General features: G+C 40.1%; 1 protein-coding gene across 1 annotated transcript; it reads right to left on the reverse strand.

Annotated features, from left to right (window-relative positions):
• Positions 1-42,413: 42,413 nt before the first annotated feature.
• Positions 42,414-185,500, reverse strand: LOC122810132 (extracellular calcium-sensing receptor-like). The gene is made up of 5 exons (XM_044081606.1): positions 185,246-185,500; positions 172,213-173,055; positions 66,295-66,522; positions 46,997-47,120; positions 42,414-43,315 (listed from the first exon to the last, which is right to left on the reverse strand). The coding sequence occupies exons 1-5, from the start codon at positions 185,498-185,500 to the stop codon at positions 42,414-42,416; spliced, it is 2,352 nt and encodes a 783-aa protein (XP_043937541.1).
• Between the last annotated feature and the right edge of the window lie 102,858 nt (positions 185,501-288,358).

The following is a 288,358-nucleotide window of genomic DNA, read 5'->3' on the forward strand; positions in this document are numbered from 1 at the left end:
CCCCTTTCTGAATCCAATTAACCCATGAAAGTGAAAGTCCTCCAAGCCACTTGCTTCCTAGTGGAGGCAAGAGTCAGTAGTTAGGGATTGGGTCAGTATCCACATCCACATTGCATCAACCTTGTGAACTCTGCTATACTGTCCTTCGAAGATGCATGCAGTCTTCTGCATATGCACAACCTAATGAAGCAGCACACCGCTTGCAGTGTGAGCATGCTAGGCTGTTCATGCTGCTGCAATACACATGCATTCTTGCAGGTGTGGCCAATGCAGTGAGCATAGCTGACTCCCCCCCCCCCCCAGGATGGTCAAGCCAGTCTGTGTCATTTTGTTCCATCTCCCCAAATCCTGTCCCTCCAGAACTTGTGCTGCTAATCAAACACAGAGTGGTTAAGATGCAGTCAGAGCTTTATCCCCCTGTGCCATCAGGCCAGGACAGGAGACCACTGATTGTTATGCTTTCACCAACAGTTGTTGATGATGATGATGATGAAGATGATAATAATAATACCTTTGTATTTATTTTCCTCCTTGGCTGCTGACTTTTAGCCTCCCCCATGATTTGTTTAGCCTATTTGTTTCCTATGGATGAGGCCCAGTTGTGGAAGAGCATCATTCAGGCCAGTGTCAGGGTTTTTCTTGTTTCACTCTTAAACCTCATTACATTTTTGTTGGCTGACATGCTCCTTGCTGTGCTGGCTGTTTGATGCACACATGCATGTATTAATTTTGGCCACAACACTAGTCTGTACATCCATTTCTTGCACAAGTTCCTCTACCCTGATGGCCATCAAGGCGGGTACCTTTTAGTGTACCGTGCTGGACATTATCATTGCCATCTCCCTAGCATGGGTGAGCAGGGACTGGGAACATCATAGCTTCAGACCTGTACACACCAGAGCTAGCTTAATGATGATGATGATGATGATGGTGACGACGATGTTAATAATATCAGCACCATTATAAATATTTGACATTGGTTGCACTTTCTAGGAGACAGTATGTACAAGGAATTTCATTGTAAATAAACTGTTTCATTACATTTTTATAAACATGACGTTGTTTTTACATGCCTGTTCACCATATGTAAGTTTCTTAAATGCTCCCAAAATATTTATGTATAGCATTCTTTGAATACTATGTACTGCGGTGGTGGTGCTGCTGTAGCATTGTCGCCTTACAGTAAGATGTTGTCCTGTTCGATTCTCAGCTAGAGTATCTTCTGTGTGGAGACATGCATGAATCGGTGTACCTTAGTTGAAGGTTGTGCATTAGGGCCGGCAACTTGGCACGTAAAAATCTACTGCCAATCATTAGCGGACCAGAGTTCCACTGTGGCGACCCCTAACCGGGAAAAGCCGAAAGACACAACAACATTGTTTGAATACTATATACTATTGTGATTTTAAAATGACAAAATATCACTTTGTATTATTGTATTTTATCTACTATCATTTTAATATATGTCAGATGCAGCAGCTGTTTAAACTCACTTATATGGCATTACCTTTTATTCTGTAGATGTCATAGAAAAAAAAAGCTGAGATGCTACAATTCTTGCTGGCCCTGCAATAACTTAAAATTTCAGACATTTCATTGGACAGGTTAGGAAATATATGTGTATTGCTGCAAGCATAAACAACAAGACAAAGTTATCTGGGGATAAAAAAACAAGCATTGGTATAAGTGCCACTTTGTAGGGTTAGGGAGGTGAGAAATACTGCTTTCGCAAGTTATTAGGAGTGTGGCAAAGCTATTCATATGTTGTCTACCTAACTAGTATCCACACTTTCATCCTTTTTAGAATGTGATCAGTCACTACTGTTAGTGCATGAAATGTTAGTCTTTGCAGCAGTACAAACAGGTTTATAAATGGATGCAGTCTAAAACACCTTTGACTTTATTAGAAAACTAACATAAATATTTGAAGTCTTGTAGAAGTAAATGTTTTTTTATTCTGTTTATGGAATTTAATCATTCTGAGTTTGTCTTTTGGGAAATTGTAATGAAGATGTTGTCGAAGGGACAAAGAGATCATCTAAATTACCTCTTCCCAGAGGTAAATACAGTACAACTAACAAATTAATGTGATTGAAGAAATACCCTGGGTAGAAATCTCACATGGGGCTGCAACAGAAACTAATGAGTGGGTTACAGTTGCCATGTGTTATGCTGTGTTATCACACAGTTTGTGCTAGTAATTTTTTTAGTTTCTGTGTGTCTGCTCATTAACTGAATTGAATATCTCATGTTAATGGCGCTGGAATGTTTCTGTTTTTAAGTAAAACTCTTCAACAAGAAATAAACAGTGATGTATCTGAAGCTGTTAGTTAATCTGTTTGCTAACGATACCTGTTAATTTACTGTATTCTTTTTTCATCATATGCACTACAATGGTTTAATTGACTTACTCTTGTCTGATTCACATCTAAAACATTACAGTGGTTTAGAATGTATTCACATCTATTCAAAGATAATTGGTTGTATGATATGAAAATGGCAGTATTAAAGAAACCAACAATATTGCCAGATTACGAAATGTACGAACTAGATAGTCCAGTATTATCCTACATCATTCTGACAAAGTTGTAGTGAATCCGCTTTGATTTAATAAAATAACATGTTAAGGAGCACATGGGACTCTATTCTGGTAAAGAAAGAGATAAATAGTCCATCATTATGACATTTCCCCTTAAAGAGGTATGGTTATGCAGCACTTTGTACTGCTACAGAGATCAGAATCATTAGCTGAGGTATTAATTCTTTGGCTGCAAATCAGCATCTGTTTTCTTTATGGATATTGTTTGGGCACAGGCAACTAAATTTAAAGGTCATGCAATGTGATATTTGAATTCAACATGTATAATTTTTTTCAAGTCATTACTAAAAATGTTATGTATCAGAAAAACTTATTATTAGTCAAATCTTGCATGAGTAACACCTAGTGAATTTTATATATCAAGGGACTTAAAACCGGTGTTACAAAATGATTTTTCAAAGTAACAATATAGTGATGAAGCTAATGATATTGTATATTGTAACATTTTTTATTGCAAAAGTGTAGATTAATGGATGAATGAATGCTGCAATTAATGGATAGTTCCTGTTGAAGTTCTATGGCCTGCAGTTATGCTAAGTTTAGGATTGCCAGACCTCAAAATCAAAATATTAAGCTTACTCTGGGGCATAGTGATCCTGAAGTGAATATAAGCAAGTCTCAAGATTCACTGCATTTCTTTGTAAATCACATTGTGTTTTCCTTAGTTAGAGGACTTCCAATTACAGGTTTCATACTTCTCATAGGAAGTCGCATTTGTTGAGAACTAATGAGCTGTGTAAAAGCAAATGTAAGCATGTTTTTAGAATTTCTTTCTCCCCCGTGTTTGCTGTCCTTCAGACTTCCTGTGACTTGACAGGCGTGTTTATTCCATTTGATTAAGAGTGGACTGTAGAAGACTATCACTCAGTTGCAAGGATTTTCTAAGTCCTCTGTTCCTCTCTGAGATGACCCTTCTGGCATGCATGCTTGTATACATGCCAGCTGCCTGTTACAGTGCCTATGGCATGCCCGTTTATTACCCTTATACTGCATTTTGTGGGTCACCCAGTCTCTGATATGTTTCATTCTTGCAGAAGGCACAGATACCTATCCTACTCTTAGGACAGACAAACCGAGTTGCTCACTCATACCCCCACCATCTTCTCCAGTTTCGAGTCACACTCTATTTAGAATATCAGGTCTCGCACTTATGAAACGGAGTCAGGTGAACTTGTATGAATACATTTTAATGATGTGAGGCTACTTAAAAAGAGGCATTCAAAGTTTGAAGAAAAAATTGGCACCATTAGATTATGTTAGGAAGCAGATAAAAAAAAGTCTACTAACCACTGTATGAAAGCAGGGTTTACTTACTGGCAGCAGTTCAGTAAGGATGGGACAAAGGGGGCAACTTCTCTGGGCGTAAACTACTGGGGGGAGTATTTGAGAGTTCCTTCTCTGTAGTATTCGGGCTGGTAATGTGGTTGTTGTACTGTAGGGGCGCTGTGGGGAATTCAGCATGTACTGTTGGTTCTGTATTCTCTGGTAACTTGTTGGTTCTGGTGGATGTATGACTTGCAGAAGTTGTGAGATGAAGCATGGGTGCGAACCTGGAGGCTCTTAATAAAGAAAGGCCTTACAACTCCATAAACCGTGTGGTCTCCTTATTTCCCAGGATATAACATATTGGCGACGAGAAGATGGGATGCCTCCGAGTCCGCTGCGAGTAAACTGGTGGGCTGCAGTTCATGTCGGATGACGAAGAGACGGGGCCTGCTGGAGTGATGTCGGGTTCCATGTTGGGGTCACTAGTTGCATACGACTGTCAGACACAGACCTGGGAGGAGTATTGTGAAGTGTTGGAACATTTTTTTGAGGCAAACCAGATAATGGAAGTGGGTCGGAAGCGAGCCATATTGCTAAGCTCGGTGGGCAGTAAGACGTACAGTCTGATGAGGAACTTATTGAGTCCTGATAAACCGGGGGACAAATCGTTCACAGAGTTGACGAGTTTACTTCAGTCACATTATAACCCGAAGCCGAGTGCAATAGTCCAGAGGTTCAAGTTAAATTCAAGGACTAGAATGGCTAATGAAACGGTAATGGAGTATGTCGCAGTGTTGAGGGAACTGGCACAACATTGTGATTATGGGGACAGACTGACCGAAATGCTACGAGATAGGCTCGTATGTGGCATTGCAGACGACCGCATACAACGCAGATTGTTAGCGGAGCCTGACTTGTCGTTTGAAAAGGCCTTGAAGTTGGCACAGGCCATAGAGACAGCGACTAAAGACATTCGTGATTTACAACAGAAAACCACGGAAGGGGTGGGAAGCAGGAGTGCGACCCCACTACCAGTGCATAAAGTGGTCATGGAGCAGAATTTACAAGGGAAGTCTGGTCAGTATGCTTGTTACAGGTGTGGAGGTGAACATCTGTCACGGAACTGTCGTTTTTTGACTGTAAAATGTCATGCTTGCGGGAAAAAGGGCCATGTTAAGAAAATGTGCCGCTCAATGCCCTCTCGGGACCAGCCGAAAAAGGGGGAGGAAAAAAGCAGTATGATGGAAAGGAAGGGAAACCGAAAAATAAAACGGCAGTATGCACACCACATGCGTGAAGTTACAGATCGACCAACCAGGGAAGCCGAAGAAGTGTTCACAATGTTTAACGTGAAAGAGGCCAGGTGGGAAAGAGTTGATCCCATTAAAACCCAGTTGGACTTAAATGGTAAAATGGTGCAGTTTGAAGTGGATACGGGGTGTAGTGTCACAGTTCTGTCAAAGGCTGAGTATGGGAAGTTATGGCCCAGAGAAGCTCGGAAGCTGCAGGACTGTTCAGTGACTTTGAAAACCTACACGGGTGAAATAGTTCCCACGTTGGGAATGGTGAAAATGAAGGTAAAATATAAAGACCAAGTCAAAGAGTTGCCAGTCATGGTGGTAGCAGGTAAGGGACCAAACCTGCTAGGCCGGGTGTGGTTAAAGGAGCTAAACATGGACTGCCTACAGCTCCATAAGGTAGAACAGCCGGGCCTGACCTTGCAAGAGGTGCTAGAGAATAATGAAGAAGTATTCAAAGAGGAACTGGGGACCTGGAGGGGTCCACCAGCAAAGATACACGTGAAAGAAAACGTAACGCCAAGATTTTACAAACCCCGTCCTGTACCATATGCGATGAAGAAGAAAGTTGAGTTTGAGTTAGAGAGACTCACTAAGCAAGGTATAATTGAACCAGTAAAGTTTGCGGAATGGGCCGCACCAATTGTTCCAGTATTAAAGCCAGATGGTGCTGTACGCATATGTGGTGACTACAAGTTAACAGTGAACCAAGTCTCGAAGCTGGAGCAGTATCCCTTGCCCAAGGTGGAGGATGTGTTTGAAAAGCTGTCGGGAGGTGAAAGGTTTAGTAAACTGGACCTCAGTCAGGCATATCAACAAGTAGTGCTGGAAGAAGGGTCAAAGGCGTATGTTACCCTGAACACACACAAAGGTTTGTTCCAAGTCAATCGTTTACCTTTTGGGGTTTCCTCGAGTCCAGCTATTTTCCAGAGAATAATGGAGGGACTAGTGGCAGGAGTTCCGAAGGTGGCTGTGTATTTAGACGATATCCTGTTGACGGGAAGGAACATTCGAGAGCATCTGGAGATGCTGAATGAGGTGCTGAGACGACTGCGAGAGGCAGGTCTACGGGTGAAGCGGAGTAAATGTGCTTTCATGGCAACGGAAGCAGAATTCCTGGGCTACAAGGTGGATGCATCAGGCCTACACCCCCTGCCAAATAAAGTGGAAGCCATTCAACAGGCACCAGCACCCACAAATGTTACAGAACTGAAAGCCTATTTAGGCTTACTCAACTACTATAACAGGTTCCTGCCAAATCTGTCAACACTGTTAGCTCCTTTACATAAGTTATTAAGGAAGGAGGCTCAGTGGTCGTGGCAAGAGGAACAGGACAGAGCGTTTGAACAGTCAAAGGAACTAATGCAATCTTCAGTGGTTTTGGTGCACTACGATAGTCACAAGGACTTAATTTTGTCATGTGATGCCTCACCCTATGGATTAGGGGCTGTGTTGGCACACCGCATGCCAGATGGACAAGAGAGACCCATTGGGTTCATGTCACGAACTTTGACACCAGCGGAGTCAAACTATTCCCAGTTAGATAAAGAGGGGTTGGCTGTCATGTTTGGAATCAAGCGATTTCACAAGTACCTCTATGGGAGGAAGTTTACTATTTGCACCGATCATAAGCCTTTGTTGTCATTATTCAACGAGATGAAAGCAGTACCGCAGATGGTTTCTCCCCGCATCCAGAGATGGGCTGTAACGTTGAGAGCTTATGAATACGAGATTGTTTATAAGCCTGGGAAACACCATAGTAATGCAGACGCACTAAGTCGTTTGCCGATGCCAGGGCATCTCCAGGAAGAGGAAGCGGAGGACCGAGTTTTGATGATGGAGGACATCACATTGGTGTCTGCCAGAGAACTGAGTGTTTGGACACACAAAGACCCGGTGCTTGCTAGAGTGTTTCAGTGGGTTCAGCAAGGCTGGCCAGTCCAACAAACGGATCCAGTTTTTCGGCCTTATGAGGTGAGGAAAACAGAGTTGAGTGTGCAAGATGGATGCGTATTGTGGGGGGCACGAGTGATAATTCCGTCCCCAGGAAGACAGGCACTTTTACAGCAGTTGCACCAAGGTCATGTGGGCATTACCCGAATGAAGGCCTTAGCCCGAAGTTATTTTTGGTGGCCAAAGTTGGACCACGAGATTGAAGTCGTTGTGAATGAGTGTAAAACATGTCAACAACATCGCAACTTGCCGGTGGCGGCGCCACTACATCCATGGGAGTGGCCGAGTAGACCTTGGCAGAGACTTCATATAGATTATGCAGGACCTTTCATGGGGGCCATGTTTTTGATAATCATGGATGCTCTTTCGAAATGGATGGATGCCTATCAAGTCAAGACACCCACTTCCCTCGTTACCATTGAATGCTTGAGGAGGAGTTTCAGTAGCCAAGGACTACCAGAGACTATTGTATCCGATAATGCTTCATGTTTCACGAGTGAAGAGTTCAAGGGTTTTCTGAGGAAAAATGGCATCGTACACATCACCTCAGCACCCTACCATGCAGCTACGAATGGTTGTGCTGAAAGGGCGGTTCAGACTTTTAAAGCCATGATGAAAAAGTCTGGAGAAGGAAGTATGGCAGCAAAAGTGTCAAGGGTGTTATTCAATTATCGTATTACACCACAATCTACCACGGGTTTGTCACCTGCCGAGATGTTGCAAGGACGGAGATTGAGATCCACGTTGGATCTAGTGTATCCAAATGTCTGAGCTAAGGTGGAGGGGACCCAGTGGAGGCAAAAAGAATGTCATGATAGACGACGGAGAGAGCGAAGTTTTCTGGAGGGAGATGCAGTGATGACGCGAAATTTCAGTTATGGACCTAAGTGGATTCCAGGGTTCATTGTCAAGAGCACAGGTCCATTATCGTACCAGGTGAGGTTGAATGGAGATTTCGTGGTAAGGAGACATGTAGACCAAATTCTGCGGAGCGAACAGAAGAAGGACGCCATGGAACTGCCGGCCTCGGAACTACCGTTAAGTTCGGAACCAGGGCTCGCAGTGGCAGGAGGATCGCAAATTGAGGGAGACCGCCAGAATGTGGAAGGAGAGGTTTCTGAGGATCCAACCGTGCCAGGGAAGGACACACCGATACCTGAAGTGGTAACTGTGACACCGGAGTCACCTAAGGTGGTACCACTGCGCCGTTCTAAGCGTGTGCTGGTTAAACCTAGTTACTTGAAGGACTATCAATGTTAACAAAAGTGCATGTATAGATTACCAGCCTAAAAATAGTAGATGGTATGGTAACCAGTTAATAACTAGCCTGTTATTTACAAGTAAGTGATTAAATGCATTGTGGAACTTGCTCCCTAGTTTTGCTTATGTAGGAAATTGTGTCTTAGCTTAAAAGGGGAGGAATGTAGTATTCGGGCTGGTAATGTGGTTGTTGTACTGTAGGGGCGCTGTGGGGAATTCAGCATGTACTGTTGGTTCTGTATTCTCTGGTAACTTGTTGGTTCTGGTGGATGTATGACTTGCAGAAGTTGTGAGATGAAGCATGGGTGCGCACCTGGAGGCTCTTAATAAAGAAAGGCCTTACAACTCCATAAACCGTGTGGTCTCCTTATTTCCCAGGATATAACATTCTCCTTCAGCATACTTTTCCTATGTACCAAAATGCCAGTACAGAAAGGTACTGTAGCACTTTTTCTTTGTCTTTTTTTTTTTTTTTTTGCTCTTCCCTCAAAGAGCTGAGGAGGGAGGGGGTGTGGATTTGACTGGAAGGAAGGTCATAGACCAATTGGCTTCTTACAGTAAGGTGACTCCCTTTTTTTGCTCTTCAGTTGAAGCACTGAGGGGGCAGTGCTTTGGGGACTGGCACCAGACACTAGATGAGAGCTTAGTGGTTTTAACTGTGACAGGAATACTTAAACAGTAAAAAAAAAAAATGTTTGTGGCTGGACATGATGCAGTTTTGAAATGGCTGAGGATGACAGCCATATTAATAATTTTAAGTCTGCTGTGGAAGAAATAATAACTTTATCCAGTGACAATTCCATATGACAAAACATTGCATTTATATTTTGCACATTTAGTGCCACAATGTACAGACACTTGCACAGATTTGTAGTGCCAACTAAATCATCTGAAAGAGTCTTTCAAAGAGACTGTAAAGACTTTGCAAAAGTGTTTGGTGATTGCAGTACTATTAGATGTATGTGTATTGAGTCCTAAAAAACAGGTGTGCATGTGATGAATGCAATGAAAATATGTGTAGGAAACTGATTCTTGAGAAAGGTTTGTCATGTGATCAAGAACTAAAACATAAACATTATGAATGAAAATAACAGAGTAGACTTAAGGCAGGCTGCAGTGGAAATAGAAATTAGAAGTATGACAGGCCACAGTGAGTGTGCTGTTAACAGAATGACTGTTAAACCTACTAAAAAGTAAGTATGCTGTCAACATGGCACAGTATCACAAGAAAATGAAGTGTTTTGGTTTATCTGGCTTAAACCAAAAGACCTCGAAATTGTAGTAAGAGTCTGTACAAGTAGAAATGGCAAAAATAAATTGAGTTTGACATGCAGAATACATGATGGCAAGCTTAAATCAAAATGTGAGTACAAAATGACAGATGCAGGAAGAAATGATGGGCAAACAAAGGGAAGTCAGGCACAGAAGATGAATATTATGACCAGAACTGGGCTTAGCAAATGCAAGGCCCAGTTTGGACCATTTTGTTGTGGTCCTCTCACTTGACTCCACCCTACCATCCTGACCTTCTCTCCATGCCGAGTTCTTGGATTTAAGGCTATTTCAGAGTACAAATTGAGAATATATGCTATTTCTGAATATTGCAAACAAAACAAAATGTTTATTTATTAGCTTATGTTTTGTCATAAGATGTTAAAACAGAAGTAAAGTATTGCACTCTTAGATTACCTTCAGATCCAGCATCTCCTGTAATGTCTCTGTCATGGTCTGTTTAACTTACTCTGGCACCTTATAAGGAGCCTGTAAGACAGGCTTCTGAGGCCCTGTGTCTACATGGTGCATCATCAGGTGGGTGCGCCCTAGATGACCAGTAAACAGGTTCCCAAATTTCTGTAGAACAATTAAGTACTATGCACACTCCAGCATCTTTGGGAGATGCTACAGACATCATCAAGCAGACCATGCTGCTAAGAAGGCTCATTTTAAAACATGAAACCTGGTGAAGTGAAATTGTTTGATTTATCACAGTCCCCAACTCTCAGCACCCATTCCAAATGTCATTGGTTGAGTCAGGGAGTCAGTGGGGCTACAGTTAATGGTTGTGGGATGACTGGCTGAGGATGAAAAGGGAATGAGCAATGTCTAATCTGCATTATACATTCTTATCTCATATTAGCCCTTTTTTCCATTGCAGGCTACCAGTCATATCCTGCACTAGATTTGAATGGTTTGATTTCCTGGGTCTATAGCATGTCATCGAAACCTCCATTCATTGAACACCTCTTTTGTTGAACGACCGTTCTGTTGAAGTTTATCCTACAATAAGTAACCAGTGGGCCAACTTAATGACCACATCAAAAACAGAAAAACAAAAAACCCACCCTGGTGGGGGGAGTGTTGTGCCCCCCACACTCCCCCAACTAAATATACCAACTCTGAGATCACACTACAGTGGGAAAAAGGGAAAATTCCCAAAGATGGCCCAATGGTTACTTACCATGGGAAAAACTTTGATGGAACGATTGTTCGACGAATTCAGCTTTCAGTAAATACGGGTTGATGAAGAGGTGTTCAATGGATGGAGGTTTCGACAATATGACATAGATCTGATTTCCTCACCCAGTTAATTCTCATATCTTGCTGCCATCAAGTTGTTACCACAAAGCCACAGAAAACTGTTTAATCTTCTCAAAATATTCAACAGTAATAATAATAATAATAATCTCAGGCCCTTCATTAGAAACATCATTGCTCATAATAGCACCTCATTAATAACTCTTTTTGAAAATGTATTTCTTTTATTTATTTACTTGTTAAACTAGATAAGAGGAATAATGCTTGGTGAACCTTTCTGGACATATCACAGGCCACAAGTACAACAGTAAAGATCACATGTAGAGTTAATTTAGAGTAAGCACTTAACATCATATTTTATCAGGTGGGAGAAAATCAGAATGCCTAAAAGAAACCTACATGAGTGCAGGGAGGATATGCAAAACCTACACAGTTTGTTCAACTTTCTGTAATACGCTGCCCCCAACTAAAACTCTTTCCTGGTCTACTCAAACCATTTTCTGAGTTTAAGTTTCTGCTTACCTTCTGTTTTGTATGTGACTAAAATTATGACCCTTTGTAGTACATTTATAAGTCAAACTGTTTGTTACTATTTTTTTCAATTTCAGACAATTTTATTTTATTTTATTTTACATTTGTTTACCGGGAAAGTCCGACTGGGCACAGGTCCATTTTCAGCGGAGGCCCGGGGAGAAAAGCTCCAAATAACAATAACAATACAGCAAAAAAGGGAGAAATTTGGGCATCATATAAGAGAACGCATGAGCATAAATATTAAGAATGCACACAAGCATATGGGTAACATATCAGAAGACATGTGAGCATACATGATAAGAGTACAAGCAATGCTACATAAGCAGAGATTATCAGTTATTCATTCTAAGTCCCTATTATGGTAAGATGGTTATTCATTCTGTTTAGAACAAAACAGTGATAGAAGAAGTTGACCAGTGCTGTAAAGGAGTTATCATTGCATGCACAGATATGCAACAGGTCTCCTTGTGGCAGTGCAGTGGTCTAGATCAACCTGGGGAGTAGCAAGAGCAGAGCCAGTTATTTAAATAGTGGGTTTTGAGGAGTTTATTAAATTGGAAAGTAGAGGTGGTAGAGGTTAAGTGGCTGGGAGTGAATTCCAGACAGACAAGTGAATCATTTTTCTATCTACCTCTGCCTCCTACTACTGAACACACACCTCATGTTTGAATTGTCTGGGACTATTTACTCCTATCTCTGAATGCAACATGTTTTTCTATGTCATACTGTTGAAATGTAACTCTGTCATAAGATTATGTGATCAGAAATGACATCACACTACAGCTGTTATTCATTTATTATATATTTACTAGTATTTGTTTTCACGTTATCTGAGACTGACTTTCCCACAGTTATTTCTTGTAACTGCATACAAGAGCAACCAGACACAAACTCGATGTCAGCAAAAGAAGTAAAAGAAAACATAGTACCTCTCCATCAATCTTCAAATTAATCCCGGCCTTATCTTCAGAGCAATAATGGGAGTGGTCCACAAAACCAGATGGTTATCTGACCAGTTTCAGGTTGAAAACCCTATTGAGCAGTCAGCAACAACAATTGACCACTATGGTAATGCAAGCCATACAAGTGGCATAAACATGCCCTGTTTGGCATGTACCGTACTAAGCACCTACAGCAATTGGAGAGACCTCAGAGATTTCTAACAAAGATCAAGGGACTCCAGCATGTGCCTTACCCAGACTGACTAAAGTCCCTGTAACTATACTCTGTATCATATAGACTTCTTAGGGGAGACTTATGCTTTGCCTACAGAGGAATCCAAGACCCAAACCTAATGAACTTGCTGCATATCTGTAAATCAAATGTGACTAGGGCTACCCATTCCCGGGACCTAAATATGTCCTGCGACTTAAATAGGACATGCTGGAGGGGCAGATTTATCTCTCAGTGACTGCCGTGTCTTTGGAACAGGCTACCAATTCATGTGAAATAGAGCACCTCTATGACACTGTTCAAGAGGAACCTGGATGAGTGGATGGGGCACCATAAATTCTTACTGGGGATAGAGCCCACAACCCTAAATGCAATCTTGGGTATTTACTAGCATTTCTATGGTATTACATTGGGATGAAATGGCTAGGCTTAAAATAACCTCTGAGTCGATAGCCTAGTAATCTCCTGTGATCCTGTGATCCTATGTATCAGCCAGTAGTGCAGTACATGATCGGAAATGTCTGTTCCACTCACAAGAGCTATAAATAGTGTAGAAGCATAACTGTCAGTAGGAAAATGCTCTGCACTGTGCTGTGGTTCAGGCAAGCCTCGGAGAATGTATAATGCATAATGACCCTGTCATAGCCTGATGTGGGGCCCCCTGAGGGAGAGAGGCCCTATTGGACCAAATAGGTCCAACTAACCTAAGGCTGGCCCTGATTATGACCTTATGTGTTCTACTTTGTGTAGCACGAGTCAAGCTTTTGGAAAAGATACATAGACCACTCCAGAAATGGCAAGAGTGATATTTAAGAGTGAATTAGATACAGGGACTTTTCATCTATGATTTTTATGGAATATTATGAGAAACTTTTCTTACATACCAGCGTATACAGCAGAGGAATCCCAAAGGCATATACAGATGAAACAGAGTCTTCAGTAAGTCGTGAAGGTAAAAACATGCAATTTAAACTTGCATGTATGAGGTAACAGCAGAGACAGTATTCCTTGATAGATAACAGATGTCACATCGAGAAGCCTAGTAAACACCATACAAAGTCAGCAGCTGTGGTGTAAACTGCATGAGGTCTATACTATAATCCAAATTATCTGGAACTTCTGTGAATCACATTACATATTTACTTATTAGTATTTAAAGGGGTATGCCACATATCTAACATTCCCCCTATTTAGAGATAAAAGATATGCATATGGGGAGCGTGCATTACTATACACTGACCACTATAAGTTAACATTAACACATGCACATCATGAGCTATTTACTTCAAAGTCAAGTTTCTACGTCTTTAAGACCCTTTTAATAATAAACTTTTCAGCCTATAGAATTTTTTTAACTCTTTATCAGCCCCTATATCTGTTGGTTTCACCCACTGTCTGTCATATTTGAAGAATTTAAAAGAACTGCTTGCACTAGAGACCCAGTCTTCCTTGTGAGCAGTTCTTGCAACATTACAGCTTCGTTTGGAGAAAACCTCATGAGTCTCTCTTTCTGTCTCTCAATGCAGCTTGAATATCACCATTTATGCAGTCTCTATTTTCTTGCAGTAATACTGGTTGCAGCACTTTTGGTTGTTTTTATTCCTGGATCTCTGACTTTGGTGTACTTATTTTGCACAGGTTACTTTTCTTTTGATGAAATGCATAGTATCTGGGACCAGTTGCTTTACTAACAACTATAAGTACAGGCTGTGGATTTTCCATGGATTTATGGTTCTTACTTTGCCTTTACCTATAAATCTAATAGTCATCTATAGGTTCTGTCACAGTAATACCTCTATCACTGTTGATTTTTTCCAACATGTATTTTACTTATGTTGATTTTCCAGCATCAGCAGTGTAATCAAGTTAGGCAATCTGCTTTTCAGTCTTCTGCCCATCAACATTTGAGTGGGTGGGACGCTGAGTTCCTGCAGTGGAGTATTCCTATATTCCAGAAGTGCCAGATTACAGTCCCTGTAGCTTTTGCTACAGCTATTTCTAAAGGTGTATTTTATTTATTTATTGCTTGTTTAATTGAAAAGACCAACTGGGTTCAAGAACCCATTTTCAGTGGAGGCCCAGGGAGAAATGCTCCACCTGTACAATGTTTCAGTAGTCCCTCGCCCTTGTCCATTTGATTGAAGATAGTGTGAACAGAATGCTTTATGTCTGAATTCACATTTTTTTGCATATCTGAATTCCTGACTTGCATACTGTGAGCTAGTTTAAACGCCTCTTTGAAATGCTGTAATCAGCTAATTGAACCTTGACTATCACATAACCTGACAAATAATTCCCTGAACAAAACTTTTTAACAAGCAACAATTTAATGACTAGCAGGACTCCTAATCAGACATATTAAGTATGCACTTTTCAAGACAGTTCATCATTACAGAAAGTTCTGTAAAAATGTACTTGTCTTTTGGCCCTGGCATTTGAACAATTGCTTTCAGTTTTTTCTGGATCAGGTTTTAGCCCCTCTGGCAATAGAATTATGATCCATGAATTTATGACTTGCCACTAAAGTTTATATTTGCTCTTATTTAGCTTGAAATTGTGCTGCCTTAACTTAAAGGCTGTATCAATCTCTTGTGTAGTTTTTATGCGTGATCCCCCACTAATAGAACATCAGTCATATTTAACATACTTGTCAGGCAATTAGTGCAAAGAACTAAAAGTCTGAATAAGCGCTTCCTGTGCCAAGGGCACAAGGTTTAAATCTTTCTACCTTCATTTGTCTGCATTGTGACCATGACTAAGTTACTGAATCAGACAGTGCTTTGAGGCAATTAGAGATGTGAATAAGGCTCCTTAATGGTCTCCTGGAAAACATGCCTAGTAATAACCTATGAACCTTGCAAACCTTCAACTGCTTTGTCCTCAGCTTGTTGAAATATCGCTGGTGTTGACAAAATACCAAAGAGAAGTCTATGGCTCCTGTTCCTTCTGTTCTTTACTGGAAAGCTCAAGCAGGCACTGCCACAACTTGATGTGAAGGAAAGGTTAGTTTGTTTTGCTTTCTTGTATTTTTATTACTTTTACACTGTTCAAGAGGAACCTGGATGAGTGGATGGGGCACCATAAATTCTTACTGGGGATAGAGCCCACAACCCTAAATGCAATCTTGGGTATTTACTAGCATTTCTATGGTATTACATTGGGATGAAATGGCTAGGCTTAAAATAACCTCTGAGTCGATAGCCTAGTAATCTCCTGTGATCCTGTGATCCTATGTATCAGCCAGTAGTGCAGTACATGATCGGAAATGTCTGTTCCACTCACAAGAGCTATAAATAGTGTAGAAGCATAACTGTCAGTAGGAAAATGCTCTGCACTGTGCTGTGGTTCAGGCAAGCCTCGGAGAATGTATAATGCATAATGACCCTGTCATAGCCTGATGTGGGGCCCCCTGAGGGAGAGAGGCCCTATTGGACCAAATAGGTCCAACTAACCTAAGGCTGGCCCTGATTATGACCTTATGTGTTCTACTTTGTGTAGCACGAGTCAAGCTTTTGGAAAAGATACATAGACCACTCCAGAAATGGCAAGAGTGATATTTAAGAGTGAATTAGATACAGGGACTTTTCATCTATGATTTTTATGGAATATTATGAGAAACTTTTCTTACATACCAGCGTATACAGCAGAGGAATCCCAAAGGCATATACAGATGAAACAGAGTCTTCAGTAAGTCGTGAAGGTAAAAACATGCAATTTAAACTTGCATGTATGAGGTAACAGCAGAGACAGTATTCCTTGATAGATAACAGATGTCACATCGAGAAGCCTAGTAAACACCATACAAAGTCAGCAGCTGTGGTGTAAACTGCATGAGGTCTATACTATAATCCAAATTATCTGGAACTTCTGTGAATCACATTACATATTTACTTATTAGTATTTAAAGGGGTATGCCACATATCTAACATTCCCCCTATTTAGAGATAAAAGATATGCATATGGGGAGCGTGCATTACTATACACTGACCACTATAAGTTAACATTAACACATGCACATCATGAGCTATTTACTTCAAAGTCAAGTTTCTACGTCTTTAAGACCCTTTTAATAATAAACTTTTCAGCCTATAGAATTTTTTTAACTCTTTATCAGCCCCTATATCTGTTGGTTTCACCCACTGTCTGTCATATTTGAAGAATTTAAAAGAACTGCTTGCACTAGAGACCCAGTCTTCCTTGTGAGCAGTTCTTGCAACATTACAGCTTCGTTTGGAGAAAACCTCATGAGTCTCTCTTTCTGTCTCTCAATGCAGCTTGAATATCACCATTTATGCAGTCTCTATTTTCTTGCAGTAATACTGGTTGCAGCACTTTTGGTTGTTTTTATTCCTGGATCTCTGACTTTGGTGTACTTATTTTGCACAGGTTACTTTTCTTTTGATGAAATGCATAGTATCTGGGACCAGTTGCTTTACTAACAACTATAAGTACAGGCTGTGGATTTTCCATGGATTTATGGTTCTTACTTTGCCTTTACCTATAAATCTAATAGTCATCTATAGGTTCTGTCACAGTAATACCTCTATCACTGTTGATTTTTTCCAACATGTATTTTACTTATGTTGATTTTCCAGCATCAGCAGTGTAATCAAGTTAGGCAATCTGCTTTTCAGTCTTCTGCCCATCAACATTTGAGTGGGTGGGACGCTGAGTTCCTGCAGTGGAGTATTCCTATATTCCAGAAGTGCCAGATTACAGTCCCTGTAGCTTTTGCTACAGCTATTTCTAAAGGTGTATTTTATTTATTTATTGCTTGTTTAATTGAAAGACCAACTGGGTTCAAGAACCCATTTTCAGTGGAGGCCCAGGGAGAAATGCTCCACCTGTACAATGTTTCAGTAGTCCCTCGCCCTTGTCCATTTGATTGAAGATAGTGTGAACAGAATGCTTTATGTCTGAATTCACATTTTTTTGCATATCTGAATTCCTGACTTGCATACTGTGAGCTAGTTTAAACGCCTCTTTGAAATGCTGTAATCAGCTAATTGAACCTTGACTATCACATAACCTGACAAATAATTCCCTGAACAAAACTTTTTAACAAGCAACAATTTAATGACTAGCAGGACTCCTAATCAGACATATTAAGTATGCACTTTTCAAGACAGTTCATCATTACAGAAAGTTCTGTAAAAATGTACTTGTCTTTTGGCCCTGGCATTTGAACAATTGCTTTCAGTTTTTTCTGGATCAGGTTTTAGCCCCTCTGGCAATAGAATTATGATCCATGAATTTATGACTTGCCACTAAAGTTTATATTTGCTCTTATTTAGCTTGAAATTGTGCTGCCTTAACTTAAAGGCTGTATCAATCTCTTGTGTAGTTTTTATGCGTGATCCCCCACTAATAGAACATCAGTCATATTTAACATACTTGTCAGGCAATTAGTGCAAAGAACTAAAAGTCTGAATAAGCGCTTCCTGTGCCAAGGGCACAAGGTTTAAATCTTTCTACCTTCATTTGTCTGCATTGTGACCATGACTAAGTTACTGAATCAGACAGTGCTTTGAGGCAATTAGAGATGTGAATAAGGCTCCTTAATGGTCTCCTGGAAAACATGCCTAGTAATAACCTATGAACCTTGCAAACCTTCAACTGCTTTGTCCTCAGCTTGTTGAAATATCGCTGGTGTTGACAAAATACCAAAGAGAAGTCTATGGCTCCTGTTCCTTCTGTTCTTTACTGGAAAGCTCAAGCAGGCACTGCCACAACTTGATGTGAAGGAAAGGTTAGTTTGTTTTTGCTTTCTTGTATTTTTTATTACTTTTATGCCTTCTTATATTTTGTATATTGTAATTTGTTTTCTTTACACTGTGTTTTATGTGTATTCTGCTTTTAATTGCAAATTTAAACTAGGGAAGAAACCACAGCCGTGTCTCTTGTGAGTCACACAGAAATTATAAAAGGCCAATTAAGGTTAACTAACTGTGAACTGAGGGTGGAATTAGGAACTAAATCTTCTATTTAAGGGGTAAAATAAAGCATTTCAAGGCTTTACTGGAAAGCTCACTCAGACTCTGCCACAATTTGCCTTGAGGAAAAAAAAGGTTAGTTTGTTTTTGCTTTCTTGTATTTTGTATTACTTTACTGCCTTCTTCTATTTTGTATATCCTGATTTGTTTTCTTTACACAGTGTTTTACTTGCATTCTGCTTTTATTTGCATATTTAAACTAGAAAAGAAACCACAGCTGTGTTTCTTGTGAGTCACACAGAAATGAATGTTTATACCATCATCCCACCTTTGCATTGTTGTCTTCATACTGAACTGGCTTTCTAAGTTGCCTGCCACTTATGTTAATTTGACCACATATCTCCTTCCCCTCACCCCTTTCATTGGCTGTTGTGAGTAAGGACAAAATTATTTTGTAAAATCACTCCCCTTCAACTGTTTAAATTTATTGGCCATCTAATTGTATTCCATAGAACCAGAATACAAATAGCCCACCCCCTTCCAATCGAGCTTACTCTTTTAAAATTAGTGGCTCTCCACTTAGTTAGCTAAAGCTTACTTAACTACCCATTCATATCTAACTTCTTAGTGAACACTGCAGCTCTTAGGATATTAACCAATTTTTCAATCTTACTTTTAAAATCTGCAGCATCTACTCCAAGACCACCAGTTATTGGAGAGCCTACATTCTGCCTTTAGTAGTTTTCTTTGGATTAGTGTTTCTCTTTTGCTCCTGTGAGAGAAGGAGCACAGAGACAGTTGGTGCAGTGGTTAATGCTATGAACTGGAGTGCCTGTGGTACAGGATTCGATTTCCTCAGCTCTCATTTGCCTACTGTGAGACCTAGAGAAAGTCAGTTAGCCACGCAGGACTTGGGGAAGTGGGAGGTTGGGCTACGTTCCTCAAGGGTCTCCTTGATTGGAAGCCTAGTAATTATCTACATATATGCAATTACCTAATATGTATGGGACTTCCAAGATGGCTGCACACTGATTAGCAGCTTATTTTGAAGTGTGGGTTGGTATAGTGGTAAAGGTGTTTACCTCACAGATTCACAGATATTTCATGTAGACTGCTGATCACCAGAAAGCCTAATAAATGCTTCATAGATGCCAGCTTAGAATTTCTACTTATAGTTTGCTCCTGGTGAGAGATGGAGCAAAGTGCATTGATTCCTGACTGTTTCTGGTTGGGCGATGAGTGTCTGAGCTTGATTTTCCTGATTGGCCTGGTTGTTATTCAAGGGATCTGCCAGGAGAAGACTACAACAAGCCTACAGACTCTTGCATCATCTGTGACAAGACTGTGGATCACCAAACAGGCTATGACATGCTTCTCATCTTGGGACTGGTGCTAATATTTTGCTTCTGGTGAGAGAAGAAGCAAAGGACCATTGTATCCCAACAAAGTGAAACTGTGGTGAGACTAGCACTAGTAGTAGCCAAGCTGTAGCCAGTCACGTGACTTCCCTCTTTCCATCATTCTTCACAAGCTAATTACTTGTTTTCAGTAAGTACTGCTTGATTTGTACATAGTTCGTCAGGGTATACTTATTAATTTTACCTCATATGTTTAGCAGTGCCCTGTATAGACACAGACACCTTGAGTGATATTTTTCCTGTAAAAGGACAATTGAAATTTCACCAATACCTAATTGCACACAAGGCAACTAGATTGCAGTGAGAAGTACTTCCCCCAGAGTTGCAAACCGAATACTTCTGCCGTTGCTTTATATTCTCACTTCAACTGTCTAATCAATAAAAAAAGGTCTGTTGTCATAAATTTAAACTTTCCCACTATCTCTGTTACCAGCTTTGTGGATATGGGCATCCTGAAGCAATGTAGAAATTGTCTCATGTTTACTGACAACCAAATATTTGTTGATTTTCCCAGTCAACAAATGTCAATAAATAAAATAAACAACAAATAAATATAGTATGTGAGAAATGTATTTCCACAATTTCACTGGAGGCAAAGCTCTCACATAAAAGCATTTCTAATGTTAATAAGATTATCAGTAGTACATGCAATACACCCATCACACACAATTCAAAGCAGACACATAGACTCACATATGCTGAGGCACTTAAATGTAACCATTCTAAACCCCAAAGACCTCCTAGATGAAATACACATAATAAATACCCTCAGCAGCCCTGAATGCAATCTTTCAAAACAACACCCACATCAACACATACAGGCACATCTCATGGAGCCTCTACTTTTACGTCAATAATGCTAGCCACCACACAATCCAACATTCCGGTAATTGGAGACTCCATCATGAGACACATTGATGGCTGTGTCACCAGGCTGAGTAAGGAGAAAGTCACAGTCAGTTGCTTATCAGGGGCTAGGATTCATCACATTGTGCACACACACACAGATTAGTGGACCACAAGTACCAGTATGACTCCATCATAGTCCGTGTGGGTGTAAATGACCTGAAACATACCTCCCTACACTATATAAAGAGAGACATCATGGAGCTCTCAGAATATGTGTCCCAGGCTGATATGAGCATAACATTGAGCAACATTTTACCCTCTCTAAGGACAATGCCAGAATATGAACAAAAGATGACTGACTTTAATAAATAGCTTAGTTTCTGGTATCATTCAAAGCTGGTGCAATAGTTATCAGCATGGAAGGAGATGGTCAACAGACCACGTTGCTTTGCTGGGGATGGTCTGCACCTCTTCCCTCTAGGTTTTCTAATATTAGCTAAAACATTGTTTTCCCCATAGTGCCTTGTTTTAGGCAAAGTCAAACTGAAAGTACTTCCAGCATAGCAAATCAAAACCAAGAAAATCTAAAGGTATTACTGATCAATGCTAGGAGTCTAAACAAAAAACTCCACTTCCTAGAAGCTCTTTTCACCCTAGAGAATGATGATGTCATGTGGTCACTCAGACATGGTTTAAGGCAGTGGAGGGCACACCAATAGTGCAAGGTTATAATGCCTTCCATACATTTATACCAGCTACTTCACAGACCAGGACTAAAGGTGGAGGTGTCTCGATTTATGTCAGAAATAAATATACCTCAAGGCTGGTCAAACAGGACAATGCACTTGAGCTTCTCCATGTCCAAATCACAATATGCAAAATCCAATACCACTCCCTTGCAAGCTATAGGTCCCCCTCTATGACCCAGGAAACCCATACCATGTATTTAAACTTACTGGAAACACTCATCATCCAACTCAATAACATATTCATGGGTGACTTTAATTACTCCACTATTAATGGGAATCATATATGAAACCAAATGTACAGGCATAGAGATTCCTGGATATTTTTGGACCAGGTTGTCAATACACCAACCACGGGTGCAACCATAGTGGATATGGTCCTCACTAATATGGGTGAGTACTGACACCACGTGTATTGTCTTCTCTAATGAAGTCTAACGACAAAATGGTCTGCTTTGAAGAACAAATAAAATCTGGAATCCCAGCCAACCCTGGAATATTCAGGAAGTACGCTAACTTCCTGCTATTAAGTGAAAACCTAGCAACATTTTGAGCCCCCATAAACCCTGAGAACACTGCTGCCTATGTAGAACTGTTCACAGAAACCCTATGCAAGCATGTTAGTAGCTGTATAGAAGCAGCAGTTCCCACCAGGAAGAAGTACAGAACTAACTCAAAAAACAAGCCACCCTGGTGGAATCACAAAATCAATAGGCTGTATAACAGAAGGAAGAAACTCATGGCAAACATTAGGAGGTATAGCACCCAGCAGGATAAAAGCACTGCCATAAAACTAAGGATACAACTCAAAGGACAAATAAACTCTGCCAAAGCCAAATTTGAGGTAAATTTGGCCTCCCAGGCCAAGGACAAACACAAGGCATTTTTAGCTATGTTCACAACCTCCACGGCAATGCTCAGTTGTGTGCAGAGCTGATTGTAAATGGAGCCACCTACACTGAGCCAGAAGATACAGCAAATGTACAGGCCAACAAATTCAACTCCAACTTTATCCCTTTCTTCCCCTCAAACTTCTCTCAGGAAATACCATCCAATACAACTCCCCCTGCTATCACTAGACAACAGGTCCTTAATGCTCTCTCTAAGGCCAAGAATACTGCATCAATGGGCCCAGACAATATCCCAGGATGCCTTCTAAATAGCATGAAGCATAACCTATCAGTCCATCTGTTATCGCTATTTTACTGTAGCCACCAAACAGGCTTTGTGCCTCATGAATGTAGAACAGCAATGGTCACCTCTCTGCACAAAAGTGGGCCATCAACAGACCCTGGAAACTACAGACCCGTACGTCTCACTTGTCTCATATGCAAAGCCATGGAAAGAATTATCATGGAAATGATCAATAATGACATAGTAAACCTCCAGACATTGGACCCAGCAGGTCATGCCTATTCAACCTGGTGGACTTCTATGAGGGCAAAATGGTTCACTCTGCCAGCCTTGACCTGGCCAAGGCATTTGACACAATATCCAACTCAGGCATTGCTGACAAACACAAGAGGTGAGGTACAATCCCTTATGTCACCCCAGTGGATAGACAACTAGCTCACAGACAGGACCCAGGAAGTTAGAATTGGGGAGACCACCTCTACAAAGAGACCAATCACAAGTGGAGTCCCTCAGGGACTGGTCCTGGGACCGCTTATTTTTGGCATTTACTTCTGTGACTTGAAGACACAGATAGACAGTAATCTAACCTTTGACCATCATGTGTCTACAGTAGTGAGGAAATAATTCTATGATGCACAACTTATAAACAAAGGTAGGACATCTAGGTGCAAGGAAGTTATTGCTCCACTATATTCAGCATTCATCAGACCTATCATTGAGTACAGTGCCCCCTTTGGTATATACCTAACCAGCATATCCAACAAGTGGAACATCCACAGGAGTTTCTCACTAAAAGAATACAGGGTGAAAGTAACATGTCATGTGCAAACACCTCAAGGCCATATCCCTGTATTCTCTCTCCTATAGGCTGTTGAGGGGAGATCTATGCCTGGCATACAAGACATTGTCAGGCCCCACTCTGATGGACCTCCTGCATATCTGCAAAACAAACAGTACCAGGATTACCCATTCTAAAACCTTAAACCTTGCCTGTGATATAAATAGGACCTGCTGGACAGACATGTATGTATCCCAGAGACTACCTCATCTTTGGAACAGATTCCTCATCCACGTTAAGCAGAGTTCCTCCCTAGCCCAATTCAAGTGTAACTTGGACAATTGGATGAGGAACTGGAAAATCATCCTGGTTCGGCACCTATGTCTCTAATGGACACAGGCAGTCTTCAAATTGTTCATTTCCCAGGTGCCTGCTTGTAAATGTTTGATCTCCCAAGCCCCTGCTTACACTTTATCAAGGGTACCAGAATTTGTGAAAGATTTGGGATGCATGGGTAGGCTTAGAAAGGCCCTTGTGATTGTTAGCCTAATAAACACCTATGAACCTATAATGGAATATAAATGGCAATATCAGTGAATGTTGGTAATTTGGCAATACTGGAAATTTGGCACATTTACACGGAGCTGTTCACTGTGCCAGTGCCTTGTACCGATGCAAACATTTATTTTCATTACTGTGAATGTTTACTGTGCTAGTTACCTTATAGCACCCAGGACCATTGCTGCTCCAAGATCACCTGATCTGGTGCTGGGCAGCATCACTGGTTGGGTTAGCTACAGATTACACCACGTAAGCGCACTTCCCTCATCCAGTTACACACACCCTCCACTCCTATCCTTTCAAGTACACATTAGGACCTACAGCCATGGATGGGCACTTTCCTGCTATCTCTGTATCCAGCTTGGTGGACATGGGCATCCTAAGGCAATGTAACTATTACCTTATGTATACTGACTACCACTTAATTCTCAAACAGACAAATATAATATGTGAGAGATGTATTTACACATTGACACTGGAGACTAGACTCTCACATACAGACAAAAAGCAGCAAACAGGTTGTCAGTGACTCACACACATCACTCATCATAACCACAAAAGTTCACACACACACACACACACACACACACACACACACACACACACACACACACACACACACACACGCACACACACATGCACACACACACATGCACACACACACGCACACACACACACACACACACACACACACACACACACACACACACACACACACACACACACACACACACACACACACACGTGCGGAGGTGCTCACATGTAACTTACCCAAACCTCAAAGGCCTCTCAGGCACAGTTGTTAGAAACTCTACATGTATACAAACAAGACAATTCTCATCACAATACATAAAGCTACGTCAGTGTGCCTCAACTACCAAACCCATAAGGAAAAATACTCCACAACCAAATAGTCTGGATATTCTGGTTATAGGAGACTCCATTGTGAGACACACTGATGCCCCTTTTACCAGGCTGGATAAGAGATAGGTTCCAGTCTGTTGCCTGTCAGAGGCCAGAATTCACCCATAAGCACTCATGTCACTTACCCCTACGTACCAGTATGACTCAATCATAGTCCATGTGGGCATGAATGACCTGAGATCTACTTCCTTGGACTATATGAACAGAAACATGATTGAGCTCTCAGAATATGTGACACAGGCAGGTAAGAGCCTAGCATTGGGCAGCATTCTACTGTCTCCAAGGATGATGCCACAATACCAGCAGAAAATTATCTACTTTAACAATTGGCTTAAAAACTGGTATCATTCCAAATGGGTCCAATATCTGTCACCCTGGGAGGACATGGTTGATAGGCCATGCAGCTTTCCCGGGGGTGATCTTCACCTGTCACCTCTTGGCTTTTGCATATTGGCCAAAACATTATCCACCCCATAGTGCCTTTTTTTGCCAAACAGATAAACCTTCCAACATAACAAAAGCTACTCACGACAAGCTACAGGTGTTACTGCTCAGTGCTAGGAGTCTCAACAAGAAACTGCACTCCATGGAAGCTCTCCTCACCCTGAAGAATACTGACATCTGTGCAGTTACAGAAATATGGTTCAAAGTCACAGAAAGCACTCCAGCAGTGCATGGCTATAATGTCTTTCATACATTCAGACCACCCACTGGACATGAAACAGTTAAAGGTGAAGGTGTATCTATTTGCATAAAGGATAGGCACAACTCAAGACTGGTCAAACAATATGACATGCTTGACCTACTCCACTAACCATGGGAAAAATCCATTACTATATTCGTGCTAGCTACAGGTCCCCCACTATGAACCAGAAAATCTATACATCATACCTGAAGTTACTAGAATCACTCACCATCCAGTCGAATACCATACTCATGGGTGATTTTAACTAGCCCTCCATTGATACACGACCACTAACAAAGACTTCTTGACTTTGTAAATTCAAATGCCCTGGAGCAGCTAGCCTGCATTCCCACTAGGGGAACAAATATCCTAGATCTGGTACTCACAAATATGGGAGAGTGCTGCACCTTCCCTAGTGTTATGCCCTCACTAGAACAATCAGATCACAAAGCAGTTTCTCTACCCAATCCCAAAAACTTTAAGAACTTCTCTAAGGTAAATTACTCCCGTTAGGGGATGCCATAGCTAGTTTTCAAGCTCCCCCAATTCCAGAAAACAATGCAGAGGCATACATAAGATCTATGTATGACTACTTAAATAACTGCATAAAAACAGCAGTACCAGACCGAAATAAATACAGATCAAACCACAAAAACAAGCCACCCTGGTGGGCCCCTAGTATCAATAGGTTATACAACTAAAGAAAATCCTGTTGAGCAGTATGAGGGAATGTGCACAATGCATAAATAAGTCTTTCACTAGTCTAAATAAGTAAATCAGGGTGCTAGTCAAGTCTCTGAAAGCAGACTGAGGTAAAAATAGCCTCCAAAGCTAAGGATAACCATAAGGCATTTTTCAGAGGTCTATATCAGGAAGTTGAATGTTGAAAAGAGCGAACACTCTTACATCGACCCCTAATAACCAAAACCACAAAATGTTGAACTGCCGGAGGTCCAATATCGGCCTACATTCCCCATCTACTTTGGCACTAAAAAGAATCTGGAGTAAAATATGGATCCTATCTGGTTTGGGGGGAACTCTTGGATGATTCTTTTTACTAGCAGCTTTTGAACCTCTATGGCTGCTTGATCCCCCTGATTGGGTGGGACATCAGGGATTTTTCTCAGTGATCTTGGGAAAAGGGTTAAAGGGATATGATAGCCTCTGGTAATGATTCTGTGGACCCAAGTATTGGAGGTTATTTGTTGCCAGGCTGTGAAATGCAGTGAGAGTCTTCCCCCAACTGCTTCCAGAGGTAAGCAATTGGTCCTCTCTTCAGGAGTGCTGGTAGGGTTGTCCAGAGAAGGAATCTTTAGAGTCCTGGTTTTGTGGGCCACCTCTGCCACAGGGTCAATGTCTTCCATTTGAGCTTCCCCATCTGCCCTGAGGGTAGCTACCACCATGTGCATCCTGGAAAGGCCCTTCGGACTTCTTGAACCACATCTTTCCACTCCTCTGATTCCTGGAGTAGGATTGCTGAGGAGTAGAAAAATGAATGCCCACAGCAGACAGGGTCTTTACATCCTTTTCACATCTGGTTAGTTTGTCCTTTACCTTGGGGCCAAATAAAGATGATTCATCAAAAGGGGCATTGATGAAGGAAGACTTGAAGGACTCAGCAAATTCACACAAGGACATCCAGGCGAGGCGCCTTACGATAATGCCTGAACCCACTGCCCTGGTCGTACCCTTAGCTGTGTGTGCAATTAGCTGCATGGACAAATTCAATATAGACCCCAGGGTAGCCAGCTGAGAGGCAACCTTATCCTGCACTTTGTCAGACACTGCTCCCATGACAGTATCTGATAGTTCCTTAATCAGATCTCTCTAGAGTCTAGTAAAATGCGCCATGAAGTTTAAAGACCTGAGTGTGAAGGTCGATGAAGCATAGACCTGCTTTCCAATTCTGTCCATTGTGCTAGACTCCCAATTAGGTGGATGGACAGTAGAACTCTCATTGGTGAGTTCCTTCTTGATGGCAGCTGCCATCACCATGGCATCTACTGCTAAACCCTTGGTGCAATATTGGTGATCTTCAGGAGGTGATAATATTTTGTCCGGTCTCTGGGGAATAGCCTCTATGGGGTCAGGGACCTTCCAAGCCCACTGTGCGATCTGCTTAATAAGATCATCAGTGGGTGGGGGTCACCCAGGAAGTAGATGGTTGAGCACTGAATGCTTGCAAGTACATGGATTCCTCTGAGATCAGGTCTTGGGGCTTCCAGTTACCTCTCTGCTTGAGGATTTCTAGGATGTCTCCAAAGTAGACATCTTCAGGGGGTGACCTGGGGAACCTTACCCTTCATCAAAATCGTGTCCTTGGTGACAGATTCTTCTGGAGTATCTAGGTTCTTCCTCTTACATGTCTTCTTATGGGGGGGTTCCTCAGTGGGGATCTCTGAGGAAGACACCAAAGAATAGAAGCCCTGTAACTTGAAGCTTTGGTGCTTGCTGTCCTGTTCTGGAAATTGATGTGAGCTCTGGGCCAGAAGATAGGGCAATGTGACACTGTGATGCAGGAGGAACCAGCTGAGAGCCTGCAGAGGCTTAAGCTCTCTCCATAACCTGGAAGGCAGGATGCCCTGAGGAAGAGAGGGAGCCCAGATCCAAGAAAGACCACCTTGAAACCAAGGTCACACCTCACCCTCATAGTCCACCCTCCAAATCAGAAGCCAGGAGAGGACCCACAACCAACAAAGCCCCGAGAGACAAGGTGGGCTCCTCATAAAAACAGGAGCTGATCCAAGACACTCAGAACCAGCAGCTGAGTCTCCGCCCCGAGAATCTATTGGTTCCATAGAGAGAACTGAAGAAGTCAGAGCAACATCTGGTACTGAGGTAGGGATGCCTAATGGCACCAGAACAGCTGGTACCAGTGGGTCAAAGTGCTGGGCTCTGAAGCTCTGTTGGAGGTCAGAGAAGGAGACAGTGTAGGAGTCCTTGGAGAAGATACCCCAACTCCAGGAGGGAGAGGAGCCTGAGAAGGAGCAGGAATACCTCTGGCTGCTAACAGCTGATCCACCAATCTCACAATGTCTACCTCAGAGAGACTCCTGGAGGATTGAATGGACAATCCTGAAGGAGGCTCAGGTCATTCCAGAAAGGGACTAGGCAACTGACCCCTGAAAGGGTCTATGGAAGGTGAATACCCCATCCTGGGAAAAAAATTCAGATCTGGTTTCAGCACCAAGAAGGTGGGCAGACCCTGCTGAGGTGCCATTGGAGAAGTCATCACTGAGCTACAAACTAAAGATGGTGGTGCTGATGCTGGTGCTGAAGGCACCATAGTAGCAGTAGTTGGTGCCGAGGATTCTATAAGTTGTAGTTTCTGTACCTTTGCTGTCAGTTCTGTGGAGATAGTTAGAACAGTAGCCTTATGTTTTTGTGCCACCAGTGCCAAGGGGGACACAGGTACCTAGTGACTCTTTTTTTTGAGTGGGTCTGATTTTGGAGGAGAATCTGACTTGGATAAAGCTTCACTAAAGGTATATTTTAACAAACCCTTCAAAATGAGCTTATTCTGATGCTCGTCCAAGGCCTGGTTACTAAAGGCCTGGCAGATATTGCAATTTTGGTCAAGATGAGCAGCTCCTAGACAATTAACACATGAAAGATCCCCATCAGAATTGGGAATCTTTCTTCCACACTCTTGGCACTGTTTAAAACCTGAAGTGCCCTTATGCTTTTCCACTTTTTTTTAAAAAGGAAATTAGTGTCTAAAGGTAACAACTAAAGGTAACAACCAAACACACCAACACACACACACACACACACACACACACACACACACACACACACACACACACACACACACACACACACACACACACACACACAGGACAGGTGGATGGTCTACCAATGATGGTAGAGGAGGAATACCAAAAAGGGTATAAGAGAAGCAAGAAGGAAGTACCAATGATGGTACATGGTACTAAGAATTACCACAAATGGTAAGAAAGGTGATTAGAGGTATGGGGTAGAGTATCCAAACACACACAGCTGACAAATTATAATAAAAAAAAAAAAAAAAAAAAATATATATATATATATATATATATATATATATATATATATATATATAAAGCAAAAATACAAGAAATTTTAAGACTTAGCTGAGAGCAAATGCTGACACATTTTGCTGACAGAGCAGCAAACAAGATCTGAGGTAATGGAGAGAGGGGCATTATGGGTAGAGTCTTAGCTTGTGAGTTTTTTTGCTGGTGCAAGCTGTATAATGGTTGAGCCAGTTCCTAGGATCAGAACCGAATCTCCTTCATCAAGAATGAGTGAAGATTAACAACATCAGATTGGATATTACACTAAGAAATCTTCCAGGAGATTGTTCACCTGTTGGGAACTCCACAAGTAGATCTGTTTATCTTCATTCATAACAAACATTTACAACAGTTCTATCTCAGGACACCTTGCAAAAAGGCCAGGAAAACAGATACCTTTTCCTTTTGTGTGGGCAGGAATGTTTCTTTATGTTTTCCCCATGCCTTTGATTACCAGAGTCTTAATAAAGACAAAGGATGACTCTCCAAAGATACTCCTGTTGACAATGTTTTTTGCCCAGACAACACTGGTTTTCCATTATCATGCACATGAACAGGGGCTATTACCAAAAAATTCCTGAAAGAGTAAACCTACTCACACAGGAAAAGGAATGTTTAATCTACCCCAACATCCTGAACTTACACCTGTATGTATGACAGATTTTTAATCCATTTAGGCACCTATTTTTAGAGGACATGCAAAAGGTGTTAAAGGGGTTTAGAAATCTTGCAACTACAAAATTGTACTTGGCCAAATGGAAAATATTTTCTAGTTGGTGCTGTAGTAGAGACCAGGTCCCAATCAGATAGAGACTTCAGTGGTTCACCAGTATCTGTGTGAATTGCTCAAATCAGGCCTGTCTCACACATACATCAAAGGATATCATTCAGCCATTTCTGCTTGCCTGCCTTTAGACCTCCTCTTTTTCTTTGTTCCAAGTCAAGCAGTTCTTTTTTTTTAAACATCTTTATTGAATTAGCACTTGTGTCACAGATAATCTTACTTTTACATAAAAGTAATCAAGCCATATTAACAAATTCACATTTACAATCATTGTACATCACATATATTGCTGTATACCATATAACCAAAGCAACATTACGTAGATTGTTCATTTCCTGCCTTCTCTTAAGCATCATTCCTCCTCCAAAACATTTTTTCTGCATGTATTGGTCCCACGATTTCCATTTTTTTCTATGTAATTTACTCCTACCCTTTTCTAAAGATCCCAATTTCGTGTTTTTTATATCTATACAATATTCCCTACTTCAAATATAGTTGGTTTAGACTTTGATTTCCATTTTCTAGTAATTGCTTTTTTGGTAGCCACCAGATTAAACTTAGTAAGGCTGTACTATGTCTAAGTAATTCAGATCCTGTATTCCAGCTAAAAAATTATTTCCTATAGTTACACTCATTTGCTTGTCCAGTATTCCTGATTGAGTACTCTGTAAGGGATTTTTAAAGTGTGCCAACTCATTACACACACAAAACATGTGCTCCCAGGTACCTCTTTCTTCTCCCTTACACCTTCATCATTTACTATCTATCTGAAAAAAAAAAATATTTGGAGTCTGCTTAGGATATAAAAGTAAGTTTACCATCACTTTCAGGCACAAATCCTAAATCTTCTAGATTTGGTTGCATAATTTGGGAGCTATACCTATATCCTCAGTTTGTTTCAATGTGAATTGCTTATCTAATATCTCTTCCCAATTTTTTCTGACCTCCTCTGATTGATTCCTATAGTTATCATGCAATATTTTATATGCTCTGCTAGTTATCCTTTTTTTAACAGCAGCTTCTGTTCTAGATTCAATTAAAAACTCTAACCAAAGTAGGTCTTTCATTTAGGATTCCCCTAACCCTTTCTATTTAGCTTTACTCTGATATCAGTCCTTGACAGGGAAGGCATTCACTAGCCTGCAATCTATACATTTTCTTGGCATCTTCCCATTCCATCATCTTTTCTCTCTCTAATTATTTTTCCCAATATCTTACTTGGTTTCTTTGCCAACTTCCTCCAGTAAAGTCCAACCCTTTTTTTCGTCTTCTTTGTAGCCTTAATTGTAGTCATCCCGATTGGGAGAATCTCCTTTCTCCATTCCCATGTTGATATAGTTCTTAGTATACTTTCTGCTGCTTCATAAATACAATATTATTATATTATAATATAATATTCACCCTTTTTCAATTTCACCAAATATTTTGGGTTTCTAATACCATGATGAGAATGGACCCCATTCCTAAGTCAAAGTATGATTAAAGTTCTTGAAATTAGTATTGTTTCAATCTTTGATGCCAGTCGTGTTCTTCGCAGCACCGCAAGGTGCTTAGTAATGACTCCTTTTGCAGTTCATATGGCGTTACTTGTACTGGTAACATATCTAAATATTATTGTAGATTATGTTTTATAAGACCCATTGCTCCCACTGCTGTTGGAATGGTCTGGGTAGCTTTCTTCTACATTTCTCTAGTTTCTGCCTGCAAATCCTGATATTTTATAACTTTGTGTTTCTCTATACACAAGATACTGTAGTCACTGGGTGTAGCGATTTCAATGATCAATGCTACTTTTGTCTTCTTTTCCTGAACCACTATATCTTGTTTTCTCACATTTGTCTTTTGAACTGTTGGTAATGGGTGATCCCATGTGATGTAAATTTCATCAATTTCTATGATGCTTTGTGGCTCATGTTTCTAGTATGTTTCATCTACTTCAGTTTTATAATGCTTGCACAATCTCCAGTGCAACAGGCTTGCCACATTATTATGCCTTTCACTATACAGTCCTGCCATTAGTATATCACTCCCAGAAACAAGGTGAACACCTGTTTCCAATTCTGTTTTACAAAACCTACATTTGTCTGTTTCTCGCACATGTTCAATGGACTTTGTAAACCCATATGTACGTAGCCCACTATCTTGGGCCACCAATATTAACCTTTCATTTTCTGATTTGAATTCACCTCTCCTTAACCATTCCTTCATTCAATGCTGATCAACATGAGATTCTTCCAGTTTTCTATATTTGCAATTATATTTATGCATTTTCCACATTTCTTGCCTTCTTATCTGATCCTTCACTTTATATTCTTTCTTTTGTTTTTTTTTGGCACATTCAGTTGCTGCCTGATTTTTATCTACTTCTGGTTTGATGTCCATTCCTGCTTGATGTTGATATGCTTCTGCTAGACTAAGAAGGGAAGTCATTTTAGGTTTATTCTCCTCATCTTTCACAATTTTCTCTATGTTTGGGTCTTGTGAGGTCAGCAGACATGTATGCAGTCCCACGATTGCAGATCTATACATGTAATCAATTTCAAGGAGGCCCATACCTTCTTCAGAACAGGGAATATATAAACTTGTTATGCAATGATTTTTATAAATCATTTGATGAGCATGAACCATGCTCCTTGTTTCCCTGTCTAATCTATCCACCACCTTTTGCAGCCAGTCAGTCACTCCAAAACTGTAAGATAGGATAGGAAGAGCAAATAGGTTTATAGTTTGAATGTTGTTCCTAGATGTCAATGCTGTTTTCAGGATTAATTTAAATCTTCTAAAATAGTTGTTACTAAGTTTTATCCACATTTGTTCATGTTTTATTGTTGATCCTTCATCAGTTCCCAAATATTTATATACTCCCTCTTGCTCAAGTTCTTTTATACCAGATTCTTGTCCCAAACTGATGTTTTCCTGGTGTTGCAGCTTTCCTGCTTTAAAGGTTGCATTTGCACATTTATGTAGACCAAATGACATTCTTATATCATCTGAAAAAGTTTTGTCTACTTGCATTTGTGTTTTCAGTTTCTCATCTTATGAGCTATACAGTTTTAAATCATAGACCAAGAGAAGATAAGTCTTTATACTTTGCTGCTTTCTGGAAGCCAAATTATAGCCATGACCTAATGGGTCTATATTAGATCACCAAACGCTTAAAAAAGCGAACGGTGATTGACTGACCCCATGTAAGCGAAAGCTTACAATTTTGAACTGTCAGAACAGAGATTTTTTTTCCTAGGGGAAAAAAAATCGCTGTTCCAAAAAAAAAAGAAAAAAAAGGGTTGGAGGGTGGCTAAATGGTTAAGATGTTTGCCTTACAAACACAAGATGCAGGGTTCGAGTCTCCCAAGGGATAACTGGCTAGGCTTAAAATGGCTCGCAAGGGCAATTAGCCTAGCACTAATCTATGAACCTATGAAAAAAAAATACTTTAAACATTACATTAAGTGGGGGGCCCCACACCCCCCTACTTAAATATACCAACTCCGAGACCACACTACAGTACCAAAAACAGCAAAGTAACGAAGCAGCCAAGCAAATTCTTTCCCAGGAAAAGAATTTGCTCAAAATCTGCTTCGATATTTTGCCATTTCAGGCTTTTGAGTTCGAACAAGACACATTCGAAAGAATGCGCCTTCCATCTTCTAATAGGGAACCGACCTAATCTGCTAAGCAGACAGCTTAATGGGTTAAGGGCAAGGCAAAAGAGCAATGGTGACAGAGAGTCACTCTGGAATATCCCCCTTTGGATTTTTATCCCTGGAATAATAGTTTGCCCTTTATCATGGCTCAACTATAAAGTGGTTTGTCACTGTTTCATGGTTGCTGTGATGTAGTTTATCAGTGTAGGGTATATCTTATACACTTTTAAGCACTCTTTTATCCATAAATGTGGGATACTGTCAAATGCTTTTTGTAGTCAATCCATGTCACACTTAGATTCTTCCCCTTTTTACAGTTCACCACTATGACTTTACTTAATGACAAAAGATCCTTTGTTCCATATGACTTTCTTTGATTGCCCTTTTGTTCTATTGCCACAATTGAGTTTTCTTCTAGATAACTATAAACTCTGTCGGCATCAGTGCCAGTGTATAGTTTATACGTCATCGGAAGGCAAGTTATTGGTTTATAATTTTTAGTGTAGCTTGCAAGTTCACATTTAAACAGGAGCATTGTTTTTCCTGTTGTTAACCAGGTTGGTGTCTGTTCGAGGTATGCATATAAATAGTTCTTACTCATGGCTAAATCTTTGTGCAAAGATGTTAATACTTTTAACCATTCTATTATAGTATTCTGTATGACTTGTGATTCTCCTTAAGGAGCTGCATCCAAAATCCCACTCTTTCTTTATTTCTTGAATTATTCTCCACTTCATCATCATCCCTTTCTACTGTGAATTGTAGCTTTCTGCTTGTGTTATATATATGAGCCTTAACTATGTAGCTCTAAAATATCCCTTCAAATCAGGTAATCCTAAACCTCCTTGCTCTATTGGGAGGATTACTTATCCCATTTGATTCTTCCCCTTCAATGGTTTATTAATTACTATCCACAACTTTTCCTGTGGTTGATAGAATATGCCTGGTCTGTGTATTAAAAAGGGACTAATAACATTTATATTGCTTGTATTTTGTTATCCATATCCATAGGAAAGAGTTTCCAGTTTCTCATTTTTATATTAGCTTGTGTTTAGTCTCTTCCCACATATCCTTATCTGTCACAACAGAATCTTTTTTAATCCGTACCCCTAAACACTTCATTTTCTCATGTTTCCACAAATGCAAGTATTGCTGAAATAATTCATGAGTGGGTACATAGTTTATAACTATAGCCTTTGTTTTATTTTTATTAATTTTATATCCTGAAAAAAACTGGAACTGTCTCAGAATGTTCCAGCGAGATATCTTTTTTGGTTCCATCAGGTACAAAATAATATCATCCTCAAAAAAGGCCAACTTTTCTTGAACACCACACCAATTATATCCTTGAATTTCTGAGTCCCTTATTTTTTTGCCAGTGGTTCTAAATATAACACAAATAACAAAGGGGGAAGAGGACCCCCATACCTGGTTCCTCTGTTCAAACACAACTTATCAGGGAGGAACCCTTCCACTTTGATTTTTGTCTCTAATCCCATATATATATATATATATATATATATATATATATATATATATATATATATCAGGAAATGCAAATTATTCTATTTGCCTGCTCATAAAAGCCCAACTTACTCTCTTGAATGGTTTCTCAGCATCAAGACCCACCAAACAACAGTGGTATTTCTTCTATTATGCATCCCTCTGGACCATTATTATTCTATTAAAGTTGTCAAATATTTGCCTCCACTCCCAAAACATATTGATTCATATCTATCAATTTTGGCATCACTGCCATTTTTTTAGCCTATAGACAAAAACACTTTACAATCATGGTTTAAAATTGAAATATGAAGCTGGATCTGATGAGCCTTAATTGTCCTTAGATATTACAGCCACCACAGTTTATTTTTTCATGGGTGCTGGCGCCTCCCCTCCTTTTAAAATGTTGTTAAACAAAGCCTTCCAGATCTTTATCACTTTTTTTCCCTCCTAGCTTCCAAACTTCCACTGGAGCACCATCTATTCTTGGATACTTTCCTACAGATTGGTTATACATCCCCATTTTTTGTTTCATCTCCTCCTATCTTAAGTTTTAATTGTTGAGCCTCATCTACCTGTAACCTTGGCATATTTACATCTTTCCTAACTATTTCTATTTGTGTTTTTTCTTGATTTCCCTACCTCTGTGCTTTATACAAATTTTCATAAAATTTTTGAACTATCTCTAATATTTCTACAGGAACTCTAGTTATTTTTCGTGTTGTGGGCTGTCTAAGTTTAGCAACAACCTTTTCTAATTTCTGATGCCTAAGTTATTGTTCAAAAGTTTTTGTGCTCTGGAGTTATTATCAAAAACAGTTGCTTAACAGCAATTGTTTTAAACTCATGCATATTATCCAGGTGCTCCCTCATTTTCTCTTTAGCACTCTAAAGTTGATCATCTTCTTGTTCTGTGAGAGACCCCTATTCTGTGATACATTAACCTTTTTAATTTCCTCTAAATAATTCTTATTACTTCATCATAACCGGATCTCTTTTATTCATTTCTACACTATTTTAAACTCCACTTTCATTTTCTCCTATTTACTAGCTCTAGCATTTGGAGTGCTTTCTATCTTCTCTAATAACTGTCAAATAATTTCCAATACCCATTTCTAAAATTTCTCTCTTTTTATCAGGTAGGTGGTGAAGCACTATTGTGTCATCTTTACTTCATTACCCTTCATTTTTCTGTTAGTGATTTTTGGCACATGATGTGAAATAGTTATTGGATGTGTGTCAATGTTCTCAGTTAAATGCACATGCTCCTGTGAAATATAACTTCTGTCTAGTTTAGCACAGTTGTGTACCTTGAAGAATAATATGCAAATTCTCTCCATGTTTCTACCACTGATTTCATGCCTTTCAATATTTTCATAAATTCCTCCAGAAATAGATTTGCTTTAGTTTTATTTTCTTTCCCTTCTAGGTCTCTCAGATACATCCTCATTATTGCAAATCAAGTTCCAGTCCACACCTATAAGTAATATTCACTACTGAAAGCTGATTATTTCTCCCAAAATGTTAAGCTCCATAATAGCAGTTTTAGGTAGACTATAAATACTTACCAGTGTAATCCTCATCCCTTGCCAGTAGCCCCTTGCTACCACAAATCTGCCATTATTATCTTTTCCTTCTTCTATCAGTAGTGGTGCTCCTGCAGCAGTTAATATAAGTCCTCCTCTTTTACTTTGTCCCTGATATTCTGCTGAATATTCATCCTGAAATCCATTTGTTATCAAATTCACATGCTCGGTTCCTCTAAAATGTGTCTCCTGTAGTATTGCTCTTTGCACTCTGCATTTTTTAATATATTACATATTATTTACTTTTTATCTATACCTGTGAAACCATTCACATTCCAAGATAAGGGAATTGTTGCCATTATGTTAAGAAGTCTTAATCTGACCTGTTATATATGACAGCTTTTTAAATGTCTATTTCTGGCTTTTGTGATACATGTACCCACTAATGTTTGGCAAGTTAATCATTTATACAGTTTTTCTTATCATCAACATTGGAACTTATGTCACATTTTGCAAAACTTTCTGTTTTAATAAAACCCCTCAAACAAAAAACAAACACACCCTGGAATAAGTCCATAACCTATTAACTTAATACAAACACGCACAACTATGGTCATCTTCAAATAATGGAGTTTAACCCTGCTAATAGGAACATTTGTCCCAAGTACACATCTGCTAACACAGGCCTTAATTAATCTGAAACAGAGGTTATCCATGTTAAGACACATGGTATTGTCTGTGCTTCTTGTTGTTGTCTTTCGGCTTTTCCCGATTAGGGGTTGCCACAGCAGAACTCCGGTCCACTAATGATTGGCAGTAGATTTTCACGAACACCGAGATGCCAGCTCGACGTTCAACCTTCAATGAAGGCACGCCCATTTACATGTCTTTCAAATGCCCACCCAACCACAGGGAGGACATGCAGACTCCACACAGAAGGCACTCCCTGCACTCCAGCCGAGAATCGAATGGGAGGACTTCTTGCTGTGAGGCAACAATGCTACCGCTGCACTACCGCGGATGTTCATATTGTCTGTGCTTATACTTATACTAATTGGTGTCTTTTCTTTTTTATCTTTATTCCCCTCCCAGATGAGAAAATAACTTGCATGCTTTCAGAAAACATTATCTTTTATCCCTATTATCAGCTTGCCTCCATGGAAACATAAGAGGAAAAATGTAGTCCTCTGCTGCAGCCTGAAAGACAAGCTGAAACATTTATTGCTAAAAGAATCCTTTTCATTATATTCAGTGTTCTCATATTTAATTGTTTCCACTTAAAATTTGTTATGAGATAAGCCGAGGGTATTAATTTAGACATTCACCTATGCAAAAGTAAGAGAAAACATAGCTACATATATATATGTATATATATATATATATATATATATATATATATATATATATATATATATATATATATATATTTAATATGATCTGTGTACTTGCGCACCCTGTTGCCCAACTCAAAACCCCAAGATTACAGCCTATTAACTTATACATGCTTTTGTCTAGCTTTTCTTCTCATTTTGTACTGTAATGCCTACATTTTTTAATTTGAAAAAAGAAGAAAGAAAATGCTATGAGACATACAATTTATATTATGAAAAGTTTCACATAACTACTATTAAGAACAGAAATTATTTTACTTACAGCTACCTTTTTCCTTCGTCTTCCCCTCCCCTCAGTGTCCTTCCAAACATTAATGACATAAAGAGAGGCACATGCTTTTCAATTCTCCAGTCAGCAAACCTCCACTCTTTCCACTTTTTCTTATGCATCCATGTTTCACAAATGTAATCGATGCTTTGCAGTCTCACATGTATTCACTAATTGATGTATTGCTGATCTTCCTGATCATCTCCATCTTCCAAATCCATATTACAGTTTAATTCCAAGGTACTCCAGATTTTTCTGGTTAACTAATGTGCTTTTTTCTGTCTCTTCCAAGCATTTTCCTTTGGAACAGTGGAAAAGGTTTCACTTATAATGTCTCGATGGCCCACCTTTTGTTGAACAAACTTTTGTATTACCTACTTAGCCTGTTTTGCATCAAAAAAAATGACTTTGAACCTCCAGGAAAAAATATTCTGAAGAAAGCTGGATACAGCAGCTTGAATCTCTTACCAGCCTCACAACGTTCCCTGATTACTGGAAAATATTTGCTTCTGTTCTGCCTTGTGTACAGTGAATGATCATTTTCCACAAGTACTGTACTGTTTCCAGCTTTTAATACTTTGCCCATTTGCTACAGTTTTGTCAGGATCAACTCTTTCTGCTGGTAGGATTCCAGCTTTACTAGTACAGGTTTGGGCTGCTTTCTTATGGGTAGATTTCATAGGTTCATAGGTTCATAGGAGATTACTAGGCTAACAGCCTAAGGTCCCTTACAAGCCAAGCCAATATAACTCAACTTTACTCAATATAAGGCCTCTAGGGCAAGTGGATGGCATGGACTTGCGACTGTGGATTGAGTATCTTCCAGATTTCCATGCATTTGCCCATCCATTGATCCAAATTCCATTTGAAGAGGGCCAGAGAAGGGCTCTGCTTAATTGTGAATAGGAAGCCTGGTTCAAAGAGGGGGCAATCACAGAGACGCATATCTGTTTCTCCAGCATGTTTTGTTTGAATTGCCGACTAAGTTTAGCTTCCTAGATTGGGTGACCCTTGTGCTGTTTATAGCATACACACAGTGTGCCCTTTCAGTTAGCAGTTACTGCTGTGGAATGCCAGTCCATTTGCCTGTTTGTGCTCTTATAAAATGAATACAATCTGTTCTTTCCAGTTTCTGTGGTAGAGCAGAAAACCTCTGATTTTCCCTATGTGCTCTGTCCTCTAATACTACCATTTTTTTAAACATCTCTTCTTGAGCAGTCTCATACTCAGCCAACCTTTTCTTCATTTTGACCTTTGATTTTTTTTTTAGTTTTATCAGCTCATCTGAATATTTGTATTTCTATACTACTTCAGTGATTTGTTTATTTTAATAAACTCTCAGCACATTTATTTTTTTCCTTTTGATTACTGAAAGCCATGTCTTGTACCAAAGCTAGAGCTTAAACTGCTTTTTTATGAACAGCTGCAGGGTTCTTCCCATTCAATGTTTTATTTTTACTTTTTCAAGTTGATTTTCTTTCAGGCTCTCATATTTTATTCTTTGCTGGCATCCAGGTAGTGTACTTACTAGCCAGTAACTGAATTTTCTAAAAGTGACGGAATTCCTGGCCTTTGTGTTTCAGTTTCTTTTTTCATACTGGGAGAACTGTAGTTAAGCTGCTGATCAGTGTGCAGCCATCTTGGAAAGTCCTGAGTAAAGCAGTTCTTGAAAAATGTTTTGCACATTAGACCACCAAGGCCGCAGGTAGCTCCAACCCAGGATCTTAATTTTGTATTAAAGAAATTAAATTAATCCCCATTTGAACCTTCAGCTAACTCTTCCCTAAATTTTCTTACTGGTCTGTTAGTTTTACTTATTACTCCAACTTTGGCTATATGAGTATCTGAGTTGCATGCCATTGTATACTCTGAGCTCCTTTTGTTTCTTTACAGAGATAAGGTGCCTGTTAGAGCTAATCCTTTCTTCATGCCTAAAGATTTTTTTAGTTTACATTGAATCAAACTGCTCATATCCCTGCATTCTTTTCTGACCTTAAGAACAATGGCGACAGAATTTTGCATGTCTGTTGACATCCACAGACAACTCACATATTACTTGGACAAGGCAAAATATTTCAGAACCTCAGACCAGCTCTTTATTTTCTTTGAAGGCAAAAGAAAAGAGCAACCAGTTTCCAAGCAAACTATATCGAGGTGACTCTTTAAGGTAATAAGGTACCAGAATAACTTCAAACAACACAGTTCAACAGGGAAAAATAGTTTTAGTTATTACAGAGAACACACGTACATGGGAGACAAGGTCATCAAAAAGCTTCATTCTTTTATATTAATTTTGACTCAAATCAACTACATTCTTACTATATTGTTACTGCTATTCTACAGCCACTAATCAATTAAAAATGAATGCGCTTGCATTACTTTTGCTAGCTAAGGATCTCATCCTGACTGTCTATCTGAACCTTTCCATATTAGGCACAAGTTCCATATTCCATAATAGAATTTTCTGTGCTTAACCATGTTGGCACTTTTCAGGTTGGCGGGAAACAAATCATCAAAAACAGACTGAAACTAACAGAAATCCATCTTGAAATGAAGCTGACTTCAAAATAAAATATTCATTAAACATTGTTCTTTCTATTACACTTCACCCTTCAATCAGGCTATCCAGTTCTCCTATTCTTACTATAGAATCACCCCCCCCCCCCCAAATACCAGGGCACACTCCACTAGAGCTGTGGCTACTTCTGGGATCTTTTAGAAAGGGGTGAACTCTAGAACTATTATTGAAGCAGCAGCTTGGATCTCCATGCACACTTTCACTAAGCACTATAAAATGTAATCCCTTTTCAGAGCCAGAACAAGATTTGCTAGATCTCTTCTTTAGTGTCTTCTGGACTCTGGTCCTGATTCTCCCACCCTTTCTGGCTAAGCTTTGACAATCATTTCATATAGCTTTGTGCTACTGCAGTAGTGATCTTATGATGAGCAGAGTTCAGTTGTGTCCACATCCCCTTCTTTCCTATTCTTTTTACTTAGCTGTTTACTGCTGGCCATGGTGGGGTCCCAGTTACCTTTGTATCCTTTTTCTGGCATGGCATAAGTGGATATTATTTGACATTTCTGGACATGAAATATCTTTTGTCTGCAACTTTTCTTTCTGTGGTAAGAAAGATCTGAAATATAGTGCCCATATACCACATTTATACTAGTATGCGCTCATGCTTAAGCAGACTTATGGTGCATGAAGAAGGTACCTGAAAACTTTTGTATACTGGTTGGATATCCAATATCCTTAGCAGGTTACATCCCATATTGCTTTATGCTGTTGCAACAGTTATCCATTTCAACATTTACTGTTATGGCTGGTTTATTTACACAACTGTACTCTTTATGTATGTGTTGCCTGAGATATTTTATGCCAAGAAGAAAATATCTAAGACAGAAATACTAGATGTAGAAGCTTCAGTTTTTACAAAGTTTATAGAATTAAAAAAATGAAAGTGCTGGAAAACAAATTTATTTCTACATAGTTTAAATGATTTGTAGATTGATTTTATTGATTTGAAAACAGAGAGTGAATATTTTGCATTTTACCATGACAATAACAAGTTAGCTTTAAAACATTTTGGACTTGTTTACATTCTTCTTCCTAATAAGTAGTCCCTAGTATTCATATGGGGCTTCGTAATGATAATATAACATTTAGGAAAAAATATACAACCAAGCAGACCAAATGTGGATGAAATTATTGCAAATATTTCTACTGCAACCATATATTTTCCTTTAGTACTAAGGTATGCAGGAACAAATGACATCCAAACGCTAATACAGACCAACATACTGAAAGTGATGAACTTAGCCTCATTGAAAGTGTCAGGCAGCTTTCTTGCCAGGAATGCAACTACAAAACTAATACTAGCTAGAAAACCCATATATCCTAGCATGCACCAAAAGGCAATATTTGAACCTTCATTGCACTGAATTACTATGTTCTCATCTTTTGATTTTAGATCTTGTTCAGGAAATGGTGGAAATGCAGTAAGCCAGACTGCGAACATAATAACTTGAATTAAGCAGCAAGAAGCTACTATTGAATTGGGTAATTTTGATCCAACCCACTTTTTTAATTTGCTGTTGGGCTTTGTAGCATTGAAGGCAATGACCACTGTGATTGTCTTAGCAAGGATGCAGGAAATACTTGTGGAAAAAATAATGCCAAATGAAGTCTGTCGTAACATGCAGTTTATCTTTGTAGGCTGACCAATAAACATTAAGCAAAACATTGTACACAACATTAGGGATACAAGGAGCAGGAAACTAAGATCGCGGTTGTTGGCTTTGACGATTGGAGTCTCACGAAACCTGAAAAAGATACAGAGTATACAGGCTGTTATGAAGGTGCAGACAAAGGCAGCTGAAGTCAGAGTAACCCCTAAAGATTCTTCATAAGTGAGGAATTCTATGGTCTTGGGAAAGCATCTTTCTCGAGTGTCACTGGACCATTGATCATCAGGGCATCTAATGCAAAATGCCATATCTGAAATAAGATTTAAACATTATTAGACTCAGGATACAGCAAATATAGATTTCATTTTCATTTGTTTCAGTCAAGGAAATGTGTGAGTTCTACTACAAGTGAAAAATAAAATGATCGTTGGTAATATATTCCATGATCAATTACACTTGAAGCACAGTATTATAAAACTAAAAGTAATTTGCACAATAGGTACAAAAAGTACTTAATCTAGCAGTGACAGCAATATTTCATGGTTTGTATTTCTTCTTGAAATCAAGTTGACTGACTATTTCTTGGCATTTTATATATCATGTTGTAAGTTTGTACTATTGATTAACTACCAAAGGTATGTAATCTCAGTTGTTTAAAGATATTTTTGCTTGAGTGGTGTATTCCATTATAGTTATTGTATGTTTGTGTGTGCTTCAGTGCAGGAATCACACTCTATTACAAAGTATGTCACTACATAGGGGGCACTGAATCACACGGGGAGCATATGAGAAAGGAGACACAGATAGTAGCAAACATGACGGTAAAAAATAACATAATATGATCTTTGCTGATTAATTAAATATACATAAACTACTGTGAAAGACAGTAGTGATTTGTATTTTCATATTGGGCTACTCAGGCAGGTACAGCCTCAGCAACAGACATGAAGTAAGCACTAAGTTCCTTGAAAAAAAATACTGATTGGAGAAACTGATATCTGTGGCCTTGTGCTGGCGCACAGTCAAATGGAAGGGGTACTCAGTAGAGATCACCGGTGATCCATTACTTAGGTAAGAGGCAATTCAAGGGCTGTTGTAAGCAATGGGAGTATTAAAGAAATAAAATATATATATTTTTAGAAAACAGGAGGAACAGGCAACCATGGTAAGCAGCTGCAATCATCTCACACACTGCACAGGAAATAGGCTTTTTAGCAGAATAAGCTAAAAAGCTTGGGAACCAATACAATGCTGAGAGGAGAGTTGCAGAGAAAATGTGGAGAAAAGGACGTATGAGGTATAACAATTATAATAGGAATACCATATTTTAACAAAGATAAAACAAAAGAAATGCCTTCTCTTATTTGCTTTATTATTATGACCATTAAAATGGTTTATTACCAGTTACAGTAAATCTAATAAAGAAACATCCAACCTCCAATACAAGTACATATTCTCAGTAAGCTGCTATATTAACTAGGTTCTTTGTTAAAAAATCTCTTCTCTCATATCTGTATCCACAGAGTAGCTGTCCCACCCTAGATTCCTCCCAACAAGGGCCTTCAACTTCCTTTCTAGAGTTGCATTATAAGCAGCATACTGGACTTGTATCATATCATAATATTTATTTATTTATTGACATTTGTTGACTGGGAAAGTCCACTGGGCCAGAAAGTCCCATTTCAGTGGACGCACTGGGAGAAAAGCTCCACAAATTACAGAACATTTTTATCAATTAGCTTGTATATTACAAAGTGTATTAGAAGTAAAAGGAAAAGATTAACCAGTAAAACTCCAAAAATAATTGTTGACATTCTGTAAATTGTGGAATAAAATTACATTTTGGAAAGAAATATTATAAATTGTGACATAGTCGAAACAATTATTGACAGTCATACAATTTTGAAAACAGACATTATTAAATTGTAACAGTGTCGCAGCTGAGAGAAGAAAACATTGCAACATAAATTTGCAATACATTCTTGTTACATGATAATCAAACATCCAAACTAAGACTTATCTTTCTTTGGTATTTTTCTGTTATATTTGTCTTGCAGAGTATTCGTTTCCCTAGTTACTTGTAATGATGATGTCCAGATGGTAAGTAGTCATCTTTCAATTCTTGAATAATAATCTTTGAGGACAGGGAAGACAAACATGTTCAGACATGCATGTAACATCCTCTTGATATCCCTAGAATAAGGTTGAGACTGATGGGAATGCATATGATAATTTGTGATGAACAAGAAAGAAACTCTGATCAACTGCCATAGGAATATTGGCTGTTGAATGGAGCCCACACTGTCAACAAGGGCCTGCATTAGTTGTTTCCATCTGATTTCATTAATATCCATTGTCAATTATCTATCCTAGAATACTTGTGGTCTGAATCCTGCAAGGATGGTTAAAGTCTTTGTCAGTCTGGACAGTATCACATTCACAGGGATCCTCCTACTTATGAAATCTAAGTAAAACAATGTTTTAGTGGAATTAGGTTTGAAAACATTGATTGGAAATAAGGGTAGAGCTTGGTTAGGCTTGTAGGGGCCCTAGGGCCATTAGCCTAGTAACTTCCTATGATTCTTTGGATGTAAAGATGTTGCTGGATGTAAGGAAGTGAACAATCAATGGTATTTTAAAAGGTGTGTGTGTGTGTGTGTGTGTGTGTGTGTGTGTGTGTGTGTGTGTGTGTGTGTGTGTGTGTGTATGTGTGTGTGTGTGTGTGTGTGTGTGTGTGTTAGAGGTATAAAACCACACAACCTCTTCCAAATAGCCCCCCACTCCAACTCCCACAAACCAGGGTACGGTACACCAACCACTCTTTATACATTTGTGCTCCTACAGTTATGGTCAGACACCCCCCCCAAAGGAATTACAGTCCTCTGTCCCCACCTTCAATAATGAACGTAAGATCTTCCTCCACACCAAATCAAACTGGACTTGCCACAAACCAGGCCGCATCACCTAAAGGCCTCTCACTCTCGAGCATCACTCTCTCTCTCAGTCTACTAACACCTCTCAACTTCACCTTCTCTACCCTCCCCTACTGTGACTCTCATTACCTCACAATATTTCCACCATGATGTAAACCTGAAATATAATCATGTAAAATGTAGAATGTTCTTGTAAGTTGTTGCATCATGCGTTAATTGCTAAATGAATATTTGTTCTATATTGTTACTTTCTTTTCTGTTTTTGATTTGTACAGCCTACTTCTTATATGTTCCATTCTTTTATTTGTGAATTACTTCACTTGGACAGTACCTGCCAGATGTCAGTTTTTATCAGTGTACAAGCCTGGAAAACAAATGTAAAATAAAAATAAAATAAAATATTGGTTTTGACTTCATAGCAGGATGAGATGGAAGTAACTCAAAATCCAGGTCATAAATTCTGTGTTTCTGACATCTGTGTTTATTTTCCTTTGCAAGGTGCAAACCTTTGAGTGGAATAGAAAATATCATGTTAGACATAGCAAACCCTATGGTCTGTGGCGGGACTGAAACATTTTGGATATTTTCTAGCATGTCCAATGTCTGCAGTCTGATCATAGCTGTAAGAGCATTTCACATTCTCCTTTTGAGTTTCTTCACCACAGCTGTTAGCAGTAATTGAGTAGCTGCTTGTGTTGGCAAAAAGGTCAGTTTACTTCTCTTGTGAATAGCTAATGAACTCAGTGACTGTCTTTATAGATAATCCTAGCTGGCTGTTATCACTGAGGTGTTAATGTGCTTGCTCAGCTGGCTGCATAAATATGTGGTGTCACTGTGAAACATTATTCAGTGCAGATGCGTGTTAAAGTGAGGTTTATCAGACTACGGCTCTGTTTTAGTACATTGGACACTCACACATAATACATTTTGCAGTCACTTTTGAATACAAACATTTTCTTCTTGATTTGCTATATCGGATAAAGCTTTTATATATAAGTCATTATTACAGGCTACAAGGTCTGGAACATGCGACATTTATGCATTTGAAATGGACCTACCACTCTGGTTGGCAATCTCCCCTTTAGAGCAAAGACTACAGTAGAAGCAGCAGTTAGGCTGTCCCTGTCGCACTACGTTTCTGTATCCAGGGGGGCAGCTTTCACTGCATACAGATCGTGGAACCTAATTATCAGAAAATAGCAGAAGTTATAGATATTATACTGTACGAAAATTAACTAAAACATATTTATTTTATTTTGCTTTATTTATGTTTTGATAACTGGGATGCCCATTTGGGTTGTGACTTGTGACCCATTTTTAGTGGAGGCCCAGGAAGAAAAATTCTAAAAACAGCTAATAATCATTCAGTTATTGTTAATTCTTCCCTAACATTGGAATCATGTAAATCCACCCAAAGTTTACCTTCTCAGATTAACGTCTGTACATATTATACTGTAATTGTAACTGTTTAAAATTGTACCTTTTCTTGAACAGTGTTGGACCTGCTTAAAATGTATATTATGTATGAGTGATATTATTACACTGTGACTACTATGTGTTATTTTTCATTAAGTTGGTAATTTCATGTATCCCATGGGCTGAGCCTAAAATGGTCCAGGAAGAACAGTGCACTACCCCAGTCAACAGATATCAATAAAATAAATTAACAAACAAATAAATAATATCATGTAAAGTTATCAAACAACACCTCTATATTATAGTATTAAAACAAACAACTTTCTTAGTACACTATAACAACATATATCACTTCTGTTGCATCATATTATTGCTAGTGTTCACGCTTAATCATTTTGTACATGCATACAATGATGAGAAAAGTTTTCTAACATGAAAACAAAGGATGACTGAAAATAATTAAAGACGTTTAATAAGAATGAAAACTGGCATCTTATATAGAAAGTAAAATGAATGTAACATTTACTGTATGGGAAGAGACGCTGTTTTAACAAGCAGAAAGAAAGGGTTACAGTTTGCCGGTACAGGTATGACAGCTCAAAGGTAAGTCAAAACTTAAAATGGAAGAGGAAAAACAGAAGCATTTACAGTTTATCCCAGTTAGTTGTTTTGGATTATGTTGGACACAGTGGGCAGGTAGTTAAAGTAGATACTGGAAGAACTATTTATAGGCCAGATGGCTTACAAATGTTTTGTTTGAGGTACATTTGCCCATAACTAATTCTTAGGCTTTTAACTGTAATAGTTTTGCCAGTTATAAGCCGCTGCTAATATAGGGATCTTGAGGTTTTAGAAAAATGGAAAATGTATACTTTGAACAAATATTTATAATCCATTTAGATAAAGTAGGAAAGAAATAATTATTATCACCTAATGTACACACACACACACACACACACACACACATATATATATATATATATATATATATATATAGAGAGAGAGAGAGAGAGAGCATAAATATAGATGTAAACAGACAGAGATATAGATATAAATAGCAAAATATGATATTGGTTTTAATGAAATTTTCACCAATGATGCAGATGAACATTAACATAATTTTCATTATTATGGATAACATTTGCAACTTAACTTGATTTTTTTAGGTATTGACCTGGTTGCTTTTTGAAGGGTTCTAACTTGTCCACTTATGTGGTTGTTGATGGCAGCTTGTCTCAGATGTGACCTACACAGATTTTGAATATGTTGTTGATGGTTATGAAGGTCGCTATTTGAATTATTTGTCAGAAGCTTAGATTTTTGCTGGAGTTATATGGCCTGACAGCTGTAATGAAGGATATTCTAGAGCTGTATTCAAGAATTCATAAGCATTGCAGAGTTGAAATCAATAAATCAATAGGCATCAAACAGTCTGGAGTTGGCTAAGGGTGTGACCAATTTTATTTTTGCAGTGTGACTATGATAGTGTCTAATCCTGTACAGACTCCTGAAAGTTTGGTGACATAGCATGCATTTATGCAGCTATGCAGTATGTTTATGAACAGCCTGACACATGAGTTGCAGATGAAGTATTCACTCTTTCGGTTTCAGAAGGTGGTTAGAATGGCATTGAGTTTATAACTGTTACGTTCATTTAATACACCACCTTTGTGGAAGAGGATAATGTGGGCTTCCTTCCAGGCAGATGGTAATTTCCCTTACTGTATACAACTGCTAAGTATTTAGGTAAGAGGTACAGTAAAAGAGTATGATGCTAGTTTAATTAATTTTGCTGGTAAATTGTTTGATTCTGCTGAACTCTGTTCACTGATTTCTTGTAGTTACTTGTTACCTGTAGAATCACTAATCTTCTTGATGTGGATCACTTTTGAGGGCTGTAGAGTGTTATCTTGCATTTATGAGGATGATATGGATGTAGTCGGTATAGTATTGTCTTGAAAGTTATTTAATAGTTTTGTGTTATCCTAATCTGTGGTGTTGGGTAGAGAAGAGGGAGCTGTGAAGTTTTTTAAGTTTAGCAATATATTATCATATGCAAACATATTTTTGGGGTGGTGGTAGGGTGTATTACTGTGTTAGAATAACTTATTTGCCATATTACTATTATTATTTGCATTTGTTCTGTAGATGTTTGTAGTTTTGAAGGTCAGGTACTGAATTCTTGGAAAATAATTTTTTTCTACAAGATTGTTTTTCCTCTCCATGCTTGCCAGCAGTCAAATCCCCTTCATACTGGTCTTGAGCCCATTCATTCTACTGCCATGTAACGATTCTCTGGCATAGAGGCTAGAGGCAGCTGAAGGAGACCATCATTCAATCAGTCACCCAAAGAGGTGCTGGCTTTAGCTGCCTGAAGCAGCTTAAGAGGCCATTATTCAGGCAGCTAGTGAAGGAGGTGTTTTGTACCCTTGCTTGCATCCAGTGATATGAGCAGTGATGGCATTTCCATTATGACCCTAAAGCCATCCCCTGTTGGTTGGTGAGGGCAGTCAAATCACCAGAATGGCCTGCTACTCCCTTCACTGCATGTGTATGTTCCTATCTACATGCTGATGATAGCTGCCATCTCTTGGTAAGCCAAGGAAGGCCTTGTCCCTGATAAATGGTTGAAACTCCATTATGTGTTGGCTTCCACTTGCATATGGCACAACAGCCAACCAGACCACCACTCTCTCTGTTAAGGTTATAAGGAGTTTATCCCTTTATGCCACCGAACAAGGCTGGCCTTGGTAAATACTGAAAACGATTTGTCTCTATCATTAAACTTTGTGTTTTGTGTGTCATTCAAAGTTTCACGTAGTTAGTTGTGCTAATGAATTTTTCTGGACCTAAGCTATCAAGGATACCTTTTACACTGGTATAAAATTAGTTTGGTGGTCACTGATAGAGTCAAATGGAGTTTCTGGCTGAGGAGATGTAGCAATCAAATGGATGATTTAGCAGTTCTTGTAGGGAAGTTGATAATTTGGGTATGTCTGTAGAGTAGTACAGGTGTGTTATGGCATGTGGTGGAATTGCAGTTAATACTAAAATACCTGCATAGATCACTTTTGAATTTGTCTTATTGAGAAACCAATTTTGTGGCTCCTTGTATATGTTTATGAGGTTATTTGGGGTTATATAGAGGACTAGAAGTTTGATTTGTTGGGTCCTAACAGAACATTTACTCTGACAAATTCCTTATTTTTATTTTAGGTGTATTCATTTTCATGTAGGGTGCAGTCTAGATGCTCTTCTGTTAAAATGACAAAAGAGACATAACTAGGGTGGGGCAAAGTAGGCCACTGCCCCAGGCATAAACTGTTCCAGGGCATGATTGGCAAGTGCTGATGGGGATGAAGTACTGAACCAGCATTCATTTATGAAGCTGCAATGATATTGGGGTTTCATAAAGTGTGCTGGTAACTGTAACAAGGTGTTAAAGTTATAGCAAGGAGCTTGCTTCAGTTACAGAACTAAGTGCAAGAAAGACCCAGCCAAGCTGGGTTTAAGCTGTTACTCAGTGAAGACTCTAGCTTGGCTTCATACCCAGTTTTACATTTTTAAATAGTGTTTTTAAGTTCCTTAAAGCTTAAGTATCTTCCAGTTTTGCTTTTTTCTCATCTTTTCCCATACTTCTAAGACAGGATCCTTTTCCTTTTGATTTGTTTTAATTTGGCATTTCTGTAGCTCCTCACGCAGTTTATGTAATACTTCCATTCTTTCCATATCTTTCTTTTACATTCTCTTTCTTTTGATAATCCAAGCATTGTTGACATTTGTTGCAGCTGTTCTTTCTTTTAATAAAGACACTTTTTTTTTGCTTGTACTTGTATCAGTTTGCTTGGAAAATTTTAAGCTTGCAGTTTTGTTTTCTGTTCCACCTTAGACAAAGAAACCATTTCTTACTTGGAAAAAACAAAGTTTCTTGGTGTGTTTTACTTTTCAGTTGTTCAAAGCCAGCTGCTAACCTTTGGTGACTTTCTTGAAAATGATACACAACTCTTTATACTGCTGTAAGATCATTGTTTGTGATAATCTATTTCATCTCCATTTTTTGAAATAATTTCCTCAAGGTTTATTTTCTGTTTTGTTCTATGTATTTAGGAGCAACACCATCCGGTTGTGGCTTTTACAATTCTCACAATATGCCTGGACAGTTCACAAAAGCTTGGGCTCCTACCTCTCATGCTATACATCTGACCTATGACTTATGTCCAAGACTGTGTACTGGTACACAAGGGATGTACAGCCATGAAGTTCCTTAGAACTTTCTTGCCTCCAGTCTGTAAACGAAGACTGTGTCTCTCACTTCAGTTTGTTAGCCATACGGCCTTTGCCAGTTTTCATTCATTGTGGACAGATAAGTATCCCTGTTGGGGACCCTTCCTATTTTACTTTATTTTTGACTGAAATTGTTCAACTTCACATCAGCCAGGGAAGGAAAATATAACTGCAATCAGCAGATTCCCTATAACAATCATCACACTAAGTATGTATTCTGTCTGAATCCTGAACATAATTTTGGTGAGTGATCTATTTTTAAATCTTTCGCCCCTAAAACAATGAAAAGTCATCTAACATCTATAAAGATCTACATTGAAAACCAGACTTAAGGGGCTATCACAAGGCAGGATGTTCTCTGACTCATCACTTCTGAACATCCCTTTGTAGGTCTGTAAGAAAATTAAGAAGACTAAACTATTGGAATTTATCTGGTCAGAGTTGGATGTCTCTGTTGAGGCACATGATAAGCTTGTAGATCGTTTGAATTCTTTCCAAGCTCTCAGTGTAGAGATCCATCCAGAGCCCCATGATATGCATCATTCAGGCATGTCCCACCTGACTGCTCAGATGTCTGACAAGGGGGTAGGCAGCTTGGTTATTTGTGAGGGACCTGATGGCATAGATAGATTATCATTCAAGAGGACATCCTGGGTACAGTTCTAGAGGTATATCAAGAGCCTGCCGCACCTCAACTTCTGCCTGCTGATACTACTAAAAAGAGAGAGCAGAAGACTAAGCATAGCTCCTCTCCTGTTACTCTTCTTCCTCTGATCCACAACAGTGGTTAGTACATCTTTTTTCAAGGGCTATTTAAAGCCCTTTTGTCTCTAAAGCCTCCATAATTCTCTAATACTCTTTATTCTACCCCATCAGAAAAGGCCTTCACCTTTGGAGCATAATAACATCAGACAGTTGGGTTTTGAACATCATTTAAAATGGGTACAAACTTTCGTGAATCCTCCCTCCATTTCCATCAGTAATTCCCTGGGTATCCTCTAACCAGCAACAGCTTTTTCTTTTGTAATAGTCCTGAAGTTATTTCATCAGAGGACCATAGAATTGGCCCATCTTCACTAAAAGAACAGGGGTTTTATTCCTGGCTTTTCCTTGTACGAAGAAAAAAGCACATGTGGAGACCCATTTTGAGCTTATTTTTCTAAATATCCCAAAATTCAAGATGTCATCTCTCCAAAGCTTACTTTCTATGATTCTTCCACACAACTATCTGATTATATTGGATCTGAAGGATGCATACCTTTCACATTCCTATTGATCCACATCACAGAAAATTCTTAAGATTTTGAGCTTTGGAATTAAATTTTTAATTCTTTGCTTTGCCCTTCAGTCTTTCTTCAAATGCTGAGTATTCCCAAAATATCTAGCCCTGGTAGTACAATTCTGCAGACGCCAAGGCATCCACATCTACCCTTATTTGCATGACTTTTTATCCAGGTCTATATTAGGAAATCTAATGTTTAAAAGAGTGAACGCTCTTACATCGACCCCTAATAACTGGAACTACAGAATGGTGAACGGCCGGAACAGTGATTTTTTTTTCCCAGGGAAAAAAAATCGCTGGGCCATTGCTGGGATTTTACCATTTCCTCCACTGTAGTGCGATCTCAGAGTTGATATATTTAAGTAGGAGGGAGTTTGGGGGCAAAGCCCCCACTTTATTTTGTTTGTGGATTTGTTTTTTTTTTTGTTTTGTTTTTTTGGAGCAGTGATTTTTTTCCCCTGGGAAAAAAATCACTGTTCCGTATGTTCAGTATTGTGTGGTTTCTGTCTTTAGGTGTCGATGTAAGAGCATTCACTCTTTTCAACATTTTACTTTCTAATATAGACTGCTTTTATCCACAGTTCATCGTTATGTGCTAGGTTAATGACCACCAGGGCCTTTATAAACCTGGCCAGGTGATCCAAACCAGTTATGTTCCTGTGTATCATGGACATTTATTAGGATGGGGCATGTTAGTTAGGAGGTTTATAGAAGTTATGTGTGGGGAGTATGTTAGATGGGAAGCTTGTTGTAGAGCATGGGGATCCTCTGAAACACATATCTGTCTCACCATCATGTCTTATTTATATCGCAAGCAAAAGCTGAATCCTTGGATCTAGTGGTTCCGATATTGTTTATTTTGCAGATGTGCAAAAGGTCCGCCAGAGTTGAATCCAAGGATACCTTGTATGCCAAGCAGAGATCACCTCTAGGAGACTGAGTATAGAGATATGGCTTTAAGGTGATCTCTACAGGACAATGTGTTTATACCCTGAATTCTCCTGGTAACTGTTGCATATGTTTGATCAGGTACATGTTGAAGGGGGCATTATACTCAATGATGGGTCTGATAAGGCTGAATAAAGTGACACTATGATTTCCTTGGACCTGGATTCCATGCTCTTACTTGTAAGTTGGATAACATAAAATGATTTACTTACTACCTCTCTACCTTGACCACATGTCCAGGCTACTTCTATTAAAAAACACAGGATATACAATTCACAATAACCTGCTTTTTGCCTACATTTTCCTCTAAACCTGAAGAAATCCAGCCTATAACCTTCTCAGAATCTAGTTTTCCTAAGATGTCATCTGGAGACTTCCTGCATGATGACTTTTCTTTGTCAAGAAAAATGAAGTTTCTAACTTCTTACTTACAATCCCACTTGATTTTGGAAATGACCACTGCAAAGGAGGTTGTGAGAGCCCTGGGGTTTATGGCATGAGCACTACTGATGACTCTATTTGCCAAAACCAACAAGGAAGATGCAGTGGTATTTCAAATAAATTTGGGCATAGTATTACCACCCTCATCAATTTGGGGATAGTATTACCATCCTCTAAACTTCCCAATTCTTCTTCTGCCATTTATGGAGAAGAGTTGCATTGATGGATCAGCAAGATTGCACTTAATCCAGAAGTATCTTTTCTGGTCCCTACTCCACATCAGAAAGTTTCCACAAATACTTTGGACTTGGCTTGGAAAGCCTTTCCAATATGCATTAATGCCTAAGGGGTATGGTTAGGGAAAAACAGGTGCAAACACATAAATATCAAAAAATGGAAATCCTTGCCCTACAGACCTGTCACCACTTCTGGAATCCAGGAACCTTAAAAGTCCTTACAGACAATACCACAAATCATATGATATATCAACAAAGTCCTACTATCTCCACAGGCTAGCCACGATGGCTTTGGATATTGCTATTCACCACAATCTTTTTTCTTCAAGGAGCTTACATGCCATCACAGATTAACTCAATAGCAGATAATCTGAGCAGATCCAAGCATAGACACCGTAAGCTGTTAAAGACGGGGGGGGGGGGGTGACAGGGGCACTTAGTGAACTAAAAAGGGTAATTTTTTATAAATATTTGCTACCACAACATAGGTTCACTTGGAGGACATTTTAAGCTTAGCCAATTCCCTTTTTGTGCTTGAATTACCATTTTCGGATTGGTCTTAGCTATGCCCATGGCTCATAATTGTATATTAGCCCTAGTGAGAACAACTGTCATCATATCATAGATAATTTGAGGGGGCCATGTAAGGGATGCAGCATTTAGGAACTGCCTCTATCCATTAGTGGTATGAGGGGAAATTCTGGAGTGCATTTTCTATTACCCATCCTTAGATCCAAGTTGCATTTGAATATGAATGGATGAGCTTTGCTTTATGTTTATGGATAGTCTGTTCCAGAACAATGGTAGCCTCTGTGATATATATCCATCTCTCCACAACATTCAGTTTAGATATCTGGACTGAGTATTTCTGATGCCATTTGACTTGCTGATGTTCAGTAGGTCCATCTGTATTATGTCGGAGGATGCTTTGTTTGCCAGACATTTCACCTCTAAGCACTCTGTAGAATACTGAGTATAGTAATAAATCTTTGAGGTGGTCCATGCAAGACATATTGTTTAGGACTTGTATCCTTTTAGTAAGGTATCTCTGAAGGTATTCCAGTTGTTGCATGGGGCTGGACAGATACATGCCAAAGTGGGCATTATACAAAATGATTGACATAATGAGAGCTTTTTAAAGGGGGATAACAACATCTCTAGATCTCGTCACAATCAATTTGTTTATAAGCTGTGCAATATAGAAAGGCTTTCTTATGACTCTGGGCACATGTTGGTCAAAAGTTAGGTCACTGTGTACACAAGTTCCCAAATGCCAAACAATTGGATCAGGTCTCAGAGGGCATTGTCATGATTTTGACACCAGTTGTTATTTGGGACAAACCTTCTTGCAAGATGGTTAAATCATTTGGGGATTCAATAACTTCTCCTAGCTTGCAGTCATCTCAAACTTAGCTGGCCAAAGCTCTTTGGTATTTCCTTTTACTTTTGAGATGTATATGCAAAACAGAAAAAGGTCTCAGCACCGAACCCTGGGGGACTGAATTTGTGACTGGTCTCTTCCCCTGTTTTGATCTCCTGCATCCTGTGAGCCAAGTTGGCAATGCAGCTGGTGATGTAAGTATTTGCTCCTACATTATTCATCTTTTGTACTATACCTGAGTAGGGATTGTGTCAAAAGGCTTGGCCAGGTCAAGGTAATGTGGTGTGAACTGTTTTACCTTCATCCATTGCTTTGGTAACAAGAGTAAAGCTTAAAATTTACTCATGATTTTGAGCCTTTCACACTTTCCTCTAGGCTGTTTTCAAACACATTTTTAGGCCCATGCATACATGTATGCATTCCTTGATTCACCTTCCTGATTGTATTAAATTATATTCCTTGTATAATACAGCACTAGTTGTTAGAATGTGGTTTAAATCTGTAGTTTTGAACAGTCTTCCAGTAAGCAATGAAACAAAATGTATGAATAATGACAAAACAAAACTACGCATTTTAAAAAATTTCAACCATAAAAGGCCACTCAAACTTCTCATAATCCACCAATATCAGTAAATATGCAAAATGTCTGCAGAAGTAAGTCTTCTAATTAATTCCACATTTAAGGGATCTCTAACTAATGAAGAGGTTGCTGCTAGGAAACAACTTTATATTTCACTGTTTCATCTAAAAATAAATTGGCTGTTGCCCTTGAAGAATAAATTACTTATGTTATATTAAAAAATGATGAGCTAATAATATTTCAACAGGGAATGGATGGCAAACTGATAACAGGTTCATAGTTACTAGGTAACCCCTCCAAAGGAAGACATTCACAAGTCTGTAGCATCGACTCCCTTTAAAATACAACATAGTACAGTATCAGTGATCTATCTGCATACTGTGGGAGTAGAACCCACAGCCTTCTGCATCAAAATTAAGATTCTACCTGATGTGCTAACAATGCAAACAGTCTTGGAATATGCAGCACTAAACTTCTCTTCCCCTGAAGCTCTCAGCTCCTTGTAAAAATTTTTATTTAACATTTTTTTACTGGGAAAATCAGACTTGGAAGAAAGCCAATTTTCAGCAGAGGGAAATGCTTTAGATGCATGTCTTTGTAACATGGGAGGAAACCAGAGTACCCCCACCCAAATATAGAAAGGGCATACAAACTCCACACACACAGGGCACCTCAGCCAAGAATCAAACCACATAACCTCTTGCTGTGAGGCAACAACACTACCACTGCACCATCCACTTGACACAATAAAAATCTCTCAATTTCACAACAGAAGAAATCCGAAAAAAGCCAAAATGTATATGGGGCAAAGGGCTAAAACCAGGGACACATTTTATATATTGCTTGTATAATCTTAGAAAGCTGTTAAAATAGTGTTTTGTGTTACTGTGTGTTTCCAAATAAAAAGATGGTAAGACTGAAGTTTAAAGGGCTTTCATTATGATTTGCCAGAAAGCCACAAATCTTAAAAGGAACAGACCAAAGGTAGGAGCCAAACTCCCTGAATCACATGTGGTGGTGGTGTGGGTAGAAAATGCAGGACCCTGTGTCTAAGGTACAGGGTCTGAGCCCAATTACACACACACACATGAAATGTCACTTTGGAGCTACACACAAGAAATATCACTTTGGAGCTACTGCATAAAATAAATGGAATCAGCACTAAACGACTATCACTTTGGAGCTATGGCCCTTTTTGATATAAATCCAATAACATTGTACCTACAAACTCTAGCACATAAATTATTCCAGACATTAAACAACTTGAATACATCCTTGGTCAAAGCATTACACTTGTAATTATTTGCAAATGACCTCTAGAAACAGTCATCAACATCTTGGAATACTATGCAATCTCAAGTGGCACCCAATATCAGAGCCCATTCTAACACCAAAATACCTGACTGTAAATGTTTTGAAACCTTGATGACAATTTGTAAATACCATTCTAAGCAATGCCTCAAATATTTCACCAACTTTCACACTGTTCTCACACCACCATGGGAACAGCCAGCAATTCCTCGTACAGTAAACTCATGTACTGCTACTTCCTATGTTTTCTATTCTGTATATTTGAAATACAGAATTAAAAATGCAATGCGTACACTAACATTACTACAATCAAATCTGTAACAATCTGTGTACCATTTTGTGACTGGTTCGATTAAGGTGTTGAGGGAAATTCCAGCCACTTTACAGAACATAGTGGGATAAAGAAAGATTTAGGCCAATGGCAAAGTGAGCTATCTAGCTACTGCATAAAATAAATGGAACTAGTACTAAATGGCCATCACTATCACTTTGGAGCTACTGCATATAATAAATGGAGTCAGAAATACCACTTCGGAGCTACTGCAGAAAATAAATGGAACTAGCACTAAACGGCCATCACTATCACTTTGGAGCTACTGCATAAAATAAACGTAGCCAGAAATATCACTTCAGAGCTACTGCATAAAATAAATGGAGCTAGCACTAAATGGCCATCACTACCAGTTCGGAGCTACTGTATAAAATAAATGGCCATCATTTACTGCATAAGAGTAACAGAATGAAATATCACTGACTTACTCCAGAACTGGAGCCTTAGAAGTAAGCAGTTATCCACGGAGCTAACACTTGGGAGCCTTATCAGGAAGAAGTGCTTTCCACGCACTTTTGTGTTTAAATTAGTGTGTGACGTGCGCATGAGTCCTCCTCCCCCTCACCCTGTGGTTCTGGTGTCTATAGCTATAGTTTACCACCTGTTTGTCTTTTCGGCTGCCGGTAGTGATTCGGGTCGGGAAATTGAAAAAAAAGACATGCTAGAATAGATTCAGCTGAATCATTCAACTGCATCTGTCTTTTGAGCTGTGGCTTTTTTTTTTTTTTTTTTAAATGAGATAATCTGCAAAAGTGGGGGGGGGGGCTCCCCCCTCACTCTATGGTTCCAGCACCATGGATCCAAGGCATGAATGGATGGTAAACAGAGATGTCTTCCTACAAATAGTTTTTCATTTGGGAACTCAGCAAATCTTTTTGTCTCCATTCTGATCAAACAACTCAGGCTATTCTGTTCCAGAGGCACATGCAAGGAAACAAGGAAAGCAGACACCTTATTAAAGGGAGAGGGAAATTAAATTCCTTTTTGCACCCTCCTTTTCCTCTCATTCCAAAGGTCCTTCTGAAGCTTGAGAAAGACAGCCCAAAGTGCTGCTTGTGATTCTAGACCCCCCATATACCAGCACTTAGTCTTGTGCATTGGTTGTTGGTCAGAAATACACTGCAAGAGAAAAGACCCCAAGCTTTTGTAAATGGACCTGGCCAGACATATGGCATCCTTCACAGGGTATTTCCTATTAGCAAACAATACTACAGCAGTGATCTACTCACATATCAGTTATGGTAAATTCTTACACAACTGAACTTTCCAGCTTTCTTAGTATTTGCTGGGGTGGATTTGCAAGTCTGAGACAAAAGCTTGATATTTTGTTGTGGAGCTGTATGGTCATGAGGCTGTCTTCCATAACTGTGCTACTTGTATGACATATGGGAGAATATATGTGTGATTGGTAGCATGGCCATCTTGCAGGCTTTCTTACCATTCTCGAACCAGGACAGGTATATGGGAGAAGAAGTCTGGCAAGAAACATCATCTTCTTTAAAGAAATTTACATGTGTAAGCCATTCCCACTGAAATATGAGAAGGACTCACACATCACACTACCAAACACGCATGTGGTCCTCAGCCTTTCCTCCTAACATCTTCCCAACAGTAGCAAACTATTCTCACCTATATGTGGCCCTTGCTACTGTAGGCAGTGTGGTCCCTTACCATAAACTGCCTGCAGTATTAAGTCCCTCATACAGGAAGAGTTGTCTGAATGGAGAGATGAAAAGTCAGCAAGCAAAGGAGAGTAGTAGTGCTGAAATTGAATTCATCCTCAAGTCTTGGTGAGTATCTACATGTGCTGGACACTGTTTTCACAAAATCTCACCAAGGCTACACTAATATATAAACTGTATTTATATAGCATATATCATGGAAAGAAGTAGGTCAAAAACTTAAAAAGATAGCTAAATGCACAAGACCCAGGATAAAAAAGTGCCCAATCCTGGTAGGCACACTGGTGCCAGGACTGGAAAAGATGATAGCATAGAATCCTCAAAATACAGAAACGTCACTACAATGGGGCCAGGCCAGGCCCAGGGGGAGGATGGCCCCACTGTTGTAGAAGGAAGTAGCAGTCCACAAATATCACAAGAACTGAGAGGCCATAGAAGAACTGTAAAGATGATAAAGTGGACTACTGAGGATAAGAAAGAAATTATGTGTTATTACTATTATGCAAAAAGTCCAGAATTTCCAGACACAAGATATATAAAACGATTAAAAGAGAAATTAGAGGAAAGAAAAATACTTCAGCAAGAAAAACTGTCAGAAGCTTTAAATGAAAATTTGTGTTCATTAATACAACAGATTTGTGAAAAACAGTATATAGATCAAAAAACCTTGATCTGTTTGGAAAAAGAAGCATCTAAGGAAGTGCGATAATATAAACAACAAAACCAAGAGATATTTGAAAAGTATAAAAAAGAAATATGGGCATGGGAAAGAAAGAGAGATTTGATATGATGCAATATTTATGCAAAGGAGAAAGCCAAATTAATCAATTTAAAGAAGGCAGCCCCAAAGTTATTCAAAGAGAAATACAGGCAAAGGCATCCAGATATGAAAAATTTCACAATAAAAAAAATAATATCACAAAGATGGAATGTACAGAAGAAGATTAGTAAAGTAGAAGTTAAAAAAATAGAAGTTCACGTTATGGAGTTCCTGCGAAGTGAAGGATTTGGTGTAGAAGGTCTATCACAGGTTACATCACAGCAGGATGGAATGAGTCCCCAAAGTAAGGAGAAACGGGAAGATCAGGAGACATCTGAAGAAGAAATATGGACATGGGAAAGAAAAAGAGATTTAATATGGTGTAATATTTATGCAAAGGAGAAAGCAAAACTAACCAATACAAAAAGAGCAGCACCAAAGATATTTGAAGATAAATATAGGCAAAGGAATCCAGACATGGAAAACTTTACAATACAAAAAATAAGAAGACTAAGAGGGAAAGTAGAAAAGAAGATTAGTAATGGAGAAGTTAAAGAAATAGAAACTGAGGTTATGGAGTACTTGCAAAGTGAAGGATTCAGTGTAGAAACTCTAATTCAGAAAGGAACACACAGTATAGAGTAATGGATATCCAAATTAAGGGGAAACTAGTGGAACAGGAAGCAATTGGTCAGGTGCCATATGAAGATAATTTACAGCCTTGCACAGGAAACCAGTATAGACGTTCATTTGAAGCTAGACAGCAAGGGAAGGACCAGGAAACTATGGAATCTCTGATGCAGTCAATGTTGAGGAGTGATAGGCCAATGCGTTCCCATATGATAGAGCAATGGATGGCACAGGATGAAATTGAAGAGAATGTGCCACAGGAAGATTCTATAGAATCTTTTATAGAATGCCCGCCGGAATTGGAAAACAAGGGATGTGCCCTCAGTTTGGAAGAAAATGAGCTAAGAGAAGAATTGCTTGATTTAATAGACATAGACAGATATATTAAGATCAATGAAAGAAATAGACTTCAGAAGGTTAATAAAACTGAAAAAGTCAGAATTCTGATAAAACAATTGAACACAATAATTAGGACTGTTCATAGACACAATGAAAAGTATAATCCAAGGCAGCGAAGAGCAGCAAGAACCAGCGATGAAGCCAAAGGTAATCTCCACAAAAAGTTTATTCAAACACACGACATAAATTTCTCCAAGTCCTTCTCTCAAACACACAACATAAATTTCTCCAAGTCCTTCTCTCAAGCGCTTTCGCTCAGTGCAATACTGAGCTTTATCAAGATAAAAATGCAGGGCAGAACAACCTTATTTGTAAGTCTCTTAATGAGATCATGTGCTTCATTAATTAAAACCAGTCAAGTTACAATTAAAATTAATTGGTGACCAATTTAAAATTAAAGAGCAAGATGTATGAAATACATAAAATCCTAAATAAAATACCTTTTGTTAAATATGTTGTAGTTGAAAAATATGTTATTTAAAAGATGTCATTTGAAAATCACAAAGCATTCGTGTATAAATAAATAAATATTGTTATATGTTAATGTCCCATGAAACCACATTTGTAGTGATTGATTCTTATAACACTCTTAATATGTGCAAAAAATATTACAATGGGGTACCACGAATAAATGATGCGAGTAATAAATAGTAATAGATAAAAATCAAATTTTAAAAATACAAGAGTTAAAAATAAAAATAATAATCAAGTATTAAGTGTTCAAACGTTGTTACATAGATTACATTCCCTATACTCAGAATAAATATAAATATAAAATACAAATAATTTGATACAAATAAGTAATGTTGATAATCTCTTACTAAATGCTGTATGCTATAACTTAGCTCTTCTTAGTTTTAAAACACTACTTAAATTTGTGTAGTCATTTAACCCTGGCCATTTAGCTGCATCCAGTCTTAGTTGCCATATAAGCTCCCTATATTCCAATTTAGTCTCCCAGTCACCCCCTCTCTTGTCGGGTGTTATCTGGTCTAACACAATGAACTTGATTTCCATATCTGGGCAGGACAAAGAGTGTTTATAAAAAGCATTGGCCTCTTTTTTCTTGGAAATATCATAGAAATGCTCATAAATTCTTCTCCTTAGAGTCCTTTCTGTTTTCCCAATATAGAAACTTTGACATTTTATACATGAGCCTAAATATACAACATATTTTGCATTGCAGTTAAAATACCCATTAGACCGGAATAGATATTTCCTAGATGGGATGTATATACTATGATCATTCAACATAGCAGTGCATTGTTTGCACATTCCACATTTATAAGTTCCTTTCTTGGATCTACTACCAGTGGTATTCGTCATTTCTTTTCTTTCAAATAACTCTTTCATGTTAGTACCCCTGCGTCTAACAAATGTGGGTTTAGTTGGAACCTTTGTTGAAAAATCATCATGCAATGTAAGAACTGTCCAATACCTTGTTATTGTTTCCTCTATTAGGTCAGAATTGCTGGAAAATGTGGGTATGTAACTAGTTTGTTCTAACTGCTGGGTGTTCTTATGCAAGTTTTCCACTTGCGGTAACATGCATCCTAAAAGTGGTGGGTATTTTTCTTCTCTACTTGCGGAAATTTCCGTGACCAAATTCTTGATTAGTTTGGCCGGGTAGCCCCTTTCACAAAATTTCTCTTCTAAAAAGCTAACCTCGTTTGAGAAGTATTCCGCAGTGCTACACATTCTAGAAGCACGGATTAGTTGCCCTTGATAATTCCTTTCTTTTGATAGAAAGGATGACTGATTGATTGGCCCCAAAACGTGCTGGATAGATTAGATAGGAAAACAAGAAGGATGCTTCACGCTCACCAAATAATTTATAAAAATCAGTGCCTACCAAGATTATATATTCCCCGTTCTGAAGGAGGGATGGGCCTCCTTGAAACTGATTATATGTATAAATCTGCAATCATGGGACTCCAAACATATCTGCTAACCTCACAAGAGCTAAACGTAGTGAAAGTTTTGAAACGTGAGGAGAATAAATCTAAGATGACTTCTCTGCTTAATCTAGCAGAAGCATATTGGCATCAAGCAGAAATGGAAATCAAACCAGAAATAGATAAAAATCAGGAAGCAACTGAATGTGCCAAAAAAAAAGAAAGAATATAAGGTGAAGGATCAGATGAGAAGACAAGAAATGTGGAAAATGCATAAATATAGTTGCAAGTATAGAAAACTTCTAGAAGAGCCTCATGTTGATTAGGAACAAATGCAGGAATAGTTAAGGAAAGGCAAATTCACACCATGAGATGAAAAGTTAATATTACTGGTCCAAGATAGTGGGCTGCGTACATGTTGGTTTACAAAGTCCATTGAACATGTGCGAGAAACAGACAAAGGTAGGTTTTGTAAAACCGAATTGGAAACAGTTGCACACCTTGTTGCTAGTTACAAGATACTAATGGTAGAATGACTGTATACTGAAGGTCATAATAATGTGGCAAGACTGTTGCAATGGGGATCGTGCAAACATTATGGTACTAAAGTGGCTGAAAAACACTGGAAACATGAGCCACAAAGCATCATAGAAAATGAAGAAGTCTACATCACATGGGGTCATCCATTACCAACAGTTCAAAAGATAGATGCTAGAAAACCAGATATAGTGGTCCAGGAAAAGAAGACAAAAGTAGCATTGATCATTGAAATCACCACACCCAGTGACTACAGTGTCCTGCGTGCAGAGAGACACAAAGTCATAAAATATCAGGATTTGCAGGCAGAAATGAGAGCAATGTGGAAGAAAGATACCCAGACAGTTCCGATAGTAATAGGAACAACCGATCTTATAAAGAAGAGTCTACAATTGTATTCAGATATGCTACCAATACATGTAACTCCGTACGAATTGCAGAAGGAGTCATTACTGGCACATTGCAGGTCCTGTGAAGAGCACTACAGGCTGACATCAAAGAGTGAAACAATACTAATTTCATGAACTTTAATCGTACTTTGCCTTAAGAATGTGGTCCATTCCCGTCATGGTATTAGAAACACAAAAGACTTGGAGAAATTAAAAAAAGAAGAGCTGTTGTTTTACTGAAGCCACCCACAGACGTCCATGGGCTACTCTGTTGCTTCAGGGTTTTACATTACTGTGGTTCTTCAATTTAAAATGACAATGAATTTTGGCATTGAACCAATACACAATTAGAGCACTAAAATGATGTTTGGAGTTTGCCATTTTTAACCCGTCTGTCCTTTAGGACGCAAGTGTAGGGCTTCACCAGTCCTCATTATCATATGCTGGCTGAAGACCACAGGACTCCTCAGTTTTGTACTTAGATGTGGAGTAACTTCTTTCTGTACTTTGCTACCCCACACTCAGTATCTTTTGCAGTCTTGGGGACAATATGCATTTACTTTAACCCAATAAAATTATAGGAGACAGTAATACAGTATTTAGAAAATGCAGGACAAATATATAAATAAAAATGGCTGAGTCTGCTGTGACATATAATAAATATCTTAAAATATCATATATTTAAGGGTTACTGAGAATATTTCATGATTCACAGCCACATTACTCATAATAAAAGTTGCTAAACCAAGAGTATGAGATAGTTCATCTATCTCCCAGTAGACTGCCCCATAAGTAACCTGGGTGAGAGACAGTTTGTTGCATAAGATGAGTTGCACCTTCCTTCAGAAGCACGTCCAATGATTTCTAAATACTCAAACAACTCAGAAATTATTAGTATTTACACTTTTTGTATCCTTTTTTGCATCCCCTGCAGCTGATCATCAACACTCCCCAGTTCCTCTCCTCATCCAGTGGTTTTGCTGGACCTGCCTTAGCCTCCCCAAGGATATATCTGACTCACGTCCAGGCCAATGAGTAGAGAAAGGACCATAGAGCAGCATCACACTGCTGCTGGAGAGTATTTTCTCCATTTTTTCTCATGTGTTGCATTCACGCAGTGCCACCAGATGGTTCGACCAGTCCAACTTCTGTAAGGGACTGATATGAGCAGGACACCCCACTCACCTTCAGGCAGCATCTCTAGGTTATTTCCCCTGTAACTATCAGGAGAAATCAAACAGCAACAGTGTGCCTCTAGCACAGACACATCTCTCCTCCCCTTCCCCAGGATGGGCAACTACATACTTCCCAAGCCAACACCTCAGACACTCATGGTGCTAATGGACCCAGTGTTTCCTGGGACATAGTCAAGGTTGTATCCCTCTATGCCATGGTGTGGGCTCATTATTCAAACTATCACTTTGTTAAGAATGTAAACAAAACTTTACTTACTAAGAGCTGAAATATTTTACAAGACCTGCTCTGAGCAAATCTGCAAATGTGGGGCAGCACAACACATGGATGTTTTCCTTACCCCGTCTAAAATCAGCTGAAATACATTAGGGCTGCAGATGAAGCTTGGTGCAAAAAGAATCAACCAAGACAATGATTATCTTGCTTTCATTTTTCTTTACCCACTATAGGGGGGGTCATTTCTAGAGCTTGTTCTGAATGTGTGGGATTCCATACTGCAACTCAAAAGTCTCAAAATTCTGTCAGTATAGATGATTACCTGGCTGTTGCAAAGTAATAAGAACAATTTTTTTCAAGAAAGAAATTCAATTATTCTTTCTGTCTGAGAGCCACATATACCGCATATGTTTACAGCAATTTAAAATAATAGTAGCATATCACCTGATTATGACTTTTACTCCACAAGATGGCTGTGTCGTTGATGATGATTTTCTTGCCACCCTTAGCAAGGTTATCAAAATATCCTACTTTAACATATCTACCACTGCCATTTGGATAAAGTTGCCAGTTCAGTATATCATAGAGTGTTGGAGGGTCCCCATTTTTATCAAAGAACACTTCTTCTCCTGCATCAGTTTTAAAATATACATTTCGTATGTAATGCAGCAGCTAATCATAGACACAAAAATGGAAAGGAAGATTTACAAAATCAGAACACATGTATCTGTTGTTCTGTTAAGTACTTAATGTATGTTCCTGGAGAAATATACCACTTTAAACCTTTGTTATTAAATATAAGTAAGAATTGCATGCAACCATTAACTTCTGCCACAACCATACCTGCTCTCTTCAAAAGAAATATTTCAGTATTTTACAGGTGTATGCAGATATATATATATATATATATATATATATATATACACACACACACACACACACACACACACACACACACACACACACATATATATATATATATATATATATATAGATGGGTCTACTATATAAGTTCAAAAATACACTTCTTCAAACTCACACAGTAGACCCTGGGTTACGTGAAAGTGCACTTAATCGAAAGTGCACTTTCGCGAAACCCGCTTCACCGAACGGGCTACGTACTGCCGTTTAGTGCAGTAGTCACGGACCTTAGGGTTAGAGCGCAGGTCATGGTAAGTGGATAGCTAGTAGGGCTATCCCCTTACCATGACTCACACCCTAACCCTAAGGTCCTTGACTACCACACCACAGTGGAGGATAGCCAGTCCTCCACTGTGGTGCGGTAGTCACGGACCTTAGGGTTAGGGCACGGGTCATGTTAAGGGGATAGCTAGTAGGGCTATCCCCTTACCATGACCCGTGCCCTTACCCTAAGCTCCGTGACTACCGCACCACAGTGGAGGACATAGCACATTTTCCTACACCATACATACACCACAACAATCACATCACAACATAAACAAACAAAAACTACACACATACCCAACTCATACATGCGTAAGCAGGGGGGCAAGCCCCCACACCCCCCTACTTATATATACTAACTCAGAGATCGCACAAACAGGAAACAAAAGCAAAGTCACACACGCACATTCTCCAGTCCCTCACACACACATCAAACATATCAGCACACTCAAACACACTCTAACACCCACTCAAATCCCTTACAAAATACTCACTTACCTGACAAAACACCTAGATCCACATACGGCACTGCGCACCATAAACACACAATCCCAGACATCACGTAGAGTAAGGCCATAACTGCGAATTCTAAATATTCTAATTCGCGATTATGAACTTTCACTGTTTTAAACATTCGGGTTTATAGTCTCGAGATACTGAAATTTGACATTTCAGTATTTTGAGATTTTATATATATATATATATATATATATATATATATACTACCCTTCAGATGATCGAAGTTTTGAAACTTCGAATTTCATATGGCCGAGACCATATGATAGAAGTTTCAAAACTTCGAACACCTGAAAGAAAAAGAAAAACAAAACAAAAACATTTTCCTGGTCATTTTTGCAGGGGGCAAGCCCCCTGCAACCCCAAAACCCCCTGCTGTTTAAATATACCAACTCCAAGATGGCACTACAGCGAGGAAAATTTCACATTCTGCACTGTATGGAGATCTCTGTTCAGAACGCTTGAAGTTCTAAAACTTCAGTCATATGGTCTCAGCCATATGAAATTCAAAGTTTTAAAACTTCAATCATCTGAACGGAAGCCATATATATACTGTATACGTATGTATGTATATATATATATATATATATATATATATATATATATATGGGTCTACTTCATATGATCTACAGTTCATATGATCGACAACATTTTCAGTAAGGCCAAATCACCTAAAGCTCAAAACACTGACAACTCATTTGGTCGAAACTCATAACATCGACACATGGCATTCAAAGCATTATACCCTTTCCCCACTGTAGTGCGACCCTAGAGTTAGAATAAATAGATAGGGGAGTGTGGGGGCACAGCCCCCCACAATGGGGGGTGTGGGAGGTGTAGCATAGTAAATTTCACAGATACATGTGGATAGTTATAACAAAGATGACAATATTTATCTAAATAATGTGGGGGGCTACGCCCTCACAGCCCCCATTGTGGGGGGCTGTGCCCCCCACACCCCCCTTTAACACCTCCCTCTCTCCTAGTCAATTATTTCTGGTAGAGTTGGACATCTGGCAAAAGAATTGATGTGATGTTATATCCCTTACCCGGTTATTCTTGCACATACTTCTGCAAACCTGGATGTATAGGAAAAAAACAACTTCCCAAACTGCCTCCAGAGAGGAATAGTTAACAATGGGCAAGGTATTAAAACTACTAAGAGCCAGCTGATGAGTGCTGAGAACCCTTATCTCTTTGTCCATGGCACAGCTGCAAATAAGATGGTGGGATCTGACTATTTCTAGTTCCCTTCATTTGCTGCAGCTGCTGCTGCTGCAGACCGTGCCACTTTTAGTGCTGGCTGCTCCGGATTTTGGCAAAGGTACAATGTGGAAGGTAGAAGTTTGCTTTCATAGCAGTGAGGGTCTTTTCCTCCTCCTTCATAGCTTTAGGTACTAAGAAATTTCAGGTCCAGATGGGAAGAGCCCCTTGAATGGTATCTCTATGAAGGCCCACTTGGTGTCCTTGGCAAAATGGATTGCACATTTAAGAGTGCAAGACTTTAGCAATGTCAGATCATGCTGTTCAGGTAGCTCCTTATGCAGCACTATAAACCAGGCAGAAGACAAGACTACCAAAATTAGAGGAGGTACTTGGAAGAGTCTGAATCTTTTCTCTCAAAGGACCTTCCAACAACTTCTTCACCACACATTGCCTTTCATCTACCAAATCTCTTTAAAAAAACACCATATGGGACAGGTAACAGCTGTACTAAAGACAATGGTAAATGCAACGTTAGACTTTCCAGACCTGTCTATCCCTCTGGTCTCCTCATTTGGGGATGGGCAGCTGGACTGTGCAGTATGGAAGCTGTTTAGAGAGCTACTGCTAAACATTAGTACCTAGTTTAGGAATCTCAGTCCTAGTTACATGCTGCCTTGGAGGGTAGAAAACACAGACTACCTTCTTGATGACAAGATATACTTTGTCTGGACCTGCCCTGCAGTTCTTGTTGGATTTTTTAAATATTTATTTATATATACTAAAGCTGTGACTACCCAGGGGACTTAGAGGTAAAATTACAGGCTTTCTGGTGTCTCCATTAAGATGCTGAAACACAAAATATTTTTGATGTTGCAATGAGTTTTGTTTGTGCAAATATTTTCAGAAGTAAAAGTTTGCAAAAATTAACTTCATTGTATAATATTTTTTGTCATAAATACTATAATTTCAATGTAAATGGATTTCTGTGTGTGTATTTTTAAAAATCTAGTATTTAATTGTATTTATTTTGTATATATTCCCATAGCTCCCCAAATTATTTTAATATAATAATTTGAAACAATCTGTAGTTACAGCAAGAACTGCAAAATGTGTTTTATAGCAAATTGTCAAAATGCTTATCTGTATCAGTATATGATCTGGGTTATGGCTGAAAAAGATCAGCTTGACCAGCCCACTTATCAAGTTATGAGAGGAAAATCAATCAATCAAGTCAATCAATCAATCAATCAATCAATCAATCAATTAGTGAATAAATACTTGGGATCAGCAGGTCAACTCACTGCTGCTGAATAATCTGCATAATATTCATCAGATTTGAGGTCATCAAGGGAGAAGGACAAACCTGACCCAATCATCTAAGTTATCTGTGGGAGGACCCAGAGGAGGACCTACAGGACATAGTTTTGGCCAGGATTTTAGGTCCTTTTCTTGGGTTATTCTGATTCAGAAGAGTCAGTGATCCTTTCTGTGGATTGGGTGATGGAGGATGCACATGGGGTTCTGGGTTCAAGGTTCAGGTAATTGTGTGTGCAGTAGAGCTTTGGGCCTGTCCTTTGGTGGTTCTGACCCAGTAAACTCAGTGATCCTCTTTGTGGATTAGAAAATGAAGGATGATCTGTATAGTTCTGGGTTTAAGCAAGTATGTGGGTTGAAGAACCTGCCAGTAGGAAGGGGGTAGGTTGCTTGGGGTGGTCACTTAGTGGCCAGAAGGCACTTTATGGAGTGAATGCATAATGGACCAGGCAAGGCCATAGAATGAAAACACTAACAGTGGACAGAAAACATCACCAGGGCAACCTGTGTTAAGGAGACTAATTAAACTGGCACCTAGACAACCTTCTTTATTGAATCAGATTTCCCTGTGATAGGGCAATGAAGACCTAGTAATCAAGGTAATAGAATATTTTGGTCATGTCCATTCTTTGGTGAAGCTACTGACCTACAATTGGAAAACACTCTGTCTGAGTTGAGGCTAAAAGGAAACTTGATATTTCTGGTGATTCAACTGCTGAAGTTGTGAATGCCAGCGGCCAAAACACTGGTATGTACTATCATAGTGTGAAGTGACACTAACATGGCTGACACCTAATAGAACAACATAAAAACACCAATGTCAGTAGAAAGGAATGGCAATAGCTATAATCATTTAACAGATACTAGAAATGCTAATGTGAATAACTGTACCAAAACAGTGGCAGCAAGGAGAAAATGGTTCCTGAAGAAGGACTGTAAAATGTACACTAGCACTTTGAATCAAAGAGAACGAGGGAGAGGGTTTTAGACCTCCAGGCCTCAAGTATACAGATTGCTTCTTCTAATTCAATGCACTCTACAATGAGTAAATTAAGGACAGTCTTAAATATCTATGTTTAAGACTTCAGGTGAAGTAGGGGAGCATGAACAGCAAGACATGTGCAAAAGTAATTGAAGGGAATTTAACAAAGCCCAATGTGGACTCATTAGCATCTTCTGTAAGAAACTTTGGGGACATTTGTAGATGCCTGTGCCTTTATCTAAAGGGCAGGAGGCAGAATTTGTTGGCATCACACATGGAAAAAGAGGTGAAACTTCAGCAATAAACTGCTTTTTGAGAAATTATGATATCCTGATCTTCTTTTGGGATGACAGAGAGAGAGAAAGAGAGAGAGAGAAGGAGGGAGAGAGGTGCCCAAGCTTAACAGAGGGAAACTGAGAACTAGAGCCTAAAGTCTAACTAGACTGACCTTCTGTCTCTACAGCAGAGAGAGCACAAAAAAAATGGAAAATTAAGAAAGCATGTAGAGCTTTTCTTCATCTTTGCCTAGTGACTTTGCTAAAATCTACTCAAGTTATGAAAGATTTATTATAAATGAGTCCCCTGGGCAATGTTGAGTGTATATATCAGTGGGCAGAACAATCAGACAACAGAGCCATTTGTGTTTGGTAAAACACAAAGTATACCGAAAAAGGAACTAGAAATTGAGAGATGCATGTTTCATTATGGGAAAGGGGACAAGGTCTACCAAAGTGGGAAATTTTTATCTGCCTATGGCGAAACAAGAAAAGAAAATGAGCAGGCAATAGAATATCGTTTTCTTTTCTTGTTTTGGTTTTGCTAGTTTGGATTTGCGTTTTTTATCTGCCTATGACATCAGTCCAAATTGCTACCAGAGATGGAATGCTATCAGATCAAATGGTCTGTTTTTCAACCAAAGACACTATAACACCGGAGATGGATTTGGCTGTGAAGTCTATCCAGAATAGGTTAGTCCATTTATTGCACCTGGGGAAAACAAAAATGCCATATTGGTCCACTAAATGAAAACACAAGGACACTGGAACACAGATGTGATATAATTAAGCAATAACTGATGAGTGGGAGTGGGTATATTGAAGATTTACCTAAGGTTGGCATGGTTTGATCATGAGGGCAAAGTCCGAGTGATTAAACAAAGCCAACTGTGGGTAAATCTTCAATATACCCAAACCCACTGATTAGTTAATGCTATTATACAATGACATTATTTAAGAAAGAAATTAATTACTTTTCTTAAATAATGTTTTTATATAATGGCGCCGTGGTGTTCCTCCGCATTGTTTCTGCATTCTTCTGTATTTGTTGATGTACTCCACATTCATATGGAGCTTACATTCCAAGCTTACACAGTGCATCAGTACTGTGGAAAACTATCAATGGAAAAAGGTTGATCTCCATTTTTTTAAAATTACAACATCTGGACAATTGAGAGGTATGATAGATACAGGGTAGAAATACAAGGAAATCAAGTAAATTTGTTTAGTTTTGCAGAGCGTACCTGATTTACCTTGTAGCTGCTCTGCTCTCTGTATGTGCCTCTCAACCTCTTAGCTCAAGCTATAAATAAAGGGGGATAAAGGCACCAAAAGGGGACAGATTGTAAATGTTCATAGGTTCATATGTTCATAGGATGATACTAGGCTACTGGCCCGGAGGCCCTTATAAGTCTAGCCAAGAATTTTGCCAATGTTCCCTCAAAGTCAGCACCTGTTTCCCTTATCCAGAACATTTGTGGGATCCCAGGGGTGCATTTTCTGTTTTCCATCCACTTGTCCAGGTTCCTCTAAAAGGGGGTTAGAGAGGTACTCTGCTTACCATGGAGAGGGAGTCTATTCCACAGATGGGAGCCTTTGGGACACAAATCTATCCCGCCAGCAAGTTTCATTAATGTCACAGACCAAGTGTGAGTGGAGTTTGACTTATGGATATACAGCAACTCCATCAATGCTGGGTCTGAGATGGCCTTGAATTTTGCTCTTATTATTCTCACAGTTTTCTAAGTTTAGAATATTTGTGTTATTATGCACTGTCTGAAAGAAAGAAAGTCTAAAACTGAAATGCATGTCGTTATTTAGTGACTTTTTTCCTCAGTGATTTGTTGAAAAAACAGAAATTTTATGAGGAACAGCTAAATAATATGAGGCAAAACTCTGAATAGTTGAGACTAATACATATGCACCATATATCAATAGAAAAATGTCTGGCCACTCAATGGTGCTTGTGACCTGACTTTTTTCTATTCATATCTGCTTGAATTACGATGGACACACTGGTTGGGCTGACCAATTAGTGTGCACTTTTTTGAATACTAATGAGCTATCATTGTATAATACCTTTTACTGGACGAACATACACGATGATGATGATAGATGATGATGATAGGAATTGCTCAAGCTGTTGGGCTAACACGATCCCTTCATCAAAGTTGTTGCTTTACTAACATTAGATACAGTGCTTAAATATCATTGTGTGCCAGGAAATTGAAGTACATCTTTTCTTTCTTATTGGTCAAAAATGACACTTGAAAAATGCCAGTGTGGAAGCCTATGTGCAGCTTGGATAGTTAGTATGAAAACTACATGTCAGAGACAGAGAGAGAGAGAGAGAGAGAGAGAGAGTGTGTGTGTGTGTGTGCGTGCGTGCGTGCGTGCATGCGTGTGTGTGTGTGTGTGTGTGTGTGTGTGTGTGTGTGTGTGTGTGTGTGTGTGCATGCAATTAGTACAAAGATGATTTTAAAATTTAAAATAAGCTATTTTCTCTTGTTCAGGATTCTACAAAGCTGATTTTAAAAAGTAAAATAACAATTTTCTCTTGTTTGAGACTTAGTGACTTACAAACCGAATAATGATTCCACAAATTCCCATTAAAATAAATGGGAATGGGGCATAGAAGTGAAAAATCATACAGCCCATGTCTTTTTGCTATGTCCTCTAAGTACTTGAAATCTGTTGCTCTTATCACCCAGTATAACTGTTTTCCTGATAATCTCTGGCCATTTGTCTAGAGACTGCAAAGAACCGCAAAGTCTATGAGCTTCAGAGATAGATTTCTCTTGTAGGCAGTCTATCTGTTTTATACTGGCAGGAAAGCAGATATATCTGTGGGCAACTGTGATATAATGTGCTGCCCACAGCACAATTCAGTGATTTTTTTTTTTTTTATTACAAGAGATCAGGGTGGGGTGGATGTCTATAGCAGTAAATGTAAATACATTATTCTGGCTATTTTCTGTTCTACTTTTGATGTTTACAGTGATAACACTATGCAGGCTATCTATTTTGTTGGGGGGGGGTGTTTATTTGGAAGTTACCATTGCCATGACTTAATTGGAAGGGCACAATCTACAGTTCATCTGAGCTGACATGTATTACTGTGACCATTTCTTCTTTCACTTTTATCACAATCTAACATTAATCTGGTACACAGATGGTGCCTGCCATTTTGAGGTAGGCAGGTCAGCTATGTGTGATGGCACAAGGCAGTTACATGAAATGACTTGCCATTGGCAGTGTTTTTCTCTATAAACAAGTTAAAATTAATTACTGATGTTACTAAGCCTTTCACAATCATTCACCAAAAGTGTGATCAGGAAATATCTATTTTGTTTTGAAGGTCAGGATGTTTGTGAAAGCAGAGGGCAGTTTTATGATCCAACTAAAACAATTATTGATATGTCTTGCATCTGGTGTGTATGCTTCTGATAGCAACAAATTAAATTATATCACTGTGGTCAGTGTTAATTTAATTTTCTTCACTGTCAACTATCAGAGGTGTACACAGAAAGTGGACATCTTCTCCAGGGTAAACTTGTGGAAACCTTATGTGTATCTTGAACGCTTAGTATGACAACTACATGTCAGAGACAGACAGAGATAGAGAGAGTGTGAGATTGTGTGTGTGTGTGTGTGTGTGTGTGTGTGTGTGAGTTTGTGTGTGTGTGTGTGTGTGTGTGTGTGTGTGTGTGTGTGTGTGTGTGTGTGTGTGTGTGTGTGTGTGTGTGTGTGTAAGTGTGAGGAGGCCATGCCATATGTGAAAGCAGTGGATAGTTGCATGATGATTGCAGAGTAAAAATTATATGACCTTTTGTGGTAGTATAACTGAAATATATTACTACGACAATTGTGCTTTTAATTTTCTCTGCAGTGATACAGTAGAAGTGTAAAGAATGTGACTCATGGGGGCTAAGCTGTGTGCACAAGCAAAGGACACTTAGAGATCACTGTTGATTAATTATTGATGTATCGTGTTGGGGGCTATGCTTTAGAGCACCATGGCCATTGCATTTATATGACATATTCAGAGTTAGTGATGGTGTACGCTCTCAAAAGGGGCACATTCCACTGGGAGGGTGTGTGCTCAAAAGGAGGTAAAGCGAGAGGTAATATTTTTAGAAACAAAGTGAAGACGCAACATGTTTTGGCTTTCAAGTCATTACCTTATAATTTCACAGCATCTCTATTGCAGATGTGTTTAGAGTAATTTGACAACAAACATGCATATTTTTACTCCTTCTCACAGGGATAACTATTTAATAAATAAAATTATAAATACATTTTGCTTTTGCAAAATAATAACGAAAACCAATATTTATTTATTCCTGAAAGTGATGCTTTCCTGCATTTGAAATGCTGTTACAGAATAAGAAAAGGAAAACGTGACCTCGTAGAATTGTGTATTGGCACTCAGAAATCCAGTGACAAATGGTGTCCTAGCACTGCACCTAAAAACACACATTACAGTTCATAACTGAATATTTAGATTTGTCATCCAAATATCGTGCTGGAAAATGTCAACAGTTTCATGTATATTAGTGGCAGACTTCACCAGCAGGCCTACATGGCCATTAGAATATGCCATATTGCCAAGATGCATTATGCTCTGTTTTCATTAGGTGTGAGTATATGACTTCTGCTCAAAGTGACAGACTAGAACTCATATCTAGAATATGTCTTCATGGCCTTTGTATCAGAAGTAAAGAAAAAAGTAATTTACATTTCCGATGTCAAATCAACATGTCAGTTACTGCCTATAAGGAGAGACCTTATACTCTGTGCACTGACAATGAAAGTGTGCTGCCATTTAAATCATAGTTGAGCTGCATAAGCTCATAGATAAGTACTAGGCTATCTGCTCTTGCAGGTTATTTTAAGCCTAGCCGATATTTTAAATAACATCACTGGGGGTAGAATGGCATTCTTGAGTGTATTGTATACCCATGTATCCTATTAGAACCCCCAGATGCTTTGTTGTGAACTGCCTTAAGGGAAGTAATATTCAACCTCTTATATACTGCTAGCATGTCCAGTGTTTCAGATGGTTGCCCCATTCTGGCATAATTCCTGGATATCTCCTGCAAAGTATTTGACTTCTCCTAACAAGATGTGGTGAAACAAATTTAAAAAAAAAATAAGTGTACAGAATCCTAATTTTACCAGAAGTAAAAAATTCTGTATATATCTTCATATTTCCCTTTTGTAACCTGTCATAGCTGTAATGTGATGCTTTTATTCAGTTAAACTGGTAGGATTAAACTCAGTATTGACATGACATGAAATTCCTGAAGGTAGAATAGAAGCCTTAGATGCAATTTAGAACACTAGCATTACAGCCTTAAAGTTTCATTATGAAATGTTAAAGGGGGGTTGAGATGTTGCCTTTCATACACATATACCTTATGCTTTGCTTCATATGACTTTTATTGTCACAGTATTGCATTTTGTATTATACCTTGATTATATTAGGAGTGTTATGCTGAACTTCTGCTCACTGTGCTGATTACAATAATGGCGTAGAGAATACTTGATGTTGAGAGGAAGCTACTAGTCATGCAGTTCAGGGGATCACGGAGGAGACTAGTTCAAGTTTTTAATTAATCAGGAGACTGCCTGGTTAAGTGACTTGCTCAGAGTCACACAGTAGGCAAATGGATGCTTAGGGATACAAATCCTGGACTACAAGAAGGAACTCATTATCAGCTATTACTCTTATTCCATTGTGATAACCAAATCATAATAGGAGACAGAGATATGTATTTTTCTTTGTAGGTATCATACCAGTTGTTTTAGCACTACTGACTGCCATAGTCTAATACTGTCTTTTATACATCTTTTCTGTTATTATGTTTGTGTCGAACTTCTATGCAGTATGCCAAGGACAGCAATGGCACTGAATACTTCTTTACTGAGCTGTCATATTAGAAATCAAATATATAAGGGAGTATGTTTTTATTTATTTGCCACATGCCTAGATAAACATGCTGAGGGGTGGAAAAACAAAAACGTTATGGTTAAGTTCAACCTAATGCTCACCTGAAATTCCTAACGGTAGAATAACAGGTTTATGTACTTTTTGTAGCTTAGTTGGTCGTGGTTACTGCCCAAATGTTCCATAGTAAAATCTCCAAATTGTTGTATTCAACTTATTCCCAGAATGCAATTTACAATCATGGTCTAGAATGCTTCTTTACTGAGTAGTTGTTTCATTAGAAGTAAAACTCATGTATATTTTTCAGGAAAAATTTGTTTGCCACGTGCTACAGCTATCCTACATAGATTAGAACCTTTGACTAAACTTCTAAATAACAACAAAATGGAGTGGTCAAATTCACTGTTGTGCTGTATTAAAATTTCTAAAAGTGGAATAATGTTCTTAAATGCATTTTATACCTGAATATACTATTGTTACTGCCTCAGAGTTTCATAAAGAAGTTTGAAGGGAAGCTTGAGATATGGCCTTTGATATACAAGTAGCATATAATTTGCATCAGAGGTTTGTGTCTGTTCACTGGTACAGTTTGATACTTTGGATTATGTTCCATTTCCATTAATGGTATTGTGATGAACTTTTTTTCAGTATGTTGGTTATCATAATAGTTTAGAACATGTCTTTAGTGAGTTGTCATTACATCAGAAGCAAAAATGTTGTTCATTTTTCCATTAGAAATATGTATGTGTGTATATTTTCCTTTTAGCCACATGGCATAAATCATCATCATCATCGTCAACCCCCCTTTTTCCCATTTTCTATAATGGGTTGGGGTGTCATGTCAACTTTTTTCATCTTTCTGCATTCAAAGTCACTATCCTACCTTCTTCAATAATCATGACTGACTATTGCAAGTCTTTTCTCTCACAGTCCATCAATCTTTTTGCTAGATGCCCTTTCTTCCTCTTATTTTCTTCCTGTCTGTCCCAAACCTTCTTCACCAGACTGTCTTCTGCTTTCCTGCATGTGTGCCCAGACCACCATAATCTGTTCTCTTTGACCTTCTCTGCAATTGGATTTAGTTGTGGTTCTTCACTAATTTCTTCATCTGTCCCACAGTTTCAGGCACTTCATCTCCATCACCTCCAGTTTCCACATTTGTTCTGCCTTTAATGCCCACATTTCTGTGCCATACATTAGCACTGGTTGCACCACTGTTTTATGCATTTTACTTATCAGCTTATTTGGCATTCTTCTGTTGCACACTACCCCTGATACTCTGTGCCAGTTCACTGCAACTCCTCCGATTCTAGTCATTCAGACTTCCTTTCTCATCAACTACCCCTCCCAGAAACTTGAAGGTGTTAACCTCTTCCTTTATTTTCCTTCTATCTCAACTTTCAGCTTCTTCTGATTTCCCTCATTTGCTGCCATTGCAGCTATTTTATCTGTACTCAGTTTCATCCTACATGCCTTCAGTTTTGCATTCTATTCCCCTATCATTTGTTGATGTTTTTTTTTTCAGTCTGCCTGTAAAGCCATATCATCTGCATACAGCATATTTGTTGATCTGTCCCCTCCAACCTGCTTGTTAATATAGTCCATCACCAGCATGATCAGCAGTGGGCTCAGAGTTGAAGCCTGATGCACACCCACTTCAACTGGGAACCTCTCTGCAAGTCTGACCACTGTTTGTACTTGTGTCATTGGGCACTTAGTCTACCCTAATTCTAACAATGTTTCTGTGACTTTGAACCATTACAGAACCACCCATATTTTTCTCAGAATCTTGTCATATGCTTTCGCCAAGTCTAAGAAGTCTAGGAATGCCCAGTTGGACTCTTTCCTCATCCCTAGCTTCTTCCTAACCATCTGTCTCACTGCAAACATCAGGTCAGTTGTGCTGCAGCCTGATCTAAATCTGAACTGCTCATCTCCCACCTTAATTTCTACTCCTGTATGCATTGCTTTGTCACTCTCTCTAGATGTATATACAGTGTGAGAGGTGTTTGATACCTATATACTGTCCAGAGTTGTGAATTCTGTCTTTGTTCTTGTACACTGGCACTAGAATGTTTATTCTCCAATCATCTGGGATAAATCCTTCTCTCAATACTGTTATGAGTACCATGACATGCAATTATGTTTTTTTTAATTAAATGGTATTTTCAGATTCAGCATAGTGCTGTACTGAAACCCTTAAAATAGGATCACGGTCATAGCTGTTTTTCCATAGCTGTAATCACTGTGGTTACTGCAGGACAGTTTTGAATGACATTTCAAAGAGGGACTGAAATATGGCCTTTTATATAAGGCTAACAAATCATTTGTTTCTGAAGTGTTCATTGCCTCTGATATTTTGCATTATATCTCTTTTCTTCTTTTTTCCAAGTTTTTTGGGTTTCTAATACCATGACAGGAATGGAACCCATTCCTAAGTAAAAGTATGACTAAAATTCATGAAATTAGTATTGTTTCAATCTTTGATGTTAGCCAGAATTGCTCTTCACAGCACCTGCAATGTGCCCAGTAATGACTCCTTCTGCAATTCATATGGAGGTACATGTATCGGTAACATATCTAAGTATGACAGTAAATTTATTTTTATAAGACCTATTGCTCCTACTACTATTGAATTTGTCTGGGTATCCTTCTTCCACATTGCCCTCATTTCTTCCTGCAAATCCTGGTATTTCATAACTTTGTGTCTCTCTGTACGTAAGACACTGTAGTCACTGGGTGTAGCAATTCCAATGATCAATGCTACTTTTGTCTTCTTTTCCTGGACTACTATATCTGGTTTTCTCACATTTATTTTTTGAACTGTTGGTAATGGGTGATTCCATGTAATATAAACTTCATCATTTTCTATAATGCTTTGTGGCTTATGTTTCCATGTTTTTCAGCTACTTCAATATTATAATGTCTGCACAATCCCCAATGCAACAGTCTTGCCACATTATTATGCCTTTCAGTATACAGTCCTTCTGCCATTAGTATATCACAACCAGCAACACGATGTGCGACTGTTTCCAATTCTGTTTTACAAAACTATATTTGTCTGTTCCTCCCACATGTTCAATGGACTTTGTAAACCAACGTGTCCGTAGTCCACTATCGTGGGCCACCAATATTAACTTTTCATTTTTTGATTTAAATTTACCTCTCCTTAACCACTCCTGCAGTCAGTCTTAATCACATGAGGTTGTTCCAAGAGTTTTCTATACTTGCAACCGTATTTATGCATTTTCCACATTTCTTGCCTTCACATCTGATCCTTACCTTTATATTCTTTATTTTGTTTTTTGGCATATTGAGTTGCTGTTGATTTTTATCTACTTTTGGTTTGATTTCCATTCCTGTTTGATGCTGATATGCTTCTACTAAACTAAGCACCGAAGTCATCTTAGACTTATTCTCCTCATGTTTCAAAACTTTCACTATGTTTGGATCTTGTGAGGTCAGCATATATGTATGCAGCCCTACGATTGCAGATCTATACATGTAATCAGTTTCGAGGAGGTCCATACCTCCTTCAGAACCAGGAATATATAGTCTTAGTATACACTGTTTTTATAAATCATTTAATGAGCATGAAGCATCCTTCTTGTTTTCCTGTCCAACCTATCCAAAACCGTTTGGGGCCAGTCAATCACTCCAAAACTGTAAGTTAGGAGAGGAAGAACAAATTGGTTTATAGCTTGCACTTTGTTACTAGATGTCACGCTGTTTTCAGTATTAATTTTAGTCTTCTAAAATATTCCTTACTAAACTTTATTTGCATTTGTTCATGTTTTATTGTTGCTCCTTCATCAATTACCAAATATCTATACACTCCTTCTTGCCCAAGTTCTTTTATATCACATTCCTATCTTAACCTAATGTTTTCTTGGTGTTGCAGCTTTCCTGCTTTAAAGGCTGATTTTGCACATTTATCAAGACCAAATGACATTCCTATATCATTTGAAAAAGTTTTGACTACTTGCAGTTGTGCTTTCAATTCCTCATCTGATGAACTATACTGTTTTAAATCATCTACAAAAAAAAGATGAGAAGTCTTTACACTTTATTGTTTTCTGGGAGCAAATTGTAGCCATGATCGATTATGGTAACCAGACAGATTAATAGATTAAGGGCAAGACAAAAGGGCAGCGGTGACAAAGAGTCACTTTGGAGTATCCACTTTGAATTTTTATCCCTGGAATAATAATGTGTCCTTTATCATGGCTTAACTGCAATGTGGTTTGCCACTGTTTCATGGTCGCTGTAATGTAATCGATCAGTGTAGGGTGTATCTTATACATTTTTAAGCACACTTTTATCCATAAATGTGGGATACGGTCAAATGCTTTTTTATAGTTTATCCATGCCACACATAGATTCTTCACTGTTTTGCAGTTTTCCATCATTATGACTTGATTTAACAACAAATGATTCTTTGTTCCATATGACTTTCTTTTGTTATCTTGTTCTATTGCCATGATTGAGTTTTCTTCTAAGTGACTATAAACTCAGTCAGCATCAGTTCCAGTGTATAGCTTATATGTCGTCAGAAGGCAAGTTATTGGTCTATAGTTTTTAGGATAGCCTGCAGGTTCGCTCTTAAGTAAGATCATTGTTTTTCCTGTTGTTAACCAGGTTGGTGTCTGTTTGTGGTTTGTGTACAAATAGTTCTTACTCATGGCCAAATCTTCATGTAAAGATGTGAATACTTTTAGTCAGAAGTTAGGCACTGTATCTGGGCCTGAGGTTTTCCATTTAGGAGCTTTTCTTAACTTTGTTTCAATCTGTCTGGCATTACTTCATCCCATTTTGTTCTTATTCTTTCTTTTACTTCGCCTTTCCATTTAGCATCTTTGTTATGTTCCACAGGATCTTCATAGATATTTCTCCAAAATATATTTATTCCTTCTTTATTGGTGTTGTTTCAGTTCCTTTTGCCTTGTTTCCCAATTCTAAGTAAAACTTTTTTGGAGTCATCAATAAATTTGCTTATTTTGTACTTTTCCTTATATTCATCTGCACATCGTCTAAGCTTTTCTGTCTGCACTGATATTTTTAGTTTATGATTTGCAATAGTGTACAACAGATCTGTTCTGATGAAGAATATTTTTGTTGACCTGTTCCCTCTTATATACACTTCTAACAGTGATACATCCTGTCTTAATTACTCTGTAGTTTTCTCTGCTCACCACTTCCATGATGGCATTTGATTTCTCCCCTTCCTTTGCCTTACTGCCCTGTGTTTTTATGGTAAGATTTTTATCTGTTACTAATTTAGCTGCACAGTAATATATCCTATTTACTTCTGTTATATCACATGAATCTCTATGAACAGTCCTAATTACTATGTTCATTTCTTTTATCAAACTTCTAACTTTTTGGGTTTTATTGACATTCTGTAGTCTATTTTTTCAATGATCTTAATATGTGTGTCCATCTCTGTTAAATCAAGCAACTCTTCTCTTAGATCATTTTCTTCTAAACTGAGGGCACATTCTTTGTTCTCCATTTCCTGTGGGCATTCTATAGAAAGTTCCAGAGTATCTTCCTGTGCCACATTCTCTTCAGTTTCGTCCCGTGTCATACATTGCTCTTTCATATGGGAACCCACTGGCCTGTCACTCCACAACATTGACTGTCAGGGTTGTCACAGTTTCCTTTTCCTTCACTTGCTGTGCAACCCCAACTGAACATTTGTACTGATTTCCTGTGGAAGGCTCCAAAGTATTGTCATATGGCAACTGATCAGATATTTCCCACTCCACTGATTTACCATTAATTTGGGGATCCACTGCTCCACCCTGCTGTGATGTTATCAATGTTAGATTTTCTGCACTAAATCCTTCAATTTGTAGGGAATCCATAACCTCAATTTCTGCTTTTTAACTTCTCCATTACTAATTGTCTTTTCTACTTTTCCTCTTTGTTTTCTAATTTTTTTGTATTGTAAAATTTTCCATATCTTGATGCCTTTGCCTGTATTTCTCTTCAAATATCTTTGGTTCTGCTATTTTTGTATTGATTAATTTTGTTTTCTCCTTTGCATAAATATTGTACCATATTAAATCTCTTTCTTATTCCCATGTCCATTTTTCTTCTTGAGATGCCTCTTGCTCCTCCTGTTTCTCCTTACTTGGGGGACTTGTTGTCCCATCATGATGTGATATAACCTGTGTTATACTTTCTATACTAAATCCTTCACTTTGCAGCTATTCTATAACTTCACCTTCTATTTTTTTTAATTTGCACTTTACTAATCTTCTGTTCTGCATTCCCTCTTTGTGATCTTATTTTTTGTATTGTGAAATTTTCCATGTCTGGATGCCTTTGCCTGTATATCTCTTTAATTATCTCAAGGGCTGCTTTTTTATTGATCAATTTGGCTTTCTCCTTTGCATAAATATTGCATCATATCAGATCTCTGTTTCTTTCCCATGCCCATATTTCTATTTTATACCTTCCAAAAACCTCTAGATTTTCTTTATTTTTTCAAACTTCCTCAGTTGCTTCTTTTTCCAAAAGTCCCAAGGTTTCTTGGTCTATATAATGTTTTTCAAAAATCTGTTGTATTAATCAACACAAATGTTTATTTGAAGCTTCTGACAGTTTTTCTTGAGCAAGTATTTTCTTTCCTTTTATTTCTCTTCTAATCTTTTTGTATATCTTGTGTCTGGAAGTTCTGGGCTTTTGCATAACAGTAACAATACATAATATCTTTCTAATCCTCAATAGTCCACTCTGTAGTCTTTACGGCTCTTGTTTAGTCTATCAATTTTTATGAATTTTGTGGACTACTACTTCCTTCTACAACAGGGGAGCCTGGTCTGGCCCCATTGCAGGAATGTTTCAGTGTCTTGAGGATTCTACACTGCAATTTTTCCATTCTGGGCATCAGTGTGCCTACCAGGATTGGACACTTTTTATCCTGGGTCTTGTGCACCAGGATATCTTTTTTATTTTTTAACCTACTTCTGTCTATGATATATGCTATATAAAATATATCTATATATCATTGTGGTCTTGGTGAGATTTTTGAAAAATAGGGTCCACCTCATGAAGGTACTCACCAAGACTTGAGGATGAATTAAATTCCAGCAATACTACTTTCCTTTGCATGCTGATTTATCATCTCTCCATTCGGACCCCCTTCTTTTCCATTATGGGTGTTGTGCTGATGTTGCTGACTTTTCACTTCATATGCTGACTACAGAAATGGCCTCAAATGATTTGTTTTTGCACATTTTCTTTACATTAGTAACAAAAATGCTGTCACCTTTACCAGAATTTCATCGTTTGACATGTGATTTATATAGAATGCCATAGATAAGTGCAACTAAAGAGTGTAGTTAAATTCAGTATAGTGTTGCACTGAAACCCATTAAGTTAGAATAAGATTATAAGTGGGGTTTCTAGCTGAATATTTTGTTATTACTGCCTGAGAGTTTCATGAATTTAAAAGGAATATTGAGGTGTGACATTTTATATATAGGCAGCATAGCCATTGTTTTAGAAGTGTTCACTGTCACAATCTGATATTTTGCTTTATACTCCATTTCCATTATGGGTGTTGTGTTGAACACTTTCTCAATTTAAAAAGTACAGTAATAGCCCAGAATAATTATTTACTGTGTTGTCATATTACAGATGTATAAATCCTGTATATTTTCACAGAATATATACATATACTATATATATGGGTCTAGGACTCTTGCACGGATGCACTTTTTACCGAATCGTGAATGGGCAGGCATACTTATGGGAAAATGCTTTTCACCGAAGCAGCATTTTCGCGTAAGTATGCCTGTTGTGCCAGTCGTACTACAGTGCAGATAAGGGAAAATTCATTTTTCCCCACTGTAGTGTGATCTCAGAAGTGAGAATATTAAAGTAGGGGTGTGTGGGGGTGCAACCCCCTCCATGGGGGGTGCAGGGTGGCTTACCCCCCTGCGTAAAAGTAGATTTAATGTTTTTTAACTCACTTTAGTGAAAGCGCTTTTTCGGTGAAAGTGCTTTCATTAAAGTGTGTTCAGTGATAGTGGATTCAGACTGTCAAACTTTCGTTCAACAGTCCTAGATCCATATATATATATATATATATATATATATATATATATATATATATATATATATATATATATATATATATATATATATATATATATATAAAGAGGTCTACTGTATAAGTTCGAAAATACACTTCTTCGAACTCACACAGTAGACCCTGGGTTACGCGAAAGTGCACTTAATCGAAAGTGCACTTTCGTGAAACCCGCTTCAGCAAATGGGCTACGTACTGCCGTTTAGGGCAGTAGTCACGGACCTTAGGGTTAGGGTGCGGGTCATGGTAAGGGGATAGCTAGTAGGGCTATCCCCTTGCCATGACCCACTTCCTAACCCTAAGGTTCGTGACTACCGCACCACAGTGGAAGATAACCTGTCCTCCACTGTGGTGCAGTAGTCACAAACCTTAGGGTTAGGGCACGGGTCATGGTAAGGGGATAACTGTGGTGTGGTAGTCATGGACCTTAGGGCTAGGGCACAGGTCATGGTAAGGGGATAGCTAGTAGGGCTATACCCTTACCATGACCCGTGCCCTAACCCAAAGGTCCGTGACTACCGCACCACAGTGCAGGACATAGCACGTTTTCTTACTGTCCTCCACTGTGGAGCGATCCGTTCATAGAAGCTGAGTTCGCAAAAGTGCACTTTCGAATAAGTGCACTTTCGCATAACTGAGAGGTCTACTGCTCTTTTTCGAATACGTGTTATTCGATGAAAAGCAGTAGACCCATATATATATATATATATATATATATATACACACACACACACACACACACACACACACACACACACACACACACACACACACACACACACACACACATATATATATATATATGTGTGTGTGTGTGTGTGTGTATATGTACACACATACTGATATATAAAATATTTTATTTGCCACATGCCATACAGGAGATAATAGATTAGGGCAATTAAATTGCTATGATCATATTTAGTATAGGCATTTGTTTAACAGCTAAATGAACATTAGTTTCTACATGAATGATTTGTAATGAAATGTCCATGAGGGTCTGAAATATAGCCTTTTTTACATAAACAGAAAATCTGTTGTTTTAGAGGTGCTCACTGCCACAGTCTGGTATTTTGCATGGGTTCCTATTACCTAATCGAATGTTTAGGTTAGCGAATACCTAAACATCGATCTGGTAATAGCAAAAGCAAAAAATCAATAACGACCAATTTAACACAGGGAAAGAATTCTCTTGGCCATTATATGGATTTTGCCCCTTTCCCCACTTTAGAGCAATCTCGGAATTGGTATATTTAGTTGGGGGTGTATGGGAGCCACAGCCTCCCACATCGGGTGGTGTGGAGGGTTGAAGCCCCCCATTTCATTTTAGTTTAAAAATTTTGTTTTTTTGCAGCGGAGGGAATTCATTCCCTACATTAAATCGGCCATTTGCTGTTTTAATTTTTCGATATTACCAGGTTGATAACCTAAATGTTCGATCAGGTAATATAGATACTTTTGCCTGATGCTCAATTTTGGTACCGGTGCTGTTCTAAGATTCTGCTGAGTATGTTGATTAGAACGGTGCCTCAGAGTACATCTTTTCTTACTTTTCATTACATTAGAAGTAAAAATCCTGCATATTTTTACCAATATTTTTTTCTTTTCCAACATGAAGTAGATAACATGCCATAAAATGGAGTAACTAAAGTGATGAGTTCATATTCTACTTAGTGCAGCTCTGAAACCTCTCAGGTTAGAACAGCAACTTAAGGTAACTTTTTATAGCTGAATGTGTTATGGTTACTGCATTAAATTTTGAAATTTGGAAGGGGAACTGAGATATTACCTTTTATATATAGGCAGCATATGCATTGTTTAAAAGATGTTCACTGTTGCAATCTGATATTTTATATTATATATGTTTCCATTATAAATGTTGTCCTGAACTTCTTCTTTGTAGTTTGAGTATAGTGTTGATCTAGATATCTAGATTACTTCATTACTGGGATGATATTTCACTGAGAATAAAATAAAAACGAATGTATTTCACAAAAAAACAAACAAACAAATATACTTCTCATTTACCAAATGCCATAGATAACATTTTGCAGAAAGGAGCAACTGCTATAGTATGGTGAAATACCTGGAGTTGAAAGTCGATGTTAGAAAAATGTGTAATAGTAATATGCATGCTTAGTGCATTCGAGTATTAAAAGGGTTAATACATGTATTCTGTTCACACTGCATGAATCTGCACAGCTATTAGAAACTTAACGAGAAGCATTTAATTTCTGCTAATGTCATGAAAATAATAAGAAGCATTTAATTTCTGCTAATGTCATGGAAATAACAAGAGACATTTCATTTCTGCTAATGTCATGAAACTTAACAAAGGGATATTCATTTCTGCTTATGCCATGAGAAAACATGCAGCTGCTAGAAGCTATTGATAAAGAAAACAATAGATGCTTGAAAGTTTAAACCGTAGTCAGCATTACTTGTACCAAAGCTAGAAATGTACCTTGAATCTAGACAAAATGTAACACATGTATTAGAACAGTACAATTGAAGAAATGAAAAGTTGAAATGGACTAAAATAAGCCCAAGGCCAGGTTGTTTTTCTCAAAATGTTTTGCAAAACAGCAGATAATTTAACTTGGTCAGCAATAAGTCTAGCAACATTTTCTGTAGAACATACAGAAAGCTGTGTCTAACTACGTCAGCAATAGAATGGTAACATTTTCTGTGTGACAGGAAGAGAACTGTATAAGAATAACAGACTAATCACCAATAATTCAGACAAACCTTGTGCCTACATGCTTTGTCTGCTTGCTGCAAGTAATAAAGGGTGCCTTGCTTGAACCTAACGTGAATTGGTCTTTGAAGTTTTTTCCTTTGACAGTCGGTCTTCTGGGAGGTGAGTGGTATGCGGTTGCCGGCTGTTTTGTCTCGGTATTATGAAAGTCGAGTAAGTAGGATTTGGTCTTGTAAAGTAGACCCATGTGTGTGTGTGTGTGTGTGTGTGTGTGTGTGTGTGTGTGTGTGTGTATATATATATATATATATATATATATATATATATATATATATATATATATATATATATATATATATATATATAACATATATTATATATATATATATATACACACACACACATATATATATATATATTTATATATAATATATATATATAAAATATATAATATATATATATATATATACACACACACATATATATATATATTTATATATATATATATATATATATATATATATATACACACACACACACACACACACACACACACACACACACACACACACACACCCACACACACATATATATATATCTATATATATCTATATAAAAATTATATTGCCACATGCCATAAATAATGTGCCTTACATTGGTGAAATTAAAGTGGTGTGGTCAAATTCAGCACAGTGCTGCAACGGAACAACCTTAACTGATTTTGTTACTGAGTATGCTGTGGTTATTGTATGAAAGCATGATAATGAATTCCAAATGATGGTCTGTGATAGGTCATTTATATATAATCAGCAACATGTCCATTGTTTTAGAGGTGTTTGCTACCACAGTATGATATTTTGCATTATACTTTGCTTCCATTATGGATGCTGTGTAGAACCTGTGCAAAATATGGTCTGTACAGTAATGGCCTAGAATACTTCTTTAGTGAGTTAGTGTTACAGCTGAAGCAAATTTCCTGCATATCTTTTCCAAAAAAATAAATGTTTGTGTACCATAGATCATAAATAACATGACATAAATTGGAACAACATGGTGCTTTAAGAAATTATTTATGTTACTGTAGTAGTACATTAGTTATAATCCTGAAACAGCATACTGTTTTTTCATTTGTATTGTTTTATGTCAAATTTCAAGCAACTGTTTTATTAGGTGGCCAAAGTATGCCAAGAAAACTTACACTAGTTAACTTGGTATAAGAAACTAAATTTGTAGAGCATTTAAAAAAAGAAGAAGAGTACAGTTGTGTAAGTAAACTTACCATACAAATAGATGTTTGAATGATCACTGCTGCAGTAGCCTTAGCTATATGGGTTATACCCTGCCAAGGATATAACAGTTTGACATCATCCAAAGCTTCAGGGTACCTTCCAAGAGCCAAGACTATCACTCAAATTGAGTGGAATGGACTAAAAGGCAAGTTTTGGCACCAAGCCCTTCAGAGCTTTCCTGCCAATAAAGACAGGGAGACTGAGCCCTAAAAGGACAATGCTAGCAAGGAAAAAAAATAAAATAATCACACCCTGGCATATACAACATACCCAAAAATATGGGGAGGGGGATGGAGGGAAGGAGCAGTTACTGCAGCAGTGATCATTTGAACACCTACTGCTATGGTAAGTTTACTTACACAACTGTACTATGTTCATCATATCGATCACTGCTGCACTAGCCTTAGCTATATGGGTGGATTACCCTAATTTACTACATTTTGGAGGTGGAAGGAGAAGAGCCCAGAAGCCCTGGAGAATGGTCCTTGCAAACCTTGATCCTAACCAAAAGAAGGAATCTTACTTATAGTTCTTTGTAAAAGTATGCACAGAAGACCAAGATTCTGCTTCTAGAATATATCTAGAATACTTCTAGAATACAACCATTTCCAAAAAGCCATAGATAAGGCTGAGGCCCTTGTTGAATGGACCTTGAAACTGCCTGGAATAGCTTTGTTGTGTTGAGTATAACAAAAAGGAATAACTTTATACAAATATTCGGAAATAGTCTGCTTTGACATAGGTTTTCCTTCTTCTTATGTTCACAAAAACAAGCAATTGATCCAAAGATCTGAAAGATTTAGCTCTTTCAAGATAGTACTTGAGTTGTCAGTGGAAATCCAAGGTATGGAGTATCCTTTCTCCCTCATTTTTGGGTTCAAAAAAGAAAATGGGGAGATGAATAGTATGGTTTAAAGTAAAACTGGATACTATTTTAGGCATAAAAGAAGGATTAGTTCTCAAAGAAACCCTGTCCCTGCGGAAAATGAGGTTGGGTTGACTTACCATAAGAGCTTGCAAGTCAGATACCCTTCTTGCACAGGTCAAAGCAATCATTAAAACTAATTTCCATTTTAAAAACCTCAAGTCAGCCATGTTAGTTGGATCAAATAGAGCACGTGTTTGCTTCATAACATAAACTTAAGATCCCAAGGAGAGGCCACCGTTTTCTAAGAAACTTTTTATACAAAACCCTTTTCAAAAAATGTTGACAGGAAACTGCATTGAAAGAAAAGGATCCATGGGCAGACATTCTGAAATGGCTGATAAATGAACCTTGACCGAGGAGTAAGAAAGGCCATAGGAATAGTAACTCACTTAAATATTGTAGAACCAGAGAACAACTAACCTTGAATGGGTGCTAGTTATACTGTTGGCACCAACTAAAAAACTGTTTTCCATTTCTTAATATATGATTTTCTAGTATAAGGTTTTCTTGCCTCCACTAGTACCTGCTGCATGACCTCAGTAAAGAGGTGTCTAAAACAAATTAGGACACTATCATCCAGGCAGTCAATTAACACTGAGTGGTGTAAGGGTGTGTCAAATACTCTTGCTCTTGTGTGATTAAATCCAGTCTGTGAGGAAGTTTGTGGTAATTGCCTGTGGCCATTTCCAAAAGAAGAGAGAACTCACCATAATGCACACTTCTCAACTGTCCAAAATGTTGCCTTATATGTTTGATCTGTTCCTCATAAAATGTGTGGTTTTCTGGCAAATCACTGAGGACTGAAAGCATTAAACAATTACAGACATTTGAGTTTCAGGTTTCATATCCTTCAGAGAATATAAGTTAACACAAAACCTTTTATTGTAGCAGCTTTCTAAGTTTGTAAGAGCAATTAGAATCTGTCCCTATTTTTCATAGGTTCATAGATTCATTGGTGTTTACTAGGCTAACAATCACAAGGGTCTTTTTAAGCCTAGCTATGCATCCCAAATCTCTAAGAAGTTCTGATACCCTTGATAAGTGTAAGCAGGGGGGCTGTGAGATGAACCATTTACAGGTTACTAAGAAAAATAGGTACTGCTATAAATCTAAAGGTTCTCTCGTTAACTCAAACTGAGCAAGCTATATTAATAACAATAGTAATAAATACGAGTAGATACCACCACAATCATCCAATAAACTAAACTGTAGAATTCTGCGACATTTATTTAAAAACCAAATCAAAAACAAGTTAAAAAGATGAGCGCTTTCGCGTACTAACAGGTACGCTTCATCAGATCTTAAAATATTTCCATTTACAACATCCTTTTATACAAAGGGTATAATTCATTAATTCCAGCAAAGTAATTAATCAATTAACCAATTACTTAATTACTTAAAGTCACAATTACCTGAGTGCATTTATTAATTACACTACACTCTAACACCAGTTAGAAGTCTACGAAGATGTTAGGCATCAACAAGTGCTCAAATATACTAACAATTCATAAACTTTTCTATTGCCTCAATAAATCTGTGAACATATTCATCTTACAAATGAAATGTAAAAATATAAATAAAAATAAAATATAAGAAACATTCTGCAAGATAGGCATTTAAGACTTAAAATATATGCCTTATAATGCATGCCTTAAAATGCATGCCCTAAAATACAGGTTACCTGTATTCATTAGAGACATCATATATAATTTTTCCACCTAATTTTAATAATCTTATTTAAGAAATCCTGGGTGTCTTGAACATAAGAAGGAATTTTTCGCACTGTAAGTACTAAGAATTCATGTAGAAAAATACCTAAATTATGGAGAAAATATTTCTGTGACAAAAGTATAGGATGTCCCTTAAGATTATATATCCCTTTGCAAACTTTGGGTAGACAATAAAAATCTGCTATCTGGCACCCTTTAGAACTATTTTTTTTCCTCCACATCCCTCTTTGAAAAATAACCTAAACGTACACCCTTATTCAATACTAAATCATATTTTTATAAGGCCTCATTATATTTCAAAATATCTACAAGAGTATTCCACTAGAAAGCCAGACACAGAATAATGATGTAAGTGAGGTCTGTAATAGCAGGTAAATGTGCACTTTTATTAGCAACATTTAGAAATACACCTGCTAAAACATGAATTGCAAAATAATGTTCATCTGGAAATCTGGTGGAAAAATACATCCATATGAAGCCATGCACATAATGATGGATGTAAAAGAAGTATGTCACAGCCTGTATGTGTGCACTTATATCTTGACAAATACACCTACTGTAACAGTAACTCAGTAGCTCAGTCTGTTAAATGCTTTGCAAACAGTAAACTTTGCCACACATGGGTGAAAATCCAGTGGTGTATATCATTTATCAATGAGAAATGATGAAATAATATATAATTATAATACAATAAAATATAAAGAATAAATGAATAATTGCTTTATTTATCAATGAATGTGTACATCATCCACTATTTATCCACCCAATGCATTTCACATGCAATATCTGCAGTTCAGTGATGGCAGTCAAAGGCCTGCAGATAGGAACACAGATGACATATCCCTATAGCAACACTATAAAGTGCATAGAGTGTCAGGTCATGCAGTAATGTGCATTCACAGAGGATTTTAACTTAAGTAATGCAAATGAGGCCCACTAATATCATAGTGCAGCACACAATAATTTCATAATGATATTAAAGATTAGTACAGCTGCACAATGAACATATACATATGGAGGTCCTGCTAGCAGCAAAGACTGGCAGCACACATGTTCCAAATGACCACCATAATGTAGCACATGGCCTGGCAGTTGCCTAAATGGTTGACATGCTGCTATAGTTACGTCCTATGTTGTGCAAGGACACAACAAACATGTTGCCTATTAGTCTATGCCCCTCCCCCCATTATTTTAGGCTTTGTCCGGATCTCCTGCACTAAGAGGTTGAGAGGGAAGCCATAATAATCTTGGGATTCCTTCTGAAGCTTCAGAATTACCATAGATATTAGTGGAAAGGGTGGAAAACCATACAGGAACATGCCTGTCCATGGAAAAGAAAATGCATATGTCTTCTAGGCCTTTTTGGATGGAGTCCTGGAGGAGAATCTTGCCAGCTGATAGTTCAGATAAGGGGCAAATAGGTCTACTTGAGCAACTCACCACAGATGGATCAAATCTTGAGACTGTCTGGATCAAATCTTGGAAGACTTCCTGATCTAGTTTCCATTTGTGAGAGTCTTCCCTTCTCCAACTTAGCTTGTCTCCCACACAATTATGCCCTAATGGAATGTAGGATGCCTATAGAGTAAGATTGTGCTGTGAAGCTATATCCCAAGCTAATGTGGCTAGTCTGTAAAGGAGGAATAACTTGGTTCCCCCCCTTTTTGTTGCTGTACCACGTGACTGGTATTGTCTGTAATAACATGAAGAGGACCTGAGGATCAAAGATGATTCAGAGAGTTGAGTGCCTTGATCAGAGCAAGCATTTCTTTTATATTTATGTGCTTGTGTCTTTCCTTGGTGTCCCACTCACCATGCACTTTTACCCCACCTGAAACTGAAACTGCTCCCCAAGCAAAGTCTGAGGTGTCTGTGGTGACTGACTGATTTAGAACATGGAGGGAAAAGGAATAGCTGTATTTACAGATAGTGTTTGTCTCCACAAAGTGATTTCTCTTCTGACAAACACTAGCACTGGGATATCAGAAGACAAAGGGTATTGTTGCTGGGACCAAAGAGACTTCAGATACCAAAATAATCTTTCTAATATGGAGTCTTGTGAGGGGGTATTCTGAGAATCATCAAAGCCATGAGACCCAAAATCCTGATGTATTCCCTCGGAGTGACTGAAGTGGAAAATCCTAAAAATAGACCAAGATATAGATCTATTTTCCCTTTGGAAACAAAGCTGTTTGAACTGTGATGTCTAGTTGACATCCTAGAAACACAATCTAGTGAGAAGTAGTCAAGAAAGACTTTTGAATGCTCTCTTGGAATCCCAACTTGTGTAAAAGATCTCTCATCCAAGAGAGAGATTCCTGATCACCTTAAAAAGACTACAAAGATAAACAAGTTGTCTAAATATGGAAACATGTGGATATCCTGTAGCCTGTAATGAGCTATAATTGGAGCTAGACACTTTGAGAATACTCTTGGTGCAGTCAATAGTCCAAAGGGTAAGGCAGAGAACTGATAATGACATCCAGACACATAAAAGCTTAAGAAATGATTGAAGTCTGGATGAATAAGGATGTGATAAGCATCTTTTAAATATAGTGTTACCAAGCAATTTCAATGAGGAAGAATAAATTGTGAAGTGACATCATTTTGAATTTGGGCACTATTGTAGACAGGTTTAGGAAAATAAGATCCAGAACTTGTCTGTAAGCATTTTCTTTTTTTATCACTAAAAACATCATTGAATAAAATTCCTTTCCCACCTGGGAAGGTGGAATTTGTTCTATCATTCCCTGGGACAGCTTATGATGAAGGACATGTGGAAATAAAAAAGGCTAGTCTAGAGAATGTGGAATTACCCTGTGGTAAGGAGGAAGTTCCTCCCACTGCCATCTGCATGCTTGATGAATGATCTTCTGAACCCATTTGTCTGAAACTATCTGCTGCCAAAGAGAAAAGTGGGGAGTCAGACTTTCTGGAAGATAAAAGAGGATGCTAGGGTGGGAGATGGGAACAAAGTCTCTTAAACAGTTATTCTGACTAATTGGGCTATTTTTGGGTTTTGGATTTTCCAGATTTCTTCTAGGAACCTCTTGCCATTTCTTCTCAAACATCTGTTTACCTGCATTTTGTTGAGACTGTTTATTTTGTTTCTTACCAAAACTGGACAAGAAGTTAGAGAATCTCTTGGGAAAATTTGGTAAAGGGGGGCTGAAAATTCTTAATAGATTCCCTGTATCGGCTTACTCCTTTCATCACACTTTTTATCACCTCTAAAGCAGAGCCCACAAACTAAATCTCTGTCCAGCGGAGATTTTAAAATCTCATTTTAACATCATCTGGGAGGTTCTGAGAAAGCAGCCATGCAAACCTCCTCAAAACAGTATCAGTGGTCATAGCCCTTGAAGAAGTATCAGGAGAGTCGTACACACTCTGTATACAATGAGTAGTGACTTGAACAATAGAATACATTAAATTATTTAAAGCAGATTTTTCATCACACAAAGAAACTGCAGACAAAACATTCCTCATATTTTCTCAGTTAGTGAAGGGTAAACCTTAATATTTGTGCCTGACAATTCAACATACTGAAAATCAAAGTTGCAGAAGCATACACTTTTTTCCCATCCTTATCAATAGTTTCCCATTCTTATCAGAAAGAGCAGGTTTGCAATTAATTAAATGCTTAGCAGCAGTATGATTACCCGAAGCTATAGATGCTGGGTCAGATTTGAGAAGAGTGTATAAAAACTTAAAATATTGAGGAACTTTATATATCATATAGTTTTAGGAGCAGCTGACTGACTGTCAGGAAAACTGTAGGCAGTAACACATGCATCCTCCAAGGCAGAACAAAATGGAGGAATGGGTGCAAATTCTGGAAATCCCTTCTGTAACAGCTCATAGTAGTTTCTGGGGGACTGAAAAACCTTAGTGTCTCCCACTTAAAACACTGGCACATTCTAGAAATAGTTTCAGAGAAAGAGAACCTCCCATAAGGAGAATCAGAAACTGAACTCTCCTCTGAGTTTGAATCAGAAATCTGAAGAGAACCCCTGTATCTGTCTTTCATTCTGTCCAGATTCAGAATCTTCAATATCTTCAGGAAAGGATTTAGTCCTCTTTCTTTCACCGCAAACTACTTTACAAGAAGGATCAATAGCTTGAATTAAATCCTGAACCAGACCAAGTAATCTACTCCTGTCTAATAAAGTTTGAGGACAGTAGTGTTATTAGTGGAAGCAGAAACTTTCCTAGGAATGGGTACAACATTCTGACCAAACAAGGACGTCTTTTCTGTTCCCTTGACCAGGACTGACAAGAATGTCACTCTCTTGCCCACTGAGGAGACCCCAGTAGCCACAGATGATGTGGCTAACACCCCCAGTCCATAGTAGCTGTAAGTGCTACACCAGAGAGATTTGCTATTAAAGATGAGTGGACTGAGGTACAACAGATGGCCACAGCGGAGTCATCCACCTGCAGTTGAGGCAAATTGCTAGCCTGCTGTGGTGGCAAAGGCTGTTTACTTGACTTTTTTTTTTGTGGCTGGAAGAATGGCCAACCATTTGACCCTCCATGGTCAACCTGAAAATAGTGTCTCTTTTTAGAGAAAACAAGCAGCAAATGTCCGTAAAAAGTCTTTAAAAAGTAAATTTCCCCAGACAAATACAGCAAAAAGCACTTTAAAACCAACTTCCCCAGAGAAAATTGCTTTCAGTTGCTTTAAACAACTTTTAAACTGACAGGAAAAAAGAGCAGTTCTATTTAAACGTGCAGTACAGTTTCATGGTAGTCTGTTAAAACACAACCCCCTAGCTTTAAAATAACTTTCCCGCAGAAGAAAGTATAAATAATAAGCAAAATTATTAAATGGAAGTGTTTTCCCCAGGGAAAATTATCTGCCTCGGAAAGGAACACAAGTTGATTGTCAAACCTCAAAGTCCTCATAGGAGTATACTCTTCTGCAGCAGTAAAGTTCTGAAGTGCTTCGCACCCAAACTTGTCTTTCAGTCCACTCAACTCAATCTCCCTGACAGTTTAGATGTGTCAAAGGTGCCTGAAGCTTTGAAAGCTGGCCAGCTGTTATAGCCTTGTCAAGATATAACCCATACAGCTAAGGTAGTGCAGCAGTGATCAATATGATTAACATAAAGTTTTTTGAAATACAATAACTCATCATACTATAAAAAGTCAGGTCAAAGTTATGAGAGGTCCTCTCTTCCCCTTTAGTTACCCCCAATACTCCCCTTTCACCTGACCAAAACCCTTCCCACCCTAACTACACAAAAACCCCTCTTGAGAGCCATCCCACTTTCTCTCTTCAGCTAGTCTGTGCAAGTCTCATAAAAAGATAACTGCTTAAACTCAAACACTGCTCCACCTCTGCTGACAATCTCCCCTCCTACATATCTAAAATTAGCAGCCGACTCTATAGCATAACCTGTCAGCATCCTGATAAATCAATCCAAATCTGAATCCAAAGTACCTAATGTCTGGACAATGTCCCACATTATCCCCATTCACAAAGGAGGTAACTTCACTGAACTTACAAACTTTTGTCCCATAGACGTACTTTCTCCTATCTCTAAAATAATGGAAAAATGTATTCATATTCAACTCTTGAAATATCTTCAGCATAACAACCTCCTTGCAAACACACAACATGGCTTCCGTCCCGGCCACAGCACAACTACCACTCTCCTAGCTTTCACCGATCATGTAAACAGAGCTAGAGATTAAGGCTGCTATGTATCTGCTCTATTCTTGACCCCTCAAAGGCATTTGATACAGTGTCACAGGTCTATATTAGAATCTTGAAGTGTGACAATATCGAATCTGATATTGTTGACACGAGATTAGCGAAAGGGCAGAACATTGAATGTTTAAATGGAAATCTTTGTAAGGGAAGATTTCCATTTACTTCAATGTAGCGAGGTCTCGCAGTTGGTGTATTTAAGTAGCGAGGATGTGGGGGTGCAGGGGGGCTTTCCCCCCTGCTTTAACCCATCAGGGTAAGTTTTTCTTGTTTAATTTATTTTTTATTTTTATTTTTGAAGTTACGGAACTTCGATCATATGGTGTTGACGATATGGTATTTGATGTTCTGTAACTTCGAGATACTAATATAGACCCCAGTGTCACACTCTTTACTCTTAAACAAGCTATCTAAACTAGGGATTATCCCACACACTCTAAATTGGTTCCACAGCTACATATATAATCAAAAACAGGCTGTAAAATGGTCAAATGTCATCTCCCTCTTTCTAACAAACCCCACCAAAGTACCTGAGGGATCCAACTTAGGACCCCTGCTTTTTAATATTTTTACTAATGACCTACACTCTGCATCCACTAGTGGAACACTCATACAATACACAGATGACTCCACAATAATCTGCACCTCTCACACTCTACCCCAGCTTCTCTCCAATACTCAACTAACTTTTCCGCTGTTGAATTTTGGCTCACTAACTGTCAGTTATTCCTCAATCCAAAAAAAAGTAAGCTATTTCTCTATCAGCCAAAGAACTGTACTGCTAATCTAAACTTCTTCAAAATTCTCTCCTCTGATAAAACCACCATTGAAATTGTCCACCACAGCAAGCTACTTGGCGTAATCATAGACGATCACCTAAAGTTTGATCTCCACATACAACATAACATCAAGAAAACCCACCAGAAATGTGGCACACTATATAGAAACAAAGGGTTCCTATCAGCATCTCGAATGTTGACAATACTGAATGCAATATTGTCGATGCGAGAATGCCGAAAGTGCAGAACATCGAACGGGTAAACAGAAATCTCTGTAAGGGGAGATTTCCATTTACTACAATGTAGTGCGGTCTCAGAGTTAGTATATTTAAATAGTGGGGGTGTGGGGGTGCAGGGGGGTGTGGAGGTGTGGGGGTGCAGGATTGCCCCTCTGCCTACACCCTTTAGTTTTTTTTTTTGTTTGTTTTTGTTTTTTTATATCGGCATTCAAAAATTTAATAGTTCGATCATTTCAGTTCGATATTTTGTGATACGAACTAGTACATTTTCAAAATGCTGATATAGACCCGAAACAAACACTACCCAACCTCTTCTTTCAAAGTCAACCTTGCCAAAACTTTCCTTCTTCCCTCCCTTCTCTATGGAGCACCAATACTCATCAATTTACAGAGCTCCTCCGATCCAAAATGGAACAGTGCTACAGAAAAGTCACCAAGTTTGCCACCAACTCATGAACTAGAACCCATTACTATCTATCACTAAAAAACTAAACTGGGTAGACTTCCCCAACTATCTACTTTATACCCAACTAATAACACTCCATAACATGGTCTATAAACCCCTAGCCTGCCAGTAACCCAAACAGATCACTTAGGTCCACAGAGAAAGAGCTCCTCACTATATCCAAACCATCTAAGTCAGCTGGACTAAACCTCTACTTCCACTATGTTGCAAAAGCATGGAATTTTATTCCACTTACTGTGAGAACTACTTCTAACCTACCTGCCTTTAAATCTGTACTGAAATAACACATGATTAATTCTTGGCTGTACCATTGCTGCAATCCAGGCTTACCTATTCTCTAGAACAAACCACTCTGAATCTATCTCTCTCTCCATCTGTACTACAGCAATCTATATTAATTACTAGTATATATTGAAATGTAATTACCAGATATCTCTTACCAATATACTTACCTCCTGGAACTATTGTAATTACTCTTGTAAATACCATGTTTCTGTATAATTTTCTGTGTTATTTGTACCAGCGTTCTTATTTCTTAAAACTCATGTAATTACCTTATTTCTGTATAAATTTTACTTGTATAAAGTCCATACATCTCGGTAACTGGAGCTTTTCTCCCTGGGCCTCCACTGAAAATGGGTTCTCTTGACCCAGTCAAACTATCCTGGTAAACAAATGTCAAATAAATAAATAATAAATAAATAATTTAATCTAAACATCTCCGTGATGATTTTCAGTCACTGTGCTTTTTTTTCTTAAAATTAAGACATAGCTGTCATGCTTTTAAATACTTGATTATATATGAATAAAATCTTGCTGAGAAATTCTCTTGCAGATTAGTCCATTAAGCTGGTATATAGCATTTTACTAAAGCAGAAGTATTAGAAACAATAATGCATTATCTTTTAAAGTTCAACCCTAACTTAAGATACACTTTTGCCAGGCAGAGCATGTGTTACAATACTGAAGTGACAGATGTTTTCATTAATGCAATGCCATAGTTTCTTCACAGGGGGAGAGTTCCAAATATATGCAGACTACTTGCATTTGAATTATTGCACACTGAGCAGGTAAGAAAGAAACCTGTATAAAAAGAAACTTTATGGTAAGAGTTGAAATAAGTATTAAAGTAAATTATAAATTATGTATAAAATAATTGCATAATAAAAGGGATATAAATTAAACATTTCCATGATTAATTACACTTTGTCATTCTCCAAGGAAGAAAGATAAGTGAAAACATAATTTTTTAATTTTTCTTCATCAGGAAAATAAGATGAGTTTGAAAGGATGGCTCATGTTCTTCAAACTGCAGTGTGTAAGTCAGTTCTGGTGGTTGTCCATGCTTGCTCTGTCTTGTTCAGTTCTTTTTACTCATGCAGTATTCCATCATTTCCTTATCATCACTTTTATATATTTTGTTTCATTTATTACTTGTTTTGTTATCTGTGGGGACTGGGAGAGTAGTGCTAAATTTTACTGTTGTATTTGGGTGGTGCAGTGAGACAGTTATCTCTGCTGCTAACTAATGCATAACCAAAATGAACTGATGCTAATTGCAGTTGTTTTGGTATTTTCCAGAACTTGATATTTGTATATTTGTATAGTTTGATTGAATTGATGGGAGAGTTAAATGCACTTAAGTGAAAGCAGAGAGAGTTGAAGGTGGAGACACTCTGTAGTTTAACTATGTTTACTAGCTTGATGGCTATTGCTCTGTCTTGTTGAATGCAGAAACCTTGCTACATTAGGAATTCAGGGCTGAGATAATATCTTGCTTCTTACAGCTGTGCTGGATGTTAAATACAGAGCCCAAGTTGCAGTCCAAAAGCTCATTTTAAGTGTCTGTTTTTTGTAATGAAGAGGCAGCTGCGCTCAATTCATGATTCAGTAACTTTTAAATTAGAGGACTACAGTTAGAGAGAGCACTGCATTGACAGATGAGGAATTTAGTGCCTATATGATGACTTAAGTCATTTGAAGAGGGCTGCCTTCTCAGTACTTTAACAGAATTCATTAAATGAGTTTCATATAATGTGCTTGATGAATTACATCATCCATAATGGATTTTATGTTCAATATACATGCTGTGAAAGCTTGGGCAGAACATTGGCTTAGTAGGTAGTGTTGTTACCTCACACCATAAGGTTCTCCACTTTGGTTCACAGCTGGGGTGCCTTCTGTGTTGAGTCTGTGTGTCCTATATGTATTTCTATTGGTGTTCTATAGGTGCTTCAGATTCCTGCACAGCTCAAAGACATGCAATAGGTGGCTTGGAGACTTTAAATTAGCTGTAGGCATGATTGCATTTGTGTGTGGTACAGAAGAATGATCACATCAGAGCTAGCGACACAGAGATCTGAACACTGGTTCTAGGTGATTTGGTCACTGTTGGTGTGACTCCCTGACTCCATCTACAAATGGGAGATAAGGGTGCTGATGCCAATGCCAAGGGATTTAAGATGAGTGAAAAATGTGATTTGCACATTCTAAGTCCAATATCATCTTGGGTGACCTGATTTTTGTCTAACTGCTCATTTGCTGACATCTGTTTAATATACCGCATTTGGTCAATACATGCAGATGCTCAACAGGTGTGTAAGACTGATAATCCCTAGGTAAGAGAATATTCCCTTTCCCTAGAGATTATGTGATCTCAGAGTTGGTATATATAATTAGCAGGGGGTGTGGGTGCAGCAGCCCTCACATGGGGATGCAGAGGGGCTTTCCCCCCTGCAAAACACAATCTTATTTTTTTGCATGCTCTGAGGTTCTTTCTCTGCATATGTGTGATGATGTGTCAGTATTCAGTTTGTCAACCTTTTGCATTTGATGTTACAGAGGTCAACGTATGGACTACTTAATCAAAGTGAGTGTATCCACCAGCTTATATGTAGAAGCAACATGTTTGGAGGGACGTAATTTATCTTTCAAAGATAAAAGCGAAGATTAAACTTTTCATTTTTAAGCATAATAAAATTTCTTTCAAAGAAAAGGAATGAATATCTTTTCACTTTTTAACTGCAAATATGGATAAACAAATATTTTAAAATTATCCAGATAATTTAAACATTAACACCATATGTTTCTGGAAGATAAAACTCAGATTTCAGATTTTAACATAAAGTTCCTCCTGACAAAGAAACTGTCGATAAAAGATATCAAAAGGGATGCCAGATGTTACTATTGTAGAACCCTGATAAAATAACAGGATTGATCACTAGCAGTTGGGAAGAAATTGAACTTCGGAACAGGTTAATTTCACAGAGCAAACACTGAAAATGTTTGGTCAACTCTACCAAACTGTTAGGCCCTTGAAATTGCTTTACTAAGTTTTAGACATGAACAGTATAACCAGATAATTGCACCATTTTACTAGTGTAGATTTTCTGCATATGTTTTACCAAGTTGGATACCATTTGTGATTAATAGTGCTAGGCTGAAGTTAGGACGAAGAGAACAGAAAAGTTTTGAGGATCTTAAATTAAAACATACCAATAGATATTTGGATGTTTCAGAATACTGCAATCTCTACAACAAGCTAATTTGCTGTAAGATATACTAAATGATGTATAGAGCCAGATGAAGTTGGAAGTTTGCTTATGTACAGAAAAAAAAAATTGGTAATAGGTGACATGAGGAGCTTATAGAAAAAACTGGGAAATTTTAATTTTAATTATAGAGTCCCTAGAAGACACAGAACATTTAAGGTCTTCTGCCTTGCTAAATCTTGTTAAATAACTGCCCAAGTATTTATCATTTTTAGTGTTATAGTTAAGATTATTTTGAGAAAATGTTATTCCTAAGTATTTCATTAGGATATATAGTTTAATCCAAACTAGATCATCTCCCTCTCTTTTCTTGCTTGCCTATACTGATTAGGCTACTCCGCCCACCTACCAACCTCTATCCATTTACACTCTATCTTTCTCCCTTCCAGCTTTTTATACACCCATTTTTACCAAGGCAACTTCCCCCAGCTTATTACACTCACCACCCTCTCCTCACACCATGGATATAAACTCTTTTACTACCCTTCCCTTCATACTACTACTACTTATTATTTCTTATCTCTTAACAAGTTATGAAACTCTAACCCTAGCAGGAGTCTTCCTCTCCAAAGGTCACACCTCCCTTCATTCCCATAACCCCTCCACACCCATCCCTCCATCTCATTACCCTGTTAACCCGATTCCTAAAAGAACTCATCCTACCCTCTGCCACCCCAAAGTTCCCACAACAAAAGACGCTCTAAAATTACTAATTAAACTCCAAAAAATATTTGACTACTTGAAAAAATCTATCACAAAAGATGGCGATATCCACCCCAACCCAGGCCCTAATTTTGACCTAGGCCCCAACACTCTGAAAGCAGCCAGAAGCCTGGTGGGCTCCCTCCTTATCTTTCACCTCAACCTAAGAAGTATCAATAATAAGGTTCACAACTTGCATGCCTTGCTTGCAACCCACTCCCCTGACATCATGTGCCTATCGGAAACATGGCTCAAACCTAGCACTAAGGATGAAGAAATCATCCCACCTGGATATAACATCCTTAGGATCGATCAAATAACCAAAAAAGGTGGGGGAATAGCTGTCATGTTCAAGAACTCCCTGAACATCACAATGAATCCACACCAACCTCCAAAAATTCCTAACCTCGAACTAATTGCCCTAAAGATTCGCCTAAACAACCAAAAAAGTATTAATCTCATAGTAACCTATCTACCACCAGGCAAAAATCTTGAAAACCTAGAACAAATCCTCAGTTGGTTTGCTACCAACTATCCCCAAGAAACCATAATACTAGGTGACGTTAATATTAACTGGTCCCTCTACTCCGAACCCCCAAATCCTCTTCCCATCAACTTACATGGCTTCTCTCAAAATATTCTATCTCCCACCAGAATTGGTAATGCTCAACAAAAGGAGAGCATCCTTGACTGGATTCTTACTAACAAGGCTCCAAATAACTATACTGCAGGGACCCTTCCCAACGACCTTAGTGACCACCTTATTACCTTTATTATAAAACACAAATGTCCGACTTCAAATCATCCACAATCCAGACTAGTTAGGAACAGTAAGAATTTTGTCCTGGACCATTTTCTTACAGACCTCAAAGCATGCAATTGGTCCATCCTAAAAACTTTACCCTTAGATGAGAGTGTGTTATATTTTAATGACACTTTCCTCAAGATACTTGACTCTCATGCTCCTAAGCGTCTTACTAGAACTAAGGTACGCATCGCACCCTGGCTAACAAAGGATACTAAAGCCAAAATTAAACTTCGAGACAAGGCCTGGCACAAATGGAGAACTTCTAAAACCCCCCTAGATCGCATCAAGTTTCTTCAGCTTCGAAACTCAACTAAAGCAGCCGTTTTGTCTGACAAAAAACAATATTACTGTCACCTCCAAGATAAACACCAGCATAATCCTAAAAAATTCTGGGCTGGTTTCAATCACCTCCTTCATCCAGGTAAATCCACCACCCCTACCCCTGAAAAACTCATTGGTAAAGATTCTAGAGAAATAGCCAACACCTTTAACTCATTTTTCACAGAGACCATCCAGTCCCTCGCCAGCCAGCTTACTACTTCTCCCTCGACTATACCCTCAACTAAAGACCCAACTCAACCCTCCTTTAACCTACAACCCACACCTACCTCCTATATTCGAACCCTCTTGAAAAAACTCAAACCAAATACCTTAGCGGCTGACTTACTTCCAGCCAATTACCTACAAATAGCATCTGATGCCATAGCCTACCCTGTTTCAATCTTGATCAACCGGTCCATTTCTGAAGCTTCTATTCCCTCAATCTGGAAAATCTCCTACATCATCCCTCTACATAAAGGTGGGTCCTCCACTGACACATCAAACTACAGACCCATAGCTATACTATCTCCTCTAGCCAAAATCATGGAACGCTGCATTCACAAGCAACTCATAACCCATCTTACTCAAAACAACCTCCTGTCTCACACCCAGCACGGCTTTCGCCCGAATCATAGCACAACTACTGCTCTCCTCTCCTTTGTTGACTCAGTTAACCACAATCGCAATAATAAATTAATATCCTCTGTGCTCTTCCTCGACCTATCCAAAGCCTTCGACATGGTCAATCACCAACAGTTGATCCACACACTGGAAACCTTTTATCTTAGCAAATCAACCATAAACTGGTTCAATGACTACCTTTCTTGTAGAAAACAGGCGGTTCAGTGGGAAAATAGTCTATCCGACCTACTCCCCACAAATATCGGTGTTCCCCAAGGATCTATTCTTGGTCCTCTTCTTTTCTCCATATTTATAAATGGTCTACACTCTATCATTCCCAAAGCCACCTGTATTCAATATGCAGACGACTCCATCCTGATCTGCTCTGACATTTCTCTCGCCAAACTCCAAGTCACAACCCAAAACTGCTTTTCCTTAGTTGAAAAATGGTTCTTGGAACTAAAACTTTTACTTAACCCGTCCAAAACCAAATTACTTCTATTTTTCCCCACTCCTATTACCCCCCAAGGAAATGAATCTCCTAACACCAACCGCCCCACCTTCCACGTGTCCTCCAATAATGGGACCATAATCGAGCCTGTCTCCCACACCAAACTACTAGGCGTGACCATAGACCACAAGCTTAAATTTGATATGCATGTCAGCCTGACCATTAAGTCGGTAAACAAGAAACTCGGGTCCATGTATAGAATTAAGAACTTCCTAACCCCGCACACTAAACTAACCATTGCCCGGACCCACCTCCTCTCCACACTCCTGTATGCCTCCCCTATATTCTCCTTCCTTAACAAAAGAGAGCTCAACAAACTATCTACAACCTATAACCACATAGCCAGATTTATAACAGGAATGCCCTATCGCACACATCATTGACACAATCTAAGGACACTAGAATGGTTAGAATTGCCCAACATTCTCAAACATAATCAACTCACTGAGGCATTTAAAACTATCAACTATCCAGACAAAACCCCTTCACTGAACAAAATACTTACCCCCTACTCCAACCTTACGTCCCTTAGGTCATCCAAAAGCCTACAAATACAGACTATTAAATCTAACAACTCGGGAGGTGAAGCACTCTATGCCAATTCTATTGGCAAATCCTGGAATGCCCTCCCAAACAACCTAAGACACATGACCTCCCTCCACCAATTCAAAAAACACCTCAAAGATCTCCTAAAGTCCCAATGGCTATGCCCTTGCTCTAATCCAGACTAATAGCAAACATCCCAGGCCTACCGAGCCTCTACCAAACCCAAACCCGTAAGGGTCCACAATATAGCCATGTTAGTCCATCTATCTAAGTCTGTTTCCCTCTTTAAATAATTTGTATAACCCTTTTGCTCATTTTATTTGACTATGAATGTAATATTAATTACTTGATCTTCTGATGTTTTTGTTAAACTACCTCTGTTCTTTGGAGCTTTTCTCCCCGGGCCTCTACTGAAAATGGACATGTATCCAGCTAGACTAGCCCGGTCAACAAATGTAAAATAAAATAAATAAAATAAAAAAATATGACAATAGTTATAAAACAGTGGAAATAGAAAGGTCATATTAATATTAAGGGAATAATAAACACTGGAATATCATTCTAGAATACTGAACATAGACATTAATATCATCATCAAAAGGCTGTAAATGGAAGATTTTTACCATTAAAAGTAGGATAATGAATAGACAAGTTAAAAAAGAATGAAGAAAGAGTTCAATATAAACAAATATTGAGAAAGAAGACAGTCAGGTCTAGTATATTTTTTTATTGGAATTGAGTGTGAAATTATATAATTTAAATACATTTCAGTAGAAAGAATACACTGAAGAATGTGCATAGAGTTGAAAAGTTATTCTGGAAAATTTAGCTTTTGTAACATAGTGAATAGCAACCAGCATCAGCATCAACCCTTTCCTTTACCATTTTGTATATGGAGTCAGGGTGTCACATCAACAGTGAACATCACCTACAGCCAATGTTTTCACTGCTGGGTTGCATCTGAAATGTGACCATACATCTTAACATCTATCACACAATACAAAAAATGTTCATGTTCCTGCTGAATATGAATCATTAAGGAAATAGAGACTAAAGAGATCATCTGAGGTTTGTATGTGACTTAAAAACAAATTGGTAAGGAGATGCTAAAGTTGGTAAAATTATTTTAATCTGTTTGCTGAAATGGAAGCAAAACTGTTAAAGTTTAGATTAATCAATAATATATGATGACAATTATTGGGATATAAGGGGATTTATATTTGGTTTATACAGAAAAGTAGTTTTAGACTGGTTGTGATATGCATTAGAAATGCCTGTCTTGTGGACAAAAATAATCTTATATCATATTTTGATATTTATATGACAAAGGTTTTATACAAATCAGAAATTAAATTATCATGTCCAGAAGCATTATGGGATTTCAGTGACCTCATACCATCTGATATCACTTGTAATCACCACAGAACATTTAGTACTGCAAAATGTTTAGCTGATACAGATAGAAGGTTTTAAAAATATAAATAGGAATTAAAGTTAGACTCCTATAAAACAGTATTGGCAGAGCTATATGTTTGAAAACAAATCCAAAACTATTTGTAAAATAGCATTATTATTATTATTATTATTATTATTATTATTATTATCATCACATATTCTATTGTTACCAGTGCTTAAAGACTGGATTTTAACAATTTGTTTATGTATCTGAATTATTGATGCCAATAATTTAGAGGACATTTGGGCGCATTTAGAAAGGTTGATTGTTAATCTGGCCTCATGCCGCAAAAAATTGAAGCCAGTTCTGTGTTTAATTGTGATTACAGTTCTTTTAGCTGTTTCTCTAAGTCAAAATGTTTCATAAGCTGATACTGAGCAACTATTATTTTATATAAAGACTAAATTTGTTTTACATTGCAGACTTTTAATCATAGCCCCTGAAAGCTGAGATGTTGATAAGAAGTAGACATTTTGCTTATCCAAGCTGTGATTCATAAAGTCTATGATGTTAGGGTTTATTAAAAATTATGGTTCAAGGTCCAGTTCTAGTATCCTCTAATTGAATGTAAAAGTTTACTGCAGACTAAGTATAGATCTGACTTAAAGTGATCTGAAAAGTACCTTGGCCAGGTATTACAATCAATTAAAATGGGACAAATAAAATACAACATTAAGAAGAAATATTTGTGAGTGCTAGAAGTGTAAACATACTATCAACTATTTTGGAGAAAGACTAAACAATGAACTTCCATTATGTCTAGAATATCTCAGGAAACAGTCTAGTTCAAGATTTTTATATCTGATTTTCTTCTTTCATCTTATTTATAATTATATTCCAGTCATCTGCTATAATAAGATAGTGATTCATCATCAGCCTATTTATTAGCAAAATGATGGGCTAAATTGGTCAGTTGGGATTAGTGCTCTACCCCCATTAACATATTCAAATAAACAAATGCATAAATAAATTCATATATATATATATATATATATATATATATATATATATATATGTATAAAGGTGGAAGGAAGAGGCAAACTGTCTTTTTCCAAATGAGAGAGTCCAAACGTTTACTTGCATTGCTGATCTCACAAATGTATTTTTTTTTTTGCTTGATATTCTGCGAAAAGTTGACCTTGTTCTACTCTTTGGACCGTGATTTATTTCAACAGGTAGTCTATACAATAATGAAACCACTTATCAAGTTTCAAACTGCCAAAATTCTTTCACTGAATATTGATGAATTGAAATTAGCATAAAAATACTACCTTCAACACACTAAGGTTAATTTTATATAGCAGCCCTGAGGTTTTACCCCAAGGAGTAAGTTGCTGTAACTGAAACTTGGCTTAAACCCAGCATAAACAACTCTAAAGTTATACCCCCTGGCTATAATATCATCTGTAATGACTGTATAAAGAGGAAAGGTGGTGGTATTGCTTTAATATTTCCCAACACCTACCACATTTCCCCTTACAGCAAACCAACACCAAAATTCAGTCAGCAGAGCTTCTTATTGCTTTCCTCAAAATAAACAATTATAAACAAATATGTATTACTGTCCTTTACATCCCTCCTGGCAATGATACAGCTATATTGGAAAATATCCTGCATTGGATAACCATAACTTTTCTACGAGAAAAAAATACTGCTAGGTGATGTCAATGTCAATTGGTTGGACATAAACTTTAACTCTCCTACATCTGGCATGAATTTATATGGTTTCACACAACTAATTAATAGCTCCACATATTAGAGCAAGACATCAAGTTCCCTATTAGACTGGATCCTAGTATTAGACCCTAGTAAATGCACCACCACAAGTACAATGTCAGATTATGTCAGTGAGCAGCTCACAATCTATATGACCAGACATCTCACACACCCAGTTAAACAATATGCAACCTTTCCAAGTTTAACCCAGAAATGTTCCTTACTACACTATCATCTGTTAATTGGTACTACCAAAAATCTTCCCCTTAGACGATGCTGTAAATGAATTCAATAAAACTTTTCTAAATATCCTAAATAGCCTTGTAAGTCCTAGAAGGAAGACACTAAAAACAAATAATGCAATTTGACTATCCAAAAAGAGTAGAATGCTAATGCAAGATAGAGAAATGGCGTGGAAAGAATGGCAGGAATATAAAACACCTCAATATCTTGAAAACTTTAGAATGCTTTGCAATCATACTAAAAAGCAAACAAATGACAAAAAAACTATACTATAATAACTTTCAGAATAATAATAAACACAACCCTAAAAAATTTGGACATCTATTAAAGAAATCTTACATCCCTGCCAACAATTCAACCCAACCCCCTCTCCTGATAACTCATTACTCAAAACTAAATTATAGTTTAACTCTTCTTTTATAGATAGTACAGCACCTCTAATGAAAGATTTCTCAATATCTAATCTCAACCCTGCTCAACAGCCACATATCACCGCATCCACTTTCACCTTCGAAACAGCACCCACATCCTGCATAAAACTGCTCCAGCTGATGACCTTCCAAGAGAGTACCTAAAATAGCAGCCAATAGCATGGCCTATCCTGTCTCAATCCTTATAAATAGGTCAGTCCAGAAATCCCATTTTCCCTGTCTCTGGAAAAAGTCACACATTTTCCCTTTGCACAAAGGAGGAAATTCAAAAGACATTAATAACTTTAGACCTATAGAAATCTTATCTCCCTTCACCAAAATACATGAAAAATGTATTCAAAAACAATTCCTCCTATCCCCTACACAACATGGCTTCCAATAGTACTAGCACTGCCCTTCTAACCTATATAGATATTGTCAATAAAGCTAGAGATAATGGCAAACTAGTGTCTTCCCTATTTCTAGACTTGTCCAAAGCCTTCAACACAGTTTTTCACAACAGACTTCTACTTCAAATATCCTCACTAGGTCTCACTCAGCCCACCCTTTTGTGGTCCAAAAGCTACCTGTCCAATAGGGATCAGTCAGTAAAATGGCACTCCATGCTCTCTCCTTACCTCCCAGTTACTATCAGTGTACCACAAGGCTTTAGCCTTGTCTTTAACATTTTTAAACACCCTTTATAAATCCACACAGTAGGCCACCCTAATACAATATGCAGATGATTCCACTCTCATTTGCACATCTGACAACACAATACAGCTCCAAAAATTTACTCTGGAAGCTTTAATAGCCACTGAAACATGGCTTTGTAATGCATACCTCATGCTCAACACCAAAAAAGACCAAACTACTGTTTTTTCCCCAAATCCCTCTCTCATGAAAAAACAAAATTTAAAGTCCTCTGTCTTGATAATATAACCATTAAACTCACTTCTCCTAGCAAATTATTAGGGGTGATAGTAGATGATAAGCTTACATTCAACCTGAATATACAAAATTGCATAAGAAAAACTCATCAAAAATTAGTGATGCTTCACAGAGCCAAAAACGTTCTCACTGATGCAGCTAAAACTACACTTGTCATTACTTATCTCCACCCCACACTTTTTATGGTGCTCCCGTCCTTACTAAACACCAGGCTTCACAAAAATTAAAACTTGAACAATGCTATAGCAAATTTGCTAAATTTGCAGCAAATACCCCTTTTATAACCCACCACTGTATAGCACTAAGAAGTCTAAATTGGTTAGAACTGCCTCATCAATGGACATATACACAGCTTCTGACCACCTGTAAAATTATCCAGCACTAAAAAGCATTCTGCACAACTATGTTGACAATTGGTCATTGCGATCCACTGACCATAAACTCTTGTTTGCCTACAAATCTATCAAAATTGCTAGGCATTGTCTGTACTTGTGCAAGATTGCTACGACCTGGAACTCCTTATCTGTAACCATCAGGTCAATACCCTCCCTTCCAGCTTTCAAAACCACTCTGAAAGAGTTTCTAACTAAAACCTAGCTCTTATTTATATCCATAAATGTGAACAAGTACCTTTTCATTCCTTATACCGCCTTACTTCCCCTTCTTCACTTACTTCTTACATCTATCAAATTCTCTTCCCTGACTTTCTCTCGAAATATACCATAGGCCTGTTTTCCCTCACTTCATAATGCAGTTTCTGTTTTTATTAGACTAGCTTACCTTTAGTTTCGCTACAAACCATCTAAACTTTCTATAAATATGAAGTGATTGTCATATAACTTGTATCAGTTCTTAACCAGTGTTTTTATATTATCTCTAATTTGTTATAATTATTTAAACTGCAGATATATTTGTTTTATTTTTGAAGATTGTAAAATTATTGTACTTGAAATGTTTTGCAATAATTTGAATCTTTTTTCCCTAGGCCTCCACTGAAAATGGGCTTTTACCCAGTTTGACTTTCCAGTAATCAAATGTCAATAAATAAACAATAAATAAATAAATATATTGCTAAAAGAGTAAAATTGGCATTAAACTACAACTGCAGTTTTGCCATTACCTAGTTGAGGCTTTTTGTATCAGTTTCCACTCTCTTCTAAACCTTTAATAGTTACATATTTGCATGACTTGCCTAACTTTTATTCCATGCTATACTCTATACTGACCAGGTGTCCAGGTGTCCATGTCTTCCCATATTCCTGGTAATACCTATTCCCATCTCTCTTTGATCTCGCCTTCTATTCTTTTTCTCTTCCTTTGTAAGTAAACACCTTCTTACACGTCAGCCATCTTGGGTACTGTACATAATATTTCTCCCTTAGATTTTATTGAATCCATATTGCATTTTGAAACATTTGTATTATATAGTATTTCCTTTTCTGTTTGCGATAATCATGCTTATTCCATTATAACGTATATGTAACTGCAGTTATACATTTCATTGTACCTCCATGCTGTGTTTTTATTTATTTATTTTTATTTATCTGTGGAGTTTTTCCTTCTGTGCATCCACTGTGGATCAACTGTATTCAGCTGGAACATTCCAGTGTTAAAATGCAAGCAAACATGTCCCCTATGATCTGAATTATGTAAACTTCAGCTTTGTTTTTTTCCAAAATGGTCCAATGTCAGTTTGGAAATTCATTCTCAACTGGGTGAACAGTTGCCCTTTTAAACTGGTATTACCACTGCTTAACAGGTGAATGAACATTAACATTGATCTGTATTGAGTAACCCTCTCCTTGTAGGATATAATATTGTTATTTTACTTTGCTTTAACATTGCTAGTGTTACCGTATGACTCGTACTGCCCATGTAATATGAGCTGGTAAGTGTTTAATTTGCTGTATAAGTAGTCATTACATGTTGCCTCTGCATGTTTGTTTGCATGCAAACTGTATACTTTCATTTGATGTTTAATCTGTTATCTGTATTTCTGCTCAGTAGAAGTGACAGTTTAATGTGTTATATAGTGTAATATTCCACTTATACTACATAAGTGTAAATTAGATATTAAGGCTTCTATTTGTACTAAAACTTGTGTAACTGTTGTGGTCAGCTCTTAGGCACCATGGTTCTATGGTCTGGATGTATTTTTTTCTGTTGCAATTTTGCATTTCCTGTGTACATCATTGGTAAGTTTGACATGTAATTGCATCAGACACATTTGAAGCACACTGTTGTGTTTATCATTGAAAGTGCAGTACTTTATGCACTTCACTTCTTTGGCTGAATGACTTTCCTGTAAGGGTTGTGTGGTACGTGTGTGTGTGTGTGTGTGTGTGTGTGTGTGTGTGTGTGTGTGTGTGTCTGTGTTTTTGTATCATGCCCATCAGCATAGACGTTACTGGAATATATTATTTTCTGGTCACCCCAAAAGAATACCACCTTTATTTTGGTATTACACTGCCATTCCTTTGCCCTCCAGCACTAAATGTGGCACAGCTATGTATTATGCCTGGACCCTTTTTGTCTGCTTGAACTGGTATTATATGTGATGTGTTGTTGTCATACGTAGCTTTGTGATTTCTGTATTTATAGGTTGTAGCAATGTGTACTGTAACAGTGACAATGTAGGTCATTCAGTAACACCATAGACATAACAACATTAAAAGACATAGTTACTGTATCCAGATGGGGTGTCCATTTAACACTCAACATTTTTATACAGGCATAAAATCACGAGGGGTGAGTAGGCAGTTTAAAAGAATGAAGTCCAGTTTGTATACAGTCTGCACAGACATGTAGCTGATCACAACATAAGCAAAGTTCAGACAATCAAAAAAAAAAAAAAAAAAACAGAATATTTCTTTTCAAACTCAGTTCTACATTCCATTACAGAATATATGAATACACGTTGGCCAATGGCTACACACTAAATAATGTGGTTCATGCATTACTCATTTTAATCTCAGTGGTTCAACCTTCTAATTTCAGCAGCTCAGCCTTTAAACAGTGTACAACAGATGCTGTTGAGTATTTGGAGAGTTTCAGTGCACAGGTATGCTAGAAATGGATGCCCAGTGAAGGAACTTGTCACCTTTCTTATAGGATCCACTTCAGGTGCTTTTCCATCAGAGCAGTGGCAGATCAACCCATATACCACAACACTACTGGCTTGCTGAATCTGGCTTTATAGCGTAAGTTAACTTACAACTTACAGTCCCCTTTCAGGAGAAAAATGTTTCCCAGTAGATACAGTGTTTCACATTTTGAAAGCAATAGTTTTCAAACACATTTTAACTACATTCAGTCTCTACATGGTGCTTTTGTAACTTATAAAAATCACACCCTTTTTGAAAGTTTTTTGAACTTCTTCAGACTAATAGCATGTATGTAATATGCTTTAGCGGTCCTTTTTAAACTTTCTCTGAACTTGAACCTACTCCTTACACAGAAATGCATTTTCCATGGTGATTTTTATAATTATTTACATTTTACAGTATTAGTGCTTTAAAACCTTTTTAAATAGCATGTTTGCAGCTGTAACCAATCATTCAAAGTCCCGTGCAATTATATATTTTTAATGCTGCAGATAATGATTAATCTCTAGCAAGAAAGAAGTTGTTACTGTTTCATGCACATGATCTTTAATGAGTTCGTTTTTTTAAAGGATCAGTGTCTTGTCAAGCAATGTATTCCATTCCTCACAGATATCACAGAGCACTTGATGTCCTGGATAGAGTAAGGCTCACTCTAGGTTAAACAATGATGCATGTTTTTTGGTCTAACACTTTTCACCAAAATAGTGTCATCTTCCTGTAGTTATGTTTTTGCCTCTCTTTAACAACTCTGAGTTTATATACTCCATGACCGTATACAAATGATGAAGATATCGACAAATCCAGGTCAAGGAGAGAAAATCTGCACCACACCACTTAAAAAGAAAATAACTTTAATAAATTAGAGTGTGATATAAGTGCTTTCATTTTACTACTCATAAAACTTCTTCAGATACACATGACCCCACATTTCCTTGGTTTAAATAATTGGCACTTCCTCTAATCTCGCATCTGTTAACTATTTAACAATTCAGATTTAAAGTCATATTCTCCCCCATCAGTTTATGTGCCCTCTTAAGTATATAAAGATACAAAAATGTGTATCTGAAAAAGTTTTACGAGTAGTAAAACAAAAGTGCTTATATCACAGTCTGTTTTATTAAAGTTATTTTCTAAGTGATGTAGTGCAGATTTTCTCTCCTTGGCCTGAATTTGTAGAAATCTCTGAGTTTACTCACTGATGATGTTTTGCTCATATTCATGCTTGAACGTCTGACTTTTTGATGTGGCAAATGCTGTAATGCCTTGAACTTTCATACCAAATTCTCATGATGCTGTTTATCTGCTATTTCCAAGGAATGCTTTTATTTTAGCAAATTCTTATGATTTTACATATGTTGGCCATAAATATCTCGGTAATATTGTAGAACACTGGACTGTATGTAAGTTGTGTTCAAGAATGAAGAAGCCAGCATTCCCTACGTCACTACCAACAGCAATATAAACAGTTGGGAAACTTTTTTAAATCCAATTAAAAAGTTAATAGTACATCATCATGCATTTTATGAACATTAAGAAATATTAAACTCTAATGTCTGACATTACAGACTGGCAGCATGCCTTTGTTATTTCCCAGAAAACCAAACAATTTCAGGTGGGGCAAGGCAAAGGCTATATTTTACTTGAGGGCCTCACCATTTAGTTTCGCACAGAAGTGGACGTGTCGCGAATTGAGTGACAACCCTGTCTGCATATGTAATTAGCCTTCAAGCAATCGCGCATGCATACATGATATGAGAATATTAACGTTTCTCCATGGAATCTTGGCTTTAGGCTCAAAAAAGCTGTCTGTTTCTACTTTTCTGCCATGTCACTCAACAGTGCAAATAATCCTTTCCTGTTAATAACCATTTTAGCAAAATATTTAGGAACTTGCACCTTAGCCAGCCATTTTCCATATCAAGTCTTACATAAATGCAGTGGTCTTTATTACCAGTCAGTCCTTTCTGCCAAAAGTACCTTCTGCTACTCTTAGACTATCCATTTAAGGTAATGTAATGTGTTATACATCACATTACATGAATAAGCTGTCAGGAGAAAACATAAGATCTGAAGTAGGCAGACTTCATTCGTCTGCAACCTGTGGGTATCGGATCCGACCTCGGATCCGAGCCGGCAGTTCAAAAGCTTAGGCTCCGAGCTCCTAGCTCCTCCCTCTTACCCATAATCCCCTGCCAAGCCCTAACTGACCTCAGATTTCGTTTGCCGCTTTTCAAGTAGCTACGGAATTCTAGAGCTCCTGGCGTTGGTCAAGATAAGATAAGATTTTTTGACAGAAAAAGTTTTAAAAATCTCTGTTTTTGTTATTAATCTTGTTAGTGTTGTGTGTGTTTAAGGCTTTCCTCTCTCTTTAGTTAAATTTTCTCGGGTTTTCATAGTTTGTTTGTGTGTGTGTGTATTTTAGGCCTTAGGTTGTGATGTCTGAAGCCCCTAAGGCTGTTTTCGAATACCGAGTGTGGCCATAAGCTGTCCCCAGCGGATGGCCACACTGCAGCGTTAAATGCTTGGGGGTTGAACACCTGTCTTCTGGTTGTTCCATTTGTGCAGGGTTCAACCCCCGGGCTTTGAGGGAGCGGAGGTCGAAGTTGGTGCTGGCGGGTCTATTACCCCCAGATACCGCTTCGGCCTCTGCCCCTTCCACTCAGCAACCTGTTGCTGTGGGCTCTCCCCCTCCGGCTGGGACTCAACCTCCCTCTAAGTTGCCGGAGGGGAAAGAGTCATCTAGGGAGAGAGAGAAGAAGGAGAGGCACAGGGAGAAGCACCACAAGCGGAGGGCCGAAACTTCCAGTTCGGCTCCTCCATCCAAGCGGGCTTCCCCTGTGCCTTCTAGTTTTCCTCCTCCTCGGCTCCACTCCCCTCGGTTCTCTCTGGGACCCGAGGAGGAGGAGGCTAGCCCTTCTAGGAGGTCTCCGAGGCGGCTCTCTAGGTCCGCTTCGGTGGCCTCCACTAGGTCAACTTTTTCCATGAGCGAAGCTGATATGGACCGGATGATGAGGAAATTCATCCAGGCCCAAATGCAAATGGGAGTGCTCCTAGCCCCCCCCCCATCCGGGAGGGGCTTGACCCTTTTTCGCCCCTTGGCTCCTTCTCCCACCCTTACCACGGGTTCGGAGCTGTCGGCGCCGTGCAGATTTGGATCCGGGGGGGGGTTGGATCCGATGGGTCGGCGCACCTCGGGTCCGTCCCATCCCTTGGGTGGTTCGGGTACCGGACCCGACCTCTCGAGCCGAGGCGAGCCTCGGATCCGAGGGAGCTGGTGTCTTCGGCTCCGCCCAGGTCGGAGCACACGGTCTCGGATCCGACGGTTGCGCTCGACTCCGATCCGTCAGGCCGGATCCGAGTGGGGGTCGGCTCTCGGGGCTTAGAGAAGCTGGCTCCCCTCGGCTTTCGGCGTAGTGGAAAGGGCACTGTCGAGACATCCGGACCCCGTCCCTGCCACGGCTCCGTCCCGCACTCCTTTGCAATTGGGCCAGGCCCTCACCAGCCGGTCCCAGGGACAGCCCGCCTCGATGTCCCAAGTGGTTCCCTTGGAACATCCATCTGCTGAAGAGTACTCCTCGGACAGCCCCCCCCGATGAAGTACCTCGGAAGCGTAAGTGCAAGAGGAGGCACATGGACTCCTGAGTCAGTCATTGAAGACACGGACTTGGATGAAGGGGAAGGTTCCCTAGGCCACCCCCTGAGGACGTCTCATTTGGAGACATCATGGAGATGTTAAGGATCAGGGGGGGGGTGGTCTGCCCCCAAGGCTTCTTCGGACGAGTCTGTGTTCTTGGAGGCATTCGAGGCGGGCCCTTCTACCTCTTGGGTGTCCCTCCTGCTGACCCCTGGTGGACCTTATTTCCATCAGGGCGTGGAAGGATCCGACACCATTGAGCCTATCCCAAACGCCCGGACCGCATTCTTTCCTCCAGCGGACCGCATCCACTGGAGTAAGGGTCCCCAGTTGATGCCATGATGATGGCTGCAGCCACGAAGAGGGAATTGGCCCAGGAGAGTCCTCCGCATCCTCCGGGCAAGGAGTCCTGCTCGATGGATCGCATTGGGAAGCGAGTTTTAGTTCAGCAACCTTCTCCTTGAGAGCTGAACTACATGGCACATGTCATTAGGAAGCAGGGGGATCTGATTAAAGAATACGCTGTATCTCCTCCGAGTCCATCTCGAGTGAGGATAAACAGGTTTACTCCACCGGATGGCCACTCTCAGATCAGTTTCAATACATCTATGCGGCTACTGTCTCATGCTACTGAGGGAGCCGCTAGAGCCAGCGGAGCAGGCCTAGTCATGAGGCGACAGGCCTGGCTCCGCCATTGTGATTTTGCAGCGCCCTTCAACGCGTCCTTCGCGAATGCCCCCTTCCTTGGTTCTCCCTTCTTTGGCAAGACTGTTCGCGTTACATTAGTCCTGAGCGAAACGGACAGGAAGACGCTGTCTGCCGTCGAGTCTGCTTCTCAGCTCCCCAGAGGTCCTTCTCTAAGAACCAAAAGGGACAGAAGAAGATGTGGTTCCGGAAGTCGAGCAGTCCCAGCCTGCTCCGGATAACCAGTCCTTCCGTGGCAGAGGTGGACGGGGAGGTCAGCTGGGTTAGAGGCAGGGGGCTCTGGCAACTTTGGGTCCAGAGAACCTTTCTCTGAGAGACCCACGCAGCAGCCCTGAAGGGTTGCCCGGCTGTCCGCTCTGGAGGCAGTCGGGGGCTGTTTTCGATGCACCTGACTTCTTGGGAGTCCATAACAACAGACAGTTGGGTGCCGAGTCATATCCAGAGGATATTCTATCCCACTATTCAAGGTTCCTAAATCTCGCAGCCTCCCAGATGTTCCACCCGACCAAGGAGGCAGCAGCTATCGAAATCGAGCAGCTGCTAGAAAAAGAGCCATCCAGCACGCCCCCAGATCAAGCCGGATTAGGTTTTACTCCAGGTTCTTTTGGTGCCAAAGAAGACGGGGACGTAAGACCAATCTTAGACCTTTCCCAGTTGAACCTGTCAGTAACCAAGCAAAAGTTCCGGATGGTCACCCTGCAATCGATTCTTCCCCTCTTGAGGGAGAACGACTGATGTGCTCCATAGACCTCAAGGATGCGTACTACCACATTTGAATGGACAGACGATCCAGGAGGTTTCTTCGCTTCCGGCTGGGAGCCAGTCATTATCAGTTCAGGGTCCTCCCCTTTGGTCTCACCTCAGCCCCCAGGGTGTTTACTTTCAAGGTGCTAGCGGTGGTAGCGGCCCACCTGAGGCTACAGGATTACAGGTCTTTCCGCACCTGGACGACTGGCTCCTGACGGCATCATCAAGGCATCTTCTGTGCTCAGCCAGGGATTACTTTCTTCAACTAGCACCAAGGCTGGGCATCACGATCAACTGGGAGAAATCTTTTCTGAACCCCACTCAAGTTTTAGATTTCATAGGAGGAAGACTAGACACCAGATCAATGCGAGCCTTCCTCACCCCAGACCGTATTGCCAGCCTGAAGTGTCATGTGACAGTGATCCTGCAACCATCTCCAACTGCAGCTTCGGTCCTGAGGGCCCTAGGTTCTATGGCGGCAGCTATTCCGCTTCTCATTCATGCACGCTACGCATGCGGGTCCTTCAATGGACCCTTCGTTCAGTGGTCCCTCTTCGCTCTTCTCTAAATGCTCCGATTGCAGTCAGCAGAGCATGCAGGGACTCCTCTTGGTGGCTTCTCTCCGGAGCCCCTGCAGGGAGACCTTTTGCGCTACATTTCCCGAGCCACAGTGACCACGGACGCTTCTTGCCTCGGGTGGGGGCATTCTCGGGAAAGATTGTCCAAGGCACGTGGAATCCCACAGAGACGCCACTGCATATAAATGTCCTGGAAATGAGGGCGGTGCTCTAGCTGCAAGCACTTCACCACGCTCTTCCTTCCGGGACTATTATGCATTTTCTGTGCACATCATTGGTAAGTTTGACATGTAATTGCATCAGACACATTTGAAGCACACTGTTGTGTTTATCATTGAAAGTGCAGTACTTTATGCACTTCACTTCTTTGGCTGAATGACTTTCCTGTAAGGGTTGTGTGGTACGTGTGTGTGTGTGTGTGTGTGTGTGTGTGTGTGTGTGTGTGTGTCTCTGTGTTTTTGTATCATGCCCATCAGCATAGACGTTACTGGAATATATTATTTTCTGGTGACCCCAAAAGAATACCACCTTTATTTTGGTATTGCACTGCCATTCCTTTGCCCTCCAGCACTAAATGTGGCACAGCTATGTATTATGCCTGGACCCTTTTTGTCTGCTTGAACTGATATTATATGTGATGTGTTGTTGTCATACGTAGCTTTGTGATTTCTGTATTTATAGGTTGTAGCAATGTGTACTGTAACAGTGACAATGTAGGTCATTCAGTAACACCATAGACATAACAACATTAAAAGACATAGTTACTGTATCCAGATGGGGTGTCCATTTAACACTCAACATTTTTATACAGGCATAAAATCACAAGGGGTGAGTAGGCAGTTTAAAAGAATGAAGTCCAGTTTGTATACAGTCTGCACAGACATGTAGCTGATCACAACATAAGCAAAGTTCAGACAATCAAAAAAAAAAAAAAACACAGAATATTTCTTTTCAAACTCAGTTCTACATTCCATTACAGAATATATGAATACACATTGGCCAATGGCTACACACTAAATAATGTAGTTCATGCATTACTCATTTTAATCTCGGTGGTTCAACCTTCTAATTTCAGCAGCTCAGCCTTTAAACAGTGTACAGCAGATGCTGTTGAGTATTTGGAGAGTTTCAGTGCACAGGTATGCTAGAAATGGATGCCCAGTGAAGGAACTTGTCACCTTTCTTATAGGATCCACTTCAGGTGCTTTTCCATCAGAGCAGTGGCAGATCATCCCATATACCACAACACTACTGGCTTGCTGAATCTGGCTTTATAGCGTAAGTTAACTTACAACTTACAGTCCCCTTTCAGGAGAAAAATGTTTCCCAGTAGATACAGTGTTTCACATTTTGAAAGCAATAGTTTTCAAACACATTTTAACTACATTCAGTCTCTACATGGTGCTTTTGTAACTTATAAAATCACACCCTTTTGAAAGTTTTTTGAACTTCTTCAGACTAATAGCATGTATGTAATATGCTTTAGCGGTCCTTTTTAAACTTTCTCTGAACTTGAACCTACTCCTTACACAGAAATGCAATTTCCATGGTGATTTTATAATTATTTACATTTTACAGTATTAGTGCTTTAAAACCTTTTTAAATAGCATGTTTGCAGCTGTAACCAATCATTCAAAGTCCCGTGCAGTTATATATTTTTAATGCTGCAGATAATGATTAATCTCTAGCAAGAAAGAAGTTGTTACTGTTTCATGCACGTGATCTTTAATGAGTTAGTTTTTTTAAAGGATCAGTGTCTTGTCAAGCAATGTATTCCATTCATCACAGATATCACAGAGCACTTGATGTCCTGGATAGAGTAAGGCTCACTCTAGGTTAAACAATGATGCATGTTTTTTGGTCCAACACTTTTCACCAAAATAGTGTCATCTTCCTGTAGTTATGTTTTTGCCTCTCTTTAACAACTCTGAGTTTATATACTCCATGACCGTATACAAATGATGAATATATCGACAAATCCAGAACAAGGAGAGAAAATCTGCACCACACCACTTAAAAAGAAAATAACTTTAATAAATTAGAGTGTGATATAACTGCTTTCATTTTACTACTCATAAAACTTCTTCAGATACACATGACGCCACATTTCCTTGGTTTAAATAATTGGCACTTCCTCTAATCTCGCATCTGTTAACTATTTAACAATTCAGATTTAAAGTCATATACTCCCCCATCAGTTTATGTGCCTCTTAAGTATATAAAGATACAAAAATGTGTATCTGAAAAAGTTTTATGAGTAGTAAAACAAAAGCGCTTATATCACAGTCTGTTTTATTAAAGTTATTTTCTAAGTGATGTAGTGCAGATTTTCTCTTCTTGGCCTGAATTTGTGGAAATCTCTGAGTTTACTCACTGATGATGTTTTGCTCATATTCATGCTTGAACGTCTGACTTTTTGATGTGGCAAATGCTGTAATGCCTTGCACTTTCATACCAAATTCTCATGATGCTGTTTATCTGCTATTTCCAAGGAATACTTTTATTTTAGCAAATTCTTATGATTTTACATATGTTGGCCATAAATATCTCGGTAATATTGTAGAACACTGGACTGTATGTAAGTTGTATTCAAGAATGAAGAAGCCAGCATTCCCTACGTTACTACCAACAGCAATATAAACAGTTGGGAAACTTTTTTAAATCCAATTAAAAAGTTAATAGTACATCATCATGCATTTTATGAACATTAAGAAATATTAAACTCTAATGTCTGACATTACAGACTGGCAGCATGCCTTTGTTATTTCCCAGAAAACCAAACATTTCAGGTGGGGCAAGGCAAAGGCTATATTTTACTTGAGGGCCTCACCATTTCGTTTCGCACAGAAGTGGGTGTGTCGCGAATTGAGTGACAACCCTGTCTGCATATGTAATTAGCCTTCAAGCAATCGCACGTGCATACATGATATGAGAATATTAACGTTTCTCCATGGAATCTTGGCTTTAGGCTCAAAAAAGCTGGCTGTTTCTACTTTTCTGCCATGTCACTCAACAGTGCAAATAATCCTTTCCTGTTAATAACCATTTTAGCAAAATATTCAGGAACTTGCACCTTAGCCAGCCATTTTCCATATCAAGTCTTACATAAATGCAGTGGTCTTTATTACCAGTCAGTCCTTTCTGCCAAAAGTACCTTCTGCTACTCTTAGACTATCCATTTAAGGTAATGTAATGTGTTATACATCACATTACATGAATAAGCTGTCAGTAGAAAACATAAGTTTCTCTAGTATGTTGGGAGTGTTACTGCTAGTTTAAGACAGCTCCTTTTCATCTTACATCCTGTCTGACAAGGAATACCAGACTGTTTAAAAAAAAAAAAACTCACCTGCCTTGGCCTGTACCTTCCATTCATATGATTGACTGAACCCACCAGCCTACTCCTTGAAAAAGTATGTTCTCGGATCTACATTAAACTGTCTACCTTTCCTTTCCATCTCCTGAACATGGCCCTTCCTTATCACACTGTTGTTACTTTTAATTGTGATTCTCTCATATTTCTTTTTAGTGCATTGTGTACCTTATAGCATATATATTCTGTTCTCTCTCCCATCTTTTCTTTGAAAAGAAATGTAACTGTTAGTCTTTCCCCATATATTATATCCTCTGACCCCTTTACTGTCCTTGTTGCATGCACTATTTCTAGCACTCTAATTGTAGTATTGGGAATTACTGATGTTGGTAATATTTTACTGTTTTATTTATTGTTATATTACATGTCGGTGAGCTTGTTTTCTTTTGTTTTGACATCCGATGGTACATTCGGAGGGAATGCATATTCATGAATGACATATCACGGGGGTGGGTTTTGGGTGGGGCTTGTTATTGCACATCTGGTGAGGCCCTCAAGTAAAATATTGCCAAGGCAAAAATAGGAGGCAAAATCACAGATGTTAAAAGTCAATGGTACAACAGGCTTTGCAATCAACTCACATTTTCTGAATTAGCAAGCTCTAATATTTGGCATTGACTAACTTTAATTTTCAGTAGTTTAGCAGAAAATCAAACATTTTTATGAGGGACAGGGCAAACTCAAGGTTTCTTTGTAGAAATGCACAGCTATAGAAATGTTTATATTAGTGTTTCAAGTAAAGAATCGCTTAGCATTGCTACTAATTTTTTTTAAACTTGCTTGTTTTTTTTTTTCTGACATGACTTTTTGTAAGATACTGTTTGTGGTAAGGATTAGCTTGTTACAACAACAGTGAGCAGCTGTCAAATTGCACTGAGTAACATTCTAAGCAATACTCAAATACACTACTGCAGTTCAGTGTTCTCCATTATCGCCAATATGTCTACCATCCATTAGCTTGTAGCCAAAGTGAAGTTATCCTTCCACTACTCAAACATTGTACTTCAGAAATCTGTCTAAATTAATAATTATTAAAAGGTAGTTGTACAGTGTTTTAACTTGCTTGACATCATATGTGTACTCGTCATCTGTACTCTAAACTACTCCTTGGTCTACTAGTACTTTGTACTCCTGGATTAGTGCTTTACCCCTGGTCAGCAAATGGTAAATAATTAATAAATAAATAAATAAGAATGTTACCTGTTCTTGTCATATCTAGTATCTCAAGTAAAGTGAAAATTCTGTGAAGAACTTGTATCACAATATGAGGTGAAGTAGATATGATTGGCTTTATAACTGGCAATCTTGATTACTCATCACTTAACAAATATGTCAAGTGTTTACTTTAGGCCACACCATGGTACTTTGCGCAGGTGTGTGTAGTGCTATCTTGACTGACATCCTAATGGAGTTGCCAATTAAGTGTTTGACCTGTTTTTTATTTCTATACTTTTTGAACATTAAAAAGTTTAAGAAAGTTGAAGTATATAAATCAAAACTCTACAAGGCATTACTGAGTTAATGTCAATGAAAGACAGCTGCATACATCCATCAAGAGGGCTGCCGTTCCTATGCACCCCCTGCTTAACACAGTTTTAACTGCCTTGCATCCCTTTTAGGGGGGTGCAGTGGCGTATCTCCCCAATGGATGTTACACTGAGTTTTTTAATCTCATCTTCTTCAGCTGACCTTATAATACCATAATACCATAACTCTTATTTTTCAAGAAATAAATGTTGCTGTAAATCATAACAGTTCTGGTATTCTAAGGTCAGCCATCACACGAGGGGTGGAGCTTGCTACTGTTCTTACTGGTGTGTCTTAGTATAAACAATCACCATAAATGCAAAAATATTTTAATATAACAAGGGCATACCATTCCTTGCTGTTATTTGTCCATGGTGCTTTAAGTAGTTCAGACATATGGGATATATGGATAAGTGCATTGTTCTTGTGCTGTTTTGTCACAACTAATGGTCTTTTAGGATCTTTTCATTTAGCTCTTCTGTACTTGAAACTACATTTTTCTTTTAACTGTTATTTTATTTTCTGCAAACCCTATGCATCCCTTCTCCTTCTGTTTGGGTATATATAGTCTTGTCTCCTTCAGCAAGTAATTTCTATGAACAGAAACTGTCCTACCTTTGGAGGTCTCATACATTTTTACCCGTTAAGCATCAGGCTCATCTTTACTCTTTTTGTACAATGCATTACTGATACAGAATTCTTTGAATTCTTTCATTTTGTGCCTTTGTCTGTTTTTCTGTTTATTTCTTTAAGGGCATGGATCTTATTACTGCATATTCAGAATCATATTAACATAGTCAAATGTCACATTCTTATCTCTTTCTGTCTGTTCTGTCAAGATGCCTGCAGAAATAGTCTGCAGTATTTTTCTCTTTTTCTGTTGCACTATAAATTGGTAGGATTGCAGTCTCAGAGAACATGCCTGTACCTTATGTGGTGATTTATAATTTGGATTGCAATTTGCTGGATATTCTTTCAATGTGTTAAGTTTTTCAAATATGTGCATATAGAAGTGTCTGTAGGCTCATATAATGTCTAGAGCTTTTTCCTCTGGCTAATTGTATTTATTTTCACATTTATTAACAATATGTTCAGCTAAGCTTTCACTTTTTGTTGTTAATCTGTATTTGAATTAGGAATACTTCTAGGCTTACTGTGCTAATATCAACTTCTGGTGCGGTTCTACTCTCAGTGTAAAAAATGACATAGCTGTCTCTGAGCTTTTACTTTTCTTGAAATATTTTATGGTTTCTTGGTACCTTTCTCATCATGCATAAGGTGTGTTCTTTTCATTAGTTCTCTAAGTGATGCAGTGATATTTATAAAGCCCTTTATAAATCTAGAACTGTGACAAGCCATACCTGGTAAGCATCTTACCCATTTTTCTATATGTAGGTATTATATTTTGTACTGATTGCACTTTCTTTTAATAAGTCAGATGACACCCCCCCACCTGACAATATGAATCCATAAATTTGAGGCATACTCTTTTTTTTTTATATTAAGACAGGACAGTTTGGCTCACTGCACTGATGGCACCTGCCATTGTGTGGGTGACCAATGGTCATGCACAGAAGGAGCCTAGCAGTGCTGTGCTGTATAAGTGGTATGCTTCTTAATTAGAAAGGCAAATGTGGTGACATAGCATGCTTTCAATGACTGACAGCAATAGAACAGCCTGTAGGTCATCTGTGGAGAAGGAATATAGGGAAGCCTTCAGAATCAGCAGACTGTCCCACTTCTTACTATCTGCTTCTCACTATCAGAGCTCAGTTGACCTGATAGGCTTACTGAATAGAGAAGGAATTGGCTAGAAGACTTTTACTGTATTTATGTTTGCCTGGTTATCACCCTGCAGGAGGAATGACTGAGTGATCCTATGGGGCTTAGGTAGTAAGGGAACCATTGGGAAAATTCCTCAGGCTATCAAATTAAAGCCATTTAGAACCTCCTCAAGATTCTAAAATCATTTCTGAAGGTATTGATGTAGAGGATGCAGCAGCTTACTCTCACCCGCATTATCCCACATTTAGGGAGGTTTTAAAATTAATGCAGGAGAGGAGGATTTGACCCTCCAGTCCCACAAAGAAGATTTCAAAAGACATTCTGGAGAGTGAAGCAGTCCTCCTTGGTGGTCCCCCAATGCTGGAAATCATTCAGGACATTGTAAGCCAAATACAGTGGCATACTGATGTTGTGGTCTCAGGATCCAAGAAGACAGACCAAATATTCTGTTCTACTAAGGAATGTTTGGTGTAGTCAGGCACTCCCAGTCCAGGCATTGCTATCTTGGCAGCGATCTTGAAAATACATCAGTATGCAGCTATCGATGCCATGGGTGTCAGAGAATGATGGGGACCTAATAAGCTAGAAAAGTGAAATGTTTGTGTCCTCCACTCAGCATCTGAGGGTTTTAAACAGCTTGACTTAAATGTTGTACTTTCATCAAGATGCTTTGAATGAAGTACAGCAGTCTTTTGAAGAAATGTCTGATAGTGATCTCAAGGAAAATTTCAGGGCTCAGGCTTTTATGGCTTCAACAGTAGATGACATGCAGGTCTTCACTAATTGCAATACAAGTGATGGGTGAGCTAGAGAGCCTAGCCTAGCCATATACCAGCACTTCTGGCCCAACCTTAACTCATTTGCAGAGCACGTCAAAACATGTTTTATGGATTAAACCTTTATATAGTCCCATTGCTTAGGCCAGAAACTGTTGAATCATTCAAATCTATGAAAGATAAAGAGCACATCCTTATGTCTTTGAGTATGAAATTTGACCCCCTCACAACACTCCAATTAGATGTAAAAGAACTAGTAGAGAATTGGTTACACAAAAAAAGTTTAGTCTACAACAGCAGGAACCTTAAAGAAGCCATCAGAGTTCCCAGCAAGGACAATAGTCAAAAGGATGAAGTCCTTGACATTTTCATGGTAGGTGTGTGCAATCCAAAGGCAGAGTGCAGCAGTCCTAAATACTAACCTTATCATTCGTGTGTGGAGATGATCAGGGGAAGATGTTATCTCCATAAACCATCTGAGTTCAAGGTTATGAGTGATGTGTGGATGAGGGAACTTCATATACCTTGGCTATCATATCCGATTCTGTTTCCCTTCTCATTGATCCACTACTTGCTTGATGTGATAATATCTCTCAAAAAAAATGTCAATGAAAGAATTTACAGATGCTTCTCTGGAAGAAAAAAAACAGGCCAAGGGACCCAACAAGATAAGCAGGAACATGGATACTCTTTCATATTCTTTTCAGTTCTGAAGATGCTGTGCCTAAGGCCAGTAATGTATTTGTGTGACATCGACAGCTTTATCTAAAAGAGTACCTTTCAATGTAATGTGCGTGTAAGGGAAATGATATAATTTTGATCTCATTTGCAAAATATCTTTCCCTTCTCCTTGTCCCACCACTGGCTTTGTTAGGTATCTCCCTGTATAAAAAGCATGGCAAAGAGGAAAGGTCCAGATACTTCTCCTGAAAAATAGATGTCCAAGGAGGTCAAACAAAATTAATGGGGATTTGGATATCATTCCAGCTTCTTTTTAGTTCTGAAAGAGATGCTGCATCTAAGGTCAGCAGTATATTTAAATGACCTCAACACCTTTATCCAAAAAACATTCACATAATAACCTTTTAGTATATTCCATCTTTGTTATCCAGAAGAGCCTAAATGAGCTGTTCAGACTTCCAAGATACTTGACTGCCCATAAAGATCAGAAAGTTGTCAAGAAGAATCTTTTATTTTAAACAGCAGTCAGTTGTTATCAGTTTAGAACTCTGCTCTCCGGCCTTAGGTCTGCCCCCACAGTGTCTACAAAGTGAGTTCTGGCAGTAACCTCCTTCCTTTGAATGAAGAGAAAAGGTTGTTTCTCTGTTTAGATGAGTGGCTGGTAATAACCTCCTGCTGGGAATGTTTTGTCCAGTCAGTGTCTTTCTTTTCAAGATGTTTCAGTTCTTAAGGATTACAGAGAAGTATGCAAACACATAGATCAGGATAACTGTGTAGGGGCCAGTATTATTGAATAAACTAACTCTTCCATCCAGTTATCAAGAGATTTTTAAAAAGTTGATGTTATGTTGTCCTTTCTCGCCGTAATTCTTTAAGGTTGGGTTCGGACCCGATCTCTGCTCTGACTCAGCTGAATACTAAAGCTCGAGAGTTTCCACTGGCTTGAGGCTAACCCCTATCCCATGATGCTCTAGACCACATCCCCAGATCTCATTTGCCGCTCAAATGATTGAGAAATGTTCCTGCTGTCTCATTGGCCAAGTATAGTTTTCTGTTGGTTTAATCTTTTTAAAACTCTTTTCTTCTACTCTTTTGTCTTTAGAGAGTTAGTTTGTCATGTTGTCTGCGTTAGGTAATGGTAGTTAGTAGATAAACCCCTTCCCAAACCCGGTGACCATTTCTGTTTAACTTAGAGGGCTCTCGCTGCCCATTTAACTTAGAGGGCCGCTTCTCCAGTGTTTCCTTGTCCTGTCTCTGTAACAGAATCTGTTTAAGTTAGAGGATTCTTATTCTTCCTTTCTTTTCTTGCTTGTTGCTGAAAAAATATATAAATAAAAATAATAAATAAAAAGATTTAGAGGTAGTTTTCCTTGGGTAGTTTTTTGCTTAGTTAGTTTAACGTTTTTTTCTATAGTGTTGGCCTTGTTTCTTCTTTTTGCATAATGTCCAAAGACAAGGATAGAGAAAGGGAACCCAAGGAGCATAAGCAGTCAGAGTTCAAAAAGTGCAATAAATGCACACAGAAGATGTCTCTCACAGATGGGCACATGAGCTGTGTTTATTGCCTCGGTGCCATCCACTTATAGGACCCCTGCACCAGATGTCATGGGTTCAGTAGCAGGGTGCTCCATGAGCGTAGAAATAAATTATTGGCAAAAGGTTTGTTGAAAGGGCCTTTTCAGGAAGCTTTAGACAGCTCTCAGAGCTCCAAATAATCCTACCCTTCTTCAACCCAGTCAAAGGTAACCAAATGACTGACTACAACAGCTCCAGTTTCGGAGCCACCTAAAAAGATAATGTTGTCAGAACCAAGGGCTCTCATTTCTGATAGACCTAAGAAATTATTTTTCAGTGCCATAAGTGTCCATGGAGCAGACAGAAGTATCGAGGTGTCGGTCTCCTTTATTGGAGCAGATATCCCCAACATTGAGATCTCCTATCCTGGAGAGAAGGAGATCCCCGTCTTTGTCCACCCATTCTTCCAGGAGTTTATCTGATGAAGATGTGGAGCAGGTGGTGAAAAGATTGGTTCGAATACCGGCCCTGGCAAAGATTTTGTCGTCTCCGGACCCAAAGAAATTGGAGACATCCCATACAAAGCATACTTCATTGATTCCTCCACCGATCACTCTGGAGTGTTTGGAGCCAGAGAGTTTGGATCTGGTAGTAGTAGAACCGTCGGCGCCGAGACCACCGTTGGAATCTTTGGTTCCACCTTCGGCTCTGATGTCCTCAGCTCCATCTGATGTTGAGGAGTCTAGGAGCTGACGCTCGCCAGTCGGGTCTGGGGAGGAGAGATGGCATAGACAGTCATCAACCCAATGCTACCCCTCAGTGCCTCAGCTGGGTTGAGCTTGGCTCCTACCTCAGTTTCGGAGCCACCTGCTCCACCTCAGAGTCAGCCTTCTGTCTCTTTGGAGCAGAGGGTCTCATTGGAGCTGAGTGGGAAGGCCTTTGAACTGACAGGGAGAGTGCTGTCTCCTCAGACAGCCCCCCTCTCAGAGCAAAATTCTTGTCCCTCCCAGGTGTCGGTGTCTGTCTCATCACCACCACCCACTCCCAAGTGCAGAGACCCAGAACATCAGGAAGCCCCTGCTGGTGGCATTGTCTCTTCCGAAACTTCTCCAGAGTACCCCTCTGAGGAAGTCCCTCAGAAGAGATTGTGCAAGAGGAAGCACATAGACTCCCCTGAGTCTGTCACTTCTGATACTGATTTGGATGAGTAGGAAGGGTCCCCACAGTCCCCCTCTGAGGATGTCTCCTTTGCGGACATCCTTGAGATCCTGAAACATAGGGATGGCTGGAAGCCCACCAACCCTTCAGGGGATGAATCGGTATACCTGGAGGCTTTTGGGTCTTGCCCTTCCACCTACTGGGTGACTCCCCCTTTTGACCAACAGTTAGGTGTCATATCTCATAAGGTCTGGACATCACCTGATACAGTGGAACCTGATCCGAGGAGGCCTAACAAATTTATCACTGCTCCTGCAGAGAAGGAATTTTTGACTAAAGGTGTCCATGTAGATGCGATGGTGGTGGCAGCGGCCACCAAGAAGGAGCTATCGGAGATCTCCTCATCTGTTCACCCTCCTAACAAAGAATCCAGGACTATGGATAGATATTTTCTTCAGTGACCTTCACCCTCCGGTCACTGAATTACCTTACCCATTTTATGAGACTTCAAAGGGATCTCCTCAAAGAACTTGGAGATACCCTTCAGAGTACTGTAGCTTCGGGGTCCATGGACAAAGTATCATCTCAGCTCTCTACCCTCAATTCCATTATAAACTCCTCCATGTGATTGATTTCATATGCAGCTGATGGAATGAGCAGAGCAGCTGCAACAGGAATTTCCCTGAGGAGACATTCCTAGATGCGCCTTTGCAATTTTGCAAACCCTTCAAGTCTTCTTTCACCAATGCCCCATTTGATGGTTCATCCCTTTTTTAGACCAAAGGTGAAAGATACTTTGACCAGGTGTGAGCAAGATGGAAAAACCTTGTCTGCTATTGGAGTCCATTTTTCTGCCCCATCTAGACCTTATTCTAAAGGTCAAAAGGGCTGAAAGATGTGGTTACGCAAGTCCCAAAAAGGTTTTTCAGATGCACATGGTGACTCTTTTCCCTCAGGGGCAGAGGGGGAAGTTATAATGGAAGATGCTGACCTCGCACCAGAGGGGGGTCTACAGAATCAGGGTGACAGAGATACATTCTCTGACAGGCCCTTCCAGCGCTCCTGAACTGAGGCCCACCTGCTCTTCTCTGGAGGCATTTGAGGGTCTATTGTCACTGTACCCAAGCACCTGGCAGGAAATTTCCCAAGACAAATGGGTACAAACAATTATATCCAGAGGCTATTACATACAATTTTCCATTCCCCAACCGGTAAACCATTCCTTACCAGATGTCCCACCCAGTCAAAAGGACTATGCAACACAAGAGATTCTCTCATTGCTAGAAAAAAGAGTCATCCAAGAGGTCCCCGCAGACCAAATTGGGTCCAGAACTTACACAATATTCTTTTTAGTACCAAAAAAGACAAGGGACTGGAGATCCATTCTAGATGTCAGCAAGCTAAACAAAGCAGTGAAGAAATCAAAGTTCCGGATGGTCACTCTGCAGTCAATATTCCAGTTTATCAGGAAAGATGATTGGATGTGCTCAATAGATCTCCAGGATGCATACTACCATATAAAGATGGACAGATGATCCAGGAGACATTTACGCTTTTGGCTGGGAGCCAGGCATTACCAATTTTGAGCCCTGCCCTTTGGTCTCACTACAGCCCCAAAGTGTTCACCAAATGCATGGCAGTGGTCATGGCTCACTGGAGACATCAGGGATTCCAGGTGTTTCCATACCTAGATGACTGGTTCCTCTCCTCCACCACAAAGCATCTACTACTACAGCCTAGAGATGAAACAATGTCACTTTGCACCAGACTAGGCATCACAGTAAATTTAAAAAAATCTGCCTTGTCACCATTTCAGCATATTACCTTCTTAGGTGCAGAACTGGATTCAAGAAATATGACTGCAAAGCTTACCCCAGACAGAATACAGTCAGTTCATCAGCAAATCAGAATTTTGATATCAAAGAATAAAGTTCAGGCCAGATATATGCTGCAAGTTCTGGGTACGATGGCAGCAGCTATTCTTCTATTTCCCCTAGCACGGTTACACATGAGGGTCCTGCAGTGGTTACTATTTGCTCAGTGGTCAATGCAAGATCTTCTTCTTTCATATCAGATTATCATCATGGAATCTTGCAAAAAGGATCTGCTTTGGTGGCTGCAGACAGACTAGTTGTATCAGGGCTGCCCTCTTGACTTTCCCCAACTGAATGCAGTACTGACCATGGACGCTTCCCAGATCGGGTGGGGGGACATTATCTGGGGATGACAGTCCAAAGCTTATGGAAAGAACATGAAGTCCACTTGCACATCAATGTTCTGGAGATGAGAGTGGTGCTTTATGCATTGAAGGCATTTCAATATATATATATGTATAGTTTAGAATCTCGAATTGCTGAAAGCTCGAAATTCATAATCTCGAGCCCAGAATCTTGAGTTTTCAGTAACTCAAAATTCTAAAGCATAGGGAAAGACATTGCAAAAATGTCTTTACAATATTTTTGCAGGGGGCTACTTAAATATACCAACTCCGAGATCGCACTACAATGGGGATGAGGGAAATCTTCCGTTCCATGCTGTATGCCGAAGTGCACAATGGAAGAGTTTCCGTTCCTCCACTATAGTGCGGTCACGGAGCTGATATATTTAAGCAGGGAGAGTGCAGGGGGACTCGACCCCCTGCAAACATGTAAGTAAACTTTTTTTTTTCATTCTCTTCCTTTCACAATTTTGAGTTACTGAAAACATGAGATTCTGGGCTCGAGCTTATGAATTTCGAGCTTTCAGTAACTGTATCTTGTGAAGGGGAACTATATATATATATATATATATATATATGCTGATTGGGTTGGTCTAAATCTCGCTTGCAAACAAGATCTGGGGATGTGGCCTAGAGCATCATGGGATAGGGGTTAGCCTTGAGCCAGTGGAAGCTCTCAAGCTTTAGTATTCGGCCGAGTCGGAGCCAAGATCAGCTCCGAACCCAACCTGCAAGAATGTAGGCGAGATGGACAACAAACATGGAACGTTTTGGTAAGTACATAGCTTCTTATTATAGACTCAGTCTGATGTATGTATAAGGTAAGCTTATTCCACAGGCAAACCACAGAGTGAGAAATTAACATAGATCTTAATACAGTCTTACACTTTTTGATTTTTAAAGCATAATTTCCTTTTCTGGCAGCAAATTTATATTGTAACAATTCAGTATCCAGCAATAATCAAATCTCTCATTATGAATCACCTTTGAAGGTAAGGCACAGTTTACCTCATAGATGCCTGTAACTAACTGAATATAGACCCATGTTTTCTAATCTCTCACTGTAAGGAAGGTGGTTGATGTTAATAATTCTTTTGCATGCTTTTGCTGAACATTTCCCAAAGTCCAAATGTCATACTTACTATAGGTACAAAATAACAAGTTGAATTTGATCACTTATCACACATATCCAATGAATAGTTTAGCCACAAAGTAGCATTAGCTGAGGTGCAGTTCATAAGAATGAAACCCGGTACCCTCATAACTTTAGATTTTGTTACCTGGGCCTCGATTTCAAATGTTTTTACTCTTTTCATCACTTACCATCATCCTGACAACCATCTCAGTGCTCCGTGTTCTTTGCTATGTCTACCAGCCAGGCAACTCTCCCCCAAACTTACAATGAATTTTCAGCTGGGGCCAGAGAGGATCCTAAAGGCATCCTGGGGGGTGGGGTCATGGTATTTATTTTTCAGACATGGCTTTTCCTATTTTAATCCTACCCCTGATTCCTATCCCCTATGTGTGCCTTGACGACCTCCGTGAGGTCATGCAATGAGCAGATGGCATCTGACCACTCCACACATCCACAAGAAGTGACATCTGCAAGCTGCTTTACCCCTCAGCTGTAGCACATCGTGACTGGTTTCCCAGTTTCTGCCAGGAAACTCCAATCACATTGCATGTTCGTGCATACCCTGTCACTCCGTCAGTCGCCCAAGCTGAGAACTGAACCCAGATTGACTGGGATGTACTCAGAGCTTTATCCCTCTATGCCACTGGAGTGGTGCTTTTGCTTTAAATGTTAAGTTATTGCATATAGTAATTCCTAAATCTTTGTAATTATCCATTACATTATGCTCTCAGTCTCCCATAGTTATATTTGATCTTACATATGGTTTAGCAAAAAAACAAAACTCCACATTTTTTTGTATTTCTATTTAACCCATCATCCTTTGATGAATATATACATTCTCAAGAGAAATGTTAAATTTATGTAAATCATCAGGAAGAGTTACAAGGGCTACAGTTTTAGTGTCATCATCATATGTTGCCTGCTAATCAGAATCAGACACTAGAAAAGCTGAAAAGACTACATTGAACAAAACATGTGCCAACCAAGATCCCTGGGAACCCCTACTCAAACTGGCTTCTAATCTAAATACATTGAACAAAACATGTGCCAACCAAGATCCCTGGGAACCCCTACTCAAACTGGCTTCTAATCTAAATACATTGAACAAAACATGTACCAACCAAGATCCCCTGGACCCCCTACAAACTGGCTTCTCATGTACCAACCAAGATCCCTGGGAACCCCTACTCAAACTGGCTTCTAATCTAAATACATTGAACAAAACATGTGCCAACCAAGATCCCTGGGAACCCCTACTCAAACTGGCTTCTAATCTAAATACATTGAACAAAACATGTACCAACCAAGATCCCTGGGAACCCCTACTCAAACTGGCTTCTAATCTAAATACATTGAACAAAACATGTGCCAACCAAGATCCCTGGGAACCCCTACTCAAACTGGCTTCTAATCTAAATACATTGAACAAAACATGTGCCAGCCGAGATCCCTGGGAACCCCTACTCAAACTGGCTTCTAATCTAAATACATTGAACAAAACATGTGCCAACCAAGATCCCTGGGAACCCCTACTCAAACTGGCTTCTAATCTAAATACATTGAACAAAACATGTGCCAACCAAGATCCCTGGGAACCCCTATTCAAACTGGCTTCTAATCTAAATACATTGAACAAAACATGTGCCAACCAAGATCCCTAGGAACCCCTACTCAAACTGGCTTCTAATCTAAATAAAAGTTGTTAGCATCAACCCTTTAATATCTATCTAATAACTAATTTTGAACCCACTTAACAATACATAATTCAGTCACAAAATTAACATACCATGTTGTTGTGTCCTAAATTTGAAAATGTAATCTGGAAATTGCCACCACTTCACTGCAGTGGTGTTGCATTATAATTCTTACTTTCTACTCTTGGGAAACTGACCTGTAAATTACCAGCCCCAGCTCACCTTTTTACTATTTATTTCTAATTAACGAGATGTAATCATCATCACTACTATTACTACTACATCTTGATCTTTTATCGGAATGACCTCCGTTGTTATTATGACTATTACACTTATTATTGTTATGAATGTTTACCTGTAATTCCAAATCTACTTGCTCTAAACTAAAACAGTCTTGTGGCTAGGCTGTTCTGACATTACCTTGGAACAGGTAAAATTCAGTGTGTATGCTTATTTCACATTTAAACAATGATAAAAAATAAAAATCAGAACAACCTTGTCCCTTTGCACTTGGCACAATCAATCAAACTCTATCCTTGAACAGAGACTGCATGTAAATTAGCTCATTATTTCCTAAAGCTGTGTCTCTGCTTTCTGTTCCATTCTCCCTTTTTATTGCCTTTATTTCATACTCTAGATCTGCCACTGAACTTCATTTGTTACACTGTGTGCAGTCTATACTGACAAAACTGATACTGGATAGACTGTATGTGCAACAACAAAAACATTGATAGACAGTTTCTTATCTAGCAAAGAGTGTAACCATGTAAGTGCTAACCTGTCCATAGTCAAACATAATGTAGAATTAAATTACTTTGGGAATAAAAATAGCTGAAGACTCCTACACTTCTCCTGTACCTCCTGTGCTTGTCCTTCACGTTGAGCTAAGAAGCTAGACCCACCTTAGCATCTTCATGCCACTTGTAAACAAATAAATTTCACAGGTACATGCTGCACAGAGTGGTGTGGTAAAGACATACCTGCAACTGACTGCAGACAGCTGTCCAGTGACAGCAACCCTTAGGGGTGACGTATGTCCCTGTGTAGGTCACATACTGCACAGTCTGCCCTACCTGTCTTACCTGTGGACTGTTTGTGGTAAGGTATGGTGGGTGCATGCCAGAGATATTGCCAGACTACAATAACAAACATATTTGTGTCCTCACATTTACAGTACAAGATGGTACCTAAAGAACATAGTTGGTGGATCCTTATAACTGGCAAGTGCAACCTGGTCATATGCAACCATGTATGTTACACAGGTAAATGCTGCTAGCACAAAATCAGGTATGCTGAAGGGTCATGGGCATTATTGGCTATGCCAACACCAAGGCAACCAACCCTGCACAGTAGTGGGTGAACATAGACTGGGGTCTGCTCACACAGTCATCTTTTACAAACATGGAAGTTTTCCATCCATCTCTGTTTCAGGTGCAAAACTGCTTCCTCATACTCCAGTAGTAGACTTGACATTCAAGCAGAACTTCATGCACCACCATGAGTGTCAGTGGGAGATGCCCCAGTTGGGTGTTTCCTAATTTATGTGTGTATATATATATATATATATATATATATATATATATATATATATATATATATATATATATATATAGATATATATATATATATATATATATATATATATATATTTATAGTATATATAGATCTACTTCAGTAGATTGAACATATTACAAGTTCGAACCACATATGGCCGAGACCATATGTTCAAACTTGTCATAGTTCGAACACTGAAGTAAAAAAAGAAAAAAAACAATAAAAAACAAAATTAAATGTCTGTAGCAGGGGGGTGCACCCCCTACACCCCCTTACTTAAATATACCAACTCCGAGATCGCACTACATAGCAGAAAAGGGAACTCTGCCCATTCAATACTCTATGGAGAGCTCCATTCAGTCTGATCGAACATTTACAAGTTCGAACATATGGTATCAACCATATGAGGTTCGAACTTGTTATATGTTCGATCTACTGAAGGGGACCCATATATATATATATATATATATATATATATATATATATATATATATATATATATACAGATAGATACACATACACACACAGACACACACACACACACACACACACACACACACACACACACACACACACATATATATATATATATATATATATATATATATATATATATATATATATATATATATACATACATATGTATATATTAATATAGTCATATCACTCCTACAGGCACTTAAGTTCTTCGGCTGATGTGTGAGTCTGCACAAGGTAAGTGGGCCTATATTTTTTGCATACTATTCTGTTCTACAGCTGTAGCATCACTAGACTCTGAGATGATACACTAGAGTGCTTTTGTCTGCTTTCACAGGCCATTTGGTGCTCGAGTTCTCCAGATATCTGAGACTGGTGATGATGGTAGCCACAGCATGGTGCTGTCTGCATTCATAGTGGCACTATCAGACACTGGTACCATGGTGGGAATATTACCCTTCCCTTCTACAGACATAGCTCTGTTGCCTCTCCAATCCACCTCTCTGTTACAGGATACTGTTATAGTACAGGAGTTGTCTGATACAGCAACCCAAGGTACATTCTCAATTCCTGCATTCCAGGCAACAGTGGGTACTAGCAACCCCTATGAGCATGGGGATGAAATAGGCAGCTGGTGTACTGGAGGGCAGCAATGCCTTAGGTACTGCCCCACACCTGAACTGAGTTTCTCAATGGCCATTACACAGTGGATGTGCAGGGTACTCCTACAGATAAAAGCTGATGCCACCATGGCCATTGTGAAACTAATCAGTGTAGTACAACACCTTTAACATTAGAAAAGTTGAATGGATATTTATTCATTGAAATAAGAAAGAGTATATGTAGACATTCAGACACTTTTGGGTAAAGTACTGTATCCTGTAGTTTAATTCCTGTTCTGACACTAGGTTGTAATAGGTCTATATTTCTTCCAGCTGAAAGCATTGTGGAAATTGTTGGTGAGGTAGCACAGTTAGATGCTCTGTGTTCTGACTAAATTTCAAGTAACAGAATGGGAGGAGAAGCAGCAGCCTGAATCACTACTAAGAATATATAGTTCTGACTCTACTTCTAGTATGAATGAGGGAAAGCATCAGCAACCTGACACACTGTTAAAAATACACGGCCCTGATAAAAAGGATAGGTGCAGTAACTTCAGAAGAAACTAAAATCTGATTTTGGCTATAATGCAGAGGAAAACTTGTGCATTACCAGGAAAACATGTTACTCTAGTGAAAGAAATCACTGCAGAGAAGAATCAGTGTGTTACTAGAAAAAATATTTGATAAGTCAGTGAATGAAGTCAGTACAGAGACTGAGACAAAATAACAATCAGTGCATGATATGGAATCCTGCCATAGAATTCTAGCCAATAAAGTAATAAAGAATACCTGGATGGCGATGGAAAGGGAAAGACACTTAATAACCCACTAACAAATAAAGCTACAACAGAGGACTTGTTAGAAATAGGCCTTTCAACAGCAGATACGTTGAGAAACAGAAGATACTAAAGTAAAATTAAGAGACTATCGTATTCAGGATCAGGAGAAAATCATTAGCATGATAGCCTTTTATAGATGAAGAAATAAGAGATGAAAAAAACCCATATCTATTTTTTTGGTGAAGCAGCTATACCCTACACTTTCCATCAGTGCACTAACAAAAATGTTCCTTACTTGGCAGATAAGCACACTGGGAGGATGGTTCATTAAACAAGATCAGAAAAAAAACCCAGCCTGAGTAGAAAAGTAGAGACAAATGAGCAGAATGTCCCCATATCATACCTGTATTTTGAGTTAATGAATGACACACTTTACAAGAAGTAAGTACTACAAATGTTGAGAATCCTTGTGATGAAATTATCATATGGTTATGTTTTCGGAGGACAGTTAAGGATGGACAAAATTACAGCAAAGGTCTTAGGTAGAGCAGTGGCTCTGTGGTGTAGAGGGAAGGAGTCCTGCTTATGATCTAGGACACTGGGGTTCAGCTAGAAACCCTGGCAATATTGGACGTAATAAGGGAGGGACAGGAATGAAAAGGTTGTGCCTGCTTGCCTCTCTCTGTGGGAAGGGATGGGGATTTCTTGCCAGGAAGCTGCTGTGATGCCAGTGGTTTTGCAGAACATAACAAAATGAACACCAGGCCAGAGGGAGCGAGTGATATGTTAGTGTCTAGGTAGACCATAACCTCACAATACCCTATTACATGATGCTTGAGGGATGTATGGAATTGAAGATGTTCACCTCACTGGCTGAATGCCGTAAGTGAACCTGAACCAGCATGAGGGAGATGGGGCAAAAAAATCCACCTTCCTGTTAATATGATGCTATCTTTCCACAGTCAACCTGATCTTCACCGTAGAGGACTGAATGGGCTAGTTATGTAACTGATGTTGGAGAGCTTTTGGTCAGTGAGACGTGTCAGAAAGGCAAGGAAAAAGGGATCTTAACTAGATTTTTTTTGGCCTGGTGTAATGGAAGACATTAAGAATTTCTGTGCAGCTTCTCCAGAATGTCAAAAGGCTGCACCACATCCTGGATTTAGAAGTCCAGTGGCTATAAGTATATCCTGGGCATTACTGACAATGCTATGAATATTCCTGAAGCAGTAGCACAGTGAAAAGCCAATGTGGTCAATATGCAAAAAACAGTGTTATTTTACTTTAAGATACGAATACTCAAATAAATACCCACAGGTTAGGGAGACCCATTTATGTTCAGGATTGTGTTCCATCTTTGCCATTGTTTTAAAGTAGAACAGTTAAGAATTTCAATATTCTACCCTCAAGCTGATGGGTTAATGGAGTGCATTAATAAAACCCTGAAGTGAAAGCTAAACAAGGTCATAAAACAAGATTGTAAGAACTGGAGTCAGTTACATCCTGACCTCCTGTTTGTTGTAGGAGCGTACCCCATGATTCAACAGAATCTGCCCCATTTGCTGTACTATACAAGTTTGCTGGACATAGCTAAGGAGACTTGGGAGGAAGGGAAAACCTAATTTATAAATGCAATAACAATAACATACTTCACAGAACTGTAAGATATTTCAAAATTATTATGACAGTAGTGAAGGCACATTTGTAGGGGACACAAAATAATACAAAGTAGGCTATATAAGGGGCCCAGAGAAGTAAATATTGTGGGAAGAAATATCCAGGGAATTGGGAATTGTTATGGCTAGGCTTGCATAGGCCCTAGGGCCGATAGCCTAGTACCAACCTATGAACCTATGAACCTATATAACAAGAATATCAGATTTATGGATTGTAACATAAGGGACAAAGGGTTAATGCTCTAACACTAGAGTGTTATGCCTGTGTTGAGAATAACTTTTAAGCAAGACTGCAAGGGCCCTTTGAGGTAACAGAGAAAATGAACACAGTGAAGTATGAAATAAGACAAACTGGAAAGAAGACCACAGTGCATGTATCACATAAATATGTTAAAAGCCCAGAAGAAAGCTGAAGCTTCTGTAGTTAGTCTGGGAACTGAAAAAAATACCAATAGTATGATTCCATGGAATAGTGTTCTGGTATTCAAGTGCACAAATCTTTGTTTAAGACCTGGAAACAAGATGTGAAAGACTTCCTACTGAGAAATAAAAAGATTTGACCAAGAGGTATTTGGGCCAAACAACATGCTTTAGGTTTATTTTTTTATCCTGATTTTAGTCAAGATTTCAGATCAATATCTTGATAAACATAATTATGAAGTTTGATGAATTTCCAAATCTCCCAGCAGTGGATTGGCATATAGACTTGATTTATCTGCCAAATGGAGAATCACTGTTTTCTCTAAGGCAGTGCAACTTGACCTTAAAAAATTAAGGGTCAGTTGTGGGAGAGAAACACGAAGATGATGAGTGGTTGTAAGTTGTTGTGAAAATGTTGAACTTGAAACATCTTCATTGTAACATTTTTGCAGATTTGCTCCCAGCAATGCTGAGTCTTTCATTTTGAAGTGATGTAGAAGTTGTTTACCAGTATGATGAAAGGGTGTTCAGGTTTTTATCAAGTTTTAGACTCTAATAAGTTTTCAAGAGTGATCCATAAGTCAAGCATGTCTGCTTTATTGTTGATACTACACACTTTATATCTTTAGTTTTTGCTCTTCTTACTAGATATTGGGGACTGTATAGTTTACTGAGTGTAGGGAAAGGAAGACCGGAACAGTGATGTATAATGCAGATCTATAATCAAGTGAATGTGTGATTCCTTTGTGTGATTTTTGAGTTAGTATTCTGTATAAGGATCCTGGATTTTAAAGAATAACACCAGACTGAAATAGTTTCATAGTGGTCAAATAGATGCGTTTTTTTAATGGAGGTGCATACCTCTCAACTACTTAATGCAAGAAATCTGGACAAAACCTAAAATAACAGGGGGCAAAGGCCCCAAAATAGGTACAGATTTTAAATACAGCTTGTATAAATTTAGAAAGATGCTACAATAACAGGATTTGTGTTATCTTGCGTTTTCCATGAGATAAGGAGTCTGAAATCCAAATATATGTCATTATTTAGTGACTTCAATCTTCAGTGATTTGCCAGAAAACCACACATTTTATGAGGAACAGACCAAAAATATGATGTAAAAAAACTGGATATTCTGTGAAAATCTGGACAGTTGAGAGGTATGTGGAGGTGGGTTTAAAAAAGCATGTAGTAGACTTCAGGAGTGCTGAGGGTACTGTAAGAGGACATACAGATGTTAGAACATTAAAATAAAATAGTGCATATTGGAGATGATGTTGGTTTGTGTTGAAGAGAGGGTTTAGGCTAAATAAATCACTATGAACAAGTGTTTTCTGCTATTTTTGTATACTGAAGAAACTGCACTTGATATAAGTTGGGATAGATTTGTTATTTTGGTGGAATTTTACACATGAAACTTAAGACTTAATGTTTGTTTACTATCATCATACTATGTGGCTACATTTTGGATTGGAATTATTAGATTAAAGAGAGAAAGAATATATGTGTTAGGCTTAATGTATTTAGTAATTATGTAGCCATTATTAAAATAGATCATTTTAACTGTCTTTACAATGTGCTAGACAATTAAAACTGCATAATTTGTTATATGTTGGGAGGATCATATTGTATTTCGCTTTTCAAAATATTTTATTTAGATTTGACATTTTAAAAAACGTAACTTGTTCCTGACAGCACAGTGAATGCATTGATAGTGCTATTTTAATTCCAACCAAAAAGGAAAGGAGTTTAAACAGCTAAAAAGCAAGTTTCTATTTCCATGCTGATTATATTTTTATGTCAAAAGGCAATACTAAATGCATGTTTCTTTTACCTGAACTACTGAATTTAGACTAATTAGAAAAAAATCAAGGTCCAATTTCTGGATGTACCAAGAACGTTGATCTGTATGTGTGTGTATTACACATACGTCACCACACAGATAACACTATTCACAAAAAAACTGTGCAATGTGGAGCAGGCTATGTAAATGAGCTGGTAGCCCCTATATCTATAAATGATGTGTAGTCCCTTAAGGGGATTTTATGTAGCCATGCTCACCTACATTTCTGGCAGTAACTTGATTCAGTTTTACAAAGTAAACGGGCAGCAATGGGAACAAGCTCTGTATGGGACTACACCAGATGTTCATGAATACTAGAAAGACAGTGACTGTAACAGTGAATATTGATATGTGATAACTATACTTACACAGAGTCAATGAATGCCTTAGTGCATTCATGGTGTATTGCTACCATGTAATTCACAAAACTTGAAAAGAAAACCACTTATCGGTGGTGAAAAATGAGTTACACTGGTGATGAATTATGGCAAAAAGGGTCAAAAATGCATAATCAGAAAAATAAGGAAGCACGAGGTACTAAAATGAAAATGGTACTTCCATATGATTGTGTGTGTGTGTGTGTGTGTGTGTGTGTGTGTGTGTATGCGCACATGCGTGCTCATATGTGTGTGTGTGTATGTGCGTGCATGCGCGCTCATATGTGTCTGTGTGTGTGTGTGTGTGTGTGTGTATGCGAGCGCATGCACGCTCATATGTGTGTGTGTCTGTGTGTGTGTATATGCGTGCATGCGTGCTCATATGTGTGTGTGTGTATGTGCACACATGCACGCTCATGTGTGTGTGTGTGTGTGTGTGTGTGTGTGTGTGTGTGTGTGTGTATGTGCACGCATGCACACTCATATGTGTGTGTGTGTATATGCACGCATGCACACTCATATGTGTGTGTTAAATAAATTGTTAATTCAGACTGTAAAAATCATTAGGCATTTCAAAATAACAGTCAGTAAGACAGCAGGCTCAAGTTCAATAACATTTCTTTACTAATGTACATTAGGAGGCAAAAAAACGTACATAACATGTATAGAGTTTTGACTCATTACATTCAGGAAATACCCTCAATTATATACCATTTGCAATCAGCTTTTGCCCACCTTACTGACGTGGTCAGTCACAGGGCATTTACATCACTATAGTCCATAATATTCTACTCATAAGTAAACGCTGATGTAATGCTTTTTAAAAGTTTCTCATGAGAATATTACAGCCTTGTAAGGCACCTGGTCAGTTACAATGTCTTCCTGTAGATTTTACTTTTTCCAAGGTTCTTGGATTAGTTCGAATACAATGATCAATTTTCTTCTTAATATGTTCCTTTGTCTCTCTAGTCAGCAGCTGTACACTATCTCTGATAGTGTTCACAAGGCCATCCTTCTCGGTGGAAGGAAGAAAGATACACATGCATACATATTCATTTCTCTCTAACCCTGCAGATAATAATGCTGAAAGACATAAGCCTGCTGAGCTGGCTACTGTCAGGGTCAGAGTTTTAATTACACTACAGCTAAGCTTCAAGCAATTTCATGCAAGATCATTTCTACTGTCATTCTAGTAAAATAGAATTAAATGCATTACATATTATACTGTTTCTAAACTTTGCACTACAAATATGTTTAAGTACATATTCTTCTAACAGTTTATATATGTCTAAGTACATATTTTTCTAGCATTCTGTATATGTTTAAGTACATATTTTTCTAACAGTTTATATATGTCTAAGTACATATTTTTCTAGCATTCTGTATATGTTTAAGTACATATTTTTCTAACATTCTCCCTCCTTTTAATGCTTTTCATTCTATTCAGAAACATAAACAATATCATTTCATTCCTTAGCCTTTTCCTTCTAAGGACTTTCAGCTAAGCAAGTCATTTGTTTTATATTTCAGACAGACTTTCACTTGGTATCAATAGATTCAATTCCATGTCCTGGTACATAGTCTCAGTTACTGATATATCAACAAAATCTCTAACCAACCTTTTCACACAGGGTATCCCGCAACAGACACATGCTCCAATTATGAGCAAAACTACACAAATAGCAATCAAAACATTCATTAGGATTGATCCCCACCCCCCAAATAGATTCTGGAAAAAGTTCGTCAGTGGGTTTGGGCCTGGTTCCGCCATGGCTGATACCTGCTGTATTACCTCTAGGTGATCATTGATCTCATGTCTGTTGTCTGGAATATACGCACAGCATTCTTCTTTGATAAGCTACCATTCACCCTCGCCGCTAGGGTGAAGTCAAGAGCCATTCGATTTTGTAGTACAACAGTTCTCATTGCATTCAGTTCATCAGTCACAAGTTCGAGAGCGGAAAAAGTCGCATTGCTCATTACTTCGAGAAGTTTTGACAATTTCCTTAGTTCCCAGATCGATTTGACTGCTCCATAGGCTGGGAATATTCCAGCCCAGGATATGACACTGTCACTCAAGTCCATATGAGTCAATTTTTCTTTATCTTTCACAGACGACTGGTCTTTCCAACTTGCTTCAATCTTACCCACTGGATTAGTAGGTTTCTCGACCGTGTTCCCAGTTTTTTGAACTACATCTCTCACATTGCGTATCTTACCCAGAGGCAATTCTGCAGTATGTCTTATGGCTGGAACCAGATAACCCAAAAAACAACTGCCGGACCAATTCTCAGGTAACCATTTATATGCTTTTTTCCCACAAACAAAATAGCAATTTTCTACTTTAGTACTGATGCGGGTTAACTCTGAATGAAACATTTTCCTGTCTATAACAGACAACTGTTTATACAATTCAGGATTTTTCTGCACATCTTTTAACGTTGTTTTCATTAAGCTCAAATACGAATCATAATTCGTGCTACAACTAGTACTCTGGTCTTTAGCTTTTATATAACATTTATAAGACACAGTTATGTTACAATTACTCCAACCAACTTGGAGTGTATCATTTTTATAAAACAAACAATTCCTCTTTGTGTAACGGGTAAATACAATGCCACTTTGTCCTGTGATCTCACAGTACCTGTGTCGAATAATAAATTCTCCCAAGTCTCATTTATCCCCAAGGGGACAGCAGACATCAAAAGTCCTCCATATGCTGTAGGTATGGCAGTACAAACCCAGCAGTTTGAAACGTTCATAGTCTCTACATATACACGTTTCATGGCTAGGTACGTGTTAAAGTTCGGATGCCAATCTATGGCCAGTTCATCACGTTTCATCAGTTTTACTTGTGTAGTTATATGCAAGAAAAACCACAACAACAAAAAAGTCACCACAAGCATGGTTAATAGGTGTATGATCAGTAGGCCAGTGAACCAATGTCTTTGGGGTTGTTTTGCATTTTTATACACTCTGCCCCTGGCCATCCTGTTTCTGTGGTATATCAGCTACAAAATGTCTGTCTAACTTAAACTCCTTGAGCGGTTTACAGTGCGTCAGATGAACCCAGGATGATCTCTCAGCAACTTTTACTGCAGTAGGCGTTGCCAACAGTACCTGGTACGGACCTTCCCACTTTGGACTTGTCCAATTTTTCCGTTTGATAACCTTCAGCCAAATCCAGGACCCCGGGGTCAGCACGGCTTCCGGTTTTGTTTCTTCTTTATCTGGAAAAGAGTTCAACTGCAAAACAGTCTTATTTGTTAACAATATTTTCATATAACTGGCTAATGAGCTATCGGCCTCCAGCTCTGCAGGCATGAGGGCTTTCCACTGTGGCACATAATATGCCCTTCCGAATACTACTTCAAAGGGGGTCAAACCCTTTACATTTGGAACTGTTCTCATGCTCAGCAGTGCTAAAGGTAGACAGCAAATCCAATTCTTCTGAGTCTCATTCATCAACTTCCCTAACTTATTTTTCAAAATCCCATTGTACCTCTCCACCAGTCCTGCTGACTGGGGGTGATAAGCACAATGGTTCTTCAAAGAAATCCCGAAGAACCTCCCAAGTTGTTGGATTGTCTGGTTGACAAAATGTGTTCCATTATCACTATAAATTCTCTCCGGTATGCCAAATCTAGGAATGATTTCCTTTACTAAGGCCTTTGCCACTGTTGCTGCATCTGGATTCCTGGTTGGAAAAGCTTCTACCCATTTTGAAAACATATCTATCATCACTAAACAGTATTTCTTTCCTTCACATTTATTCAGTTCTATAAAATCCATACAAATAGTATGGAACGGATATGGTGGTGTAGGGAAACTCCCTCGCTTCGGTTTGAATGCTCCCTGTGCATGATGTTTACTACAAATATAACATGCTGCACAAAATTTTTGTGTGTAGTTTGTGAATCCATATGTTTGGAATATTCTGTTAACTAACTGTACCATCCCCCCTGTTGAGACATGGCTCTGCCCATGGCTCAACAAAGCCGCATATCTAAATAAATTAGATGGTAATATTGGCATCTTCTCTTTGGAGATGTACAGTCCATCTTCAAGAATTGCTCCTCGTCTAACCCACTTCTGTTTTTCTGCTTTTGTAGTTAATGTCTGCATTGTTTTCAACATTTCTAGATCTAAAGTCTCAGAAGGTTGTAATTCCTCATTTGAAAACAAAGTCTCTGAGTCTGAGGCAGCTTGCTTTGCAGCTGCATCAGCCCGAGCATTACCTTTTGAAATCTTATCCTGTTGTTTAGTATGAGCTGCACATTTACAAATAGCTACTTTAGTAGGTAACTGAATGGAATCTAACAAATTCAAAATTAATTGCGCATGGTTAATCGGTTTGCCAGTGGATGTTATCATTTTCCTATTTTTTCACTGTTGCGCAAAAACATGCACTGTAGAGAAAGCATACTGACTATCAGTATATATGTTTACACATCTGTCTTTCGCTAAAGTGCAAGCACGTGTTAAAGCTATCAATTCTGCTGCTTGAGCAGACAGGTTATGCTGCAGGGGTTGGGCTTCTACAATCTCAACATCTGTTACTACTGCATAACCCACTAGATTCTTTCCTGTAGGACCCTTTCTACATGATCCGTCCACATAAAATGTCACCTCTGCATCAGCTAAAGGCACATCAGTGAGATCTTGTCTAGTTAAAGTTATTTGTTCCATTTCCTGCAGGCAACTGTGTGGTGTGCCATCCACAGGAGTCGGAAGTAACGTTGATGGATTTAATGTTGTGCATCGTTCAATTGTCATATGAGGTTGACCCAATAGTATGGTCATACAAGAAAGATGTCTAGCAGGGGATAAAAATGCTATTTTCTCTTGCAGTAAAATTATCGCAACTGCATGAGGCACTCTCAAAGTGAGAGGGTGGAACAACACCACTGAGGCCGAAGCCTGTACTGCCATAGCAGCTGCGACAACTGCCTGTACACAATGTGGCAATGACCGTGCCACCGGGTCTAACTGCGATGAATAGTAAGCTATGGGGCGTTGCTTACTTCCATGCTGTTGCGTCAACACTGACGTCATATATCCCTGCCTACAATCCACGGTCTGAAAAAATCTCTTATGGTAATTCGGAAGTCCTAAAACTAATGATGAAACTATCAATTGTTTTAGTCTGCAGAAAGCTGTTTCTGCTTCCGGTGTCCAATGTAGTATCTCTTGTGCTGCCATCGGTGTTTTAAATATTAAATCAGCCAATGGAGCTGTCTCCAAAGCATAATTTGGTATCCAACTTCGACAAAAATTAGTCGTTCCCAGAAAGGACATCATTTCCTTTTTGGTAGTTGGTTTAGGTGCTTGCAAAATTGCTGTTTTTCTATCTTCATCTAATGTTCTACCCTCCTTGGATATCACATATCCCAGGTACTTAACCTGCTTTTTCCAAAGTTGCAATTTGTGCTTGTTTACTTTATGCCCTTGTTCTGCTAAAAACTTCAACAATGCTATTGTGTCTTCCCTACATTGCTGCTGGGTAGGGGCTGCAAGCAAGATGTCATCTACATAAAGTAACACTTGACTGCCCCCTGGTGGAGTAAATCCCGCCAGGTTGCTAGCCATCTCCTGTGCGAATATTGTTGGACTTTCGCTATATCCCTGTGGTAGTCGAGTATATGTATACCTTTTACCCTGAAATGTAAACGCAAACCAATATTGACTATCAGGGTGTATAGGTATTGAAAAGAAAGCATTGCTTATATCTACCACGGTAAAATACTTCTGTTGTGGCTTCAAATCATTTAATAAAGTATGTGGGTCTGGCACCATAGGTGCCCTAGGTATTATCGCATCATTTACGGCTTGTAAATCCTGTACCATCCGCCATTCCCCGTTTGCTTTTTTAACAGGAAACAGAGGAGTATTACATGGTGAATCCAAGGATTCTACCAGTATCCCTTCCTTAAGTAATGCCATTATTATAGGTTTGATTCCCTGCTCTGCATCCTTCCTCAAAGGATATTGTCTCTTTTGTGGTCTAAATGCTGACTTTGGTGTAATAGTTACTGGACCCGCTGTCCGAATAAGCCCTACATCTGATTTCCCTGTTGACCAAAGAGTGCTTGGTATATCACCCAAGGCTTTTTCTTCTTCTTCTAACAAGAACGCCAATCAGCTGTCCTCACTCTGCTGTAAGTGTACAGCTGGGCGCGCCTGCATTAGCCAATTTAATTTCTGCTTCTGTACTCCTTGCTCCGACAGTTCTGAGTCGGTTTGTTTTTCCCATCTTGTCACTCTGTCACCCAGATCTACCCACCTAACATTTCTGCCTTTGGTTAAACTGACATGCGGTAGCTTGTTGGACTTATACAATTCCATGAATTCCTGAGGTAATGAACAACTCACCACACTATTACCCTCAGTATCCCAATACAAAGTCCGTAATACTAATCTATTTGCAGGATTTCTGAACAATTTTTGTTCATATTCCTTATCAGGCCCTGGTGTGTTACAATAGTATAGAGTACAATGTAACAAATGTTGCTGATCAAAGTCGAGGGAGGGCACCTTACTGATGGCTACGTTCATCAGTTCTTTGGTCACTGCCCCTGGACCGGTCGTAACCAGGTCCTGGCTGTACCAATAATAGGCTTCACCCTCCGATCGCACTACAAAAGCATCCATTTGTCTCTGTGCCTCCATACCCTTCATGGTGGGAACTACTGCTATGCCAAAAAGCTGCATAAGATCTCTTCCCAATAAATTCATTGGACATTTTGCAGAAAGTACTATTTTACTTCTCTGGGTCATACCCGAGACAGGGTCAGTTATTGCTATATCATGGGAAAGTGGTTCCCTGTATAGCTGTCCGTTTGCTGCTTTCACTAATATGTAGTCAGGTGATTCAGAGTGTTCCGGTAACTTTGAAGGATGTATCAAAGTTCGTGATGCTCCTGAATTACACAAAATTTACTTCTCCTCCACCAGAAGTGTAACTTCCGGTTTCGTCTGCCAAATAGAGCTCCAAGCTCAACAAGGCTAAATCTAAAACTTCACTTTCCCCAGTTTCTACATCTGTTTGTATTCCATCTATTTCTTCTATTATATTTACATTATCTCCCTGCCCATTAGTCTCTCCTGATGACTGTTGGACAGTACGACTGTCATATAGTCAATCCTCATCATTTTTATCCTTTCTTTCTGCAGGTGGTTTATTCCTGCAATCCCTTGCTAAATGTCCTCTCTTCCCGCAGTTAAAGCACTCACCTCTTTTCTTTCTATCCTCATAGGCCTCTGGGTCTCTGTCAGAGCGTTTATTGCCCTGAGTATTTCTCTTACCCTTTTTACCTGACTGTACTACAAAGACTTCTGCTCCGTCTTCAGCTGTGAAGACCTGCGTCTTCTTTTTCTTTTTGCTGTTAAATGTCTTTCAGCATGCCTAGCATACTCTAGTAAGGCTTGTAGCCTACTCGTTCGATGATCTATCATATGCTTCGTAATGAAGCTACTGATAGGGGCAATGCAACCTTTTAAAAATGCATTTTTCAATTGTTGTTCATATGAACTATCATCTTTCTGATTTTCAGGAATAATCATACCACTATGGTTATTGAAACATTCTAATAATCTACCATAGTATGCATCTACTGTTTCATTATCTTGTTGTATGCACTGGTTAATACAAGTCCAATCTGCTCTAGGTTTCCATTTTCAGTAATTCGGTCTGTAAGACCCTTCAACCTAGTATCTAGCTCTGCGTCACTATGTAGGAGTGGTCTAAGTTGCGCGTCACGAGCATTCCAGACGCCACAAACCATGTGCCAGTCCGGACCTATAATTTGTCTAATTACCTTCTCTACTTCTTCCCCATTTAAGTGGTAACTCAATCTCATACCTTGTAAATCTTGTATAAACTTTACATAATTAATTTTTGGATGGGGAATTCCCTCTGTAGCTTTCCGGATATCCTCCGGTGTCCATGGTCTATATACTAAGAGAGTTGAGTCCTGGCCTTCCTGTCCTGCCTGTGGGTTTGGTACTTCAATTAATGGACAGATTTCCTCACTCTCATCTAATGAATCTCTACTTAGTTGAACATCTCTAAGTGTTTTACGTGTTCGGGATCTAGTTTCAACAGGTTCTCTTACAAATGGTTGTTTTAATACCCCTGTTGCCTCAGGATAACGTGGGGGGGGGGGGGTCCAGCCCGCCCTCCCGCTTCATATCCTGAATAAAGTATCGGAGGAGGTGGTGGGGGAGGGGGCGTTGCTACTACTGTATTATTATCTTCCTTGTCTAAAAACAATGCTTTCGCATTTTTAATCTTCTGCTCCCTTTGGTTCACTTCCTCAATCCACCTATGTGCTTGAGGAACACCCAACTGTCGTTGTTTTTTCGTCTGACCTTCTGCGTCAGATTTTAATTGTTTCAAAAGTTTCACTAGTGATATTTTATCTAATTTACCGTCAAATTCATATTTATTGACCCATTTTGCAAAATATCTCACATTATCTGCTCTTTGCAATTGCATATACTTCGCGTCATCCGTTAGGGGCGGATCTCACGATCTCTTAGTGCACTGATTTCCCATGTCTTAAAAAGACTGTTACGTAACCCTTCTCTTGTACCACGTGGTATCTTATTTCCCCATATCCACAGTAGTGTCTAGAATGACTGTTTACTTTGCTTTGTTATTCCCTGATCTATGACTCAAGATACAATACTTCGACTCTCTCTCCCTGCTATCACAAACCTTAGCAATAGCACAGTGTAACCTGGTCCCTGATCTAAAACAAAGACAAAGAGGGATATTCTCCTTACCTGAGCCTCCCGCTTACCGCTGTTCTTCTTAGGATCCAGTTTTCCGCTTTTCGGCCACAGATCAGAAAGTGGACAGCCTCTTTACATACAACAATTCAGTCGGAGGTCTTTCTTTTCACTCGAGAAGAACCATTCTGGCAACTTCTCCTGCGCAGTTTTCAGTACCACCTATGCACTCTGACCTGCAGCTTACCAAGGGAATTCCGGCTTCAGAAGGACCAAAATGTTAAATAAATTGTTAATTCAGACTGTAAAAATCATTAGGCATTTCAAAATAACAGTCAGTAAGACAGCAGGCTCAAGTTCAATAACGTTTCTTTACTAATGTACATTAGGAGGCAAAAAACCATACATAACATGTATAGAGTTTTGACTCATTACATTCAGGAAATACCCTCAATTATATACCATTTGCAATCAGCTTTTGCCCACCTTACTGACGTGGTCAGTCACAGGGCATTTACATCACTATAGTCCATAATATTCTACTCATAAGTAAACGCTGATGTAATGCTTTTTAAAAGTTTCTCATGAGAATATTACAGCCTTGTAAGGCACCTGGTCAGTTACAATGTCTTCCTGTAGATGTTACTTTTTCCAAGGTTCTTGGATTAGTTCGAATACAATGATCAATTTTCTTCTTAATATGTTCCTTTGTCTCTCTAGTCAGCAGCTGTACACTATCTCTGATAGTGTTCACAAGGCCATCCTTCTCGGTGGAAGGAAGAAAGATACACATGCATACATATTCATTTCTCTCTAACCCTGCAGATAATAATGCTGAAAGACATAAGCCTGCTGAGCTGGCTACTGTCAGGGTCAGAGTTTTAATTACACTACAGCTAAGCTTCAAGCAATTTCATGCAAGATCATTTCTACTGTCATTCTAGTAAAATAGAATTAAATGCATTACATATTATACTGTTTCTAAACTTTGCACTACAAATATGTTTAAGTACATATTCTTCTAACAGTTTATATATGTCTAAGTACATATTTTTCTAGCATTCTGTATATGTTTAAGTACATATTTTTCTAACAGTTTATATATGTCTAAGTACATATTTTTCTAGCATTCTGTATATGTTTAAGTACATATTTTTCTAACAGTGTGTGTGTGTGTATGTGCATGCATGCACACTCATATGTGTGTGTGTGTATGTGTGCGCATGCATGCTCATATGTGTGTGTGTGTGTGTGTGTGTGTGTGTATGTGCACGCATGCACGCTCATATATGTGTGTGTGTGTGTGTGTGTATGTGCATGCATGCATGCTCATATATGTGTGTGTGTGTGTGTGTGTGTGTGTGTGTGTGTGTGTGTGTGTGTGTGTGTGTGTGCATGTGTGTATGTATGTGCTTGCATGTGCGCTCATATGTGTGTGTGTGTGTGTGTGTATGTACAGTACATGAGTGACATAGGCATAGGCATGCATGAATGCATTTTTTCATAAGTACATCTGTTTGGGTGATGAAAGGTAGGACAGGACTGTATTAGTCACTTTTCAGGGTACAAAACTATGTATCTTCCTGTGAAGATATCAGATATCTGGGCAGTGTTAAGCAATAAAATAACTGAAAAGGGTAGATGGATGAAAAAGAGATACATGATTATAACTGTAGATGTTTTCATCAGTTATAGGTGAAACTGATCACATGATTTTATATTAACCTAGATAATATAAACTATCTAAAACATTCATATGTAACTTGTGTGACAATTTGGCATAGCAAATATAAACATCTCCTTTTCTTGTACAAACAAACTGCTCTAGATCAGAAAAGTTACAACTGCAGCAATCACTGTGCATTGTGAAGAAATGAGGTAGATAATTTGTCTGGGGTAGATAATTGCCAAAGATTCCAAAGACAACCTCAAGGCATTCTATAGCTATGTCAAGAATCTAAATGGCAATGCTCAGATCTGCTCTGAGCTACAACAAAATGTCATTTAATATACTGATCACAAGGATATTGCCAATATCCTGGCAGATCAATTCAGTGCCAACTTCACCCCCCTCTCACCCCCTAAAGGGACCATCTCAATACCAAAAGATTGCCAAATTAAGGTAATAACGGCCACACAGGTAAAAACCACACTCTCCAAAGCTAGGAAGACAGCATCCATGGGACCAGATGACATCCCAGGCTGTGTACTACATAAACTACAAAATGAACTGGCACCTCACCTAAGTGTCATGTTTAAACATAGCCTCACCTCAGGCTTCATGCCACTGAGTGGCGCACAGATGCAGTTAACCCACTCCACAAGGGGGCTCCACCTTGGATCCTGGGAACTACTGCCCCATCAGTCTGATGAGCCTGATCTGCAAGGCCATGGAATGTATTATCATGGAACTTATAAACAAAAACATTGGCAACCTTCAAACACTGGACCCCACCCAGTATGAGTTCGTGAAGGGCCGATCTTGTCTATTGAACCTGATTGACTTCTTCGAATCAGTCTCCAGAGCTGTGGACGAGGGTAAGGTGGTCCACACAGCCTATCTGGACCTTGCCAAGGCCGTCAACACCATCCCCCACTCTGGAATCATAGATAAACTTACTAAGCTGGGCATTAATCCCTACATCACTCGATGGGTTGCCAACTGGCTTACTGACGGAACCCACACTGTAAAAGTAGCTGACTCTGAATTCTGCTCCAGACAAGTGATAAGTGGAGTACCTCAGGGTTCAGTCTGGGGACTGCTCTTGTTTGGCATCTGCTTCTCTGACGAACAGGCCAACACTAAGGGAATCTGGCTAACGAAGTTCACAGATGACCGCGAACTTGGAGCCATTATTGAATCCCTAAATGATGTAGATATTCTGAAAAAGGGCCTTACAGAAACATATGCTTAGTGCCAGAGCCATGGGCTCAAGCTCAATGTCAAGAAATGTATAGTTATTCCCTTTGGGAAAAAACATGTACCCGTGAATTACCACATAGGTGGCAGTACACTAAACACCGTAAGTGTGATAAGAGACTTAGGGACACAGGTGGACAGTGGTCTCACCTTCGATAACCACATCGCCACAACAGTCAGGAAATCCTTCTATGTGGCACACCTCATCACTAAGGGCTTTTCATCCAGAAAAAAGGAGGTCATTGTCTCACTGTACTCATCCCTCATTAGACCCATTATAGAATACAATGCCCTATTTGGTATGTACCTCTCAAGACATCTGCAACAACTAGAAAGGCCACAGAAATACCTCACTAAAAAAATCACAGGCCTAAAGCAGATGCCCTATGCTAACCATCTAAAAAAACTCCAGCTATACTCTGTCACATATCATCTACTCAGAGGTGATCTCTGCTTGACATACAAGGCCATGTCAAACCCAGAGCTGTTGGACATGATACACTCATAGAAATCCCAATCCCTCAGAGTCACACACTCCAGGGATCTAAACCATGTCATCAGAATGAACAAAACATTCTGGAGGGATAGGTTCCTGACCCAGAGGCTCCCCAAACTCTGGAATAGACTGCCCATACATGTTAAGCAGAGCGCCTTTTTGGCCCTCTTCAAAAGGAACCTTGATGATTGAATGGGAGATAGGAAATTCACCCTGGGGATCACGTCAGTTGCCCTGCTAGACAGGGGTGCAGGGAAGTAAATATTGTGGGAAGAAATAGCCAGGGAATTGTTATGGCTAGGCTTGTGTAGGCCCTAGGGCCGATAGCCTAGTACCAACCTGTGAACCAGCCTATGAACCTATGGTAGCAGTATTATACCATGAGAGAAACATACAGTGAGTGATGTGCTACCACTGTAACATGCAGAACTGGTATGACATAAAGGGCAGAGAATCTGTCTGGGAGCAGTTTTATGCCATGATGGGAGCATGAGGAGATCTGGTACCACTCTGATTCACAACAGTGCCAGTGCTGAGGTGCAGTGAATTGGTCTGACACCAGTGTTGTACCATGATAGCAGCGTGCAGAGATCTGGCACCACTCTGATACACAACAATGCCAGTGCTGAGGGGCAGTGAATCTGTTTGACACCGATGTTGTACCATGACAGCAACATGCGGAGATATGGCACCACTCTGATATACAACAATGCCAGTGCTGAGGGGCAGTGAATCTGTCTGACAGCACTGTTGTACCATGAAAGCAGAATGCAGACATCTGGCACCACTCTGATACACAACAGTGCCAGTGCTGAGGGGCAGTAAATCTGTCTGTCACCAGTGTTGTACCATGATGGCAGCATGCAGTGATCTGGTACCACTCTAATACACAACAGTGTCAGTGCTGGGGGTTAGGGAATCTGTCTGACAGCAGAGTGTTGTACCATGATAGCAGCATGCGGAGATCTGGCACCACTCTGGCACAAAGTGCTAGTAATGAAGGGCAGGGAATCTGTCTGACAGCAGTGTTACACCATGACAGCAGCATGTGGTTATCTAGCCTACAGCAATGCCAGAGTGAAAAGAGAGAATACAAATCAGGAAGTTGGGCGATGATACTGATTTACAGAATGTGGTGACTCTCTATAAGTACATTTTCCAAGTGCTACTTACACAAGCTGCAGGAGGTACTCCTTGTTGGTAGTTCCTTCCATGGTACAGTAAGTGATTCTTCTTCTTATTATTATTAGTGGTTGTTCCTCTCTCTTTCTATAGCACATACACTTAAAGAAACAGGCACTGTAATGCCTGAACTTTTTACAATGAAGGAGTGATGACCTGTGACTGTTTTTGTTTAAGGTAACATAAATCCTGCAACTTGCAGTCAGACATCTCTATGTGAATATTTCAATACAATTGTTTTGCAAGGGAACCTCAAGTTAGTTAATGACTCACAGCTACAAAAAACCCACAAAATCCCGCTAGTGATTGAAAATTGGCAATTTTACACACTGCTTATGAAATCTGAAGCAAAATTTTATACTAAAGTGTGATGCTCTGTAGTCATCAAGCATTATACATAGAAGAGTATATTATTCAACTGCATTTTGTTTTGCATTGCTAGTCTGAGTTGTCATCAATATTGTGCAGCCATTTATCATGCATTTAATAAAGTCTCAGATATATGGAGAGACATTGCATCTCTAAGAAAATAAGAATACGGGGCCATACTGTAAGTGGTCAGAGAAAGCAAAATAGGTATCTCACCTAGGTGAAATAAAATAAAAAACATTATTACAATGGACAGAAACCTCAAGTTCGTTTAGTACATAGCGACATTTCAGAGCAGGCTGCAGTAATATTTCTGGCTCCGTATTGGAATCTCGGCACCAGAAATGTCATATGCTGACAATCTGAAAAAAAAAGACTGAAAACACAGGAGAAGAGCAAATCACAAAAATTGCTCTCGTCCTTTAAACTTCTTTTTGGAGGGGTTCAAGCCTCCCAATCCCCTCAAACTTATATATACCAACTCTGAGATCACCATACCTTGGAGAAAAGGGAATATGCTGAGAAATGGCATGTTGGACTTTGTATATACAAGTCCGATTTTATGGCCATAAAGTTTCCATATTTCGGGAATTGCTATAGTGTGTCCTGACATTTCAAATGGTTACCAGTATGGGTCTAGTGCACAAGTGGATGCTGTCCCCCTAGGGGGAAATCTTACTTCCAGATTTCTTCTTAATTTTTGTGTGAGTGTGTGTGTGTGTGTGTGTGTGTGTGTGTGTGTGTGTGTGTGTGTGTGTGTGTGTGTGTGTGTGTGTGTGTGTGTGTGTGCGTGTGTGTGTGTGTGTGCGTGTGTGTGTGTTTGTGTGTGTGTGTTTGTGTGTGTCCATCCATCCATCCACCAGTCCATAACACCTTTTCCCGTTTTTGCACCTTTGGTTGGGGTGTCACTTCAAAAGTGACAGTAATCTAGAGCCAAGATTCACACCACCAGGTGGCTAGCCCTGTCACTGTTGCTCTTCCATACAAGACACTCATGTGGACACTTATAGCTATGGCCAATTTAGTGTGTTAAATCCACCTACTGCATGTCTTTGGAATGTGGGAAGAAACTGGAGCACCTGGAGGAAACCCATGCAAACACAGGAGGACATGTAGACTCCACATAGAAGGCACTCCAGCTGAGAATTGAATTGGAGAATCTCTCGCTGTGAAGTGAGAACACTGTTTGCTGTGAATGTCAAATTGCTGCTGGCAATATAAAATATAAATGCTCATTCTGAAACAGCTGTATGCCTCTGGATTTGAAACACAACTACTTATCTTACTAGGTAGACATGTAAAAGGGGAAGTTTATATACAACAAATGTAAAACTGCCTATATTAGTCACAGGACTACAGTGTCCACTATAAGAAACAGATTATTTGTATGTACGTTATGTTGGTTTCTATTCTTCAAACTGTTGCTTGGTGTGTTGCAGTCAGTCCTTTCCCAACCTGTTTCAGCAGATGTTCAGATAAGGATTGAGAACTCTGGTGCAGTGCACGTAAATTCATGACAATGAGTTATAAATTGGCTTACAAAGAGCTGCTGCATGCTGTATGTCATTAATGCCCCAGAGTACTCACTTACAAGGGAAAGATGTAATAGCAGTGGCACATGCAAAAAAAAAAAACAACACAGATTCTGCCTTTTAGTTACAACCACCTGCTATACTTCAATATTGTCAGCAGGTTTACTCACTATCAACAACTTGCTGAGCTCTGATACACTTCTGATGTGACACTGCCTTTCATTAAAGTGAAGATAATTTTTGGACAGCTGGTAGTGGTTGAAATTGGTCTTGTGCGGATCACCTCATTGTTGGCCAACAAACATTGAATAAATAAAATAATTAATGTGATTTCTGGCTGTAGTAGTGATTAAGAACAAATCATTTAACAACTGTGACACTCCCTGTTAGCAAAATACAACGCAGTGTCACCAATATGACCTACAGTGATAACACAGAATATGGTACTGTCTCTGTCTGTGACAGCTATGTTACTGCTCGATGATGACACGTAATACTTTTGTGCCATTCAGATTACAACACTGTCACCACTGAAAGCACAGAACATGTACTGGTGTCACAGCTTTGTAGTAAGAATAAGTTGCTTCTCCACTGACTAGTCTATAGATGACTGTCCAAGGTTGATTGATCAGCCAGTGAACTGACAAAAATGTAAACTCTTTGAGTTCAACTTTCTGAGTAGTTGGGGGACCTCTCAGCCAAGGGATATGGCAGAGATTGTCTGAAAAAAGCGCTATGGCTACCTGAGGAGGGTAGAGGATAGGTGGGAGGAGCAGCCAGAAGATGAGTCATGGTTCAGTAAGGATCATGGAGAATTAAAAAAATGTAGTTAATTTTTGAAAGCAATGTTTTCTCAGTAAGTCATAACCAAATAGCCTTTGGTGAACTGATCAGCAATAAAATGATCAATACTTCATTTTGACTTATTACACTACCACTGATGAAGAGTATTGCACCTACATGACAGATATACTAGTGCCTGATGGCTGTGTGTGTGTGTGTGTGTGTGTGTGTGTGTGTGTGTGTGTGTGTGTGTGTGTGTGTGTGTGTGTGTACTACTCTGGACACTCTCAGACTGATGGCAATGATGATGCAGGCAGACCATCTGTGTGACAGCAGTACTACTCACAGACAGTAACAGAGTACTTTGACTCTTTTTCTCATAACAGCTCTGTGAATGATCAGAGTCTGGTCACCGAATAAAAGTTTGTGTCTACAGAACCTATCATGAACCTATCATCGTGTCTGCATGACACTGAGGGCAGATGTTTACCTGTACTCCCTCCTTCAGGATTATCAGTATTACTGCTATATCATAAATTACATATATCTATGGTCATTTTGCATATTTCATACAATACTTGTATACTTTTCAAATCATGTAATGTTCTTACAGTGTAGTATCTAGTAGATGCTATATGGAACCTACAAGGTGCAGTTCATAATGCTCTGGAGAAATATATAAAGTATGAGAAATGCTGATCAGTTCAGTAAACCTGTTTTGAATGAACTGGGTTTTCAGATGAAACAGATTATCAAAAGACATAATTTAATCAAAGATTTGGCAAGCAATTTTGTATCCTGTACCTCATAAATACAATAGCTAACACTGACATTGCTGCATCTTGATGGAAAGGAGATATTTTCCAGTGACCCCAGAATTTTGCAGGAATTTAAATTGAAAAAGCAAATGACTCCGTACTCTGGGCATGCAGAGTATTTTTATTTTACACCATATGTTACTGGCACAGCCCTCATGGTTCCTGTGTTGTAATACTGAGTATAATAATAGGAGAATAGTAAATCATTCACCTTTTATTGCAACAGTAACACACAAGTCAGAACTCATATTATCATCCATAACTATTTCTGATTGGATGATGCCTAACTAAGCACTGTCATGTGATAGTTAGTTTTTGTGTGACCGCCAGACTAATATTTGTTATGAAATATATGCACCAACATTAAATCGAATAGTGTTTTATGGTAATAAACTAGCTTTATATCAGGTATCCTCTAGATACATTCTGCAATCTACAAGGTATTGTATGCTGTCAATGAATAGTATGTATGTTTTTGATTTTTCAATTTATCATGTATTTTTTAATGTACAGCCTCATTTCAGACCCATTACAACAAATGATGCAACAATCAGAAAAAGAAGTTATGTACCTACCATAACGTTCCATGTTAGTTGTCTTCATCTCGCCTTCCTTCTTGCTGTTTGGGTTCGGAGCTGATCCCCGGCTCTGACTCGGCCATCTTTTATAGCTCGAGAGCTGTTTACTGGCTTGAGGCTACCCCTTATCCCAGCATGTCCAGTGTCAGCTACCCAGATCTCGTTTGTGATAGCGCACACTAGACATAAGTAGAGTAACCAGTTACTAAAAACTGGTTGTCTAATACACCTAAACAAGGAAAGAGTTATAAATTACCTGGCATGTGAAGTAATAAAAGATGCTCAGCCAGTGAAAACAAAAGGGAACTCCTCACAATCCTTTAGGAAGGGGGAAGGAGGGAGGGACACAAGAAGGAAGGCGAGATGAAGACAACTAACATGGAAATTTATGGTAGGTACATAACTTCTTTATGCTAAGTTGTCCATCTCGCCTTCATTTTTGCTGTTTGGGACAGTGTCCCTAGCACCTAAAATCGCAGGTGGCTCATTGGAACAAACTCTTCAGAACAGTAGAACCAAAGGAAGCTCTGCTCCGGGAGACCATGTCTACATTGTAATGAGAGATAAAAATGTGGGGGTTTGCCCAAGTGGCAGCTGCACAGATTGAGTCTATGGGCAACCTAGACTGAAAAACTACAGAGGTGGCTAATGCTCTAGTGGAATGACCTTTTGGTTTAGCTGGTAGCTCTTTATTTTGTAACCGATAAATAAAGACAATAGTATCAGATAACCATCTGGATATGGTCACTTTAGAAACTGAAAGGCCTTGTTTGTTGAAAGCATAAGAAAGAAATAACTGGTCTGACTTTCTTAGTTCCTTAGTTCTGTGGAGGTAAAAACGCAATTGTCTGTGTACATCCAATTGGTGGAGCTTGTATTCTGCCTTGTTGCTGTGATTAGGAAAGAAAACTGGGAGATCTATGGATTGATTTAAATTATTCTCTGAGCAGACTTTAGGAATAAAGGATGGATTGGTCCTCAGAGAAACTCTGTCCTTGTGAAACACCAGGTGAGGAGGACGAACACATAGTGCTTGAAGTTCTGAGACATGTCTAGCTGAAGTCATAGCAACCAGAAAAAGTGTCTTCCAAGAAAGAAATTTTAAAGAACATGATGCTGCCGGTTCAAAGAGAGGCAAAATTAAGGAGGCTAAAACTAAATTGAGATCCCAAGGAAGGGGAGGATCTCTAACTGAGGGTCTAAGAAGAGATGTTCCTTTCATAAAGGCTTTGCAGAGCTTATGAGACATTATGCTAGAATTAAACATACCGATATGAAAATTAGAAATGGCAGCTAATTGTACTCTAATGGTAGTGGAAGCCGCACCAGACTGAAAAAGCTGTGCTAGAAATTCAAGAATTTCATGGACTGGGGCTGAGAAAGGATCCAAATTTCTAGATTCTGCCCAGTAAGAAACCCGTTTCCATTTACTTGCATACATTTTCCTCGTAGTAGACTTATGTGAGGAAACAATAATATCACGGTCTGCTGGGGAGATATTGGAAAGCCTGGCTAAGGTTGGAAGTGGAGTAACCGAGCTGTGAGCTGGAGACTTTGAAGGGACTGGTGCAACCCGCCTGATTGGTGAATCAGAAGATCTGGAACCGGGTCCAGAATCCACGGTTGATCCAGAAGGTGGAGGTGTAGGAACGGGAACCATATTTGTTGAGGCCAATATGGGGGCAATGAGGATCATTTTGCAACCCAACGATTTTGCTTTCTGTATGAGTCTTGGAATTAGGGGAAAAGGGGGAAAAGCATAAAGGAGTCCTTGAGGCCAATCGTGGACTAGAGCATCTCTGGGTATATGACCTGGAAGAGGAAGTAGGGAGAAGTAGCTGCTGAATTTGTTGTTGAGAGGAGTGGCAAATAGGTTGCAGCAAGGCTGTCCCCATTTGCGGAAGATAAGATCCACAACTTCCTGATTCAGAGACCACTTGTGAGGCATGAGGATAGCTCTGCTGAGCCTGTCCACTATAACGTTGGATTTCCCAGGGATGTGCGTTGCTATCAGAAAACGTTGGGAGGAAATTGCCCATTGCCACAGTCTGAGTGCTTCTCGACACAAGGGGTAAGACCTGGTCCCGCCCTGTTTGTTGATGTACCACGCCACTGACATGTTGTCCATTTGGATTGCAATCGTCCCGGAAGGAAGAGAGTCTTGAAGGGCTTGCAACGCTAGGAGAACAGCTCTCATTTCTAGGACATTGATATGCAGATGGTACTTGTGAGGTTGCCAAGTGCCTTGGACTGTCCTGTCTAGATAATGCTCCCCCACCCTATCAGGGTGGTGTCCGTGGTCACTGTGGCTACTGGAGGGGGTTGCATGAAAGGTCTGCCCTGAATTACTAGTGGGGAGACCATCCACCAAGAAGGTGCCTTTTGCATGTTTCTGTGATCAGGATAATGTCAGACATGGGTAGTTCCTGGAAAGACCACTGCATGAAAAGAAGCTACTGAAGGATTCTCATGTGGAAACTCGCTAATGGGACAAGAAGAATGGCAGTTGCCATGGAGCCTAGAGCTTGAAGGACATGTCTGACTTGAACCCTTTTGCTCTGCATTAGAATTAACACTTGTTGATGAATAGTGGAAACTCTTTCCTGTGGTAATCTTGCAAACATTTCTTTTGTGTTTAATTCTGCTGCTATGTATGTAATAGACTGACAGGGCAACAAGGCAGATTTTTCAAAATGTACTGTAATGCCCAGTTGAGTGCATGATGTGATTGTGTAATCCCGTGCCTCTAAGAGTTGACGCCTGGTGGTAGCAGTCAGGAGCCAGTCGTCTAGATAGGGAAACACCTGGAATCCTTGATGCCTCAGGTGAGCCATGACTACTGCCATATACTTGGTGAACACCCTGGGGGCTGAGGTGAGACCAAAGGGCAGAGCTCTGAACTGGTAATGACTAGCCCCTACCCGGAAGTGAAGAAATCTCCTGGAGCATCTGTCCATCTTGATATTGTAGTACACGTCCTGAAGATCTATCGAGCACATCCAATTGTCCTGACCCAGAAAAGGAAAAATGGACCGCAGTGTCACCATCCGGAACTTTTCTTTTTGTACAGATTTGTTCAATCTGCTGAGATCCAGTATTGGTCTCCAGTCCCCTGTCTTTTTTGGTACTAAAAAGAATCTTGAGTAAGTTCCGGATTCTAGTTGGTCTGCGGGGACTTCTTGAATGGCTCTTTTTTCTCGCAGTCTTGAAACTTCTGTCACTGCTTGATCCCTTAGATTGGGTGGGACATCTGGGATGGGCTTTTTTGATTCTATGGGGGATTGATGGAAGGGAATATTGTAACCTCTGGATATGATGGATAGTACCCATCTGTCTCTTGTTATATTTTGTCTGGCTTTTGGGTACAGCAAAAGTCTTCCCCCGACTGCCTCCAGAGGTGAGCAGTCGGGCAACCCTTCAGGGATGATGGAAGGGTTTGGCAGAGAAGGTTTTTCTGTCACCCTGGTTCTGCGGTTCCCCTCTGCCACAAGGGCGGCATCTGTTATTATTGTTTCCCCCTCTGCCCCTGGGGGAAAAATCACCACGTGTGTCACGCAAGGGTCCCTGAGATTTTTGGAACCACATCTTTCCGCTCTTCTGAGCCTTGGGATAAGGTCGGGAAGGAGTGGAAAAATGGACTCCCATGGCAGAGAGAGTCTTGCCTTCCTGCTCACACCTGGTCAACGTGTCTTTCACCTGAGGCCCAAAGAGAAAAGAGCCATCAAAGGGAGTACTGGTGAAGGACACTCAAAAGGGTTTCAAAAACTGACACAGCCGCATCCAAGCATGTCTCCTGAGAGCCACACCTGTCCCTGCAGCTCTGCTCGCTCCATCGGCTGCATAGGAAATCAGCTTCATGGAAGAGTTGACTATAGAATTAAGAGTCACAAGCTGAGAAGCTACTTTGGCTGGTGCTCCTTCAGCTGTAGGATCTTGAAGGGTATATCCAAGCTCTTTCAGGTGATCCCTTTGAAGATGTGTAAAATGGCATAGATAATTCAGGGACCTCATTGAAAAGGTCGCTGAAGCAAACATTCACTTTCCATATCTGTCCATCGTCCGAGACTCTTTGTTCGGAGGATGAACAGATGAAGAGGTTTCTGCTAACTCTTTCTTGGTGGCTGCTGCTACCACCATGGCATCAATGGGCACACCTTTGGAGAGGAATTGCTTGTCCTGGGGGGCTGTAATAAATTTGTTCGGTCTCCTTGGAGTAGGTTCCACAGAATCTGGAGCTGACCAAGCCTTTTGAGCCACTACAGACATGAGTGGATTGAAAGGAGGAGATACCCAGGAGGTGGAAGATCGGGAACCGAATGCATCCAGGTATACAGACTCGTCCTCAGTAGGGGCTAGGGAAGTCCAGTCCCTCCTCTGTCTAAGCATTTCAAGGATGTCCGAAAAGGAAACATCTTCATAGGAAGACCTTGGGGACCCTTCCGATTAATCCATGTCTGTATCTGAAGTGACAGGCTCAGGGGAGTGTATGTGCTTCCTCTTGCACTTCTTCTTCCAGGGAGGCTCCTCCGAGTGATCAGGGGAGGCTTCGCAAGAAGAGGGATCACCCAATGGGGTGTCCTGGGGCATAGATTCCCTACGCTTGGGGTCTGGAGGAGGAGTAGAGTTTGGAACAGACACCACAGGGGGAGGAGCTGATGGAGCTGGAAGCAGAGCTGTTTCGGGGGACAGCACACTCCGCATGACCTCAAAGACATCCCGACCTCTAGGCAGAGAAAGCTCTGGCTCCAAAGAAACAGGAGTCTTAATCCACATCGAGGGTGATGGCTCTGACGCCGATGTTGGAGCTGAGCTCACCTGCGCTGAAGATCCAAGGGGGAGAACAGGGCTGGACAAGGGTCCGATGCCACTCCCCCCCTCGGAGCTGACGAGAGAGCCTCGGCACCCAGATCCCTCGATAGGAGGTACAATCGAGGTAATTGGAGCCAACTTCAGAACCGAAGGAGAGATGATGATCGGCACTGATGGTTCTACTACCTCCAAATCCATGTTCTCCGGCTCTGAGCTAAATGTAGTCGGAGGAGGAACAGAAACCATGGCCGTTGGAGCCGATACTTGTTGAGGTGGGCTGGACAGAATTTTTGCCAGTGCCTGTGACTTAAGCAACCTACTTACTACTCTCTCCACATCATGATCTGATAATCTAGAGGATCGAGAGGAGTGGGAAGAATGATGGCTACGTTCACTCTGTAACAAAGGTGACTGAGGTGCTGAGTGGATGGACTCCAAGGACGGAGACCTCAATCTTTTATGGCTCCGAGACGGCTCCAAAATAGCAGATGGAGCCAAAAGAGGAGTTGTCTTGTCGGTGCCAGCTGGCACCGACATACTTGGCTGGTCAAGTAAAGGAGTCGGCTCCAAAGGTAGAGCCAATGGCTTGACAGACTTAGGGTATTTCGCTGGCTGAGTATAGCTTCAATAATCCCCGAAGGATTAATTTGTTTTTGCATTCCTGCAGAATCCTTGGACTAAAAGTGTGACATATAGAACAGGAGTCCTGCAGGTGAACAGCGCCCAAACAATATACACAACTAGTATGCCCATCTGTCAGAGACATTTTCTGACAGCATGAGTCACACCTTTTGAAGCCAGATACCTTGGTATCTTTAGATATTATAGTAACAACAACCACAACAACAATAATAAAAAGCTATACTACAAAAAACAAGAAACAAATAGACTTTTTTTTTTTTTTATAGTTAAGGAACAGAAGGAAAGCCTCTAATTTAAACAGCTAACCTGGGGGGTGGGGGAGAACTCTCTAATTTAAATGAGTTCAAGGGAACAGAAGGCCTGCGAGTTATGGAGCGATGGCCAACAAAGCAAAAATACACAAGAATGCAATAAGGGATAAAGGAATATTATCTAGACAAAAAATAGAAAAATACTTGACAAACTTTCAAGAATAAACAACAATATATTAATAGAAAAAAACTATACTAAGCCTGAGCCAGTAATGAAGCAACCTCGCAGCTGAAGTGGCAAACAAGATCTGGGTAGCTGATGCTGGGCATGCTGGGCTAAGGGTAGCCTTGAGCCAGTAAACAGCTCTCGAGCTATAGAAGATGGCCGAGTCGGAGCTGAGGATCGGCTCCGAACCCAAACAGCAGGAAAGAAGGTTAGATGAACAATTTAACATTACAGGTTACAGAGGATGCTACTTGGCTTAGTTTCTGGTGTTACTCCAGGGGACCAATATCTTTCAGCACAGAAGGACATGATTAACAGACCATATTGCTTTGCCAAGAACTGTTCCCCCTGGGCTTTCAAATATTAGCTAAAACTTCATCCATTCCCTTAGAGCCTTTTTTTAGGCAATGTCAAAATGACAATACTACCAACATAGAAAGAAAAAAACAAAACTGAAAGAAACCTTAAGGTGTGACTGCTCAATGCTATGAGCCTGAACAAGAAACTCTGTACCCTGCAAGCTCTCTTTATTTTAGAGACTGTAGACATCTGTGCTGTTACTGACACTTGGTTTAAAGCCACAGAAAGTACTCCAGCAGTGCAAGGCTACAGTGTCTTCCATACATTTGGGCCAATAGCGGCACAGGCAGGGGATAAGGTGAAGGTGTCTCAATCTACGTTAGCAATAAATACAACTCCAGCTTGGTTAATGGCTAAGGATGATGGCCTTGAGTTTATCTACATCCATACTGAACTTTCCACAAAGTCACTTACCATGTCTTGGCCAGATACAGGTCACACTTTATGACCCACAAAACACACAACTCTTACTTAGATCTAGTAGAGGCACTCACCATCCAAGCAAATAATAATTTATATTATTTATAATAGGGATTAATGGGAGACTTACCTCCCCCTCTATAGACTAGGAAATATATAATGCCTCTAACTCATTAGGCACAATGTTTCCTGGACTTTATCAAAATGAACACCCCAGACCAGATAGCGCTCACTTCAACCAGAAGATCAAACATACTGGACTTAGTACTCACCAACATGGGAGAGCATTGCATCCTCCACTTTGTTATGTCTTTATTGGTAATGTCAGACCACTAAGCTGTTTCCTTTGAAATAAAAATCAACCTGGAAAACCCAACTAAACCTACAATAGATAGGAACTATTTTAAAGAAAACTACCTCCTATTAAGTGATAGTTTGTCAAACTTTAGCTCCCCCAAACCCTGAGAACACAGCTACTTATGCAGAATAATTCACAAAAGCCCTGTACAAACATCTAAGTGGCTGTACTGAGGCTGCCATACCATGCAGAAGTAAGCTCAGATCTAACACACACACACACACACACACACACACACACACACACACACACACACACACACACACACACACACACACACACACACACACACACACACACACACAAAAAACACTGATAGCATCCTTACCTTAGCAGGGTATATAACAAAAGAAAAAAGGTCATTGCCAGAATCAGAAAGATTAACTCTCACAGAGACAAGAGCTCTTTGATTCAACTAAACAAGAAACTAAGAGGTCTTAGAGGTGATCTCTGCTTAACCTACAAAGCAATGTCTGACCCAGAACTGCTAGACATGTTACATTTAAAAAAACCCCAATCCTGCTATGCCACATGCTCCAGGAACCTCAGTCTTGTTATCACATTAAATAGAACATGCTGGAGGGATAGGTTCCTTACCCAGAGACTGCCCATGCTCTGGAATAGACTCCCCATCCACCTCAAGCAGAGCTTCTCTATGGCCCTTTTCAAAAGAAATCTTGCTGAGTGGATGGGAAATAGAAATTCACCCTGGGGATCACCTTAGCTGCCCTGCTGGATACAGGCAATGGGAACAAACGTCTGTTGACATGATACTAGGGATTCTTATTGGCTAGGTTTACATAGGCCCCAGGGCCATTAGCCTAGTACACACCTATGAACCTACAATAAAGTCCAACAAGGCCAACTACAGAGTCTGGATAGCCTCTCAAGCTAAGAACAATCATAAGGCCTTCTTCGGCTATGTCAGGAACCTTATAGGTAATACTCAGCAGTGTGCAGAACTAGTCATAAATGATACATCCTCCACTGACCAGGGTAACAGAGAGAATATACTGGCTAATAAATTTAGCCCTAACTTCCTCCCCCACTTCCCCTTGTGAAATCCCTTCTAGCATATTCTTCATCAACTATCCAACAGGAAGCAGGTCCTAGTTGCTCTTACTAAGGCCAGAAATACTGCTTTAATGGGCCCTAATGATATCCCTAAATATGCTCCTAAATAGCCTAAAACATGACCTAGCAGGACCACTTGAGGTACTCTTGAACTACAGCCTCAATAAAGGTTACAAGCCAGGTGAATGGGGAGCCCACAGTGGGCATCCCTTTTCATAAGTCAACTGACTCTGGGAAATGCAGACCCATCAGTCTGACAAGTCTAATATGCAAAGCCATGGAATGAATTATCATGGAAATGATCAACAAGGCCATTAGCAACCTACAGACATTGGATCCATCCAAGTTTAGCTTTGTTAAAAGAAGGTCTTGCCTACTCAACCTGGTAGACTTCTCGGAGAGGGTAAACAAGGCTATGGATGAAGGGAAAATAGTGTAAACTGCCTACCTTGACCTGGCCAAGGCATTCAATACAATACCCCACTTGGGTATTATTGACAAACTCTCAGAACAAGGCATAAGTCCCTGTATAACTCCCTGGATTGCTGGCTGGCTCACAGCTAGGACACAAGAAGTCAGGATTGATAAGACCACCTCCACCAGGAGACTAGTCACCACAGTGCCCAAGGGCTTTTTGTAGAGCCCTCTTCCGTTTGCCATGTATTTCTCAGAAACCAAAGCCAATGTCAAAGGCCTCTGGCTCACCAAATTTGCAGATGAGTGTAAATTGAGAGTTATCATAGATTCCCCAATGATACTGGCATGCCACAATATAGTCTAACACAAATAAATAGATTCATAGGTTGATAGGTTGTTAATAGGCTAACAACCACTAGGGCCCTTAAAAGCCAAGCTGCGCACTGCAAATGTGCCTCCTATACATCCTGCCAATTATATATACTAACTCTGAAATCACACAATCCCCAGGAAAGGGAATAGTCCTTACCTGTGGATTGCCTATTTCACACACCTGTTGATTATCAGTATAGTCAGCCAAATGCGGTCATTTAAACAGATGTCAACCAAATTCCCTGTCTGCCAAATGATCAGAACCTACTCTGACATACTAAGATGTCTGCAACATGTAAATGTGATTTTAAATGTAGAATATTATCAGATCTGACAACAATACACCCCAGCAATAGTTTTCACAACTTTAATGGGACATGCTCTGTACTGCTATTGTTCTCCATGACTACAGAAATTCAGTATCTTCTTCTCTTTTTCCACTTCCCGGTCATAGTTTTTCTTATATTGTTTCATTCAAGCGATCCCTCCAAAACTGAATGTATTAGTTACTACATTCTGGAGAGACCTCCTTATTCCCACATCTTTTTGTTTTGTTCAACAGGAATCTTCTTTTCATAGTCAGGTATCTTACTGACCCATATATTGCTTTTCACTTCTTTTACTGTGGTTGGTTCTACTGCCAGCAATCATGTTTCCCCTCTGATTTCAGGAAGAAAATAGACTTAGCTTGTGTTGACTGAACAGTTTTGTTTCCACTGACAATGCTTTCAAAGTACTATTATCCTTTCTCTAACAACGCAGTATGTTTATTAACATCAGAATGTTTTTCTTGGATTTCGAGAGTTTTTGCATGTACTTGCATTGTACTTTAGCACAAACTCCTTCTTCCTTTTCCACCTTTCATTTAGATCCAGAGAAGAACAGACTATACTGATAAAAGTCCTCCATCTTCTTTGTTATCACATTAGGATGCAACTGTCCACGGTCCATTTGACTGGATCATTTACAGACTTTCCAAATAATTAAAGAAATAAGTCATATGTGCTTCCTAGAGAAGTTTGCACTATCCTTGCAGAACCGGCATGGTCAATAACAACTTCTAAGGGAATACATTTGGAAAAGTAACTTTTGATTGGCAAATAGCTGACAGCTCTGTAAACATCAGCAGTTCTACAATACGTACAACATTTTATATTTCTTGAAGCACAAAGAAACAACAAAGAGTAGGCAAGTACCCCAATATACCCAACTCCATAAAAAAAAAAAAAAAAAGGATGTGGCCCATATGTGCACAAGCTAACTATATTGACCCTGAGGTTACTAGACCTCAGGTTAAGTTATATTTAATTTGAGAAGATAGTTCTTTTTTTTTTCTGTGAAAACCCACTGTTTTTTTTTTTTATTTCAAGTTTCATGTTAACCTTATTAGCAGATCTTCTTTTCAGGATTCCTTACTCAGTATCTTATTGTAAACTCAGTAGTTGCACTTGAGAAAAAACACGTCTTGAGACAGTACACACTGTTTTCAGTGCACTTTCTAACTTTAACACACTGCCCATTGCTACTACCAATTGGATGGTTTAGTGAGGTCCTCGGATCAGCCCTGCTGGAGTCAGTCACGGCCCCGGCGGTGTGCCGAGAAGATGATCAAACTTAATTATCTAGAGAAAGTAAAAGTCATAACAAGGTTTCTGTAGGTAAACCTGCAGAAGGATCATTAACATAAACGGCCCCGGGATGGCGCCATCCCCGAGGACTGCCTCTCCTCACTCTTCCATCCCAACCCTCTCTGCCTCCCTCTTACTCTCCGCCCTCCCTGGAGGAGGCTGGTGTGACCCAGCCAGTGACTCCCGGGGGGGAGAGGGGGAGTGAGAGGTGGAATGGCATCCATCCCCATTGCTTCCCGGCGGTGGGGGGGGGGTCCAGTTTGCACGGCAGGATGTGCGGGTGCTCCTCTGCTGCCCCAAGGGGACAGCCATGAAGGTGGTGCTCGGACAGTGATGTGGTCTGCAGCGCACCTCAGAGGTGACAGACTCCCCACACAGGAGAGGGACAGGGTGCAGTAGGACTCTACGCCCTCTCCCCTGGTCACATAGCACCACCCCTGGGTGTGTACACTGCTGTCCTCTCTCCTCGATGGAGGTCACGGGTACTTGAGAAGGACACTCCATTCCCGCAGTACATCCATTGAAGTATTCCAAATAAAACCTATTCAATTGAAGGTTGCTGTTTTTTTTGGCTGTTTTGGTCATGTTTGCAATCATAATGATGACAGTTTGAAAGTTTCTTTTATCAGCTGTATGAGGGGGAACAGACTGAGCTATGAATCACCTATGTACCCATTTGCTTACTACTTCTCTCTAATGAGGTATGCACCATCAATGTTTAAAATATTATACATCTTAAATTGTTAAATTATTAAGGACAAATATTGTATTAGAGATGCAAAAGAATTCTGAGTATCGACAAATGTGATGTCTAATAAACTGTACGTACCTGCCATGGCTGGATATTATCAGAATAATTTGCACATGATCTGTTGTAAAATGGTCCAGACCCAGGCTTACAAGTGAACATATCATGCAGTGCTTGAGCTGTGGCATACACTGACTTGTAAGTACTTAATGTAAATCTGAAATTGTATACATCATATATAGAGACAGCCAGGTCTTCTAATTTTTCTTCCCCTGTACAGTGTATTCCCTTCTTTTCTTCACTCAGTTTTGAAGTTTGACTTGTTTCATTATCTTGCCATTTGCAACCAAAAGCTTGCTCCCAGAACGTTTTAATGAAAATGTCATCAGGTGATAATGAAGGGTGGATGCTATAAAGGAACTGTTTAAATCCAGGAATTTCACCGCTGTGGAGAGCAAACCCAATGCTACCTTCAAATAACTGTAGAAATTCCTTCTTGGAAATGTCTGATGAAACAGACCAGGAGGTGATACTTATCCAGACCTTCCCACTGATATTATGTACAAAGACCTCTTCCATTAACGGCATCAAGTTTTCAATAGTAGTATATAAAATAATAGCATTTGCTGTTGATTTCTTGAGCATTGCAGCTATTTTTAATATACTGGGTCTGGAGTTCTGAGTTGGAATTACTTCAAGGAATTCGATACAGCTCTCTGTTTGAGTTATCTCTCTTTTTAGGTTCTGACTACCCAGCTGACCAAAGTCATTGTCTGAAGCTACAATTCCTACCCAGGTCCAGCCAAAATGTATCAGTAATTGGGCTAAAGCAGTAGATTGGAAGTTGTCATTAGGAACATTCCTTAGAAATGATGGAAACATGAGCTTATTGCTGAACAATGAAATTGATGAAGCATGACTGATCTGAAAAAATGGTAAAGACTGCAGTAATCAGAACAGACTGCACATATGTGTCATTACATTTTCATTACTGGTTCCATTTAATAAAAAATACATATTTTGCTAGCATTAATAACTCTGAAGTTGCTAGACTGCAAACATTAACAGATGACAAATCAAATACTTTGAAAAAAGAACAGTAAAGAGTTTATATATAAATCACAGAGTTAGCCATATAAAGCTGATCAAAGGTACATGCTTTTTCTTTTTTTAACATCTTTATAAACATGGCATTTTTTTAAAAATGTAACATAGGCACATACACAGTAAAAGAAAAGAAAAATAAACATAATAACATTTCCTTTATTTTTATGCAGCTTATGTATATATTTTCTTTTTAACAATTTTAATTCACTCCATTACATTAACTGCTTTATTCTTGCCTTCCCTACACTCCTTCTCCTGAATATTATTCTCCATATACTGTTCCATTTATTTCTATGTAAGCTTTTTGCACATTTTTAAATAATGTTGAGCTGTTTTACTTTGGGTAATTATTCAAGCAAGTAGGGTATATGTGCATTATTACATGCTTACAACTTTTCTCAGTGTGCTTAAATGTGTTTTTATATATCTTTTTTGTCTCCATGCCTGCCAACCATCAGGCCACTCCCTGTCAGCTCTGGGACCATTCATTCCCTTTTCTTTGCAGAATCTTTAATACGAGGAAGAGAGATGACCACAGGGTACATCATCGAGGACTTGAACTCAACAGCAGGTGTTACTGTGCATCAGTGTCCTGGAAATGAGAGTGGTTCTATTTGTGTTGGTTGTCTTTCAGGATCATATCCCCAGAATGTGACTGCAATATGCTCCTACAATGTATTACTAGTAGGGTACATCAACAAACAAGAGAAAACATGGTCTTATTCCACAGATTGGGAGGTCATGAGGCTTTGTGAATGGATGATCAACTCACACTGCTTTCTTATAGCGAAGCACATTCCCATTTGAGCCAACTTGCTAGAATACAGGCTCCCTGGGACACTCTAGTTTATGTGTGACCACCAGGACTACTGTATGCCTTTCACCCTTTCCCAAATTATGAGATGTCTAAAGGAAGCCAAATCATGCTAGGCCAAAGCCACTCTCTTAGTCCCATTTTGATGCTAACTTGTGTGGTTGCCCATTGTATGGCCTCATCTAACCTGAAAACCCTTGCTTCTGGAGCCTTATCTAGGCCTTCTCTCCTATCCATCCAATAACCCTCACCTGATCATGCAGTTTCTCAAATTAACTGAATGGTTATTGTAGTTACACTAATGGCCAGGAAACCTAGTTATCCACATAGCGTAGTACAAATGCTAACACTAGTCCAAATACCCCTACAAGAAAAATATGGAAAGGAAAGTGGATTAAATTCTCTTTGTGGGCTACTCAGCAGGGAAAATATCATTTTACAGCTTCCATTCTTTCTATGGCATAGTTCCTAGCAGTCATTTTTGACAAAGGCTATAGTTTTTGCACCTTGAGAGTACACTTAGAAGCTACTTCCTTATCAAGGTTTGAACTCTTACTGTTTGATAGCCCAGAGAGTTTGAAAAGCCTTTCTTAGAGGTACCTTCCTGCTGTCACTCATTCTTAAAGACCCTGTTTCTCTGTGTGTTCTCAACTCTGTCCTAGAAATGTTGATACATTCTCCTTCTGAACCTGCTGCCATGGCAGAAAGCAAATGTCTCTCTTCGAAAACATTGTTTTTGAGAGCAATCATTTTAGCTGTGAGGGTCTTGAAATAGCAAAGTTTTGTACGGATAATTTCTTTAGCCTTTATGCCTAAAGTAGCCTCAGAATTGAAGTTTAATCAGTCAATTAATCTATCAGTTTTCTTTTCTGAATATTCTAACAAAGGAAAATAAAAGTTGCACTGTGTAGATATTCTCAGGCAGTTAACGTTATTTGCATAAAACCAACAATTACAGTAAAGTTAATCACCTTTTCATTTCCTTTGCTTTTAACCAGTGTCATAAAATCTCTAAAATTACCTTGTCCATTTGGCTATGTGACTCTTTTTGTACTGTTACATTTCTAGTAGTAAGGGAATTCAAGGTGAAACCAGAGTATTTTCAACTAGGTCTATGGCTACATCTTTAGCATGCTTCTGGAACATATCAGTAGATGGCATTTGTGCTGTCTTGATGTAGGCGTCACTGCACAGCTTTGCAAGATACTATGAGCTGATGTGATCTTGGTGTCTAGGTCTTCCTTTTGAGTCACCATCCTCTGAAGTAGTTTGCCATGGTTTCACCCTAGATGGGCTGGATCATGTGAGACACAAAAGTTTTACCCTTACAACAGTAAATCTTTGCAATGCCTTCCTGTTCACTTCAGCATACCCCCCCCCCCACCACATCATATCCATCATCTCTATAATGGCCTAGTCGATATTGCTTGAGGCTTTTTCAAAAAGTAGTCCATATAGCTCCTTAGCTACAGATATGTATTCTGGGTCCTTAGGTCATTTATTTCAACATTACTGCTAATAAGTGAGCAAACTACAGCTGAAAAAAGTGGGATGAGGAGCATTTTTTGGAGTTATAGGAGGAGCATTAGCTTTAGGAAATCCTAAAAGACTAAATCTGTATTATCTGGAGTAACTAGTACTACCTTTCTGAAATGGATAGACATGGATTTTGAAGATATATCATTATGGTAAGTGCATAACTTTGATGTTCATCATTAAATCACCCTTGTAGTAGCAAAAGATAGAATGTGCTGATATGAGTACGACATATGGGCACCAAAATTAAGAACATTCTTGCGTTTGAAGTATTTAGTCAGTTGTCTCATCTTCTCAGCATCATCAATGTAGGTAGTCAGTAACTTACAGTGACCTTCCTTCCTTCCTTTTTTCACTGAATTGTTTATTGCAGTTATGTTTTATGTCTGCTAAAAAGGAGCAATGCATGTGTGGCAGGCAGATACCATACAAGGACTTCCACACCACCTGCATTTTCTGTCTTGGTGAAAGTTACAACATGCAGTCTTGTGACATTTGTTTGTCATTTACCCTGAAAATAATTCACAGTAGGCTTAGTAGTCCTAGACTTGTTTTAGAGAACCAACATTTGAAAAAAAGAAGTTATGTACCTACCATAACTTTCCATGTTAGTTGTGTTCATCTAGCCTTCTTTCTTGTTGGTTGAGATCGGAGCTGATCCTCGGCTCTGACTCAGCCATCTTCAATAGCTCGTGAGCTGTTTACTAGCTCGAGGCTATGCCTTATCCCATGATGCCTAGCGATAGCTACCCAGATCTTGTTTGAAATAGTTAACTCCAGACATAGCAAGAGAAAAACCAGTCCAAAACAAATAGGTTGACCATACCTGCCATATTCTCTAAGTCAGTAGAGGAAACAAACCAGAGAACACCCAGCCAGTGAAATGAGAACTCCTCTCGGTCCAATAGGACAGGGGGATGGAGGGTGGGACGCAAGAAAGAAGGCGGGATGAAGACAACTAACATGGAACGTTATGGTAGGTACATAACTTCTTTATGTTAAGTTGTCTATCTCACCTTCATTCTTGCTGGTTGGGACAGCGTCCCTAGCACCTAATATCCTAGGTGGCTCATTGTACAGACTCTTCAGAACAGTGGAACCAAAGTCAGCTCTGCTCCTGGAGACCATATCCAGCTTGTAATGAGAAATAAAGGTATGAGGATTTACCCACGTAGCAGCTGCCCAGATAGAATCCATGGGCAACCTAGACTGGATGGCTACAGAGGTGGCCAAGGCCCTAGTAGAATGACCTTTTGGTTTGATAGGTAACTATTTGTTCCTTAACTGATAAATGAAAGTAATAGTGTGAGACAACCATCTGGATAAGGTCACCTTGGAAACTGGGAGACCTTGTTTGCCTAAAGCATAGGAAAGGAATAGTTGGTCCAACTTCCTTATTTCCTTAGTTCTGTGCAGGTAAAAATGCAATTGTCTATGAACGTCCAATTGGTGTAATTTGTACTCTGCCTTGTTGGTGTGATTAGGGAAAAACACAGGAAGGTCTATAGAATGGTTTAAATTATTTTCTGAGCAGACTTTAGGAAGAAATGAAGGATTAGTCCTCAGAGCAACCCTGTCCTTATGAAAAACCAAATATGGAGGACGAACACATAGCGCCTGAAGTTTGGAGACATGTCTGGCTGAAGAAATAGCTACCATAAAGAGTGTCTTCCAAGATAAAAACTTAATGGAGCAGGACACTGCTGGTTCAAAAGGGGGCAGAATTAAGGAAGCTAGGACCAAATTAAGGTCCCAAGGAGGAGGGGGGTCTCTCACTGGAGGCCTAAGGAGAGTCGTCCCTCTCAAAAAAGCTTTACAGAGCTTATGAGACATAATGTTAGAATTTGACAACCCAACATGAAAGTTAGAAATGGCCACTAATTGAACCCTGATCATAGCAGAAGCAGACCCGGAATGAAAAAGTTGTGCTAGGAATTCCAGAATTTCGTGGACTGGGGCTGAAAAGGGATCTACGTTCCTAGCCTCTGCCCAACAAGAAAAACGTTTCCATTTACTAGCATAAGTTTTCCTGGTTGTGGACTTGTGAGAGGAGACAATAATCTCATGTAGAGCCGGGGAAATGCTGGGAAGCCTGGCTAAGGTTGGAAGTGGAGCAACCAAGCTGTGAGCTGAAGAGTTTGGAGGGATTGATGCAACCCGTCTGATTGATGAATCAGTAGATCTGGAATCGGGTCCAGAGTCCAGGGCTGATCGAGAAGGTAATGGTGCAGGAACGGGAACCATATCTGTCAAAGCCAGTAGGGGGCAATGAGGATCATTTTGCAACCCAACGATATTGCTTTCTGTATGAGTTTCAGTATCAGGGGAAACAGATTAAAGGCATAAAGAAGTCCCTGAGTCCAATCGTGGACTAGAGCATCTCTGAGTGTGTGACCCAGAAGCGGGAGAAGGGAGAAGTAGTTGCTGCATTTGCTGTTGAAGGGGCTGGCAAAAAGATCGCAGTAAGGCTGTCCCCATTTGCAGAAGATAAGATCCGTAACTTCTTGATTCAGAGACCACTCGTGAGGCATGAGGATAGCTCTGCTGAGCCTGTCCGCTATGAAGTTGGACCTCCCAGGGATGTGCGTCGCAATCAGAAAATGTTGGGAGGAAATCGCCCACTGCCACAGTCTGAGTGCTACTTTACACAGGGGGTAGGGTCTGGTTCCACTCTGCTTATTGATGTACCACACCACTGACATATTGTCTGTTTGAATTGCAATGGTCCCGGAAGGAAGAGAGTCCTGAAGGACTTGCAACGCTAGGAGCACGGCTCTCATTTCTAGGACGTTTATGTGCAGATGGTACTTGTGAGGTTGCCAAGTGCCTTGGACTGTCCTGCCCAGATAATGCCCCCCCCCACCCTATCAGGGAGGCATCTGTGATTACTGTGGCTACCAGAAGGGGCTGAGTGAAGGGTCTGCCCTGAGTCACTAGTGGGGAGACCATCCACCATGAAAGGTGCTTTTAGCATGCTTCTGTAATCAGGATTATGTGAGACATGGGCAGCTCTTGGAATGACCACTGTGTGAACAGAAGCCACTGAAGGATCCTCATATGAAAGCGGGCCAGTGGGATTAGAAGAATGGCTGCTGCCATGGAACCCAGTGTTTGAAGGACAAACCTGACTTGGATCCTTTTGCTCTGCATTAGAATCTGTACTTGCTGATGAATTGTAGATACCCTTTCTAGCGGTAGCCTTGCAAACATGTTCCTTGTGTCTATGTCTGCTCCTATGTAAGTGATAGATTGACAGGGCAACAAGGCAGATTTTTCATAGTTTATTGTAATGCCTAGCTGGGAGCAGATTGTGATTGTGTAGTCCCTGGCTTGTAAGACTTGATGCCTGGTAGTAGCAGTGAGGAGCCAGTCGTCTAGATATGGAATACACCTGGAATCCTTGATGTCTCAGGTGAGCCATGACCACTGCCATACATTTGGTGAACACCCTGGGGTCTGTGGTGAGACCAAAGGGCAGAGCACTGAACTGATAATGACTGGCTCCCAGCCGGAAGCGAAGAAATTTCCTGGAGCACCTGTCCATCTTGATATGGTAGCACGCGTCCTGAAGATCTATCGAGCACATCCAATTGTCCTGGCCCAGAAAGGGTAGAATGGACTGTAGCGTGACCATCTGAAACTTTGTTCTTTGTACAGACCTGTTTAATTTGCTGAGATCCAGAATCATTCTCCAGTCCCCTGTCTTTTTTTGGTACCAAAAAGAACCTTGAGTAAGTTCCGGATCCATGCTGGTCTGCCGGGACTTCCTGGATGACTCTTTTTTTCTAGCAGCTTTGAAACTTCTATTACTGCTTAGTCCTTTAGATTGGGTGGAACATCTGGAAGGGATTTCTTTGATGGTAAGGGGGGTTGATGGAAGGGAATTTTGTAACCTCCGGATATAATGGACCGTACCCATCTGTCTTGCGTTACATTTTGCCAGGCTTTTGGGTACAGTAAAAGTCTTCCCCCGACTGCCTCCAGAGGTGAGCAGCTGGGCAACCCTTCAGGGATGCGGAAAGGGCTTATCAGAGAAAGATTCTCTGTTGCCCTGGTTCTGCGGACCCCCTCTGCCACGAGGGCGGTGTCTGTTATTATTGTTTCCCCCACTGCCTCTGGAGGAAAAATCGCTACGTGTGTCAGGCAAGGCACTCTTCTGACCTTTGGGGTAAGGTCTAGAGGGAGTGGAAAAATGGACTCCCATGGCAGAGAGAGTCTTGCCTTCTTGCTCATATTTAGTCAAAGTGTCTTTCACCTGTGGTCCAAAAAGAAAGGAACCATCAAAGGGGGTGTTGGTAAAGGACGCTCAAAAGGGTTCTGCAAAGTTACACAGCCGCATCCATGCATGTCTCCTAAGGGCCACACCTGTACCTGTGGCTCTATTCGCACCATCGGCTGCATAAGAAATGAGCCTCATGGAGGAGTTAACTACAGAATTAAGCATCGCCAGCTGAGAAGCTACTTTAGCTTGAACTCTCTCAGCTGATGGATCTTGAAGGGTATCTCCGAACTCTTTAAGGAGATCCCTCTGAAGCCGGGTAAAATGACATAAGTAGTTCAGTGACCTCATAGAGAAGTTTGCTGAAGCAAACATTCACTTCCCATATCTGTCCATCATCCTAGACTCCTTGTTAGGAGGATGGACAGATGAAGAGGTCTCTGCTAACTCTTTTTTGGTGGCTGCTGCTACCACCATGGCATCAACAGGAACACCTTTAGTAAGGAATTGCTTATCCTGGGGTGCTGTGATGAATTTACCAGGTCTTCTTGGATTTGGTTCCACTGTATCTGGAGCTGACCAAGCCTTTCGAGCCACCACTGCCATAAGTGGATCGAAAGGCAGAGAAACCCAGGAGGTGGAAGGTCGGGAACCAAAAGCATCCAGAAATACAGACTCATCCTCGGCAGGGGCTAGGGGATTCCAGCTCCCCCTCTACTTAAGCATTTCTAGGATGTCCAAGAAGGAAACATCTTCAGAGGGGGATCTCGGGGACCCTTCTGAATCATCTAAGTCTGTATCAGAAGTGACAGACTCGGGAGAGTCAATGTGCTTACTCTTGCACTTCTTCTTACGAGGGGGCTCCTCTGAATGATCAGGGAGGCCTCATAAGAAGACGAAACACCCAATGGGGTGTCCTGGAGCATCAGTTCCCTATGCTTGGGGTCTGGAGGAGGAGCAGAGGTTGGCACAGGCACTACAGGGGACAGAGCCAGTGGGGCTGATAGTGGAGCTGACTCAGTGGCCAGCACACTCTTCATGACATCGAAGGCATCACTGCCAAAATGCAGAGAAAGCTCTGGTTCTGAGGAAATAGGAATATTTCTCCGCACTGAGGGAGATGGCTCCGAGGCCAATGTATGAGCCGAGCTCACCTGCGCTGAAGCTCCGAGAGGGAGAATGGGGTTGGACAAGGGTCTGATGCCACTCGCCCCCTCAGAGCCAACAAGGGAGCCCTGGTGCCCAGATCCCTCGATGGACAGCACCACCGAGGGGATCGGAGCCGATGTTGGAACTGAAGGAGATAGAGTTATCGGAGCCGATGGTTCCACTACTCGAACCCCAATGAACTCTGGATCTGAACTCATTAGAGTCGGAGGAGGAACATCAAGAGAAGTGGATGGAGCCGACACCTGTTGAAGAGGGCTGGACAACATTCTGGCAAGTGCCTGCGACTTTAGCAACCTACTGACCACTCTTTCCACATTGTGATCCGACAGCCTAGAGGATCGAGAGGAGTGAGAGGATCGGTGACTACGCTCACTCTGAAGTAAAGGAGACCGAGGAGCCAAATGCACTGATTTTAGTGAAAGGGACCTCAGCCTCTTGTGGCTCCGCAATGGCTCTGAAGTCTCTGATGGAGCCGACGGGGAGATTGTCTTGTCAGTGCCAGCCAGAACCAAAGTGGAAGATAAAATCTGAACTGAAGACGGCTCCAAACTTGGATCTGATGGCTTGGTGGGTTTAGGGGATTTCAAAGGCTGAGAGCTCTTGGCCGGTGAATCCTGGGGTTTTAAAAGACCCCTAAGAATAAGCTTATTCTTATGCTCCTACAGGACTCTTGGACTAAAGGCATGGCAGATAGAACAAGAGTCCTGCAGGTGCACAGCACCTGAACAATAGATGCAAGAAGTGTGCCCATCTGTCAGAGACATTTTATGACAGCATGAGTCACACTTCTTGAACCCAGAAACCTTGGATTCCTTTGACATCCTTAAAGAAGGAAAACAACAATTATAACAACAACTACCAGAAGCAATATACAGTCTACACAAAAACACACTCTACGATAAGACTATAGCTAAAGTTTTTTTTTTTTTTTTTTTTTTTTATGTAAGTAGGAAAGCCTCTAACTTAAATGGCTAGCCTATGAGAGAAAGGTAGAGGGGGAGGGGTGGGGGAGGACTCTCTAAGTTAAACGAGTTCTACAAGAAAAAGAAGGGATACTACAACTAAACACTAACTATCACAAAACAAGACTAACGTTAATAATAAAACACTAAAAGAGTTGAATTCTAGAGTAAGAAAGTTATACAAAAAACTTTATATGAGCCTGAGCCAGAAAAATGACACCTCGCAGCTGAAGCAGCAATTTAGATCTGGGTAGCTATCACTAGGCATCATGGGATAAGGGGTAGCCTCGAGCCAGTAAACAGCTCTCGAGCTATTGAAGATGGCCGAGTTGGAGCCGAGTATCGGCTCCGATCCTAACCAGCAAGAACGAAGGTGAGATAGACAACTTAACATCATTGGTTCAAGCATTCATGGATACAGATTCTTCTACACCAAACATCCCTCTTCAGTTGCAAAGAGTAGAAAAACTACTAAATTGGGTTTGGAGGGGATGCAGTTTTTCTTCCCTTTAACACAGTCTGGGACTGACATACCCACTGTGGTGGTCTCAGATCCCTTGGACATTCAGTCTATTTTTCCCAACCCCTCTAATAATGTTCCACAGGAAGCTGCTAAGGGTCAGGACTGAGTCCAGTCAGAATTGATGCCAGGCATCAACCAATAAGGGACTCAAGGTGTAGCTGGAGTACCTCAGGTTTTGGTAGGAGAAGGGGTAGCAGGCTCACTCACAGAGATTTGGATGTTGGGGTTTTCCAAGACCATCCATCTTGAGACTTCCAAGAAAAATACTCAAAAGACAAAATATCATGCCTTCAACTACATCTAATCTGAAGGGTTCAAAAAAGAAAGGTAAAATCTTTGGCCTAGGCCTCTACTGGTGGCACAGAGGGATAAATCCTTGGCTACAGCTCAGGTGACCTGAGTTCATCTTGAGTCTTGGGTACTTGATGTTGCAGACATGAAAGATGGGCATGCCCATCTGGTTCCCAACCAGCTCACACCACTGCTGTATTGACAGAACCTCAGGTAGAGAGCAGAGGCTCATCATTTGTTGGGGAGCTGGTACACGGAAGATGTAAAAGTGATCACCCAAGTTGGTGATGGCAGTCCTTGTTGACATGAGGAGGAACAAGGAGGAACAAGCACACACACACAGGACAGAGGAGCATAGCTGCATGCTTAGACAATAAATTGAGCCCAAACCACCCTCATGGGTGCTTCGACAGACCTGTTTCTGATTGAGAAAAAGCTTGATGGTTGGTAGACATTAGGGAAAAATCCTCCAAAAAAGAAAAAAAATGTTACCCAAGTTGTTAGTACCATCCTACAAAAAGAGCAGAAAAGGCCTAGCTAGTAAATTAGATATATAAAGAAGAAAAACAATGGGAGAAACTTCAGAAAAGGTCACTCATCTGCATACAAATAGCATCAGAAGGGTCTGTATTAGAACACAGAACTTTCAAAATTTCGAGTGTTCTAATATCGACCTATTTTCAGCGAATGCTGAAAATATCGAAGAAACAGAAAACCGATTTTTTTCTTAGGGAAAGAATTCAGTTGTCCGTTTCTGTTGCTTCAGTATTTTCAGCACTGTGGTGAAAAGTTACGGGTCGGGTTCAGGTAAGTGTGTAATTGTGTGGACGTGAGGGTTAGGGCGAGGTAGGTGAGTTAGGGTTAGGGCACGGGTCAGGTAAGTGTGAGATTGTGTGGACATGAGGGTTAGGGCGGAGTAGGTGAGTTAGGGTTAGGGCGTGGGTGAGGTGACTGTGCGATAGTGACGGACCTTAGGGTTAAGGTTTGGGTTAAGGTAAGTGGATAGTTAGTGGTGTATGTATAGTTTAGTGTAGGGTTAGGTGTAAGAGTTATGCAGAGTGAACTGCTCCCTGCACTCCCTTATTTACTATAATCATCTTTGTGGCCACTGTACTTCAGGAAGAGGGAATTCTTTTAAGTGTATTTTTACATTTCTTAGCTGTTTATTTACATGGCCTCGGCAAATGTTTACTTCCTGTATTTTTCACTCTAACAGTACCCTTCTATGAGATTTACATTGTGCTAGAACACACATACGTATGTAAAATATCCTTAACTCCTGATTAAAGCTTAGGTCTTTCTGACATTGCTACAGGATTTAGATTACTTGTATTGTTACTGTTTTGGGCATTTTTCTTTTTCATTTGTGATCCCCATGCAATCATCAAGCCTCCAGTCTGCTCACCCAGTTCAACTATTTGATCCCTATAAAGTAAAAGCCTGCAACCCATTTGTTCCTCATTAGGGGTGAAAGTTGAGAAAAGTCATCATCCATCTTTGAAGAGATTTTTTTTTTAAATATGGCCCTTTTCATTTTCCTGTACATATCTGCTATGTCCCAAGGGGTAATGTACACTGGATGTAGTCAAGGGGCATGTCACCCAGTTCAGTGAGAAACTTCTGCTTCATGGTCCTTCTCCTTGAAGGCAAAGCAACTATGGCAATCCCTGCTGTGCACCAGGGATCCTCAATCTTCTCTGAACAAAAGCAGGTTTCACCTCATTCTTCCTCCTTCCTGGTCAGACCCTCCAGTTCCTAAACTGCTAAATGAACCAAGGTTGGCCACATCAAAGTCAAGTCTCTCATTCTATGATGTAGAGCTGAGAGCAATGGATGCTAAATTATTACATTTAAGATCGGTGCAGCTATCTTTAACCTAAGACTTCTGGATCTGCAAAATGAACCTTTCTTGCAGGGTTGCTGATATTATTACTGTTACTATTACTTTTACAGGTTGAGAGAAATGCATCGGCTTCTGGCTTCATAGCTGTTTGAATACTCATCCTGGAGTTACAGATCACATTTCTGTGTACCTTGTCAAGTGTCTAAGTTCAAAAACATCACAGCAATAAACATAACAACTGAAAAAATATTATTATAGCTGTAGCTTACTTGTTTGGATTCCAATTATTTAAATTCTGGAGTTGTTATTGTAGAATCACTCAACTGTTGGATGCATCTGTATTGAATACTATTACAAAAATATTTTTGATTATTTTTTGCATTATGTTTCAAAACTGCTTTAGTTGCAGTTTGCTAAAATCAGGTACTTAATAAAAATGTCATATTTCATATATTGTAGCCTGCTCCTAAGTAGGTTATATTGAGGCTGCTGTTGTTATAGCACATTGTTTCTCTTTTGTTTGCTTATTCAATAGTTTATATTTTCAAATTATCTACTGAAAGATGAAACTGTAGTTTGTTCTGTTACAGTTAACATAAAAATCTATCTTACCTGCTTTTAATACTGCCAATAACTGAAAACAAAATACCTGTGGGTGATGGTAAAGCCCAAGAAGTCTAGCCACAGGAAGGGAGGATGTTGAAAGAAATGCACCAATGATTGCGGATAACCTTTCTTGAAATTTACAGTTGTAGTTTGGGACAGACTTCACTTTTCCTAACATCCATATAGTTCCCTGAAGTGCTCGAGAAGCTGAATAGCATGGGTCAAATATTTTAAATCCCAGTGTTATATTTGGAAGAATATTGGAATTTTGGTTAATCTCATCAATGGCAAAAATCATGGCTAGGACTGTGCGATAATATCTGATATGAAATCTGTAAAACAATATAACAAATTCCTTGTGATTGCTTAATGCATGACACAAAGTCTGCAGAGCCTATTTTCATTGGGTACACTATGCTGAATTTCATATAAAAGGAATTCAACAGAAATGTGACATAATTTGCATTGGCTTTGATGTTAAAATGAAGCAAGCATCCCTTGGCTATTTCATGATCAAAACCAAAAGCTGCAGGTGTTTTTTACTGAGTTAATAAAAAATGAAAGGCTCTCAGTAATTCTAATATATAGGTTCATAGGTTCATAGGTTCATACTAGACTATCTGCCCTAGGGCATTTATAAGCCTAGCCAGAGTGTGTTTGGCTTTCACCACCCATTTTAAATTAATTTTGCTATGCCTTTTTTCGAGATTAGTATACTGTGCCTCTGTCTAACGATGACACAGAAGTGATACCCGGGGTAAACCTATGATCTCCCATCCACTCATCAAGATTCCTCTTGAAGAGAGTCAATGAGGGACTCTGCCTAACCTGGACTGGGATTTTATCCCAGAGTGAAGGGAGCCTCTGGGTTATGAATCTGTCCCTCCAGCATGTCCTATTTATTTCAGTGCTGAGGTTCAAGTCTCTCGGCGTAGCTTGATGGGATTTGGATTTTCTGAGGTGCAGCATGTCCATTAATTCCGGGTTGGACATGGCTTTATACATGAGGCACAGATCGCCTCTGAGCAGGCAGTATGCCACTGAGTAGAGCTGAAGTTTCTTTAACCGGGCAGCATATGGCATCTGTTTGAGCCCTTTGATCCTCTTGGTGAGGTACTTTTGGGGTCATTCCAGTTGCTGCAGGTGTCTGGTAAGGTACATCCCAAAAAGGGCATTGTACTCAATTATGGTCCTGATGAGGGATGAGTAAAGAGGCACGATGACCTCCCCTGATCTAGATGTGAATCCCTTCATGATTAGGTGGGCTATATAAAATATTTTTCTAACCACTTTGGCCACGTGGTTGTCAAATGAGAGATTGCTATCAACTTGGGTCCCCAGGTCCCTAATGACTTCTTCTGTACTTAATGGATTACCTCCAATGTGGTAATTTGTGGGCACTTTGTTTTTGCCAAAGGGGATGACTATACACTTTTTGGCGTTTAGCTTGAGGCCATGGCTCTGGCACCAGTTGTCTGTTTCTATGAGGCCCTGGGTAGGGAATGTCTACACATATTTTCCACAATGTGTTAACAAGTTATTTTCTTATTTTACTTGATGAGATACATCAAAACAAAGTACCTATGAACCTATGACCCTATTAGGAGTTTTGTCACTGTGCTGTAACTATGTAATGTGTGAAATGAAGTTTCTGTACTTTCTCAGGTAAACTAATTTATGCAGTGCTCATCTTCAAACCTTCAAGGGCTTGTCATTTCTAGTAACTGGATGTAACATAATGTGTTGCACAGATAATACTGTCTTGCTTAATCTCATAACCAAAGATAATATTAGATGCTTGTGCTTCTGCAATAAAACTGCCCGAGTAACCTACATGCTTAAGAACAGTAGTCAAAGAAACACATTTATCACTCTATGTAAATCATACTTACTTTTTTAATAACACAGAAAACACAATTCATATATTATTTTTTGTTTCACTTGCAATACTGCCAAGTCTAACTTTGAGCAGCGGACACTGTAGATGTGTACCTGTAAATGTTTCTACCTTGTGGACATGTAGCTGCATTCATGAGGTGTTCATAGGTTCATAGGTGTGTACTAGGCTAATGGCCCTGGAGCCTTTACAAGCCTAGCCTATAGAATTACCCTGGAATCGTGCCACCCAACCTTAGTTCCCAGTGCCTCTGTCGAGTAGAGCCACTGGAGTGATCCCTGGGGTGAATTTTCTATTTCCCATCCACTCATTAAGATTTCTCTTGAAGAGGGCCAGTGAGGCACTCCACTTGACATGTTTGGGAAGTCTATTCCTTAGCATGGGCAGTCTCTGGGTTATGAACCTGTCCCTCCAGCTTGTTCTGTTGATTGTGGTAATGAGGTTGAAGTCTCTGGAGCATGTAGTGTGGAGGGATTGGGATTTCTTTAGATGTAGCATTTCTAACAGAGCTGGGTCAGACATGCTTTATAAGTCAAGCAGAGCGCACCTCTAAGTAGGCGATATGAGACAGAGAATAGTTGGAGTTTTTTTGAGTCTGTCTATATAGTTCAGCACATAATATCTCTATGCTCCATTTAATAGGTTTTCAGCACAGTCTTTGTCACTACAGAATTTGCATATTTCTAGGTCTGTGTGTGCCTATGACCATAACATAAGGCATGTTCTTCACAGAAGTATTTTGTTCTAAAACATTTTGCACCCCTGGCACCATAAATTGTTCATTATGCAGTGATAAAAAGTATTTGAAGACTGTTCCAATTTCTTGTAATGAATGATTTTTTTCACCGACTCTCATTATGGTGCAGTACACTAGTCTGATTCATTGGTATTGTTTGTACAATGGTGCATCTCTGAATACGACAAAAATCTGCTCTGACTAGCCAGTTAAATTTTCCCTGGGGTTGGTCATGGTGGCAACAGGCTAAGCAGAGGAAAACAAATTCCTTTTTCCCTAGCTATGATTTCCAGCTCATCCGAACAAATAACCAGGCATTCCTAGGCAATTTGAAAGTTATAACTGGATAAGTACTGTGGATGGTGATACAGAGTGACCAGCAAAATAGCAGCTGTATGTAGGAACTCAGCACTGTCTTTCCCACCACAGTCTGGTTTGCACAGAAAACAAATCGTCTGTCATCCCAATCTGCTTGTCAGTCTTTCACGGTTCCTTGCCAACACCTATACTGATGATCCTAAGTTACTTAACTCTTCCATTAAGAGTGGCTTTTCTCTTAGTCTGAAGAGCAAAGTCCATTCTTTTCTGGAGTGTACCATGGCCTCAAATTTGGAGGTGTTGATATTTATTCCCATCTGCTTTTCAGTAGAGAAGTACCTGAGCACATGTTGGAGGCACCAGTTAAATAAGGTCAAAAGAACAACATCATCTCTAAGCCAAAAATACTACTTCTATGGATAAAAACTGGAAAATCTCTTAGTTCAGATGCATCTTAAAAACCTGGCCATGAAAACAAGGAACAGGAGAGGTAACCGGACACACATTTGGAGCAGCCAGACACCCATCTTGAATGATTTCAGCTTAATTCAAAGAATGTTGAATATAAGCATATCTTCCCCAATGCTGATACAGAGGCTTGACAGCATGTAACAGTGGTCTCATCATGTCAAACTCCCACAAAACCTCCCACAGTATGAGCTGAGGCACAATATCTTAAACTTTCTTCACTCCCAGAAGTAAGTGTATATGTGATAACAAAACTTTCACAATAACATTCTTCAAGCTCACAGATTAGTGTAGTTTTGATAAACAAACTATCATAACCCCTCACAGCTAGACAAAGCTAAACTGCCAGTTCACTGTTTGAAGCACTGGACAAAGTCCTCATTATTCCTTGTGAATTTGATTTTTTATCATGAGCTTAAGCCTTCTCTCCAATAGTGTGGCAGAAGCTTCTCCATGGAAGTTGAGGAGTATAAATCTCTCTATAGTTGAAACACATTCTCCAGTGAAGTTTCTCATAAAATAAGACCATCATTTTTAATTTGCAATTCTCCATTTGCCAGAGTTAATCTATTCACTTTCTATACAGTATGAAAGAGGCATGTTAGCTGGTGCATTAAACACCTCCAGTTACATCTCAGCCTTACTTCTGATCTTACCATGACAGAGGCCACCGGCTATTGCAGTGATGCACCTCAGTCCTGCGGAGATTATAGGCACTACAGTCTGATTAAAAGAGGATTCCATCTGTTATAGAGATACACAGAAAGATCCTTCTGCCTTTTGGCAGTCTTCTTAGTATGGGTCAATACTTCACTTCCCTTACTTTGATGCTGAAAGGTGTGCCAGAATTTGTATAAGACTATCTGAAAGTCTTTCTGGTGGCCCTAATGGTCTTCATAAAGTACTGACATGCCCAAACTTTCACTTTTAAAGTCACTGTCACTGCAGCCTTCTAGGCCAGGCAGTACCTCTAAGCTGAATCAGGACAGCCCTCTAGAAACATTGCCTGGAAAGCCACCTTCTTCCCTCATGGCTGATGTCCTACAATGTATCCGACAGCTACCACCATGACAAGCATTAACCACTCTTCACCCACATCATGTTGCCATCACCTGAGTATAATTTAAAGTCTTGAACACGGTCCATTCAGACTCAGTATTCATGCTGTCTTTCAGAATATGAGGTCTGAGAGGTAATAGTCAGTCAGTCTTACATGGAAGCTTTCACCACACATTTTGTATAGGCCCTCACTGCAAGTTTGGCCTCCTGCATCTGTATTGCTGATGCACTGTCTTAAAATTCAAGTCTCTACCAGGTGGTGATCAATTGACAGTGCTGCCACTGTATTCTCTTAGTTGCACAGAACAACAGAGCTGATGATATGACCACAGTTGTGTATCATCAACATTGGCTTTCAGTGTATCAAGCTGGCATAAGGGTTATGGTGTTTACCTTACAGATACAAAGTGCAGTGTTTGATTTTAACATTGGGTAATTGGCTAGGCTTAAAATGGCTCCCAGCCTATGAACCTATGTTCTGTATTGTGGTTCACATCATGTATATGCTTCCAGCACTATTCACTTCTCAGTTATTTTGTAGAAGACTGGATATGTGATCTAAGAATGTAATTGATTTAATTCATGAAAATTTGCTGTTGTAGAGAACTAGGGATAATATAACGAATTAGCACAGAGAGTATGTTGAGCAAATTCATGATGCCTCATCTGTGAAATTGCATAATTCAATCAAAATTATATAAATCTCTAAAATGTTTCAACCTACAAAAACATGTAGCCCTGAACCTTGACCTTCATTAGTATTACATGATGCTGAATGTCTGTGCACCAATTCATCATGTTCTACCTTTCTAAAGGAAGAATACAGGGAACTCTGTGTATGCATTTGCCATAAACAAAATATACCCAATGTTTTTGTTGATGGTAGTATTTATTAATAACTTTCGTGTATACAGCAAAACACAAATTTCATCAAGATACAAACTACCAAGACACTCACGCTTAAATTAACAAACCATAATATGCAATTAAACAATCAATCAACGGAAATACAGCCAGTAAAATAATAATTGCAATTGTTTATTCTTAATTTTAAGAACAGAATTAATGCTGATATTTTCATTAAGCTCATGTAATGTACTGGCACTGAGTCTGATCTGCAAAACCAGGTCTCTGCATAACAATTTATTTTACCATTTACCACCCCTTTCTTGATGACTAACTTTCTCAAGAATAGAAAAAAAGCTTTAAAAACCCATACAATGGCTTGTGTATTTGTAAAGGATATTGTTGAGATCTATTTTCTTAATGCTCAGCCTGTACTTATAAATATACAAATGCAGTATTCCCTTAGTTTTACCAATATAAAATAATTCACATCCTGAGTAATATTGCAACATATGCTACCCCATAGCCAAATGATTAAAATTACCTGGGCTGGCATTCACCCTAGGATAATCATGAATAATAACACAAGGTCCTTTATATATAAACCTGCATTGCCTACATTTGCTACACTCACTATCCCACCATTTGTAATTCTGTTAGATATAGCTCCTTCCATAATGCTCTCAACATTACACACCAATTTATAAGTAAATCTGTGTCAATACTTTGCCCCAAAGCATCTCACTATTAAAGGCTACTTTCCAATTCCTACTTAATTTATGTTTATCTATCCCATTGTCCACATAGTAATGTAAAAACCATTGCAATATCATAACTGGTACTTGTGTCAACTATTTTTTTAGTTAGTGACTTAAGTAATACAAGGGCAACTCTGTCACTTCACCCATTAAATACTTCTGAAAAGATCTCATCCAAAAATTCATCAGGATAATCTCTATTACAAAAAAAGAAGTTATGTACTCACCATAACGTTCCATCTGAGTAGGTAACCTAATTTGTCAGCAACCTGTGGGTATTGGATCTGAATCGGATCCGAGCCGGCAGCTTTATTCAGCTAAGATCCGAGCTCTAAGCTCCTCACCTTTACCCATAACCCCCTGTCATCCCTCTCTGCCCTCAGATTGAGTTTGCTATAGTATCATAGAATACTACAAAACAAAGGATCAGCTAAACATCTTAACCTGATGTCATCTGGAAAAGGAAGCACAAAGATCCTAAAAGGACAAACTACAGGTTAGGGGGACGGAGGGGGGGGTTGGTTGCTGAAAAATGAAGTTACCTACTCAGATGGAACGTTATGGTGAGTACATAACTTCTTTATCTAAAGTAGTTAACTTCATTTGTTCATAAACCTGTGGGACAGAGTCCCCAGCTACCAAAAACTTGGGAGGTCCTCATGGAAGAATATTCCGGAGCATTGCAGAGCCAAAGGACGCCCTCCCTCTGGAAATTATATCCAACTTGTAATGGGTAATAAAAGTATGGGATGAAGCCCAAGTGGCTGCTGAACAAATGTCATCCAAGGACACTCTGGACCAAAAAGCAGCAGATGTAGAAATTGATCGAGTAGAATGGGCGTGAACTCCGACAGGTTCAGGTCTGCCAGAACTCTTATATGCGAGAAGTATACATTGGGAAATCCATCTGGACAATGTAGCTTTTGACACAGATTTACCCAAAAAGGGTTTAGCAAAGGATACAAGGAGTTGCTCAGATTTCCTATGTTGAGCAGTCCTGTGTAAGCAGAACCTTAATTGTCTGTGCACGTCCAAAGAATGTAATTGGTATTCACCTTTGTTATGATAATTTGGGGAAAAAAATGGTAAATTGATGGATTGACTAATGTTGGACTCAGAGGCAACTTTAGGCAAAAAGGAGGGATTGGTCCTGAGGGAAACTCTGTCTTTATGAAAGACCAGGTATGGAGGTTTGGCACAAAGGGCTTGAAGCTCCAAAACCCTTCTAGCTGAAGTGATAGCAATGAGAAAGGCCGTTTTCCAAGATAAATATTTTAGATCCACTGAAGCTGCAGGTTCAATGGGAGGGCCAGTAAGAGCCTGGAGAACAAGGGTTAAATCCCACGGAGGGACTGCATCCTTAACAGGAGGCCTTAACAAGAAAGTACCTTTTAAGAAAGTCTTGCCGATCTTAGAAGAAGCTAAAGGACCGAGATCACTTCCCACATGAAAGTGGGAAATCGCTGCTAAATGGACTTTGACCATAGAGGAGCTGGCACCTTGGTCAAATAAATATGACAAAAAATCTAATACAGCTGGTATCGGGGCTGTAATGGGATCCAGATTTCTATGTTCCGCCCAGATCGAAAAACATTTCCATTTGCTCTTATAGACCTTCCTAGTAGAAGGTTTATGAGCAGCTACTAAAATAGCCTTAACAGAAAAGGAGATGCCTGGAATCCTAGCTATTATTGAAACTGGATCAACCAAGCTGTGAGCTTGAGATTGTCCAGGTTTGGGATTGTCAACCCTAGGGGGTGAGATATCAGATCTGGAGTGGGATCCAAAATCCATGGAGGATTCACTAGATGAGACCATAGGCAAGGGAACCACGTTTGACGAGACCAGAATGGGGCTATGAGGATCACTCTGCTCCCCAACTGACGAGCTTTCTGCAAGAATTTTACCATCAGAGGAAGAGGCGGATAAGCATAAAGTAAGCATAAAGCGTAAGCATAAACCGGATGGCCAAACATGCACTAGAGTGTTTCTGGGGGATTCCCCTGGTGGGGGAAGTAGAGCGAAGTACTCGCTGCACTTTGCGTTCGTAGGTGACATGAAGAGATTGCAGCAAGGTTGACCCCACTTGAGGAAGATTTGCTTCGCTACTCTCGGGTTCAGAGACCACTTGTATGGTGAGAGGATGGTTCAACTCAGCCTGTCTGCCAAAATGTTCGACCCACCTGGTATGTGCATTGCTATGAGAAAGCAGTTGGTGGTGATCGCCCATTCCCAAACTCTCATGGCCTCTCGACAAAGCGGACAGGATCTGGTTCCCCCCTGTTTGTTGATATACCAGACTACTGACACGTTGTCTGTTTGAATTGCAATTCAGAAGAAGGGCCTGAAGTGCTTGCAATGCTAAAAGCACCGTCCTCATCTCTAGGACATTGATGTGCAACAAGGTCTCCGAGTGGGTCCACGTTCCTTGGACGGTTCCGCCCATGCAGTGCCCCCCTCACCCGAGGCGAGAAGCATCCGTGGTCACCGTGGCTTGGGGTGGGGACATTGAGAAGGGGTGCCATTCCCGGAGATCCGAGGACTGGATCCACCAGAGTAGGGATTTCCTGCAAACCTTGCTGAGGGGGATAGATGCACTTAGCAGATGTTGCAGGATGGACCATTGAACCTGCAAGGTCCATTGTAGGAACCTCATGTTTAGATGAGCTAGAGGTGACAGATTGATGGTTGCAGCCATGGAACCTAGCGCCCTCAGGACCAATTCCACTGGAGGAGCCGGGGATTGTAGGAGGGCCAAGACATGGAGTGTCAAAGTTCGATGCCTGTCCAGAGTTAGGAAGACCCTCAACAGGTTTGTGTCTAACCTGGCCTCTATGAAATCCAAGATTTGAGTTGGTTGAAGGGAGGATTTCTTGAGATTGATTGAGATTCCCAGATGAGAGGCCAAGTGAAGGAAGTAATTCCTGGCTGAACTTAGTAGATGCCTGGTGGGGGCGGTCAGGAGCCAGTCATCTAGGTATGGAAAGACCTGTATTCCCTAAAGCCTCAGGTGGGCCACTACAACTGCCATAACTTTGGTGAACACCCTTGGAGCTGTGGTGAGACCAAAGGGGAGGACCCTAAACTGATAGTGGCTGGCTCACAGCCAGAAGCAGAGAAACCTTCTGGATCGTCTGCCCATCAAAATGTGGTAGTACGCATCCTTGAGGTCTATAGAGCACATCCAGTCATTCTCCTGCAGGAGTGGGAGAACGGATTGAATGGTGACCATCCGGAACTTTTCTTTGGTAACCGACAGGTTTAGAGTGGACAGGTCAAGGATTGGTCTTAAGTCCCTCGTCTTTTTTGGCACCAGAAAGAACCTGGAGTAAAAGCCTGATCCGGCTTGATCTAGAGGGGCGGGCCGGATTGCTCTTTTTTCTAGCAGCTGCTTTATTTCTCTGGCTGCTGCCTCCCTTTGATTGGGTGGGACATCGGGGAGGCTCCGTGGTCTGAGAGGGAGATTCAGAAAGGGGATAGTGTAACCTCTGGATATTCTAAGCACCCAGAGATCCATTGTAATGGACTCCCAAACTGCTAGGTGCCTTGAGAAACGCCCCTCGACTGCCTCCAGAGTGGAGCAGTCGGGTAACCCCTCAGGGCTGCTGCGCGGACCGATCCGAAAAGGGTTCTCTCAACCCAAAATTCTTCGGTCCCCCTCTGCCTCTGGGCCGGTGTCCACCCTCTCCTCCTCTGCATCTGAAGGATGAGGGGTCCGGAGCAAAACAGGACTGTTGAGATTTCCGGAACCACATCTTCTTTTGTCCCCTTTGGTTCCTGGAGAAGGACCTCTGGGGAGCCGAGAAGCAGATCCCGATGGCAGACGTTTTCCCATCTTTCTCGCTCTGGACCAGCATGTGGCGGACGGTCTTGCCAAACAGCGAAGAGCCATCAAAAGGGGCATTTGCGAAGGATACCTTGAAGGGTTCTGCAAAGTCGCAGAGATGGAGCCAAGCATGCCATCATAAGACAATGCCCGCTCCGCTAGCTCTAGCGGCTCATTCCATAGCATGGGAAAGAAGCCGAATAGAAGTGTTTGAAATGGACTTGAGTGGCCATTCGAGCTGAGAATGTTTTCTTATCCTCGGCCAACATGGAGTCTGTGAGCGACCCGGCATATTCCTTGATGAGATCCTGCTGGAGTCATATCACATGTGCCATATAGTTCAGCGACCTTATGGAGAAGGTAGCTGAAGTGAACATCCACTTCTCTAGGTGGTCCATCATCTGAGACTCCTTGTCTTGAGGGTGGACCGAGGAAGTCTCCTGGGCTGGTTCCTTCTTGGTGGCAGCCACCACCAACATAGCATCTACCGGAGCACCCTTGCTCCAAACCGTCCTATCTGTGGGTGGGCTGAGGATTTTGTCTGGTCTCTTTGGTATGGGCTCCACAGTGTCTGATTCCTTCCATGACCTGGTAGTGATCAGATCTACCAGGGGATCGGCGGGAGGAAACACCCAAGAGGTAGATGGGCCTGCATCAAACCCCTCCAGAAACACAGACTCATCGGAGGAAGATTTTTGGGCTGACCCCCCCCTCTAATACGAAGAATTTCCATAATGTCTCCGAAGGAGACATCCTCGGGGGGGTGACTTTGGGGAACCTTCCCCTTCCTCTAAGTCTGTGTCCTCTGTCAGGGACTCGGGTGAGTCCAAGTGCCTCCTCTTGCACTTACGTTTGTGAGGAACCTCCTCGGGGGAGCTGTCCGAAGATGCATCATCAACCACATCCTGTTCCTCTTAGGGAACCATCTGGGACATAGGCGCAGGCTGTCCCTGGGGCCGGATGATGGGAGGTAGGCCCATCTGAGAGGGAGTGGAGGGTGGAACCATAGCAGGAGCCTGGGATCTCGAATCCCTCGACAAGACCCTCTCCACAACATCGAAAGCCGAAGGGGAACTGCTCTCTCTGAGACCCGTGAGCAGTCCCCTCGGATCCGAGGCGTGGACCGGAGCCGGCGCCGATGCAATTGGATCTGAAGGGCCAGTATGCTTCGACCAAGATGGAGCCAAAGACACACTGACACCTCCGGATTCAAAGCTCAGCTCACGGCTCTGAGAGCTCGGATCCGAAAAGGGACTCGACAAACTCGAGGGTGCAGTCGAAGCTGAAGTAGGGTGTACTATCGGTGCCGAGCCTCCCCCAGCTCCGATGCTACCTGGATCTGATGGCTCTGAACCCGGGAAGTGGGTCGGAGAAGGAGCGATCGGGGCAAAAAATGGGGTCGAGCTCCCCCCGGAGGGGGGAGGCAGGAGCACTCCCATCTGCAGTTGGCCTTGGAGAAACCTATGCATCATCCGGTCCATATCTGCATCGGACAAACTTCGAGTAGATCTAGACAAGGCCACCGAGGCTGGCCTGGAGTGCCACCTCAATGACCTCGAAGGCGACTGGGTTTCCTCCTCTGGCTCCGGGGAAAAACGAGGTGAATGAAGCCGGGAAGAGATGGCCCGGACATCCTAGGAGAGACTATCTGTTTAGCCGGCGGAGCTGAGGAGGAAGATTCAGCCCGCCGCTTGTGGTGTTTCTCTCTCCTTTTCTCCCTCCTAGATTCCCTCTCCTCCTGAGCCAAGGTGGGAGGGTGAGTCCCGGCCAGGGGAGCAGGGATGGAAGGCGGGATCGCCGTGGTCGTAGCCGGTGCTGCAGAGGGAGAAGAAGACGAAGCCGAGTCCGGGGCAGAAGTCCCACCAGAATCAGCTTCGACATCCTGTCCCTCAAAGCCCAGGGGTTGAAGGCTGCACAAATTGTGCAGCCTAAGGAGAGATGGTCAACCCCAAGGCAGACACACTGAGTGTGGCCATCCACTGGGGATAGCTTATGGCCACACTTGGTGCATTTGGAAAAAATTGCTTTCAGGGCCTTACAAAAGATAGGCCCAACCCGCACACACACCTTCACACACACGGGGGGAGGGGGGAAGACTAAACTAACTAAAAGATAGAAAAAAATTACTAACAAGTTTAGCAATTTAAGAGAAAATGGGAAACAACACTCACTCGTCTATCGATTAAACTAAAAACTAGGTCAAAAAGTAAATTTTGATATAAACTCACGAAGCCCTACGCTTGGAAACTCATTCTAGATGCCTAGATGCCTGAATAAGCAGCGGCAAATGAGATCTGAGGACAGAGATGGATGGCAGGGGGTTATGGGTAAGAGGGAGGAGCTTGGAGCTCGGATCTTAGCCGAATAACGCTGCCGGCTCAGATCTGATTCAGATCCGATACCCACAGGTTGATGAACAAATGAAGTTAACTACTACAGATCATATTTTTCAGTTTTTCACATTCATTGAAAAAATTCTCATCATCCAATATAATCATAAAAAAGCCACAAAACCTAACCCTTTATTTTGCCCCTCTTCTGTACCCTTGTGTGGTAACTGCCATAATATAAATGGTTGTTTGGAAAATTGGGTTTATGTAAATATTGGACCCAAATCTAGTCAGATCATTACATTTATACAATTAATTACCCAGGAAATTAATAATGTTGTCATGTAAAAAAAAAGTCAGTAATACCTTATAAATAGTCAAAAAAATTACATAACTCTTTGTTACCCCAAACCAAAGTATAAAATATCATCTAAAAATCATATTGTATTGACTTTCCAAAACAAACCTTTGTTCGCAATAACTCTACACTAAATTAGTGTATATGGGGGCTTAATTTACACATACAGTTGCTCTGTACATTTGTTTGCAAAACTGAGGTGACACCTCACCTAAGTGTCGTGTTTAATCATAGCCTCTCCTCAGGCTTCATGCCCACTGAGTGGCCCACAGCTACAGTTATCCCACTCCACAAGGGGGGGAATCCACCTGGGATCTGGGAACTACTGACCCACCAGTCTAATGAGCCTGATCTGCAAGGCCATGGAACGTATTATCATGGAACTTAAAGACATTGGCAACCTTCAAACACTGGACCCCACTCAGTTTGCATTCGTGAAGGGCCAATTTTGTCTCCTGAACCTGATTGACTTCTTTGAATCAGTCTCCAGAGCTGTGGACAAGGGTAAGGCGGTCCATACAGTCTATCTGGACCTTGTCATGGCCTTCAACACCATCCCCCATTCTGGAATCATAGATAAACTTACTAAGCTAGGCATTAATCCCTACCTCACTTGCTGGGTTGAAAATTGGCTTACTGATAGAACCCACACTGTAAAAGTAGCCGACTCCAAATCCAGCTCCAGACAAGTGACAAGTGGAGTACCTCAGAGTTCAGTCCTAGGACTGCTCTTGTTTGGCATCTACTTCTCTGAAGTACAGGCCAACACTAAGGGACTCTGGCTAACAAAGTTTGCAGATGACTGCAAACTGGGAGCCATTATTGAATCCCCAAATTATGTAGATATTCTGAAAAAGGGCCTTACAGAAACAGATGCTTGGTGCCAGAGCCATGAGCTTAAGATCAGTGCCAAAAATAAGAAGTTATGTACCTACCATAACGTTCCATGTTAGTTGTCTTCTTCTCGCCTTCTTTCTTGCTGGATGGGTTCGGAGATGATCCTCAGCTCCAACTCGGCCAATACTAAAACTCAAGAGCAAATTCCACTGACTCGAGGCTCCTCCATATCCCACAATGCTAGGCGGTAACTCCTCAGATCTCGTTTGAAAGCTAGGCCAAGCAAGAAAAAACTCCATAACATGGAGAAGGGTAACCACCTCTATAGGGCTGACTGTGAGGTGACTTAAACCTAACAGAAGAAATATTAGAGGTGGTAAAGCGTGGGAGAAAGGATTAGAAGGTCACAAAACAATCTCCTCTAGGTCTGTCCAGGCTAGGGGGAAGGAGGGGGTAAGAAAAAGGCGAGAAGACAACTAACATGGAGCGTTATGGTAGGTACATAACTTAATGTTAAGTTGTCTATCTCGCCTTCATTCTTGCTGTATGGGACCGCGTCCCTAGCACCTTGTCCTGGGTGACCTATCGGAACAGACTCTTGAGAACAGTGGAACCAAAGTTGGCATGGTCTCTGGAGGCTATGTCCAACTTGTAATGAGAAATGAAGGTATGAGGTGAAGCCCAGGTAGCTGCTGAGCAAATAGAATCAATAGGAAGCCTGTCCTGGAAGGCTATGGATGTGGCTAAGGCCCTAGTAGAGTGAGCTCTAGGCTTCGAGGGCAATTGTTGGTGTCTGATCTCATAAATAAAGGTAATCATAGAAGTAAGCCATCTAGAAAGTGACACTTTAGAGACTGGAAGGCCCATCTTGCCTTCAGCATATGAAATAAACAGTTGGTCTGTTTTTCTAAACTGTTTAGTCCTGTCTAAATAATACCTAAGTTGGCGAAGAAAGAAGGCGAGAAGAAGACAACTAACATGGAACGTTATGGTAGGTACATAACTTCTTAATGTTAAGTTGTCTATCTCGCCTTCATTCTTGCTGGATGGGACCACGTCCCTAGCACCTTATTGTGTTTTCTTCCTTTCTGTAAAAAAAACTTGAAAAAAACAAAAAAAAATATCCTTGTTTTCCATACTTTCCTAACTAGTGTTCCAGAGACCAGATTTTGCTGATCCCTGGGCTTTGTCTTGGTTCCTGTGTTTCTCCATTTTCCTTGTTTGGTCAGAGGGAAGTTTCTTTACTCACCAGTGAGAGTGGGGAGTACTGAGCTGCCTGTTTGTCCTTAGAGGAGTGGTTTAAGGCAGTAACTTGTAGTTTATTGGCCATTTTGGGTCATTTCCTGTCTTTTCCAGCCCCCTGCTATAAAGCGCTGGCAGCAGCGGTTAATCAGGTTTAAACTATTTGGGCTACCTAAAGTCCACTCTTCAAATTTTCCCTTAAAACTACCTTCCTCGAACTATACTACTGATCTAATCAGCGTATCCTATAACTAAAAAGATCATCTCTACTTGACTCCAAAGTAGACTATTCTCTATCTGTAAAGCCTAGCACTTGCTCCTACAGTACTTATCACCTTGATACAGCACTCTTGTTATAGATAGTACCCCAAAAAGGCTAACCCCATTTCGGTCACCCACATCCGAATCTCTTTTAAGTTTTTGTCTATTCCTTCTAGCATGTCGAGGGATCAGTTGCTAGTGTCCTCTCCTGCTCAGCTGGTGAACCTGGGAATATTGAGGCAATGTTACAATTGCCTCATGTACACAGACAACCCTCTCCTCCTCCCACAAAACACAAATACATGCGAGAGATGCAACTATACGGCCAAACTGGAGGCTGAGCTCTCTCATCATAGGACTGGCAAGACCAGACAGGAGGAGAAGGTAACCACACACACTATAGACCCAGCCTCACATAGTACCATCACAACCTCAACTCATACACATAAACACACAAAGACATACTCAGAGGCTCTGATCAAAAATCTACCAAAACAGCAGAGGCCACCAAAGCAGACACCCAAACAACTACCACCTCAGAACACAACACCTGCAACACATAGACCTCACAGTCAGAGTGTCAAACAGTCACAGCCCTTAAGGCCAAACACAATGCCTGACACACTAGTCATTGGTGACTCCATAGTCAGACACACTGACGTCCCGCTCACCAGCCTGAGTAAGGAGAAGGTCACATTAAGCTGCCTGTCGGGCGCTAGAATCCGCCACATAACGCAAGCACTCAGGTCTCTCAACAGCAGGTACAAGTACGACTCAGTCATTGTCCACCTGAGACTACATGAAAAGAGACATTGAGGAGCTCTCTGATTATGTAGCCCAGGCAGGTATGACCCTGACCTTGAGCAGTATCCTACCTTCACCAAGAATGATGCCACAATACAGAGATAAGATGATCAGCTTTAACAATTGGCTTAAACTCTGGTGTCATTCAAAGGGGATCCAATGTCTGTCTGCCTGGGATGACATGCTGGACAAGCCACGCTTTTACAAAGGGGCGGCTTGCACCTGTCACCCTGGGATTCGGATATTGGCAAAGGCTCTTGCCACCCCCATAGTGCCTTTTTAGGCAAGGCTCAAATTCTAAACCTACCACCCTAGAACACAATAAAGGAAGAAAACTAAGGGTAATGCTGCTCAGTGCCAGAAGTCTCAATCTCAAAATGCACGCACTCGAGGCCCTTCTCAGTATGGAGAACATCGATGTCTGTGCTGTGACAGAAACCTGGTTCAAGGCTCCTGAGAGCACCCCAGCACTATCAGGTTTTACCTCATATCATGCGTTCCGCCCCAAAATCCGGACAATGCCAAGAAAGGAGGGGTATCCATATTTATCAAGGACACCCACACCTCACGATTGGTGGCGCCGACGATGCATCGGAGACCATCCAGGTGCAATTAACCATAGGCAAGACTGCTCTGCAATTTGTAGCATGTTACAGGCCACCCAAACTTAGGAACCTCACATGGCTTTCCTGAAAACACTGGAGGGGATAAATGTATCACCGAACACCATCATACTAGGTGACTTCAATTACCCTAATATAGACTGGGAACACTACTCAAGCCCAAACACTCTAGCCCAAAAGTTCCTGGAATTCATAAACTCAAATGCCATGGAACAACTAGTCACCATCCCCACAAGAGGAGAAAACATACTTGATCTCATCATCACGAACATGGGAGCACAATGTTCAATACCGGAAGTATACCCCTCACTGGTGAGATCAGATCACAAACTAATCTCGCTGGAGGTCCTCATCCCACCCCCACCTGAAATAAAAAAGACCACAGTAAAGAACTTCTCAAAAGCCGACTTCACACTTCTAAAGACTAGTGTGGTCTCCTTTAAGGCCCCCAAGCCTGCGGTAAACATTACTCAAGCCGCTGAATCACTTACAAATGCCTTCTACCAGCACCTGCAGGACTGCATGGATCAGGCAATCCCAAGCAAAACAAAGACTCTTTGTACCAAAGGCAAGCGTCCAGTCTGGTGGACCCCAGCCATAAACAAACTCTACAACAAAAGGAGGAAGCTACTACAAGATAGAGCAAAATCCTTAAAAGGTAAGACACCTTTGATCACTATAAGTAAAAACTAAGAGCTCTCATAAAATCATCCAAAGCAAATTTTGAGAGAAAAATAGCTAAGGACTCAAAAGACAATCATAAGGCCTTCTTTAGCTATGTTAGAAACCTGGGAGGAAACTCCCAGATATGCTCAGAATTAGTTCAAAATGATGTGAAGATTACTGATCCTACAGACATTGCCAACATACTGGCTGACAGGTTCAGTGCAAACTTCTCCCTCCCCAAAAGGAGAGATATCTATACCAAACGATTGTAGCCCCCAAACATCTCTAGCCCAGGTGAGAACTGCTCTCTCCAAGGCAAAAACACAGCATCCATGGGACCTGATGGTGTCCCGGCTGTGTGCTCCACGAACTCAACGAGGAATTAAACCCGCAGTTAGGACAGCTGTTTAATCTTAGTCTCACCTCCGGATACGCCCAGGAGTGGGCACAGCAACTGTGGTCCCACTTCACAAAAGCGGTGCCTCCACCGACCCTGGAAATTACCGTCCCATTAGCTTGACAAGCCTTATCTGCAAAGCCATGGAGAGGATCATAATAGATCTCATAAATAAAGACATAGGGAATTTGCAGACTTTGGATCCAACCCAGTTTGGCTTTGTCAAAGGCAGATCATGCCTTTTAAACTTGGTTGACTTTTTCGAAACAGTCACCAAGGCCATTGATGAGGGAAAGGCAGTCCATACAGCCTACCTCGACCTGGCGAAGGCCTTCAATACAATACCCCACTCGGGTATCATTGAAAAATTCATCAGCTTAAATGTAAACCCATACATCACAAGATGGGTTGCAAACTGGCTGAGTGACAGAACCCACAGGGTCAGAGTTACTGGCGCCATGTCAGACTCAAAGCCTGTCACAAGTGGTGTCCCACAGGGCTCAGTCCTGGGCCCACTCTTGTTTGGCATCTACTTTTCCGAAGTACAAGCAAACACAGGAGGGTTATGGCTGACAAAGTTTGCAGATGACTGCAAACTGGGCGCTATAGTCGAAAACACATCTGACACAGATATTCTTCAGAAGGGTCTCACAGAAACGGATAACTGGTGCCAGAGCCATGGCCTAAAGTTAAATGCCAAGAAATGCATAGTCATACCCTTCGGGAAAAACAAGGTTACCCCTAGCTACCATATAGGTGGCAATCCACTGAGCACAGAAGAAGTTATCAGGGATCTGGGGACCCAGGTTGACAGTAGCCTTTCATTCGACACTCATATTGCTAAAGTAGTTAGGAAAACCTTCTACATTGCCCACCTTATCATGAAGGGATTCACATCTAGATCAAGGGAGGTCATAGTCTCCCTATACTCATCACTCATCAGACCAATGATTGAGTACAATGCCCCATTCGGAATGTATCTGACCCGACACTTGCAGCAGCTGGAGAGGCCACAAAAGTTCCTCACCAAAAGGATAAAGGGTCTCAAAAATCTGTCTTATGCTGCCCGACTGAAAGAACTCCAGCTCTATTCAGTCGCCTACCGCTTGCTCAGAGGTGACCTGTGCCTGACATACAAGGCCATGTCAAACCCAGATTTGATGAACATGCTTCACCTCAAAAAATCTAGATCCCTCAGAGCCACAAGGGCGGGAGACTTAAACCTCGACACGGTTATTAATAGGACGTGCTGGAGGGATAGATTCATCACCCAAAGACTCCCTATGCTGTGGAACAAAATCCCGGTATATGTGAGGCAGAGCACCTCGCTGGCCATGTTCAAGAGGAATCTTGACCAATGGATGGGAGATCGCAGATATGCCCCAGGGATTACCTCAGTGTCACTGCTCGACAGAGGCACAGCAAAATAATGGGCATAGTTTCTCCAAACTAAAGGGGTGGCGTAAGCCACAAAACTATGGGCTAGGCTTGTAAATGCCCTCGGGCAGATAGCCTAGTATGAACCTATGAACCTATGAACTATGAACATCTAAACAGTGCAATTTCTGATCTGACCTGTTTTCATAATTGGGGAAAAAAAATGGGAGATCAATAGTTTGATTCAGATTTGCTTGAGAGGACACTTTGGGCAAAAAGGATGAATTGGTACGCAAGGATACTCTGTCTTTGTGAAAAATTAGATACGGAGGACGACAGCATAGAGCATGGAGTTCCAAAACCCTTCTAGCTGAAGTGATGGCTATTAGAAAAAGCGTTTTCCAAGACAACAACTTCATAGAACATGAAGCCGCAGGTTCAAAGGGGGGTAGAATCAATGATGCTAGAACCAAGTTCAGATCCCATGGAGGAGGTGGATCCTTGATAGGGGGCTTAAGAAGAAAGACTCCTTTCAAAAAGGCTTTACAGAGTTTGTGGGACATAATAGTAGACTCTGACACTCCCACATGAAAATTAGATATAGCCGCCAATTGAACCCTGATAGTAGAAGGAGAAGAGCCTGCTTGGAAAAGCTCAGCTAGGAAATCCAGAATGGACTGAATAGGAGCAGTAAAGGGGTCTATATTCTTGGACACTGCCCATAAAGAGAAACGTTTCCATTTGCTGCTATAAATCTTCCGGGTAGAAGACTTATGAGAAGCTATCAAAATATCTCTAACTGAGTGAGATATTAAGGGGAGCCTGGCTAAGGTTGGAATTGGAGGAACCACGCTGTGAGGTTCAGAGAAGAAAGGGATTGGTGCAGTTGACCCAATTGATGGGTCAAGAGATCTAGAACTGGGTCCAGATGCCATGGTTGCACCAAAAGGTAATGGTGAAGAAAGGGGAACCAAACTTGTCGAGGCCAATAAGGGGCAATGAGGATCATTAAGGCCTTCAGAGCGATGGCTTTCCAAATCAGCTGAGGTATCAGTGGGAAGGGGGAAAGGCATACAAATGTCCCGGAGGCCAATCGTGAGCTAGAGCGTCTCTGATGGGATGACCTGGTAGGGGAAAGAGGGTGAAGAAATCGGGACACTTGCTGTTTTGGGGAGTGGCAAAAAGATCGCAGCAAGGTTGGCCCCAAGTTCGAAAAACTTCTTCCAACACTGATTTCTTCAGAGACCACTCATGAGGCATGAGGATTGCTCTGCTCAATCTGTCTGCTATCACATTGGACTTGCCGGGAATGTGCGTTGCTATCAGGAAGCACTGAGAAGAATTCGCCCATTGCCACAGTCTGAGTGCTTCTCGACATAAGGGATAAGATCTGGTCCCGCCTTGCTTGTTGATGTACCACACAACGGACATATTGTCCATCTGAATTGCTATAGTTCCCTTGGGAAGAGAGTCCTAAAGGGCTTGCAACGCTAAAAGCACTGCTCTCATCTCTAGAACATTTATGTGCAAGTGGCACTCGATCGGCTGCCACGTGCCCTGGACTGTCCTGCCCTGGTAATGCCCCCCCCCACCCGATCAGGGAGGCGTCGGTTGTCAGAGTTGCAGCCGGGGGTGGGGGAATGAAGGGTCTCCCTAGAAGAAGCTGGGGGGATGTGACCCACCAGAAAAGATGATTCCTGCATGACTGAGTTATGCTGATAGTGTGGGACATTGGCAGAAGCTGAAAAGACCACTGAAGAATCCTCATGTGAAAGCGGGCTAAGGGGAGGAGAGGAATAGTCGCCGCCATAATCCCTAGAACTTTCAACACCAGTCTGACCTTGACCTTGTTGTGTCGTAATAGAAGAGAAACCTGCTTGTGAATGTCTGCTACTCTTTGTTCCGTGAGTCTGGCTGACAGACTGACTGAGTCTAATCTTGCGCCTATAAAGGTAATAGACTGACAGGGCGACAAGACAGACTTTTCGTAATTTACAGAGATGCCTAGAGCCTGACAGGTTCATAAAGTGTAGTCTCTGGCTAAGAGAAGTAGATGCCTGGTGGTGGCAGTCAGGAGCCAGTCATCTAAGTACGGAAACACCTGGAATCCCTGGCCCCTCAAATGACCACTGCCATGCATTTGGTGAACACTCGGGGGGCTGTAGTGAGACTAAAGGGCAGGGCCCTGAACTGAAAATGACTGGTCCCTAGCCTGAAGCGGAGAAATCTCCTGGATCATCTGTCCATTTTGATGTGATAGTACGCATCCTGGAGATCTATGGAGCACATCCAGTTGTCCTGACCAAGAAAGGGCAGGATGGACTGCAGCGTGACCATCCGGAACTTCGTTTTCTTGACAAACTTGTTCAAGTTGCTGAGATCCAAAATGGGTCTCCAGTCCCCTGTCTTCTTTGGAACCAAAAAGAATTTGGAGTAGATTCCGGATCCTTGCTGGTCTGCTGGAACTGGTTGAATGGCTCTTTTTGCTAGCAGCTTTGAAATTTCTAGTGCTGCTTGCTCCCTTTGACTGGGTGGAATGTCTGGAAGGGATTTTCTGGATTGTTTTGGGATGCGAATGAATGGAATTCTGTAGCCTTTGGATATTATAGACTGTACCCACTTGTCTTGAGTAAGTGAAAGCCAGGCTTTTGGGTACAGAGATAATCTTCCCCCGACTGCCTCCGAAGGTGGACAGTTGGGCAGCCCATCAGGGGTGCTGAAAGGGTTTGTCAGAGAAGGTTTCTCGACTACCCTGATTCTGCGGGCCCCCTCTGCCTCTAGGACGGCGTCTATTATTATTGTTCCCCCCTCTGCCTCTAGAGGGGAAATGACTCTGTGCGTCCGGTAAAACTCCCTGTGGTTGTTTGTGGAACCACATCTCCCCCCCCCTTCTGACCCTTGGGGTAGGGTCTAGAAGGGGTAGACAAATGGACTCCGATGGCAGAAAGAGTCTTACCTTCTACCTCGCACCTTGTCAGAGTATCCTTCACTTGTGGACCAAAGAGAGATGATCCGTCAAAAGGGGGAGTTAGTGAAGGACACCTTGAAAGGGTCCGCAAAGCTACATAGCTGCATCCAGGCATGGCGGCGTAAGGCCACCCCTGTACCTGCGGCTCTGCTCGCTCCATCAGCCATGTACGAAATTAGGCGCATGGAGGAGTTAACTACTGAATTAAGGGTAGCCAGCTGGGAGTTCATCCTATCCTGAAAACCCACAGCTGATGGGTTCTTCAACACTTCACTCATGTCCTTGAGTAAGTCCCTCTGGAGACGAGTGAAATGACACAGGTAATTCAGCAAATGCATAGAAAAGGTCGCTGATGAAAACATCCGCTTACTGTACCTGTCCATGGTCCTAGATTCCTTATTAGGAGGATGAACAGGTACCGAAGGCTCCGCTAGTTCCTTCTTGGTGGCTGCAGCCACCACCATGGCATCCACAGAGACACCTTTGGACAAAAACTCCTTGTCTTTGGGGGCAGTGATAAATTTGGCTGGCCTCCTAGGGGTGGGTTCCACTGAGTCAGGAGCCGCCCAAGCCTTCCTCGCCACCACTTCCATGAGTGGGTCAAAGGGAGGGGACACCCACGAGGTGGAAGGTCGAGAACCAAACGCCTCAAGGTACACTGATTCATCCTCTGAAGGGTTAAGGGCTGGCCAATTCCCCCTCTGTTTCAGGATTTCTAGTATGTCTGCAAAGGAGACATCTTCAGAGGGGGAACGAGGGGAACTCTCAGAATCTTCCAAATCAGTGTCAGAGGTGACAGACTCAGGGGAGTCAATGTGCTTCCTCTTGCACTGTCTCTTCCTAGGGGGTTCTTCTGCAAGATCAGGAGAGGCCTCGGAAGAGGAGGAAATTCCCACTGGGGATACTTGAGGCACAGATTCTCTATGGTCCAAAGCAAGGGGGTGAGAAGAAATCACCGCAGGCACTGTTGAGGGAGGAGCTGATGGGGCTGACTGTGGAATAGAACCAGGTTCTAACACACTCCGCATGACCTCAAAGGCACCCCTATCAGGCAGGGCCAGAGGTCTCCGCTCTGAAGAGCCGAAAACCTCCCCTGGCACCGACAAGGATGGCTCCGAAGCCAATGTCGGAGCAAAACTAACCAGCACCGAAGCACCGAGAGGGAGAGCAGGGTCGGACAAGGGTCCGATGCCACCGGGAGCCGACGAGGAGGGTACGGCACGGGGAAGTACGGCACCGAGATCCCACCAAGGAGGAAATCGGAGCAGACGACGGAGCCGAAAGGAAAGGTATCAGTTCCAACGCTCCCACAGTCTCGGCTCTGAGCAGCACCGGCTCCGAACTCAATAGAGTCGGAGGAGGAATGTCTAATGGAACAGGGGTAGCCATCGACTGTTGAGTCGGGCTGTGCAACATCTGGGCTAGTGCCTCAGACTAGAAGTCTACTCACCACCCTCTGCAAATCATGGTCCGAAAGTCTGGAGGACCTAGAGGAGTGTGACCTATGGCTCCATTCAGACAAGAGCGGAGAGGCTGGAGCCGAATGAACGGAGCCGATAGAAGGAGACCTGGACCTCTTTCTAGGAGTCAGTTCTGACAAGAGTATCGGAACCGACTTTGACTTATCTGTCTCGGCTCCAGCCGGAGACGAGGACACAGTGTGTGTGGCAGGTCTAGAATCATCGGCTCTGGCCGGAGCCGATGTTTGAACCATATTAACGGTCTTTGAACCTCCGGAGGATAGCTCAGACACTGGAGCCGACTGCCTGGAGGACTTAGAAGGTTTCCCCAACATGGACTGTGTCGAGGGACCCTCAGGCTTCAATAAGCCTCTTAAGATTAATTTATTTTTACGTTCCTGCAGGACTCTAGGGCTGAAACCGTGACAGACAGCACAAGAGTCCTGCAGGTGCTGTCCCAGGCAATACACAAGAAGTGTGACCGTCTGTCAGAGACATCTTCTGACAGCACGAGTCACACTTCTTAAAGCCTGAGACCTTCGATTCTTTAGACATATCTAAAGATACAGAAGTAGTGTAATCACTCACCCAAACACACAGATTACACTGAAAATATAAAGTAAAATAACTAAATTTAACAAAAATTCCCTATATAAAAACACTCACTCCAACTACTAGGAGGAGGGAAGGCCTGAAGAGGCCTAGGGAGAAACTGAAAAAATTTTTTGGAAAAGAAAGGGAATTTGAAAGGAGTGCTATAATCTGATAATTAAAATACTACTAAAAAAAAAATAAAAAAGGGGTCTAAGTTTAGTAAAACTTTTATAAATTTAACTAACCTGCAGAGCCGGTTGGAAAAGCACCTCGTCAGCTAAGTGGCAAACGAGATCTGAGGAGTTACCTCCTAGCATTGTGGGATATGGGGGAGCCTCAAGCCGGTGGAATTAGCTCTCGAGCTTTAGTATTGGCCGAGTTGGAGCCGAGGATCGGCTCCGAACCCATCCAGCAAGAATGAAGGCGAGATAGACAACTTAACATTGTATAGTTATCCCCTTTGGGAAAAAACATGTACCCATGAATTTCTTAGACTAGTGAAGAAGCAAAACTGGAACACAATAAGAGCAAAGCCTCTGAATCCAAACGTGTATTTATTGCACCAAATAAGAAGTAAGCGCTTTCAGCAGAATGAAATATCCCGCCTTCATCAGACAAACAGCAAAAGGAAGTTAACAACCAATATATATAAAATTGTCATTTAAAAATGATTTTTATCAGTGGTTTTAGAATGAAGTTGGTTCTTTGGTATTTTTGCAAACAATTAATAATTTTTTCCATTTTTGAGGAATTATCAATTCTTCAGCTGGTTATACTATACAAGATTTACTTTGAGTGATGCACGTTTGTTTATTTACTTATTTCACGAAAATAATAATTCTAATATTATTTTTAACAATACCTTTACGGTTTCCAAGGTATCTAATTAGTAGCAAATGCCTTTTAACATCATTGGTTATTTTTAAATGACAATTTTATATATATTGGTTGTTAACTTCCTTTTGCTGTTTGTCTGATGAAGACGGGATATTTCATTCTTCCGAAAGCGCTTACTTCTTATTTGGTGCAATAAATACACGTTTGGATTCAGAGGCTTTGCTCTTATTGTGTTCCAGTTTCACTTCTTCACTAGTCTAAGTGGTTTGCAGTTTGAGTATGTACCCATGAATTACCAAATAAATGGCAGTACACTAAGCACCAAAAGTGTGATAAGAGACTTAGGGACATAGGTGGACAGTGGTCTCACCTTCGATAACTACATCACCACATCAGTCAGAAAATCCTTCTATGTGGCACACCTCATCACTAAGGGCTTTTCATCCAGAGAAAAGGAGGTCATTGTCCCACTGTACTCGTCCCTCATTGGACCCATTATAAAATACAATGCCCTTTTTGGTAAGTACCTCTCAAGACATCTTCAACAACTGGAAAGGCCACAGAAATGCCTCACTAAAAGAATCACAGACCTAAAGCAGATGCCCTATGCTGACCATCTAAAAAAACTCCAGCTATACTCTGTTGCATATCATCTACTCAGAGGCGATCTCTGCTTAACAAGCAAGACCATGTCAACCCCAGAACTGTTGGACATGCTACACTTAAAGAAATCCCAATCCTTCAGAGCCACATGCTCCAGGGATCTAAACCTTGACATCACACTGAACAAAACATGCTGGAGGGATAAGTTCCTGACCCAGAGACTCCCCAGACTCTGGAATAGACTGCCCATACATGTCAAGCAGAGCGCCTCTTTGGCCCTCATCAAAAGGAACCTTGACGATTGGATGGGAGATAGGAAATTCTTCCTGGGGATCACGTCAGTCGCCCTGATAGACAGGGGTGCAGGGAAGTAAATATTGTGGGAAGAAATAGCCAGGGAATTGTTATGGCTAGGCTTGTATAGGCCCTAGGGCCAATAGCCTAGTACCAACCTATGAACCTTTGAACCTATGCATATCAGGAAAGTACGAGAATAACAGAGACAGTATTATGTAAGAGGGCAAAGTGATTTACTGGCTTTCCAAGCTAGTAAACTTGGCTTGGGCAAACAGACAGAAAACAGAAGTGAAGTATCCCTCCAGAGAAAAAATAGCTGTGAAACTATTCAACACTTTGTTCTGCGACAATGTTTTGTTCAGTTTTGTTTACAAATGTAGCAGAGTGAAATATGTAACAGATTTCAAAGCTGCTTTACCTTCTGCTATTATTCTTTGCTGTCTAGAACTGTCCTTTATTAATCTCTAGCACAAGAGTCTGTAAACACTGCTTAGGAGTGCTTAACAAAATATTTTTATAGGATCATAGGGTCATAGGAGGTTACTAGGCTAATGACCCTGAGGCCCTTGCAAGCCTAACCAAGAGTTTATCCCCCAAAAAAGAAGCCTCAGTCATCACCTGTCACCACTGTTAATGAGGGACAGGTGGAACCCCTGGACAAATTTGTGGTTTCCCATCCACTTATCAAGTTTGTGCTTGAAGAGGATCAGTGAGGTACTCTTTTTGACATGTATGGGAAGTCTATTCCAGAGACGGGACAGCCTCTGGAAGACAAACCTGTCTCTCCAGCAGGTTTTGTTGATGCTGCATATTAGATTTAGGCCTTTCAAGTGGGTAATTTGTGAGGAGTTAGACTTATGACTATGGAGCATATCTAGTAGGACAGGGTCCAAAATTGCCTTGTAGATGAGACACAGATCACCTCTGAGCAATCTGTATGATACCAAGTAGAATGATAATGATTTGAACCTGTCCACATAGGGCAGGTGTTAGAGGCCATGCATTATCTTTGTGAGGTATTTCTGTGGCTTTTTCAGTTGGTGCAGGTGTTTGGAGAGATACATACCAAATGGGGTGTTATACTAAATTATTGGCCTAATGAGAGAGGAGTATAGAGAGGTAATAACCTCCTTTTTGTCTGGATGAAACCCCTTTACTTATTAGATGAACCAAGTAAAAGACTTTTCTGACAACTGCCACCATATGATGATCAAATGTGAGATTGTTGTCAACCTGAGTACCCAGATCTCTCATCACAGGTTGTGTACATAGGGGGCTGCCATTGATGTGGTAATCAGTAGGGGCCATGTTTTTGGTGAATGGTATGATAGTACATTTTTTTGCATTTAACTTAAGGCCATGACTTTGACACCAGTCATTTGCTGCTGTGAGGCCCTTTTGCAGTATGTTATCATCTGGGGAGTCAATGACAGCACCCAACTTACAGTTGTCTGCAAACTTGGTCAGCCACAGGCTTTTTGTCTTTGCCTGGACCTCTGAAAAGTAGATGTCAAACAGTAGGGGTCCCAGGACAGATCCCTGGGGAACACCACTAATAACAGGTCTGCTGTCAGAGGTGGTGGTGCCTATTTTGACCTTGTGGGTCCTATCAATGAACCAGTTGACCACTCACCTAGTGAGTTAGGGATTTACACCAAGTTGTGTTAGCTTTTCGATGATGCCCGAGTGGGGGATTATGTCAAAGGCCTTGGCCAAGTCAAGGTAAGCTGTGTACTGACTTTCTCTCATCCAGATCCTTGGTGACAGTTTCAAAGCAGTCAACCAGGTTCAACAGGTAAGATTTGCTCTTGACAAATCCAAACTGGGTGGGGTCAAATGCTTGGAGATTGCATATGTCCTTGTTTATGAGATCCATAATAATATGCTCCATGGCTATACAGATCAGACTTGTCAAGCTAATGGGACAATAGTTTCCAGGGTCAGTAGTGGCACCATCTTTGTGCAAAGGGAAGACAATGGCAGTTCTCCACTCTGATGGAATGAAGCCTGTACTTAGGCTGTGGTTGAATAAGGTCCTCAATGGCAAATCTAGTTCTTGTTGGAGGTGGTGCAGAATACAGCCTGGGATACTATCAAGTCCCATAAAAGCTGTGTTCTTTGCCTTGGATAGGGCCTTTAACACATGATATATGGAGATGTGAGGTGCGGGACAAGTACTGGGGATGTCGAATGGGCCTTTGTGGGGACAGGGGGTGAAGTTTGCACTGAATCTATCTGTTAACAGGTTGGCTAAGTCAACAGAATCAGTGTAAGTGATACCGTTAAGTACTAATTCGGAACAAACCTGGGCATTGACATGGAAGTTTCTGATGTAACTGAAGAAGGTTTTGTGGTTTCCCTTTGTTTTGGAGGCTAGATTTGATTCATAATTGGCTTTGAAGGTTTTCACTAGTGATCTAACTTGCTTGTTGAGGCTAAGGAGGGAGTTTTTCCAATTTGGAATTTGTTCCTTTTTACCCTTAGACAACAATTTGTTCCTTTTGTTGTAAAGCTTGTTGATAGAGGATGTCCACCAGACAGGTTTGCATTTCCTTGAGGAGCAGGTTTTAGTTCCACTGGGTATGGCTGAGTCCATGCAGTTGTACAGCTGCTTGTATACTGCACTGGCATACTGTTCAGCATAACTGTCTGCATCCTCTGAGGGTGGCGGTGGTGTGAAGCTACTGATACCCTCCCTTAGGAGGTTGTAGTCAGTTTTTGAGAAGTTTTTTAGCCTGGTTATGGCTGGGGGGGGGGGGGGTTGAGTTGGACTGAAACTTCAAACAAAACAGACCGATGATCTGATCTCTCTGGAGAAGAACATACTATGGGAGTAGTGCAGTGGTTACCCATGTTGGTGAGAACCAAGTCCAGAATGTTATTTCCGTTTGTGGGGAATGAGACAAGCTGGTCTAGTGCATTAGAAATGATGAAGTCTGGGAATCATTGGGTGAGCACATTAATGCAGGAATAGTTCACCCACTCAATGGTAGGGTAGTTGAAGTCACCAAGAATCAAGGTGTTAGCGGATACTTTGATCGAGTTAAGTAGATCCAAGTAAGAGAAGTGGGTGTCCTGAGTCAAGGAGGGGGGGTTTATAGCTAGCTATAACTTGGATGGGTGTCTTGCCAACTGTCAGTTGCACCTGGAGTACTTCCAGTGCGTCATGCTGGCAAACCAGTCTGGAAGTGTATCTGTCCTTAATGAAGATAGAGACTCCACCACCCTTAGTCTTCTTGACCTCATTTTAGGGTCTGAATGTGTGGAATGTGGTATAGCCTGGTAAGGCAGGGCTGTTCTCCTCAGCCCTGAACCAAATTTCCGTGACCACACAGACGTTGGCATCTTCCAGTCTGAGGACAGCCTCCAGTGAGTGCATTTTCAGGTTAAGGCTCCTAGCATTATGCAGCATGACCTTCAAATTGCTTTTTGACAGATCTTTTATGTTGGAAGGTTTGTCTTTGTGACATTGCCTAAAAAGGCACACAAGAGCCTTGGCCAGGATCCAGAATCCTATGGGTGACAGGTGGAGGCCATCTCTGGAAAAGCATCGAGGCCTGTCAACCATGTCATCCCAGGCAGACAGATACTGGATCCCCTTGGAATTTCACCAGAAACTAAGCCAATTGTTGAAGTCAATTATTTTTGTTGGTATTGTGGTATCATTCTTGGTGAAGGTAGGATGCTACTTAGGGCTAGGGTCATACCTGCCTGGGACACATACTCTGAGTGCTCAATCATGTCTCTTTTCATATAGTCCAGGGAGGTACATCTCAAGTCATTCACACCAACATGGAGAATGACAGTCATACTTGTACTTGTTGTGAAGAGACTTAAGTGCATGCATGATGTGGTGGATTCTGGCACCTGTCAAACAACTGACTGTGATCTTGCCCTTGTCGAGCCTGGTGAGGGGGACATCAGTGTGTCTTACAACTGAGTCATCAATGACTAGTATGCTTGGCTTATTGTTATGCCTTATGAGCTGTGCTGGTTTATTGTTATGCCTTATGGGCTGTGTTTGTGAGACATTGGTGTGTTGTCTGCTATGTGTGATGTGTTTGTGTTGTGCATGTGGAATGTTTGTGAGTGTGTTTTTGAGGTCTCTTCTGTTTAGGTAAGTTTTTATTGAGGACCTCTGCATAGGTGGGTGTGCGTTGTGCTTGGCTATGTGATGTGAGTGGTGTGGTGTTTGTGCTGGCAATCTCCTCTTTGACAGGAGTACTGACTATGGCATGAGAGACCATGGATTCAAGGTTACTGATGTAGAGGCATTTCTCACAAGTAAAAGAATTGGTTCCCTATTAAAAGACCGAAGACGCATTCGAAAGAATGCGTCTTGGTCGAACTCAAAAGGCGGAAACAGCAAAAGATCAAAGCGGCTTTTAAGTGAATTCTTTCCCTGGGAAAGAATTTGCTTGACCGCTTTGTTACTTTGCCATTTTTCGGCACTGTAGTGCGGTCTCGGAGTTGGTATATTTAAGTAAGGGGGTGTGGGGGGCGCAGCCCCCTCTTACTGTAATGTTTAAAGTGTTTTATTTATTTTTTTTGTTGTTGGAACAGCGATTTTTTTCCCTAGGAAAAAAAAATCGCTGTTCTGACAGTTCTAAATTGTAAGCTTTCGCATACATAGGGTTGATTAATCACCATTCGCTTTTTTAAGCGTTCGGTGACCTAATATAGACCCAAAGAATTATGTGCTAGGAGAAGAGGGCTGTCAGTGATTATAAGGCATTTGCTACACTGTCTCAGTATGCCCATGTTGACCAGGTACCTTTTTGACATCAGAAAGTTGCTTAACAAGCCAATCTTTTTTCCATTTTTGGAGTGTAATTCTGGTCAACAAATGTGTATACCTTTAATACCAAAAATCATATACAGTGATCAAATTAGCTTTGTAAATGACTGATCAAGAACTGGTCATGTGAAAGTCTTATGAAATTACTCTTTCATCTGTGTGAAATCTCATATATCATGGCTAGTTAATGTCACTGATTTTTTTGGAAAAATGGTTGACACTTTACAATGGTGTTATTTATAGAAAATGGTTATATGATATGAACTTTCTCATATGTTATGAACTTTCTCAATCTGTTAAATGCAACAACTTCTTTTATTCTGAAGACTTTTCTGCATTTTATAACAGGGTAAAATACTTTTGTGAATTTCATTTATAATTATTGTCTCCTTGCTAATATAGAAGATCCTACCCTATTGGTTGTCCATTGGATCCTTGTGTCTACATGGTGCTCCACTGGATTATTTATTTCCTGTCTTTATTTCTTACCTTATCATCCTTTTGTCACTGTTCCCTAAGTTGTCCAATACCATCTCATATGTTTTGCAGTGCCATGCTGATAAAAGTTTGTATAAATTCATTTTGGCTAGAAAAAGAAATACTATGGGCTATGGCTAGAAGTGCCTTTTGGTAGTCCCTTGGGACTACAAGTCCCTCCCTTAGTAGTTCATTCTGTGTACTGGTAACCCTTCTCCTGGTATACAAACTCCTTCTGCCTTTGGAAGCCAGAAGCCTTCTTGGCTACCTCAGTCAGGTGCATATAAACTAGGATATGAATACTCTGCCTGTATCAACTTTCTCTTTGTGGTCGTTTCCAGTTCTATTTCTAATTGAAATGTAGTAGTTTTTGACAAATATCTTTAATATTTAGGCATACTGCTACCAGCCATGTCTTTCCCTAAGGTAGCCCCCTTTCAGCAACAGTGGGGCACCTTCTGTGAGCTGTAGCTCAGTTTCCTTCCTGCTACTACCTGACTCTTTCTCCGAAGTAGTCACATGACTAACATTTGCTAGAGGTAAGGGTATTAGCTGGATCTGCTCTGCTACCTTTCTCCCTTGTTTGTTTCAAAATATGGCTATATATAACTATATGGATTCACTTCTGATACTCAAAATACTGAAATATCGAATTTCAGTATCTCAAGACCTGAAGAATGAAACTCCAAAAACACGAAAAATCAAAAAAGAAATGCAAAGCAGTGAACCTCCCACACACAAAATAACACCCGACCCACTCCCAACATCAACAGACACAATAAAAAAAACACATAACATTGTTCTACGTTTATGTAGGGAAGCTAGCCCCCCTGCACCGCCCACCCCGCTACATAAAAATACCAACTCCGAGGTCGCACTGACACAAAAACAGCAACTCACCTACCTCTACGAGCCCTACAATTCCATTACACACACACTGCACAAGCAAAACATTTACCACTGTCAACACCTATACACACACCCTTATCTACTCACCCTAAACTACTCGTACAACTTCCAAAAACACTAAAAACATACACATCCCTACCCTAAATCCTTAAAAAGTACACACTTACCTTCATCTCCGAACATAGCCGTACATTGACCGGCATCTTCAACTCCCACAAACCACTAAATTTTAAAGTGACACACCATAAAATCATAATGGGACACAACTACTGCACATTCCACAAACTCAGATTCGACAAAGTGCAGTTTCAACCAACTGCACTTTCGTTCTTCTGGTCTCGAGATACTGAAATTCAAAATTTCAGTATTTTGAGTATCAGAAGTGAATCCAACTGTATATGTATATATGTATGTAAGGTTCTGCGTCATCATATATTTTATTTGTTAAGAGATTTGATGTAATTTCATTAAACACAGCTAACTCCTTGTCTGTCTGCCTCCTTTCCCATTCCAAATGGATCTTGGCCAGTGGCATTTTAGAAGGTGCCTCCAATGCCCTCACTACAGTGACTGCCTGGGCAAGTAATGTTTCTCTGTTATCACTGCAAGCTTAGGAATAATAATTTCTGGTGATGTATTATTCTTAACAGTGGTTTCTTTACCCTCTACCAGGAATAGGCAGAAATTCTTTTCATAAATTGGAATAAATGCAATTTTAAAGCAGCTACTTCTATTAACTCCCTGACATGGCTTTAGTTCCCTACCCTTTTGTGTTGGACATTTGGCATGTTCATGCTCCATATGATGACCAGTAGTGTTCCCTCACTGACTGTGATCAATATATCTAAGACACCAACATGTACTCAGACCGCTGGTTTTTTTTCTTACACGTGAACTCTGCTGTGAAGGTTTAGACTGCTCCCATGGGTTCCCTTATACAAATGTGTGGTGCTGGCATACCTCTTAACCTCTTAGTGCAAGTAATCTGGACAAAGCCAAAAATAATGGGAGGGGGGACAATGGCTCAAAAATGGGGACATATTTTAAATACTGCTCTTATAAACTTAGAAAGTTGCTAGAATTACAGGTTTTGTGTTATCATGCCCTTTCTGAAGGATATGAAGTCTGAAACTGAAATGTATGAATTATTTATTGAATTTAGTTCCCAGTGATTTTCCAGAAAAAACACAATTTTTATGAGGAACAGACCAAAAATGTGAGTTAAAAATCTGGGCATTCTGCAAAAATCTAGACAGTTGAAAGGTATGGCTGCTGGGTATCCCTTTCTTGTGCATGTGTGCCCTTCAGACTAGAAAGATGTCACCATTTTTGCTCATTTCTTCAACAGTGTGAAACATTTGGTCTGTTAACCAGATTCTCTTGCCCTCAAAGTACAATGAGATTACTTCCTTAACATAAGGTCTTCTAACATTTCAAAAGTAATAACTTGACATCCACTCACCCATTTGGGAAAGTAAGTGCTTAGTTCTGTAATGAAATAGATTATGATATTCTTTGCCTTTCTCTATTTTTAAACATTTCTATAAATTTATGGAGTAAGTTTAAAGAATTCAAGAAAAAACATTTTCACTTTATAGTTACCAAGAGTGTCCAAATTTCAATCAGAGGAGAAGTTGTGGATAGCAATTAAAAAATAGTTGAAGGATTTTATCTGGGAAGGGAAGACAGCAAGGGTCAAGTGGGTTAAGCTGATTCTACCAATAGAACAAGGTGGACTAGGATTACCTGATTTGAGGGGGTATTTTAGAGCAACAAAGTTAAGGCTGTTATACATAGCACAGGCAGAAAACTATAATTCAAAGTGGAAAGGGATGATGCTGATGCAGGGAGGAAGTTCAATAAATAAGCAAAGATTGGGAGTTTGGATGCAGACTCTTAAGGAGAACAACCAAAATCATACAGAGTATTATATTCATAAAATCACAGGAAGTATTCTAAGAACCAAACCAGCACAAGAATGGAGAAAAGACATTTTGCTGATAGGGTTGACTGTGGTCAAGGATACAGATAATAGACAAGAGGGGGATGGAATTTACTGGAGAAAACTTGCAAAGGAACCAAGGTACTGGGAGCAAATAACTAGAAAGGGAAAGGTAATAGAATGGGAAGAAGCCAAAAATTTATTTGGACTGCAGGTTAGAGATTGCCTTCCCTATCAAGGATTGATATCAGAGTATAGGCAAAGGGAAAGAAATAGGGGACTCCTAAATGAAAGACCACCACTGGTAGTGTTTTTACTATAATCCAGAACAGAAGCTGCCATTAAAATGAATAATTAGTAAAGCATATAAAATACTGCATGATAATTATAAGAATCAATCAGAGGAGCTTAGAAAAGATTGGGAAGACAGACTGGATAAGCAATTCACAAAGAGACAATGGGGAGATATATGTATATCTCCCAAATATGCAACAAAAGTCTAGAAGATGTAGGATCTTTTCCTGGAAATGTTTACGTATTTTATAACCCCAAGTCTTACTCCAAAGAATTTTTCCTCTGGTGGATAGCAAATGTTGGAGGTGTGACAGGCAAGAAAGAGGTAGCTGGGACCATATTTTTTGGAAATGTGATGAGCTGTCAGACTTTTGGGATTCCCTGCAGACCGCTCTGTTGGAGATGCTGGGTGAGTGGGTTGGACTGACTGGGGAGATGATTTTTTTGAGTTATGCTACAGAATTGGAATTGCCTACACATAGTAAAGCCTTGCTGAGTCTAATTATGATGGCTGCCAAAAAAGCAATAACTAGACAATGGAAATCAAAGTCTAGACCAACTTTACTAGAAGAATTGAATATAGTGACAGTGATAAAACAACTGGAATTGAGATCTTTAGAAAAGGGAAGGAACAAACTACATAGAAAACAATGGGAATTGTGGAAACAGTATATGCAGAGCAGGAACAAGGTTTAAGAGGCAGGATTTGAATGAGCTATATAATGCTTTACTGACAATGACTGGAAGATTTATAAGTGAGCTATAATGTCTACAACTACCATTGTTTCAATGGTGTCTGTGATGTGAACTGTTTGCAACTAAAGTGATATTTTGTATGTTTTTCATTTATATAAATGTAAGATTGTCTTTGTCATCTGTAGAAATTTAATAAAGATGTTGGGAAAAAAAAGTGTCTGCATTTGGCATTTTAGACACAGGATGCATTGACTTACCCATTAACATAGGTTCATAGGTTCATAGGGCGATACTAGGCTATTGGCCCAGAGGCTCTTATAAGCCTAGCCAAGAATTTTGCCCATGTTCCCACAACAGAGGAGTTAAAATGTACATTAATTACCCCAATATTTCCAGTGCTGATTACACACATTAAAATTGCTGAATATAACTATCAGAGTTATACCCCTCCCTACACTGAGGAAAGAGTTTAATGCTATCAGTTATATCCCTCTCTATACTGAGGAAAGAGTTTAATGCTGACCAGGGCCCTGTTTTCATCTTAGTTATTCACATGGCTGGCCAGCATCTCAACCTCATACCAGTACTTCTTTTCTCTTTCTTCATATTCTGCCTTCTGCTCTCAGTCTCTTTCTGTCTGCTTTTTGTGTCCTTGTAGCTTGAGCTGTTCATTCTCTCATCTGATTTGAGGCATCTTGATTCCAACTCCAGATCTTTTGTTTTTTTTAGTTCAGTCTGCATTTTGATGTCATCTGGAGGTATATCAAGCTACTTTGCGGCATATTCTGCACTTATGGTCCTTATTAAGCTGTCCTTGAGTTCAATAGACTGAATCATAGTTGAACCCAAGGTGGTTGTCATCTCTTGCATCCTTGCTCATAGTGGTAGGTTGGATTCCTTTTAGTATCCATTCTTTAGTCAGCTATGACAATTTTTTTCATACTTCACAAAAATATTTTTGCTTGTTCTCTAACTTTGTCTAAAAGTAAAGTAACTGTTAACTGCCTTCCAGTTTATAGCCTGCTACAGACCACCCTCCCAAACCCAGGAACCCTACTCAGCCTTCCTGAGAACACTGGAAAATATGAAGGTCTCTCCAAACACCATTATATTGGGCGACTTCAACTACCCAAACATAGACTGGGAGCATTACTCTAGCTCCAACACCCTAGCCCAAAGGTTCCTAGAATTTATAAACTCAAATGCTATGGAACAACTTGTTACCACTCCCACAAGAGGGGAAAACATACTGGACCTGATCATCACCAACATGGGGACTCTATGCTCCAGACCAGAAGTGTATCCCTCACTGGTAAGATCAGACCATAAACTAATCTCACTGGATATTCACATCCCGACTCCACCCCCTGCCCTGACAACCAAAGTGAAAAACTTCTCTAAAGCAAATTTCACACTCCTCAAAACCGAGGTGGAATCCTTCAAAGCCCCCGAGCCTGTGGAAAATACTGCCCAGACCGCAGAATCCTTTATAAACACATTCTATGAACACCTTCAGGAATGCATGGATCATGCAATCCCAAATAAAACCAAGACCCAATCCTCCAAAGGCAGACGTCCTGTCTGGTGGACCCCAGCCATAAACAAACTATGCAATAGAAGGAGGAAGCTACTACATGATAGAGCAAAATCCCAAAAAGGGAAGGCATCTCTGATCAGTATTAGCAAAAAACTACGGGCACTCATAAAATCGTCTAAGGCCAGCTTCAAGAGAAAAATTGCACAGGACACTAAGGATAATCACAAGGCTTTCTTTAGTTATGTTAGGAACCTGTGTAGGAATTCCCAGATATGCTCAGAATTAGTCCAAAATGACAAAAAATACACCAAACCCACAGACATTGCCAACATCCTAGCTGACAGGTTCAGTGCAAACCCCCCCCCCCCCCACCAAAAGGGCAAACATTTATCCCAGCAGATTGCTGCCCCCCTGACATCTCAGATGCTCAGGTAAGAGCTGCCCTCTCCAAAGCAAAAAACACAGCATCAATGGGACCAGAAGGTGACCCGGGCTGCGTCCTACATGAACTCCAAGAAGAGCTAAACCCAAACATAAAACTACTGTTCAATTATTTTATTTTTATTTTATTTTACATTTGTTAACCGGGTGTCTGATCGATTTAAAAGGCCTTTTTTTTCAGCAGAGGGGAGGAAAAAGTCTACAACAAAAAAATTACAGACACATTTAGTTATTTAGACAATCTTAACCTTACTACAGGATATGTACCCAAAGAGTGGCGTACAGCAACAGTGGTCCCTCTCCACAAAGGTGGTGCCTCAACGGATCCTGGAAACTATCGCCCCATAGGCCTGACTAGCTTAGTCTGCAAAGCTATGGAAAGGATCATCATGGACCTCATAAATAAAGATATTGGGGACCTACAGACACTGGATCCTACCCAGTTTGGCTTTGTTAAGGGCAGATCCTGCCTCTTAAACCTGGTTGATTTCTTTGAAACAGTCACCAAGGCCATTGACGAGGGGAAGGTGGTCCACACAGCCTACCTGGACCTCACAAAAGCCTTCGATACAATACCCCACTCGGGCATTATAGATAAGCTCACCAGCTTAAATATAAACCCCTATGTCACTAGATGGGTTGCAAACTGGCTCAAGGACAGAACCCACATGGTTAGAATTGCTGGAGCCATGTCAGACTCCAAACCAGTTACAAGTGGCATCCCACAAGGCTCAGTCCTGGGACCTCACTTGATCGGTATATATTTCTTGGAGGTACAGGCCAACATGGAAGGACTGTGGCTGACTAAGTTTGCAGATGACTGCAAACTGGGCGCCATAATCGACTCTCCAGCCGACACAAGCATCCTCCAAAAGGGCCTCATAGAAACAGACAACTGGTGCCAGAGCCATGGCCTCAAGCTAAACGCCAAAAAATGTATAGTCATCCACTTTGGCAAAAACAAAGTGCCCACAAATTACCACATAGATGGTAATCCATTAAGTACAGAAGAAGTAATTAGGGACCTGGGGACCCAAGTTGATAGCAATCTCTCATTTGACAACCACGTGGCCAAAGTGGTTAGAAAAACATTTTATATAGCCCACCTAATCATGAAGGGATTCACATCTAGATCAGGGAGGTCATTGTGCCTCTTTACTCATCCCTCATCAGGCCCATAATTGAGTACAATGCCCTTTGGGATGTACCTTACCAGACACCTGCATCAACTGGAAAGACCCCAAAAGTACCTCACCAAGAGGATCATAGGGCTCAAACAGATGCCATATGCTGCCCGGTTAAAGAAACTCCAGCTCTACTCAGTGGCATACCGCCTGCTCAGAGGCGATCTGTGCCTGACGTATAAAGCCATGTCCATCCGGAATTAATGGACATGCTGCACCTCAGAAAATCCAAATCCCATCGAGCTACGAGCTCGAGAGACTTGAACCTCAGCACTGAAATAAATAGGACATGCTGGAGGGACAGATTCATAACCCAGAGGCTCCCTTCACTCTGGAATAAAATCCCAGTCCAGGTTAGGCAGAGTCCCTCATTGACTCTTTTCAAGAGGAATCTTGATGAGTGGATGGGAGATCGTAGGTTTACCCCGGGTATCACTTCTGTGTCACTGTTAGACAGAAGCACAGTATACTAACCTCGAAAAAGGCATAGCAAAATTAATTTAAAATGGGTGGCGAAAGCCAAACACACTCTGGCTAGGCTTATAAATGCCCTAGGGCAGATAGCCTAGTATGAACCTATGAACCTATGAACTGTCGTGCAAGGCATACTTCCATATATTTACCTTGTGGCTGCACAGGTGCACACAATTCCTCATTGCAAAACTGTTTTGTGTGCTATATATCCACACTGCTGTATGCCAAACTAACATGTGATAAACAGTCATATAATCATACCTGCTGCAACTAAAGTACATGTGATGGACAGGTGCTTTGGACACACAATCTGCACTTCTGCTGCCTGTTTATATATCACAGGCAGGGGTACAGGTTTTAAATATTTACCACTGATACTAAAAAACGCATATATAGAAAATATGCACTGATGCCTCATGTAATAACTAGCAACTGCAACACCCCAATGCACTTTATATATGTACAGCTACAGATCTGAATTATAACCACACACACACACACACACACACACACACACACACACACACACACACACACACACACACACACACACACGCACACACACTTTCCAGAAGGGTTACTGATATCCCTTCAGTACCGTCTCCTTCCTTGTTTTTATAGTAATGCTACCATGAGCAGCTAACATATCAAAACACAGTTATTGTTTGTCTTTAAAGTATAGCAACCATTAAATCTTTGTCTGATAGGAATAGCTTGAGCAGTAATACTTCAAAAGATAAAAACTGACACTTACAGCTCCTTTCCATGTTACATAGCATTAAGTTAATAAAAAAAATCACCAGCCAAAGCATTTAATTTTGTTTTTGTCTTTTTTTCTGGGTCATTTTCATTCTTGTCTGCTATCAAGCCATTTCCAGTTAGACTCATGCTATCCACTCCTCCATATAAGGGACTATACCCGAGTACGATATGCAGCATGTGTCATTTGAGGAAACCATTATGCAGTTGCTTGTGTCCTCACCAGCACTGTGACAACTGTGGCTATTGCTGTATAGCTCTATCCCCACTCCCGGGCAGGTAGGGGGAGGAGGAAGAGCTAACTGTATCACCCCAGGGTCCCATTATGTCTTCCTGCATGCAAAAGCACAATCAAGTACTTTCTATAACAAAGGCTACCATTAAGCAGTGGCTTGGTGAATTGAAAGCCCACCTCCTCAAGAAGCTCTTTACAGTGCTTCCTTTTTCCATGGGATTGTGGCAGTCAGTGTTCCTGCTTCTCCTCTCCCCTCCCTCCTTACTTTCTCTAGGATGGGCACACCCATCTTCTTCTACAATGCCCTTCAATTGCCCAAGATGGGTCACCAGAGTCATAGTCAGAGCTTTATCCTTTTGTGACACGATTGCTGGCCTACGGCATTTAAAACTAAGTAATAAAGCTCTTTACTTGAAATAAATCATATTAAGCATTGCACTTAGTAAAATCAAATATGCAAGCAGCTTTAAACTTGCTTAAGGAAATAGAAAATAAATGTGCTTAATCAGATAGCTGGCATAAAGAAAAATGCTAAAGGACAGTTTAATTGCACCCTTCCCTATCAGTAGCTGAAAAGGTTACTGAACTTGTACTGATCTCTGACTTGTTCAACAGGTATTTGAATAATTTCCACAGGTGAAATTAGATTCCAATTTGAGCACAAGTTTGAGAAATGCAATCCACCTTCACAGTCCTAAGTCTAAAAATGAGGCAGTGTCTCTCTCTTGGCAGTTGCTTTTTTCTTTTTTTTTTTAAGAGTTCAAGATAGTTAAAATTAAAGATCCAGTGTTGACTATTTTCGTTTGATTCAACTACATGATCCATTTCTGAAGCTCTTTGGTTCCAGAGCTCTGATTCCTTCACTACCCATAATTCCCTGATCTTCACCTCAGTACCTCAGATCACCTTTGCAGCCTGAGGTGTTCAGCTGCATCATTGAGGATTCCTGCTTCTACATTCTTTTTTGGTGTTACTATGGCAGATTTTGCCTTTTTTCTCCTCCTTCTTCTTGAACATTTTTCCTCTCCTGTTAGAAGTATTTGTAGTGTGTTAGTGCCTTTATGTAGATTAGGTATAGAGAGTGTGTTATTATTGTCAGAGTTTATTGTTGTTAGCTAAGTCAGGGTATGTTGGAATTATATAGTGTGCTGTGTTTCTTATTGTTTTTATTAATAGATATTTGTCTAGTGGAATAATCATTGTTGTACTTATAGTTTTAGTGTAGTTATAGCGTCATAGTTGTTCAACCATATTTAGTCATTTAGGAACTTTTACTGTGTCTGCATGTTTGTTTTCTGCAATACTGGCTGATGGGCAGGTTTTTTAAAAAATGTACAGAGTGTGGGCACAACTTCCCACCCCAGGAACCACACTCCTTGTGTGTTTATTGTTTGGTTGCTGCCCACATTAACACCTAGTGTCAAGCCTGCTCTTCCTTTAGCTCCTGTGCTCTACAGACTAGAATGGAGAAGTTAATTGTGAAGGGTCTCCTTCCTCCTGCTATCATTGACAATTCCTCTGCTGCCTCAATACCCACCTGTAAAGATAAGAAGGCCAAGGACAGACAGACAGAAAGTGGAGGACAAAGAGAAGGAGGTTGAGAAAGACAAGCAAAATGTGCTTCCCAGATCTGACACACTCTTCAGGTTCGGATTCCAAAGGGTCATGACATTTGGAGCCTACAGTTCCTCAGATCTGTCTCCTCCTCAGTTACAGTTCTCACCAGACCTGGTGAGTCCCAGATGACATTCACTGAGCTTTCAACAAAGAAGGTATGCTAGATCATCTTTGGTGGCATTGTTGTCCCAGTCATCAAGAAGCCTGGCAGAACAGGATGTTGACAGGATGATGAGGAATTTCTTCTGAACACAGATTCTGCTCAGGGTTCTCTCAGTACCATCTTCTGGGAAGAAACTGAGTACTGGGCCATATACCTCCTCCTCTATCTTACCTGGTCCTCCCCGCAGACTCGGTTATCTCAGATCACATATGTCTCGGAGTGCCTTTGCTGGAGCTGGCAGTACAAGTGATTTCAAGTAAGTTCTCTTCCTCTTTTGATGCTAGCATGTTTGGATATGGAAAAGTCTCTGAGCAAAAGTTTTGTCTCCCTGCCTCCAGGGGTTGGGTTTACACCAAAGCTGTCAGAGCCATCTCTTCCTCTTAGTACCTTTGCTCTCTATAGCTTAGTGCCAAGGTCAGCCTCAGGGTCAAGGCCTCTTGGCATTTGAAGCTTTTGAGCAGGTCCTGTTGATGCTGCAGGAAGAGATTATTCCATCCAGTTCAGTTCCATCGAACCCCAACTGGTATCAGCTTCTACTTCCCATCCTTCTGTCATACATGGACTATCTGTTCCACATGCTTCCCAGGTTACCTGCTACATAAGCTCCCAGTCTGATTCATAACCTTCCAACCCTTTCCCAGAACTGGTACACAGGAAACAAATGTGCAAGCGGAAGTATTTAGACTCTTCCCTAGAGTTCATGACCGAAGACACAGACTTGGATGAAGGTGAAAGCTTACCTAGATCCCTCCTGAAGACATCACCTTTGATGAAATCATTGAATTGATGAAGCAGAGAGGGGGATGTTCCACTGATATCCCTTCTCCAGATGAGTACATGTTCCGAGAAGCCATTGTTTCTGGAAGATCTTCATCCTGGGTGGTACTGCCTGTTGATCCACTCATTGACTTGATGGCTGAAGAGACATTGAAGGGCCCTGACATGGTGAAACCCATCCCTAAGCAGCCTGACAGGATTCTAGCATTGCCAGCAGGCTGGAAACACTGGAGCAAAGGTCTACTGGTGGACACGATGGTAGTAGTGGTAGCCCCGAAGAAGAAGAAACTATCTCAAGAAAGGTCTTTTGTCCATCCCCCCTAATGGAGAGTCTAGGACTATGGACCTGTTCAGGAAATGGACATATGCTTCAGACACCTTTGCCCTTAGAGTGCTGAATTATTTGGGTCTATATTGCAACATCGAATGCTTAAAACAGCGAACGATGTTACAATGACACATTTTCAGCAAAAGCTGAAAATGTCGAATCCAAAGAACAGTGATTTCTTTCCTAGGGAAAGAAATCTCTGTTCCAACCCCCGCAAAAAAAAAAAAAAAACACATTACACTCTTCCAAACACATACACACATACCCAATCTTAATTATACCCCAAAAAACAGTAAACAACTAAATACACATAATCACATAACCCAAACATACATTTAATGGAAAAAAACAGTAAACATTTTAAACCATATGCACTTACCTTAACCCGCACCCTAACCCTAAGGTCAGTAACTCTCGCACATTTAAATAAACAGCTCCAAACACATACACATTTACCTTAACCCTAATTCTACCCCCCCAAAACAAAAGTAAACAACTGAAAACATACACACATAACTCAACCATACATTTAACACAAAATATAAAACAGTAAACACTTTCATACATATACACTTACCTTAACCCGCACCCTAACCCTAAGGTCAATAACTGTTGCACAATCACGCTCGGGAGCTATACTGGACAAGGGACCACACTACACTTTAGAACACGGCAAAACAACAAAGAGGTCAAGCGACTTCTTTCCCAGGGAAAGAATTCGCTGTTTTGCCTGTTCACTCGACATGTGTCGACGAAAACGCATTTAACATAATGCGCTTTCGTTGTACTCATAGGAACCCGAATTATTTAGCCCATGTCCCCAGATTTCAGACAGACCTGAAAAAGGAGTTCTCAGAGTCTGTCTTGAGTATCTTGCCTTCAGATATTCAGAAGACAGTGGACTCCCAGCTTTCTATCGTCCAGTCTAATTCCAAAATAGCCATGCAACTGCTTTTCAATATGGCTGATGGCACAACGAGAGAAGCAGGCACTGGCATTACCATCCATTGGCAGGCCTGGATCCATCTATGCAATTCTGTGGAAATCTTTAAGATGTCTTTCATTAATGCTCACTTTGTTGGGTCCACTTATTTGGGCCTAAAGTGAAAGAAACACTGACTAGGAGTCAAGAGGATGGTAAGACTCTCTCTCTGTCTCTCTCTCTCTCTCTGCAGTGGAAATCTGCTTCTCTATTCCCCAGTGACTCTAATCTAGGAATCATTGGGCTGTAAAGAAGATGTGGTCCAGAAAGTTACAGAGATCTTATTAAGACACTCCTGGCGATAGACCTCATCATGGTAGAGCAGCAGGAAACAGTAATGGATGTTGCACTAGAGGCAGAGGCAGACTGCATAACCAGGGATTTCATGGATCCTTTACCAAGAAGCCTTTTCAGCATCCTTGAAGAGTTGTCTAAGTGCTGCACTCTGGAGGCAGTCAAGGGGTGCTTGTCTCTGCACCAACAAGCCTGGTGAAACATAAACACTGATTCTTGGATGCTAAATATATTCTCCAGATGCTTTTCCAAACCATTTTCCCTTCCTCCCATCAAGAAGAAGCAAGTTCCCAATGTTCAACCCAGTCAATGAGAGCTTACAGCTAAAGAAATTTACAAGCTGTTCTAAAAAAATAGTCATCCAACTAGTCCCTGAAGACCAGTTAAAATCCAGAGTCTATTTGTGGTTCCTTTCAGTTCCCAAGAAAACAGGGGACCTCATACCCATGCTGGATCTGAACCATTTAAATCAGTATGTCAAGTAGACAAAACTTCTGGATGGTCGCACTTCAGTCCATTTTGCATCTGCTGAGGAGGAAGATTACATGTGCTCCATAGATGTCAAGGATGCATACTATCATGTGAAATTAGAGAAGCATTTGAGAAGATCTCTCTGTTTCCATCTGGGAGTCAATCATTATCAATTCAGATCCCTTGCATTTTATCTCATCACACCCCCCAGGGTGTTTACCAAGATGAAGGCAGTGGTGGCAACTCATCTTTGTCTGCTAGGGATTCAGGTTTTCTGGTCCTTCAACAATTGGCTCCAGAATGATGCATCCAGCAACCTGTTATCACACTGTTGGGACCTTCTGCTTCAGCTGATGCAAGACCTGGGATCATGGTCAGTCTAACCAAAAGTATTCTTACACCTTCTCAACAGATAGAATTTATCAGGTGCCACCTGGACACAAGCTTGTAGATCATCTGACTTTCCAGCTCCTGAGTGTCCTCCCTGCATCTAACTGCCATTCAAGTTCTCCATCAACCCCATTCACCAACAAAACTAATTATTTTCTTATTGTGTCTAATGCCTTCCACAATCCTCATGGCTCCATTGGCCAGATTTGACATGAGAGTGCTTCAGAGGACTCTAGTAGTGCAATAGTCCTAAGTATATCATCCATGTTGTTCAAAAATTTGGCTTACTCAAATTTGCAGGCAATACATATCCTGGTGGATACCGTTTTATTTGGTGGTAGAAGAGTGTCTGCACCTTATGGACCCCCATGGTGGTAGTGATAATGAATGCTTCCCTTCTAGGATGGGGTGGCATTTCAAAGGGAAGATGGTCCCAAGCACTTGGTCACAGACAGAGGTTAATCTTCATATCAATGTTCAGGAGATGAGGGCAGTCCTCCTACCATTGCGGGCCTTTGAGGACATCCTCTGCAGGGGTGTGACATCAGTACAGATGGACAATATGTTGATGGTTTGGTACATCAACAAACAGGGAAGAACACGCTCCTATCCTTTGTGTCATGAAGCCATGAAAGGTTGTCAATGGGTGATATCGTCACAATGTTTTCTGATAGCAGTGAACATCCTTGGGTCATCCAATCTACTGGTAGACAAGTTGAGCAGATCTGTTTTGATGCCTCATGAATGGTCCCTCAATCCAGTAGTAACCACCTTGATTTTCAGTTGCTGGGGCCAACCTTGCTGTGACCTTTTCACATCCTACCTAAACAACAAGGTCAGCAGTTACTTTGTCCTGATTTCCCCACAGGGACAATCATCCAGGGACACTCTAGTCCACAGCTGATCTCCATGTCTCCTCTATGGTTTATCCCCATTGCCTTTAATAAACAAGTTCATACAGAAAGCAAGAATGTACAAGGCCAAAGTGATCCTCATTGTCCCTTTATGGCCTCGACAAACATACTTTCCCTTCCTGTGGCCTCTACTGGTACATACTCTATGGATACTATATCTTTATCCAGATCTACGAAGACACCTGGGTGGACTGCCTCCTTTGGACTAGAAAAGCATGACATTAACCTCTTTGTTCCTCCAGATGTTTCCTTAGCCAGAGCTGCCAGTCTTCTGTCTTCGGTTGTTCAGATAATATCAGCATCCCAAAAACGGACCACTACAAAAACATACCTTAGCAAATGGAAGAGAATTTTCATTTGGGCTATATACAGAGGCATTCAGAATCGCCAGTTAGCTGAAACACCTGATGTTCATAAGCATCATTTGCATATATCCCATGTTCCTCTGATACAAGAGGTTTGGGAGGTCACTCAGTAAAAGTTCTAGCTTTCCTGGAGTTTTCATTTTGTTTTTATTCCTGAAGGAAATGAATGGAAGAAAAGAATCAAGTTAGATCGGCTGAATTCAGAGTCTAGTCCTTTGGCGGCAATGATTTTATAATGTTCTCCCTTATACAAAGGGGGTTATCTGATAGCATTCATCTTTCAGAAAGGATTGTGAGTAAAAAGAAGTTATGTACCTACCATAATGTTCCATGTTAATTGTCTTCATCTCGCCTTCTTTCTTGCTGGTTGGGATCAGAGCCAATCCTCGGCTCCGACTCGGCCAGCTTCTATAGCTCAAAAGCTGTTTACTGGCTCGAGGCTACCCCTTATCCCATGATGCCTAGTGATAGCTACCCAGATCTCGTTTGAAATAGCTAACCCCAGACAAAGCCAGAGAATAAACCTGTCCAAACAAATAGGTTGAGAATACCTGTCATACTCTCTAAGTCAGTAGAGGAAACAAACCAGAGAACACTCAGCCAGTGAAACCAGAACTACTCTCAGTCCAATAGAACAGGGGGATGGAGGGTGGGATGCAAGAAAGAAGGCGAGATGAAGACAACTAACATGGAACGTTAAGGTAGGTACATAACTTCTTTATGTTAAATTGTCTATCTTGCCTTCATTCTTGCTGGTTGTGACAGTGTCCCTAGCACCTACAATCCTGGGTGGCTCATTGGAACAAACTCTTCAGAACAGTGGAACCCAAGTCACCTCTGCTCCTGCAGACCATATCTAGCTTGTAATGAGAAATAAAGGTATGAGGATTTGCCCACATAGCAGCTGCACAGATAGAGTCCATGGGCAACCTAGATTGGAAGGCTACAGAGGTGGCCGAGGCCATAGTAGAATGACCTTTTGGTTTAATAGGTAGCTCTTTGTTCCTTAATTGATAGATGAAGGTAATAGTATGAGGCAACCACCTGGATAAGGTCACCTTGGAAACTGGGAGACCTTGTTTGCCTAGAGCATAGGAAAGGAATAGTTGGTCCAACTTCCTTATTTTCTTAGTCCTATGCAGATAAAAACGCAATTGTCTATGATCATCCAATTGGTGTAATTTGTACTCTGTCTTGTTGGTGTGGTTAGGGAAAAACACAGGAAGGTCTATGGATTGGTTTAAATTATTTTCTGAGCAGACATTTGGAAGAAATGAAGGATTAGTCCTCAGAGCAACCCTGTCCTTAAGAAAAAACAAGTATGGAGGACGAACACTTAGTGCCTGAAGTTCAGAGATGCATCTGGCTGAAGTAATAGCTACCAGAAAGATTGTCTTCCAAGATAGAAACTTAATGGAGCAGGATGCTGCTGATTCAAAGTGGGGCAGAGTTAAGGAAGTTAGTACCAAATTAAGGTCCCAAGAAAGAGGGGGATCTCTCACTGGAGGCCTAAGGAGAGTAGTCCCTCTCAAAAAAGCTTTACAGAGCTTATGAGACATAATGTTTAAATTTGACAAACCAACATAAAAGTTAGAAATGGCCGCTAATTGAACCCGGATTGTAGCAGAAGTGGACCCGGAATGAAAAAGTTGTGCTAGGAACTCCAGAATTTCGTGGATTGGGTCTGAAAAGGGATCTACGTTCCTAGCCTCTGCCAAACAAGAAAAACGTTTCCATTTACCAGCATAAGTTTTTCTGGTTCTGGACTTGTGAGAGGAGACAATAATCTCATGTACAGCCGGGGAAATGCTGGGAAGCCTGGCTAAGGTTGGAAGTGGAGCAACCAAGCTGTGAGCTGGAGTTTTTGGAGGTATTGATGCAACCCACCTGACTGATGAATCAGTAGGTCTGGAATCGGATCCAGAGTCCAGGGCTGATCGAGAAGGTAATGGTGCAGGAATGGGAACCATATCTGTCGAGGCCAGTAGGGGGCAATGAGGATCATTTTGCAATCCGATGATATTGCTTTCTGTATGAGTTTTGGAATCAAGGGAAACAGAGGAAAGGCATAAAGAAGTCCCTGATGCCAATTGTGGATTAGAGTGTCTCTGGGTGAGTGACCTGGAAGCAGAAGAAGGGAGAAGTAGTTGCTGCATTTGCTGTTGAAGGAGGTGGCAAAAAGATTGCAGCAAGGCTGTCCCCATTTGCGGAAAATAAGATCCGCAACTTCCTGATTCAGAGACCACTTGTGAGGCATTAGGATAGCTCTGCTGAGCCTATCCGGAATGACATTGGACCTCCCAGGGATGTGTGTCGCAATCAGAAAACATTGGGAGGAAATCGCCCACTGCCACAGTCTGAGTTCTTCTTGACACAGGGGGTAGGACCTGGTTCCACCCTGCTTGTTGATGTACTACACTACTGACATGTTGTCTGTTTGAATTGCAATGTTCCCAGAAGGAAGAGAGTCCTGAAAGGCTTGCAATGCTAGGAGCATGGCTCTCATTTCTAGGACATTTATGTGCAGATGATACTTGTGAGGCTGCCAAGTGCCTTGGACTATCCTGCCCTGATAATGCCCCCCCACCCTATCAGGGTGGTGTCTGTGGTCACTGTGGCTACTGGAGGGGGCTGAATGAAAGGTCTACCCTGAGTCACTAGTGGGGAGAACATCCACCAGGAAAGGTGCCTTTTGCATGCTTCCGTAATCATAATCATGTGAGACATGGGCAGCTGTTGGAAAGACCACTGTGTGAACAGAAGCCACTGAAGGATCCTCATGTGAAAGCAGGCAAGTGGGATTAAAAGAATGGCTGCTGCCATGGAACCCAGAGTTTGAAGGATGAACTTGACTTGGATTATTTTGCTCTACATAAGAATTTGTACTTGCCGACGAATTGTAGACACCCTGTCTAGCAGTAGTCTTGCGAACATGTTCCTTGTGTTTAAGTCTGCTCCTATGTAGGTGATAGATTGACAGGGCAACAAGGCAGATTTTTTGAAATTTATTGTAATGCCTAGCAAGGAGCAGATTGTGATTGTGTAGTCCCAGGCCTGTAGAAGTTGATACCTGCTAGTAGCAGTGAGGAGCCAGTCGTCTAGGTATGGAAACACCTGGAATCCTTGAAGTCTCAGGTGAGCCATGACCACTGCCATACATTTGGTGAACACTCTGGGGGCTGTGGTGAGGGCAGAGCTCTGAGCTGGTAATGACTGGCTCCCAGCCGGAAGCGAAGAAATCTCCTGGAGCGCCTGTCCATCTTGATATGGTAGTATGCGTCCTGAAGATCTATTGAGCACATCCAATTGTCCTGACCCAGAAAGGGTGGAATGGAATGTAGCGTGATCATCCAAAACTTTGTTCTTTGTACAGACCTGTTTAGCCTGCTGAGATCCAGAATTGGTCTCCAGTCCCTTGTCTTTTTTGGTACCAAAAAGAATCTTGAGTAAGTTCCAGATCATTGCTGGTCTGCCAGGACTTCCTGGATGACTCTTTTTTCTAGCAGTTTTGAAACTTCTATGACTGCTTGGTCCTTCAGATTGGGTGGAACATCTGGAAGGGATTTCCTTGACTGCAAGGGGGGTTGACAGAAGGGAATTTTGTAACCTCCGGATATAATGGACCGTACCCATTTGTCTTGTGTTAAATTTTGCCAGGCTTCTGGGTACAGTGAAAGTCTTCCCCCGACTGCCTCCACAGGTGAGCAGCTGGGCAACCCTTCAGGGATGCTGAAAAGGCTTTTCAGAGAAGGATTCTCTGTTGCCCTGGTTCTGCGGACCCCCTCTGCCATGAGGGCGGCGTCTGTTGTTATTCTTTCCCCCTCTGCCCCTGAAGGAAAAATCACTATGTGTGTCAGGCAAGGCTCCTTGGGATTTTCGGAACCACATTTTTCCACTCTTCTGACCTTTGGGATATGGTCTAGAAGGAGTGGAAAACCAGACTCCCACGGCAGAGAGAGTCTTGCCTTCTTGCTCACACCTAGTCAAAGTGTCTTTCACCTGTGGTCCAAAAAGAAAGGAACCATCAAAGGGGGTGTTGGTGAATGACGCTCGAATGGGTTCCGCAAAATTGCACAGCCGCATCCATGCATGCCTCCTAAGGGCTACACCCGTACCTGCAGCTCTACTCACACCATCGGCTGCATAAGAAATGAGCCTCATGGAGGAGTTAACTATGGAATTAAGAGTCGCCAGCTGGAAGCTACTTTATCTTGAGCCCCCTCAGCTGATGGATCGTGAAGGGTATCTCCTAGCTCTTTAAGGAGATCCCTCTGAAGCCAGGTAAAATGGCATAAGTAGTTCAGTGACCTCATAGAGAAGGTCGCTGAAGCAAACATTCGCTTCCCATATCTGTCCATAGTCCTAGACCGCTTGTTAGGAGGGTGGACAGACGAAGAGGTCTCAGATAACTCTTTTTTGGTGGCTGCTGCTACCACCATGGCATCAACAGGGACACCTTTGGTAAGAAACTGCTTATCATGGGGTGCTGAGATGAACTTGCCAGGTGTCCACGGAGTTGGTTCCACTGTATCCAGAGCTGACCAAGCCTTTCGAGCCACCACTGCCAGTAGTGGATTGAAAGGTGGAGAAACCCAGGAGGTGGAAGGTCGGGAACTGAATGCATCCAGAAATACAGACTCATCCTCGGTAGGGGCTAGGGGATTCCAGTTCCCCCTCTGCTTAAGCATTTCTAGGATGTCCAAGAAGGAAAATCTTCAGAGGGGGATCTCAGGGACCCTTCCAAATCATCTAAGTCTGTATCAGAAGTGACAGTGACTTCTTCTTATGAGGGGGCTCCTCTGAATGATCAGGGGAGGCCTTGGAAGAAGAGGAAACACCCAATGGAGTGTCCTGGAGCTCCAGTTCCCTACGTTTGGGGTCTGGAGGAGGAGCAGAGGTTGGCACAGGCACTATAGGGGACGGAACCGGTGGGGCTGATAGTGGAGCTGACTCAGTGGCCAGCACACTCCTCATGACATCGAAGGTGTCCCTGCTATGATGCAGAGAAAGCTCTGGTTCTGAAGAAATTGGAATCTTTCTCCGCACTGAGGGAGATGGCTCCGAGGCCGATGTAGGAGCCGAGCTCACCTGCGCCGAAGCTCTGAGAGGGAGAATAGGGTCAGACAAGGGTCCAATGCCACTCGCCCCCTCGGAGCCAACGAGGGAGCCCCAGTGCCCTGATCCTTCGATGGATGGCACCATCAAGGGGATCGGAGCCGACGACGGAACCGAAGGAGATAGAGTTATCGGAGCCGATGGTTCCCCTACTTGAACCCCAACGAACTCCGGCTCTGAACTCAATGGAGTCGGAGGAGGAACATTGATAGAAGTGGACAGAGCCGACACCTGTTGAGGAGGGCTAGACAACATCTTGGCAAGTGCCTACGATTTCAGAAACCTACTGACCACTCTCTTCACATTGTGATCCGACAGCCTGGAGGACCGAGAGGAGTGAGATCTGTGACTGCGCTTGCTCTGAAGCAGGGATGACTGAGGAGCTGAATTAATTGATTCCAAGGAAGGGGATCTTTATCTCTTGTGGCTCTGTGACGGCTCTGAAGATTCTGATGGAGCCAACGGGGAGATAGCCTTATCGGTACCAGCCGGAACCAAAGTGGAAGGTGGAATCTGAACCAAGGATGGCTCCGAACTTGGAGCCGATGGCTTGGAAGATTTAGGGGATTTCACTAGCTGAGTCTTGGCCGGTGAATCCTGGGGCTTTAAAAGACCCCTAAGAATAAGCTTATTTGTACACTCCTGCAGAACTCTTGGGCTAAATGCATGGCAGATAGAACTAGAGTCCTGCAGGTGCATGGCACCTAAACAATAGACGCAAGAAGTGTGCCCATCTGTCAGAGACATTTTCTGACAGCATGAGTCACACTTCTTGAATCCAGAAGCTTTGGATTCTTTTGACATCCTGACAAAAGGAACACTAGAAATACAACAACAAAAACTATCTAGCAAATACATTCTAAACAAAAACACACTATACTTGCAGACTAACACTAAGGGTTTTTTTTTTTTTTTAAATAGGAAAACCTCTAACTTAAATGGCTTGCCTAAGAAAGAAAGGTAGAAGGAAAGCCTCTAACCTAAATGGCTAACCTGACAAGAAGAGGATAGGGGGGGTGGTGGAGAACTCTCTAAGTTAAACGAGTTCTACAAGGAAGGGGAGGAAAGTTACAATAAAACACTAGCTAACAGAGAAAAACAAGACTAAAAATTAACAATAAACCAGAAAAAAGGACTATTTATAATGGTAAGAAAGTTCTATAAAAAAGTTATACGAGCCTGAGCCAGAAAAATGACACCTCGAAGCTGAAGCGGCAAACGAAATCTGGGTAGCTATCGCTAGGCATCATGGGATAAGGGGTAGCCTCGAGCCAGTAAACAGCTCTTGAGCTATAGAAGATGGCCGAGTCAGAGCTGAGGATCAGCTCTGATCCCAACCAGCAAGACCGAAGGCGAGATAGACAACTTAACATCATAGGTTCTAATTTTGGATCATTAAACACATGGTACTCATTCTGCTATAAGCAATCCTAGTGTTATTAATGGTTTAGCTGTCAACAAGGAAAGAAGCTGGTTAACCAAAAAGGTGCAGTCATTGATCAAAGTGCTTTAAGTGGGATTTTATAAGGTTGCTACCAGATTTAGGACTCCTTCTGTGGACATATTTCTTAGGTTAGTGAGGGAACAAGTTATTTCACTGTCTTTGTAAAATCAATTAGAGAGTGCCTGAAAAAATAAAAGATGTTCTGAATCCTTTCCAAGCGTGTAGTAAAGCTGCAAAATCTTATAGCATAGAGAGAGAGAAATCAAGTTGCTCTCACCATGGTCATGGAAAATAAGAGTTTTCTTGGATATAGATTAAACTGAAGAGAAAAGCCAGGTTTATCAGAGATTATTTAGAAAAAAAGTTGTTTGTGGGAGGAAACAAAGATATATATGTATATATATATATATATATATATATATATATATATATAGAGAGAGAGAGAGAGAGAGACACTCCCTCGGATTCAGCAAGCCCTGCATGGTGTGCAGGAACAGTGCAGGAGCTCCTGGAGGCAATATGGCCACCGTGTGATCCAAGAATAAGCTGCAGGGATGTGCACGAGTGCTCCATCACTATTTCTGCATGGACCCAGCTCCTATATGCAAATTACCCCATTTGCAGGTGAAAACCATGCAAATGAGATGAATTTGTGATTCAGGAAGCTGTCTGGCAACCGTGCAGGACTAGTGTAGTGTGCAGAAATGTACTCGGTTAGTAACCGAGTACATTTCTGCAAACTACAAAATGGAGCCATAACAGCTCCAAATAAAGTGTGTATATTATGTGGAAACCATGCCAATGGCCAAATATATGGCCACTGGCATGGAAAACAGTTGCAAAAATAAGCAAAAAATAACTTTTTATTTTTTTAGCCGATTTCAGCTGTTTAAGAGTAGGGCAGCGGCACGCAAATGGGATCGGGCCGAAAATATAAAAAAAACCCCATTAAATAACCAAAATCACTATTATGCCATTATACTCAATGGCAGGCAGAAGACAACATGGCCAGTGTATAGTGGTTGCTAAGGGGGGAGGCTCAGTGTGGGACCTGTAACTATGCATTAGCAGGCAATCCTATGCAAATGAGGGGAATGATACTGAATCCCAGATTTCCCCTCAATACTAGTCAGCACCCAATAGTGTAAGTGCAGGAATAGCATGGTTCAAGCCTACGAGTTAGCTGACATCATAGGGGTGTGTGTGTCAGGCATACTGTAAGTGGATTAGAGCCCTGTGGCTCGGGTTTGCCCTTAGCTTAGCAGAGCTAAGCAAGGGGGTGTGTCTGAGGCTGCCTATCACTCTTTACATTGCCTAAGTGGGTGTGTGAGCTGCGCACCGGGTTTTAAATTAAAAAATTAAAAGTAAACCAGAAAATAGCAGCTCTGTGCACATTTGAGCACTGTGTTTGTGCGGCGCGCCCCTGGGCTTAAACAGGAAAGCAATGGGAAGGGAAAACAGCAGTGGGAAGGTAATCAAGGAGAACTAGCATAGCTGGCAGGTGAAATGTATCAGAATCAGCCAATTACACAGGCAGCAACCCAGCATAGAACACTACTGTAAACTATGCAAACACCTTTCCCTCTGGTGTTTCCCACATACTATACACCACCGGTATATACAAGCGGGGACATTTTAACAAACAAAAGCAACAAAATGATAGGGGCTGCAGCAGCTATCATACATCAATATGTGGAAGAGGCTGAGGGTGGTGAGAATTAGAATGCTGTCAACCAACCCACAGTGAGGAGACAGAGAAGAGTGTACAGACCCAGGGTAACCTACCAGGGGCTACATGAGCTGGAGATAGTGGAGCACTATAGGGTGGACAGGGACCTCCTACAGGAAATTGTTGAGCTGTGTCAGCCATGTCTGACACACAGAACTAACAGAGGGGAACCCATCTCAGTGGATACCAAGGCATGGGTAGGCCTAACAATACTAGCCACAGGTACCTTCCAAAGGCCAACTGAGGATATCATGGGGATCTCACAGGCATTGGCATCCAGAGTATTCCACCAGTTCATGGATGCCATGTCAACACATGCCAGTGAGCACGTATATTTCCCCAACACCCGTGAGCCATTGGCCAGCAATATGCATCTTTTCCACCAAATAGCAGAATACCCTGAGGTAGTGGGTGCTATAGACTGCACACACATACTAATCAAAGCACCACCTAGTGAGCGGGGTAGGGTCTACATCAACCACAAGGGCTTCCCCTCCATCAACTGCCAGGTTGTGTGTGACACCCAGGGCATTATAATGAATGTGTGTGCTGGCTGTCCTGACAGCTATCACAACTCCCACATCTGGCATCTGATGCAGCTGTACCAGAGATTTGCCAATGGAGACAATGCTTACAGTCATCTAGTGAGGGATGCTGGTTAAGCACTGGAGCCGTGGCTGATGAGACCCATCAGAAATGCATACACACCCGAACAAGAACTCCATAATGAGGTACACGCACAGACCAGAATTATAATAGACTGTGTGTTTGGGCTGCTCAAGTCACGGTTCCAGTGCCTGGACACATCCGGTGGAGCCTTGCAGTACTCACCAGCTACATGTACTCAAATTGTCATTGTATGTGACATGCTAGATAATATGATCCTGCAGAAACAGCTGCAGCAGGAACCGCATGGAGCAGGGCCACACAGCCCCCCACCATTGCCAAGGCATGCACAGGCACAGAGTGACTCAGAGAAGGAACAACCTGAGCCTGCCCCAGTAGGCACAAGGAGGCATGCCCAGTATGACCTGGCCTTGGCAAAGAGGCAATGCATAGCACATACACTGACATGGTGGTGACCCAAGGAATGACACCTCTCTCTGACTAGCACATGCAGTAAAAGGGATGCCAAACATAACGCTACCTGTGCTCAACCATGTATAGGGAGTGTACTATGTGCATCCGACATAGGCAGCCCTCCAGCACCATCTTCAATACTGGCAATGCCACAAGGTAAGTCACTCTTCCTACCGATTGCTGAATGGAGTAGAATGTGTTGTTACTTGTATCTATGGTATGGACGTGAGCATACAAGGGAATCGGGTGGCAGAATGGGATGGCAGCAGATAGTAGACACCTATAGTGGCATCATGAGATCTGTAACAAATACTGGTGTAACCATAGTAGCCAGTACTACACATGGTGACAAAACCCACTGCAGGAAATGTGCTGGGCCACGTGTGTCCATATGAGACACACATGCCAGTCAGGGAGGCTCAAATACACAACAACAGTCTTAGCCAGCAGGACAGGTGTAGACAAACACAAACAAAGGCTGTGCTAAGGCCTCTGAATGATGGCTATGGGTAACCCCCCCAGGCCTGCACAGACAGACTACAACAGTTCAAGCAGTGGGATGTTAGTTCTGAAGGGTAAGAAGTCAAAAACTGATATGTAGGTCAATCAAACCTAAGACCTGTAGTACACTGGTATGCCTCTAGCCAGTATGATAGGTTAGAATAGAGAATGAAATGGAGTACCTGACATACCAGTACAGTCATAGCAAATGTGTACAAGTGTCACATGTGCCCCCCCAATCTTATGTAGAAATGTAGTAACATGTATATGTAGGTATAATAACAGTGGAGCACAGATTACCTGAGCTGGCCAAGGTAGCAGGATAGATTGTAGCATGTGTGCAATATGCAGGTCTGCTTGTGTTAGGTTGGTGTGTGTTGTATATTGTGTGAGAGTGGTCAGTACGTTTGCAGGATGAAGTTTGTCCTGGAGACCATTGCCCAGTACTGCCGATGACAGGGCCAAGTCCTCACAACTGCACTGCCAAACGCAATGCTTCCCAGTATAACACATTCTAGCAGTAAGCCATTGTAAATGTTTGGAAGTAATATGTGTCACCATCTGAAAGATGGATATGGCATGACTGTCGGGCCAAATATACAAGCAGTACACAGGGGGAAGTACCCCAGACAGACAGTGTATAATATGTAACTGTCAAATGGACACATCCTTGGAATTGTACATACAGGTTTGCAGCACATTATCAGGGCTTGTAGTAGGGAATACTGATGTTGTCTGGCCAAACACTGGCAGAACACAAATGTCATAGGAATGATGTATTGAGAAACAGCTGATGTCCCTGCACAAGCCAGCATAAGTGGAATGCCCCATGCATATCTGTGAGTCAGATGCAAGTAGTGTCCATAGCACACATGCACCCAGCTCACCCAACCACCACCCACAGGTACCTCTCTGGTCTTATCCCTGCTGTTGAAATGAGTACAATATGACCCCCACCTGTGTATGGCAATAGCAAAAGAATGCAGCATGCAGAGCAGGTTTCCCATGCAGGTGTGTCCCTAGCTGTAAGCCGCACCCCTGCCAGCATCCCACTGGATCAATACTGACAGAAAGTATTGGCATGAACACCTAGCACACCTACCTTGTCACCTCTGGGGAATATACTGTATTGCAGTCTGGGACTGTAGGACTGATAGAATGCAACGGCCTGCTACAGCTGGCCTGCATCACTACCAAATGGCCTACAGTTCTCTGCCAAAGGCCTGTGTCTCACCCGTACTGCCAATGTATGTTATGTCATGGACTCCCAAATAACAACATAACACAGTCCACAGAACCCATCTGCAAGGCCATGTGGACAAACCACAGTAACATGTCCACCATGTCCTACTGCATGAACTGTGGACCAACACCAATATACTGATGTGATGAGATGATAACTATAGGGAAAGTATCAGAGAATGTTTGCATAATGTATGGAAGAGGATAGAATAATAGAGGGGTGGGGTGGGAGCATGGGCAGCATGGAGTGTGTGAAGTCCGAAACACAGTCGTGTGCACATACTATCCCTGGCTTCAAACACAAGAATGGGTGGCTACAAACCTGCTCGTAAACCATAATGTGTAGGGGTAATGTCCTGACTTATGACCCCTGCCTCTGGGTAACCTGTATGAATCTGTACAGCTGTGAGGTATCGCCACAGCAAGATAAGGCCATACTGTCACGCTGATGGATGTACAAGTATTGGATCCTCTGCCACCACTGTATCAAGGTGTTGAACCAGTTACATAGACCCAGCAACAAGTATTTGCAGCTCCCCCTCCAGATTGGCATGAGTTTGCAAGAATATGTAGGCATTTGACCACAATACTGGACACAGCTGCATTCACCCTGTGTTCCCCAGGACATCACTGCAAGCAAATATGTCTACCTGACAGTACTTGATGACATAAAACATCACAGTGTATAACAGTACACATGTCTGAATATCTCTAACACCAGGACCATGTAACACAAGCAACACAGACACAATTACCTACAGTAACCCACTATCCTTTGCCCATTTTGACCCCATATTGTCAACTGATCTACAGATATCCTTCAGAAACAGTTTGGTAGCTGTAGGTGTAGAACACAAAAATCTGCACTGGAGTACAATCTACTTGGAATGGATTCACACATTCAATATAGAAGGTCATACTGGGCATGCTCCCACACGTAGAGAAATGAAGGCAATGTCAGACAACAAAATACTGAAAGGTCATACTGGGCATGCTCACACACTTAAAGAAATGAAGCCCATGTCTGACAACAACAGTGGACCACACATATATCCAAGGACAACACACTATAATATGCCAAAAGTACACATACATAGATGTGTAGAAGAGAGTGACAGTGACAAAGAGCCTTCCATCATGAGGCCTGTTCCACCCAGCATATAGCCAAATGGCTACAGCCACATGATGTGTAAATGTCACTCACCATAGACATTTGCCTCTGGAATCCCTCAGCATTATAGACTCTGTGGTGCTATTGCTAACTGTGCAACATGACTGTACAAGGTAGTAGTCATCTAGCAGTTGTATACACATACCTGTGGAATATAAACCTGTATGTGCCTGAGTGTGGTGTGTCTGCCTCTAGATGAATAGGTTATTGCCCATGCACACATACTGCCCTCCCCATTGCCCTACTATGGCAAGCCTGCTGATGTCATTCACTTTGAAATTCACCTTTGGGGAAGGAGTAGCTCAGTAAATTCAATGGCGCATCCTATAACTGCATAATGCTATAGTGTGATAAACTAGTTAAGTAGGAGTTCTATTCCCAGAGATGGCAAGTGTGGATGTTTGTGTGTTAGTTTGTCTGTGTAGGGAGCAATACTTTTGAGGCCATTCACAGACACTATAACCTCCAGTGCCCTTCTTTGGCAAGCCTGCTGATGTCATTCATTTTGAACTACACCTGTGGGGAAGGAGTAGCCCAATAATCTCTGTGGTGTGTCGTATAATTGCATAATGCTGTAGTGTGATAAACTAGTTAGGTAGGAGTTCTAATCCCAGATGTGGCAACTGTGTGTGTGTTTGTCTAGGGATCAATGCTTTTTAGGCTAGTCACACTCACTCCAACTTCAAATGCCCTACTTTGGCATGCCTGCTGATGTCATTCACTTTGAAATACACCTTTGGGGAAAGAGTAACTCAGTAATCTCCATGGCACATCCAATAACTGTGTAATGCTGTAGTGTGATAAACTACTTAGGTAGGAGTTCTATTCCCAGACATGGCATGTATGGATGTTTGTGTGTTTGTTTGTCTGTGTAGGGAGCAATGCTTTTGAGGCCATTCACAGTCACTACAACCTCCATTGCCCTATTTGGCAAGCCTGCTGATGTAATTCATTTTGAAATACACCTTTGGGGAAGAAGTAGTCTAATAATTTCTGTGGTGCATCCTATAACAGTGTAATGCTGTAGTGTGATATACTAGTGCAGTAGGGGTTCTATTCCCAGACATGGCAAGTGTGGGTATTTGTGTGTGTCTGTTTGGCTGTGTAGGGAGCAATGCTTTTGAGGCCATTCACAGTCAATACAACCTCCATTTTCCTACTTTGGCAAGCCTGCTGATGTCATTCATTTTGAAATGCACCTTTGGGGAAGGAATAGTCCAGTAATCTCCAGGGTGTGTCCTATAACAGCATAAAGCTGTAGTGCAGTGGTTCCCAAACTTTTTCGATTCTCGGCTCCCTTGCCGAATCCAGATTTTCCCAAGGTGCCCCCCACTGTATGCATAAAGTGCATATTTCATTTATTTATTTATTTGACATTTGTTTAACGAGGCTGCCTGACTGGACTAGGAGACCTGGGGAGAAAAGCTCAAAAGTACAATAAAAAGACAATTACCAAAAAAAGTGGACATTCTGCTTAACAACATAACACTGATCTACTATGGTTGAGAGGTAAGCAAACCTAATGGAAACCTTATTAACTTTACATTTATAAGAGCAATATTTAAAATCTGTCCCTATTATTTGGCTCTGTCCAGCATACCTCTCAATTGTATAGATTTTTGCAGAATGTCCAGATTTTTGCCTCATATTTTTTGGTCTTTTTCCTCATAAAATTGTTTTCTGGTAAATCGCTGGCAGATCATTGAGGTTGAAGTCAGAAAATAATGACATACAGTTGAGTTTTATACTTCGCACCCTTCAGAAAATTCATGCTAATGCAAAACCTGCATTTCTATCAACTTTCTAAGTTTGTGACAGCAGTACTTAAATGTTCCTATTTTGTGCCTTTGTACCACCACTATTTTTGGCTTTGTCCAGATTTCTTGATCTAAGAGGGTGAGAAGTCTGTGTCCAGTGGTATGGTCTAGATTTACACAGACCATTGCTGCTGCTGCCAGGGATCACTCTCACTCTTCACTCTCTCCCCCATGACACACACACACACACACACACACACACACACACACACACACACACACACACACACACACACACACACACACACACACACACACACACACACACACAGTCTCTTATGCATTCATGCACACATTCACTCACACACATCCCTCTCATTCTTTTCCGATCTCACACACAGTCATAGTCACTCCCTCATTCATACCTGCATTCACTCACACATCATTCTTACTCTCCCAATCAGATGCACACACACAGCCACTTCCTCATTCATACCTACATTCACTCACACATCCCTCTCACTCTCCCGATCTCACACACACACACACACACACACACACACACACACACACACACACACACACACACACACACACACACACACACACACACACACACACACACACACACACACACACACACACACACACTTCTTCATTCATTCCTACATTCATTCACACATATCACTCTCACTCTCCCGATCTCAAGCACACACACAGCCACTTCTTCATTTATTCCTGCATTCACTCACACATCGCTCTCACTCTCCCAATCTCTCTCACACACACAGACTCTTTTGCTTTCATGCACACATTCACTCACACATGCAACCAGACACACACATGCTCATACAGGCATTCACTTACTGACGGCCAGGTTCCAAGTGCTCCACTGCCTGGTGGTTGGGGACCGCTGCTATACTTGATGCCAGTACTGCCAAAAAGCTACATTGTAGGTCTAGACTTAGTTCACCTCAAACTAATAAGCTTAGCTGAAAAATAAACCGTGAACTGTTCACTGTTTATTTTGCAGCTAAGCTTATTAGTTCACGGCACCCCTGTGAAGAAGACACGGCTCCCTAAGGCACTGCGGTGCACACTTTAGGAACCCCTGCAGTAGACTATCAATTGGCAGCAAAGGGTGAAATATTTTGTACTGTTTGGATTAATGGAAAACCTGTAGAGCATAAAGTAAATACTGGATCCAAGTGCAATGCTATATCAGCACAAATGTTTGGCAAAGTGAAAACTGGTGGGAAACTTCATTTTGCAAAGTGTGCAAAACTTGTTGCTTATGATGGTGAAGAGATTCAAACTGATGGTGCGGTCGTTCTCACATGTCATTCTGCTGGAACAGCTATGACTTGTAGTTTTATGTAGTCAAAAGACAAGTACAGTCATTGTTAGGCCTCAAAGACAGTTTGAGAATGGGACTGATTTCATTTAATGAGGTCCACCATATAAGCCTGAATAGCCACGATAATTTTATGCAGAATATTTTAGTGAATATGCTGATATTTTCAAACATGAGCTTGACAAACTACCAGTCACATATTCCATGAAATTAAACCATGAAGTAAGCCCAGGTGTCTAACCAGCAAGGAAGGTTCCAGTAGCAATGCAGAGCAAAGTAAAAATAGCACTAGACAAAATGGTGAATTTAGGTGTTATAACTCCAGTAAAAGAGCCAACTGAATGGGTATTCTCCATGGTTATAGCTCATAAGAAAAGCTCGGATGATATTCGAATATGTATTGATCTGAGAGAGATTTAAACAAAGCTCTTAAACTTCATCTTCCGATGTGCACAGTAGAAGAAGTAGCAGCCCTGATGCCAAATGTCACTGTTTTTTCATTTTGGCAAATTTTGCTGGACCACAAATCTTCATTGTTCACTACTTGCAGTATACCATTTGTAAGGTACAGATTTTTGAGAATGCCATTGTGGATAAATTCTGCCAGTGAAGTCTTTCAACATGAGATGGAGCAAATTTTTTCAGATTATCCATGTGCTATCATAGTAGGCGACAGTATTGTAGGGGGCGATGGTGAAGACGAACATGATTGAAACCTCAAGAAAGTTCTAGACTATGCATGTGAAGTCAATCTTAAACTGAATCCTCAGAAATGTAAATTCAAGCTGAGAGAAGTTACTTATGTGGGGCATTTGTTTAACTTTTCTGGCTTACAACCAGATCCATCTAAGCAAGCAGCAATTCTTGATATGCCAGTTCCAGACAATATTACCTCTTTTCAATGTTTTCTTGGTATGGTCAACTATTTAGGAAAGTTCATCCCAGACCTGAGTGAGCTTTCAGCATGGTTATGTGATCTGACATGCAAAAATGTAACCTGGTCCTGGTTGGAGCTACACCAAAAAGCATTTGACCTTATGAAGCAGAAAATTGCCAGTCCACCTACATTGAGATATCATGATGTTCACAAACCAGTAACTCTTTCATGTGATGCTTCAAAGTATGGTCTTGGTGCAGCATGTCTTCAAGAAGGCATATCAGTAGCCTATGCATCCAGAACTTTAACCCAAACTGAGATGCAGTATCCACAGACTGAAAAAGAGCTTTTATCTGTAGTGTTTGCATGCTCGAAGTTTAATGATTATATTTATGGCAAACCTGTTCAAATGGAGACTGAGCCCTAACATTTAGTGACAATTCTAAAAAAGCCAATACATTCAGCCCCAGCACACCTGCAATGCATGATAATAAAATTGCAGAAGTACAATTTCAATATTGTTTATACAAAAGGCAAATATTTATACCTTGCAGATGCCTTGTCAAGAGCACCCAGACAAACAATGGAACAGCATGACACCAAGAAAACAGACCTTGAAGTCATGAAAGTCAACAATTTTTCCTCATCATGTCTTGATGAACTCAGACATCACACAGCTCTAGACTTTATTCTTCAGAAGCTGAAATGTTATCAGTCAAGGATGGCCAGTGCAACAAACCAGTCTACGCTTGACATATAGAAGTATTTTTCCTTACCAAGATGAGCTCATGATGGAAGATGGAAGATGGAATCATCATGAAAGGTCCTAAAGTGATTATTCCTTCTGTGTTACAACAGGAATATATCAAGATTTTGCACCGTGGTCACCCAGCTATTGATTCAACCAAAAGAAGGTCAAGAAGCATAGTGTTTTGACCTTCTGTGTCAAAAGATATAGAGAAGGAAACCCTAGCATGTTTTATTTGTAATAACACTAAACTGCAAAAACAAAAAGAACCACTTCAGCTAAACCAGATTCCTGAACTGCCATGGCCAACAGTTGCTACTCATATTTTCAAATGGAATCTTCAACATTACTTAGTATTTGTAGACTCTTATTCGAATTGGTTTAAAATTGACCTCCTTCCTTAACTAACGTCCAGCACTGTCATTACAAAATTAAAGAGACATTTTTCTGTACATGGTAGTCCACACAAAGTTGTATCTGACAATGGTACCCAGTTTACAAGTCAGCAATTCAAAAAATTGCTGAATATTGGGACTTTTTCCATGTTACTAGTAGTCCTGAGTATCCTCAATCTAATGGATTAGCTGAGTGTGCAGTCCAAAGTGCAAAATATTTGTTAGAGAAATCTAAGAGAGACAGTACCAAGGTTTTTCTTAACCTACTCAATCTCAGGCACATTTCTCGAGATAATTTGCTTGGTTCACCTGGTCAGTGATTAATGTCTAGACAGACAAGAACAGCCTTGCCGATCAGTAAATAACTATTGATTCCAAATAACAACAGAGTGGTAAAAACGCAACTTTTGAAGAAATGTCAGTTTCAAAAGTTGTACTATGATAAATCTAGCAGATCACTTAGAAATTAAGACAAGGAGAGATCATAAGAATGCAAACATCTAAAGGATATGACTGGTGTGAATTATCAAAAGTATTTGTGAGGAACCAAGATCTTATATTGTACAATCAGAAGGAATGGATTTCAGAAGGAACCTAAGACATACTTTCAGTCTCTGAACTAGTAACATAACAGATTGCCTGTGTCAAAGACTCTATTTCTCAGAGCGACTCTACACTTGTTGGAATTTCAGAGGACAGTGTATTTTCCTCAAATAATCCAGATGTAATCCCCAAAGTTCCTATTGAGAAGAATACCCCAGACACTGTCCCTGTTGTTAAACCCTGTCAAAGCTTTTATGTGACCAGATCAGGTAGACCCAATCCAAAATACACAGCAACTTGGATTTGAATTCTGATTTGTTGTTAATATTGAAGTGATATCAAGCATATACACTGTCTTGTTCTCCTACTGCATGTCAAACAAACCAAAGAGGAAGGATATAGATCATTATGTGTATTGTTCCTAGTCAGCCACTGTAGCTAGATACCACGTGTATATAAGTTACTGAGCACATGCAAGAACAGTGCCATTTTGTACAGTCAGTCAGAGTGAATGCAGGAATGAATGGAGATGCACATGTGAGTGTGTTTGAAGTAATGAGTGAATCTGCTAGCTTAAATACATGTTCCAACTACAGTTCCTGATATGTTTATGTACAATAAATATCTTGAACCCATGCAACACTTTATCATCTCTTTTGAATGCATGAGACAAGTGACACTATGAATAATGTATTAGCTCAAATGTCACTATGTTCTCAGTTGAACAAACTCAATGAAACCATAAGATTTTGAATGTGGAATACAATAATACACTTAAAACTCTGATTTCTAGCTAACTTAATCTAAAATCTGTGCTATATTGTACTGTTAAGACATTATAGCTTCATAATATAATTCCCTATGCCATAGTAGGTTACCAAAAGTTTATTTTTTTCTCTTTCTAGATTAGTTTTGATCTTTTTTGAATGGAAAATAAGCATATGGACATACCATTTCTGTTATATAAAGCAGTATAGTTTGATACATAAGATAAACAATAAGAAAGCTATGCAGAGCATGTAAACCAAAGATGTGGTGAATGTTATATGTACATTACGATCTCTCAGAAGTGTTGCTGTTTATCATTTAATAAGAAAAACAAAATAATGCTGCATGTACTGTGATATATTCTTTTTTCCAAACACCTTTATTGAATTATCACTTGAGTACATTTCTTGAAGACTATATTTGAATGTACATATTAAGATGTTTCATAGAAGCATTACATTAATCACGATCAGGGACGTCAGGAGGCGTACGCACTGTACTGATTTCAGTACAACTTTTTTAGAAGGGGGTAGCATTTTTGAAAAAAAAGTATGTACATATTTCTTCTCCCTTTCCTTTTTAAGGAGGTGCTGGCTCTTTAAGGAGGATACCAGCCAGTCGGAAGTGAGCTCACATCATGTCCAGCTGGCTGGCTGTGAGCGGGAACCAAAGCAAGCAAATGGAGTTGGAAGGCAAGAGCAGGATTATCGGAGTTGAAAGGCAATCAAAGTAAGTGCACAGTGTATATGCAAAGGCTTTAGTGAAAGATTGCAAGTGGCTATTTGTGTGTTATTCAAGTTTATTATGTGAAAGGTGTGTGAATGATCGCTTATTCAAGTTTTGTGTGTGAACGATCGCTTATTCCAGTTTTTTGTGTGTGAACGATCAGTTATTTCAGTTTTTTGTGTGTGAACGATCGCTTATTCCAGTTTTTTGTATGTGAACGATCGCTTATTCAAGTTTTTTGTATGTGAACGATCGCTTATTCAAGGTGTGTGTGTGTGTGTGTGTGTGTGTGTGTGTGTGTGTGTGTGTGTGTATATATATATATATATATATATATATATATATATATATATATATATGTATAAAACAGATCTGTGACCCATTGCTAAGGTAAACAAGGGAATAACAACAGCATTTTTCTTTCTTACCTGCACTTGTGTAGGTTTGTAGTAAAGGCTTAAACAGCTACACTAACAGGAGTGATATTGCTATGCATTTTATATGTAAAATGCATTTATTTATACAATGAATATGCATCAAGGAATCAAGATTCTGAAAAGAATCAATAGAATACTGTCTGCAAAATGCACAGTAAATGGAACAATGGAATTAAATATAGAATAGTATTATTACAAGTTTTAAGTTGATAAAAATTATAACCTAGTCATCTGAAAAACACACATATTGGTAATCATAATGTTTGCCCTCTTAACATCTGGTAATTTCTGAAGATGATGAGTATTTGTACCTATTCAAAAATTCTGAAAAGACACCTTTGATGACAATGTTAGCATGCTTACAGAACAAGACTGCAGGGCACCTTTCTTGAGAGTACGTGTGCTGTATTACTCATCAGACTGGAGTATATAAAAGTCCCAGTCAAATTCTTGGGTTGCCAGCTAACTTTCCTTTACAATTTTAACTTTTTACTAAATGTGACATCAGATCCTGAGCCATACACATTTTTATTTATTTATTTGTATTAGTTTACTAGAGTAGAGCACTGACTTATCTGGACAACTTACAGGCTCATATTGGAAATTAATCTGTCTCCAAGGAAACGATTTTAATGTTTCCAAAGAATGATGGATAGACACAGTTCAGATATGATAGACTTATCCATCTGAAAGTAAACCCTCTGTGGCATTTTCAGAAAGATGCAAAGTGACATATCTTAAGTCAAGGTTGTAATAATTTTCCACAGGCTGCCACTGGCTGACCAAGGCCTTAGGAATGCTGAATACTTTATTAAGATTACAGTAGTCAGTTTTAACATTGTTATTGTTTTCACATAGTAAGGGTCTTACAGTGAGCAAGGCACCGCATTTGATTTGCTCCTCATTCTTAACTAAAATAATCTACATGTTATAAAAATGATGTTCATTGGTTCTTCTCTTCCTTCAGCATATCTGGTAATCTTACCTTTGTCTATGTTTTGCAAGGTTGTCTCTTGATAAAAGACTATTGGGATACAGCTCTGCCAAATGAAAATCTATTCTGAGAATGCTTTATGTTGAATTCTGATTTAAAATAGTTGACTTTCTGTTCTTGAGACTTGCAACTCCATATATAATCAGAAGAGAAGAGTTGTAGTTTCTGTAAAAGAAAGACTTCCTCCATTTATTCAGCTGGGCTGTTTTTTAAACAGTCTTCGCATGTACTGTATCTATTCCACAATAGTGAATAAGGTGAATACTCCTTAGTACAGTAATTACTGCCATATCTGTGGCCAGAGATGTGTTCTCAATGTAGGCTGTTTGAGCTGTTCAACAAAGTGGAGAGGAGGCTGTTTCCCATTGGCTCAAGCTATCTTACATTAATGAGGAAATAATTCCTGTAGATGGACTGTGATGGAAAAAGAACAGGAATGCATGTTTTAATCAATTTTATGTTTATCAAACAATACTTAGAGTGCTGTGAGATACAGATTATTAGGTCTTTTCAAGCTTACCACAAGGGCCTTTTTAAGCCTAGCCATGCATCCCAAATCTATGACAAGTTCTGATACCCTTGATAAGTGTAAGAAGGAGCTTTGGAGATGAAACATTTACAAGCAGGGATCTGGGAGATGGACCATTTACAGGTTCATGATCTCTTTTGCTGAGGGCATTACAAGTCAATAGTGCTAGTACCACTGTCAATCAGTTCACAGGAGTTCACAGGATTGTATATATTTCTTTATTTTTATACAGTTAACATTTGTGTATGTGTGTGTGTGAAAGAGAAAGAGAGTGAGTGCATGTGCATGTCTGAGTGGGCAGGGGGTTGCAGTGGGTTGCACTTTGTGTGGTAGACAGTAGCAAGCTAAAATACATTATTGTGATATATATGTGTGTGTGTGTGTATATATATATATATATATATATATATATATATATATATATATATATATAGATCTACTTTCAATTACCAAAAGCCCATATGTCAAACAGAACATTATTTTCTCAAGATGAAAATAATGATATTTTTGAGGGCAAGTAAACACTTGCCCAAAAGTACACAAAACATACTGTACTATCTGAAACCCACTTAGGTGGGGGCTACACCCCCACAAAACTATATATCTATATAGATATACATATATCTATATATGTATATATATATATATATATATATATATATATATATATATATACCAACTCTTTGATTAACTACAATGGATAAAAGGGCATAAAGGGCATATTTCTCCATGTTGGGCAAGTATTTACTTGCCCTGGGAAAAACTATGGGGTTCTGGATTTTCATTTTCATTATTTTTGTTTTGAAAATTTGAGAAAATAACAGTCAACATTATGGGCTTTATATATATATATATATATATATATATATATATATATATATATATAGATTCACTTTAGAAGCTCGAAATACTGAAATATCGAAATTCAGTATTTTGTGCCCATAAAGTAGAATCATGAAAAGAATGAAAACTCAGAAGCACAAAATTGAAAACCTCGCATACCAGAGATTTTGAATTAGTGCTTCTGGTGTTTCGCTGTGGTTATGGATTCAGGTAAGTGTTTTAAGGGTTTTAGGTAGGGGCTGTGGTGTGTGTTAGTGTATTTTGTTGCTGTGATATGTGTGTGTGAGGATAATGTAGCTTGTGTGGTGGTGTTTTGTTGTGTTTTTATATGTAGTGCGACCTCAGAGTTATAATATTTAAGTGGGCGGTTGTGGGGGTGCAGCCCCCCACATGGGGGGTGCAGGTGGGCTTGCCCCCTTCTTTTATGTAGGACAGAGCTTGTGTTTGTGTGTGGGGAGGAAGGTGTGTGTTTCTGTACAGGAGAAGCACTAATTCAAAATCTCCGGTATGCGAGATTTAGAATTTTGCACTTCTGAGTTTTCGTTCTTTTCAGGATTCTGCTTTATGGGCTCAAAATACTAGATTTCGATATTTCAGTACTTTGAGCTTCTAAAGTGAAAATGGTGTGTGTGTGTGTGTGTGTGTGTGTAAATGCCCCCCACATAATACACCTGCTGGTTATAGGTGTTCAGGCTCAAACCCTGTACCTTTGCTCCAGGGTAAGAAGAGCCTAAAGTCCCTAACCACCACCATTTCTGAACTTTGTTCAGATTTGCTTTTATAATGGTTGTGAGCTATGGTGAGAAGTGAGAACTGAAGTTGTATTTCTCCCATTATTGTTTTTGTTGTTTGTCCAGGCTGTTTGTGCTAAGGTGTGAAGTGAGAACTAAACTTGTATTCCCTCATTATTGGCTTTGTTTGTCCAGGTTGTTTGTGCTAAGAGGATGAGAGCTATCTAAATTATTACTATTAAGTTTGTCTTCCTATTTTTCAAACTGCTGATTTAGCATATTGGTATTTTGCACTGACTATAGTGCATATAGTTCTGGGTTCAAGACATGCATGGTGATAATGCAGCATTTTATTCTAGCAACTTTCCAAAATTATACAAGCAATGTTTAAAATGTGTCCCTGTTTTTTGGGCTTTTGCCCCCCCCCCCCCATAAATGTTGGCTTTTTCCAGATTTCTTGTGCTGCAAAGTTCAGAGATACAGCTGAGTGTTGACATTTTACAAGTAGCTGAGAGCTGCAGGGAAACTTAAGTTTAGTGCTGCTTATGCTTCTACTTGTACTGTTAATAGCACAACAGGTAGTATACTTGCTTTTGATGCAGAAGGCTGTGGGTTCTTCTCCCGCAGTAGTTAGATGCATTGCTGATACTGTACTGTGTTGTAAAGGGGGTGGATGCTGTAGCCTGTTTTGGCAAAGATATCTAGTAGCAACTATGAACCTGTTATCAGTTTGCCATCCATTCCCTATTGCAATATTACTAGCGTATCATTGTTTTTAATGTAACATAGGCAATTTATTCCTCAAGGGCAACAGGCACATTATTTGTAGATGAAACCATGAAATATAAAGTTGTTTGCTAGCAGCAGCCTCTTCATTAGTTACAGATTTCTCTAATGTGGAATTATGTAGATGGCTTTTACTAGTTCAGAAATTGTGCATATTTACTGATACTGGTGGACTGTAGATGTTTGAGTAGACTTTTATGATGGAAGGTGTATCAAAGAGCATGTGTATATTTCATGTGCAAGGGGCCTATGATTTGAAAACAGCCCAAAGTTAATCTTTATCTGCCACTGGCAAAATGTATTTTCTTTGAATGTGGGTTTCAATGCTGTCTCAATGAATGTGAGTTTCAAGGGCAGAGAAGTTTTAATGCTAAGTCTAATTTCATTGTGAGACTGCATTGCTTTGTTCAACAGATATTTATTGGTGTTCGTGCTGTAAAATGCAAAATAAAACTTTTCTGGCAAATCATTTAGGAATGAAGTCACTAAATGACCGACGTTGTTTCAGACGTCATAATTTTCAGAAAAATGCATGCTAAAGCAAGACCTGATATTCTATTAACTGTCTTAAGTTTATATAAGGTCAATTTTTAGTACTGTTTGTATGTTCCCCCAATATATTTGGCCTTGTCCAGATTTCCTGTATTAAGAGGTTGAGAGGTATGTGCAAATAAATCGCTTTATAGAATTAGGAATATCCATACCTCTCAACTGTCCCAGTTTTGGCTCAAAATGTTGCTCTCCCCCTAATAATCTCTCCGCAAAATAGCAATTTTGGAAGAAAACGTGGAGGGTTTACTTTTATAAATAACTGTAATGATCAGAGTTATACATTACTTTTATTTCAGAAATGTATGTAGATTCTCTAATTTTGTCAGCTGCTCAAGTTAACTGTGCTCATATTAAAATGGTGTCCCTTCTTTGACAGGTTCCCAGCTGTATTGTCTGGCAATTTTATATTTTTGCATCACATTTTTGGTCAGTTTTTCATAAAATTGCAGTTTTCTGGCAAATTAGTGGCAAGTCATTAAAGACTGAAGTTAGCAAATAATGGCAGACATTTGAGTTTCAGATTTCATACCTTTCAGAAAATTCGTACTAATGCAAGACCTACTACTATTCTATTATCTTTCTAAGTTTATAAGAGCAATATTTAAAAAAAATGTCCTTATTTTTGGGCCTTTGCCTCAGTTTTATTTATGAGTTTGTTGCTCTGGAGGTTGAGAGGTGTGTGAGTGTGTGTGTGTGTGTGTGTGTGTGTGTGTGTGTGTGTGTGTGTGTGTGTGTGTGTGTAAGGTAGGTAGGTAGCATACCTCTTAACTGTCCAAATTTTGCAGAATGTCCAGATTTTTGCCCCATATTTTTTGTCTGTTCCTCATACATTTTGTGATTTTCTAGAAAATCATTGAAGACTGAAGTATGAACTAAATAATGACAAACATTTGAGTTTCAGACTTCATGTCCTTTAGAAAAATTCATACTAGCACAAATCCTGTTATTCTAGCAACTTTCTCATACTAGCACAAATCTTGTTATTCTAGCAACTTTCTAAGTTCACAAGAACATTATTTAATTTATGTCCCTGTTTATTTTAGGCTTTGTCCATATTTCTTGCACTAAGAGGTAGGTAGGGGTGTGTGTGTGTGGGAATGAAACACTCTAGTTAGGGGTAGCCAGGTGGTTAGTAATTTACTCAATCTGAAAACCTGTACCTTAGTTACAGAAAACAAAAGCATGAATCCTCTACCCCAACTACCATGCTGTATTTTTCAAAGAACTGACTTTCAGGTTCATTTTCAATTCAAGGACCCGAATTTGAGTGAATCTATATTATATTACTGAAGAGGCATTACAGCGAATGCCTCTACATCGACACTAAAAGAGCGAACCGTGAATTACGAGAATGGCCGTAGCTTGGCTGGGGGGGGGGGGGGTAGCAGTTTGAGAGCTGTGAGTACAAATTTGAAAATCCTAGCTACACCCCTGATCATGATACAAACATATATATGACATTGGCAACCTTTTTTATTAGAAACTTGATGTTAATTTCATGAGTATATTATCATTACACAAAGTTATCATATACAAAACCAAAGAAAGAAACAAATCTTAAGTTTAAGAGGGATGACATAAGATGTGCTAGTGTATTATAGTAAACTGCTGAGCACAAATAGCAATACATTATTGTTTAAATGTTTCATTACACCTATTTATCTATTAGTATTACATTTTCACTGAAAGAAAATAGATGATTCAGGAAGGAAATTGATCTTTTTGTGAGGCACATAATAGGAATCTTTAACTGCAGTACAGCAGTTTCTCACCCTTTCAAGATGACAGTAGATGAGATTCAAGATTGCATATAGTTATTGAACAATAATAAGAAATTTTATTTATCTCTGTGTTTTAATGAACATATAAAATGACAAATATATAAGTTAAACAACAACTCTGGGACATATAATACTTCTTTTATTTTTCACCCATATATGCTGGTTTTAAAGGATACAGACTTGTGTTCACTTTGCTGTTAATGACAGTTTTGTTTAATTAAAGCAGAGGTGGTTGGGCTTTTTAGAATAGTAGATGGGTGGGTTTACTTGGATGGTTAGACTATTCAAGCAGGGAGTATTAGACTCCATGTGGGGTTTGAAAGATTTTTAAAGTAAGTGTTTAGTTACATTAAAAGTTTTTTTGTGGGTGATGCAATAACAATTATTATGTATCTAATTAAACTTTTAAGTATTAATGTCAGTATGACTATTAATAAGCAGTTCTTTAACCAATAAGAAATATTATACTGAGTCCTTATAGTTAATTTTAAGAGAGTTACATCTACACTGTTGACCTGTATGACGAATGACATTTATTAATTGTATTTCCATAAATTTTAATGGATTGAATAAACAAATGTTTGAAATTATTTAACTCTCAAGTTATTTTAGATAATGACAGACTTAGTACTAAGCATTACTCTATATTATCTAGTCCACAATATAATAAAAACAAGAGGAGTTGCTATATTATGGAAACATTCTTTGCCCATGCCTAAAATCATTGACACATATACAGATGATAAAAGTATGCTTTGTTCTGTTACCCTAGAATATAATAAGAGAATATTAACCCTTATTAACTTGTACATCAAACTAGCAGGAAATTTTAATTGTATATTATCACCAAAGGATACTAATACAACAGATACATGGAAAATTCACTAAACTATTTCACCTTAGGGACATACATGATTTCTCAGATCCAGAGTTACTTTTCTTTACTTATTACTCATATAGACATAGAACACATTCCAGAATTGACAGAATATATGTCTCCAATGAGTTGATAGTTTAACTAGGCAAAGTTAAAGTGGCATCTTGCTCACTTTCAGATCACAACACAATCTGTTTGTTGTTTTGGTCCGGAGTCTAATGCCTTAGTTACTTGTTGAAAAAATTCCACCAGGCTTAAGAAGCAGGATCTGCCCTTAACAAACTCAGATTGCCTAGGGTCCAGGGACTGAAACTGCCTATATCCTTGTTTATAATGTCCAGGGTCTAAGACTGCCTATATCTTTGTTTATGATGTCCATTTATGGACCCAATCCCAATCGTCCCTGCCTCACCTAGGCCTACCACCCCCTCCACCCACCCAACCCAAAAACCCTAAGTCCCCACAATGTAGCTGTTACTCTCCTTTTACCAGTCTGTATCTTCTTTTCTTACTAATATATATATTACTTTACTTTTTTTTTTTATTATATAAAGTGTATATTTACTTGCTTCAGCTTTGTCCTTGTTGTTGTATGTATATCTGTGTTCTTGGCTTTTTTCCCCCGCCTCCACTGAAAATGGACATGTATCCAGTTGGACTAGCCCGGTCAACAGATGTAAAATAAATAAATAAATAAATTTATTACCTTACAGATATGACTGGTGAGGCTGCTAAGTTTTTAGTTACCTGTGTCCGCCATGGGTACTCCTTTCTGGAGTAAGATGACTACAGCAGTTTTCCACACTTCTAGTACAAATCCATTGAAGAAGCTGACATTGAATAAATGTAATAAGGAGACAGCCAGGCAGTGTTTGGCTCTGACAAATGGACGATCTGACACATTGTCAAGGTCTATGGAGCTAGTGTTTTCAGCCTTGGAGAGATTGCTTAGGACTTGCTTGGAGGTGATTTGGAGTTGGGTGTAAGTATGCTAATACAGGTGCTACCTCACAATTCAACCACCTCACAACTCAACCATTTCTCAATTCAACCATGTTTTTGGTTACCCATGTGTCCTGCAATTCAACCACTGTCTCACAATTTGACCTGGAAAGGAGGCTGAAAAGTTGTTCATTGTTTTCTGTTGTTGTTGTGTTGTTCATGTAGTGCAGTTGTTTGTTTAATGTGTCGTAAAGAAGTGCGAAAAAAGAGTGATACTGGCAGGAAAAAGAAGTGGCTGAACATTGAAAAGAAGAAAGAAATCACAGGTAAAATTGAGAGAGGAGGTAAAATCGGATGAATAGCAGAACAGTATGGCATGCCTAGGTCTACCATCTCAACATTTTGGAAAATGGAGACAGCATCATGGGTGCTAAGGTGTCTAAAGGAGCAACAAAGGTTTTGGACAAACACAGAAAAACAATTCATGAAGATATGGAGAAGATGCTTCTTGTTTGGATCCAAGAGAGGTAGATGAAGGGAGATCCAATAACTCAGGCCATGATCTTTGAGAAAGCTAATATCATCTTTGAAGACCTACAAAAAAAAAACTCCAGTAGGCAGCTCACAGTAAACAGAGGAATTTAATGCAAGTAGGGGATGATTCCACAGATTTAAAAAAAGAAGTGGTATCCACAGTGTTCTGAGACAAAGAGAGAGCAGCATCTAGTACTGACAAAGAAGGTGCACAGAAATTTATCAAGGAATTTAAAGAAATGACATCTGGCAGAGCAGGATTTTTTTTTAATTGCAATAAAATAGCTTTTCTTTCAGAGATTGAGCCAGAGTAGACTTCAGGGCCAGGGAAGCCAGGAGGATTCCACAGTCTCAGCTGAAGAACAGACAGGCTCACACACCACCTGGCTGGCAGAGCCTCTCTCTGCTGGTGTATCAAAAAGAAAGATGCTTTGGAAAAAAAAAGATTAAAAAAAAAAACTACCTGTAATGTGGAAATCAAATTAAAAGGAGAGAGAGAGAGAGAGAGAGAGAGAGAGAGAGAGAACAGGGTGACGAAGACGTCTCTTCCAACAACTAAAGACTAAGTAAACTCTGTAAATAGTGTAAATATGGTGACTCATGTTCACTTTTTGGCATGGACACTGATGGGCTGGGCAGAGAGAATGGGCACAAGTGTATGATGCCGACTCACCTGAATGAATGAGCCAAGTGGGGGAGCCACTAAGCAAAGTCCTGGAGAGGGAATAAAATAACAGACACACTAGTATATACTGAATTGTGTGTTATTTTTTCTTTTGGGGGTGTGGATAGAAAACTGTTGTAAGATATTTTAAGTTATAATTTATATCACATTAAAGTGAGCTAAATAAAAACATTTAATCATAATCAGAGACAACAGATATTCATTTCATAACTGCTATCGCACAATGATATAATGAGCATGCATTTTAGCTGGACAGGAAACATGTTAACCTGCATTCTTAAATGGATTTAGCGTCAAATAAATTTGTGTGTGACGTGTGAGCCATAGTTTTGGGAATGTACAGCATTCCTCCATTCTTCCTCCATCCCTCCTCGACATCCTCTCCTCCATAAAAGAACTGTTCTATACTTCAAATCATGATGAGCTACATTTTTTTGTAATTTTTTTAGTGTATTTTTAATTTTGTTTGGGCCAGGAAAGAATGAAATAATTTTCCATGCATTTGTGTGGGAAATGGAGTGTCACAATTCAACCATTTTGAAATGCAACCACTGTTCCAGAATGGATTACAGTTAAATTGTGAGGTACCACCTGTATGATGTGAATAATTTGGGGAGATAAGGTGTAAAGTCTGAACTGAATAGGTCTGCCAGTATGTTGACAATGACATCAAGCTTAGAGTATGTGATGCTATTTTGTATTAACTTAGAGCATTGTTGTTTAGTATTTCTTAGCTTCCTGACTTACCTGAAGAAGGCTTTATGGTTATCCTTAGTGTGGATGGCAATTTACAAATCATATTCATTCATTTTTCATTGATTATTTTGAGCTCTTCCTCTAATTGATGTGGTGTTAAGTTTACTTTTACTGCCTAGTAGTTTCTTCTGTTATTGTATAGTTTGTTGATGGTGGGGTTCCAGGGCGACCGCAGTGGTGCAGCAGTTAGCATTGCCACCTCACAGCTAAAGGTTCTGCGGTTTGATCCTCAGCTGGGGTGGCTTCTGTGCAGATTCTGCATGTCCACTCTGTGGTCATGTGGGTTTCCTCTGGGTGCTCCTCCCACATCCCAAAGACATACTGTAGGTGGATTGGACACTCTAAATTGGCCCTAGGCATGAGTGTGTGCCTTCTGTGGAAGGTTGGGTGCCAAGCTGGCAACTCGCCACTGTACAACTCCACTGCCACTCAAGAGCAGACAGGTGATCTACTGTGGCAACCCCTAACCAGGAAAAGCTGAAAGAAGAAGAAGTTGATGGTGGAGTTCCACAAAATGGTTTTGCTCATAAATGTGGCAATACATTTATGTCTAATGGGAACTGAGGTCTCTGTGTTAGCTTGGAGGTGAGTATAGAATGTATCCATGAAAATTGCAGAGTGTGAAGCAGGATCAGCTAGGTGAAGAGGATGTCTGAATTTCATCAGGTCATCAGTTAGCTGGAATAGGTTTGCGTTTGCCTTAGAGTAGTTGTTGAATATGGAGGGATTTCAAGGTGAATCAAGTCTCACACCTAGAGTAAGTTTTATTGTACAATGGGCAGATCTGACAGGTGATTTGGTAACTGTGAGCTGTAAGCATAGGAAATGATATTTATGAGAACCAGGCCTGATATCCTTGGGCCCCTCATTGTAATTTGGACTAATTGGTCCAAAGAGTTTGCATTTGTGTAATAGTTGAACTTTAGCTGTAATGGTTGCTGTAATGCATTTCATAGCATCATTACCGAGTACTCACCTTGGCTTTTCCTAATGTTTGATGAAGATACTTCTCAGTGTAATGGTGTGTTAAGTAGCTATTGTTTTTAATATGCTTATTTCTATTTATATTGATAAAAAAGATCATGTGATGTGGAAGACCATTTTTTTAGCCTATGTTGTGATGCTCACCATTTGTTTTGAAGATATCTTAAGTAATGGAAGCACTTAAATAATACTTTTTTTATCTTGGTGGTGCTAGTTTTACATTTAGTCAAGCATCTCTTGCTTTTCGTAACTTTGTGTATACCAATAGATTTGAAGCAAACATGGCTATTTTATTTTAAGATGCTTGAAGTGTTTTGAATGCCTCTTTTTAATGTTTAATGAATATGAACTGCCTGAATTGGAGTCTGTTGTTTACTTTTGCAGATTCTTCCTCCAGTGATATAAAGTGACAGAGGCAGGTGCATATAGATTTTTATCAAATTAATTTGTTATTAATAACAAAGAATACAATATATTTAAAATTTGGCAGTGCATGATGGTAAAAAGAACCTTTTGACTTATCAAGAAAGGCTCACTTCCTGTCTGTAAGAAACATACTGAGCAAGCTATTAACTGTCTGTCATGCTGCAACTGGGAATCTTACACAATGTTGGTAGTTAAGCACAGGAATAACTTCACTGTCTTATTTTTCATTATGATTAGTAGATAAATGCAGAAGCATTGAAATCACTTTACGCAACAGCATGTCATGCCTGTTGTCTTCACAGACTTTGGTTGTATATTGTCAGTGTACACCATCTGTGCACTGCATGTGGTATGAAACTGGTATTCATAGTCACAATATTGATTTAAAAAAAATCAGCTACATACCCTACATTCCTCAGCTAATATAGCTGACTCAAATGCCACACCTCAGAGCAAATATTACATTCCTTGCTGATGCAGTAGCCTATTTGTCACAGTGTGAGACACTGAGACTGGCGTTAGCTAATTATGCCAATAAAAATAAAGAAAAGCATGGTTTGGATGAACTAAAAGGAAACTTTATTGAGCAACTAAAGTGAAAGATAAGTACTTATTTTCAAGAGCTGTAAACTTCTTTAGATCAATGTTAATCTCAGAGTAAAACTGTTTCTTAACTATATTTCTTAATTAGACAAAGCTAAATTCAAGTTATAATGCAACAATTTAAGTACAAAGTAAGTTCCTTGTCTAAACTCATAATTGTGATACCCTTGCCAGTCAGGTTGTGATGGTAAGCAAAGCTATCAGGGTCATTCTCAGTTGGGGATGGAGGATAGATAAACAAGGGATTATAAGGGTCATAGGAACTATTTTCTGGCATCTGAATCTGGAAAAGAAAAAAATACATGTGAATTAGTCAGGGGTGGGGAGGCTAGGTGCTTTCATCCAGGTAACGGGCTTCATCAGATCAAGTGACATAGAAGGTGGACCCTTGTGTGGGTTACAAAAATTGTGTCAGTATGTATAGAGGGCATAGTGTGAATGATGAGAATGAGCCTTAGAGAACACAATATTTTTTATAATATCAAACTCACATCAATTGCTGGGATATGAGAATATGCCATCTGTGCTAAATTGAATTAAAATCATGTAAAGTGCCAACTAAGAGGATATCACTGAAGATCTGTAAACCCATCCAAAATTTGCAAACAATAGCAGCGTAAAGATAGTTACATATGCAAAGTTTCATAATTCAATTGACTGAAAATCAAACAGGATGGGTGCAAGGCAGGGGCATGGGGTCTTTGTGGCTGTTTAGTCAAATAACAAACCTAGTGCATAGATTGCAAGACAGAAAAAGGTGTTAGGGAGTAAACGCTGGAAAACACTAGGATGTCTCTGTGGTTTAAAGTGGCATAGGTATTAGAAATATACAATCCTACAGTATAGATAAGACAACTGGAGTGGTGTCTAGGAGAACTGAAGAGGAGAGGAACAAGAATACAACAGAATAGGAATAGTGCATATGTTTCTCCTGTGCACCTATCAGATTAGGGGTGTCTGCAGAGGTGTGGATAGTGGCAACAAGAGTGCTGATTGGGAAGTAGTAAGGTAGTGCAAGACAACACTGTCATGAAAATTATGAAATAGAATTGAAAATAACCCTGAAAATATTAATTAGCACTTGGTGAGTGCTCCAAGTGTGCAGAGTTTCTGGGTAGAACTGATTATGTTTCTCCTGTTTTAAACAATCATGAGGATCCACCCTCTTGGCCACTTGATCTGATGAATCCCAGCCTCTGGATGAAAGTATGAAACCTCCTCACCCTAACTAATGCACATCATTTTTTTCCTTTTCAGATTCAAGTGCCAGAATCAGTTCCCATAGTCTTCACCATTCTTTGTATATCTCTGCCAACAACCCTCATCTCTGACTGACTGACCAGATACTTCCCCTCCCCCATCACAACCTGACTATCAGGAGCATCACATGTTTCAGCTTAGGGGTAGGAAGTTAACTTTGAATTGAAACTACTGGATTGTAACTTGTAATGGGCCCTGAAAATAGTTTAGTTGACAAAAGAGCTTTCACTTTAGTAGAACAATACATTTCCCTTTTAGCTCATCTTGTATTTTTATTTATTTTTATTCATTCAGTAATATAGCCACTTGAGGCTCACCATACAGAGTTAGGGACTATCGACCATTTCATAGTCTTTCATAGTTTTTTTCTTTTGGCTAATTCTGCATTGATGATTGCTGTTTAAATGAGGGAAAAGTAATTATAAACCAAGCTATGATATGCAAAGACACAGTATAATGTTTTATAAAATATTTTACAAAGCATATCATCCCTCTCATATATGTACATATCCATGTCTTTATATAAGCCTTTAACTAACCAATTAGACTTTAAAGCTTAATTGCTTATCTTCATGGATAACTCAGTAGCACAGGATGGCTGATCCATTTGCTGAGAGTCTCAAACTAGGCTAGTCAACATGTAATACATGATGAGGTTGGGTTATGTCTGATAAGAATGCACACAGATGGATTCTAAGGCACAATGCACTTGCTCAAAGTCCTTTTGCACCTTAGTACACTGTTTTCAGGACATACCCCAGTTCTTATAGTGTGATAATGTGCTTATAAATAGTTTTTTTTTGAAAATATAAAAAAGTGGTTAGTTATTTGCATTAACATGTCAAGAAATAACACTGTGGATATACAGAAACACTGAAAATAGGCCATTTTATTTTTTTGTGGAAATCAGAAAATCCTGCTCAGTCCACACATCACAGTGAGTCTTGAATAATATCTAAGTATAGCAAACAAAATAGACAAAAGGCAGTGATACTCCTGTCATTCATCAGATTAAAACTTTGAAAGCACTTAACAATGATGCTTAGTAACTTTAGTGTGTGTGTGTGTGTGTGTGTGTGTGTGTGTGTGTGTGTGTGTGTGTGTGTGTGTGTGTGTGTGTGTGTGTGTGTGTGTGTGTGTGTGTGTGTGTGTGTGTGTGCGTGTGTGCGTGTGTGTATGGGTCTGCTTGACATTACCGAAATGTCAGTAGACCAAATTTCAAATCATCGAGATGAAAAGAGTGAAGTTTCATATAACTGAAACTTCACTATGCCGATGTTCAGATGACAGAACATTTGAAATGCCGACTCTCAAACTGAGTGGAACAGGAAATCTGCTGATTTCCGCACTGTAGTGCGATCTCGGAGTTGGTATATTTAATTTATAGGGAGACACAGCCCCCTTGCAAAAATCTAAAATCTAAAATTAAAATTATTGTTAATGTTGGTTTAGCAAATCTCCACTGAATATTTTTGTGGGGCACCTGCATGAATATTCAGTGGAATTTGTTATTTGTATGCGGGTGTTGGTTTGTGGGCAGGGTTTGTGGGTGAGTTAGGTAGCTGTTTTAATTTGACAGGGCAGTGCTTAGATGGGATGAGTTGTTAGTTTTGTTTGTGTATTATGTAAAAGGTATGTTGCATGTTATAGGGTCAGTGTTTTGACAGTTGGCTATGTGCATTGTCAGTCTTCTGAGTTTTCAACATTGTTGTCTTGGTCATTTGAAATTCAGTCTACTGACATTTCGTAATGTCAAGTAGACCCATATATATACTCACCATTGTCATTGATATTAGTACCCTCGAGTCTGTGGAGTGTACACCTGTGGTCCTCGTGGTGTGGTCCTCCTCGGGTGCTCGGTTTCCTCCCCCCATTCCAAAGGACATGACTGCAAGTTGGACACTCAGGGTGGCCGGCCCTAGGTGTCGTGGTGTGGTGTGTGTGTTCGTGCTGGTGGGCTGGCCCTGGGTGCAGCGTGACAACCGTAAACACCCTGCCAAGGAATGGGACAAGGCTGGTGATGTGGGCGACTAATCGGGAAAAAGCCGAAAGAAGAAGAAGAAGAAGAAGTCATTGATATTAGTACCAATAGTGTTAAAACAGGACAAGGACTAGCTCTAGTTCTTAACTCCTAACATTATGGACAAAGCAATTAACAATTTAATGAGGACTTTCCCTACAGATTATGTTGCAGTTTCACCTCTATGCACCATTAACGAAACCTATGAATGGGAAATATGTTAACGTGCCAATGATGTTCTCTTGAGCTACCTTTTTCCAGCAAAATAATGAAGGAAATATAGTGGTCCCAAATGGATATCAATGTATGATATGTAGTTGTGCTATAAAAACACCCAGGAAAGCTGACATATTTTTAAAAGTGCATGTTGATTTATTATATTATTTTCCTTGACTGGCGGAGTTTGCCTTTTGCCATGTTAAATGTTGAAAGGACACAGATATGGGCATCTCTCCAGCATTTAGTGAGGATACAGAAATAAACAAGCCTATTTTATAGAGTTATTCTTATCTTCATGCATGACCCATGAGCACATAATATTTAAATGATTTTAGACTGTATAGATATACTGTTAAAAGTTATGTGACTCATGGTTTAGCCTTCTTCATGTAACTTATTTGCAATGTGCTATTCAAACCCTGATTTATGCTAACAGCCACCTGTAATCATGGTGTTACATCAAACATACTAATAAGATCTCTAATGTAAACAGAATGTTAAAAGACCTCTTTGGTTTTGATATGTGCCTCTGCTATTTATGCAAGTCATAGAGAAATGAGGGAGGAAAAACTAGAGTGTTTGTGTGTGTGTGTGTGTGTGTGTGTGTGTGTGTGTGTGTGTGTGTGTGTGTGTGTGTGTGTGTGTGTGTATGTGTGTGCATGTGAGAGAGAGAGAGATACAGTCAACAGCTAGAGTTAATGATTCAAAAAGGCTGGGAGACTGCATTTAGACTAACAAAAAATTACAGACCTGAAATTACAATGATAAATATACTTTTTTAAATACCTTTGTTAAATTATCACCGAAGACATAGGCACACATACATTAACAGAAAATAAAACAAACCATAATATGTTTTCATACTTTATACAATGCAGACATGCTTTCTTTCTTTATAGCAACTATCATCCACTCCAACATTAAATATATTGCACAATTTCTGCCTTCTTTTAAACCTCATTCCTCCTTCTCCTCCTGAACATTATTCTGCATGTATTATTCCCACAGTTTACATTTAATTTTTCATAATTTGTTCATTCCCTTTTCTAAAGATCTCACTTCCAATTCGTTTCTTTGACAATATTTAATACTTCACTTACAGTGCATTTAGATTTTGATTTCCATTTTCTAGTAATGCTTTTCTGGCAGCCAATATCATTAAACTTAATAAGATCTTATGATATCCCAGCAATTCAGATCTTGTGCCCCCAGCTCAAAACAATTAGTTTGTTTGCTGCAGCAATTTGCTACTCCGGTATTTCCACCAGAGTACCCTGTAGTGCAGTATTAATATCTGCCAACTCATCACACTCCCCCAAAACATGTTCCCATTTACCTCTTTCTTTTCTTTCATCACCCTTCCAGCATTTGCTATCTACCCAAGGAAAGATTCTCTGACGTCTTCTTGGGATATACAAATACCTATGCAAATATTTTTAAGCAAAAATCCTAAACCTTCTGGATTTTTGCATACATGGGAGCCACAGATATTTTTTTCTAATATTCCATTGTAAATTGCTTTTCCAGTCTTGCTTTCTAATACTTTTTTAAACTCCTCTGATTAATTCTTATCATGCAACATTTTCTATGCCCTATTACTTACCCATTTTTTTAACAGCGGCTTCTGTTCTAGACTCAGCTAAAAACTCCACCAGAGCAGGTCTTTCTCTTGATATTCCTCTAGTCCTATTTCTTTGCCCTTAGTCTAATATCAGTCCTTGGTAGGGAAGGAAATCTATCACCTGCAGTGCACACTTCTGCTTAGCTTATTTCTACTCTACTACCTTTCCATCTGAATTTATTTGTTCCCCAATACCTTGGTTTTTTTGCCAGTTTTCTCCAGTTAATTCCAGCCCCATCTTGCCTATTTCTCTACTGCTCCTTGTAGTAATTTCTATTTGTAAAAAGTCCTTTCTCCATTCCTGTGTTAACATACTTCTTAGAATACTTTCTGCAACTTTATAAATATAATATTCTGTGTGGTTATTGTTATTCTGCTTAGGGATCTGCATCCAAAATCCTACTCTGTCTTTATTTATAGACCCCCAAGTCTGCTTCATCATCATCCCTTTTCACTTTGATTTAAAACTTTTATGTCTTCCAAATAGTGCCCACTTCTATTGCAATTTCTGTCATAATGAGTGCTGAAGGGTAGATAAGTAAAGTAGATTTGGAGTATCTGGGATGGTAGCACTACCACTAAGAGATGAAGCTGTCTGAAGTCATCTGTGCGATGCTAGAATGCAGTAATAATCTGTATTAGAGAACATGAAAACAAAAATATCACATTTAAGGTAGCCACCTTGTACCAACTCTATATTTTACTATGTTGCTTAGTGACTTCAGTTTGGTGCATTTAGCTGGGGAGATCTGAAAGATATTTCCTAACATTTGTACTTAGTTTTGTTATGCGGGGCTGTTTTCTGCCAGAAATACTGTATCTACATGTAGTTCCTAAATTCTATAATTTTAATGTTTGTTTGTCTTTCGGCTTTTCCTGGTAAGGGGTCACCACAGCGGAACTCCGGTCCCCTAATGATTGGCAGTAGATTTTTACAAATGCCGCAGTGCCAGCTCGACTCCCAACCTTCAACGAAGGTATACCCATTTACGCACGCATGTCTTTCAAATGCTACCCAACCGCGGGGAGGACATGCAGACTCCACACAGAAGGCATTCCCAAGCACAGCCGAGAATCGAACAGGAGAACCTCTTGCTGTGAACCTCTTGCTGTGAGGTAACAATGCTACCACCGTACCACTGCAGCATTTATAACCCCATTTTCAAAGCACTGAATTTAGAAGCAATCCCACTGAAGAATTGTTCTGTGGGCTTTTCCATAATTGTGCAAGACAAATGAGGGACAGGGTAAGGGCAGTTTTTGCTACAGATAAATTACTGTTTCTAAGGGCATTATTTGCTACAGATGAATTAGTTGAAACACCCATATAAATCTGATAGGTTCTGCTATCTGCATGTTCATATAGTCACATATATGTTCACAAAACTCTACTGATGCTTTACCTGTAGGTCAGTGAAAAGCCATAGCTATGCAAAGTATATTCTTAAACATTGTGTTATAATAGCAACACACAGTACACCTAGATAGCTAATTGCTAGTCATGAGCAATAGAGTAATTTTGTGAACCATAAACACTGGATATTCATGACACAAATATCAAAGCGAATTTTGGAATAAAGATATACTCACAGCATAAGTACAATAGTTTCAACTAAGTGGCTACTTTCCTCTAACCTGCTGAGTTTTGTTTTGATGGTATTTTAATACTTCATATCAGTGGGTAATAAACATTTAAATTATTTTATAACATGGCATTCTGATCACTGTAGTTCATGTATTGACTATATATATGATGGCACAACACTGTACTCAATCCTGTGCTGAATCTAAAAATTGACTAGATGGGTTAGTTTTTCATCATAGTTATCAAATTGTGATAAAATAAAATAAAAATAAAATAAAATAATTACTCACTTATCACAAGTAACAGGTTGTGGTGTCCTTGTGAAGGTCACAGCAGGATAGACATGATTAATATGGACACAGAGCAGTCCGCCAATATTAATATTTCCAGTCCTAACAAAAATGTTGAGATTGAAACCTGGAAGCCTGCAGCCCTGGGAAGAAACTTGAGGGCATTCTAAACTGGTGAATGCTGCTAATAGGATTAACATTTGTAAAGCCATAATGCAGTTCAAGAATGAGACATCCCAATTAGAAAATATATAATGCAGAGTTAATGATCCATGTTACAACTGAATATTAATGTGCAGAGATCAGTTCAGATGTCTTAGTCAGTACATCCCCATTTAGATATTGTTATTTTCTTTATTCTTTATTAATTGGGTAACTGAATTATTCCATGGTTCCTCTTCAGATACAACCTGTGCCATAACAACAAGGCATATACAGACTGAATGAAGTCCAAAAACAGAGCATACAAACAGCGTTTACACTGGATAACAATAACAGGTCAAGGTTAAGCACAGAAACACAACAATCAGTATCACAATATGCAAGTAGAAAATGCAACAAAAGCACATAAAGTTTATCAAAGAAGAAAATACCAAAATGGCCCTATGTACAATGAGAGTGCAACACAAAGGCTGACTATCTATCAGAAAAGAAAAACATCCAGCATATTCTTTCTACACTAAATAGTGGCAATATTTGGAAAAAAATACATACAAGTTTAAAGCAATTTTCTGTCCACCAGTTAGCGTTTGTTATTCTATTCTGTTGTTTTGCTTATTTATTTGGCATTTAGGTTTCACAAGCCAAATTAGTTGAAAAAAACTGAATTCACATTAACAAAATTTAACTATTTCAGAAGACATTGTAATATGTATTATTTAGTATATGATATTTCAGAACTACCATGTATATTCCTTCATTACTTTTCTTATCATTGAAGTACTTAATTGTAAATGATGTGATAAATTCACACAAACATTATAAGGTAATGTTATGGTCTTATCTTTATTCATAAATAGAATTTACTTTGGACAAATATGACATACTTGAGATATGGTTTCTGTTTAGGAACTTGCTGCCAATATAAAGTTGACATTCATGTGGTCAGTTAAATATAGTTATCAGTTGGAAGCTCGCAGAGTGTTACAAAGCAATATTGTACAGATATGTGCAGAATATTAGTGCAGTGCATGGAGCACCCTGATTATGCTAAAAAAATGGCTATATTATATTCTGTTCAGCACTGCCCGAGCCCAGACCTTAGCGATGTTTAAAGGCTTAGCATTGTTAAGATCGAGTCTGCACTAAAAGCAGACAGCGTTGACCCGAAAACAGCAGCAGAAGGATATGAAATGGTTTCATTTCAACTGCTGTTTCTGCCTGCTGTCTGCTAAAGTAGATCCAAAGGGAATATGTAAGATGTCAACCACTTTCCCAGTGCTTTAGGGCTTTCAGGGATGACACAACACTTTGCATATATATTTTATTTTAAATCTTATTTTGACCAGCTTGTAGTACATGGAGAAGATAAATCTCTGTGCACTACAAAGATTATGTGTTTTCAACATGGATGCCAAGCTTCACCTCTTGAGCTTCCCTCTCAAGGTGAATATCTTGGCATCCATGTCTTGAGCACATAATATGCTTGTTATGATTGGCAACCCAATCATAATCCTCTATTTTAGTTATATTATCTGCTTTCAAAAACTGCATCAAAGATTAATATTTAAATTATTCTGTTCAATGTTTGGCTGCCATGGTTTAACTCCTTGACTTTAATATAAACAACAGATATGTAAACCATATGGAAGAAATTTAATTTTCAGTCACTTGTATCTAAATTGTAACTTGAGAAGTCTAAATATGCCTAATTTTGGTTTGTATGACGTATCATGGGATATATGTATGCATTACTTTCCTGGAGTGCAGTGGACAGACTTACAGATGTTTCAGAACTTTGTGAAGAGCTTTTCATGAAATGTTTGGCTAGAACAGTGGTACCTAAATAATTAGAAATAGATTTCATCTGATCCAGTATCTTTGAAAAGTGATTCAGATTAGGCAATACATCTCCAAAAGGTATGAATATAGTTTAAGCTGATGAAGTTCATAAGCCCATTAAAGTAATGACATGGTACATTACCGTGGATCAGCGCACTTTTTGGATAAAGAAAATAGTTTTGCCTAAGGCAGGTCAGTATCTGGGCACGTCAAGCTCTCATTGTATGTTTAAGTCACTGCCACAAGTACATGTATAAGGCAGAAACTGCTATTCTAGATGTATCATTTTATTCCAAGCTAGTTAGGTGTCTGATACCAAGTGTAAACAAGAAAAAGCAGAGACAATTTTTTTTGTTCCTATATGGAAAATCAGCCTTACAATGACTTTTAGCTGGCGCAGGATAATTTCCCTGATCCCCAACTCCTCTAAGGTTACTGTTTATGAAATGCTTTAATATGGCTCAGTTATCATGAAAGCTGGCAGCTGATTGAGCTGTTTTTTTTGTTTTTTTTTTGCCCATTTTGGTTGTGTTTTCTTTTCTTTTCTTTTCTCAGCAGTTGTGAGACCATAGTATATATATATATATATATATATATATATATATATATATATATATAAGCAAATAGGGGTGTGGGGGACAAAACACTTGAGATGGTGTTGCAGGGGGCAAGACCCCCCTGCAATAAACATTCTGAAGTTATCTCACCTGCAGTTTTGGCTAGTGCTTTGTTTAGAGGTTTACAGTCAATGGGTTTTACTTTGGGGACTCCTAATAAATTTGTTCTTATTCTACTATTAGACATTACCGTAAGAGACACAGACTACAGTTACAGATCCGTTTTCCATTTTCTGAATTGTGGTACCCGGGATAAGCAAATCCCACAAAATGATTGTTGAATATACACTGTAAAAGAAATCTACTTCTTAGTTTTATGCAATATAAATTTTGTTATATTAATTTGATACTAATAAAAATACAGCACACTAGGGTAACATTCTATAATTTCTAGATTTGTGTTTATTCAAGGATAATATTCCATTTATGTTATATACTGTAGACTATAAATGAAAGAGCTGTTAAGTCCACTAAGGAAAACAGATTAACTTGGGTAACTTGCACTGTTGAAAGGCAAGTGCAAGAGACGATAAGCAGGACAGATAATTCCTTCTGCAATAAAACATTACAAATATAATTGTATACAGTGTTTCTTTTATTGATTACATTTTAATACCCATATTCAATGTAATGTACAAATTATGAAAAAAGCACCTACTATAATGGTTCATAGTTATTTACCAGGCATGAAGCCCAGAGGCCATTGAGGAGCCTTGCTCAGTTTCCCAATTGCCCTGCAGCACTGCCTGGTTAAGTAGCTTGCTCAGAGTTGCACAACATGCAAAAGGAGGCTGAGGAAATCAAACCTTGGACTACATTAAACAGCTCATTAACATTTCATAGCCTTAACCTTCTGCACTAACTGCCAGATGTACTACAATTGGCTATCTCAAATTTCAGGTTACCTTTTAATCTTTTTACCAAGTAGTCATGCTTGTCTTGTAGAATGGTCATGGGCTGTGCCATAAGTCATGTTTGTCTTGTAGAACGGTCATGGGCTGTGCCGTACTATCAGTCTGTTTCCTAAATGCACATCATGAAACAAAGGAAGCTATATAAGCAGGCAAGTAAATAAACATGGACTGGTGTACAATGTTGTGTCAGACAGAATGGTGCAATTAAGTGAAATACTAGTTTCTGCTTCATTGAGTTTCTGTAACATAAAACAATGGAATGGTACATAATTATTGGGCTTCACAAGCATGCTAATTCCCTTTTTTCTGTATTAATTATATAGGGTAAAACTTATAAAACTAGAATTTGTTAGCAAATTATATGTGCGCAACATGTTTGTCAGTGAGGGACTGTGAGTACTTTTTTTTTTTTACTGCGCTATGAGATTAGAAAACAAGGCTTTCATTTTTCTCCTCAGTGGCAGAAAATTAGAAAATTAATACTTCATTGGTACTGCTTTGAGGTCTTTACATTAAGGTTAATTAAAACAACACACATAACACAAAAATTCAGATGCACACACACACACACACACACACACACACACACACACACACACACACACACACACACACACACACACACACACACACACAGTAAATTTACCTTACCCTTTAACTTTTGAAAAAAGAAGAGTTTGCTACAAGCTGAAGAAATATATTCTTAAATTGTGCACATATTCATTTTCTGAACTGTACTTTTTACTCATCCAGCTGTAGCTTACAGGGTATGGCTACCACACCTCATAATGGATGAGATACTTCCAGAGATGTAAAGCTGTTGCTTGTCACAGAAAAGTATGCACACCCACAAAAAAATTATAGAATGCAGTCATTTCTCACTTGCTCTAGATTAGCTCAGCCTCTGTTATGTGTTCTCTAATGGCTGACTGTTTTCTGCATCTACAAATAAGTAGAATCAAGGACAGATAGCTGGATGAATAGATAGATGGCTTGAGTAATGGAAGGAGAGCTAGACAGACAGACAGACAGACAGACAGATAGATAGAAAGATAACATTTGCTATTTATTCTTCTAAGTGCCAATATTTGTTGTAACATTAAGTTTTGGTAATCCTACAGTGAAGAACTTTAATGCCAGCATAGGTCATTATGTTTTTGAGCAGAATTATATGATCTGTACTAGAACCTAGTGAGCAGTTTTTTTATAACATGACTGAGGAAAATGTAGGCTGTATGGTGAAACTCCAGAATAAATTAATATGGTGCTTGTCACTGATGATTCTGGACCACTCATGGAACTCTGAAAGGGAAAACTGCACACATACTGGACTAAAAGAGCCTGATAATGTGACAAAGAACCTCCTTGTTTGCTATTGGAATGTAATGGTAAGCATCTCTGAAGTCTAAGGTTACCATAGCACAGTGATCTGGGAGAATGGCTAACACTGACTGGAATGTGAACATCTTAAATTTCAGAACTTTTACATTTATTTATTTATTTTTATTTTATTAAAAGCGACTAAGGGTATGGAAATTAGATATTGCATTATTTACCAGCAGCATTACATAGTTAAAGCAGACTATTTATAGAGGTAGCATTACATAAGTGTTACACAAGTTTTATGGTTTAGAACAGAGTAAAGAGTTAAACAGGATTGCATTAAAATAAGTTAAGTTAATTTGGTTATACATTTTAATGTTAAATTAAACTTGAAAAAACATTTTACTGAGTAAACATTTTTTTTGGGATTTGAGTTTTAGTAAAGTGTGGTTCATTGAGGTGAGTGGCATATCAGGTTAGTAGAGAAAAAGGATCTACTTACAGAGTTTGAGTGAAGGATGTTGTTAAAGAGTAGTATTTTGCTAGTCTGAATTATTAGAATTTTATTTTGAGGATCAAGGAGAATAGTGTTTAGCTGTGATTTTGTTATTATTTTGATTAGAGGGATTTATAGTTATAAATTGTTTTATTATACGTAGGCAGGCTAGTTTATTAGTTAAGTGCAGGAGAATTAATTGGATTAAGGCCATTGATTAGGGAATTAAGTGCAGGGCAATGAGGGATTAGGTGATAATAGCATGTCTGTGGGTATTGATTCAGGAATGGTTGCATCAAATTTGAAGGTAGAGAAGGACAGGTCCGAGCCCAAATTGTAGGAGTTTGATGGAGCATGAGAAACAGAGGCTGGAAGAACAGAGAGAGCGAAGGCTGTAGTGACAGGAGTTTATAAGAGGGGGGTTTAGTTCTTTAAAATGTAGTAGTTGTTTAGATTGATGGGTTTATTTTATTTGTTGTATTTAGTTATGGGTGTTTTGGCTGATGACATTTATAGTTTTTTATTATGTAGTTAAAGAGAAAGATGCTTGAGACCCCTTTTAGATTATGGGATAAAATGAATTAGGTTGGAAGAAGTTAGGATCTTTGATGGTATGGTAAAGTTGAAGATTTGTAAGGTTTTGCATGTTGGTAGCTGACCATATTTCTTTTTGATGGTTTTGGTTCAGTATCAGAGTAGAGTCATGGTATGAGTGCATATTCTATGTGGATGAGTAGAAAGCTGACCATAACTCTACTTGTGAGGATTGAGATGACAAGGTCAGAGAGGTAATGGTAGCTAAAGGTATAGATGGAAGTGAGCAAACAAGGTAGTATAAGTGGTAGCAGGTAGGAGTCGAGCTGACTTAGAGGATTAGAGAGCCTGAGGTCTCAGTATTGGAGTAAACAGTCTGGTTGGAGAGTTTGTATCTCTACTGGATTGTTTGTAGGTGGATTAAAGTTTAGATCAACCAACCATAGAGATGCTATAGTTAAGATCCAAAAATGAATTGAGGATATTGTAAAGGCCCCAGTATCTGACAGAATGTTTGTTGTAAATGGAATAAAATGAGGTCGGAAGCCATGTAGAGGCTGAATGGCTGCCTGACATAGTGGGCTGATGAGGATGGTGTCCATAGGTTTGCTTTTGGAATGGTATTTGGTGTGGGTCCATACTCTGAAGCAATTGATTTGTATTCGGATTATGAAGAAATAGATAATACATTTTATAATATAATGCCTTTGTGTGGAGAGTATAGATTTGTTTTTAAGGATGGAGAAATTAGTTAGAGCTATGATTCATTGATTGGTATTTGTGGGAATAGCATCAGCTGATTGGAATGGTTACTGTAAACTATGGGATCAGCTGATGCATGTGGAGGTTTTAGTAGGGTTTTCAGAGAGGATGATGAGTTGGGTTTAAGTGGGTTTTTGTGCAAAGGTGCTGAACGTAAGGGGGTTTTGGGGGGTTGGAAGGGTGAGGCAGGGAGCTAGAGTTCTAGGGTGTTACTTTCAGGAACAGGGGAGTAGGAGCTATTATCAGACTAGCTGAAGCTTCTCGGGTAGCTATCAAGAGCAACTTGGGTAGGAAGTTTCTTGGGGGTTAAACAAAGATTATTTCTGGGATTTGGAGGACGTAGCAGCAGGGATTTTGATTTAGTTTAAAATTATTTAAGTATTATTGTTTTTTGGTCAGGGTAATTTTTGGTTTTTTGTTTAGTGTGTGTAAAGTATTTTATTATTTATTTTTTTCTATTCCGTTCCTTGATTGCCTGCATTGCCTGTTCTTTATTTAGGGCTGAATGAGGCCACAAGAAGCCTATATTTGCTTTCCCGCTTTTTTTTCTTGAGGAATTTTTGAAATGAAGAGGTGCATGTTATTTTTTTTGTCATTTGAATTTGCTTTCTCTTTGAATGAACAGGTGCATGCAAAAATCTTGAGTTTTGGGACTATTGGTTCTTGTTATGCTTCAAAATCTTTTTAGGTTTTTTTTCTTTCTAAGTTTTTGTTTTTGTTGTTTTTTTTCTGAGTTTTATTTTTTGCCAAGAATTAGTTGGTTTTTAACCTTTCTGAGTAAGTTAATGGTTTTACGAATTTGCTAGAGTTGGGGGTTACTGGAGTAGGGAGGTTAGTGGGTATTGGTTTTTGGGTTTTCAAAGCTGTTTACCAAGTTTCTAGGTCTACCCTTTCCTTTTTGTTGGGTTTATATGGTGGTGTAGGGTGGAGTAGGGGTGGATATATGGGTTATATTATATATGGTTGGTGTGTGAGTCTTTGGGGGGGGTTCAGTGTAGTAGGTTGTCTTTATATCAGTGAGTGTAGATAACCAGGGGGGGGGGACATGAAAATACAGATGATGATAACTCATACAATGTATATTAATATGATATTAATTAATTTACAGATGATATTAATATTTATTTTATTAGATATCATTTTTAGTGGAGCAAATCTCAGGTTATTACATGGTGAGTTATTATTCAATCGAGATTTAGAGAGTACAGCTGTGATTTACCCCTTCATAGTCCTGCCCTTCATCTACCCCAATGTTAGGTCCTAAAGGTCATTGTTGTACAATGGTGGTAAGGTTCATTGTAAACAGAGAGAGGTTCAAACAGGGTTTCAGATAAACAGAGAATTCAAGAAATGGACATCCAGAAGTGCATGCAATTCATGTACCTTGTTATTAATGTTTCTAATTTAGAGCTTATCAGGGCTAGAGAGAGTTAGTTGGCCTATAATGTAGAGTTGTAGGGTTGATTACAAGCAGAGGGTTATGGGTTGGATATGTGGACTAGCCTTGAATATCATGAATCTGAATTTGGTTTTATTAGAGTTTGAATTATTTTTGGTACTGACTTCAGGAATTTGTTTATTAATTTGTGGGGGGAGAATTTTCTAATGTGTAACTGATATTTGATAGGATCTGGTACTGTAAGGATGATTTGATAGGATCTGGTACTGTAGTATGGGATCTGGTACTAGGGAAGGATTTACAGGTGGGGTGATAGTATAAACGGGTCCTATGAAAGAGGTAAAGGGGTGGAGTGTACACAAGAGTGGAAGGGTGTGAGTGTAGAGGGTAAGTGTGTGGAGTATATCATTATATGTGTGAATCCGCTACAAGTGGGTGAACATGGTGACACAAGGATTAGAAGAGGAGAAGGTAAGTGGTGAGGAGGGGAGAGTGAAGAAATGGGGGAAGCTAATAGGTGCTGGCAAAAATAGTGGTGTAGTGAAATAGGGTGAATTAAAGGGGTGGGTGGAGATATCCCAGATGAGGAAGTAGGGTACATAGTAAGTATAGGGGTGGGCACTGTGGTGGGGATTTAGAGGTACTGGGAGGGGAGAAGAGAGGGAGGAGGGAGGGGAAGAGCCGAAAAGAGGGAGGGCAAGGGCTGCAGCTTCAAGGTAAGAAAGGCCCAAATAAGGTAAAGTAGCTATAAGGTGTAATATTTCTAAGCCTAATGTAAGAGTCACTAGGAAGGAGAGGCAACCAAGGCAAAAGAAAGAAAGAGAAACAAGCTGCCTATGCTGACCCACCTATATGTTACTGAGTACAAAGCAAAAAGTTTTAAACGCTACTTTATCTTTCTGTTTAAATAACCTAAGCTGTTAAATGCTGAAAGAAACACACTGCAGCACTGTTTTCACTGTGTTGTAGGGAACTTTTGTAGGAAGACTAGAAAAGAAACTAAGAAAAGAAAAGGTAAAGCATGAGCAGTCAACATACAGTTAATTACAGGCAGTTGGTGCAGAATAATGCATTCAGAAAGGGTTGTAAAATGATTTACTGAACACAACCTAATAAGCAAAGCTAAGTAATGTAAGAGAGAGCAATGCAGTAAGAAATAAGATTTTAAAACTAAAAAAATAAATACAAGAAAAAATAAAGCAAATGTACAATTAGAAAATTAGAAAATAAAGCACTAAAGAAATTCAACAGTAAAAAGCATCAAAAAGTTATTCAAGTCATAAAATGTGTCTTTCAATGTGTGTGACACAAACACAAAGCAAACACATGCAGCAAATTATAGCTCTTCTTACACTACACAGGTTCAACACAAACACACAGAAACACACACAAAACCACAGAAGTCACTAGCTACTTATAGAGCTCTGAAAAAAAATAGAAAAAGAAAAATGCAGCAGTCTGTATAGCAGCAGGAATTTAATTTTGTTAAAAAAAAACAGTAAAAGATCATAACATGAGAAACAATACAAGAAACACACACCAGGTCAGCAGGAAGGAGAGAGAGAGAAAATCCTAAGCACCTAGATTTGAAAATGATGCCTGTACTGTAGATATTTAGGAAGGAGATCTCCACAAGTGCTCCTTTTTTGAGACCAGAAACATTCTAGAATAAAAGCCCCTTCCCAAGAGCTCAGCAGGAACATGGTCTATGACACGTCCTTCTAACATGTGTTGGCGTGCCTAAGGAAAAAAGTTTGTTTAGTTTGGAGGGTGGTGGGAAATCCCCTTGAATAAAGGTGAAAGATCTACCCATTGCTAGGTGTAACCCTCTTGAATTATGTTTAAAACCTATCTGCCTGAAAATTATTTGATATGAAGTTGGAGCACTGAGGGACAGATGATTTGAAAGAGGAAGAGGAATGGGGGTAGGATGAGGGGAAAGGTGACCTCCCTTTTTGGGTTGTGATTACCTTGTTTTTTTAGGGCTGTAACCCACCTGACATTTTCTCTTGGGTCCATGCTTGTTATTAGTCTGAGCTTATTTTGTCCTTTCAAAGGGTTGGAGGTTTTAGAAGGGAAGAATTTGAGGACCTGAAAATTCCTATAAACTCCCTACATTAATTTACCTCTGTCATCCCATTATTTCAGTACATGAGTAGCAACAGGCCCAAAAAAAACTTCTGACTCTAGAGGAGAACTGAAAATGTCTGACTTTAAGTCATCTGAAAAGGTTTGGTTACGTACTCAAACAAATCTCTTCAGAACAGTAGCTGAAGCAAAAGCCCTAGAAACAGTACCAGCACAATCATATATGCTCTTTTAAGGCATACTTAGAAACCTGTGAGAAGCTGAATGCAATCTGATTCACTTAAAACCTACCTTCAGGAGGTAGGGAAGAGGAAAATTCTTCAAAGCTTTTAACACATTTCCAAACAAACTTGCACATATAGCCCTGGTAGTTTAGGATTTTGAAGGTTAATGTGGCATAAGAAGAAAGTCTCTTACCTTGTCTGTCCTACCATCTCCCATCCTTATCCCTAGGAACTGGGTTGGAGAAGGCAAGATACATTTTCACTGCTTGTGTCATGGGAGTAATTGTAGCATGATCAGCTGTAAGATGAGAACAGAGAAGTTTATTTGCATGTGAAACGTTATACAGTTTATCTGTTTTTTTATGAAATGATGGGAGAGAATCAGGAGTATTGCAGGCAGCTTTTAATGCATCTTCCAAAGCAGGCAAGACAGGAGGAATGGGTGCAAAAACCGGGTTTTCTTGTTCAAGTAAATCATAATATCTGCCCAGCACTGGGGGAACATTTATGTGTTTTCAAGGAAACACTTCCCACTCTCTGGAAATAGTCTCTGAAAAAGATAAATCTTCCAGTGATATCTGTAGAATCAGAGTCTTAGGTATTAGAATCCTGGGGTGAGTAAACCCTGTCTTTATCAACATCCATTTCATCAAAGCATTCATCCTCATCATTAGAAGGAGGAGCAGTAGAATTATAAAAAGGTATATAGCACCCAGAGTTGACCGACTCTAATAAACTCCTGGCAAGGGTAATAACATCAATTTTAGAGACAGGAACTATTTCTTTATTTTCAGTATGATTAACTTTCTATTTCTTTTTTCTAGGTATATTGCTAAGGGGTGAATGACTAGGGGACAGCATATAATTCTAAACAAGAGGTACCTTTCCCCAGACACCTCAAGAAAAAAGTCTTGAAATTATCTCCTGTACCTAAATTGGGTAGTTCTCCCATGCTCAAGCAGGGCACTTGAACACCTGCAGGGAAAATATTTGATCCCCTGTCCATAGTGGCTGGCATCAGAGGGATTCTAGGAAATAAGAAAGTGGTCTAAGGAGCTGATAGTGACCACTGCAGAGTCACTCACAATCAACTGAGGCACAGTAATAGCCCACATGAAAGGCATGGACTCATGATTAGATTGTTTTTTTTTTTCTTTTTAGGTAAGTTAGCAGAAGGACCAGCAGGAATGGGATAAGTATCAGTGATGTAGCTGGAGATAAAACCTGTTTGCCAGTAAGGTATGCCAGAAGGGGGCTGTCAAAAGGTAAGTTGTCACTAGTAAGCTTAAAAATCACACAGCCCTTCCAGTCCAATCAAATTTACCCAACAACAATGTAACACAAGCAGCACTCAAAAAATCCCTATCAAAAAAATAGACAAATAAATAAATTAGCTGCCCTGTAAAATCATATAAAACCTAAGCAAACCAAAAGCAGAAGCATTCACATATAATCCCATTCTTCTCCTGAAAAAATACTTTCTGAATGTCCCAAAGCATTTTAAAAGCAATGAATGCACTTAAATAAAGCTTCAGGGTACTAAAAGATAGCCAAATCCTTGAAAGCAATGACAAGAGAGACAGTAATGGTAAACGGGGAACCTCTACTTATGTACCTAAAAGGTTGGTATTCTTATAGTGACATACCACTGTTTAATACAAAAAAATTAAAAAAAAACATTAACAAATATTCAAAATATAATTTATATGTAACATTTGTTTACCAGGAAATTCTGCCTTGGAATGAAGCCAATTTTCAGTGGAGGCCTGGGGAGAAACACTCCAGACACATCTTTTCAACATGGGAGGAAACTGGAGTACCCAGAGAAAACCCACAAGAACGCAGGAAGGACATGCAGACTCTGCATTGAAGGCACTCCAGCTGAGAATCGAACTGGAGAACCTCTTGCTGTGAGATGCAAATGCTACTGGTCACCACTGCACCATCCAAATATATATGTATGGAACAAGTCCCTAAAGGGAGCCTTATCTGTCTAACAGGAATCCTTGGCCATCTTCTGCACAGGAGAAGTCTCAGAGATGCAGCTGCATGAGATGGCACGAAAGCACTGAAGATTTGTAGTCAGTCTCGCTGCTTTTATACTTCCTTCCAAAAGGGATTACCTATAAGCATCCAGACAGACTGTGTGGGAGGGGGTTAGAGCTTTGAGAAGCTGACTGGGTGCTGTACATCTGGAGTGATGATCCTTCTGCAGTCAAGCTGCCTTGCTAACAACTTTGTAGACACCAGTGACACTGGAGGTTATAACAATGTTAACATCCAAATGATGAATAACAACAAAAATAAATCCCTCAACTCTTTTCCCTGTTATTGACATCACATACATGTTGCCCCTGTAAAACCTATATGTTAACTTCCAAAAAAAAAAAAAAAAAACAGAAAGTAGATACTAAATTTACTGAATTAAAATGGCTAATTCTTTAGAAAACAGTAACCCGAAAGAGAATCGTTGGAAAAGCTGACAGAATAAATAGTGGTGGTATAAAAAGAAGCTAGTTTGATTATTCTGCCATCAATAAATGAAGCAACAAAGAGAAGTTTTCTCAAGTAAACTAGTCACAAGTTCTTTGTCATCCCTCAAAACAAACAGGCAGCTGTAAAATACTTTTCTCACAAACTTAATACAATGACAAAACTAGATTTGGCAAATGTGTCATGGCAGCTACCTACCTGTTCTTTGACTGGAAAATAACTCTTGAGTGGACCAGTTCTCAAATTCAGATGGGCTTGAAATAAAGGCTAATCTGTCACTGTCCAGGTGCAGTAGAGTAATCATTTTTAATAAATGTTATTTCAACGATTGATACTAACCAGATAAGAACAAATGGAGTGCTTTTTTTCAAATATCTGTTTTGTGTGCATGTGACAGAGCAGACCTCACCTCTAACATCTCATTAGAAATTCTTAGCCCAGTTCCATGACACAACTCAGGCAACCAAGATTCAGTTAGCAGCCCTGGCACTGAAGGAGCCATACAGGGAGGCAGAGAAGTGAAGGGGTATGGCCCACTCACCTCTTTCAGGGAGAGGATGGGGTCTGCATGCATTCAGAGGCACACAGGGCAATGTGGTCTTCCTGGTGGAGACTACTGGGGCCACTGAGGAAATGCCCCTTGCAGAAGTGAGGGACTGCAGACACTGGACAGACCATTTCACACTCCTCCTTGGCATCTTACAAGGTTTGTGCACATACAGAGACAGAGATAAAAACTTTGAACCACATTTAATGGCTGTCTCAATCATGACCCACTCCTGATTGGTTCTTGCCCAGTGAAGGGAATGAAGAGGCTTGTAGTCTGAGAGAAGATGATATAGTCAGCATGTAGCAGGAGCAAAAATTGCAAAAAAAAAAAAAATTTCATGAGAACTTTTTAATTTATGCAGTTGGGTCCAAGGGGATAGGTATAGTAAAACATTGCTAGTTTGTATTGGTATGTATTGTAGCTGCATGGAAATTAAACCTGTTAAAGTCTCAATACAATTCAGCTACTTATATTTTCTTCTGTGCAACACAAGTTAGTAGGCTATGACTTACAAAAAGAACATCAACATAAAACATTGTTAAAGAACCATAAATTGCACAAGACAGAATTATATAAAACTCAACTACCTAGATTTCTCTTGGTACACATAGTTGATATATGGATGAAGATCTCGTCTGATGTAGTCTTTAAAAGCTGCTAACAGACTATGATTTAGCTTCTTGTACTGGGGCAATGGGGATTGGTGTCCCAGGTAATCTGAACTTATGATCAAATGTGTGAGGCATAACTGTATTAAGTTATGGTGTACTTGAGAAAGTTAGTTTTCAGTAACCCATGACCTAGACTGTCCATTAAATTGAAGAGGTTTTAGCCTAACCCTTTTGGTTTGCCCCTGCATCTCTTCACGATAATAGAGGCAATGCTGCAGTTGCTGCAAAGTTGCCTATGTTTTCTCTATTTATTCTAGCAAATGAATTTTAGGTCTTACCTACCTTGGGTGATCAAGCCTCCCTGACACCTCATTGAGTTACCTGTTTCATTATGAATCTTGGTTTAGTACTTCTCATCACCCTGTGGAAGGTCCCCTCTTTCTATCTGGGAGCATCTTATTGATAACCCAACTCTTTGCTATACAGTGACAATGAAACTTATGTACTGGGAGACTGCCATCCATAAGTGGTTAAGATTTATATGCTGTACCTATCCATCTCACCCTCTTAATGATTGACAGGTGACATGCAGTGCATGCTGTATAAAAGCTGCTAGGAAGCATGTCTTCACACTGTGACACTTCTCTCCAGCTGGGGTTCTGCAAACCCCTTGACAGACTATCACCCTAGCAATGTTCAACATGTCAAAATGGTGAACCCATAAGCTAGGCAACAACATTTCTTCAAACATCCACATTACAAAAAACCCTAGAAAAGATCACAAAAGAAAAAATATTTCCTTGTGTGCTTTCTAAACCAAAACCCTTCCCTAACACTCAGACCTAAGTTTTGTCTGAGTAGTGTTAGTATTAGAGAAATGTTTTTTCTAAGGTAAGGTAAGGTATAGGGTTTGGATTAAGGATAGCATGCATTAGTAAGGAGGGCTTCACTATGCATAAAGATATTGACAGAGAGAGAGAGAGAGAGAGAGAGAGAGAGAGAGAGAGAGAGAGAGAGAGAGAGAGAGAGAGAGAGAGAGAGAGAGAGATTCAGGGATGTGGGGCTTGCCTGCAAACATTTTTTTCCCCTGATTTGTTATCTCTGGAGTGTTGCTGTTTTGAGCAGTGACCTCCTAAGATTGTTTTACATTTTACATTTTTGGGGATGAATAATCTTTTGATTAAACGAAGACATGATTGTACACTGTAAACCTACTTTTCAGTATGATGCTATGAAATCATGTAGCAGTTTTCCAACTAAACTTTATGTTAGCCTTTCAGAAACGGCTTAAAAAGCTGTGGTGTCTTCTCTAGACATGAGGGTGTACATACATCCTTAATGTTTACCTGAATGTATCCTCAGACACAGCAAGCAGTAGCTGGAAACTCACACCACTCATATTCTAACTTTGTTTTATTTTTTTCTGTGTGTGCACCTGGTGTGTTGATAGTTTTCACTACCACCATTGTTTTTCAGCCAGGATTTACAATTTTGAGTTATGCTGTAATCATCTGCTGTTTAAGATGCATTTCCTGAAGTGCTGTTCTATATTCAGTTGCACCTCAGAACTGACTGTACTTCAGGTTAGGTTTGCATCAGTTCCTGTAATTATGGGAGTTTTCCTGTGTTGCATCATGTGTCAGTATGTTGCACATTTCACTTTCTATAATTTTCTTTATCATATTTCATTATAGCAATTTTTTCAACTACAATGACAACCTGGTGAACAGAACAAAAGAATTAAAATTAAGAGGCAGCTCTCAGTGCTCCTTTTCAAAGATGGTATTGCCTGTTATCTATATGAACATAGTAAAACATGCCCAACATTAACACATTATGAAGAGTTAATTATGGATTACAATACATTGTGTTTAGGCATGTTACTTTCACGCTACTTCGTATCATATAGATTGCTCAGAGGTGATCTGTGTCTCGCCTACAAGGCAATATTGGACCCTGCCCTGCTAGAGATGCTCCATATCAATAAGTCTAACTCCTCACGCATTACCCGCTCGATAGGCCTAAATCTATTATGCAACATCAACAAAACCTGCTGGAGAGAAAAGTTTGTCTCCCAGAGGCTGCCCCATCTCTGGAATAGACTTCCCATACATGTCAAACAGAGTATCTCACTGACCCTCTTCAAACACAGCCTTGTGAGTGGATGGGAAACCATAAATTTGTTCCAGGGGTTCTTTTCCTTTATCCCTCATTGACAGGGGTGACAGGTGCTGACTGAGGTTTCTTTTTTGGGGATAAACTCTTGGTTAGGCTTGTAAGGGCCCCAGTGTCATTAGCCTAGTAACCTCTTATGATCCTATGATCCTATGATATCAACTGAAATAATCCAAGGTAAAACTTTACAGTGCAGTGGACTTTTACTTTTCTTGAAATTGGAAAAATGATGCTGAAAGGTATGTGGGCACATTATACATGCATTCTGACATGCTGTTGTAACCATTTTAGGTTATATTAGGCCAAGTAACTCTCAACCCTTAGCTTATGAATCATGGACAAAGCCAAAAAGTAATGAGAAACTAAGGTAACCTGACAAATCTTTGAACACTCAAAATTTCGAACATTACATGGTCGAGACCAAACGTTCGAAATTTTGAGTGTTCAAAGATAGACTTTCAATAGCGCCATATGGTGCAGATAGGGAGAATTTCCCTTTTCTGCACTGAAGTGTGATCTCGGAGTTGGTATATTTAAGTAGGGGGTGTGGGGGTGTAGGGGGGCTTGCCCCCTGCCTACACTGTTAAAGTTTTTTTTTCTTTTTTTACTTTTTTTTTTATTTGATTCATAGGTTCATAGGTTCATAGGTAGATACTAGGTTATCTGCCCTAGGGCATTTATAAGCCTAGCCAGAGTGTATTTGGCTTCCGCCTCCCTATTAGATTAGCCTACTGTGCCTCTGTAAAGTAGGTCACAGAAGGTACCCTTTTAAGATTAGTTTACTGTGCCTCTGTCTAGCAGGGACATAGAAGAGATCCTGGGGTGAATTTGCAATTTCCCATCCACGCGTCCAGATTTCACTTGAAGAGGGTCAGCGAGGGGCTATGTCTAACATGAATTGGGATTCTATTCCAGAGTGAGGGGAGCCTCTGGGAAACAAATATGTCCCTCCAGCATGTCCTATTTATTTTTGTGCTGAAGTTTAGGTCCCTGGAGCGTGTAGCTCTAAGGGACTTGGATTTTTTGAGGTGGACCATGTCCATTAATTCTGGGTTTGACATGGCTTTGTACGTCAGGCATAGATCGCCTCTGAGTAGGCAGTAAGCAACTGAGTAGAGCTGGAGTTTCTTTAGTCAAGCTGCATAGGACATCTGTTTGTAGCCCATGATCCTCTTGGTGAGGTACTTTTGGGGTCTCTCCAGTTGCTGCAGGTGTCGGGTAAGGTACATCCCAAAAGCGGCATTGTATTCAATTATGGGCCTGATGAATGATGAGTAGAGGGGCCCCAATGACCTCTCTTGATCTAGATGCAAACCCTTTCGTGATAAGGTGGGCTATATAGAAGGTCTTTCTAACCACTTTGGCAACGTGATTATCAAAGGAGAGATTACTATCTACGTTGGTCCTCAAATCTCTTATTACTTCTTCCGTATTTAATGGATTACCACTTATGTGGTAATTTGTGGGCACCTTGTTTTTCCCAAAGGGGATGACTATGCACTTTTTAGCATTTAGCTTGAGGCTGTGGCTCTGGCACCAAGCATCTGTCTCTGTGAGACCCTTTTGGAGGATGCTTGTGTCAGCTGGAGATTCGATTATTTCCCCCAGTTTGCAGTCATCTGTGAACTTTGTCAGCTATAATCCCCCCGTGTTAGCCTGAACCTCAGAGAAGTATATACCGAACAAGAGAGGTCCCAGAACTGAGCCCTGTGGGACAACACTTGTAACTGGTTTGGATTCGGACATGGCACCTGTGATTCTGACCATGTGGGTTCTATCTCTGAGCCAGTTTGCAACCCATCTTGTGATATAGGGGTTGATATTTAAGCTGGTAAGCTTATTTATGATGCCCGAGTGGGGTATTGTGTTGAAGGCTTTTGCGAGGTCCAGGTAGGCTGTGTGGACTACCTTGCCCTCATCTATGGCTTTGGTAACTGTTTCAAAGAAGTTTGCGCTGAATCTGTCTGCCAGGATGTTGGCTATGTCTGTAGGTTCGGTATATTTTGTACCATTATGCAACAATTCAGAGCATATCTGGGAGTTTCCGCCCATGTTCCTGACATAACTAAAGAAGGCCTTGTGATTATCTTTAGTGTGTAGGGCAATTTTTCTTTCGAAACTGGCCTTTGATGATTTTATGAGCGATCGAAGTTTCTTGCTAATACTGATCAGAGATGCCTTCCCTTTTTGGGATTTTGCTCTGTCATGTAGTAGCTTCCTCCTACTGTTGTATAGTTTATTTATGGCTGGGGTCCACCAGACTGGTCTCCTGTTTTTGGAGGAGTGAGTCTTGGTTTTATTTGGGATAGCATGATCCATGCATTCCTGAAGGTGCTCATAGAATGCATTTGTAAAGGATTCTGCGGATTGGGCTGTATTATCCTCTGGCCCAGGGGCTTTGAAGGATTCCACCTCAGTCTTGAGAAGTGCAAAGTTGGCTTTTGAGAAATTCTTT

Source organism: Protopterus annectens, chromosome 8.part1 (assembly GCF_019279795.1).
Source record: "Protopterus annectens isolate FY-2018-M chromosome 8.part1, PAN1.0, whole genome shotgun sequence".
In the NCBI taxonomy this organism is placed as follows: domain Eukaryota; kingdom Metazoa; phylum Chordata; order Ceratodontiformes; family Protopteridae; genus Protopterus; species Protopterus annectens.

Bases quoted from the DNA above. Each gene is read 5' to 3' on its own strand.
- LOC122810132 (XM_044081606.1), bottom strand. From the start codon at position 185,500: ATGATTTTTGCCATTGATGAGATTAACCAAAATTCCAATATTCTTCCA. The intron at 66,523-172,212 runs GTACGTACAGTT...GTCTATGATTAG, and splicing joins ATAATATCCAGCCATGGCAG to CTGCTGCATTACATACGAAA. The intron at 47,121-66,294 runs GTGATATGCTAC...TCTGATAATTAG, and splicing joins GGAGTAAAAGTCATAATCAG to GTTCCACGATCTGTATGCAG.